The sequence below is a fragment of the Sapajus apella genome, unplaced genomic scaffold (assembly GCF_009761245.1).
Source record: "Sapajus apella isolate SASKATOON/1434 unplaced genomic scaffold, GSC_monkey_1.0 scaffold35, whole genome shotgun sequence".
NCBI classification, from domain to species: Eukaryota; Metazoa; Chordata; class Mammalia; order Primates; family Cebidae; genus Sapajus; species Sapajus apella.
Genome location: NW_022436975.1, coordinates 21,213,904 through 21,502,261, shown reverse-complemented (window position 1 = coordinate 21,502,261; position 288,358 = coordinate 21,213,904). Strand labels below are relative to the sequence as shown.

Genomic DNA, 288,358 nt, shown 5'->3' with positions numbered 1-288,358 from the left:
GAAACTAGAACTAGAACATGGAACTAGAAGTTTCTTTGCATTCACAATTTGGCTGTTTGGCAGAAGAAACTTAGTTCCATGTTCTAGTTCTAGTTCCGAGAAAGTTCTAGTTCCATGGCAACAATGTGCATATTGCAAAATTTGGAATTTTGGAAAGTTATCTTGGAACTAAAACTACAACTAGAACTAGAACATGGAACTAGAACTTTGTTTGCATTCACGATTTGGCTAATGTTTGGCACAAGAGGTCTAGCTTTCAACCTGTCTCAGGTTTCAACATGCCTTCCTCACAAAACTTAATCACTTCTAGCTTTTGATTTAAAGTGAGATATATGCAACTCTTCCTTTTACTTGAATACATATAGGCCATTATGTGGTTATTAATTGGCCTAATTTCAATACTGTTGTGTCTCAGGGAACAGGAAAGCCCAAGGAGAAGGAGAGAGATGGAAGAAAAATTGGTCAATAAGACAGTCAGAACACACACATGTATCTATTAAGTTTGACTTATATTGGTGCAGTCTGTGGTGCCTCAGAAAAATTACAATAGTAACATCAAAGACCACTGAATGCTGATCACCATAGCAGCTATATAATAATAATGAAAAAGTTTGAAATATTATGAGAATTTCCAAAATGTAACACAGAGACTCAAAGTGAGCATGTGCTCTTGAAAAAATTTCACCAATAGATGCTTAACACAGAGTTGCCACAAACCTTCAATTTTTTAAAAACCCAGTTTCTGCAAAGTGCAATATAATGAATGCTGGTGCCTCAATTAATAAGCTGTGCCTAAATTAATAAGATTTTTTTAGATAATGCAAAATCATTACCCAACATCTGAGTTTCAGATTTTTCCCATGAAACATTATTTATTTATTGTTTCAAATTATCTACAAATAAAGCATAAGATAAAGCTTACAACTTGAAATAACTATATGTTATTAGCACAAATTTGGAGAATATAACAATACTTTTGCAAATAGTACACACCTGTGGTTGAAAAACGTGCCATGCTTTCAGGAGGTTTTGCAAATTATACACTTCTTTTTTTTCCATTTATTTTATTGCAATTTTAGGTTTTGGGGTACATGTGAAGGACAGGCAAGATTGTTGCATAGGTACACACATGGCAGTGTGATTTGCTGCCTTCTTCCCCATCACCTACATCTGGCATCTCTCCCCTTGCTATCTCTCCCCAGCTCCCCACCCCCTACCGTCCCTCCCCTATTTCCCCCCAACTGACCCCAGTGTGTAGTGCTCCCCTCCCTGTGTCCATGTGTTCTCATTGTTCAACACCCACCTATGAGTGAGAACATGTGGTGTTTAATCTGCTCTTCTGTCAGTTTGCTGAGAATGATGGTTTCCAGGTTCATCCATGTCCCTACAAAGGACACAAACTCATCGTTTTTGATGGCTGCATAATATTCCATGGTGTACACACTTCTTAATGCTACTGTTGTGAACAGTTTCCCCCTTATCTTTCTTTACTTTTGTTATTTAGACTTTTAAAAGAGTAATAGAATCGCATGGTACAAGTTCCACTGAAACATTTCAATGAATATGAGCTACAGATTTATTTTGATCTTTTTATATGATTGGAAATTTTGCAATATGCACATCATTGCCATGGAACTAGAAGTTTCTTGAATTATTCTACAGTCATTCATTATGAATCTCCACAATAAACTGATGATGCAAACACTTCTATCAACTATTCCAAATGAGTAAACTGAGAATCAAGATGTAACTGGTCTTCACATGGTAAATTACTAAGTTTTGGACTTTTCCTATGTAAGCACAAAGCAGCTGGCTCCCATACTTTACAAGACCAGATATCAGTGGCTGCCATTCCAAACCACAACAAGAGGCAAAGAAAAAGTCCCACCAATAGAAGAGAATTTTAGAGAACTGTCTTCTCTCTGGTCACGTCTGGGCTGATTTCAATCTGAATCTTTCCTATGCTACATGTGGCCAGATTCTGGTATGTAGTCACTTTTAAACTTTGTCATTAATACTGGTGTCATGAAATTCTTCAGACTGTGAACCTGTGGGACAGGTCCTATTTTCCCTAGAGTACCCATCACATTTGTGGCATTTGATCAATACCTTTATTAATAAATTATCGTAACTCTTTGAAAGGAAACATATGGTGGTGTTATCTTTTGCTAGAAGACCCTTACTTATATCTTACAAAATATCATACTAGTTAAGACCTTATAAGAGATATTGATGTGATTTTCCTCAAAGCATCAAAAAATAAAGTTACTGTGCCTGAGTCACAGAATTTTAGAACTGAAGCAAACTAAAAATTAGCAGTCCCAGACTCCTCATTCGTATCATATATCATTCTCATTCCTACTATATGCCAGTCACTGCATTAGAAATTGAGAATAAAACAAAACAGATATGAGAATTGGGCTCAGTGAGGTTATGTAACTTGGAGACAGACATGGTCTACCTCTCAGATCAGTGCCACTGTTTTCAGACCACACTGCCTAAGGTACTATATATAGAAAGATCAGAAAACAAAAGGCTGTGGGTAACTCCTCTCTAAAACACACTCTAACCTACCTAACATACCATGTGCTCTTACCAGTACCTCTAGCCTAATATGCAAAACTGATCAGTCTTAAAACATAGTTTTAAGGCATTTATTATCAAATCATACATTTAGTATGCAATGGGTAAGGAAGGGCAAAAATACTTTTTCTCCGAGACAGCAAGAGTTGAAAGAATGCAAATTCAGTGACATAATTTGGCTGTGTCCCCATCCAAATCTCATCTTGAATTCCCATGTGTTGTGGAAGGGACACAGTGAGAGGTATTTAATCGTGGGGGCAGGTCTTTCCTGTGCTGTTCTGGTAGTGAATAAGTCTCATGAGACATGATGGCTTTAAAAGGTAAAGTTTGCCTTTTGTACAAGTTCCCTATTTTCTTTGCCTGCCACTATCTATGTAAGACATGACTTGCTCCTCCTTGTTTTTCACTATGATTATGAGGCCTCCCCAGCCATATGGAATTCTAAGTCCATTAAATCCTTTTTCCTGTATTAATTATCCAGTCTCAGTTATGTCTTTATATAAGTGTGAAAATGAACTGATACAGTAAATTGGTAACAGTAGAGTGGGGAACTGATGAAAAGATACCCAAAAATGTGGATCCACCAACAAGCTTGCACCATGCACCTGAAAAAGCTACAGACACTCAATGCCACTTTGTGAAAGCAGTCAGGAGATGGACAATATCCTGCAAAGCTACATAGATGGAGCTGCTCAAGGCCATGAGAGCCCACCTCTTGCATCAGTGTGACCTGGATGTAAGACATGGAGTCAAGAGAGACTATTTTGGAGCTTTAGGATTTGACTGCCCTGCTGGATTTTGGACTTGCATGGGACCTATAGCCCCTTTGTTTTGGCCAATTTTTCCCATTTGGAATGACTGTATTTACCCAATGTCTATACCCCCATTGTGTCTAGGAAGTAACTAACTTGGTTTTGATTTTACAGGCTCATAGGCATAAGGGACTTGCCATGTCTCAGATAAGACGTTGGACTGTGGACTTTTGAGTTAATGCTAAAATGAGTTAAGACTTTGGGGGATCGGCTGGGTGGTGGCTTATGCCTGTAATCCCAGCACTTTGGAAGACCAAGGTGGGTAGATCACTTGGCATCAGAAGTTTGAGAACAGCCTGGCCAACATAGTGAAATGTCATCTCTACCAAATATACAAAAATTAGCTGTGTGTGGTGGCACAAACCTGTAATCCCAGCTACTTGGGAGGCTGAGTCAGAAGAATCACTTGAATCAGGGTGGTAGAGGTCGTAGTGAACCAGGGTGGCACCACTGCACTACAGCCTGGGTGACTGAGGATACTCCAACTCAGTCACTGCACTAGAAATTGAGACTAAAACAAAAAAAAGAAAGAAAGAAAGAAAGAAAGAAAAGACTTTGGAGGACTATTGGGAAGCATGACTGGTTTTGAAATGTGAGGACATGATATTTGGGAGGGGCCAGGGGCAGAATGATATGGTTTTGTTGTGTCCTCACCCAAATCTCACCTCAAATTCCCACATGTTGTGGGACAGACCTGATGGGAGGTAATTTAATCATGGGGGCAGGTCTTTCCATTGCTGTTCTCCTGGTAGTGAATGAGTCTCATGAGATCTGATGGCTTTATAAGACAGAGTTTGCCTGCACAAGTTCTCTCTTCTCTTTGCCTGATGCCACCCATGTAAGCTGTAAGTTGCTCCTCCTTGCCTGCTGCCATAATTGTGAGGCATTCCCAGCCATGTGGAACTGTAAGTCCATTAAACTCTTTTTTTCTCTATCAATTGCCCAGTCTCAAGTATGTCTTTACCAGCAGTGTGAAAACAAACTAATACACTCAGGATCAAGATGAACCTATTTGTCAACCTAGGGAAACTCATTTAACCTCCATGATAGTTGGCTTTGTTTCTTTAAACATACAACAGAAATAATAATACCTATATTACAGAGATGTTGTAAGGTTAAAAATAATTCATAAAAAGTGCTTCACACTTAGGATAAGTCCAAGAAATGATAACTATTATTTGTATTATTTCTTTAGATATCATACTCCAGGACCAGGCATGGTGGCTCACACCTGTAATCCCAGCACTTCAAGAGGCTGAGGTAGGCAGATCACTTGAGGCCAGGAGTTTGGGACCAGCCTGGCCAACATGGTGAAACAGAGTTTTTACTAAAAATACAAAAAAATTAGCCAGGCATGGTTGCATTAGACTCTGTCTAAAATTTTTTTTTTAATCTTTCCATTAGTTCAATGGTCTGAAAACAAGAAATACTCCTACCAATCTTTAAACTAATCTTTCTAATTGCATGTGCTTGAAAACTCAGTGGAAATGCCTCTAGATAGTCAACTGGCTCATTCTCTAATTGCCTGGCCCCAGCTCTACAAATTATAATCCAAATATGTAATTGAATGAAAATGCCACCACCTTCACAATCACTTCCTTTCCTTATCCCCATATTCTGGCTTTTTCCATTAATCTCTCCAATTTTATTTTCAAAAGGATTCAACAGGGAATGACTAAGCATTCCATAGTCAAGAAGAGAGTACAAACTTCAGCGACAGATTGGGTTCCAATTGTAGCTTCACTGTGGGATTTCAACCCAGACTAGGAAATTAAGGCACATGCCTAAGTCTTTTGAGTCTCAATTTTAACCTCTGTTAAATGGAGATGATCATGTTGTGAGAATTAATGATACTAAATACTAATACATGCAAACATCCCACACAAAGGAAATTATCAGGAAATGGAAGCTATTATTAATATGAAAGGTGCTTTAGTAATTCTTTCTAAAGTAAAATTGTTGGATCTTTTCCTGTGACCAGCTCAAGGTATGTTATAGAGTAAATAAGCAGCAGGATCTTATATTTTGAGAACAGACAACCTCAATACTTTCCTTCACCCTACATGTAAAAAAGTAACCTAATTAGTATTACTAACTTCATAGGGCTTCCACTGCAGTCAATATTTTCTCACATTCCATAGCTCAAGTGCTCATTTTCAGACTCTATTTTCAGAACCAAATTAATGCATATTGGTTAAAGTGTTCTGGACACCCTGTTTTCAGAAGCACAAGCAGGTTTCAATATGATGAATGCAAAGTGACTTTTTCTTCCATTATCCCTTTTGACTAAGATCATGAAAGTACTCCAGCCATTACAGATATGACATTTGTCCTATCAGCCACCTCCACTCTGTTCCATCACTTTAAAGTGATTCTAACTGCAGATTCTCCAGAAAATCTGCAGAGAATCACCTGGACTCCCCAACTTACAACATTATAATTACAGTTGCAGAAAACAAAACTTAAAAAAAAATATTGAAAAAATACAATCGCAAAATTATTTTCTTTTTCTACTTTTCAATTTTGAGAAAGTGAGACTTACAGCCTCGCACTGGAACTATAAGCTCTGGCCTTATATTATTGACATAATTATTTCTTAGCATTAAATTAGATTTAAAAGAGCAAACATCAGAATGTGGAAGTCTTTAGTGGGACAGAATTTTAGGTTGATCTCAGCTTCAGGAAGCATTTGATTTTTCCTCTTTCTTTAAAAAAAAAGGCCCAGAATGACTTTTGATTGATATAAATATAAATGAAAGATTCTTGCTATTGCCAGTCTAAAAGGCAAATTCTTCCTTAGGAAAAACTCTCCACTCATTTAAACAAACTCCTTACTAGCAAATAAGCTAACAAAAGCATCCTCCCCTCTTTTCTGGCTAATCAATTTCAAAACTTGACCAAATGTGAGAAGAGAAGCACTTTGATATACAACAACTGTCTTGTGAAAAAAGTAAACAGAAAGAGATGTCAGAATGCCCCACTTTCTAATTAGAATGATTCACATAAGATATTATGCTTTCTCGCCTGGATAAAGGCCACTTTCAAAAGAGCTGAAGTAAGCCTGGTTCGATAGTTGAATTTCTGTTGAAATTTTTTGATAAAACATGGTGCTGGGTTAAAACTTTAAGATCTGTAAAGGTTATTCTGGAGATCATCCACCCTGGGTAATGTGGTATCTAGAGAACCGATAAGGTTAATCCAAATTATCCGGGAGATTACCCCTGAGACAGCAAACGGTTCCATAAACATCACCATTGCTGTCCCAAGCAGAGAAATGATATGCTTCACTTTTGTTAGCATTTTCAAGGAGACTAAACCTGAAAACATCAGTGAAATGAAGACTTGGGTTTATAGGCAAAAGCTGTCACTGAACCACTGAATTATGAGGCTAGACTTTCAGTAGCCGCCAAGTTATAGGTCAAATGCTTTTAGGTCAATTTTCACCTCTTTCAAAAAACCCATGATGAAATTTCAAAGGCTTTTATGTGAACTTTTATTTACCCAGGTTAGTTGGAAAGAAAAAGGTAGGAAGGGCAAAATGTGAGATTTCATTATCTTTGTCCATTGTTTTCTGCTTTTTATAATGCAATGCTCGTAGAATCATATATGGATAATCAATTATTCTGGGCACATGGTGAGAAAGACAGCGTGAAAAGGCTAACAGGATTCTTAAAACACTCAAGACATTTGCCTCCCAATATTGAAGAACTAAAGAGCACAACTTCTTTTTCCTTTTACTTCTAACCTTTAAGCTATTTGAAACTAAGTTGAAATTTGTTTAAAATTTTTCAAAATTATTATGCAAATTATAAGATTTTAGGGGGAAATCCACAAATGTAAAGGTTATAAATAAAATGCAATAAAAAAAACGAAAAAAAAGAAAATTCTTTATTACCTGGCACGTAGTTGGTGCTCAATAAATGTTTGTTGGCAAGTCTTGTTCAATTTCTGCATTAAAAACAAAGCTAAAGTGTATTAACATGTGCAAATTATGTGAATTGCATGCCCAAGTGACTATTTATATATGCAAATAGCTGTTTGGCAAATAAAAATTTAAAGTATAGCCACATATGAGAACATGAAAAGGCATCATTATGTGGAAAAAAAGAATTACTATATTGGTATAGTAATTTTTGTTTACCTTTCACTAAAGCTACCAAATTCTAGCACCAGTATGAGGGCACCGTTCTATAAAGTCTAAAATTATGGTTGTTCTCTATATTTCATCCTTAAAAAAGATTAAAACAATCTATTTGTTTCTTTCTAGTTCCACTGCTATCACCCTGGTACATGCTTCTATTATCTTTCATCAGGACTACTGAGATAGTATCGTAATTGATCTCCCCAAATTCTCACAGGCTCCTGGAAAATAAATTTACATTGAAAGTGATTTTTTTCAATACATATATCTAACTACCTCACGTTCTCTTGCTTGAAACATTTCCATCGTTTTCCATTTAGAGGCTATCACTGATGCACAAAGGAAGTCATGTGGCCTAAGCCTCACAATCATGAAAGATCATAAATTTAAAGTTCCACCCTACCTTCAAATGGGGATTTACCTATAGTCACAAAGACACAGTGACAGAATTGAGAGAAGATGTTCATCATACAACTTTAAATTAGTGTCCTCTTATCATCCATACCACCTGTAGTACACTTTAAACTGATTTTTTGTAAATTCTTTAATTGTCTTGTGAATAGCATACCTATGTGAATTGTACTTTGTGTATCAAGAATATTAACTTATAGCCTTAATTATTACCCATGTTATTGCATTTCTCCTTCTTCTTCTATTCACATACTAGAAGCCATGGCCTGAACTTTTCTCAACATCTGACAGGTCTTTCTCCAACAAACAAGTGCTTAACATGGACCTCAAGGCTCTGGTCACTCTGGCTCCTACCTTGCTCAACAGTCTCATCTTTTCACCAAATTCCTCCTTGCTTCAGAATGCTGACAATACTAACTTCCTTTCTACTCTTCAAACAACCCATGCTCCCTCCTGCCACAGGACCTTTGCATACACTAGGCCTCTGTTCAGAATATTCTCCTTATCTCCTGCTTGTCCTCCAGATCTCAGCTCAAGTGCCACTGCCTCCTGGGTAGCCTTTCTTGGCCTGTCTGAGTAGACAGAATTTTCTCCTAATATACTTTCTCTCAGTACCATACTCTTTCCCCAATCATGATTACTTTTATATTTACATGATTCTTAGATTAATATCTGTCTCCTACCAGATGTAAGTTATAAAAATATCTTTATATGAAGAATGGAGGAGGCAATGCACATATAGACACATATTTACTCTTCATCCAGCACAGTTGGATAGCATTTATTAGATATGTAATATACAGTTGTTTAATGAATTAATGTTCTTTTTATTAAACCATATGCTCTCTAAAAAAAAAAAATGAACAGATGTTTAAGTCTAATCTGTGTTTTAAATAACAATTATATTCAAAGCCTAATCTGTACTGGCCCAATTCATGGGAAACAAATAACAAAAAAAAAAAAAAAAAAAAAAAAAATCTTTTACAAAAAATAAGTATTTTATCAAAATAGCATGACACCCATGCAAAAAGACATCTCCTTTGCCAGTAACTTGGAGTCTAGAAAAACACTAACCTTAGTTGCTCTAATCAGCTAGGGGAGAAAAGGCACCAGCGACTTTTAAGAGACTATATGAGGTTTTATGCCACAAACAAAATGGACTGATCCTCTCACCTTCAGTATGCTTTAAAAAAGACAAAAAATAAAAATAAATTTTTAATGAACTGATCTAAAATATTCAGTTGACTTGGTTCTCCATGGCTCTTTCTACATCTGAGTCATGTGGAGACAAGGGGAAGCATCCATGACTGCTTCTCAGCCATCCAGACACCCGCCAATCAATCACACTGGTGATGTGCTTTGGTCCTACTCTGTCTCATTTGTTCATATGGACAAAGACTAAAGGAAAAAGGTCCCTACTACACCACAAACAATCAACATAGTATTTCAGTAAAATAGAAATGTTAACAAACAAAAGTACATGTATTTACCCACATATATGTATATATATGAACAAACACACACTACAAAAATTTGACTTCCTACATATAAAGGAAAAGAACATCTAAATCACAAAAAACAGTAACAATTTAGTTGCGGTGACAGAAAAACCTCCTATGCTTGTGGAAAGGCCATTACAGATCAATAGTTGAACAGCTAATATGTATACAATGCTTACTAAGTGCCAGGCATTAGTCTAAGTATTTTTACATACGTTAACTTATTGAATTCTCACAATAGATTTATTTTACTTTATTTTTATTTTTTTAGGGACAGGGTCTTACTCTGTTGCCCAGGCCAGAGTGCAGTGACACAAACACAGTGAACTGCAGCCCTGAACTCCTCAGTTCAAGCCATCCTCCTGCCTGAGCCTCCCTAGTAGCTGGGACTACAGGTGGGCACTACTATGCTCAGCTAATTTTTTTGGAGCAGGGAGGAAGAGACAAGATCTAGATTTATTGCCTAGGCTGATCTCAACCTCCTGACTTCAAGCTATCCTCCTGCCTTAGCCTCCCAAAGTGCTGGGATTATAAGCGTAAGCCACCATGTCCAGCCCACAACAACTTTATGAAAATAAGGATTTTACTATCATCTCCCTTTTACAGATTAGGAAACTGATGCACAGAGAGGCTAAGCAATTTTCCCAAGATCACACAACTACTGAGTGGAGGAAACCCAGGATCCAAACTCAGGCAGTCTGGCTCCAGATTCCATGCTCTTAAAAAACTCTCAAGAGTTACCTGTCTTTGGTTCCACAATCCCAAATTCACCATGTCACTCTAAAACATCCAAAAATTTAGTTTGTTTTGCAGACACTACTAACAGACAACTGTTAGAAGCTGCATATATCCATTTTTCTCAGCTTTAGGACAAACATTTAAGATATGGAAGAAATAGATTCAAGGAAAGAGAAGAAAGACAATGTAAAGGCCAAAATCCCTCTATTTTGTAATAATAAGCATAATAATAACTAACATTTTTTAGTGCTGTGTTTAGTACTTCATCAAATTGTCTCATTTAAATCACACAATAATCCTAAGAGGTAACCCTACTTAGGTTCATTTTACAATTGAAGAAACCTGAAGCTCAGAGTAGTTAGCAACTTGCACAGATCACACAACCAAGTCCAGAGCTTATTGCCCTAGTCTGCAGAGTTGAACTCCCATACAGGGGGATGTCTTACCCCCAGAAATTGAGTAACATTGACATTTACAACAAAAGCAGGAAAAGAAGAGTGAAAATAGAGCAGAGTTATAGGAGTGGGCTGGGGATGGGGTGGCTAGGTTAAGTAACTAATTGCCAAAATAATGCCTATGCAGGAGGAGGAGGAAGAGAAAGAAAATGAGAAGAAATCTTAATAATTTATATAAAAAAATAAACATTATAAATTAAGTTTAGAAGAGGTTTGTGTCTTATTTCAGCTGCTATAACAAAGTGCCATAACCTTGGTGGCTTATAAACAAAAAGAATGCATTTTTCATCATTCTGGAGAAGGCTGGAAGTCTGGGATAAGGATGCCATCATCCTTGGTTGGTTAGGTTTTGGTGAGGGCTTTGTTCTGGGTTGCAGACTGACAACTTGTCGCTGTATCTTCACATGGCAGAAAGAGAACTAGCTAGCTCACTGGCTTCTTATAAGGGTACTAATTCCATTCAGGAGGGCCCATCTTCATAAACTAATTACCTCCCAAAGGCCCCACCTCCAATACCATCACACTGAAATTAGGGTTAAGTCTTTGCCCATGCCTGTGTCCTCAATGGTATTGCATAGCTTTTCTTCTAGGGTGTTTATGGTTTAAGATATTAGATTTAAATCTTTAATACATCTTGAGTTAATTTTTGTATAAAGAGTAAGAAAGGGGTTGAGTTACAGTTTTCTGCATATGGCTAGCCAGTTTTCCCAACACCATTTATTAAATAGGGAATCCTTTCCCCAATGCTTGTTTTTGCCATGCCTGCCAAAGATCAGATGAATGTAGATGTGTGGTCTTATTTCTGAGGCCTCTGTTCTGTTCCATTGATCTCTATATCTGTTTTGGTGCTAGTACCAAGCTGTTTTGGTTACTGTAGCCTTGTAGTATAGTTTGAAGTCAGGTAACGTTATGCCTCCAGCTTTGTTCTTTGTGCTTAGGATTGCCTTGCCTATACAGTCTCTTTTATGGTTCCATACGAAATTTAAAGTAATTTTTTCTAATTCTGTGAAGAAAGTCAATGATAGCTTGATAGGAATAGCACTGAATCTATAAATTACTTTGGGTAGTATGGACATTTTCATGATATTGATTCTTCTTATCCATGAACATGGAATGTTTTTCCATTTGTTTGGGTTGTTTCATTTCCTTGAGCAGTGGTTTGACATTCTTCTTGAAAAGGTCCTTCACATGCCTTGTAAGCTGTATTCCTAGGTATTTTATTCTCTTTGTAGCAACTGTGAATGGAAGCTCGCTCTTGATTTGGCTCTCTGTTGGTCTATTATTGGTATATAGGAATGCTTGTGACTTTTGCACATTGATTTTTGTATCCTGAGACTTTGCTGAAGTTGCGTATCAGCTTAAGAAGTTTTTGGGCTGAGAGGATAAGGTTTGCTAAATATACAATCATGTCGCCTGTAAATAGAGTTAATTTGGCTTTCTCTCTTCCTATTTGATAACTTTATTTCTTTCTCTTGCCTTATTGTCCCGGCCAGAACTTTCAATACTATGTTGAATAGGAGTGGTGAGAGAGGGCATTCTTGTCTTGTACCAGTTTTCAAAAGGAAAGCTTCCAGCTTTTGCCCATTCAGTATAATATTGGCTGTGGGTTTGTCATAAGTAGCTCTTACTATTTTGAGATATGTTCCATCAATGCCTAGTTTGTTGAGTGTTTTTTGCATGAAGCGGTCTTAAATTTTATCAAAGGTCTTTTCTGTATCTACTGAGATAATTATATGGGTTTTGTAATTCATTCTGTTTATGTGATGGATTACATTTATTGATTTGCATATGTTGAACCAGCCTTGCATCCCAGGGATGAAGCTGACTTGATTGTGGTGGATAAGCTTTTTAATGTGCTGCTGGATTCGATTTGCCAGTATTTTATTGAGGATTTTTGCATCAATGTTCATTAGGGATATTGGCCTAGAATTTTCTTTTTTTGTTGTGTCTCTGCCAAATTTTGGTATCAGGATAATGCTGGCCTCATAAAATTAGTTAGGGAGGAGTTTCTCTTTTTCTATTGCTTGAAATAGTTTCTGAAGGAATAGTACCAGCTCCTCATCATACCTCTGGTAGAATTTGGCTGTGAATTCATCTGGACTGGGCTTTTTTTGGTTAGCAGGCTATTAATTACTGCCTCAATTTCAGAAGTTGTTGTTGGTCTATTCAGGGATTCAACTTCTTTCTGGTTTAGTCTTGCAAGAGTGTATGTGTCCAGGATTAGTGGTGATATCCCCCTTCATCATTTTTTATTGTGTCTATTTGATTCTTCTCTCTTTTCTTCCTTATTGGTCTAGCTAGTGGTCTATCTATTCCATCAATCTTTTCAAAAAGCCAGCTCCTGGATTCATGAATTTTTTGAAGGGTTTTTTGTGTCTCTATATCCTTCAGATCTTTTATCATCTTAGTTATTTCTTGTCTTCTGCTAGATTTTGAATTTCTTTACTCTTTCTTCTCTAGTTCTTTTAATTGTGATGTTAGAGTATCAATTTTAGATCTTTCCTGCTTCCTCCTGTGGGCATTTAGTGCTATAAATTTTCCTCTAAAAACTGCTATAGTTGAGTCCCACAGATTCTGGTATGTTTTGCCTTGTTCTCATTAGTTTCAAATAACTTATTTCTGTCTTTATTTTGTTATTTCCCAGTAGTCATTTGGGAGCAGGTTGTTCAGGTTCTATGTAGTTGTGCGGTTTTGAGTGAGTTTCTTAATATTGAGATCTAATTTGATTGCACTGTGGTCTGAGAGACTGTTATGATTTCTCTTCTTTTGTATTTGCTGAGGAGCATTTTACTTTAAGTGCTGTGTGGTGGTAAGAATAATGTATATCCTGTTGATTTGGGGTGGAGAGTTCTGTAGGTGTCTATTAGGTCCACTTGGTCCAGAGCTGAGTTCAAGTCCTAAATATCCTTGTTAATTTTCTGTTCTGTTAATCTGTCTAAAATTGAAATTGGGGTGGTAAAGCCTCCCAGTATTGTTGTGTGGAAGTCTGAGTCTCTTTGTAGGTCTCTAAGAACTTGCTTTATGAATCTGGGTGCTCCTGTATTGCGTGCACACATATTTAGGATAGTTAACTCTTCTTGTTGCATTGACCCTTTACCATTATGTAATGCCCTTTTCTCTTTTGATCTTTGTTGGTTTAAAGTCTGTTTTATCAGAGACTAAGGTTACAACTCCTGCTTTTTTTTTTTTTTTTTTTCCATTTGCTTGGTAAATCTTCCTCCATTCCTTTAAACTGAGCTTATGTGTGTCTTTGCACATAAGACGGGTCTCCTGAATACAGCACACTGATGGGTCTGGAGTCTTTATCCAATTTGCCAGTCTGTGTCTTTTAATTGGGGCATTTAGCTCTGATCTTTATCATTTCTTTCATTCTCTTTATTTGGGGTTTGATTTGTTATTGCTTTTCTAGTTCTTTGAGGCACATCATCACATTATAGGAAATATTTACTTTTTTAATGTAGGCATTTATTACTATAAACTTCCCTCATAGCACTGCTTTTGCTGTATCCCATATGTTTTGGCATGCTGTGTTTCCATTTTAATTTATTTTAAGAAATTTTTAAATTTTCTTCTTAATTTCTTCATTGACCTATTGGTTATTCAGGGGCATGCTGTTTAATTTCCAAGTATTTATACAGTTTCTGAGTTCCTCTTTTTATTGATTTCTAGTTTAATTTTATTGTGGTCTGAGAAGATACTTGGTATACATTATTTTTTTAAAATTTTTCAGACTTCTTTTGTATCCTATCATATAGTATATCTAGGAGAGTATTTTATGTGTTAATGAGAAGAATGTGTATTCTGCAGCTGTTGAATGAAATGATCCATAGATGTCTGTTCCATCCATTTAGTCTAAAGTACAATTTAAATCCAACGGATGTTTCTTTGTTGATTTCTGTCTAGATGATTTGTCTAATGCTGAGAATGGGGTGTTGCAGTCCCCAGTAACTATTGTAGTTTGTCTCTCCTTTTAGATATAATATTTGCTTTATATATTGGATGCACTAGTATTAAGTGCATATATACTTAGAATTTATTTTCTGATGTCCTTTGTCTCATTTCACTATTTTTCATTTAAATTCTGTTCTACTGTTGATAAGTATAGCCATACCTGCTTACTTTTGGTTTCTGTTTTTATGGAACACTTTTTCCATCTCTTTACTTTCAGTCCGTATGTGCCTTTATAGGTGAAGTGCATTTCTTGTAGGCATCATTATAGTCAGGTCAGAGTTTTTTTTAATTTATTCAGCCAATTTATATCTTCTAAATGGAAAATTAAATTTATTTACATTCAAGGTTGTTTATTGATATATGAGGAGTTACTCCTATCATTTTGTAGTTTTCTGGTTGTTGTGTATATCTTTGTTCCTTTTCTTCTCTTGTTTACCATTATGATTTGGTGATTTTCTCTTGTGGTAATATTTGAGTGCTTTTTATTTATTTGTGTGTTTTTTCTACTCATGTGTTTTATATTTTCATGTGTTTTTATGATGATAGATATCATCTTTTCACATCCCATTGTAAGATTTCCTTAAGCATTTCTTGTAGATTCAGTCTAGTGGTGATAAATTCCCTTAGTTTCTGTTTGTCTAGGAAAGACTTTCTTTTGCCTTCATTTATGAAGGATAACTTTGATGGGTAAGGTACTCTTTCTTAGCTGGCAGTTTTCTCTTTCACCACTTTGAATATAGCATGTTATTCTCTCTTGACCTGTAAGGTTTCTACTGAGAAATCCACTGTTCACCTGACGGGGGTTCCCTTTTATGTGACTAGATTCTTTTCTCTTTCTGTTTTTAGAATTCTCTCTCCTTTTGTCTTTGACTTTTGACAGTTTGACTATAGTGTGCTGTGAAGAAGGACTTTTTGGGTTGTATCCATTTGGGGATCTATAAGCTTCTTGTATTTGTATGTCTAAATCTTTTACTAGCCTTGGGAGCTTTTCTGATATTGTTTCATTACACAGGTTTTCTATGCCTTTGGTCTCCTCACCTTCTAGAACACACAAAATTAAAATATTTGGTTCCTTTAGGAAGTCCTATATGTCATGTGAGCTTTGTTCATTCTATTATTTTTTCTTTGTTTTGTATGTTTGCTTGTGTCTGACTAGGTAATTTCAAAAGAAAAACCTGTCTTTTCATTCTGAATTTGCTTCTTCTATTGTTAAAGCTCTTGAATAACTTTTTCATTTCATTCATTGAATTCTTCAGTTCCGGAATTTCTGTTTGGTATTTTTTAAATGATATCTATACCTCTGGTGAATTTTACATTCAAATCCTGAATTGTTTTTACTGATTTCATTGTATTGTTTATTAGTGTTCTCTTGTATCTCACTGAAATTTCTTAAGACATTACTTATAAGTTTTGTTTTTGTTTGAATCCTTTGTGGAGAATTCTTGTCTTGCTTTGGAGATGTTGTATTTCCTTAGCTTTTTCATGTTTCTTATGTCTTTTCATTGATATGCATATCTTGTGTAAAGTCACTTCTTCCAATTCTTTGGATTGACTTTCATGGGGGATGGCTTTTTCCTGAATATTTAACTATGGTATTGGTTGTGTAGGGCACTTTAGCTTTGATTCTGGGCATATGCAGTAGTGTAGTCTCCACATGATTTCTTCAGCTGTAAACACTGGTCCGTGCTGTCTGTGATTTCTTCAGTGGCTTAGGCTGCAGTTGTTAATAGAGGCTGTGGTGAGGTTTTATTGGGAATGGGGATGCCAGGTGGGCCACTCCTTGGACCCCAGTGGTGGCAGCAGTGAGCCAAGCATGCCTGTCCTTGGGTCCCAGTCAGCATACATGGGCACCAATATTAGCAGACACAAATGAGCTGATTATCATGCCTCTGGACAGCTTGCTTGGGTATCAGCAGTGGTAGCCACAGGTCAGGTAGGTAGGCAGACCCTTGGTTCCCTGGATAGCATGTGTAGCATAGGTGATGGCAGTAGCATCAGTGGGACATCCCTTGGGCTTTGAAGTGGCATGCACTGGTGTTAGCATTTGCTGCAATGAGCTAGGCAGACCAGTCCTCAAACTTCCAGGTGGCACATGCAAGTGGTTGCTAACTATGGCATTAGCAGCAGGATGGGTGGGCATAACCTCAGTCCATTGGGAGGAGTATACAGATGCTAGTGGTGGTGAACAGGATGGGATAATTCCCAAGACCCCAGGCAGTGTGTTCAAGCACTGAGAGAAGTAGGGGTAAGCAGGCGTTTACCCAGGCCTCCCACTGGTGCACTCATGTGGTACTGTAGTGGGCAGGGCAAGGTGATGCCAGGTTCCTGACAGAATATTTTGGTGACTGCAGCAGCAGCAGCAATAGGCTGGGGAGCCTGTCCTCAGGGCAGGTACAAGTGTGCTGTGGCCCTGCTGCTACAGGTCAGAGTTGCTGTAGAGTGACTGCAGCCACATACAGGCAGTTCTCAGGCTCTGGGGTTGGGGAGGGTGCTTTGGCCTTCAGTGGTGGCAGTAGTGGCATCAATGGCAGCAGCAGGAATAAGGGAAACTAGTCCTCATGGTATATGCAAGTACATGGTAGCAGCCCTGATGCTAGAGGGCCAGGGTCACTGCTAATGTCATGTACTTTGGCCCTCAACTGCAACAGCAGCTACTGCAGGTGGCAGCATAGCTTGTCCTGCTGCTGGGGGTGGGGGTTGAGGTTGCTTTCTGAGGTAAGTTTACCTGGTAGGTGGTTCTCAGACTTTAGAGAGAGCAGGTTTTAGGTCATTTTGTCCTGGTGATATCCTCCTTGGTGACCTGCACAGTCCATTCTGTGGGGCACAGACAAGTTTGTGCTAGAGTGCTGGGAAGCCTGACATTCCACTGGGTCCAGCTGGCATCATACTTCTGCAGTCTCCAGGTGAACTCGAGAGTATGTCAGTGTAGCTCCAGGGATGTGGAGATGCAGAGGTTGTTGCAGCCCAGGGCGGGATGTAGACTGATGGGGGCTGAGCTCTCAAAATGGCACCATGTTGCACCTGATTAGGACTCAGGAGGTATTTGGAACCCAGGATGAACTCCCTTTCTGGAGCAATGCCATTACACAGTCTCCAGGCAGGTCACTATGCCATTCTCAGAGCCTACAAAAGCTGTTCCCATGAGTAAGGTTGCAGGAGTCCACAGTGGAAATGTGAACCACTGGGGGTCTTTCACTTATTCTCTCCCATATTACGGAACCTCTATGGGTTCCCAGACAATCCTGGCCAAGCTCGCTGCTTTTCTTCCCTCTCCTTATGTGCCTTAGGTGTTTTCTGTCACTTCTCTGTTGAATTTCAGTGTTCTCTCTATAATGATCTGTTTGAAGTAGGATTATCCACCTACTATTTTGGTCCTTCTTGAAAGAGGCAAGTGTTGGATTCCTCTAGTCAGCCATCTTGAAGGCCCTCTCTCTAGAGTAACTTTTAAAGAAGTTAGAGATATGACAATAAAAACCAAAATGACAAATATTTCTGTAAAAAAAAAAAAGGAGTAAGACACCATAAAAACCCTAGAATAAAACCTAGGCAAAACCATTCAGGACATAGGCATAGGCAAGGGCTTCATGACTAAAACACCAAAAGCATTGGCAATAAAAGCCAAAACAGACAAATGGGATCTAATTAAACTTCAGAGCTTCTGTACAGCAAAAGAAACAATCATTAGAGTGAACTGGCAACCAACAGAATGGGAAAAAAAATTTGCAATCTATCCATCTGACTAAGGGCTAATATCTAGAATCTACAAAGAACTAAAGCAGATTTACAAGAAAAAACAAACAAACCCATTCAAAAGTGGGCAAAGGATATGAACAGACACTTTTCAAAAGAATACATATATGAGGCCAACAAACATGAAAAAATGCTCATCATCGCTGGTCATTAGAGAAATGCAAATCAAAACCACACTGAGATACCATCTCACGCCAGTTAGAATGGTGATCATTAAAAACTCTGGAGACAACAGATGCTGGAGAGGATGTGGAGAAATAGGAACACTTTTACACTGTTGGTGGGAGTGTAAATTAGTTTAGCCATTTTGGAAGACAGTGTGGCAATTCCTCAAGGATCTAGAAACAGAAATTCCATTTGACCCAGCAATCCCATTACTGGGTATATACACATCATTCTATTATAAAGACACAAGCACATGCATGTTTATTGCAGCACTGTTTACAATAGCAAAGACATGGAACTAACCCAAATGCCTATCAACGATAGACTGGACAAGGAAAATGTGGCACATATATACCATGGAATACTACGCAGCCATTAAAAATGATGAGTTTGTGTCCTTTGTAGGGACATGAATGAATCTGGAAACCATCATTCTCAGCAAACTGACACAAGAACAGAAAATCAAACACTGCATGGTCTCACTCACAGGCGGGTGTCGAACAATGAGAACACATGGACACAGGGAGGGGAGCATCACACACTGGGGTCTGTTGTGGGGGCTAGGGGAGGGACAGCAGGGGGTGGAGAGGTTAGGGAGAGATAACATGGGGAGACATGCCAGATATAGGTGACAGGGGGATGGAGGGAGCAAACCACATTGCCATGAATGTACCTATGCAACAATCCTGCATGATTGGCCCATGTAGCCCAGAACCTAAAGTACAATAAAAAAAAAAAAAAGATGATTTGATCCGATCCAAGATGGCCGTTTAGGAACAGCTCAGGATTGCAGCTCCCAGTGAAAGCGCAGAGGGTGAGTGGACGCCACGTTTTTATTGCCCACAGACTAGGAAATTCCCGGGCAGAGGAGCTCCACGGTCGCCAGCGCGGCTGTTTCGGCCAGCGCGGCTGTGCCGGCCGGGGCCGCTGCTTTGCCCCGCGCGGCTGCTTTGTCGGCGCCCCGGAGCCGCGGTTCTCCGTACAAAATACACCAGTCCGGGGGCCCTTTAGGCTGGTGATTGGAGCCACGGGAAGTCGCCCATACGCTGGTTCAAAAAGGGGACTGAGCAGAGAACCAGGACAGTAGATTCCAGGGCAAAAAAAAAAAAAAAAAAAAAAAAAAGCGCCACAAACCTCAGTGCTGCTGTTTAAGCCAGCGCAGTGAGTGGCCGCAGGGGAAAACAAACAGACCCCGGCGCCTCTTCAACAGGCGACTGGAACACCAACTTAAAAAAGGCTCTGAGGCAGGGAGCCAGGCGATCAGGCTCGGCTGGCCCCACCCCCACAAAAGAACAGCAACCAGAAACTCTGGATTGAGAGTTTCACAGCAAGCGCAGCTGAACCCGGGACGGTCCAGCTCTGTCGGGGAGGGGCGTCCGCCATTACCGAGGCAGCCCGCCGTTGCTGAGGCAGCCCGCCGTTGCCAAGGCAACCCGCCACAGCAGAGACTCCGCCCCAACAGAGGCGGGCCACCATCGCCAAAGCAGTTCTAACTACACCCATATAATCAGGACTGCAGGAAAGTTCACTCCGCAGCGGGGCGCAGCCCACAGCAGCTCAGCAAAGCTGCCATAGGCCGACAGTGACTAGGCGGCCTCCTTGCTGGGCTGCGCAGGTCTGAAGGAAAAAAAAAAAGAAGGCGGCAGCATAACGGAAACTCATAAATAAAGCCCTAAATCCCTGGGACAGAGCACCTGGGAACAAAAAGCAGTTTATGAGTTCAGCTGCAGCAGACCTAAGAGTACCTGCCCAGCAGCTCTGAATGAACAACAACAGAGCTCACAACTCACCATTTGAGCTCCTATAAAGAAAAGACCGTCTCCTCAAGCAGCTCCCTGACCCCTATATATCCAAAAAGACACCTCATAAAAGAGAGATCAGATTGACACTAGGCGGGTATCCTTCTGGGACAAAGATAGCAGAAGAAGAAAACTGGTAACAACCCTTGCTGTTCAACAGCTGCTGCAGGTGAACCCCAGGCAAGCAGGACCTGGAGTGAACCTCAGCAGACCTACAGCAGAGGGGCCAGACTGTCAGAAGGAAAACCAAGAAACAGAAATAACCTCATCATCAACAAACAGAACGTCAATCTGAAAGATTTGAGACCCAATCTGAAAGCCAGCAACTACAAAGTCGACAGGTGGATAAATCCTTAAGGATGGGAAGAAACCGGCGCAAAAAGGATGAAAACACCCAAAACCAGAACACCTCTCCTCCTAAAAGGGATCACAACTCCTCGCCAGCAAGGGAACGAGGTTGGATGGAGAATGAGTGTGATGAAATGACAGAATCAGAATTCAGAAGGTGGGTAGTAAGAAACTTCTGTGAACTTAAAGAACATGTTCTAACCAAATGCAAAGAAACTAAGAACCTTGAAAAAAGATTTGACGAAATGCTAACAAGAATGGACAAAATAGAAAGGAATATAAGTGAATTGATGGAGCTGAAAACTGCAACACGAGAACTTCGTGAAGCATGCACAAGTATCAACAGCCGACTTGACCAAGCAGAAGAAAGGATATCAGATGTCGAAGATCAACTCAAAGAAATAAAACAGGAAGGCAAGACTGGAGAAAAAAGGGTAAAAAGGAACGAACAAAGACTCCAAGAAATGTGGGACTATGTGAAAAGACCTAATCTACGTTTGATAGGCGTACCCGAATGCGACGAAGAGAATGAATCCAAGCTGGAAAATACTCTTCAGGATATTATCCAGGAAAACTTCCCCAACCTAGCAAGGCAGGCAAACATTCAAGTCCAGGAAATACAGAGAACACCACAAAGATATTCGTCAAGAAGAGCAACCCCAAGGCACATAATCGTCAGATTAACCAGGGTCGAAATGAAGGAGAAAATACTAAGGGCAGCCAGAGAGAAAGGTCGGGTTACCCACAAAGGGAAGCCCATCAGACTCACAGCAGATCTCTCAGCAGAAACCCTACAAGCCAGAAGAGAATGGGGGCCAATATTCAACATCCTTAAAGAAAAGAACTTTCAATCCAGAATCTCCTATCCAGCCAAACTAAGCTTCATAAGTGAAGGAAAAATAAAATCCTTTGGGAACATGCAAGTACTCAGAGATTTCGTCACCACCAGGCCAGCTCTACAAGAGCTCCTGAAAGAGGCTCTACACATATAAAGGAACAAGTACCAGCTCAACTAAAGGGCAAAACAGCCAGCTAGCACCGCAATGGCAGTATCAAATTCACACATAACAATATTAACCCTAAATGTAAATGGACTAAATGCCCCAATCAAAAGACACAGACTGACAAATTGGATAAAAAGACAAAACCCATCGGTGTGCTGTATCCAGGAAACCCATCTCACATGCAAGGATACACAAAGGCTCAAAATAAAGGGATGGAGGAAGATTTACCAAGCAAATGGAGAGCAAAAAAAAGCAGGAGTTGCAATTCTCATCTCTGATAAATTAGACTTTAAAGCAACAAAGATCATAAGAGACAAAGAGGGACATTACATAATGGTAAAAGGATCATTGCAACAAGAAGAGCTAACGATCCTAAATATATATGCACCCAATACAGGAGCACCCAGATACATAAGGCAAGTTCTTAATGACTTACAAAGAGACTTAGACTCCCACACAATAATAGTGGGAGACTTTAACACCCCATTGTCAACATTAGACAGATCAACCAGACAGAAAATTAACAAGGATATCCAGGACTTGAACTCAGACCTGGACCAAGCAAACCTAATAGACATTTACAGAACTCTCCACCCCAAATCCACAGAATATACATTCTTCTCAGCACCACATCACACCTACTCTAAAATTGACCACATAATTGGGAGTAAATCACTCCTCAGCAAATGCAAAAGAACGGAAATCGTAACAAACAGTCTCTCAGACCACAGTGCAATCAAGTTAGAACTCAGAATTCAAAAACTAACTCAGAACCGCACAGCTTCATGGAAACTGAACAACTTGCTCTTGAATGTTGACTGGATAAACAATGAAATGAAGGCAGAAATAAAGATGTTCTTCAAAACCAACGAGAATGAAGACACAACATACCAAAATCTCTGGGACACATTTAAAGCAGTATCTAGAGGAAAATATATAGCAATAAGTGCCCACATGAGAAGCAAGGAGAGATCAAAAATTGACACCCTATCGTCAAAACTGAAAGAGCTAGAGGAGCAAGATCAAAAAAACTCAAAGTCTAGCAGAAGACAAGAAATAGCTAAGATCAGAGCAGAACTGAAGGAGATAGAGACACAAAAAACCCTTCAAAAAATCAATAAATCCAGGAGCTGGTTTTTTGAAAAGATCAACAAAATAGACAGACCACTAGCCAGATTAATAAAAAAGAAAAGAGAGAATAACCAAATACATGCAATAAAAAACGATAAAGGGGATATCACCACAGATTCCACAGAAATTCAAACCATCATCAGAGATTATTACAAACAACTCTATGCACACAAATTAATAAACCTGGAAGAAATGGATAAATTCCTGGACACTTGCCTCCTGCCAAGCCTAAACCAGGAAGAAGCCGAAACCCTGAACAGACCCATAACAAGGTCTGAAGTTGAGGCAGCAATTAAGAGCTTACCACCCAAAAAAAGCCCAGGTCCAGATGGGTTCACAGCTGAATTCTACCAGACATACAAAGAGGAGCTGGTACCATTTCTTCTGAAACTATTCCAAACAATACAAAAAGAGGGAATTCTTCCCAAATCATTTTATGACACCAACATCATCCTGATTCCAAAACCCGGCAGAGAATCAACAAGAAAAGAAAACTACAGGCCAATATCTATGATGAACATAGATGCAAAAATCTTCAATAAAATACTGACAAGCCGATTGCAACAGCACATCAAAAAGCTTATCCACCATGATCAAGTAGGCTTCATTCCGGGGATGCAAGGCTGGTTCAACATACGCAAGTCTATAAACGTAATTCACCACATAAACAGAACCAAAGACAAAAACCACATGATTATCTCAATTGATGCAGAGAAGGCCTTTGACAAAATTCAACAGCCCTTTATGCTAAAAACACTCAGTAAGCTAGGTATCAATGGAACGTATCTCAAAATAATAAAAGCTATTTATGACAAACCAACAGCCAATATCATACTGAATGGGCAAAAACTGGAAGCATTCCCCTTGAAATGTGGCACCGGACAAGGATGCCCGCTCTCACCACTGCTATTCAATATAGTATTAGAAGTTCTAGCCAGAGCAATCAGGCAAGAAAAAGAAATAAAGGGCATTCAAATAGGAAAGGAGGAAGTCAAATTGTCTCTATTTGCAGACAACATGATTGTATATCTAGAAGACCCCATCGTCTCAGCCCCAAACCTCCTGAAACTGATAAGCAAGTTCAGCAAAGTCTCAGGATACAAAATTAATGTGCAAAAATCACATGCATTCCTATACACCAGTAACAGACTTAAAGAGAGCCAAATCAAGAACAAAATTCCATTCACAATTGCCACAAAGAGAATAAAATACCTAGGAATACAACTAACAAGGAATGTAAAGGACCTCTTCAAGGAGAACTACAAGCCACTGCTCAACGAAATAAGAGAGGACACAAACAGATGGAGAAACATCCCATGTTCATGGTTAGGAAGAATCAATATCGTGAAAATGGCCATACTGCCCAAAGTAATTTACAGATTCAATGCTATCCCCATCAAGCTACCAATGACCTTCTTTGCAGAACTGGAAAAAACCACCTTAAACTTCATATGGAACCAAAAGAGAGCCCGCATAGCCAAGTCAATTCTAAGCAAAAAGAACAAAGCGGGGGGCATCACACTACCAGACTTCAAACTATACTACAAGGCTACAGTAATCAAAACAGCATGGTACTGGTACCAAAACAGAGATATAGACCAATGGAACAGAACAGAGGTCTCGGAGGCAACACAACCTTTCTACAACCATCTGATCTTTGACAAACCAGACAAAAACAAGCAATGGGGAAAGGATTCCCTGTTCAATAAATGGTGTTGGGAAAGCTGGCTAGCCATGTGCAGAAAGCAGAAACTGGACCCCTTCCTGACACCTTACACTAAAATTAACTCCAGATGGATTAAAGACTTAAACATAAGACCTAACACCATAAAAACCCTAGAAGAAAATCTAGGCAAAACCATTCAGGGCATAGGTGTAGGCAAGGACTTCATGACCAAAACGCCAAACGCATTGACAACAAAAGCCAAAATAGACAAATGGGACCTAATCAAACTCCACAGCTTCTGCACAGCAAAAGAAACAATCATTAGAGTGAATCGGCAACCAACAGATTGGGAAAAAATGTTTGCAGTTTACCCATCTGACAAAGGGCTGATATCCAAAATTTACAAAGGACTAAAGCAGATTTACAAGAAAAAAACTAACAAGCCCATTCAAAAGTGGGCAAAGGATATGAACAGACACTTCTCAAAAGAAGACATACGTGAGGCCAACAAACATATGAAAAAATGCTCATCATCACTGGTCATCAGAGAAATGCAAATCAAAACTACACTGAGATACCATCACACGCCAGTTAGAATGGCGATCATTAAAAAATCTGGAGACAACAGATGCTGGAGAGGATGTGGAGAAATAGGAACACTTTTACACTTTTGGTGGGAGTGTAAATTAGTTCAACCATTGTGGAAGACAGTGTGGCGATTCCTCAAGGACATAGAAATAGAAATTCCATTTGACCCAGCAATCCCATTACTGGGTATATATCCAAAGGATTACAAATCGTTCTACTATAAGGACACGTGTACACGAATGTTCATTACAGCACTGTTTACAATAGCAAAGACCTGGAACCAACCCAAATGCACATCGACGATAGACTGGATAGGGAAAATGTGGCACATATACACCATGGAATATTATGCAGCCATAAAAAACGATGAGTTTGGGTCCTTTGTGGGGACATGGATGAACCTGGAAACCATCATTCTCAGCAAACTGACAGAGGAGCAGAAGATCAAACACCGCATGTTCTCACTCATAGGCGGGTGTTGAACGATGAGAGCACATGGACACAGGGAGGGGAGCACTACACACTGGGGTCAGTTGGGGGGAAATAGGGGAGGGATGGTGGGGGGTGGGAAGCTGGGGAGAGATAGCAAGGGGAGAAATGCCAGATGTAGGTGATGGGGAGGAAGGCAGCAAATCACACTGCCACGTGTGTTCCTATGCAACAATTTTGCATGTTCTTCACATGTACCCCAAAACCTAAAATGCAATAAAATAAATAAATGGGAAAAAAAAAAAGAAAAAAGAAAAAAAAATAGAATAGACTGTAAAAAAAAAAAAGGAGTTAGAAATGCAAATAACGATAACATAATAATAGCTACCCTTAAAATAGTGCTTACTATCAGACATTACTCTAAGACTTCTACATTAATCAACTCATTTAATCCTCACGCTACAATTACTTTTGAGATATTAATAGTGGAAGCCTGCATTAATTTGCCTGCATATACCAAATCCAGGTTACATGCAATTATTTTATTATTTTATAGTATTTTAAGTCTGTATATTTGTCTTTTTAAGAAGAAATAATACAAATTTTTAAGGTAGATTTTAACATGAAACTTAAATCATTGAAGAATAAATAGCAAGTCATGGGCATGCATCCTGACTTAATTATGGTTACAAATATCTGCTATTTATATTAATGAGTGATTTCTTAATTCTCCATTCTTCTTTTTTTTTTTCCTTCCTTCCTTCCTTCTCTCTTTCTTCAGACCAGAATTCCGGAATTCATCTGGTAGACCACAGAAGGACAGAATGTGGCCTGCAGGAGGACAAGATTGGAGGTGGAGAGAAAAAGCAGCCTCAGGAGCTCAGTAATGTTGGCCTCTTGAAGATAGTTTTAGAGACAGATGGCAGGGTCAGCCTTGTTACAGCTAGTAAATAGCAGCCAATGCAAAGGTAATGTTGGAGTTAGGAAAAAGGAACAGCCTGACAAGGTCAGTAATTGGCTATATAAACAGGATTCGGCAAATTAATGATAATGAGACCCAGGTTTCTCAATGACTGAGAACAAACCTATGTATTGGATTGGAATTGGACTTATTAGCATGAACTCATGGTTTCAGTGTGTGTGTGTGTGTGTGTGTGTGGGTGGGTGTGTGTGACTGATGTCAAGGGATGTGTGTATTTGTGTGTATTTCTTGGCTCTGGCCTTGGAACAGCAACACCGAATAGCAATAAACCCATCTATTAAATAACATCCAGCAACCAGATCTTGCTTTCCAAATTCCAGTCTACATTCAAAGGAACTAAGACTTAGAAATGGCTGAATCCAGGGCTCGGCAAGGAAGTAGAAGATTAGCCTAAAACATGTTTTGGTGCCAAATGGTAATAATATGCTAAAAGAACTGTGAAGATATGTCAAAAGGACACAGAAGCCAGCATAACGGGGCATCTTATGGCCAAATCTGGGATAATTTGAATGTCAAAATAATGACAATAACATATTATGAAACATCAAATAAAACAGAAATCCACGAGTCTACATTGATCTAAATAAACAAGTAAAAAGAGAGCAAAGGAATCTCTGTTTACACTGTAATGTAGGAATGAGACATCTATTTTGTCTAACTAGATGGAATTAGAAAAAGCACTGCTTAGAAACCATCATAGTAATAATTAATTGAAGCAAGAAACATCAACAGATGTTTACATAGTTTCAAAGTATTTCCACATAAAATACTTAATTACAAAGGATTAAAAAGCAACTTTACAGTGGAGGATCGTGGTAGACAGTATGTTAATCAAGTAATCAGAATTTATACCATCACTATGGGGGAAAATTGATCTTATGTGTCATCTAATTGTATTCAAGAAGAACGCATTATTTCTGTGATATTTTTGCCAAAATTTGTATAACCTGATCATGAGAAAACATTTGAAAACTCAAACTGAAGGACAGTTCCACAAAATGACTGATCTGTGACACTAAAACATGTCAAGGACATGAAATGCAAGGAAAGACTGGGGAATGATGCCAGATTAAAAGAACCTAGAAAGACATGAAAACTGGTTGCAGCATGTGACTTGAGACCTTATGCTATAAAGGATATCAATGAAGCAATTAGTGAAACTTGAATGGGATCTCTAAATAAAGAGAATACAGGAGTTTTTTAATGCTGTACTTGCAATTTTTATGCAAGTTTGAAATTGTTGTGAAATAAATTAATTTTTAAATCTCAAGTAGATTATGAAATAAAGTTGAATATGACACAGTATAAAACCAAACTGTGACTTGTACATTAAACAGAAAATTCACAGAAATCTGATGAATTTTTTTTTATTGACATAGATACTCCAATAAGCGGGAATATTTATTTTTAACTATATGCTTAATAAAAGCTGAGAAATCCACCACTTCTTCTTTTACAGAGATGAAAACTGAGACCCAGAAAATTAAAATAGTGTTATGATTGTATCAAACTTAAGAATACTATTTATAAAGAAGAATATTTTCTTTAAAAAATCTGAGGTCATTCTCTTGTGTCTTGACATGATTAAAACAAAAGCCTGTTTTTCACAGTTTAAATAATGCTCCAAATAATTTTCATAAAATGGAAACATGATGATATACCTTTTTTAGTAACTGGTCTACCCAAAACCCTATGAATTTAGACTCAAAATTTTTCATTTTCATAAAAGACATCTCTCTTTTAAACTTTCAGTTTGATGTAACCATTCGTTAAACACTTTGTTTCTCAAATTTTTTAGGAAGTAACAAGAGAGTAAAAATCAACCTAAAAACAGATCTGAGGTACAAAACAAGTTCCATAAATATTGTAGTAAACATTGTGAATTTCCCCCTAACTTCCATTCCAGTTCAAATGATTAATCTTAGTCAAACACACTAATTCCTCTCCCCTTGCCAGTAGCTGGCTTGAAGATGCATAGGCCTCTCAGGGGTTTTAGGATACAGAGTGAGTCTTTTTTCTTGGATGATGCTGAACTTCTGGGAGCCATACTATAATCACAAAAAGAAGTCTGAGGATGGAGCCAATGCTATGAATGATATAGTGGAGATACAGAAGAATCTCAATGTTCAGTGTCAATGTTTAGCCACCAAACTAACCAACCCTGAAGATCACTTTATCTCAGGATTTAGTTATTAAAAAAGAAACCACAATCATTGTTTAAACCAGTTTGAGATGGGTTTTTCATTGCCATCAAAAGTGTCTTGATACATACATGTAAATAAGAAAAAATATAAGGTCAGAGAAGTTGTCCTATAAATAGAAAAAATCTTAAAATGTGCAAAAAATAAATAAAATATCAGACATAGGCCTCACATTACCTGAGTTTCTATATCTCAACCAGTTTTGGGAGGTTACAGTACCTTTGCAAATGGATTTTGCAAGCAAGAAAGTCGAGAGTTATCCTAAAAGTCTACCACTAGGCCAAGGCCAGAAGGTCAAGGAGGTACAACAATTAGCCCCATCAAGGTCACTGCTGAGAACAGTCAACACAAGTTACTTGTTAAAATCGTCTGCTTCTAATACCACATTCAAAGCACCCACCCTCATAGCCATGCATGACCTTTAGGATGGTGTATACAAAATGCTGAGTTGGAGAATTGTCAGATGGAATGGAGAGATGAGATAATAGCTAAAGGAGAATGTTAAATGGGCTCCTACCCAGCCAAAGCTATCAGGTTTCTCTGAAATGGCATGTGACTTCACTGGGGTATCAGTTTACTTTAGGCACTGTCCGTTTGTCCAGACAGGTATTCCATGTAGGGGTATTGCCACCTGCTGGTAGCTTTCTTCTCAGGGACAGACATCCTTAAAATCTGGCCCCACTGTGTCATACCAGAGAGTATCTGCTATTATTTGGCAAGTGGAGCTTTCTTTTTCATTGTTAAAATTAGACCGCCTTCTCTATTGATTAGACAAATATAAAATTCTCTTCAGGAAGCTGAGCAAGTTATCTCAGAAAACAGAAGAGAAAAAAGAAATAGATGACAAACACATTTTGCAAGAGTATCAGTTTTGTTAGAGTGGCTCACTAAAATCCTAAAGATAAAACTGTCCTCATGTTTAAGCAAGGATTCACACAAATTCATCAAAGTAATGTTGGCAGCTATGCTTGAGAAAAATAGACAGAAATATAGTGCATTGGTTTATCTAACTACATATTTAAAGACCAAGTCTTAAAATCTCTGAGAATCCTAATCTCTTGGAGAATATATTTTTCACATGGTATATAGAAACACTAGCCTTCGGGAACAACGGTGCAGAGGAGGTTAAAGTGCTCTTTTTTAGTGAAATTTTCTGAAAGTATATCTGCTTTATATTGTAGGTATAGTTGTGCAGGCAAACCCAGTCCTTCAAGACACAATATGGGTTTTAGGATTATAAAATTTCTTTCACTATCTTCTAGTATACCTCCAAGTCAATGAACACAACAAATAGGAAATTTGGTCATATTATTTCACCCACATTTTATTCTTCATTCTCTTTTCTTTAAGAACATTGCAAGATTTCCATAACAGAAAATCCCCCTCAGAATAGACCAGTAAGATTTGTACTATGTTACCTCATAATGGGAGGCACAAAACTTAAAAGGATAAACAAATATATTAGAGAGCTGAAAAAGTGATGGATAAGTAAAGGTTAAAAGATTTGCTATCAAATTATTTAGTCTAGAGACCGGGAGCATACAAGATTGCTTAATCACATGGATTTGAAAATGTCTCATAAAAAGGACACTCTTAATTAGTTTTTTCTACTTTTGTAGAGGACACAATAAAACAAACTAAAACCACAGAGCAAGGGACAGGGTGTAGTAGAAAAAACATCCACACTTGGAGTCAGAAATCTCAGTCTACTTGCTAACTCTGTGACCTTGGCTAAATGAATTATCAGAGAGAGAACATCATATCCTTGAGGCAACATGAACTTCAGAGAAAGATGGAACTGCTCTGCCCACCAGTTTTTGTTGCTTTTGTTCATTGAGTATATGAAATTGGGCCAATCACCTAACATCTCTGACCCTCAGTTATCTCATTTGCAATGTAGGGATAATGATATCTATCTGGCAAGCTTGTTATACGGCTATGAAACCAAATAACAATGCCAGGAATGCACTTAACAGAATGACTGACACATTATAAGTATTCAGTAAGTGTTCTTTCCTCGAGTCTTCTGCAGCCTGTTTCCTTGTCTGTAAAATGGAGGGTAATGATATCTACCTAACTAAATGACATCATAAAATGTATTCAGTACATACATGCATTCTCTTTCTGCCTTCTCTAAGCCTCACTTTCACCATCTATAAAATGGATTCAATAATACCACACAGGAGAGTTGTGAGTTTAAAAAAGACATGAATATAAAATTGTTCTACACTGGTTATGGTGCATAGTAAGGACTTAGCAAATCTGTTATCATTACTATTATTTAAGAATATATTCAACAATCATCTCTTGAAACATATTATTTACAATCATACCTGACCCTAGATCGGCTGGTCTTTTTCAGCAGTTGGTAAGTCCTTACTAAAGGAATAAAAAATTTTGTCACTAAAGGTAACACCAAATAGTCAAGATTTCAAGCCCTAAGTAGGAAGAGATTTTCAGTAATAGTAAATGATAATGAAGGTTGAAATAAATGATACTGTTTGAAAACCTCAAAACATTTCATTCAACATCAACACTAGTTGATCATTGTTTTCACCATCCTTATATTCTCTGCTTATAGTTAGTTTAATATTGAAGTATAGAAACAGAGAGAAGGAATGCACATTTTCCATGGCCTGCCCAGTGATCCTTAGAGAACACAGCTTCTCTCACCATCTACAGGCACCAATGAAATCCAAGAGTAACAATAACTTAATAGGTGTTCTTGTTGCCTCCAAACCAGGGTTGAGACCAGCACGACCAGGATTTGGCTATATTGTGAAGTTTGACAGATGTGCTTTTTCTGTTCTTCCTCCCTTTTCAATCCCTTAAACCATACATATTGTCCTTTCAGCCTTTTGCCAGCACTCATGCTCACTGACCTGCCTCCAGAGCATCATTCTGTTCTTTAACTTGCTCCCAAAAGATTTCCATGTACTCTGTCCCATCCCTTCAACTCATTGCTCTATAAACTCATAATCTAATACACAAATTCACAATAATGTGACAGCAAATGTGTATAGGGCTTCCTATGCCAGGTTTCTCATTTCTATTCGTACAGAGCACTTTTAGAAACTGTGTCTTGACCCAAAAAGCTGTGGTAAGCCCTTTAGTCACCAAATATTCATTAAGTACTTGCTGTCTTCTATGTATTATGCTATAGTGATATATATATATGAGATATGAACTCTGATTCAAGAAGCTCACAGTCTATTAGAAACAGATACGTATGTGTAAGGGATTGCAATACAATTAGATAAGTGGTATTAGAATTATGCACAATAATAGAGTGCAACTGAGGCACCAAGAGGTTAGATAACCTGCTCCAGGCCACAGACCTAGAGGTGGTAGAATTGGTATTTTGAACCTAGGTTTTCAGGCTCCAGAACCTGTGGTCTTGATCACAATGCAGTAGTGAGAGTAGTCATTAACGAGATCAATTATTTGGAAATGAAAATCACAAAATAATTTATAAAATGTAACTGATCAATTTCATTTTTTAAAAGCTTTAAAATAATATATTGAACCAGTAGAAGAAAAAATATGATACATATTGAGACATCAGTTAGTCTTCACAACTTATCCCCAGTGCCCAGCACACTGCCTGACACTTTGTAGATTTCCAATAAATTTTTTAAAGTAAAATATTATTATTTATAAAACTAAATGTACATCTACCTATGACCCATTTGCCCAAGAAATATGAATATATATATGTCCCTTAAAAATACCAGTTCAAAATTATTATAGTAGTGTTATTTGTAATAACTAAGCACAAAAAATAACCCAAATGTCAATCAATAGAATGTTTTTTTTTAAATCCTGTGGTATATTTATATAATGAAATAGCCAGAAATAAAAGGAACAAACTCCTGGTACATACAACACTGATGAATCTCAAAACTAGTATGCTGAGTAAAAGAAACTAGACACGAAATGCACATAGTTAACTTCCTATATCTACGACTGACAAAGTAACCTGAAGTAAACACATACACACAAACACAGACACACACACACACACACACACACAGAACAGTGGTCACCTCTGGGTGAGGAGCATCGACATGAGAGAAACCTCTAGGGTGACAGTAATGCTTTATGTCTTGGAAGGAGTTTAGGCTACACAGGCATATTCATTTGTCAAAACTCAGCAATGTTTACTTAATATCTATGCATTTTTGTGTGAAAATTGTATCTAAAATATTAAACAAATATTAAATTTTGGTTACATATTATAGATGCTGAAGTGGTTACAGGGAAGCATACTAACATCTACAATTCAGACATCAAATGCACCAAAAAATTTTGAAATGCCCCTTAAAATAAGATGGGTAGAAGTCTGGATAGATATGTAAAAGGACACATATAGAAAAATGTGTATAGTAGAATCCATGTGGTAGGTATATGTATATATTCACTGTAAAATTCATTAAACATTCCTATATATTTAAAATTTCTAAAATAAAATGTTTTTCTTTAAATGAATAAATAGAAGTAAATAATGAAACAAAATAAATGAAAATATTAGCAGTAAAATAATGCTTGAGATCATCTATTCTAAAATTACATCTAATGCAGAAATCTTCTCTAGAACCTCCTAAAACAAGAGATCATGCCAGCCTCAGTTTATATATGTACAGTGGTTGGAGAGTCACTATGCCCCAAGGTAGTCTACTACATCTTTGAACTATGATTAAAAATAGTTCCTTAACATTTAGACTAGACTTAAGCAAGGAACACGGGAGAGACATTAAGAAGCATAGTTCAAGGAATTAAAAGCCTAGGCTTTAGTGTGATCTCTCTCTTCTTATATCCTCACTCCAAAAAAGGACTACTTTTTTGTCTTGGTCAACTTAATCTAACTGGCCTACAGGTTTGTATAGTTATTCATTCATTCATTCAATAAATGATTATTGACCCCAGATTATATTTCCTAAAATCGTAATATCTGAATGCCTAAAGGTAAACTAATGATGCTCAGATTTCTTTACACTCTAAGGCCTATGGTTCTAGATGAAGAATTAAAGATTTAGCCAATTGATCTGTTCCAAATAGCTAACCAATTGAAAACAAAAAGGGAACCCATTTTATTCTTAGTGGAAGGGGCTTTATTTGAATTATATTTGTCTTATTTCTTTCGCCAGTCAAAGTAAAGACTAGCTTGCACATTGAAAATTTCCTATATAAATGTCATTTTCAAGAAAGATCATTTTCTGAGCTATGGCCTCTTCAAGATCTTTGAGCACTCAATCAAAAGTAAGCTTCTTCCTTATTAGGCCACAGCTCCTCCTTGTGGTTGATAGATATAATACCCTTAAATGCCAGCCACAGAAGCAGTTAAAGAAACAGTTGATATGATCACATTAAGGATCACTTCTAAGATGAAAAGTACTAGCATGATTTTGTCTTTAATACATATCCCTAGATTCTCACTCATTCATCTGATCAACTAATCCAGCCCAGAGAGTCACTGGCAGCACTTGAGAGACAATCCAGTGTGCAAAGTTAGTCTCAGAATCTTTTTCGGATCAGTGGTGGTTTAAGGTCGCATGAGTCTTGGCTACTCAAAACTAGTTCTAAACAATACAGTTTTGCTTTGATCCATGGTAAATTAAACTATAGCATGGAAAAAATATGGACTCTACTTCATTGTGTAACCAGTCTTGTCCTACTCACCATAATTCTTATCAGATCTTACATATTCATTGTTCAATGAATATATGGAAGGATTTATTATACCTTCTTCTGGTAGTTAAAAATACCAGGTGACCAAATTACAATCCAAAAACATTTTAACAAAATAAAAAGTTAGATGAGGCTAATAAGATATATTTTCAAATAAAACAGGAATTTAAGCAACATCAAATGTGATTGGCACAAAATATAAGGCCTTGAATTAAAATTTTTCAGAAAATTAACTGCAACAGGATAGAAGAATCATAGATTAGGAGTAGCAAATGTAAAAAATGAATCAACGGTGTGAGTTTGTTATTCAAAAGCTAATATGAATCTAGTCTCCATTAAAATAAAAGGAAACAATATAAATGTCCATCAATAAAGAAAGTAAATATTGGCATAGTTACTTCAATGGAATATAATGCATCAGTGAAAATGAATGAACTAAAGCTTCCTATATTAAAATATTCAAATCTCTCAAGCATAACAAAAAGCTGCAAAAGAATATATTATACATCAGAGAAAATTTTTATCGTTTCAAGATTTTTAAATGAAAAATACTATATATTATATTCTATACTTAGAACACAGAATATGTAAACCTAGAATAAAAAGAGAGAAATGCAGGGTTAGTTGCAGAAGCAAGTCAGTTTGGGGGATCTATACAACGAGTTTGGGCTGTGTTCAGTAATATTCCATATTTTAAATCCAGTAGTATACCCATGGCTACCCATTGCATTATTCGTTATGTATTTTTATATATCTGAATTATTACATAATTTTTTAATTTTCTATTGCCTACATTAAAGGAAAGAAAGTTGTTTAAAGTCCTCTTCTTTTCACTAGTGAGACCATATATTGACTTCCGTGTTTTTTGGGGGGCACCAAGCATTTAAAAGAATATAGAAAAAAGGAAGTATATTGAGAGGGAAAGGCATGATGAAGGGATTTAAATCCATGTCATAGTAAAAGTAGTTAAAGAAACTTACATTTTGAAAATATAGATGCCAGGACCCAGCCCCAGGGATGCTGACATGACTGAGGTAGGCCCTGGGCATCAGTATTTGCAAAAATTTCCCTACATGGTTCTAATGCACAGCCAAAGTTGAAAACCGCTGGGATAGAGGTTGGAAGTTGTGGGAGCAGTGGAGGTATATAGCTTCTATAAGGAACTTCACATTTTAACGAGGTAAAAAATCATATTTCTTACGTTTTTTTTTTTTTTTTACTATCTAACAAGTCTCAAACCTTAGAGAATAACATCTACATGTATTTTACCTTTCACTTCTGATACTTAAAATGTTTCGGGAAAGTAATATATTATGTATAATGTTATATTCACAATTTAATGAGGAATATGACATAAATCTGAAAACTAATAAACAATGTGGGCAAGGACTGCCTGTCACAGTGATTGCTATGGCATTTTGTTATTTGTTCATCTGAATTCCATGAAAATTATAGAGGACAATTGCTGTGAATTACAATTCTGAGAAACCACAGATGACTCAAATTGGTTAAATACTAAATTTTCTTTCCACCATCTCCAGATGGCTCCTTATTCTGGGGTAGGGGATAAATGCTCTATTGATTAGCTAGCCCTCTTCCTTGGATCTATAAAAGCTTCAGGAAAAAATGAACATAGGTGTTTGAAGGAAGATATGACAAACCAGTGAAAAATGTTTCACTAAAAATCTATGATTGCAAAAGGATTATCGTATGGTTCTGGGATTAAACTGGATTTTATTAACACACTCATTTATTTATTCATTTGATAAATAACTACTCAACAAACTCTTAAGTGTCAGGCCCTAATCCAGACACTGGACATATATCAGTGGAAAGACAGACATTGTCTTCTCCTCATGGGGGTTACATTCTGGTGAAGGAGGTTAGCAGCAAACAAGTAAATAATGACAAATCATGATAAGTGCTACTAGAGTTCTGTATCAGCTTCACTGCCTACCAGTTCTGTGATCTTGGGCAAGTTACTAACCTTTCTCAACCTAGTTTCTAAAACAGAGACAATATGTATCCCTTACTGACAGGGTTGTTTTGAGGATTAAATGGGTTAACTGTCTAGCACACTCTGTAACACATAATAGGAGTTATGTGGTAATATTAATAAGAATATTCCAGTGATTACACAGCATTTGAGCATTACATATATACTTTATGTTAAAAACCCTGCTACAACTAAACCGCCTTTCACCTCACTCTCTCCTCAACAGAATTCCTTTAATATCACTCCTGTAAGTAAAGTCTTCCCCCTCTGTCATCTTTTGTGTATGTCATGGATATTCAGCTCCTTTCATATTTTTATACAAATTCTTTTTTCCACTCCAAACGTTGTGTCTATTTTTGCCACATAATTTCCATTTCCCTTTTCTTTTACATTTCGCCTAAAAAGAAAAAAAAATTCAATGTCCCTATCCTGTGAATGCCCAGGCTCCTTTGTTTGTTGAAATTTGAAGACCAGGAAGGTTTGAGAGCTGTAGGTCAGTATGCCCTCATCTAGCCTGGAACAGTAATGCAAATGTGATACTCTATAAGAATGAGCTCACAGAAGAGTAGAGCAACGTATTCATTTATAAAAAGGAAATTGCACTCAGGATACCTGCTTTCTAGATCAGTGAATAGATGGCTATCAAGCTAAAGTAAACCTCTTAAAAGTTAATTTTTATGTGTAAGTCAAGCTGTGCAGAATGACCCTGAGATGGAATTAGGTTTATGGGATAGGAACCAAGAAGTGCATTTACAGCTGCTCAGACACATTAAAAAAAACTGCTTCCAGGATCATAACAGGTGAAAAGAATTCCAGTCATCTCTGCGAGGGAGGCAGTAGAATACAGCATAAAAATGCCTAGGTTCTAATCATGGCATCAATATTTACCAGTCATGAGGCTTTGGGTAAGTTACATAACCTGAGTTTGTTCATTACCAATAAATTGAACTCATATACTGTTTTGAGATAAAAGGAGATGAGATTATATGAAGCATCCTGGATCTAAACATCTAGGAGATCTGAACATAAGTTTCTTAAAAATGATAGAAACCCAAAAGGGAAAAGAAAAAAATAATAGAATTGTGACTGATAGTGCAAATATCTGCACAAATCATGAAGTAACAATGCAAAGTCCCACCAAAAGACGATAAAAAGTAGGGTTTGTAACATGGAGAAGAGATGAAGAAGTCTTTACTAACAGGACATGATACAGTTATTGCAAAGGGAAAAAGAAAAACAGAAATAGAGGGCATTTTAATCAAGAGGCTTAAAAGTAAAGAACATACTTTAAATATAAACATTACCTCAACAAATGCTATTTCATGTCCCCTTCTCTAGCAGAATGTCTGGAACAACAGAATTTGAAATTTTAAAACTCAAGGAAGTTAGCTGCTTTTTTTTTTTGGGGGGGGGGGGGACAGAGTCTTGCTCTGTCCTCCAGGCTGGAGTGCAATGGCACAATCTCGGCTCACTGCAACCTCTGCTTCCTGGGTTCAAGCGATTCTTCTGCCTTAGCCTCCTGAGTAGCTGGGATTACAGGTCCCTGCCACCACATCCAGCTAATTTTTGTATTTTTAGTAGAGATGAGATTTCACCATGTTGGTCAGGCTTGTCTCAATCCTCTGACCTCAGGTGATCCACCTGTCTCGGCCTCCCAAAAGTTCTGGGATTACAGGCCGAGCCACCGCACCTGGCCCAGATGTTAGGTTCTTAAAAAGTTACCTGGTATACATACAGTTTCCCAAAACACATGAAGACAGGGTAGTATAGAGAATGAAGCATGAATTTGAAATTGGAGGATCTGGGTTCAAGTCCAAACTCTGTCATACTTTTTCTGAAAGTTGGGCGTTTGTATGTAAAAAGTCAATAATAATCCTCATCTCTTTTTTTTACTTCATAAAGGTAGTTGTGAGAACTGAAACAAAATTACAGAATGCATGTTAGAAATGTTTTGCAAACTACTGTATGCTGTATTTGCAGACACTGGGTATCTAATTGGTTTATTAAGAATTTATACTTAGTAGAAACATTTGCTATGATTTTTGATGATAAATTTTTTTTACAGTAAGAGTTAAGTGACTAAATTTTTCCACCTGGAGACAGGGTCTTGCTCTACCACCCAGGCTGGAATGCAGTGGCACAATCACCACACATTGCAGCCTTGACCTCCCAAGCCCAAGTGATCTTCCCACCTCAGCCTTCTGAGTAGCTGGGACTACAGGCACCTGCTACTACTCTCAGCTAATATTTCTTTTTTTTTTTGTAAAGACAAGGTTTTGCCATGTTGACCAGGCTGGTCTTGAACTCTTTGGCTCAAGGGATCCTCCCACCTTGGCTTCTCAAACTGTTGAGATTATGGATGTGAGCTGTGGTGCCTGGCCTGTAAGTGACTTCCTAAGCTCACACAAGTGACATTAAGTCCTTGAAACTGATGAGTAGATAATTCTCTTCACTACACTAATCAGAACTTAGACAACAGCAAGTTTTATAAATCTTACGAAAGGCAGCGTTTTGGTGAAAGAAATCACAAAGAAAACAGGTCAACAAATTCCACTACATATGCTTTTAAAATTTCTGTACATAAGAATCTAAATTTCTATACATAATCTAAAATTAACAGAAAAAAATATTTATAAACAATATGACAAAGATTAATATACTTAATAAACAGAGGCTTCATAAAAATAGATGAGCAGGCCAGGTGCCGTGGCTCATGCCTGTAATCCTAGCACTTTGGGAGGCTGATGCAGGCAGATCATGAGGTCAAGAGATCGAGACCATCCTGGCCAACATCATGAAACCATGTCTCCACTAAAAATACAAAAATTAGCTGGGCATGGTGGTGCGCGCCTGTAGTCCCAGCTACTCGGGAGGCTGAGGCAGGAGAATTGCTTGAACCTGGGAGGTGGAGGTTGCAGTGAGCTGAGATCGCACCGCTGCACTCCAGCCTGGTGCCTGGTGACGGAGTGAGACTCTGTCTCAAAAAAAAAAAAAAAAAAAAAAAGAAAAGATGAACAAAACAATAACACTTCAAAGAAAAATAGGACAGGAATATTAGCACTTTTATAAATAAATAAACTCATAAGAAGAAATAATCTTCTTTAATCATCAAAAAAGTGAAAATTAAAGCCTTAGTGTGGTATCATGTTTGAGCATTACTTAGAAAAGAATGAAAATGGCAATGATGGAGTGTTAACTCAGGTAAAATAGGAATTTTTATAGTTTCTTTGGTAGCATAAATTGGTAAAGTCTTTTTAGAAAAGCAGCTCAATAATACATACCAAGAGGCTTTAAAATGGTCAAACCCTTGGTCCAGAAATTCTACTTTTTAAACCAGAGACAGGTCCTGAAAAACTCCAGAAGTTTATGGAAATAAAAGCATATAATATCAACAATAATAGTCATAGCCAGCTTAAGTGTTCATTATTTTAAGTACCTTACTTATATTTTCCTGTTTAACCTATACAGAAGTACTATTATTTTTCTTAGCCCAAATAAGAAACTGAGGCAGAGAATGATTAATTCACAAAATGTCACACATTTGGTAAGTACAGAAGTTGGATTTGAGTTCAAGCACTTGGACAACAAAGTCCACTCTTTTTATTTAAAAGATAAACTGCAACAAAAGCCCGTATGACAATAAAGTCCAAAGAAATGTCATATGAGCCACTTATTTTGTTGGTAGATGTTATCATGACTCTCAACAGGACAATTTCCATTTTCAGAGAAAAACATTGAATTTCTTTGGCAATTAACACAGTTTAAATTCTTTTAAAAGTCGATGACTAAAAATTATTAGGAGAGTAACAGATAGAGGTAGAAGAATTAATGCATATAAAGACCTTAGAATGGGATTTGACTTTGTTCTCAGGACTATTAATGACCCAAAGGATAATATAGTTTGGGATAACTTAACCTTTGTTTGTGAAATCCTTTGCTTTCCTATGCACTCTTTTCTTCCCACCAGTCTTTCTTATACATTACACTGAATGGTTAGGTATTCAACCCACTACCCCCACCCAAACCTTGGAAGCTCTTATCCCATTCTCCATGCCCACAGTTAAATCATAAATCTAAAATCTAAGTTTACACAGGAACTGCTATTTAAATCATATAATATAGACCTATTAGAAGACTTTCATTAACCTTCATCTTTGAAGATAGAGCACTTCTCTACAAATCAAACTATGTGCTGCTTGAAACCCTTAAAAGGGCAACAAACTTGGTTGATGCTTTCAAAATTTTCCATGAAACTAAAGAAAAACACCAAGTAGCCAACTTGAAACAAAACTCTAACTTTGTTCAGTCAATTGCTCCCATATCATCTATTATAATGTGTCTTACATGATATACATACTCATATTTTATGACATCGTTAATAATGAAATTCTTGTGCAAAAAGCATTATAAAAGCCCAAAGTGATTTTATTTATAAATAAGGTGTTCACTGGATAGATTTAAAATATATTAAAATGAGATCACCTAATTTAAAATTTTAACAGATATCTACTTGTGATAAAAATGGAAAGTTCCATTTAAATTCCATGTAAATTAAGCAATTTTTATTTTATTTAGTTAAAACATTTTCTTTCTTAGTATATTTTCAAACATATTAACAATTTGAAAATGAGCACTTTTTTCCCAATAAATACATTCATAAGCAGTGCTGACATTTCTCTGGACTTCACTTAAACTGCCAGAGATTTTTGGCATTTTGCAAAAAGTCTAATTGCAGTGTATGTGGGTGCCAAAGAACGAACTTCTCTGCTTTAAAGGGAGTATCTTTGACTGTTAAAGTGACATTAACAAATATGCTACAGGCCAGAGAGATGTCTTGAGGAATATTTCTAAGGTCTCTCAATAGAGTTAACAGATTTTTTCAACATCACAAAGCTTTCCAGACTTTCTCTTCTTCTTCTAATTACCATATGTAAAATGCCTACACACAATAGTTTCTTAGTCTCTCTCTTCTTTCTGTATGTATGTCTGGAGACTAGAAGAGAACAGGGTGGAAGCTAAAAAGTACACTAAATATTGTTGGGTCTTACCTTTTGCTAACTACATCTATACTTGATGTTTGTGTCATACTGTTTTCTTTCAGGACTATCAGTTTTCTAGGAACTACATTTTATAACTATGAAAAAAACACAAATCACATGTGCACATATATATGTGTGTATATGTGTGCATATGTATGTACATATGACACTATATATAAATACAGTTTTTAATCATGGAATAAATATTCCATCAAAGAGACTTTTATGTTCTACAGAGGCAGTTCTCAAATGACTTCACGGTATCATGTTAAAAACCAGAACATGGTCCATTTTTACAGTAGATTTACTCAATCACAGTTACTAATCAGATTAGCACTGCTTTTATGTACAACAAATTTTAAAAGTTGAAGGATCATTAAAGAAGCTACATGTTATAAGCCTGTAGCTTGTATTTTTTTTAATTTGTTAACCATTTTTTTTAAATGGTCTTCAAAAACAATTTCAAGGAATTATTCTTCTTTTTAAACTACACTTAGAATATGAATGTATATTACAAGTCAGCTTATTAATTTGTAATAATATATTGAGAGGATTTTTATTTTAAAGTGAGTCCATCATTGCCTGTATCAGCATATTAAACAGCTAAGCTCCATTTCTACACAGATAACATTTGAGAATGGTAGAGGGATGTTACAGTGAAGAGTTTCTCAAATTAACTGTAACAGAAAAAGATCTTCTGTATATGGGAAATGGAAACCTAAAAAGTCACCTAGCCCAAGCTATTACAATTCTTAGAGGAAGTAACATAAATCAATATAAATAACTTTACATGGGTAGAAAATGGCAAATTTCCATGCCTCTGAAATTCTTACAATTTAAATAAAAGAACCATTTAAGCCATTTTGTCTGGCTTTAATTAAGCTAAACTGATGTCTTGCATCAAAAAAGTCAAAATTTAAGTTATCTAATTGTGTTATTTGATGAAGGATGCTTAGGAATAAAAAACAAAATGGTAGAACAAACCAAAAGAAGTCAATGTTTGTTTTTGCTAATAATAGAAAACACATAAGTAGGCCTCTAACAAAGCTTCTGATATGCCAAAAAACTGATTCGTTGAAATTTCATCTCCTGATTTTTACAGTCCACATTTGGGACACTATACTAAGAACCAGTCAAAACTTTTGAAGCCAGAGTTAAAATTCAGTATCTAAGGATTTGCAGTATAAATGCTTTGGCCAAACACATAGCTAGTAAAGTCTTCCCTTGGAAAACAAAGACCCAAAATAAAGTGAGTAAAACCTCATTTTTATCAACATGGATTTATCTACTATTCTGAGGTCTCTGAGTCTAATTTTTCTTTATAAGTTCGTTGATCTATGTACCCTTACTTAAAATCAATTACAAAATAAATTTAAATATATATTTTACATGACCCACAAAAGAAACTGGGCCATTCTGAAGAAAGTATGATTCATTTTTTAAATCTCTTTGCAGAAAATTCTATTTTTCAGCATTGTGTTGCAGTGGTGGAGGAAAGAGGAAGGAAGTTGGGAAGTTAATAGACCGTGTCCATAGATCCCACAAATGAATGATCAATTTTCAAAGGATTTTTAAGTATCCAGGTGTCTAATAGATTTCCCTATGGCTTATCTATTAAAATTCTAGATGACAGCAATGACATTCACAGACATAACTGCAATCTGGGAGGCACAGAAGTGACTGACCTCTAGCTAAAAGAAGCTCTTCAGGGTGGTCCCATGAAAGAACTACAAGAACTTGGTGTTTCCAGGAGCTGAAGAGAGAAGTAAGGCAATCATTCAAGGAAATGTCTTAACTAGAACACAAAGATAATTTTTCCATGATACGCTAACTTGTCAGGATTCTTCAAGAGAATTGTATGAGTAATCAGTGAATTCGCTGAGTAATGAGTGATTCAGAGAACTGTATGTGTTCAGAATGTTGTATTATACCTAAGAAAACATGAAGGAAGGCATAAGAGAATGAAAAAAACAATGGGACTCAGAGAATATTTCATGCCCACAAATTTTCCAAGATACCTGAGCAGGTCACTCAATAAAGTAAGGACTAGGAAAAACCTATAAAGTCCAACTGAAAACTCCAGTGGAAAGAATCAAGTCTAAGGATATGATCAGTAGGTGGAGTGCAGGGAGATAGAGGAAGGGAATGGGCTACAAATTACAATTCATCATTCACCGAATACCTCAAACAGAGAAAAGAGAACTTCTAGAAAAGCTTCAAAGATCAGTCCTCCATGTTTCAGAGTCCACACAAAGAAGCAGAGAATCATAATGAATGTGAAACTTGATTTGGCTTAAAATAAAATAGTCTTGCCACTGAAACTATACTGAATACTTTAACCTGACTTTCAGGGTTGAGAAAACATCAAGATCTTGAAGGTGATCTTTGATATTATTATTAACTTCTTTATTAATGCTACTACTTAGTACTCATTGTCCTAATGAGTTCTTATATCTGAGATGCTTATATCTGAGATGCATCTCTCAGGAAGTGCTTTCATTTACATTGAATCCACCAAAATCTAAGACCATACACCAAAATTCGAAAAAACTATAAAATGAATTTCTTCATGTAATCATAGATATTCACTAGACACTATTTTTTGCCCTTCTCTATGTTCCTAGGGTAAAAATGTCTTACATGGCTCCTCCATAGAATTTTTGACAGAAAGAGAGAAAATGTAACTTCTCTTAGACTTAGTGATTAACTTCTCTTAATTCCTCAGTAGGTAAAAGTTGGCAAGAAGATATGATCTTCTTAATGTAAGATTGTCCACTGTACATTGTCCCTGTTCAGTCTTTTACATGGACCTATTCCTTGGGTCTACTGACCTCCTGAAGTAGTAAAAGGCATTCTGCTCAAGGTGGCATGAGAAAATTTAGGAATAGGATTATTAGGCCAGGAGCTAAATAAGAAGAGTCAATCGTGAAAAAAGAACAAACCTAATGAAAAGAAGGGACATAGCAAACATAGGCCTTAACTTATACTACAGAAAAATTCTTGATTAAAAACAATAATTATTTCATAATTCTGCTAAAAATAACTTATAAGTATTGTTTAGTTACTATGCACCAGGCTAACATTTAAAACAGGTAAAAAAGAGGATAAAGTTAAGCAAATGATCAGATATTATTTTTTAAGACACAATGGCTGAAAATAGTCTGCTTTTGCCTAGTGTATTTCTTCAGTCACTATCTCAGAATCATAGTATATAGGACAGTATTATATTTAAGACAGTCCACTCCAGAAAGTAATGTAATCAAACTTTTCCACTGATACATTCTTGAAAGACTACAAATTGCTTTGATAATATATGGCAGTGATTCACAATCCCACCACAAGAAATTTTTGCTACAAAAACTAGATTTCAAGTTATGTGAGAAAAAGATTTTACTTCTACTTTAGGTAAAACAGTGAAATGAACAGTTTACCCTCAGTGTTCCTAGTGCCTTTCCTTCAGCACTCTCCTCGACTTCTCTGTATAGACCCCTGTCTGCTTGATCAAGGACATGGGCCTTCTGGTTCCTCTTGATTCCCTCACCCTGAGCCCTTGACCATCTAAAAGTTCTTTCAGGGGACAATCTCCTAAACACACCTCATTGAGATATGAAAACATCCAAAAATACCAAATACATTACCTTTGCCTGAGTACAAGAATCTTTTTCCAATAACAATTTTCTCTTTCCAAAAATTCTAATCTCCTGCCTACCTTTTTAGCAACCATGGGAATTTGAGTTCTTAAGAATAAATGGTATGTCAGTCCTATCAGAGATAAGTAAAGAAAGAAGAAAGTAGTTGTTGGAAATAGAAAAGATAGAATGTATTGCAGAGCAACAATAGAAATTTTTGCACTGGACCCTCTCCAGAGATAGAGAGCTGAGGAAAAGTAACCTCAAGCATTGTAATTACACTTCTATTTCTGTGAGTGGAGAGGAAGTTGAGTTATACTTAAGAGCTGTGGTGGTGTGTTTTATGCAAATTGCAGCGATCAGAGCTATAACTATAGAATCTTGGGTTGAGGATATAATTTAGGAAATAACTACTTAGTTATGACAAATATGTAAAATAAAAAATACTCAAAACTAGATCAATGTCAGTTATCTAAGTTACAGTATATTTCTGGGACCACAGTGGAATCTAGAGACAATGCCAATAACTTTGAACCACTAAAGCATTCAGACACAAAAGAAATCATCTCTTCATATATGTGTTATCTGTCAGAAGACAAACTAAATACTTTTTTTTATATCTCATTGAAACTCCAGCAGACCGAAATCCCTGAAATTTTTATAAGCAATCAGCACTGATTGATAGGTGGAAATTAATTATAAATATGTATTATTATTAATATCAAATGGATGAAATATTACTGACTGTTCTCTTTATTTCATGCACTGTATTTGGTGTTTTATATTCTTGACTTTAAGATTATTATAAGAACTCTTATGGGTTCCTAAAACTTTAGTCTCTCTTGTTTATCTGATAATGTCTTGTATTCTTTACCTTTGAATTTTCTTAAAGAGTTTTTCAGGAACTTGGTCCTCTCCATGGGGGAAGAATCTGCTCTGTTTGCTTTTCCAATTAAGTAAAGTATTAAAAATCTGGGATTGGGGGCAGGGATGGAAGGAAACAAGTCATGCTTGCTAACAAAAGCTAAACTTGCCACACAGTACCAACTTTCACTAAATGTCCTGGACAGTCACTAAATTAAAGTGATTATTTAACTGATATTCCCACTGCAAATCTGAACCTATTATTCTTTTTCCTCTGTAATATAAATTATATTATTTATATTATAAACATATAATTAATCATTTATATTTCTATGTTTTGAGGTAAATATAAGTAGAGTAATATTTTTAGGTAATTAGTAGATTCAGATACAAATAATAAAGTCCTTCATCTTCTGCTTCTGCTTATATTACTCATGACCACATATATTTCTATTTTTCCCAAAATATCTGAAATTATTTTGACAAGATCTTCTTCCCTGACAATTATCATAAATGGATAAAATCTCTAATTAAACCCCTAAAACTATCCTGATGAATTTTAGGACCAGCAAAATCAGATTGCTTTTAATCAAAATATTATTGCCTGGATAAAAAAATAAATGTTATACAACACAACAAATTAAACTGACTTTTAGTGATATGTATGAAGGTGCTTCTGTTGAAGGTTGATATATATGAAGGTGCTTCTATTCTAAGTAATGGGTTAGGTCTATGAAATTAATGCATCTATAGCCTCCTTTAATAAATACAATATTCCTGCAAGTATATCTATAAAGGAATTGAAACTTATGTTTAAAAGGGAATCAGCACATAAAAGTTTGGGAAATTTGCAGCCTGATGATGTGATAGAAAGGAAAAGCCCATTTTCTGAGGAAACATTCAAGCCCACTGCAAAAATTTGTGTAAGTAATGAGGAACCAAATGTTAATCACCAAGACAGTGGGGAAGATGTCTCCAGGGCACATCAGAGACCTTCATGGCAGCCCCTCCCATCACGGGCCTGGAGGCCTCGGAGGAAAAAATGGTTTTGTGAGCTGGACCCAGGGCTTTGCTGTTTTGTGTAGTCTCAAGATGTGGTGCCCTGCTTCCAAGCCCTGGCTAAAAAAGGGCCAATTTACATCTTAGGCCATTGCTTCAGAGAGTGCAAGCCCCAAGTCTTGGCAGTTTAAACAGATGTTGGTCCTGAAGGTTCACAAAGTCAAGAATTGAGGTGTGGGAACCTTTGCCTACATTTCAGAGGAAGTGTGGAAATGCCTGGATGTACAGGCAGAAGTTTGCTGCCGGGGTGGAGGCCTCATGGAGAACCTCTACTAGGGTAGTGCAAAAGGGAAATGTGGGGTCAGAGTCCCAACACAGAGTCCCCACTGGGGAACTGCCTAGTAGAACTAGTGGAGCTATCAGAAGAAGGTCACTGTCTTCCAAACACCAGAATTGCAGATCCACCAACAGCTTGCACTGCCACAGGGGTGGAGCTACACAAGACCATGGTAGCCCACTTCTTGCATCAATGTGACCTGTATGTGAGACATGGAGTTAAAGGCGATTATTTTGGAGTCTTAAGATTTGACTGCCCTATTGGATTTCAGACTTGCATGGAGCCTGCAGTAGTCCCTTTGTTTTGGTCAATTTCTTCCATTTGTAATGGGTGTATTTACTGATTGTCTGTACCCTCATTGTATCTAGGAAGTAACTAATTTGCTTTTGATTTTACAGGCTCATAGACAAAAGGGAATTGCTTTGTCTCAAATGAGACTTTGTACTTGGACTTTTTGGGGTAATGCTGGAATGAATTAAGATTTTGAAGGACTGTTGGGAATGTGTGATTGGTTTTAAAATGTGAAAGGAACATGTGATTTGGTAGGGAAGAGAGGCAAAATGATGTGGTTAGGCTTTACGTCACCATCCAAATCTTATCATGAATTATAATCCCCATAATCCCCATGTGTTAAGAAAAAGATCAGGTGGAGATAAATGGTTTCTCCCATGCTCTTTATGTAACAATGAGTGGGTTCTCACAAAATCTGATGGTTTTATAAAGGGTTCTTCCCCCTTCACTCTTGGCACTTCTCCTTCCTGATGCCTTATGAAGTTGTCTTGCTTCCCTTTGCCTGCCACCATGATTGTGAGTTTCCTGAAGCCTCTCAGCCATGTTGAACTGTGAGTCAATTAAACCTCTTTCCTTTCAAACATAAATTACCCAGTCTCGAGCAGTCTTTATAGCAGTATGAAAATGAACTAATACAGGCTTGTTATTAAAAAGAGCCTGGCACCTCTTCCTCTCTTGCTCCCTCTATCATTATGTAACATGCTTAATATGCCTGCTATCTCCTTGCCTTCCAACATGATTGTAAGCTTTCCTAGGCCCTCACCAGAAGCACATACTGGCTCCAGGTTTCTTGTACAGTTTACAGAACCATGATCCAAATAAATCTCTTTTCTTTAGAAATAACCTATCTTCAGGTATTCCTTTATGGCAATGCAAAACAGAATAACACAAGAAGTATGATCAGAAAAAAGGGTATAATCTAATATTAATAAACTCAGAGGAACTTAGCAAGGCCTATGTGTTAAGATTCTGCTCTGTGTCTCTTACCATCTTTAGAAATAAGAATGTTCTTTTTATCTGGGTATTGAAAGGATACCTCTAGAATGAGGATCTTATGACCTGCTTCAGGGGTAAAGAACAAGAGGTCAGAGAATGACCTTCCTGCTTCTGCTGTTTTCTCAAATGCCAATATGGCATTTTGGAATAGCATGTTTTGAACCCTATCAGTGCTTTCCATCAGAAGTTTGTACTTCCAAAGGGTCCTTGCTAGAAGAGATATGACAAGGGAAAAGGTTTTATATGAGCCAGCTTTCCTCTTTTTGAAGGCTGTCATGCTTAAAATTCACTTAAAAGACTCTAGAATTTCTTCTCGTCTTTGGTGCAAATCTCATCATAGACCCTCACACCTGTTCTGTCTGCAAACAAGTGTGATCCTTGAGGAATTATCAACTAATGGCTTGAAAATGTCAACCTTTTCTTTACAGAAAGGGAGAGAAAACCCTTGGCAAGGACAATATTACTTTACATTTGCAAAGAGTTTTACAGGATACAAAGTACCTTCACATCCATTCTTCTATTTGGTTCTCAAAATAACCCTATAGGTCAAAACAGCTGTTATTTCTATTTTACATAAGGAAATTGAAGCTCAGAGATATTAAGCAACTTGCCTGAAGTCCCCAAATTGTTAAGTGATGAAGTCATAATTTAACCCTACTTTAAATTCCAGAAACAACAGTCTTCTTTTCATCATCACACAGAACATACTGAATACTGAAATGCTAGTGGACACATTGGTGGAAACACAGTCTCATCCCTCAAGGAGAGAATGGACATTTTTATATGTTAGTAACATGCTGGAAACTTCTAAGAGGTATGATTTTCTTTTACTCAATTTTCCTAAAATATCACTCAATCTTTTCTTTCAAGGAAGCAAGTAGAGAAACAGAAGTGTCATTTCAATTTTAAAGCTCAAGGTAAAAAACTGTAAGATATATGTAGGCATCTTATCCATAAGTTAGACACAAAGGGGAAGCTGGAGGTTTAACAGACAAACCAGGAAATCTGTTTCCATGCAGTGCTAAACAAACAGCTCAAGGGGGTGAAAGAACAGATTCAAGCTGCTGTTCCTTGTGTAGCCAGCTCTCTTTCTTTGCAGCTTCCTGGTGTATGTCTTTGCCTGTAAACACTGTTATGAAATGGTATGATTTTAACCAGCTTTGACTGCACCTTGCTCTAAAGGTTTACTCACTGCAGTCCTTAGAGGCACATTACTATTTGGCCCTTTTCCAGGGAAGAAGTCTGTTCTTCATCAGCTTTAGAAAGACAGGAGTGCTTTTGTCTCACTGTTCCAGAGCTAAAGAAAGACCTGAGACCCAGATGACTGGTCATGGACTTGGTCTTGCCAAACTGCAACCACATTGTAAATAGGCCAGTGTGTAACCCAATTCCCTAGTTTTGACTTAGCAGAGGTATGTAAAAATGGCACCGTCTCTAAGACCATTCAATCCCCAGTTACATTTCTCTATAGCAATTTAGCATAAATACAATTCCCAACCCATCAAATGTATTCTGCACAACCCAGCAAAAATTATGTATAATACTATACAAAGCATACATGTGGCCATCTGCCCCCAGATTTCATAGATCTATCAAGAATCTTTAAGGACACTCAGATATATTCATTTACTCATTCATTCAATAAATTTATGCCAGGCACTAGTTATGTAATGGTAAACAGTCATAGTTTAAGTGTTAGTTCTATTACAATAAATAAAAGTCATAATACCTACACTCATGGAGCTTAGAGTCTAAGCAAAAGAGAGTCAATAAACAGGTAAATAAGTAAACATGAAATGTAATTACAAGCTAAGAGATGTGCTGCAGAAGATAAATAAAGTAATGGGAAATGAGAATTCCTGCATGGTGAATGATTAGATAGGATGACCAGAGAAGAACTTTGTAAGAATTTAACCTGAAACTTGAGGAATGGTAAACAGACAATCATGTGGAAACTTACAGAAAAAAAAAAAAAGAAACCACTCTGTTGATAGTTTCCTTTGCTGTGCAGAAACCCTTCAGTTTATGTACCATTGTCAAATTTGTTCTTGCTGAAGTTGCTCTTGAGGACTGTCATTTAGCCTAAGTTGATTCCAGAATGGTATTTCATAGGTTTTCTTCTGCAATGTTTATAGTTTGAGGTTTTAAATCTAACCCTTTAACTCATCTTGAGTTAATTTTTGTATATGGTGAAAGCTAGAGGTCCAGTGTCATTCTTCTGCATATGGCTAGCCAGTTATCACAGCACCATTTACTGAATACAGAGATTTTTTCCTACTGCTTATTTTTGTCAACTTTGTTAAAGATCAGGTGGTTGTATGTATACAGCTTTATTTCTGTGTTCTCTTTTCTGTGCTATTGGTCTATCTATCTGTTTTTGAACCAGTAGTATACTGTACCCATGTACTATAGTTTGAAGTCTGGTCATGTGATAGTTCCAGCTTTGTACTTTTACTTAGGATTGCTTTGGCTATTTGGGTTTTTTTTTTTGTTCCATATGAATTTTAGAATTTTTTTCTAACTCTATGAAAAATGATTTTGGTAGTTTGATAGGAACAGTGTTGAATCTATAGATTGCTTTGGGCAGTAAGGTCATTTTAATGATGTTGATCCTTCCAATTCATGAACATGAAATGGTTTTCCATTTGCTTGTTTTATCTGTGATTTCTTTCAGCAGCATTTTGTAGTTCTCCTTGTAGAGATCTTTGAACTATGTATTTTATTTCCTAGGTATTTTATTTCTTTGTGTGACTATTGTAAATAGAACTATATTCTTGATTTGGCTCTCAACTTGAACGTTATTGGTGCATCGAAATGTTACTAATATTTGTCCATTTATTTTGCATCTTGGAACTTTACTGAAGTCATTTATCAGTTCTAGAAGTCATTTGGTGTAATCTTTATGTTTTCTAGGTATAGAATCACACCTTCAGCAAGGGGAAACTTTGACTTCTTTTCCTATGTGGATGCCTTTTATTTCTCCTGCTTGCCTGGTTGCTCTGGCTAAGACTTTCAGTACTATGTTATCAAATTCATTTATCAAAGATAAAACTTTTTGTGGAGTCTTTAGGGTTTCCTAGATATAAGATTATATCTTTCTCTTCTCTTTGTCTTGATGTTGGATGTAGGTTTGTCATACATGCTTCTTATTATTTTGAGGTATATTCCTTCCATGCCCAATTAGTTTAGGGTTTTTATCATTAAAGAATGTTGGATTTTATTAAAAGCTTTTTCTGCATATACTGCGATGATTATATGGTGGTTGTTTTTAATTCTGTTTATGTGGTGAATCATAATTATGAATTTGCACCTGTTGAACCAACCTTGCATCCCTGGAATGAAGCCTATTCAATGATGGTGAACTAACTTTTTTATTTGCTTCTGAGTTTGGTTTGCTAATATTTTGTTGAGAATATTTCCATCTAGCCCAGTCTTTTCTGGCTTGTAAGGATTCTGTTAAGAAGTCCACTGTTAGCCTAATGGTGTTCCCTTTGTACATGATCTGACCTTTTTCTCTAGCTGCCTTTAAGATTTTTTCTTTAGTGTTGACTTTGGATTGTCTGGTGACTATATGCCTTGGTGAGGCTTATCTTATATAGTATCTCACAGTAATACCACATTTTCTTTAGTCAGTCTTCCACTGATGAACACTTAGGTTGATTTTGCATCTTTGTTATTGAGAATAGTGCTGCTATAAACATATGGAAGCAGTATTTTTTCATATAATAATTTCATTTCCTTTGGCTAGATAGCTACAGGATTGCTGGATCAAATGATATTTCTACTTTTAGTTCCTTGAGATTCAGAAATCTCCATACTGCTTTCCATAAAGGTTGTACTAATTTACCTTCCCACCTACTGTCCAGTTTTCCCAGCACCATGTATTTAAAAGGGTGTCTTTTCAACAGTGTATGTGCTCATTGATTTTGTCAAAGATCAGTTGGGTATAAATATGTGGCTTTATTTCTGGGTTCCCTTTCTTCTCCATTTATCTGTGTGTCTGTTTTTATGCCAGTAGTGTTTTGGTTACTACAGCTTTGTAGTATAATTTGAAGTCAGGTCATGTAATATCTCCAGCTTTGTTCTTTTTTGCTTAGGATTATATTGGCTATTTAAGCTCTTTGTTGGTCCCATATGAATTTTAAGATAGCTTTTTCTAATTCTGTAAAAATTGACATTAATATTTTATAGGGACTATATTGAATCTGTAGATTAGTTTGCACAGTATGGTCATTTTAATGATATTAATTTTTCTGAGCCACACTTTTCAAAATAGGACATACATGAGGCCAACAACCATATGAAAAAAAAGTTCAAGATCACCAATCATTAGAGAAATGCAAATCAAATCCACAACGAGATACCATCTCACACCAGTCAGAATGGCTACTATCAAAAAGTCAACAATAACAGATGCTGGTGAGGTTGTGGAGAAAAATGAATACTTTTACCCTGTTGGTGGGAGTACAAATTAGTTCAACAATTTTGGAAGACTGTGTGGTGATTCCTCAAACACTAAAGAAAAAATACCATTCTACCCAGCAATCCCATTACTGGGTATATATCCAGAGGAATATAAATTGTTCTATTATAAAGACACATGCACATGTATGGTCATTGCAGCACTGTTTACAAAAGCAAAGACATGGAATCAACTTAAATGCCCATCAATGACAGACTAGATAAAGAAAATGTGGTATGCATATACCATCGAATACTATGCAGCCATAGAAAAGAATGAGATCATGTATTTTGCAGTGACATAAATGGAGCTGGAGGTCATTATCCTTAGCAAACTAATGCAGGAACAGAAAAAACACATACCACATGTTCTTACTTGTTAAGTGGTAACTAAATGATGAGAACACATGAACACTTAGAGGGGAACAACACACACAAGGCCTATTGGAGGGTGGAGTATAGGAAAAAGGAGAGGATCAGGAATAATAACTAATGAGTAGTAGGCTGAATACCTTGGTGATAAAATAATCTGTACAGCAAACCCCCATGACACAAGTTTATCTATAAAACAAACCTGCACATGTACCCCAAACTTAAAATAAAAGTGAAAATAAATTAAAAATAAATAAGTAAAATACAATGTAAAAAATTCCTCTGATCCATGGGCATGGGATGTTTTTCCAGTTGTTTTTGTCATCTACAATTTATTTCATCAGTGTTTTATACTTTTCCTTATATTTTATCCACATAAATATATTACTAGGTATTTTATTTTTTGTAGCTATTATAAATAGTATTGGCTTCTTGATTTGATTATCTACCAGATTGTCATTGATGTATATAAATGCTACTGATTTTTGTACACTGATTTTATATACCAAAACTTTACTGAATTCATTTATCAAAGATAACACTATTGTGAAGTCTTCAGGATTTTCTAGACCTAAGATGATATCATCAGTAAAGAGGAATAATTTTACTTATTCTTCACCACTTTGGATCTCTTTTCTTTTTTTTTTTTTTTAGACGGAGTCTCACTCTGCAACCTCCACCTCCTGGGTTCAAGTGATTCTCCTGCCTCAGTCTCCCAAGTAGCTGGGACGACAGGCACGCACCACCACACCTGGCTAATTTTTGTATTTTTAGTGGAGCAGGGGTTTCATCATGGTAATCAGAATGGTCTCAATCTCTTGACCTCGTGATCCAGCTGCCTCAGCCTCCCAAAGCACTGGGATTACAGGTGAGAGGATTGCTCTGACTAGGAATTCCAGTATTAGCAATGCCGAACAAGAGTGGTGAAAGTAGACATCCTTGTGTTGTCCAGTTCTTACAGGAAACTTTTCCACATTTCTTTCTTCCGTATAATATTGGCAATGGGTTTGTCCTATATGGCCTTTATCATTTTTAGATATGTTCCTTATATGCCTTGTTTCTTGAGGGGTTTTATCAGAAAGAGATACTGAAATTTATCAAATGTTTTGTCCATATCTATTAAGATAATTATATAGTTTTTGTCCTTTTTCTGTTTATGTGATTTATCACATTTATTGATTTCCATATGTTGAACCATCCTTGCATCTCTGGTATAAACCTCACTTTATATTGCTATTTTATCTTTTTGATGTGCTGGTGAATGCAATTTGCTAGTACTTTGTTGAGAATTTTTACATATTAATCAGGAGTATTGATCTGTAGTTTTCTTTTTTTTTTGTTGTATCTTTGTCTGATTCTGTTATCGGGGCAGGGTAACATTTGCCTCATAGAATAAGTAAGGCAAAATGTCCTCCTCCTTGACTTTTGGAAAGGTTTCAAGAGACATGATATCAGTTCTTCCTTGCACATTTGATAGAATTCAGCTATGAATCTGAATGATCATGGTCTTTTCTTTTTGAGATTTTTTTGTTACTAATGTAATCTCACAACTCAATCTGTATAGGTATCTATTTCTTCCTGATTCAACCTTGGGAAGCTTTATATTTCCAGAAATTTATCCATTTCCTCTAGGTTTCCTAGTTTGGGAAAAGTCAATAGTAGCTTGATGAGAATAGCATTTAAACTATATATTAATTTGGGTGGTATGGCCATTTTCACAATATTGATTCTTCCTATTAATGAGCATGGAATGTTTTTTCATTTGTTTGTATCATCTATTATTTCCTTGAGCAGTGGTTTGCAGGTTTCCTTGAAGAGGTCCTTCACATATCTTGTCAGCGATATTCCTAGGTATTTTATTCTCTTTGTAAAAATTATAAATGGGAGTTCATTCATGATTTGACTCTCTGCTTGTCAGTTGTTGGTGTAAAGGAATGCTTGTGATTTTTGCATATTGATTTCGTATCCTAGGACTGTGCTGAAGTTGCTTATGAGTTTAAGGAGTTTGGGGGCTGAGATGATAGGGTTTTCTAAATATAAAATTATGTTATCTGCAAACAGAGACAATTTGACTTCCTCTCTTCCTATTTGAATACAATTAATTTGTTTTTCTTACCTGATTGTTCTCACCAGAATGTCCAATGATATGTTGAATAGGAATGATGAAAGAGGGCATCCTTGTCTTGTACCAGTTTTCAAAGGGAATGCTTGCAGCTTTTGCCCATTCAGTATTATATTGACTATGGGTTTCTCATAAATAGCTCTTATTATTTTAAGATATGTTCCATCAATACATAGTTTATTAAGAGTTTTTAACAGGAAGGGATGTTGAATTTTATCAAAGGTCTTTTCTGCATCTATTGAGATGATCATGTGGTTTTTGTCATTGGTGTTTATGTGATGGATTGTGTTGATTGATTTGTGTATGCTGAACCATGCTTGCATTCACAGGATAAGGCTGATTTGATCATGGTGGATAAGTTTGTTGATGTGCCACTGGATTCGGTTTGCCAGTATTTTATTGAGGACTTCTGCCTTGATGCTCATCAGGGATATTAGCCTAAAGTTTTCTTTACTTGTTGTGTGGTTTTGGTAGTAGCATAATGTTGGCTTCATAAAATGAGTTAGGGAGGAGTCGCTCCTTTACAATTATTTGGAATAGTTTCAGAAGAAATGGTACCAGCTCCTCTTTGTACCTCTTTGTACCACAATGGTACCAGCTGTGAATCCATCTGTTCCTGAGCTTTTTTTCAGTTGGTATGCTATTAATTATTGCTTCAAATTCAGAGCTTGTTACTGGTCAATTCAGGGATTTGACTTCTTTCTGGTTTAGTCTTGGGAGGGTGTTTATGTCTAGGAATGTAACCATTTCTTCTAGATTTTTTAGTTCATTTGCATAGAGGTGTTTACAGTATTCTCTGATGGTAGTTTGTATTTGTTATCTAATAACAGTGATATCACAGCATGTGCTAGAACCTTTACATCTACTGTATTATTCAATGACCATCCCACTTTGCACATAATTGAGGCATAGAAAGTTAATATAGAAAAAAATGAATTGGAATCCATAACTTGTAATGCATATAAACGTTAACTCCAAATACACCATAAATATAAATATAAAATTTAAAACTATAAAGTTGTCTGTCCCAGCAGTCCTGCTTCTATGTGAACTCAGCTGAAGTGGACAGCTTCCTGTTATTCCAGGAAATACACAAAGAGCAGGGCAGGTGACCCCACCCAGCCCCACCACTTGCAGTCAGACAGATGACACCTGCTAGAGCTTCTGAACCAGCAGTCCTGCTTCTGTGTAAACTCAGCCAGAGGCCTCAGCCTCCTATTGTCCCAGTATACACCTGGATGGCAGGGTGGGCAACCCCACCCACACTCACCTCTGATAGCCAGGCAGGCAATGCTTGCTACAGCTTATACCCCAGCAGATTTGCTTTCACGGCAACTCAAAGAGCACAGCCTCCTGTTGTCCTGGGAAACACCCAGACAACAGGGTGTGCAACCCCACCTATCCCTGTCACTGGTTGCCAGGAAGGTAATACCTGTTAGAGCTTCTGGCCCAGTTGTCCCACTTCTGCCTGAACTCTGTAGTCAGGCACAATCCCATGCTCCACCAGGAAGCAATTGGTCACCAGATTAGAGCTAACCTGGCAAGGATATAACCTGTCCACCAACTGCAGTCCCTGCATGGGCCAGAACACCCAACAAAAGAAACGCGGGCACAAAAAAGTTGTCAAAGGATCCTCCATGACACAAATTATCTATATAGCAAATCTGCATATGTACACTGAACTTACAAGTTAAATTTAAAAAAAAAACAATAATTAATACCAATTCTTTACAAACCTCCAGAAAACAAAAGAGAATAAAAAAACTTACCAGTTTATTGCATGAGGATAGTATTATCCTGATAACAAAATTGGACAAGTATACCACAAAAAAGACTACAAGCAAATATATTGTATGAATACAGACACAAAAATCCTTAACAAAATACTAGCCAACCAAACAAACAATAATAAAAAGGAGTATATACCATGATCAAGTAGGATTTATTCCAGGAGTAAAGATTGTTTCAACATACAAAACTCAGCCAATATAATCTGCCATATTAATAGGATGACAGGTTGAGAACTACACACACTCATGATCGTATCAACAAAGGAAAATCATTTGAAAAAATCCATAAACCCTTCATTATAAAAGCATTCAACTATGAAAACATACTTTCTTAACTCAATAAAAGTCATGAAAAACCTATAGCTAATATCAAAATTAATAGTGAAAGACTGAAAGCTTTCTGCCTAAGGTAAGAAATAAGAAAAGGAGGCTAATTCTCACCACTTCTATTCAACATTGTATTAGAAATCCTAGCCAAGGTAATTAGGCAAGAAAAAGAAATAAAGGGTATCCTGATTGAGAAGAAATGAATAAAACGATCTCTATAGGTAGATGGCATGATCTTAACTATAAAAATCCTAAAGTACTAATAAAAACCTGTTAGAACTAATAAATGAGTTCAGCAAGGTTTCAGAATACAAGGCCAATATGCAAAAATAAGTAGTATTTTAATACACTGGCAATGTACAACCTAAAAGTGAATTTAAGAAGACAAATTCATTTATAAAAGCATCAAACAAAAATAAAACACAAAAGTATGATTTAACATAAAATGCAGAAATTCTGTACACTAATTATAAAATGTCATTGAAGGAAATTAAATATTCTTGCTTTTATTTTAGTAAATGGATAGATATCCTGTGTTCACAGGTTTGAAAACTTAAATTGTTAAGTACTCCTAAATTGATTTAGTGATTCAATGCAATCACTATCAAAACTTTAATTTCCTTTTTGACAGAAATGGAGAGCTGATGCTAAAATTCTAGAAAATTATGGGAGTTCCAAAGCAGGCAAAAAAATCTTGAAAAAAAAAAGGGACAAAGTTAGACAACTCACACTTCCCAACTTTAAATTCTACTACAAAGCTACAATAACCAAGACAGTGTGGAACTGACATAATAATAAATATATATTGATAGAATATAATTGTAAGTCCAGAAATAAACCTATACATCTATGATCAATTGGTTTTAGATAAGGGTACTGTTATAGTCCATCTTCTGTCGCTTATAATCAAATACCTGAACTGGGTAACTTATAAAGAAAAGGAATTTATTTCTTAGGATTATGGAAGTTGAGAAGTCCAAGGTCAGGGGGCCACATCTGGTGAAGGCATTTGTGCTAGTGGAGGGTACTCTGCAGAACCCCATGATGGCCTAGTGCATTACATGGCACAGGAGCTGAGCATGCTAACTCAGGTGTCTTTTCCTCTTTTTATAAATACACCAGTCCAATTTCCATGATAACTGATCAATCCATTAATCCACTGATTCATGTATGTATTAATTCATTCATGAGGGGAGAGCCTTCATGACCCAATCACTTCTTAATGACTTCACCTCTCAGGCCAGGCGTGGTGGCTCACGCCTGTAATCCAAGCACTTTGGAGGCCAAGGCGGGCAGATCACCTGAGGTCGGGAGTTCAAGACCAGCGTGACCAACATGGTGAAACCCTGTCTTAAAAAAAAAAAAAAAAAAAAAGAGGGACGTTTATAGCAATAAATGCCTACATTAAGAAAAAAGAGATCTCAAACATCTTAATATTAACCTCAAGGAACTAGAAAAGGGAAAACAAAGCCTAAAGTTAGCAGAATGAAGGAAATAATATAGATTAGAGCTGAAATAAATAAGAATACAATACAAAAGATCAATGATACTTAATGACTTCACCTCTCAATACTTCCACATTAAGAACTAAGTTTAAGCATGAGTATTGTAGAGTACAAACATTCAAACCTTAGCTTGTTCCAGAATCATTCAAAGGGAGAAGAATGATCATTTGAAAAAATGGCAAAAGAAAGCTAATATCTACATTAAAAAGAAAGAATTTAAATGCCTACTTCACACCATATACAACACTGAAGTCAAAATTGTTCAAGGATCTAAACAGAAGAGCTTACACTGTAACAGTCTTAGAAGAAAACATAAGTGTAAGCCTTTGTAACTGGGTGGCTTATAAGCAATAGAAATTTGCTGCTCACAGTTCTGGAACTGGAAAACCCAAGATCAAGGTACTAGCAGATTTGATGTCTGGTGAATATGGTGCCTTTTTGCTGTGTTCTCACATGGTGGAAGGGGCAAACAGCTCACTCAGGCCTCTGCAATGAGGGCACTAATCTCATTCATGTGGTCAGAGTCCTCATGACCTAATTACCTCCCAAAGGTCCCACTTCCTAACATCATCACTTTGGGGGTGGGGTGTGATTTAAACATATAAATTTCAGGAGTGAGATACAAACATTCAGGCCATAGCAACAAGAATAAGGGATTTTATTGATGAGCACAGTGAATACAGCTGTTCTTATCTCTGGAGACTAGAACACTCATGAGGAGGGAGCATTAGTCAAAAATTAAGATGGTGAATGCAGCCATTGTTAATGGTTACTTACTCCACAGCAATATATAATGGAGTAATGATTGGCATTGGCATTCCCTGCTAACAAGAGATGCTGGACTATAATTAGAATGTTGATGCTCATCAAAATGCAGTAAAACAAAAACAGTAATTACTTAAACCTGAACCTAAATTCCACAAGATGACTTTGCTTTTTAAATTATTTATTCTGTTTTAGCATTTACTAATGAAAAAACTATAGGTCATGAAAAATTAAGATGCCATAGAGTAGATAAATGAGATGAGCCTGAGATTTCTATATAATGACTAATATTTAGAAAAGTGTAAATTTCAAGGAAAATCACTTCAGAGTATTTCTCTTACTTAGAAAGAGACTTTCTTTTGCTAATAGTTATCTCCTCAACACCTCATCTCTACTTTCTTCTTTTGTACCACTGTGCCTGCATTGAGACAGAGCTGACCACCATACCATAATATCAACAAAGAAATTACTTATAGACTTGAACTGCAGCTTTCTGTTCTCTGAGAATGACTGATGATTTTGCAGTTAGCAAAGTTCTATTTGCAGATGAAGTTGAATCTTGCCTTGCATATTTTCTTTTGAATTTTTCAAAGCTTCCTATATGTATTAAAATTTAGGTGAACCACAATCATGCTAACATTTCTAACATATCCTTGGTAGTCTTCTAGGCCTTAATTCTATAGAATTGAATTAACTTTTTAGAAATTACACTTGATTTTTTTGTTTTTCTTATACTTACTATATACAGTACAGCTATTTTCCTTCAGACCCACCTCTGTTTGTTTGTTGTAGATGAAATCGGCAAGAAACAGAAAAGAACCATTCTAGTTAGTCATGAGATCATTAGTTTGATCAAATTGCATTTTTTAAAAACTAAATTATTATGGTCCTTATAAGAAACTTTACTATATTTTCTCACATTTGATGAATGAAACGAGGAAGTCTGGAGGTCAGTCAGCAAGCATACAACAGAATATGAACCTAAAATTTTCAGATTTTATTCTCTTTCACATACAACCCATACTTACATGTATAGCCCCAACACACTCTCAAATCCAGCCCTTCCAACCCACTTGCAAAAATGAAGTTATATACATACATCATAGTTATATGATTTATGGCTTCATAAATCATAGGTATCTAACTTTTTAATCATTTCTTGAAACTATACTTGCTATTTGCTTTTATGATTATTATGCTACATAAGTGTAAATGATTCAGTACAGGCTTGGATGTTTAATTTATGCACATTTATGCCGGTTAAGCATGCCTGCAAAGTCTTTCAGTGATTCAATGTAACAATTATTCAATGTAATGTTGGCTTGAACATTTCAGGCAACTTTGCTGACCCACTTGCCCAACGGTAGCAACCATAGAAAAATGTACTTGTATTGCATAGCAAGAATACTCCACAATGTTGTAAAACTTCAACACGAAACAGAAAAAGTAGCAACAACCACAATTATTTCTGTGTTTTTCACAACCTTATGAGCTAACAACTAACATTTAATAACATCAGACATGGAGCTGTGCACAATTCATGTACACTAACTCCATTCTCAAAGCTATGTTGTGGAGTACATGCTGTTATTTATCACAGTAAACTGTGCAACAGACATACAATCACACAGAACTGATCAGTGGAGGGGTCAAAATTCGAACTCTGGTGTCTTAACACTGTGTAACTATTAATGATTACTGAAATTAATTAGGTTATTTATCATTGAAATGGTTGAAGTTTGGATCTTCAAAATATTAGATTTTTTTCTTCAGTTAACTTAAATAAGGTCAAAGTTAAGTTATTGATATTCATGAATGAGACTATGTCATGGACCTATTCTTCTTAATTTTTTTAATTTGATTATTTTCAAGACACCTAAAATCTTTTATTTCAGCCTTGAACAAATATATTAATAATCATTTCACCAAAAATTTTTAATCTAGAAAAATTGCCTTAGACTTTTCCCAAATAGTATTGAATAATGCTCATCAAAATGTATCATGTAGATATCTAGTGGAACATTTTTTAAAGCAAATTATACTTAAATAAACATAGACTTGCTTTGTCTGTATAAAGACCGTGTTCTCTGCTATCTGCACAAAATGGACCTGAGCCATGGAGGTGTGTTCTCTTCTGTAGCTTTGTAAATGTGCTCAGTAACCAGATTAACAAAGCACTGTTATCATCAGTTTACCTTCTTGCTTCTCATTTTATTCTGGTGGATTGCACTGTGTACCCAGGGCTGTGCTAAATCACCTAAAGACGCAATCCTATTCACTCTCCTCAGGTCCTGAGTTTCTAGACTTAATTTCTTCTCCCAACACTTGTCATTGTCCATGATGATATTTCCAAACCTATTGTGCATTGAAGATTTACAGAAAATAATTCCTAACTGAGTGACCCAGTGGGGTAGTCTTTTGAGAAACACAATTGTTTTAGCATTATGCGCTAAACTAGGGTTGCTTTTAGAGACACACATTTAAAAATTCAAACAGGTGATCAGTATCATTATTCCTACTTCTTTAAAAAAATCTTGTCTGTATGTAGACAAGCAGCAGAATTTGTTTTCGGTGAAAACATTTGGCTACAACATGGAGATACAGAATGCTATTGAACAGTTTGCTAATCATATCTGTACAATAATAAATTTCTCTCTTCCATTCTCTTAACTACACAAGTTTTCCTTCAGGATTAGTTCTAAACTTAAAGACTTTGCAAGACTGCTTAATTTTGGAAGAATGTAATACCTCGTACCAAGAGTCTGCCTGAGATACTTATAGCCGTATTTGAAAACACATCTTGGTAATCATAAAGCAAAAATATTTAGTAGAAATACAAATCAAAAATATAAAAGATTCAAAGTATACCACTATAGAAAACCATCAAACCACAAAGGAAAACAGAAAGAGAGGAAGAAAGAACAAATGTACATCCAAAACGACTAGAAAGCAATTAATAAAATGGCAGTAGTAGGTCCTTGCCTAATGATAATTTCCCTGAATACAAATGAATTAAATTCTCCCATAAAAAGACACAGAGTGACTGAATAGACTGAAAAAGCAAGATCCAACTATATGCTGCATACAAGAGAATAGTGTCACACACAAATAAACTGAAAGTGAAGAAATGTAAGAAGACATTTCATGCAAATGGAAACCAAAAGAGAGCAGAGTTATCTATACTTATAGCCAATAAAATGGACTTTAAATCAAAAGTATAAAAAGAAGCAAAAAAGGACATTATGTAATAAATAATAAAGGGGTCAATTTATCAAGAATATATAATTGTAGGTATATATATGCATCCAACATCAGAGCACCTAAATATATAAAACAAATATTAAAGGGTCTGAAGGAAGAAATGAATCATAATAATTATAGATTTCAGTATCCCACTTACAACAATAAATAGATCATTGAGACAGAAAATTAATAAGGAAACATTAGACTTGAACTATATTTTAGACTAAATGGATCTAACAGACATACACAGAATATTCCATCCAACAGCAACAGAATACACATTGTTCTTAAGTGCACACAAAATATTCTCCAGTAAAGATCACATGTTAGGGCAAAAATTAAGCCTCAGAAAATTTAAGAAGACTGAAATTATATCAAGTAGTTTTTTCAAGCACAATGTTATAAAACCAGAAATCAACACCAAGAAAATTTTAGAAAATTGAGAAATACATGGAAATTAAACAACTTGGTCCTGAACAATCAATGGGTCACTGAAGAAATTAAAAGGGAAAGGCCAGGCATGGTGGCTGACACCTGTAATCCTAGCACTTTTGGAGGCTGAAGTGGAAGAACTGACTGCTTGAGTCCAGTAGTTCAAAGTTGCAGTGAACTATGATCATGCCACCATAGCCCAGCCTGGGAGACAGATGATATAGAAAATATATAAAGATAGATAGATTTAAGTTTTGATATGTTGTATGTAAGTATATATACATATACACACACACATGCATAAATATATACAAAGAGAGAGAGAGAGACCGAAAAAAAAAGTAAATACAACATACCAAAACTTATGGGATATGGCATAAGCCAATCTAGGAGGAAAATTTATACTAATAAATTCCTATGTTATAAAAGAAGAAAGATTTCAAATAAACTAACATTCTACCTCAAAGAACTATTAAAAAAAAAAGAAGAAGAAGAAGAAGAAGAAACTAAACCCAAAGCAATCAGAAGGAAAAAAATAACAAAGATTAGAGGAGAAATAAATAAAATGGAGAATAGAAAAACAATTTAATTGTTTAATTAATTGTTAATGAAAAGGAGTTGATTTTTTTAAAAGATAAAATTGGCAAACTTTCAGCTACACTAATTAAAAAATAGAACATTCAAACAAATAAAATCAGAAATGAAAGTGGAGACATTACAACTGATACCACAGAAATAAAAAGATCATAGGAGACTACCATGAACAATTATACATGAATAAGTTGGATAACATAGAAGAAATGGATAAATTCCTAGACACATAAAATCTACCAAAAGTGTTTAATGAAGAAATCGAAAATCTGAAGAGACCAATATTGATAAGGAGACAGAATCAGTAATAAAAAGTATCCCATCAAAGAAAAGCCTAGGACCTGATGACTTCACTATGAATTCTACAAAAAATTTAAAGAACTAATATCAACCCTTCTCAAAGTCTTCCAAAAAAATCAAAGAAGAGGGAACACTTCCAATCTCTTTACGAGGCCAGCATTACCCTGATGCCAAAGACTGACAAGGACATTACAAGAAAAAGAAAATAACAGGCCAATATACTTGATGAACATAAACGCAGAATTTCTCACAAAATACTAGCAAACCAAATTCAACAACACATTAAAATAATTGTCACCATGATCAAGTAGAATTTATCTCTGGAATGCAAGGATGGTTCAACATATGCTAATAAACAAATGTGATATATCACACTAACAGAATGAAGAAGAAAAATCATATGATCACCTAGCAGGTGCAGTAAAAGCATTTGATTAAATTCAACATCCTTTCATGATTAAAAAAAATTCTCATCAAATTAGGCATAGAAGAAATATATCACAACACAATGAAGTCCATATATGAGAATCCTATAGCTAACATACTCAATGGTGAAAAATTGAAAGCATTTCCTCTAAGATTTGGAACAAGACAAGGATGCCTATTCTTACCACTTCTATTCAACACAGTATTGCAACTCCTTGCCAGGGCAATTAATCAAAAGAAAGAAATAAAAGCCATCCAAATAGGAAAGAAAAAAGTAAAACTGACACTGTTTATGCCATGATCTTATATATGGAAAACCCTACATACTCCACAAAAAGAAAAATACTGTTAGAACTAATAAACAAATACGTTAAAGTTGCAAGTTACAAAATCAACACACAAAAATCAGTAGCATTTCTATACACTAACAACAAACTATCCAGAAAGAAATCAAGAGAACAATCCCACTTACAATAGGTACAACAAAAGGAATAAATTTAACCAAAGAGGTAAAAAAAAAAAATTTGTACACTAAAAACTATAAAAACATTCGTGAAAGAAATCAAAGAAGACACAAATGAATGAAAATATATTCCACATTCATGGATTGGAAGAACTAATACTGTGAAAATGTCCATACTATAACAAAGTGATTTATAGATTCTGTGCAATCCCTGTCAAAATTCCAGGGTTATTTTTACATGGAAATAGAAAAAAAAAAATCCTAAAATCTGTATAGATCCACAAAAGACCTTGACTATGCAAAGCAATCTTGAGCAAAAGGAATAAAGTGGAGGCATCACACTACCTGACTTCAAAATCCACTACAAAGCCATAGTAATCAAAACAGCATAGTACTACATTAAAGTAGATATATAGAACAGTTGAACGAAATAGAAATCCCAGAAATAAACTCATGCATATACAGTCAATTTATCTTTCACAAAGGTGCCAAGAATACAAAACGGAAAAAGATAGTCTCTTCAATAAATGGTGTTGGGAAAACTGAATACTGTACTCACATGCAAACTAAATTGGACAAAAAATAAACAAAAATCAACTCAAAATGGATTAAAGACTTACATATAATACCAGAAAGTGTGAAATTACTAGAAGAAAACATAGGGAAAAAACTACAAAACATTGATCTGAGAAATGATCAATGTATTTGACCTCAAATGCACAGCCAAGTAAAGCAAAAATAGAGAAATTGGATTACATTAAACTAAAATTAAAAGCCTTCTGCACAGCAAAGAAAACAATTAATGATGTGCAGAGAAAATCTACAAATTGGGAGAAAATATTTGCAATCCATATATCCAATAATGGGTTAATATCCCAAACATACAAGGAGCTCAATCAACTCACTAGCAAAAAAAAAAAAAAAAAAAAAAAAAGCCCTCTATTAAAAAATGGGCAAGGGGCCTAAATACATTTTCTCAAAAGAAGACATACAAATGGCCAACAGATATATTTTAAATGCTCGCTATTGCTAAGCATTAGGAAAATGCAAGGTAAAACCACAAGAAAACAGCATTTCACACCTGTCAGAATGACTATTATAAAAATGATGAAAAATAAGTATTGGCAAGAATATAAAAAAAAAAGGGAACCCTTGATGGTTCAACATTCTACTATTGCTAGGAATGTAAATTAGGACAGCTATTACGGAAAACTGTATGGATTCTCAAAAAATTAAATATAGATTTACCATATGATCCAGCCATCCCACTTCTGAGTATTTACCCAAACAATGTCAAAACAGTTTGTTGAAGAGATGCTGGCAGTCCTACATTTATTGCAGCACTATTCACAATAGTCAAGTTATGGAATCAACTAAAATGTCCATCAACAGATGAACAGATAAATAAAATGTGGCATATGTACACAGTGGGATACTATTCAGCCTTTTAAAAACAAGAAAATTCTGTCATTTGTGAAAACAGACAGGATTGGAGAACATTATCCCAAGTGAAATAAGCCAGACAAAGAAAGACAAATCCTGCATGTACTCATTTATATGTGAAAGCTAAAACAATCAAATTCATAGAAGCAAAGAGTAGAATGGTGTTACAGAGGTTAGGGGTTGGGAGAGAGAGGAAGATTATGATCAAAGGGTACAAAATCTCAAGCACAAGGAATGAGATTATGGCCAAAGGGTACAAAATCTCAGACAGAAGGAATTTTTTTTACAATTGTATACAGCATGGTGCATACAGTTTTAGAGTAATGTACATATCTAAACTAAGGATAAATTTCAAATATTCTCTTCACAAATATGCTAAGTATTTGAAGTGATATATATTAACTATGTTTTATTTCATAAAACATATCACTTTTTATCCCATAAATTTATACAATTGTCAATTTGCAATAAAAAATAAAAATAAAATGCACACAAGAAGACATACCACAGAGGGAAAGACTAAATTCGAAAACAGCAAAGCAAAGCAACTAATTTAGACTTTCAAAGAGTCTAAGGCAGCAGCTGTGCTGGTTCACATTTCTACATGTTTTTATCAGACTTTGAAGTTCAACCTAAGTCCAGGTGATAGTGACAGCCTCTGCAGCACTTGGAAGCCAGTAAAGAAAAAATTAACTCAGGACATTTGGAAACAGAAGTCTAAAGCTTATAATTTACAATCGTACCTGCGTATATAAGTGTGTCTTTTAAGGTTCTAACCACATACCAAGGGCTTTTCTTTGTTTTCCTAAAACCATAGTGTAAACTGTAGAACACAAGTGTTATAAGTAATTCAATGAACATTTTTCCACCAGTAATCCACATAAATATTTTATGAAACTAAACTTTCTTTTACTTTTGTCAGAACACACTTTTGAAGAAAAGTTGTTCTAAATGTCTATCAAGAGTATATTCTTTGGGTAAATGAGCTGAATAGATAACTCTCAAAAGAAGACATACAAAGTGCCAACAAGTATATGAAAAAAATGCTCAACATCACTAATTATCAGGGAAATACATATCAAAACCATAATGAGATCTCATCTCACCCCAGTTAGAATGGCTATTATCAAAAAGACAAAAAATAACAAATGCTGGCAAGGATTCAAAGAAAAGGGCACTATTTTCTTCCTATTCATTATTCAGCTCATTTACTCAAAGAATAAACTCTTGATAGACATTTAGAATGATTAAAGTAAGAAATAGTGACAACCTGAAATACTGGTGAGGATGCAGAAAAACTGGATAATTTATACATTGCTGATAGGAATGTAAAGTGATACCTGTTGGCAGTTTCTTAAAATCATAAAAAATTCAACTACTAAATATAAATTCTAAAAATGCATATGATCTAGCTATTGTACTCCTCGACATTGATCTCAGAGAAATGAAAATTTATGTTCATGTAAAAACCTGTACTCAGGTATTTATAAAAACTTTATTCATCACAGCTCTAAACTGGAAACAACCCAGATGCACCTCAATGGGTTAAGAGTTAAACAAACTGGGATATAACCCATCCATGCATGGAATATTACTCAGCAATTAAAAAGTGAATCACCAAGAAATTATGCTGTGTGAAAAAAAAAATCCAGTTGCTAAAGGTTTCATAACTGTTTGATTCCATTTCTATAACATGCTTGAAAATGCAAAATTATAGTAATGGAATACAGGTAGGGGTTACCAGGGATTAATTAGAGGATGGATGCAAGGAGGGAAGTGAGTAGCTATAAAAGGGCAGCATGAGTAATCCTTGTGGTTATGAGGATATTCTATATTTTAACTGTGTTGATGCCAGTATCCTGGTTGGGATATTGTACTATAGTTTTACAAGATATTATTATTGGGAGAAATGGGTAAAAGGGATATGGGATCTCTCTCTCTTATTTCTTACAACTCATATTAACTCTACAATTATCTCAAAATGAAAAGTTTAACTATAAATAAGGTTAAAAAAATTGATAGATGTATCTCAAAAGGGCACAAAGACCAAATAAAAAAGTTCCTAAAGGTCCAATCTGGAACAATTTGTGAAAGAAAATAAATAAATAGTGTTGGATTATAACCTAAATTCTAAAATAAACATCCATGAATCCATAATAATATAAATAAATCATAAATATATTAATAAAAGTAGCAGGAGATATATCTTCCATGCAGAGAACTTTTAAGTACATTATGTAGAAATTCTTAAGCAGGAGAAGCATACTTCCCACTCCTTCAATGTGGGCTGCACATAATCATTTCCACCCAATGAGTACAGTATGGAAAGGGGATTTTAAGAGAGTACCATCACAATAGAGAAACCTGACAAACATTTCTTTAGACATGTAATTAAAATCAACATCAGCAGTTATGTCATGTTGGTAGCATTCACCCTTGATATGATGTGATAAAAATGTCATTTTACCTCTGTGATCTTCTTCTTCAAAACCTACAACCCCATCCTAATCGTCTAAGATATTATTAATAGGAAAAAATGTTTAGGAAAAGTATTTGGGAAATTCCATCTTCATTGCATCATATCAAGGGTATGTGGGAATGCTCAATTTTTTGGTAAGTCTAAAACTGTTCTAAAATAGCTTTCTTTCTTATAAAGTTAAACACAGTCTTATCATATGATCCAGCAATCACACTCCTAGGTGTTTACACAATTGAATAGAAAATTTATGTTCATAATTTCCCCAAACTAGAAGCAACGAAGATTCCCTTTAGTAGGCAAATGAATAAACAAACTGTGATATATCCATATCATGGAATAGCACTCTGTAATAAAAAGACATGAGCTAACAAGATGCAAAAGACATGGAGGAACCTTACATAAATATTACTAAATTAAAAAATTTAGTCTGAATGTCCACCTACTGTATGGTATCAACTATATGACTTTTTAAAAAGGCGAAACTACAGAACGGTAAAAATATCAATGGTTGCCAAGGTTTGGGGGAAAAAAGAAAAGAGGGAGGACAAGGAATGTAAAGTACCTCTTCAAGGGGAACTACAAACCACTGCTCAATGAAATGAGAGAGGACACAAACAGATGGAGAAATATTCCATGCTCATGGTTAGGAAGAATCAATATTGTGAAAATGGCCATACTGCCCAAAGTAATTTGCAGATTCAATGCTATCCCCATCAAGCTACCAATGGCCTTTGTCACAGAACTAGAAAAAACCACCTCAAACTTAATATGGAACCAAAAGAGAGCCTGCAAAGCCAAGTCAATCCTAAGCAAAAAGAACAAAACTGGAGGCATTCACACTACCAGACTTCAAACTATACTACAAGGCTACAGTAATCAAAACAGCATGGTACTGGTACCAGAACAGAGTTATAGACCAATGGAACAGAACAGAGGCCTTGGAGGCAACACCACACACCTACAACCATCTGCTCATTGACAAACCCAACAAAAACAAGCAACAGGGAAAAGATTCCCTGTTTAATAAATGGTGTTGGCAAAACTGGCTAGCCATGTGCAGAAAGCAGAAACTGGACCCATTCCTGACACCTTACATTAAAATTAACTCCAGATGGATTAAAAACTTAAACATAAGACCTAACACCATAAAAACTCTAGAAGAAAATCTAGGCAAAACCATTCAGGACATAGGCGTAGGCAAGGACTTCATGACCAAAACACCAAAAGCATTGGCAACAAAAGCTAAAATAGACAAATGGGGCCTAATCAAACTCCACAACTTCTGCACAGCAAAAGAAACAATTATTAGAGTGAATTGGCAACCAACAGAATGGGAAAAAATTTTTGCAATCTACCCATCTGACAAAGGGCTGATATCCAGAATCTACAAAGAACTAAAACAGATTTACAAGAAAAAACTAACAAGCCCATTCAAAAGTGGGCAAAGGATATGAACAGACAATTTACAACAGACAACATACATGAGGCCAACAAACATATGAAAAAATGCTCATCATCACTGGTCATTAGAGAAATGCAAATCAAAACTACACTGAGATACCATCTCACGCCAGGTAGAATGGCACTAAATAATCTGGAGACAACAGATACTGGAGAGGATGTGGAGAAATAGGAACACTTTTACACTGTTGATGGGAGTGTAAATTAGTTCAACCATTGTCGAAGACAGTGTGGCGATTCCTCAAGGACCTAGAAATAGAAATTTCATTTGACCCAGCAATCCCATTGCTGGGTATATATCCAAAGGATTATAAATCATTCTACTATAAGGACACATGCACACGAATGTTCATTGCAGCAGTGTTTACGGTAGCAAAGACCTGGAACCAACCAAATGCCCAGCTGTGATAGACTCAACAGGTAAAATATGGCACATATACACCATGGAATACTATGCAGCCATAAAAAACGTTGAGTTCGTGTCCTTTGTAGGGATATGGATGAACCTGGAAACCGTCATTCTCAGCAAACTGACACAAGAACAGAAAATCAAACCCCGCATGTTCTCACTCACAGGTGGGTGTTGAACAATGAGAACACATGGACACAGGGAGGGGAGCATCACACACTCGGGTCTGCCAAGGGGAAATAAGGGAGGGACGGGGGGATGGGGAGTTGGGGAGAGATAGCATGGGGAGAAATGCCAGATATAGGTGATGGGGAGGAAGGCAGCAAATCACACTGCCATGTGTGTACCTATGCAACAATCTTGCATGTTCTTCACATGTACCCCGAAACCTAAAATGCAATTTAAAAAAAAAAGAAAAAGAAAAGAGGGATGAATGGGTAAAGCACAGGAGATTTTCAGGTTGATGAAACTATTCTGTATCAAGCTGTGACGGTAAGTACATATCATTATACATTTGTCAAAAACCCACAGAACTGTAAAACACAGAGGAAATTTTAATGTAAACTATAGGCTATAATTAGTAATAATATTATACCACTAGTTCATTAATTATACTAAATAAAACACACTAATGTAGGATGTTAATAATGGGGGAAACTGGAAAAGGTATGCATAGGGAAGTAAGTATATGAAACTCTACATACTATCCATTCAATTATTCTATAAATCTGAAGCTGTACTTAAAAATAAGATCTATTAATTATTTATTTATAAACAAATAAACAAAAAACAGATAGGACAAATGGAAAACAAACTACACATTTGTAAATTCAAATCCAAATATATTGAAAACTACATGAAATGTAAGTGGTCTAAAGCACTCCAATTAAAAAATAAAGACTGTCAGAATGAATAAAAGAAAGACCCAACTATATGCTGCCTATAAGAAATTCACATTAAATTAAAGACACAGATAGGTTAAAAGTTAAAATATGAAAAGACATATATCATAAAAAATTGTTCATAAGCTGACTATATTAATATCAGACAAAGTAGACTTCAGAAAAATAAGAATGTTACCAACAATAAAGAAATTTTTCACAAAAATAAAGGAATCAGTTGACCAAGAAGGCATAATAATCACAAATATGTACACACCTAATAACACAGCTTTAAAACACATGAAGCAAAATCTGTCATAACTGAAAGGAAAAATAGAATCACAATGGCCACAGATTTTAATACTCGTCTCCATAATTGGTAGAAATAGCAGAACAAAATAGTAAAGATAAATAAGACAACACTATCAACCAATTTGAATCAACTGACATTTATAGAGCATCATATTATTAGCAAAACACAAATCTTTTCAAATACAACACGAAACATTAACCAATACAGACCATATACTGCATCATATAAGTCTCAATAAATTTAATGCCACAAAGCCAGTTTCAATAAATTTAATAAAAATAAAATCATACAAATGTTCTGAGATGACAATAGAATTAAAATATAAATCAATAGTGGAAAGATATCTGGAATCTTCCAAAATATGCAAAGATTGAACATTATATTTCTATATGGTACATAAGTCAAAAAAAATCACAAGGAACTTAGAACATATTTTAAACTAAAGAAAAATGAGAATGCAACACACCAAAATTTGTGGAACCACCTAAAACAAAGTTTAGAGGAACATTTACAACTTTATATGTTTATATTAGAAAAGAAAAAATGTTCAAAAATCAATTATCTAAGCATCCAGCTTAAGGAGCTAGAAAAAGAAGGGGAAATTAAACCCAAAGTAAGAAATAATAAAGATTTAAATGAAAAACAATAAAAGAGAAGACAAACAAAAGAGAAAAATCAATGAAATATAAGCCAGTTCATGAAAAAATACAATAAAATTGAAAAACCTCTAGAAAAAAAGCAGAAAAGATAATTACTAATATTAAGATTAAAAGAACTATCACTAAGCTCCTACGCACTTTAAAAAAATACTATTATTTAAATTTTTAAGTAAAAAAAATGTTGATTGCCTGTAATCCCAGCACTTTGGGAGGCCGAGGCGGGTGGATCACAAGGTCAAGAGATTGAGACCATCCTGGTCAACATGGTGAAACCCCATCTCTACTAAAACTACAAAAAATTAGCTGGGCATGGTGGCGCGTGCCTGTAATCCCAGCTACTCAGGAGGCTGAGGCAGGAGAATTGCCTGAACCTAGGAGGTGGAGGTTGCGGTGAGCCGAGATCGCGCCATTGCACTCCAGCCTGGGTAACAAGAGTGAAACTCTGTCTAAAAAAAAAAAAAAAAAAAATGTTGATTGCTTAGTGGAAACACACAAATTCCTTGAAAGAATGGATTGCCAAAACTGATTCTAGAAGAGACAGAAAATATGAATAACTCTCTTGTCAATTAAAGAAACTGTATTAGAATTAAGCCCTTCCCATAAATAAAATTCAAAGCTCAGATGACTTTACTTTCAAAGAGTTTTAAAAAGAACTCCTTTCGAAAATAGAGGCAGAGAAACCATTTCTCAACTGATTTTGTGAAACAGGACTTTCCCAATATCAATATGAGGCAAAAACATTACAAGAAAAGAAAAGACCAGGCTGCAGGCAGTGGCTCATGCCTGTAATCCCAGCAACTTGGGAGAGATGAGAAAATTGCTTGAGTCCAGGAGTTTGAGACCAGCCAAGGCAAGATGGCAAGACCCCATTCTCTATAAAAAAAAATGTAAAACTTAGCCACACCTGTGGTCCCACCTACTCAGGAGGCTAAGGTGAGAGGATCACTTGAGCCCAAAAAGTCGAGGCTGCAGTGAGCCATGATTGTGCTACTGTACTTTAGCGTGGGCAACAAAGCAAGACTTAGACCTTGTCTCAAAAAAAAAAAGAAGAAGAAGAAAGAAAAGTAATGCCCAATATTCCCCATGTACACGAGGCAAAAATCTTTAATTGCAAGCCAATTAAATCCATTAATACATAAAAGGTATAATACATCGTGTCTAAGTATAGTTTTCTCAAGAATACAAGGTTGGTATAATGTTTGAAAATAATATAATTCACCATACTAACAAAATTAAAAAGATATCAGATCATCTCAATAAATGCAGAGAAAGTATTTTACAAAACTCAACACCCATTCATAGTTTTAAAATCTCAGAAAACTGAGTTTTAAAATCTCAGAAAACCTGAGAAAGAGCATCTATTAACATCAGGCTTAATAGCAAAGACAGTATTTTACTAGTAGTGAAAACAAGGCAAAGATGTCTGCTCTCACTTATTTCACATAGCTTTTGAGGTTATACTCATGAAATTATGCAAGAAAAGAAATAAAAGAAATATTACTTTTTAAAAAGAGCTAAAATTGTCTTAATTTGCAAAAGACATGATTGTACATAGAAAATACTTCAAAAATTACCCAAAAAGTGACTATAATTAAGAAGTGAACTTAGCAAATTTGCAGGATACAAGATCAATATACAAGATTCATTTATGTTTACATATCCTAGCATAAACAATTAGAAGATGACATTTAGAAAACAATACCATATATAATAGCATAAAAATGAGATATTTAGGGATACATTTCATGAAATATGTACACTGAAAATTATAAAACATGGCTGAGAATAATTAAAGACCTGTGTAGAAGAGAAGATATTTGAAAACTCAATAAAATTAATCCAAAGTTTCAATACACTCCTAATCAAAATTCTATCAGGCTTATTCTAAAAGGTAAAAAGTTTATTGTGATAGTTATGTGGAAATAAAAGAGACATAGAACAGGTAAAAACAATTTTGAAAAAGAACAAAGTTGCAGACCTTACATTATTTATTTGAATATTCATTTCAGAACAGTGTGCATTAGCCAAAGGATAGACAAATAGAAAAGACAGCCCAGTAATGGACCGATGCATATAGGGTCAATTTATTTTTACCAAGAAACCAATAATTAGATGGGGAGAGGACAGTCTTTTCAACAAACTATGCTGGAACAACTGGAAATCCATACGGAAAAAAGTGAAACTAAATACTTCATACTACACACCAAAAAAAATGCCCAAAATGGCCTACAAAGCTAACTGTTGACTTTATAGAATTCCAGAAGAAAACAAAGGAGAAAATCTTCAAGACTGAAGGGTAGGCAAACATTGACTTGATTTGACCTATAAAATATGAATGAAGTGAGGTGCAGTGGCTAGTCCCTGTAATTCCAGTGTCTCTAGAGGCTGAGGTGAGTAGATGGAAGAATTGCTTGAGCCCAGGAATTCAAGACCAGCCTGAGCAACGTAACAAGATCCCATCTCTGAAAAATATTAAATTTTTTAAAAATTAAATTAAATTTGACTAGATTACATCATTTCAGGATGGAAGCTTTAAGAGACAGTGCATAATTTACCATTTTCCCTTTTCCATGTAATCATGAAAATATCAGTTGAAACAGAACCTCTGTCAACCTGTATCCCTGAGTGTATGTAACTCAGGGATACTGCCAATCATTTCTGGACATGTAGCATGGGTAAGAATTAAGTGTTTATTATGCTTTGTCATGAGATTTGGGCAGTCTTTGTTCTGAAGCATATTTTAGCCCCTTCAGTAATAAATTACATAGTTCATATGCTATTTATCTCAGAAATGTAAGGTCTTATTGGTACGAAGAGTTAAAAAAAAAAAAAGTGAAATCTTTGTGAACTATCAGTTGAGAACTTCCACCATGCATGAAATTAGAGGTGTAACCTCAAGGAACAGATGGATGTTCTGTTAAAGGTGACTTGTACAAAGAAAAATTGGAAAGTATTATAAAATAATGCCAACAGAATGCTGTGAAACTGTTTCCAGCGAACATTGCTCTAGATTTTAAATCTCCATACTTTTAATCTACATGAAGATGACCCTATTCCAACAGCCAATCTATGCCTTCTCATGAAACCTTAAGAAGATTACAAAGAAATGAATAATCCATTGCAACCAATTGGCTGAAGAACAAATTAAATGGCCCTAATTCACCCTGGACTTTGATTTCAAATATTATGACACACTCATTTTGTTGATTCATTGCCTTCATAGGAAGCAAATAAATCAGTGTTTTTGACCCTGAATACTTCCCCCTTTTAACTGACAAATGGAAGTTAGAAATGGTAGGCCAACATTTCACCATGAAGCTATCAGTTTCCTTCCCAAAGTCTGATCCACACACATCATAAAAGATTAACACACAAAAATTAATCCAAATGTTTCTCCCCTTTCCCAAAATGTACACATTGAGGCCACTTTACAACAACCAAGATCATCCAATTTTACATTTGGAGCTTGTTAGAAGCTGAGCCAAGAGAAAAGACAGGCTGAAGGGAAGTAAAAAAGTTGTGTTGCTCTATGCTCTATGACCATGGCCAGTAGATTGTATTCAAGTTAATTTCTTGCAGGCATAATCCATCATTGACAGAACCAATGTCTTTTTTTTTTTTTGTATTCAAATGCTGTATTACTATTTTTTCTTCATTAGTTTGAAATGCATTTTTTTTTTTTGCATTTTAGGTTTTGGGGTACATGTGAAGAAAATGCAAGATTGTTGCATAGGTACACACATGGCAGTGTGCTTTGCTGCCTTCCTCCCCATCACCTATATCTGGCATTTTTCCCCATGCTCTCTCTCCCCAACTCCCCTCCCCCCACTGTCCTTCTCCTATTTCCCCCGGACAGAACCCAGTGTGTAATGCTCCCCTCCCTGTGTCCATGTGTTCTCATTGTTTAACACCCACCTATGAGTGAGAACATGTGGCGTTTGATTTTCTGTTCTTGTGTCAGTTTGCTGAGAATGATGGTTTCCAGGTTCATCCATGTCCCTACGAAGGACACAAACTCATCGTTTTTGATGGCTGCATAGTATTCCGTGGTGCATATTTGCCATATTTTCTCTGTCCAGTCTATCATCAATGGGCATTTGGGTTGGTTCCAGGTCTTTGCTATTGTAAACACTGCTACAGTGAACATTTGTGTGCATGTGTCCTTATAGTAGAATGATTTATAATCCTTCGGATATATACCCAGCAATGGGATTGCTGGGTCAAATGGAATTTCTATTTCTAGGTCCTTGAGGAATCGCCACACTGTCTTCCAAAATGGTTGAACTAATTTACATTTCCACCAACAGTGTAAAAGTGTTCCTGTTTCTCCACATCCTCTCAGAACCAGTTTCTTAATGCATATTCTCTGACTTAATTAAGCCATAGACCTGCTTCCCTGCATACCCATATCCATAGACATGCCAAATAATGATCGTGTTTTGGTTGGGCAACCTGAACTAAAAATCCCTCAAAGATACTTGTAAACTGTTTACCTCACTACATCTGCCAGACTTTTTATAACCACTGAAAGAATGCACTGGCTTTCCTGAACACTCAGTAATCATAATATTGGAGCCTTTTACAAAGTGACAAGATTTGTGTTATAGTACAATGGTTATATAATACGTTTACCACAAACATACATCTATATTATATATATAAATAAACTTTTAATTTAATATTGTTATGACCTATAGATTTCCCAGCAAGCCAATGAACACAGCATTTTTTAAATAATGTTTAAAACACTTTTCAACTGAAACCAACAGTTTCAGTTGCTTTATCCTTGCCATTAAAATCCTTTAAACTTTTATACCAAACACTCCCCTTTACTTTATACCTGACTAGAAAATTGGGAACACAAATATTTGGCACGTCCTAAAAAGCAAAGACTTGAAACCCATGAATTAGCAATCAAGGAACTAATTTTTCTGTTCATCTTTTCAAAAGGTCTTTTAAATTTTTTAACATTTCTACATAAAAATAATAATTTTTAAAAGTTGCCATGGTATGAGCACAAGATATCACAATCAAGAGAACTGCAATGCATCAAAATGAAACCTTACACAGTATTCATTTCTAAACTCCTGTCAATGTCACAAATGTTATAAGATTCCTGGCTTGTTAGGTAGTGAAGGATATAATAACCAAGGCATTTCATGGTGTTTTAAACTAGATTGGATTGCCAAGAAACCTATTTCTCCCCCATCTGTTCCTGTCTATTATTAAATTGGGCCGTTCAAAAATCACTGCAGGGTCAACACAAGTGGAAATTGAAACCTTTAGGCTCCTTTGTCATGGAATATTTTCCCAAGCATACAACACTAAAAAGAGATGTACATCACTGCCTTTGTGTTCTCTTTCACAAATCTTCTGTTCAGAGATCAGAAAATATCCAGACAGACAGCAAACATGTGTTAAACATTTACAATGTTCCAGTTATCATGCTAGACTCCTGACACAGAAGTGAATAAGATGCAATCCTGGTCTCAAGTTGCTTATATTCTAGTAAAAAAATGCATTTTAATTATGCAAAGATAATATATTCTCATGGTGTTAATGGCATTAATTTATCAGGTATAATGTAAATTTGGCACTTGACTGGACCATTTCAAATAAAATTTCACTATAAAAGCACTCAACAGTGCTTATGCATGGCAGAAAAACATTTTTCTTTTATATGTTTTATTTTGTTTATCTAAATCTCATGTAGAAAATTTTTGTGGGATTTTCAATAAAACAATTTTAATTTTTCAAAAGTAATTCTTGCATAAATTTTGTCAATATCTACAATTCTCTTATTTCCATGCTCTAAAGGATTCATGCTACAACAAGATTGGATCATCTGCTTCACCCAAACCTCAAGAAACAGTTTGACAAGTGAGACTGAGTTCTTAAGAGGTCGAGCTACAAGATATCATTGGTAGACAGAGTTAAGGAACATTTCAGCTATTACCACCCTACCAAAGAACACAGGCCACATTTTCTTTTGACCTACAGCAATCTAATCGTCAATTAATATCACATGCAAGGCAGAATGACTAAAACAGTAACTTAATCCCTGGGGGGAAAAGCAAAATATTTTTTGAAGTATATTAACAGGCTTTTCTCCTTTACATTTTTTAATAGACATACTAAGCTATCCATCTTTCTTGGAAAGTGAGGTGAAGAGATAAGTGTTATTGCCTCATTAATAAAAAGAGAAATAAAATTTAGTAATCATTTGAACCACAAAATGAAAATTTTAAGTCAATAAGGATAAAAAAAAATTGTCTTGAAAGTCAGGCTTTGTGAAAATAACTTTCTAGAAGGTCGAATAGCAACGGTTTTGCTCTGCAGATCCCAGCAAGACCAATACAGAAGTTGGGTGATTTCTGCATTTCCAACTGAGGTACCCGGTTCAACTCATTGGGACTGGTTAAGCAGTGGGTGCAGCCCACAGAGGGCAAGCCAAAACAGGGTAGGGGTCACCCCGCCATGGAAGCACAAGGGATTAGGAAATTTCCTCCCCTAGCCAAGGGAAGCTGTTGAGGTACTGTGCAAAGAGGAACAGTGCTACTCGGCCCAGATACTATGCATTCCCCATGGTTTTTGCAACTGCAGAACAGGAGATTCCTCTGGGTGCCAAAACCACTAGGGCCCTAGATTTCAAACACAAAACTAGGCTGCCATTTGAGCAGACACTGAGTGCCTGCAGGATTTTTATTTTCACATCCCAGTGGTGCTTGGAACCCCAGTGAGACAGAACCATTCACTTCCCTGAAAAGGGGTCTGAAGACAGAAAGCCAAGTGTTCTTGCTAAATGGGTCACACCCCCATGGAGCCCACCAAGCTAAGATCCACTGGCTGAAAATTCTTACTGTGAGCACAGCTGTATGAAATCCAGGTGGGACGCTCCAGCTTGGTAGGGATAGGGGTGTCCTCCATTACTGAGGCTTGAGTAGGCAGTTTTCTCCTCACAGTGTAAACAAAGCCAGCGAGAAGGTCAGACTGGGCAGGGCCCAAAACAGTGTAGCAAAGCCCCTGTAGCCAGACAGCCTCTCTAGATATCTCCTCTCTGGGCAGAGCATCTCTGAAAGAAAGGCAGCAGCTCCAGTCAGGGGCTTATAGATAAAACTCCCATCTTCCTGGGACAGAGCACCTGGAAGAAGGAGCGTCTGTAGGCACAACTTCAGCAGACATAAATATGCCTACCTGTCAGCTCTGCAGAGAGCAGCAAATCTCCCAGCACAGCACTCAAGCTCTGCTAGCAGACAGACTGCCTCCTCAAATGGGTCCCTGACCCCGATGGCTTCTGACTGACAGACACCTCCCAGAAGGGGTCAACAGGCACCTCATACAGGAGTGCTCCAGCTGGCATCTGGTGGGTGCCCATCTGGGATGAAGCTTCCAGAGAAAGGAGCAGGCAGCAATCATTGCTGTTCTGCACCTCCACAGTGATGCCCAGGCAAACAGAGCCTGGAGTGGACCTCCAGCAAACTCCAGCAGGCCTGCAGCAAAGGGGCCTGACTGTTAGAATGAAAACTAACAAACAGAAATCAATAACGTCAACATCAACAAAAAGAACACCCACAGAAAAACTCAATCCACAGGTCCTCAGCATCAAAGATCAAAAGTAGATAAATCCACAAAGATGAGGAAAAACCAGCAAAAAATGCCAAAAGTTCCAAAAACCAGAATGGCTCTTCTCTTCCAAAGGATAACAACTCCTTGTCAGTAAGGGAACAAAACTAGATAGAGGAGTTTGAAAAACTGACATAAGTAGGCTTCCAAAGGTGGGTAATAACAAACTCCTCTGAGCTAAAGGAGCATGTTCTAACTCAATATGAGGAAGCTAAGAACCTTGATAAAAGGTTACAGGAACTGCTAACTAGAATAACCAGTTTAGAGAAAAATATAAATGACCTGATGGAGCTGCAAAACACAAAATGTGAACTTTGTGAAGCATACACAAGTATCAATAGTCGAATTAATCCAGCAGAAGAAAGAACATCAGAGATTGAAGATCCACTTAATGAAATAAGGAGTGAAAACAAGATTAGGGAAAAGAAAAGGAACAAATGAGGCCTCTAAGAAATATGAGACTATGTGGAAAAAAACAAAACTACGATTGATTGGTGTACCTGAAACTGATGGGGAGAATGGAATCAAGTTGGAAAACACACTTTAGGATATTATCCAGGATAATATCTGTAACCTAGAAAGAAAGGCCAACATTCAACTTCAGGAAATACAGGGATGACCACTAAGATACTGCTTGAGAAGAGCAACCACAAGACACATAATCATCAGATGCACCAAGGTTGAAAGGAAGAAAAAAATGTTAAGGGCAGCCAGAGAGAAAAGTCAGATTAACCACAAAGGGAAGCCCATCAGACTCACAGTGGATCTCTGCAGAAATCCTACAGGCAAGAAGAGAGTGGGGGCCAATATTCAACATTCTTTTAAAAAAGGATTTCCAACCCAGAATTTTGGCCAAACTAAGCTTCATAAGCAAAGGAGAAATAAAATCCTTTCAGACAAGCAAATGCTGAGGGATTTTGTCACTAGCAGGCCTGCCATACAAGAGCTCTTGAAGGAAGCACTAAACATAAAAACAAAAAACAGAGGTACCAACCACTGCAAAAACATACCAAAATATACATATACACCAATAAGACTGTGATGAAACCACATCAACTAATGTGCAAAATAACCAGCTAGCATCATGATGACAGAATCAAATTCACACATAACGGTAGTAATGTTAACTGTAAATGGGCTAAATGCTCCAATTAAAAGACACAGACTGGAAAACTGTATAAAGAGTCAAAACCTATTGTTGGGCTTGCACCCAATACATCAGCACCCAGATTCAAAAAGTAAGTTTTTAGAGATGTACAAAGAGATTTAGATGCCCACACAATAATAGTGGGAGATGTTAACACCACACTGTCAATATTAGACAGATCAATGAGAGAGAAAATTAATAAGGATATTCAAAACTTGAACTCAGCTCTGGACCAAGTGGACCCAATAGACATCTACAGAACTCTTCACCCCAAATCAACAGAATATACATTCTCAGCACCACATTGCACTTATTCTAAAACTGACCACATAATTGAAAGTAAAACACTCCTCAGCAAAGCAAAAGAGCAGAAGTGATAACCAACAGTCTCTCAGACCACAGTGCAATCAAATTAGAACTCAGGATTAGAAAACTCATCCAAAGTCGCACAACTACATGGAAACTGAACAACCTACCACTGAATGACTACTGGGTAAATAACAAAATTAAGGCAGAAATTTAAAAACGTTTTTTGAAACCAATTAGAACAAAGACAAAATATACCAGAATCTCTGGGACACATCTAAAGCAGCGTTTAGAGGGACATTTATAGCACTAAATGCTCTCATCATAAAGCAGCAAAGATCTAAAATGGACACTCTAACATCACAATTAAAAGAACTAGAGAAGCAAGAGCAAACAAATTCAAAAGCTAGCAGAAGACAAGAAATAACTAAGATCAAAGCAGAACTGAAGGAGATAGAGATGTAAAAACCCTTCAAAAAATCAATGAATCCAGGAACTAGATTTTTGAAAGGATCAACAAAATAGACTGCTAGCCCAACTAATAGAAAAGGGAGAAGAATCAAATAGGCACAATAAAAAAATGATAAAGGGAATATCACCACTGATCCCACAGAAATACAAACTACCATCAGAGAATACTATAAACACTATAAATAAACTAGAAGATCTAGAAGAAAGGGATAAATTCCTGAACATGTACACCCTCCCAAGACTAAGCCAAGAAGAAGTAAAATGCCTGAAAAAAAAATCAATAACAAGTTCTAGTAATTAATAGCCTACCAACCAAAGAAAGCCCAGGTCCAGACAAATTCACAGCCAAATTCTTCCAGAGGTGCAAAGAGGAGCTGGTACCATTCCTTCTGAAACTGTACCAAACAATAGAAAAAGAGTGACTCCTCCCTAATTCATTTTATGAGGCCAGCATCATCCTGATACCAAAACCTAGCAGAGACACAACAAAAAAAGAAAACTTCGGGCCAATATCCCTGATAAAAACAGGGATAAAAAAAAATCCTCAATAAAATGCTGGGAAACCAAATGCAGCACATCAAAAAGCTTGTCTACCAAGATCAAGCTGGCTTCATCTCTGGGATGCAAGGCTGGTTCAACATATACAAATCAATAAACATAATCCATCACATAAACAGAACCAATGACAAAAACCACATGATTATCTCAATAGATGCAGAAAAGACCTTCAATAAAATTCAACACCCCTTCATGCTAAAAACAACGATTAAACTAGGCACTGATGGAACATATTTCAAAATAATAAGAGCTACTTATGACAAACCCACAGCCAATATCATACTGAATGGGCAAAAGCTTTAAGCATTTCCTTTGAAGACCAGCACAAGACAAGGATGCCCTCTCTCACCACTCCTATTCAACATAGCATTGGAAGTTTTGGCCAGGGCATTCAGGCAAGAGAAATAAGTAAAGGGTTTCAAATAGGAAGAGAGGAAGTCAAATTGTCTGTATTTGCAGATGACATGATTGCATATATAGAGAACCCCATCATCTGAGCCCAAAAACTCCTTAAGCTGATAATCAACTTCAGCAAAGTCTCAGGATACAAAGTCACTGTGCAAAAATTACAAGCATTCCTATTCTCCAATAATAGACCAACAAAGTCAAATCATGAGTAAACTTCCATTCGCAGTTGTTACCAAGAGAATAAAATACATGCAACTTTCAAGGGATGTGAAGGACTTCTTCAAGGAGAACTAAAAACCCCTGCTCAAGGAAATAAGAGAAGACACAAACAAATGGAAAAACATTACATGCTCATGGATAGAAAGAATCAATATCATGAAAATGGCCATACTGCCCAAAGTAATATACAGATTGAGTTCTATTCCCAAACTGCCATTGGCTTTCTTAACAAAATTTCAAAAAAAAAAAAAAAAAAAAACTACTTTAAATTTCATACGGAACCAAAAATGAGCCTGCATAGCCAACACAATTCTAAGCAAAAAGAACAAAGCTGGAGGCATCACGCTACCTGAATTCAAACTATACTGCAAGGCTACAGTAACCAAAACAACATGGTACTGGTACCAAAACAGATGTATAGAACAAAGGAACAGAACAGAGCCCTCAGAAATAACAACACACATCTACAACCATCTGATCTTTGACAAACCTAATAAAAACAAGCAATGGGAAAAGAAATCCCTATTTAATAAATGGTGTTGGGAAAACTGGTTAGCCATATGCAGAAAACTGAAACTAGGCCCCTTCCTTACACCTTATGCAAAAACTAACTCAAGGTGGATTAAACACTTAAATGTAAAACCTAAAACCATAAAAACCCTAGAAGAAAGCCTAGGCAATACCATTCAGGACATAGGGAAAGACAAAGACTTCATGACTAAAACATCAAAAGCAATGGCAACAAAAGCCAAAATTGATAAATGGGATCTAGTTAAACAAAAGTGCTTCTGCACAGCAAAAGAAATTATCATCAGTATAAACAGGCAACCCACAGAGTGAGAGAAGATTTTTGCAATCTATCCATCTGACAAAGGGCTAATATACAGAATTTACAAAAAATTTAAATGTACAATAACAAAACAACTCCATGAAAAAGTGGACAAGGGATATGAACAGACACTTCTCAAAAGAAGACATTTACGTGGCAAACAAACATACGGAAAAAAGCTCATCATCACTGGTCATTAGAGAAATGCATATCAAAACTACAATGAAATACCATCTCATGTCAGTTAGAATGGCGATCATTAAAAAGACAGAAAACAACAGATGCTGAAGAGGATGTGGAGAAATAGGAACACTTTTACACTGCTGGTGGGAGTGTAAATTAGTTCAACCACTGTGGAAAACAGTGTGGTGATTCCTCAAGGATCTAGAACCAGAAATACCATTTAACCCAGGAATCTCATTACTGGGTACCTACCCAAAGGATTATAAATTATTCTACTATAAAGATACATGCACATATGTTTACTGCAGCACAATTCACAATAGCAAAGACTTAGAACCAAACCTAATGCCCATCAGTGATAGACTGGATAAAGAAAATGTGGCATATCTATGTATATATACACATACATACCATGGAATACTATGCAGCCATAAAAAAGAATGAGTTCATTTCTTTGGCAGGGAGACAGATGAAACTGGAAATCATCATTCTCACCAAACTAACAGAGGAACGGAAAACCAAATGCTGCATGTTCTCACTGCTAAGTGGGGATTGAACAATGAGAACACATAGACACAGAGAAGGGAACATCACACACAGAGGCCTGTCATGGGGAGGGGGGAAGAGAAGGGATAGCATTAGGAGAAATATCTAATGTAGATGACATGGCAGGTTGATGGGTGCAGCAAACCACCATGGCACATATATACCTATGTAATAAACCTGTATATTCTGCACATTTATCCCAAAACTTAAAATATAATAAAAAGATAATAGCTTTTCTAAATTTTTATCCCCCTCTTTAACAAATGAAGAGGCAGATATGATAATCTTAATCATAGATTTGCATATAGAAGATGTATATATAGAAGAAGTCCAGATAAGACAGAAAAAAAGGTGAAAGCCTATTCTTTTCTTTCCAGTGAACTTTGGGAAGAGGAGGAAAACAGAGAGAGACAAAGGAGCAAAAGGAACAAATACATTTTCTTACCTATCCTATACAAGTGGAAGTTTCAGAGAGGAGAAACTTTTAGATAAGAGGAAAGGAATGTTAAGAGTAAAAGAGCTTTTTTGCCCTTTGGGACTCAAGGGCAAAACTCTGTGCAAGGCAAACCTGTGCTAATATGGTATAGCCCCAGCAGAGTAAAGCAGGTGGAAAAGGAAAGCCGAAAAAGGCCTAATCATCATTATCACTCATTTGGTGGAGTAAACCTAAAGTTTTCCACATATTCCTAAGAAAAGAAATGAGAAGATCCCAAGACAGCAGTCATGACATAGGTTATCTCATACTGGGAAGCAAGGAGAGCTCAATAAGACTATCAACTCAAAACTATCTGCAGTATGTGGCAGAGACTTGAGACGGATGTAGCATCAGTAGGAGTCAAGGTAAAGCCATGACAGACAGATTAGACTACGAGGGCCTGGAAAATATGAATCTAAAGTTCTATTAGGAATTATATTACTTGCAGACTCCAGAGACAGATGCCAATATATTGCCTAGGAATGGAGTCTACTAATCCAGTTCACCAGTTGTCAGCAATTATATACCAAAGGACCAGCAACAAAGCCAGGGTTTAAGTTCCCCTCCACGAGTACACTTGAATATTAATTCGAAGAGGAGCAACACAACTTTTTGCATTTCTGTTTCAAATAGCGGATGGAGACAATTCACTGCCCTTGTATCTACTATAACGTAAAAGGGGAAAAAATGTTTTCTTCAGAAATTAGTTTTAGATCTGCTTTTTCATTTAAAATTTCCTTTTAGGCCAAAAAGTTTAAATACCTATAAATTGAATATATACATTGTTTATGGAAATGATGTATTATAAATAGAAGAATTACATTAATGAGAACTGCCAAAGGCTAAAGCAGACAACCGTGAATTCTTTAATTCTATTTCAGGTGAAGTCCACACCCAAATCTCTACAAATGCTGAAAAGCAACAGAACATCAACTCACAGATACCTTAGAGTTATCTTAAAGAAGTTAGCTAAATATCCCTGCTCTATTCTACAAAGGCAAAAAGAACCCACAAACGTGGACAAAGCAAGGCCACTGCCTCAGGATATTTTTCAAAATTAACCATCATGCTTCTGAAGTAAAGTGAATCTCCTTCTACCCATAGATATGTTGACCTCTTGCTCAAATTCTAGGCAAAGACTATACTATCAAAAATCCCTTAATCCATTTTACAGCCCAAAATTTTCCCTCTTTTGATCTCTTTCTCACTGAGATTCCTTTTTGTTCAGATCATGTAAATGCTAGGAATTACTATACAATTAAATCCTGTTTTATATCCTCTAGTCACAAAATTATTCAGGATCTGGTCACAAGACTATTAGATCAACTTTCCTTTGCCAAAATATCCACCACATACAGTTCATAATTTCAATAGTGTCTCTATATACTTTGTTGGAGGAATAAAAAAAATCTATTTTATGAAAAATCTATTTCTGCTTTGTAACACAAATAAATAAAGCTCATTGAGTTTTACGCCACACTTGAAACTATTACTAGTGACTGAATTCTTACGATTTGGGAATTACAAGGGTCCCTTACAATTTAGAGATTATGTCTTATTTATCTTTATGATATCAGTGGCTAGCACTGCACCTACAACACAATTAGTTCTCTTTAAACATTTGTTGACATGAACAGCTGAAACTAACCTCTTTATATATCATTATGTTCAAAAATATCATAACTTAAGATGACTCCATTACCGAACAGAAAGAATGACACTCTTAATAAATTCCATGGATGCAGGGGAGGTGAGGGAAAGGTTTCAGGATAAAATTGTTCCACCTTAGATTATCAGGCATTAGATTCTCATAAAAAGCACACAAACTGGATCTGTTCACAATAGGGTTAATGCTCCTATGATAATTAATGCTGTTGCTGATCAGACAGGAAGTGGAGCTCAGGTGGTAATGCTCGTTTGCCCTCTGCTCACCTCCTACTGTGCAGCCCAGTTGCTAATATGCCATGAACTAGTGATCTGTTGCCCAGGGGTTGGGGACTCCTGGAATAGAAGTTATCAGGGGTTGGAAAAAGAGGGAATGGAAAGTTACTGTTTAATGATTATACAGTTTTTGTTTTAGATGATTAAAAATGTTCAGGTCTAGATAAAACTATTTTAAAATTCACATGGAACCAAAAAAAGGCCAAATACCCACGGCAATCCTAAGCAAAAATAACAAAGCTAGAGGCATTATGCTACCCAACTTCAAACTATGCTACAGGGCTGCAGTAACCCACACAGCATGGTACTGGTGCAAGAACAGACACATAGACCAATGGAACCGAATAGAGAACCCATAAATAAGGCCACACACCTACAACTATCTGATCTTCAACAAACCTGACAAAAACAAGCAATGGGGCAAGGATTCTCTATTTAATAAATGGTGCTGGGAGAACTGGCTAGCCATATGCAAAAAATTGAAACTGGACCCCTTTGTTACACAATATTACAAAAAACAACTCAGAGAATTAAAAACTTAAAATGTAAAACCCAAAACTATAAAAACTCTAGAAGAAAACCTAGGCAATACCATTCAGGACATAGGCATGGGCAAAGATTTCATAACAAAGATGCCAAAAGTAATTGCAACAAAAGCAAAAATTGACAAATGAGATCTAACTAAAGAAACCCTGCACAGCAAAAGAAACTATCAACAAAGCAAACAGATAGCTTATAGAATGAAAGAAAATGTTTGCAAACTACATCTTAAAAAGGTCTTATATCTAGCATCTATAAGGAACTTAAACAAATTTAAAAAAAAAAAAAGCATCATTAAAAAGTGGGCAAAGGACATGCATGGACAGACACTTCTCAAAAGAAGACACATGCAACCAACAATCATATGAAGAAAAGCTCAGTATCACTGATCATTAGAAAAATGCAAATCAAAATCACAATATGCCATCTCACACTGGTCAGAATGGCTTTAATTTAAAAGCCAAAACAAAACATCCTGGCGAGGCTGCAGTGAAAAAAGAACATTTATACACTGTTGGTAGGAGTGTAAATTAGTTCAACCATTGTGGAAGACAGTGTGGCGATTCCTCAAACACCTAGAGACAGAAATACCATTCAACTGAGCAATCCCATTACTGGGTATATACCCAAATGAACATAACTGTTCTACCATAAAGACACACGCACGCACATGTTCACTGCAGCACTATTCACAATAGCAAAGACATGGACTCAACCTAAATGCCTATCAACGGTCAACCACATAAAGAAAATGTGGTACATAAGCTCTATAGAATACTATGCTGCCATAGAAAAAAATGAGATCATGTCTTTTGCAGAAGCATGGATAGAGCTGGAGGCCATTATCCTCAGCAAACTAACACAGCAACAGAAAACCAAATACTAGATGTTCTCACACATAAGTGGGAGCTAAATTATGAGACCACGTGGACACATAGAGGGGAACAATGCACAGTGGGCCTACTTCAAGGCAGAGGGTAGGAGGAGGAAGAGGATCAGGAAAAATAACTAATTGATACTAGGCTTAATACCAGGATGATGATATAATCTGTACAACAAGCCCCCCATGACACACATTTACCTATATAACAAATCTTTACATCCTGCACAGGTACCCCTCAACTTAAAATAATTTTTTTCAAAGTTCAGGAAGTAGATAGTGGTGGTGGTTGTATAATTTGAATGTACTTGAATTACACACTTAAAAATGGCTAAAGTGGGCCAGGTATGGTGGCACCTGACTGCACTCCTAGCTACAGGGAAGGCTGTGTGGCAGGAGGATCATTTGAGGCTAGCCTGGGAAACGGCAAGACCCTTCGAAAATGGTTAAAATGGTAAGTGTTATGTTGTGTATATTTTACCACAATAAAAAAGGCATAGTGCCTACCAAATATTAAAATAATGCCTCACAAAGTGCTGTGTAATAATTCACTCTACAAGTGTGAAGACTCTAAGGTGTACATACTGAATAAACTACCCATCTTATTTACCTCAAAAGAAACAAATGCTAATCAGTTAATGAGCAAATAAGTAAAACAGATGAATATTAAATATTACAATTACCTTATCAGTAGGCTTACCACTTTATAAAGCAGTTTGAGAGCACTGTATGTTTTATTCTTACTTTCAAGTAAGCTGAATAAGAAGGGATAAAAAACATGTTGTCCTAACAGAATTTGAAATAGCTATAAAATGATGACTGCTAAAGATATACCAATTTGATAATTGAATAAATATTTTTAAAAGTCATTAGATTCATTCTGTAACAAGTAACTTCATGTGTGAATATTAAAATGTACATTATTTGAAAATAAAATATGAAAGAATATGGTCAAAACAGAGAAGTTAGAACACTAAATCCTCCAAAGGGTTAAAATAAGCTGTCTTTGAGCAATCACCGTCTAGAACCATGTCTTCATAAATTTGATTCATTTATAGAGTGGTTTTGATGATAGGCAATTCTTCGTTGAAAGTTAAGTGCTCTTTTATATGAATAAATAAAAAAAGGCTTTGGTTTGAACTAATACATTATTTTGACAAATGTTTATTGGAACCCCACTTACGGGTTCATAAATCAGAGTTCTTTGTGGTCCATCAGGTGAGCTCACCAATGCCACCAGATGTCACAGCAAATAAAAATAGGTAATTAAAACAAGTCCATGGAATGCAGTCCCTCTCCTACACAATGACAGTAGCCAAAACAAAAAGAAATAGCTAATTATCTTTAATTTAACCTACTGAAAATACTTCTGCAAGATGTCATAACCATATCTTCAAAGATAAAAAAAAAACATTTGTTTTATATTTACTGTTGTATTAAAATGACAAGGCCAAGTATGATGCATGATCTGCCAGACAGATTATTTTCAAACACATCTCACAATAAAAAAGGGAGGAAATCATCTGCATGCATCCTGTAACTAAACTATATCCTTAGAAAAATTCTCTTTTTTTTTTTCTTCCCTTTCTTCCCTTCCTTTCCTTCCACCCCCTATTTAAAATAGCTATTATTTCCTGAGAAGTGAGTCCTATTAATAATACATAATGTACCTAGCCCAATGTGCATTCAGTTGCATATTGCATAGACTTGAGCTGTTTAAAAAAATCCATGACTAAAAAGTTACATTCTTTTCTACCAAATAGAAAACATTTGGCAAGAAAATTCTAGCAAAACACCAAACCCATTTTTGACTAAAAACTGGAAAGACTATTTACTCTGAAGACTTTTGAAAGTCCCTGTAGTCCTGGCACAACTGGCCATGAAAAGGAAAGGGAACAAGGCTTTTAATTAAAATAGTCTTTGTATAATATAGCTTAGAGTGGGAAATTTTCTTGAAGGATCCCTCCCTGTCAGAATGCTAGGTAGACCGCAGTGGACACCTGAGGTCAGGAGGTCAGGACCAGCCTGACCAACATGGTGAAACCTCGTCTCTACTAAAAATACAAAAATTAGCTGGGCATGGTGGCGCCTGCCTGTAATCCCAGCTACTCAGGAGGATGAGGCAGGAGAATCGCTTGAACCAGGGAGTCGGAGGTTGCAGTGAGCTTAGATTGCTGCACTTCAGCCTGAGTGACAGATCGAGACTTTGTCTCAGGAAAAAAAAGAAAAAAGAAAAAAAATTACAGGGGATTCTGAACAATCAAAATAATGCTGAAAAAGAATAATAAACTGAGGAATTACACTTCCCAATTTCAAAACTTAATATAAAGCAACAGTAATCAAAGCAGTGTAGTACTGACAAAAGGGCAGATATATAGAGCAGCCAAACAGAATTGAGAGTCCAGAAATAGGTATATATATCTACGGTCAACTGATTTTCAATAACGGTGCCAAGATCATTCAATGATTAAAGAATCGTCTTTTCAACAAATGGTACTGGAATAACTGGATAGCCATAAGCAAAAAAATAAACACTTATCTCACACTGAAATCAACTCCTGATAGATCAAAGACTTAAATGTAAGAACATATATTATAAAAGTCTTAGAAGAAAACCTATAAGCAAATTTTATTATCTTTTTGAATATAAGACCAAAATCTTGAGCAGCAAAAGGAAAAAAACTGATAAATTGGAATTTGCTATGGTTTGTCCCCACCAAAACTCATGTGGAGGCATGGTCCTCTTTGTAGCTACGTTGGGAGGTTGTGCCTTTAAGAGGTCATTAGGTCATTAAGAGAGATTAATGCCTTTCAGGGGTAAATTCTCACTCTCACAGGACTGGATTAATTACCATGACAGTGGATTATTAAGCGAGACTACCTCTTGTATTTGGACTCTGTACATGCCCACTTCCCTTTACACTTATCCGCCATGCTACGATGCATCATGAGGCCCTCACCAGAGGCCAACCAGATGTAGTCACTCAACATTGAGCCACCCAGCCTCTAAAATTGTAAGATAAATAAACCTCATTCCTTTATAAATTACCAAGACTCAGGTAGTCAGATATAACAACAGAAAACAGATTAAAACAGACCTCATCAAAATTTTTAAATGTTGTGCTTTAGAGAAGTCAGTCAAAAAAGACCACATCCTATATTATTCCATTCACATGAAGGTCCAGGTTAGGAAAATCTATAGATAGAAGGAGGATGTGGTTGCTTAGGACTGGAATCAGTGAGAGGGAAAATGGGGTGGAGGAGTGGGAGTTACATTAATCATGGTTCTCCAAAGACAAAAAATCAATAGGATGAACATATAGAAAGATTTGTTTCAAGGAATTGGCTTTCACAATTGTATTAGTCAGTGTTCTCCAAAGAAACAGAACCAATAGGATATAAAGAGAGATATGAGACAGGCTTTATTATGGAAATTGGATCATGTGATTATGGAAGCCAAGAAATCCCACAATATTACGTCTGCAAACTGGAAAACCAGGGAAGCCAGTGGCACAGCTCAGTCCAAGTTCAAAGATGTGAGAACAAGTCAAAAGGATGGTTTAACTTTTACTTGGAACCCAAAGACCTCAGAATAAGGGGCAATAGAGCAGGTATGGGGGTTTTGTTACAACTCCCAGAATCCAAAGTCCAGACAACTTGAAGTTCTGGTATCCAAGGGCAGGAGTAGATAGATGTATCAGCTGCTGAAGAAATAACAAATTTACCTTTTCTCTGCCTTTTTGCTCCATCCAGGCCCTCAAATAATCAGATGGCAAGTACACATATTGGGTACCCATATCTTCTTTACTTAGTCCGCTAATTCAAATGTCATTCTCTTCAAGAAGTATCCTCACAACCATATCCAGAAATAATGCTTTACTGGGTATCTGGGTATCCCTTTACCCAGTCAGGTTGACACCTAAAATTAACTATCACAGGCCAGGAGTGGTGGCTCCTGACTCTAATCCCAGCACTCTGGGAGGCTGAGGCAGGTGCATGATTTGAGGTCAGGAGTCCAAGACCATTCTGGCCAACATGGTGAAAGCCCATCTCTACTAAAAACACAAAAATTAGCCAAGCATGGTGGTGAGTGCCTGTAATCCCAGCTACTTGGGAGGCTGAGGTAGGAGAATCACTTAAACCTCCAGGAGGCAGATGTTGCAGTGAGCTGAGATCATGCCACTGCACTCCAGCCTGGGTGACAGAGCAAGGCTCTGTCTCAAAAAATAACAATAATAATTAACACAATTATGGAGGCTGACAAGTCCAAAATCAGCAGGATGGACCAGCAGGCTATACACAGGATGAGCCAATACTGCAGCTCAAGTCTGAAGGCCAGAATTCTCTCTTGCTTGAGGGAGATAAGTCTTCTCTTCTATTCAGGTGTTCAACTGATTAGAGGAGGCCTAACCATACTATGGAGGGCAATATGCTTTGCTCCAAGTCCATTCATTTAAATGTTAATCTCGAAGATGGCCGTTTAGAAACAGCTCGGAGTTGCAGCTCCCAGTGAAAGCGCAGAGGGTGAGTGGACGCCGCATTTTTATTGCCCACAGACCAGGAGATTCCCAGGCGGAGGAGCCCAACGGGTCGCCAGCGTGGCTGTTGTGGCCAGCGCGGTTCTTTTGGTCGGCCGTGGCTGCTTTGCCCCACGCGGCTGCTTTGTTGGCGACCCGGCCGGCGGTTCTCCATACAAAATACACTGGTCCAGGTGCTCTTTTGGCTGGTGACTGGAGACCTGGGAAGTCGCCCATTCATCTGATTAAAGAGGGGACTGAACAGGGAGCCAGGCCAGGAGATTCCTGGGCAAAAAAAGTGGCACGAATCTCAGCGCTGCTGTTTAAGCCGGCGCAGTCAGTCACTGCACGGGATATCACACAGATCCCGGGATGCCCTTTCAACAGGCGACTGGGATAGAGCCGACTCTTCAACTAAAAAAGAAAAAAAAAGGCTCTGAGGCAGGGAGCCAGGTGATCAGACTCGGTCCCACCCCCAGAAAAGAGCAGCAATCAGAAACTTTCTGGATTGAGGGTTACACAGCAAGCACAGCTGAACCCGGGATGGTCCAGCTCTGTGGAGGGGGGGCGTCCGCCATTACCGAGGCACTCCAACACTACGGAGGTAGTCAGCCAATGCTGAGGCAGCCTGCCATTGCCAAGGCAACCCACCATTGCTGAGGCTACCTGCCATTGCCAAGGCAACCTGCCATTACAGAGAGAGTCCGCCAATACAGAGGCGGGCGATCATTGCTGAGGCAGTTCTAACTACACCCATATAAACAAGACTGTTGGGAAGTTCATAAGGCAGCTGGGCAGAGCCCACAGCAGCTCAGCAAATCCTCTGCAGACAGACAGTGACCAGGCTGCCTCCTTGCTGGGCAGGGCAACCCTGAAAGAAAAAAAAAAAGGCAGTAGCACAACGGAAACTCATAAATAAAGCCCTAACTCCCTGGGACAGAGCACCTGGGAACAAAAAGCGGTTTATGAGTTCTGCTGCAGCAGACCTAAATGTACCTGCCCAGCAGCTCTGAATAAACAACGGAGCTCACAGCTCAGCACGTGAGCCCCTATAAAGGACGGACTGTCTCCTCAAGCAGCTCCCTGACCCCTGTATATCCAAAGAGTCACCTCATGAAGGAGAGCTCAGACTGACATTTGGCGGGTATCCTTCTGGGACAAAGATAGCAGAAGAAGAAACTGGTAGCAACCCTTACTGTTCTACAGCTGCTTCAGGCGATCCTCAGGCCAGCAGGGCCTAGAGTGGACCTCAGCAGTCCTACAGCAGAGGGGCCAGACTGTTAGAAGGAAAACTAAGAAAAAGAAATAACTTCATCATCAACAAACAGAACGTCCACTCAGAGACCCAATCTGAAAATCAGCAACTACAAAGATGACAGGTAGATAAATCCATAAAGATAAGAAGAAACCAGCGCAAAAAGGATGAAAACGCCCGAAACCAGAATACCTCTCCTCCTACAAGGGACGACGACTCCTCACCAGCAAGAGAACAAAGTTGGATGGAGAATGAATGTGATGAAACGACAGAATCAGATTCAGAAGGTGGGTAGTAAGAAACTTCTGTGAACTAAAAGAACATGTTCTAACCCAATGCAAAGAAACTAAGAACCTCGAAAAAAAATTTGACAAAATGCTAACTAGGATGAAAAAATTAGAAAGGAATATAAGTGAATTGATGGAACTGAAAAACACAACATGAGAACTTCGCGAAGCATGCACAAGTTTCAACAGCCGAACTGACCAAGCAGAAGAAAGGATATCAGAGGTCGAAGATCAACTCAATGAAATAAAATGAGAAGGCATGAATATAGAAAAAAGGGGGAAAAGGAATGAACAAGTCTCCAAGAAATGTGGGACTATGTGAAAAGACCTAATCTACGTTTGATAGGTGTACCTGAATGTGACGAAGAGAATGAATCCAAGCTGGAAAATACTCTTCAGGATATTATCCAGGAAAACTTCCCAAACATAGCAAGGCAGGCCAATATTCAAGTCCAGGAAATACAGAGAACACCACAAAGATATTCCTCACAAACAGCAACCCCAAGGCACATAATCGTCAGATTCACCACAGTTGAAAGGAAGGAGAAAATACTAAGGGCAGCCAGAGAGAAAGGTCAGGTTACTCACAAAGGGAAGCCCATCAGACTCACAGCAGATCTCTTAGCAGAAACCCTACAAGCCAGAAGAGAGTGGGGGCCAATATTCAACATCCTTAAAGAAAAGAACATTCAACCCAGAATCTCATATCCAGCCAAACTAAGCTTCATAAGTGAAGGAAAAATAAAATCCTTTGCGAACAAGCAAGTACTCAGAGATTTCGTCACCACCAGGCCAGCTTTACAAGAGCTCCTGAAAGAGGCTCTACATATAGAAAGGAACAACCAATACCAGCCACTCCAAAAATATGCCAAATGGTAAAGAGCGTCAACACAATGTAGAATCTGCATCAACTAATGGGCAAAACAGCCAGCTAGCACCAAAATGGAAGTATCAAATTCACACACAACAATATTAACCCTAAATGTAAATGGACTAAATGCCCCAATCAAAAGACACAGACTGGCAGATTGGATAAAAAGCCAAAACCCATCTGTGTGCTGTATCCAGGAAACCCATCTCACATGCAAGGATACAGAAAGGCTCAAAATAAAGGGATGGAGGAAGATTTACCAGGCAAATGCAGAGCAAAAAAAAAGCAGGACTTGCAATTCTCATCTCTGATAACATAGACTTTAAAGCAACAAAGATCAAAAGAGACAAAGAAGGACATTACATAATGGTAAAAGGATCGATGCAACAAGAAGAGCTAACGATCCTAAATATATACGCACCCAATACAGGAGCACCCAGATACATAAGGCAAGTTCTTAAAGACTTATAAAGAGACTTAGACTCCCACACAATAATAGTGGGAGACTTTAACACCCCATTGTCAATATTAGACAGATCAGACAGAAATTTAACAAGGATATCCAGGACTTGAACTCAGACCTGGAGCAAGAAAACCTAATAGACATTTACAGAACTCTCTGCCCCAAATCCACAGAATATACATTCTTCTCAGCACCACATCACACCTACTCTAAAATTGACCACATAATTGGGAGTAAATCACTCCTCAACAAATGCGAAAGAACAGAAAACATAACAAACAGTCTCTCAGACCACAGTGCAATCAAGTTAGAACTCAGAATTCAAAAACTAACTCAGAACCGCACAGCTTCATGGAAACCGAACAACTTGCTCTTGAATGCTGACTGGATAAACAATGAAATGAAGGCAGAAATAACGATGTTCTTCAAAACCAACGAGAATGAAGACGCAACATACCAGAATCTCTGGGACACATTTAAAGCAGTCTCTAGAGGAAAATATATAGCAATAAGTGCCCACATGAGAAGCAAGGAGAGATCTAAAATTGACACCCTACCATCGAAATTGAAAAAGCTAGAGGAGCAAGATCAAAAACACTCAAAAGATAGCAGAAGACAAGAAATAGCTAAGATCAGAGCAGAACTGAAGGAGATAGAGACACAAAAAACCCTTCAAAAAATCAATAAATCCAGGAGCTGGTTTTTTGAAAAGATCAACAAAATAGACAGACCACTAGCCAGATTAATAAAAAAGAGAGAATAACCAAATTGATGCATTTAAAAACGATAAAGGGGATATCACCACAGATTCCACAGAAATTCAAACCATCATCAGAGATTATTACAAACAACTCTATGCACATAAACTAGTAAACCTGGAAGAAATGGATAAATTCCTGGACACTTGCCTCCTCCCAAGCCTGAACCATGAAGAAGCCGAAACCCTGAACATACCTATAACAAGGCCTGAAGTTGAGGCAGCAATTAACAGCTTACCACCTAAAAAAAGCCCAGGTCCAGATGGGTTCACAGCCGAATTCTATCAGACATACAAAGAGGAGCTGGTACCATTCCTTCTGAAACTATTCCAAACAATCCAAAAAGAGGGAATTCTTCCCAAATCATTTTATGAGACCAACATCATCCTGATTCCAAAACCCGGCAGAGACTCACAAGAAAAGAAAACTTCAGGCCAATACCCATGATGAACATAGATGCAAAAATCTTCAATAAAATACTGGCAAGTCAATTGCAACAGCACACCAAAAAGCTTATCCACCATGATCAAGTAGGCTTCATCCCGGGGATGCAAGGCTGGTTCAACATACGTAAGTCTATAAACGTAATTCACCACATAAACAGAACCAAAGACAAAAACCACATGATTATCTCAATTGATCCAGAGAAGGCCTTTGACAAAATTCAACAGCCCTTTATGCTAAAAACCCTCAATAAGCTAGATATTGATGAAATGTATCCCAAAATAATAAAAGCTATTTATGACAAACCAACAGCCAATATCATACTGAATGGGCAAAAACTGGAAGCATTCCCTTTGAAATCTGGCACTAGACAAGGATGCCCTCTTTCACCACTCCTATTCAATATAGTACTGGAAGTTCTAGCCAGAGCAATCAGGCAAGAAAAATAAATAAAGGGTATTCAAATAGGAAAGGAGGAAGTCAAATTGTCTCTATTTGCAGATGACATGATTGTATATCTAGAAGACCCCATCGTCTCAGCCCAAACTCTCCTGAAACTAATAAGCAACTTCAGAAAAGTCTCAGGATACAAAATCAAAGTACAAAAATCACATGCATTCCTATACACCAATAACAGACTTAAAGAGAGCCAAATCAAGAACGAACTGCCATTCACAATTGCCACAAAGAGAATAAAATACCTAGGAATACAACTAACAAGGAATGTAAAGGACCTCTTCAAGGAGAACTATAAGCCACTGCTCAACGAAATAAGAGAGGACACAAACAGATGGAGAAACATTCCATGTTCATGGTTAGGAAGAATCAATAATGTGAAAATGGCCATACTGCCCAAAGTAATCTACAGTTTCAACCCTATCCCCATCAAGCTACCAATGACCTTCTTCGCAGAACTGGAAACACCTTAAACTTCATGTGGAACCAAAAGAGAGCCCACATAGCCAAGTCAATTCTAACCAAAAAGAACAAAGCGGGAGGCATCACACTACTGGACTTCAAACTATGCTACAAGGCTACAGTAATCAAAACAGCATGGTACTGGTACCAAAACAGAGATATAGACCAATGGAACAGAACAGAGGACTCGGAGGCAACCCAACATGTCTACAACTATCTGATCTTTGACAAACCTGGCAAAAACAAGCAATGGGGAAAGGATTCCCTGTTTAATAAATGGTGTTGGGAAAGCTGGCTAGCCATGTGCAGAAAGCAGAAACTGGACCCCTTCCTGACACCTTACACTAAAATTAACTCCAGATGGATTAAAGACTTAAACATAAGACCTAACACCATAAAAACCCTAAAAGAAAATCTAGGCAAAACCATTCAGGACATAGGTGTAGGCGAGGACTTCATGACCAAAACACCAAAAGCATTGGCAACAAAAGCTAAAATAGACAAATGGGGCCTAATCAAATGCACAGCTTCTGCACGGCAAAAGAAACAGTCATTAGAGTGAATTGGCAACCAACAGAATGGGAAAAAATGTTTGCAGTTTACCCATGTGACAAACGGCTGATATCCAGAATTTACAAAGAACTAAAACAGATTTACAAGAAAACAACAAACAAGCCCATTCAAAAGTGGGCAAAGGATATGAACAGATACTTTACAAAAGAAGACATACATGAGGCCAACAAACATATGAAAAAATGCTCATCATCATTGGTCATCAGAGAAATGCAAATCAAAACTACATTGAGATACCATCTCATGCAAGTTAGAATGGCGATCATTAAAAAATCTGGAGACAACAGATGCTGGAGAGGATGTGGAGAAATAGGAACACTTTTATACTGTTGGTGAGAGTGTAAATTAGTTCAACCATTGTGGAAGACAGTGTTGGCGATTCCTCAAGGACTTAGAAATAGAAATTCCATTTGACCCAGCAATCCCATTACTGGATATATATCCAAAGGATTATAAATCATTCTACTATAAGGACACGTGCACACGAATGTTCATTGCAGCACTGTTTACAATAGCAAAGACCTGGAACCAACCCAAATGCCCATCGATGATAGACTGGACAGGGAAAATGTGGTAAATATACACCATGGAATATTATGCAGCTATCAAAAACGATGAGTTCATGTCCTTTGTAGGGACATGGATGAACCTGGAAACCATCATTCTCAACAAACTGACACAAGAGCAGAAGATCAAACACCACATGTTCTCCCTCATAGGCGGGTGTTGAACAATGAGAACACATGGACACAGGGAGGGGAGCACTACACACTGGGGTCTGTTGAGGGGAAATAGGGGAGGGACAGTAGGGGTGGGGAGTTGGGGAGAGATAGCATGGGTAGAAATGCCAAATATGGGTGATGGGAAGGAAGGCAGAAAATCACACTGCCACGTGTGTACCTATGCAACAATCTTGCATGTCCTTCACATGTACCCAAAAACCTAAAATGCAATAAAATAAATTTAAAAAAAAATAAAATAAAATAAAAATGTTAATCTCATCCAAAAACATCTACACAGAATATCCAGTATAACATTTTTGACCACTTACTTTGGCACCATGGCCCAGCCAAGTTGATACATAAAATTAACCATCACAGAAAGGATAAAAGTATGAGTTTTTTAGGGGGTGATGAAAATGTTCTAAAGTTGATTGTGGTGACACTTAGACATTAGAAAACGTTTAATGGTTTCAGTCTATTTTAATGCATATGCTAAAAACCATTGAATTATACACTTTAAACAGTTGAATTGTATGGAATGTGAATTATGTATCAAGAAAACTGTTTTCTAAAAGGAAACCTGACTCCAATGGCAATCTTTATATCCTTGGAAAATGCAAAAAAAAGTTATTTTATCTGCAATTTTTAAAAAAGCTTTACATCTACAGATACCAGGAAAACCTAAATCACTATTCTGGAGTGGAAACCAGTCAATTATCCAACAGGTATTCATTAAGACATCCTAGAACATTGCTGAATACATAGGTAGCCCTCAAAAGCACATGCTGATGGATTGATTTATTGCTCCCAAAGTGGAATCAGATGATTTTCCTAGGGAAAAAAATATACTCCATTCACTTCTCTAGGAGCTCAGAAAAAGTAACAGTATTCTGCTGCTAACAGAAACCCCTGGAAATTCTATGCAAAGTTCACTGAGCAACACAGAAATGCAATCCCTGATCTATATGAGCTCATATTCTAGTTAGTAAGACACACTACCAGAAACAAAACAAAGCTATAAATAAACCATTGTTTAACCTTAAAGCAACCATAGCTAAAGGGGCTCTATAGTCCAGAAAAAAATAAGAGTAATAATATCAATAAATATTTGATGAAATCCTACCATGCACATAAGTCCATTCATGCATACACACCACACACACACACACACAACACACACATTTATATATACTTCCAAATCCCAGAAAATAACTTACAATTTAAGCCTTATTCCTGATCTAATTACTACTTGTATTCAACAGTCTCTGTAGATTATATTTTCTAAATATCAGGAATAAACACAACACACAACATTTTAAGGAAAAACTAAAATGTTATTAAAAAAGGATTAAACTTATTTGTCATAAAGTCACAGTGACACCCTAAGAATGTCACTTCACCAGCCAGAAACCACTGTGGCCAGTGATGCCTCTGCTTGGGTTTTGTTTAAACCTGCTGGGTTCATTCCATCCATATGGCCTGGCAGGCTGTGCTCAACTCACAAACTGGCCTGAATCCCATGCCTGCCAAGGGCAAGCCAGACGCAGGGTGGTGAGGGGTGTGTGAGTGAGCAATCATGGGTCCAGCCACTGTGCACAGCCAGGCATGCCAGCTGCAGCAGGGGGCACAGCATCAGGCACTAGCATAGATGCTGGCCCCATGCAAGGCTGTGGCTGGACCAGATGTGCCACAAGTAGCTTCCTCTGCAGGCACCAACATCTGGACAAGGGGAATGTGGTGGCACCTGAAAGCTCGAAGGCACAAGTAACCACAGAACCCCAAAGAGGGTGTTACAGCCCTGTTTGGGGAGCCCTAAGCTCTGGACTCCCAGAAGGGCTGCAGTGCTTCTGTCCTTCTCGTCATCTGCAATGTGGCAAGCATGGAGCATCTTTCAGCCTTGTTTGTGTTACAGCTCTTTCAGTTCCACCATTCAGAAGGCCCCAAGTTATTGTCCCACATCCAGGAAGAATGAGGTATGCAAACAACTGCAGGGTGAGCAATGCAGAGGGGATCTTCATTGAGCGACAGAACAACTCTCAGGGCACCTGAAGTGGGTTGCTCCTTTGGTTAGCTCCTTTCTGTAGACAGGTTATCCCAATCAATGAATGTCTAGCTCTCAGCAGAGAGGAGACCCATGGTAGGTAGCTCCTTTTCACAGGCAGGTCATCCAGGTAAGTGTCCATCTCTCAGCAAAGAGGAGACCCATGGTCAGTAGCTCCTTTCTGCAGGCAGGTCATCCTGAAGAGTTGAGGAGATCTGAAGTAGGTAGCTCCTTCCTGCAGCTTGTAGTCCCAACATCTCTGTGACTCTGGTTGAGTCTGGGGGTTTTGTGGGCTCAGAAGGGAGGAAGTGCATGCTGATTGGTCCATGGGCACCCATGGGCAAGCCTGGAAAAAGCACCATAAATTCTCATCTGGGCAGTGGATTCAACCCAGAACTGACCACCTGGCCTCCAAGGCTTCAAGCTGTCCCTGGCTAGAAGGTAGGGCTTTACTGGGGACCCGCCCTTTTCCACCAGGAACCTGTCTGCCTTCTGCCACCATCAACATGCCATCCATGGTGCCCAGGCTCCTCATGCCAAGGGGCACCTGCAGGCTTGCAAGGAGCTCTCCACAGCCCCCACCAGCCTCACTCCCATGCTTGTTAGCACCCAAAGCTGCACCCAGGAACACAGGTCTCCTGTCCCTCTGACTCAGTAGGAAGCAGGGCTCCCACCTGTTCCTGCCCCCACTGGCTCTGCAGAACAGGTGTGGCTCTCCCCAGCCACACCTCCCTTGCTGCAACCCACATCTTCATAGTGGCCATTCCAGATGAGTCACCACCATCATCAATATAATTCTAAATTTTTTTTTTTTTTTTGAGACGGAGTTTCACTCTTGTTACCCAGGCTGGAGTGCAATGGCGCAATCTCGGCTCACTGCAACCTCCGCGTCCTGGGTTCAGGCAATTCTCCTGCCTCAGCCTCCTGAGTAGCTGGGATTACAGGCACGCACCACCATGCCCAGCTAATTTTTTTGTATTTTTAGTAGAGACGGGGTTTCACCATGTTGACCAGGATGGTCTCGATCTCTTGACCTGGTGATCCACCCGCCTCAGCCTCCCAAAGTACTAGGATTAGAGGCGTGAGCCACCACGCCTGGCCAATTCTAAATTTTGTATGTAATTATTGCTATCTCGTACGTGTAGAAGTAATTTTACAAATATAAAATAACAACATCAAAATCAAGTTCAAAAAATACTATCTTGGTGAAAGAATACCAAAAACAGAAAATTTCAGGGATAGTAACAGTCTCCTGTGGAGGGTAGGGGGGTTTCCTGGGCCCCCTCCTATCACATATAGCACCTCACTGATTTTTCACAACAGTTCATGGAGGCGTTATTATTATTAAATATGTAATTCTTATTCTACATGTGCAGAAACTGGGTCTTAAATGATTCATCAATGTCATCCAAAAAATAATGTCAAGTCTAGGCATCAAACTCCAGTCCTTGGACTTTAAATAAAAATTTCTACAATGCAATTAAAAGTAATTGTTGCCTCAAGCAAAGAATTAAGACTACTCAGAAAGGTATCTAAGACTCTATCTATCTGTCTTAATCTGTTTTCTATTGAACATAACAGAATACCTGAAACTGGGTAATTTATAAAGAAACAAATGTATTTCTTATAGTTCAGGAGGCTGAGAAGTCCAAGGTCAAGGGGCCATATCTGGTGAGGCTCTTCTTCCTTGTGGGAACCCTCTTCAGAGTCTCAAGGTCACACAGGGCATCCCATAGCAAGGGGGCTGACTACACCAGCTCAGGTCTCTCTTCTATTTCTTATAAAGCCACCAGTAACACTTCCATGATAACCCATTAATGTATTAACCTATTAATCCACTAATCCATGAATGGATAAATCCATTCATGAGGCAGTGTCCTCATGACCCAATCACCTATTAAAGGCCCACCTCTCAAAAGGGAACACTTATACTCTGTTGGTAGGAATGTAAATTAGTTCAGTCCCTGTGGAAAGCAGTTTGGAGATTTCTCAAATAACTAAAACCAGAACTACCATTCAACCTGGCAATCCCATTACTAGGTATATATCCAAAGGAAAATAAACCATTCTACCAAAAAGTCACCTGCACTCATATGTTTATCTCAGCACTATTCACAATAACAAGACATGGCATCAATCCAGGTGTTTATCAATGGTAGACCGAATAAAGAAAATGTGGTAACTATACACCAGAGAATACCACACAGTCATAAAAAAGAACAAAATCATGTCCTCTACAGAACCATGGATAGCTGGAGGCCATTATCCTAAGTGAATTAACACAGAAACAGAAAACTAAATACCACATGTTCTCACAAGTTGGAGCTAAACATTGGGTACACGTGGACACAAAGATGGGAATAATAAACACTGAGAATTCCAAAAGGAAGAAGAGAGGAAAGAGGGCAAGTGTTGAAAATTTACCTATCAGGTACTACCTGGGTGATGGGATCAATAGAAGCTAAATCCTCAGCATCACACAATATACCCATGTAACAAATCTGCACATATACTCCTGAATCCGAAAAAAAAAAGACCCCACGTCTCAATGCTGCCACATTGGGGATTAAGTTTAAGCATGAGTTTTGAAGAGGACAAACATTCAAACCACAGTGCTATCAAGAGAGAATTTTTAAAGTGCAGCAACAGCAGAAGGAAAGAAACTTTTGGAGAGAGATCCAAGATGGCTGATCACTAGCAGCTCGGGATTGTAGCTCCCAGTGAAAGCACAGAGAACAAGAGGAGGCCACACTTTCAGATGAATTTTTGTTGCTAATGTACCAGGAGATTCCCAGCAAAGGAGACCCACAGATTGCCAGTGCGACTCTTGTGGCCGGTGAGGCGGTTTTGCCTTGGTGTGGCGGTTCTTGGTGCAGAGTTAGAAAAGTGCTATCAATCTTAATGCCGCTGTTTTAGCCAGCGCAGTGGGTTGCTCAGATTCCGGTGCTGGGAATCAACAAGTTGGACGTCCACTCAGAAACCCAATTATAAAGACGGTAATTATAAAGACCATAGATGGATAAATCTACAATGAAGGGAAGAAAACAGCCTAAAAAGGCTGAGAATACCCAAAATCAGAACGCCTCTCCCTCTATGGGGGATCACAGTTCCTCATCAGCAATGGAACAAGGCTTGATGGAGATTGAGTGTGTTCCATTAACAGAAGCACGCTTCAAAAGGTGGATGATAAGAAACTTCTGTGAGTTAAAAGAACTTGTTCTAACCCAATGTAAAGAAACTAAGAACTTTGAAAAAAGGTTTGACAAAATGCTAACAAGAATACACAATTTAGAGAGGAATATAAGTGAATTAATGGAGCTGAAAAACATAACACGAGAACTTCGCGAAGTTTGCACAAGTTTTAACAGCCGAATTGACCAAGCAGAAGAAAGGATATTAGAGATTGAAGACCAACTTAATGAAATAAAATGAGAAGACAAGATTGAGAAAAAAGGATAAAAAGGAACGAGCAAAGTCTCTTAAGAAATATGGGACTACGTGAAAACACCTAATCTACATTTGATAGGTGTACCTGAATGTGACCAAGAGAAAGAATCCAAGCTGGAAAATACGCTTCAGGATATTATTCAGGAAAACTTTCCCAACCTAGCAAGGCAGGACAATATTGAACTCCACGTAATACAGAGAACACCACAAAGATATTCCTCAAGAAGACCAACTTCAAGGCACATAATCGTCAGATTCACCAGGGTTGAAATGAAGGAGAAAATGCTAAGGGCAGCCAGAGAGAAAGGTCGGGTTACCCACAAAGGGAAGCCTATCAGACTTACAGCAGATCTCTCAGCAGAAACCCTACAAGCCAGAAGAGAGTGGGGGCTAATATTCAACATCCTTAAAGAAAAGAACTTTCAACCCAGAATTACACGTCCAGCCAAACTAAGCTTCATAAGTGAAGGAAAAATAAAATCTTTTGTGAACAAGCAAGGACTCAGAGATTTCATCACCACCAGGCCTGCTTTACAAGAGCTTTTGAAAGAACCACTACACATAGAAAGGAACAACCAGTATCAGCCTTTCTAAAAAATACCAAAAATACCAAAAAGTAAAGAGCATCAACATAATGAAGAATTTACATCAACTAATGGGCAAAACAGACAGCTAACATTAAACGGCAGTATTAAACTCACATGTATTATTATTAAGTTTCCCAATAATAGTGGGAGACTTCAACATCAATATTAGACAGATCAATGAGACAGAAAATTAACAATGACATCCAGGACTTGAACTCAGATCCGGAACAAGTAAACTTAATTAACATTTATAGATCTCTCCACTTTAAATACACAAAATACATACTCTTATCAGTACCACATCACACCTACTTACAGGTTTAAATGAAACATTGGTTGGCTGCTTGTTTGTTATTTTCTTACCTCATTTTTTTGTGTGTGTCTCCATTATTAAGCACAGTTATAGGCATACTCATTTTTAGACTGCATTCTAGCCCGGGCAATAAAGCAACACCCCCATTCTCTCTCCCTCTTCCTCTTCCTCTTTCTTCCTCTCCTTCATTCTTTTTCTTTTTAATTCTTTTTTTCTTTCTTTCTTTTATCTCTTTTTTTTCTTTAAAAAAAAAAAAAAAAAGAAGGAAAGAAACTTTCAATTTCTGTACCAGTCTTGGCAAAAAGAAAATCTAACATTCTTGCAAAATACATCTTTTGATTTTCCTCTAGTCCTTTCCTACCATCAAAACAAACTTATCTAGAAGAAAAAAATTGCAAATTCCCTATGCTCTGTGACCTTTATAGTCTATGAAGAATATAATCATCATATATAATTGTTTTCTATATTATTATATTTTATTATATATAAAATATACATTTATAATATATTTTGTTTTATATATAGTTATATTTTATATTATATATAATTACATTCTTTATATTCTATATTCTTTATTCTGTTTCAATAAGCACTCCAGGTGATTCTGATGCACACTAAAGGGTGAGGACCACTAGTCTATGAGAAGCACACTATTCATATTTGAGGATGTGAATGTATAATTATATTCTTTATGGAATATAATTATACATTATATTCCAAAAACTCTTTAACATTTTTAAAAAGTACTTAAGTCCCGCTTTCACAAAATAAAAAGCACAAATCTTAAAACGATGGATATCATTTAACTATATAATCATCTCTGTAACAAACTAGATCTAATACCAAAATATAGCCTCTTTGGGAAACCACAAATGGTTCATGTTAACACCATAGACTACTAGGTATATGCACAAATGCTCACCTCGAAAAGTCCAACTCTGAATTTATTGTAATCATTAAATGGGGCATCAGCCAGAGTTAAACACACATAATATATCTCTGACTCCCACAATCACAAGGACAAGATTTTCTGTATATTACAATTGAAAATGAGAATCAAGATATTGTGCAGGAAATTAATGTTTGGCTTTGGTGTTCTCCCGGCTTGTAGCAATACATAGTTGATCGCATAAAACAGTGAACAAATTAAGCAGCACATCCAATTTATCTGTGGTTCCATTGCCCTCTAGTGGCTATTTTGAAACTAGTTATTAACGATCAGCCTTCAAAAGTCAACGGGGATTCCCAAAGAAGGGAAGGGAGAACAGCATCATTATCAACATCTGGGAACTTTTTAAAACTTGCAAATTTCTAGCCCCACCTAAGACCTACTAAAAAGAAACTCAGGATAGGGGCCAGAAATTTGTTTCAAAAAGCACTCCAGGTGATTCTGATGCACAGTAAAGGTTAAGAACAACTAGTCTATGAGACTCATAGTACTCATATTTGAATATGTGAATGTATATAGGAGCATACGAGTGTTCTTTTATGAAAGTATTGCTCATAATTATTTTTCTGCTTTTTTAAATTTCAAAATGCCTTGTATACGTGCATAATAACCTAGAAAAAGCTCATAATTTAGTTGGGGAAATTTAAAAGTGTTATAAAGCCATATAGAACATAAGAGGATAAAATCAAGTTCATTCTATGATTAAAAGTTCATTTTAAAAGCTTACTGATTAGCCAAAACATCTGACCAGGATCTTCTCATTTATTTCTTGGCTATAAAACCAATAAGAAAATGTTTTTTGGATGGCATGAATACTTAATCTATGTTTGTGTGAAACACTTAGCATTCAAGCTCTTTAGTAGATGTATAATATATTATCTCCTACCCTTTTTCCCATTACATATATTGTTAATTGAATTGTTCAAGCTAACAGTGACACAATTCCAGCCCTACCTTGAGCTAAAGCTGAAAAATATTTAGGCTAGAGTTTTTAAAAAATTGTATCATAGGCAAATAAATAATTTAGGCCTGGCATGATAACTCATGCCAGAAATCCTAGCACTTTGGGAAGCTGAGGCAGGTGGATCACTTGAGGCCAAGAGTTCAAGACCAGCCTGGCCAACATGGCAAAACCCAATCTCTACTAAAAATACAAAAATTAGCCAGGGATGGTAGTGCACAGCTGTAGTCCCAACTACTTGGGTGGCTGAGGCACAAGAATCACTTGAACCCAGGAGTTGGAGGTTATGGTGAGCCATGATCACACCACTGCACTCCAGCCTGAGTGACAGAGCAAGACTCTGTCTCAAAACAATAATTTTTAAATCATGCATAACTTAGCATAGCTCTTGGTAACCTATTCATCAGATAAAGACCCATGGTTTCACAAAAAATAAACCAGCCTTGAGGCAAAAAAGCCTAAGATTTGATCTGTGTGAACTTTGGCAAATTACTTCAGCATTATGAATGTTGGTTCTCCCAGTTAAAGGGTAGTGATGATAATAATATCTATATTGCAGTTTTTATCAGGGTCATAAGTAGGGAAGAGAGAGGACTACATATTAAATTTTTAAAAAGCTTTACACACCTTGTCTAAGTAAATATTACAGGAAGTCCTTTTTTTTTTTTTTTTTTTTTTTTTTGAGACAAAGTCTCTGTCAGCCAGGCTGCAGTGCAGTGGCATGATCTCTGCTCACTGCAGCCTCCACCTCCTGGGTTTGAGTGATTCTGCTTCCTCAGACTCTGGAGTAGCTGGGATTATAGGCGCCCACCAGCACACCTGGCTAATTTTTGTATTTTTAGCAAAGACAGGGTTTCACCGTGTTGGCCAGGGTGGTCTCAAACTCCTGCCCTCAGGTGATCCACCTGCCTCAGCCTACCAAAGTGCTCACAGAAATATTGATAAGCATTACAGAAAGATTACTGAAAATGTCATAGATTAAAAAAAAAAGGTGAGTATATCTCTTAATCTACAAATCCTCTCACAAGTAACCACTATGAACTCTAGTCAACATATTGACAACTACCTGAAAGCACTTAACAGCAGAAAAAAACAAGCAGACACTGGAAAGAGGTCAACATCTGGAAGATGAAATGGCACTGAATGAGGACAGACCCCACTCAGCATATCAATTACACAAAATTAAAATTTAAAAATCTACAGTCTTAGTGGTTTTAAGGCCTAGAAAACAGTGTATGTGGTGACAACAACTGCTAAAAAATGAGGTGGAAAATCTAGGAGAAAAGCAGAACCAACAGAAAAGGAAGTCTCACTTCACATATTAATTCTGCCCAAATTTTAGGCTGACCTTGAACTATGCATATAAGGGGAAGACTCTAAGCAGCCCACTGAAGGCTAAACAAATAAAGATTATTTAGAGTTTAGAGTTTAAAGTTCAAGTTACTGCCTGCTGAAAAGAAAAAAAGTTCCTCTGAAGAATGAAAAGAATCAAGAGGGTCTAAACTGTATCATTCTTACCATCCAGAACACAATTTTAAATTAGTAGCCATATGAGCAAACATGAAAATGTAATACATACTCAAGAGAAAAGGCCATCAGTCAAAACCAATCTCAAAATGGCCCAGGAATTAGAATTAGTAGACAGGTTTTTAAGCAGCTATTTTAAATATGATCAAGGATATTAAAAAAATATGCTTATGATAAAAATATATAAAATTTTAGCAAAGAAATAGAAACTATATAAAGAACTCAAGGAAACTTTAAGAACATAAAAATACAATATTTGGAAAATGTTAAAAACTCATTATATGAACTTAACAGCAGACTGAAGATGGGGGAAAGTCAATAAACTTGAAGACAAATACAATCTAAAGAACAGAGAAATAAACAGGAAAAAAATGAACGGAGCCTCAGGAATGTGTGGGAGAATATCAATAGGTCTAACACATGTGGAAGTGGAGTCCAAGAAGATAAAGGGGCAGAAAAAATATGAGACTAATAATGGCCAGAAACTTCTTAAATATAATAGAAGACAAAAATTTATAGGTTCAAGAAACTTGGAGAACCCTATGTAGGAGAAATACAAAAAAGAAAAAAAAAAACTATACCCATGAACACAGTAGTCATACAACTGCAAACCAACAGTTAAAGTAAAAATCTCAAGAATAGCTAGAGAAAAACAACAAATTACACACAGGGGGATAATGATGTAAATGATCACTAACTTTTTATCAGAAACAATGGAGACGAGACAATAGTGAAGTCATGTCTTTAAAAAGCTTACAGGAAAGGAAAAACCTGTCAACTCAGAACTCTATATCCCATAAGAATGAAAGATAAATAAAGATATGTTCAGATTTAAAGAAATAAAAAGAATTCATCACTAACAAATCTAAACTACAGAAAAAGCTATGATAAATTATCTAGGCTGAAGGGAAATAACACATAGACATTCAAATCTTTAGAAACAAACGAAGAATACTTTCACTTTATGATTCAAAGTCTTTTGGGCCTTTATTACTCAAAGATTTTGACTCAGGTGCTGCCAAGCAGCTTAATTTCTTTTCTCAGCTTCACCCTCACAAACATACATGCAAACATGTACACCAAACAGGCTGAAACAGGGAACTATGTAATAACTGTGGTTCATATATACAAGGATCATGTGCCTAAGGTAAACTGAAGATTTCCCAGCTCCTGCAAGAGTAAATGGTTCACACTACTTAACTTTCTCAAAAAGTAGCATAGAGGACATATTACTATGAGTTTTTGCCCATTTTTAATCAGGCTATCTAGGCTTCTTACTTGTTGCTCAGTTATAGAGTTTATTTATATACTCTGGATATTAACCACTAACTAGATATAGACTATTCTCCGAAGAAGATATATAAATGGCCAATAAGCACATAAAAAGATGCTTAACATCACCAATCATTAAAGACACGCAAATCAAAACTACAAAGAGATATCACCTCACATTCATTAGGGTAACCATTATCAAAAGAAAAAAAAAACAGAATATAACATGTGTTGGTGAGCATATAGAGAAATTGCACTGTCGGTGAGATTGTAAAATAATGCAGCCATTATGGAAGCAGTATGAAGGTTCTTCAAAACAATTACCATATGATCAAGCAATCCTACTTCTGAATAGGATTTAAAACAGAATTACCATATGATCAAGCAATCCCACTTCTTAGTATATATCCAAAGGAACTGAAAGCAGAATCTCAAAGAAATATTTGTAAACCCATGTTCACTACTGCACTATTCACAATAACCAAGAAATGAAAGCAACCCAAATATCCACTCATCAATCCATTCATTGATTTATGAATAAAGAAAATGTGGCATATACATACAATGGAATACTATTCAGCCTTTAAGAAAAAAAGTAAATCTTGTCACATGCTAAAGTATGAAGCTTGAAGACATTATGCTCAATGAAATAAGCCAGTAACAAAAGACAAATACAATATGATTACACTTTTATGTATCTTAGTCTTTCTACTGATATAACAGAATACCAGGGACTGGGTAATAAAATATAAAGAAAAGTTTATTTCACTCACGGTTTTAGAGCCTGGGAAGGCCAAGAGCATGGCATTGGCATCTGGTGAGGGCCGTTTTGCTGTATCATAACATGGCAGAAGGCATCAAATAGTGACAGCAGGAGTGTGCTAGCTCAGGTTTCTCTTCCTCTTCTTATAAAATCAACAAGTCCTACCATGAGGACCACATCCTGACAACTTTACCTAATCTTAAATACCACCCAAAGTCCCCACCAACCCCAAATGTCATCAACATACAAATCTGGAGATGAAGTTTCAAATATATGAAATCTGGGGACACATGCAAACCAAAGCAATAAGGTATCTAAAGTAGCTGGTTGCCAGGGACTTAAGGAAAAAGGAAATGGGGAGTTGCCCAGTAAATAGTCTTAGTTTTGCAAGATGAAAAGTTCTTGAGATCTGTTGCACAAGGTGAATACAGTTAACACTGCTGAACTGTACACTTAAAAGTGGTTAAGATGGTAAATTTTATATATTTTTACCATAATTTTTTAAATAAAAATAATTCAAAAGTATTATTTAGATACAACTATTTTAGCACAAATAGAATATAAATTATATGTTGAGTGCATTAATTTAGAAAAGCTAGAAAATAAGTAAATAATGAAATGTCAAACATCGCAAATGCACAACAATTCTCTTTTGTACTTACTGAATTGGAGATTTCATAGATAAAAGCACAGTAGATACTAAAAATTTGTGGCACAGTAAATGCTAAATATTTGCCTTCTCCTTTCCCTTCCTTCCATTTTCCTGTACTCAACCTGTCCCCAACTTCACATATATGCACTGAATCAAGACAATAAACAAAAAATAAATAAGTATTCTGCTTTTTTCTTCCCTTTGCAGTTCTCCGCAACAGATACAGTAGCATTGGTTCAGGAACAACGAAGGAAAATTGGAGGGAAGCTCAATTCCAGCCTCCTAGTTGTGAAAACCAGACTATTTCTTGTATTTCAGGCTCAAGATGGCAGCTCTACCAGGCAGTAGAAAGATATATGAGTGCCCAAGATCTTCAAAACCAAATGAGAAATTAATTTAAATAATAAAATATTATTATATATCTCCTATTCACAATTAGTGTACCAGAACTAACTTCAAATTAAAGATAGCAAAAATAAGAGACAATACACCCACTTAACACACAGTTTCTTTACTAACTAATGAAACAAAAAATAAGAAAACATATATCATAAATGAATAGCTTATTCCATTAGGAAATACCTTATTCTACATTCTCGTAGAATTGGTTTTCCATCAATTTCATCACGTCTTGTTTCTTCCCTTCTGTTTGGGTGAAAAGTTCCATAATAAACAGTAAGAAAAAGAATTCCAAGAAGAAGAGTAAGAACTATAGTGATACTGATAGGTATAAAATAGCCTGGATTAAAAATAGAGAGGGGGCAAACCCAGAGCACAATCAATATCCCCAAAGTGCCCAGTACCCTCACAATATAATAACAAGACATTGGACACTTGGTATTCTGTCCCTTAATATTAAAAAATGTAAAGATAAGAATGAATCCAACAACAATCCTATATAAGAATTCCATACCTACAGAAGTACAAAATTGGGTGTTCTTTTTAAATGCCCATATTATACCTAACAACCAAAGAAACAACAACAGAAATAAAGCAATCTTAACATTTAGGAATAGTAGATGTACAACACTCAGCATCCACGATAATAATGTAAACAACTTGTAAAAGAGATATGTGACTTTGGGACATAACCCATTAAGAAGCTTTTTGTCAGGCAAGGATTTTCTTAAAGCTACTTGATAATCAACTGTTGACCAAGAAATAGCACAGCAAGACACCATGATGGCTGCATCTACAAAACAAAAAAATAAAAAAGATATTGTTATAGGAATAATAGAAATATTAAATTACTATATGCCATACATGCTATATCTATATACACACACCCACAAACACATCAGGCAATTTACTCATCTCATCTAATCCTTTGAAGTAAATATTAAGGTCACATATTACATATTGTCATATATTATGTAACATATATGACATTACATAATATATGATATTAATAAGTCATATATTACATACGAGTGAACTGAGGCTTGGAGAGATACACTGCTTGACCCAAACAAAGCTAGCAAGTTGCAGAACTGAGATTTAAACCTGATTCCAAAGTGGACAGATTTATCCATTACATTAGACTGCTTTATTATGATTTTTTTAAAGTTCATGGAACAAATTTTACTAAGAAACTGATATAATGAAAATTGCAAGCTCTGTGAGCTAAGAGATTATGGTTATAATCCTAGTTTTTCTAGATTTTTTGACTGTGGCCTTAGGCATACACCCAATTTACTAAGAGATAATAGCTTCAAGCAGGGGGAAGAGAAGGAGAGGAGAAAGAGAGAGGGTTAAACAGAAAATTTAATATGAGATATTAAACAAGCCCAACTTCCCATATCCTAAAGATATTGAAACAAATGAATATGTGCTAAAACTTACAAATTTCTGTAAAATTGACATCTCTACCCCATTTTTTCTCAACAAATAACAGAAAAGTAAGTTAATTATGTTCTCTCTTGTATTTTTCTTTCTTTCTTTCTTCTTTCTTTCTTTCGCTGGAGTACAGTGGTGCAACGTCAACCTCTGCTTCCCAGGTTCAAGCAAGTCTTCTGCCTCAGCCTCCTGAGTAGCTGGGACTACAGGCCCACACCACCATGCCTGGCTAATTTTTGTCTTTTTAGTAGAATGAGGTTTTACCATGTTGGCCAGGCCGTTCTTGAACTCCTGACCTTAAGTGATCCACCCGGCTCAGCCTCCCAAAGTACTGGGAATATAGGCGTGAGCCACTGCATCCAGCCTACCACTTTGTAAATGATTGAAAGGCAGACTTACAAAAATTTATCTACTGATAAAGATAATGAGGACAGAACCTTATAAATGCCTTTGCGTGCTCTCTTGGTTTTAGCACACACCACCAGACCTCATTAGTCAAACTTCTTTGGAGACTGATTTGAGTAATAATAAAACTCCAGTCTCCTGCACAGAAGGAGAATTACTCTTTCCCTATTGTAATTCCGATTTTGATAAATTGGTTCTGCCTATGCAGTAGCAAGGTGAAACCACTGGGTGATTACGAATTTGGGAGCTCATCCAGGAATGTCCTTGTGACTACCAGCCCATGGTTCAGTACCCTTACTCTAGCAATGGATCCAGAGGCCAGCCCAAGTGGCTGCCTAGTTCTCTTGGACTGGGGGCTGACTCTAGTACTCTTAGCAGGGTACTGCCCACCCAATGTGCATAGATTTAATTGTAATGGAGAAATAGTCCTGGAGAGACATCCTGTAACTGTTGCCCCCTCACAGGGTATCTGTAGCTCCATGGCAGAGTGTCTGTAGTTATAATCCCATTACAAGGTGTCGATTTTGTGAGTATCCTAGGTGCTGCCAATGCCTCCTCCATTCTCCCAACTGGTTCTGTAGCCCCATGATAGGGTGTTGGTCCACAGCCCCATTGCGGGGTGTCTGTTTGTAGCTCCCCCACAAGGTGTCTATCTCAGTTCAGCTCCTTTGAGGGTCTTAGTTTGTCTATAGCCCCACTGTGGGGTGTCTGTCTCAGTTCAACTCCTGGAGGGTCGTGGTTGGCTCTCCCTAACTAGTAGGAAGTCCTGGTTCAGGAGACTTCTCATAAATCGGAAAGATTTCAGGGAAATTTATCAGACTGAGAATAGGAGGATAGTTTGGAAGGGATACTCTTGGAGTTCTTGGTTAGGAATCTGATTTGGAAGGCTTTCTGTTAATCTTGTCTTGGTGTGTATTTGTGTATGTGGAGGGGATCTCAGAAGGAATTGTCTATGGAAGTCCTGCAGTTTTAACTCAGGGAAGCTTCCTTGTCTGGTCACATTCCATGAGCCCAAAAGAAAACTAAACAGACCTGTCTCAGGGTGACTATCTGCTCTTCACCTTGCCCGGAGCCCACCCATTGTGAACCATTCAGAGGTCATCCTTCCCCACCTGGAGTGGATCAAAGACAACAAAGTGGACCAACAAGAGAAAGTTTCAGTTTTACCAGGTTGATACTGGGTGCTGAATGAGGTGACTGGTTTCTGCTTTGTTATGTGTATTTTGCTAGAATGGAAAATGTTAATTTGGTTCACCATGTAGCCCACTGGGAAACATCTTGCAAAATTGAGAATCTTTTGCCTCTGGTTCCCTAAAACAGAAAAAGTGGCTTTTGTAAAGTGGCTTGAACCCCACAGCTATGGAATAGTGGGCAGGGTGATCAAAAGATGCTCCATTCTTCTAGAAGCTGCAGAGAAAGGGAACCTGGAAACCCAGTATGCCAGCAACAACAAAAAAAAAAGTATATGAAATTCTTACCAGCCAAGTTTCTGGTCTCCTTCCCTCTCTTGTCTTTCTCTATGTGTATATGTAAATAGCAGACATCACTATTTGTTTCCTGTGCATGAGTTTGAGTGATAGAAAAAAAGGATTTGTGAAACTAGTCTGAGGCTGTAGCAAATCTTGTGTGCGAAGAATTTGTCTTTCTCTGTCATTCTGCCATGGGTATCACAGGATACAACAAGGGTTTAGGACCCCTATAAGGCTGCTTTTTAAGCTGGCCCAGCAGGCTGGTCAGTTACAAAATTTGCTGTAGTCCCTCAAACCAATACTGGATGAAATTTCTCTGTCTTGTTTTGTGTCCTTGAGAGCTTAAACTTGTGACCACATGGGGATACTTTCTCTTGGTTTCTGCCATCCAGAAGACAAAAATTTGGGGGTTCATATCATAGCCCTAAAATTATATTGAGCAGTTAAGAGCCTTTGCAAGCTTGAAATTGTCTACTCTAAACTTCTTCTGGGAAGAGCAATAGAATCTGCTCAATGCCAGGTAGCTCAGTACCTAACACTTTGTCTTTTGACAATGGCAGCCTGGTTTCAATTCTTGGTTTCTGGAATAGTATCTTGCTGGTTTATTATTTGTGTAACTTTGCCACTTATTAAACTCCCTCCTCCCACCTCCCAATGATAGTTTCTGATTTCTTGCCTTGAATTTTCCTTTCTCTGAGCAACCCTTGGGGAGATTATAAATCTTGTTTTTTTTAAAAAAAATGCTTACCATCTCTTTAAAACACTTTATGCATCCATGGTTAAGTTATAACCTTAGTTAAAACTTATTAATTTCATGTGGAAAGTTACTTGTGGTAGAATTCAAAAAGAAGTATTGGCTATTCTGGCTAGAGTCTGGTAATAAGAGATTTAAAAGAATTTTTCTTTAGAAAAAAAACCTCTATGGAGAAAATTGCAAAGGGTTCTAAAAAAGTTTATAAAAATCTTACCTTATGGTCAAACTAATTAAAACTACATAGATATATAATATTTTTAAAACTAGCTTTAACATTAAACATGCACTAATACAAACATAAAATTTGGTTTTCTCATTTGAAAAAGATTTTTATATAATATTAAAAGATAATAAAAGGGGTTTTTTTGTGCCCCTTTGGGTAAATGGCAGGGAGAAAATGGGGAAGAGAGACAAAATACAGATTCAGTTGGCCTCAGGCTATCTCCATTGGGTTTTATTTGGAAAGCTAAGACTCTTCTATCAGAGTAAAGGGTTTTGCCTTAAAAACATTTGTTTTTCAAGTTACCACCTCGGATAAGTGAATAACCTGTGATCTCATTTTGTTATATCCACTGTTTTAAGCCTTTGATATTTGACAAACTTTCTAAAATCAAATTATAAAGTATGTCATTTTCTGACCTAATTAATCCTTTAAACATTAGGTCCTCTGAAGTCCAAAAATACTGCGTTTGGCTTATTTGGTACAAAAATCATACAGAAAGCACTGTAAAATTTGAAATGGTGCTTGGCTTTCTTTGGGCTATATTTGCATAAATGTGTTATTGGTATATGTTCCAAAATTATATGAAACTCCTATAATTCTGATATGACTTAGTATGTTATCATTAATAATTATAATTGTTATGTTAACTTGTTGTGTGCCACAGAGGTAACAAATTTCCTTGTCAATTGTATCTTTAACTATGGCTGCCCTAAAATTTTTTGTCATCCATAGGCAATTGTTACCTTATTTTGATCCCGTTTAAACGGTGGTTTTCTAATTAGTTATAAAACTTTGACAAGTACTCTTGAATGCAAGTTTCTTATAACTTTGGAAATTATGACATTAGAATGAAGAGAAAAGCTTCCAAGACTCCAAGAGAGAGCTGAAATTTTCATGAATATCAAGCAGAACAAGAGTTAACTGAAGGAACTGAACTATTAGAAGACTAAAGTAATCTTTCTTTTTCACTTTTTTGCATAAAACATTGCTGATCCTTTTTGTTTTCCAGAGCCAAGAAAACTTTTGAGCTATTTACAGCTTTTAACAATTAAGTAAAATATACTCCTATAAACAAAATTTGGAGCATATTTGTTTCTCTACCTAATTTCTCCAGAATTTGGAAACTATTAGTGAATATTCTCAACTTACGGCAGTATAGTTATTTGCATAAGTGCAATTAGAATCTGTTTTCTTTTGTAACAGGACACAAATGGAGAAACTGGTTATTTTACCAAGACTTTCACTGGAATGGTATATTTTCTTTAATAATCAAGGTTGACTCATAGAGCTAATAAGAGCCCCTTGGGAAATCTGGCCTCATACCTTGTCCACACAGTCCCTATATAAGGTTCCTGATCTGTGGTAAGTAAAAAATGTTACTTTCTCACAGACCGAGGAATCCCAAGTTATCTTGAGACCTCAGAGGAGAGGAATTTTCTCAACTCATAGGTATGTGAGGTACAAGCCCATGGCTGGGCTCAGCTTTAAAAAAAAAAAAAAAAAAATCTTATCTGAGATTCCTTATGGAACAAAGTTCCACCAAAGCCAATTTTAAAAAGCCTATGTGAAAAATAATCTTGCTGTACTTTATGCAAATAATGAGGCCAATTACAATAAGACTAAAGTTCATTTTGTAAACAAATTAGCTCTATCATGATTTTTTTAAAGAAAAATGGGAACTGGAGAGAGAAAAATTATGCTTCAAAAGAAAACACTATAGTACACCTGTTGTTAGCTGTTCTTGAGGTTTTTTTCCTGCAGTTTGGACTAAATCCTAAAGCTTTGTAGGCTACAAGTTGCCAAAATAATGCTTTCAGATTTTTACTTTTAAAACTAGGAATCGCACTCCTTATCCTATAGCTCATCATTTACCTTATAGCATGCTATTCCCTTAAATTCTGTACTAAAACTATAGATGACAATACTATCGCCTTTAACATGCAAGCCTTGGAAGCCCAGCCCACCCTATGTGAGTATGATCAATCAGCCCTTTTTCCATCTTTGTTAGCCAACACCTTAAGATTAAGGGTTATAAAACCTAAAGAGAGGGACCGAAACTGCCATTGCAAAACTATACCTGAGACAGTGAAAGGGATCTGAGTTAACCAACTCCATCGTGCTTCTAACCTCCAAGCTCTGCTCGTTCATTCCTGGGTGTAGGTTGATCTAACTTTGGGAAGAACATAATTTGTAGTTTACAGTTTAAAAGATAATAGGCCTTTCCCAAAACAAGCCTCTTTCTTGCCTGGGGACGAGACTGCCTTGGTAGGACTAACAAATTCACCACAAGATTAGAAATTGTGGTTTAGGAATCATGCAGCTGAAGGCTACAAGATGCTGACCATCCCTGAACTGCTCCTAAGATCAGTGCTTGAGATATTTTGCAGACCCTGCACTTGATGGATCAGCTGATACTATCCAGATTGATAAACTGGCTCATCTGATCTTGTAGCCCCATACCCAGAAACTGACTCAGCACAAGAAGACAGCTCTACTCCCTATGATGTTATCACTGACCTGACCAATCAGCACTCCCAGCTCACGAGCTTCCCTCCACCTGCTAAATTGTCCTTTAAAACCCTGATCCCCAGGCCAGGCACAGTGGCTCATGCCTGTAATCCCAGCACTTTGGGAGGCCGAGGTGGGTGGATCACAAGGTCAACAATTCAAGGCCAGCCTGGTCAATATGGTGAAACCCTGTCTCTACTAAAAATTAAAAAATTAGCCAAATGTGGTGGCATGTGCCTGTAGTCCCAGCTACTTGAGAGGCTGAGGCAGAAGAATTGCTTGAACCTGGGAGGTGGAGGTTGCAATGAGCTGAGATCATGCCACTGCACTCCAGCCTGGGTGACAGAGCAGACTCCATCTCAAAAAAAAAAAAAAACAACAAAAACCCTGATCCCAAATGCTGGAGGAGATTGATTTGAGTAATAATAAAGTTCTGGTATCCTGGAAAAAATATTGTCTTCTTTAATTCAAAAATATTTTAATTAAAATAAAATTTTCCCCTAAATTGTCCCACAATATCTTTTTTACAATCAGTTTTAATTTCTATCAAATTAACATATATACAAAGGGACTTCCAAAAGTTCCTGGAAAATGGAACTAAAAAATATATATATAAACTTTATTTTTTAACATAAGCTCCATCAAGATCAAGACATTTTTATAAACCATGATACCAGCCAGAGTCCATCACTAAAGAATTGAGGATCCTGGATATTTAACCATGTCAATGCATTATTAACTTAAGAAAAATGGGTGCCTTTTAACAGATTTTTTAAGGAAACAAAAAGTCAGAAAAAGCCAAATCAAGACTCTAAGGTGAATGTCTAAGGATTTTCCATCAAAACTCTCACAAAATTGCCTTTGATGAAAGGAGGAGCAGAAGCATTGCCATAATGGAGATGGACTCTGGTGAAGCTTTCTTGGGCTTTTTTCTGCTAAAGCTTTGGCTGACTTTCTCAAAATACTCACAATATGCAGATGTTATTGTTCTTTGGCCCTCCAGAAAGTCAACAAGCTAAATGTCTTGGGCATTCCAAAAACTCTTTGGGACCTTTCCTCTTGACCAATCCACTTTTGCTTTGACTGGACCACTTCCACCTCTTAGTAGCCATTGCTTTGATTGCAATTTGTCCTCAGAATCATATTGGTAAAGTCATGTTTCATCCCTGTTACAGTTCTTTGAAGAAATGCTTCAGGATCTTAATACCATCTTTTTGAATTTTCATTGAATGCTCTTTCTTATCTGCAGCTAATCTGGGTGCAGTTTGGGCACCCATTTTCAGTTGAGTGAAGTTTGCTCAACTGTAATTTTTCACTCAGAACAGTGTGAGCTGAACCAAGTGAGATGTCTACAGTGTTGGCTATAAATGTTTCTGCTGTTAATTTTCAGTCCTCTGCAATGCTGTCGCAAACAAAATTAATTTTTCTTAATGAATTGACGTGGATGATCTGCCACCAAAGGATTGAACAATGTTTCAGCCATTCTTAAAACAAGTTATCCACTTGTAACCTGCTGATTTATTTGGGGCATTGTCCCCATAAACTATTTACAAAGTATCAATGATTTCACCATTCTTCCACTGAAGCTTCACCATAAATTTGCTGTGTGTTCTTGCTTCAATTTTAATATTAACAAGAATTCATGTTGCAGTGATGGGGCGCTTTTCAAATTGCTATCTTGTCCTTCTTAGTGCCTCAAATTAGATTATTCTCAGAACATGTGTTAGACTGAGTTTATCTGGGTAGAAAGAAAATGTGAAATACATTTGTAGTTGTATTTATAACATGCATTTTCAATGAACTTTCTGTTGTTGTCATTGTTGTTGTTATGATGGAGTCTCACTGTGTCTCTCAGGCTGAAGTGCAATGATGCTGCAGCCTTCACCTCCTGGGTTCAAGTAACTCTCCTGCCTTAGCCTCCTGAAGCTTGGATTACAGGTGTCCACCACCACACTCAACCAATGTTTGTATTTTCAGTAGAGACAGTTTTGCCATGTTGGCCAGGCTGGTCTCGAACTCCTGACCTCAAGTGATCCACCTGCATTGGCCTCCCAAAGTGCTGGGATTACAGGCATGATCCACCACACCCAGCCCATGAACTTTTTTAAGTCCTCTCATACTTTAAAAGTTAAAAAGTTCTAGAGAGTATGAAAGAAAAGTGGCAGTACCTTGCTCTACCTCTCCTCACCCCTCAGTTTTAACCCCCAGAAGAAATCACTATTAACTCTTCTAGCTTTTCTCCTGACATCTATTGTCATATTTATAAATAAAATATATATTGTGCTGAATTTATTTCAGACACTGTTTATTGATTTCCTATTTGGAAAGAAAAACTTTTAACACATACATATATATACACACACTTCTTCCACTTTCCTCTCCCTCCTCCATCGACCCAAAAGAGTAACATCACAATTTTTGGTAAATCAATATTTGGTGTTTACCTCATGATATGGTTTGGCTTTGTGTCCCCACCCAAATCTCATCTTGAATTGTAATCCCATAATTCCCATGTGTCATGGGAGGGTCCCGGTGGGAGGTAATTGAATCATGGGGGCAGTTTCCCCCATGCTATTCTCATGATAGTAAGTTCTTATGAGATCTGATGATTTTATAAGGGACCTCTGCCTTCACTAGGCTCTCATTCTTGCTCCTGCTGCCATGTATAGAAGGATGTGCTTCTTCCTCTTCCACCATGATTGTAAGTTTCCTGAGGCCCCTACCAGCCCAGCAGAGCTATGTGTCAATTAAACCTATTTTCATTATAAATTACCCAATCTCATGCAGTTCTTTATAGCAGCATGAGAACATACTAATACAGTAAATTGGTAACAGAACTGGGGTGCTGCTCTAAAGATACTCAGAAAAAGAGAACCCAGAATAAGATGGCCGAATAGAAACAGCTCCAGTCTGCGGCTCCCAACAAGACCAATGCAGAAAGTGGGTGACTTCTGCATTTCCAACTGAGGTACCTGGTTCATCCCATTGGCACTGGTTAGACAGTGGGTGCAGACCATGGAGGGCAAGCAGAAGCAGGGTGGGGTGTTGCCTCACCCAGGAAGAGCAAGGGGCTAGGGATCTCCCTCCCCTAATCAAGGGAAGCCATGAGGGACTGTGCTATCAGGCTCAGATACTATGATTTTCCTATGTTTTTTGCAACCCTCAGATCAGGAGATCCCCTTGTGTGCCTATACCACCAGGACCTTGGGTTTCAAGCACAAAACTGGGTGGCTGTTTGGGAAGATATCAAGCTAGTTGCAGGAGTTTTTTTGGTACCCCAGTGGCACCTGGAACCCCAGCAAGACAGAATCATTCACACCCTGGAAAGGAAACTGAAGCCAGGGAGCCAAGTGGTCTCACTCAGTAGGTCCCACTCCCAGGGAGCCCAGCAAGATAAGAACCACTGGCTTAAAACTCTCGCTGCCAGCATAGCAGTTTGAAATCAATCTGGATGATCAAGCTTGGTGCAGGGAGGGTGTGTGCCATTACTGAAGCTTCAGTAGGCAGTTTTCCCCCTGACAGTGTTGAGGAAGCCCAGAAGTTCAGAAAGCAGAACTCACCACAGTGTGGCAAAGCAGCTGTGGCCAGACTGCCTCTCTATATTCCTTCTCATTGGGCAGGACATCTCTGAAAAGAAGGCAGCAGCCCCAGTCAGGGGCTTATGGCTAAAATTCCCATCTCCCTGGTACAGAACACCTGGGGGAAAAGATGGTTGTGGGCACAACTTTGGCAGACTTAAATGTTCCTGCCTGCCAGCTCTGAAGAGAGCAGCAGATCTCCCAGAATAATGCCCAAGCTCTGCCAAAGGACAGACTGCCTCATCAAGTGGGTCCCTGACCCCCATACCTCCTGACTGGGAGGCACCCCCAACAGGTGTTGACAGATACTTCATACAGTAGAGCTCTGGCTGGTATCAGGCCAGTGCCCCTTGGGGACAAAGCTTCCAGAAGAAGGAGCAGGCAGCAATCTTTGCTATTCTGCAGCCTCCCATGGTGATACCCAGGCAAATAGGGTCTGAAATTGACCTCCAGCAAACTCCAGGAGATCTGCAGAAGAGGGGCCTGACTTTTAAAAGAAAAACTAACAAACAGAAAGCAATAACATCAACATCAATAAAAAGGACACCCACATAAAAACCCTATCCAAAGGTCATCAGCATCAAAGACCAAAGTTAGATAAATACATGAAGATGAGAAATCACCAGCACAAAAATGCTGAAAATTCCAAAAGCCAGAATGCCTCCTCTTCTCCAGAGGATTGCAACTTCTCTCCAGCAAGGGCACAAAACTGGATGGAGAATGAGTTTGACAAATTGACAGAAGTAGGCTTCAGAAGATGGGTAACAACAAACTCCTCTGAGCTAAAGGAGCATATTTTAACCCAATGCAGGTTAGCTAAGAACACTGATAAAAAAAAGTTACAGAAACTGCTAACTAAAATAACCAGTTTAGAGATGAATATAAATGACCTGATGGAGCTGATAAATACAGCATGAAAACTTCATGAAGCAAACACAAATATTAATAGCCAAATCAATCAAGCAGAAGAAAGAATATCAAAGGTTGAAGGTCAACTTAATGAAATAAGGCATAAAGACAACATTAGAGTAAACAGAATGAAAAGGTACAAACAAAGCCTCTAAGAAATATGGAACTATGTGAAAAGACCAAACATATGACTGATTTATGTACCTGAAAGTAACGGAGAAAATGGAAGCAAAATGGAAAACACACTTCAGGATATTATCCAGGAGAACATCCCCAACCTAGAAAGAAAGGTCAACATTAACTTCAGGAAATACAGGGAACACCACTAAGATACTCCTCAAGAAGAGCAACCCCAATATACATAACCATCAGATTCTCCAAGGTTGAAAAAAGGAAAAAATATTAAGGGCAGCCAGAGAGGAAGACCAGATAACCTACAATGGGAAGCCCATCAGACTAACAGCAAATCTCTCTGCAGAAACCCTACAAGCTAGAAGACACTGGGTGCCAATATTCAACATTTTAAATAAAATAATTTTCAACCCAAAATTACACATCCAGACAAACTAAGTTTCATAAGTAAAAGAAAAATAAAATCCTTTACACACAAGCAAATGCTGAGGGATTTTGTCATCACCAGGTGTAACTTACAAGAGCTCTGAAGGAAGAACTAAATATGAAAAGAAAAAAACTGGTACCAGCCACTGCAAAAACACACCAAAATATACAGAACTACAACACTATAAAGAATTTGCAACAACTAATGTGCAAAATAGCCAGCTAGCATCATGACAAAAAAATCAAATTCACATAAAACATTAACATTAAATGTAAATGGGCTAAATGCCCCAGTTAAAAGACACAGATTGGCAAGAGAGTCAAGACCCATTGGTGTGCTGCATGCAGGAGACTCATCTTACATGCAAAGACACACATAGGCTCAAAATAAAGGAATGAAAGAAGATTTACCAAGCAAATGAAAAGAAAAAAAAAAAAAGCAGCAGTTGCAATCCTAGTCTCCAATAAAACAGACTTTAAACCAACAAAGATCTAAAGAAACCAAAAAGGGCATTATATAATGGTAAAGGGATCAATGCAACAAGAAGAGCTAACTCTCCTAAACATGTATGAACCCAATACAGAGCAACCAGATTCATAAAGCAAGTTCTTAGAGACCTAAAAAGAGACTTAGACTTCCACACAATAATAGTAGGAGAATTTAACACTCCATTGTCAATATTAGATCAATGAAACAGAAAATTGACAAGGATATTCAGGACTTGAACTCAGCTCTGGACCAAGCAGATCTAATAGACAGCTACAGAACTCTCCACCCCAAATCAACAGGATATACATTCTTCTCGGCACTACATAGCACTTATTCTAAAATTGACCATGTAATTGAAAGTAAAATGCTCCTCTGCAAATGCAAAAGAACAGAAATCATAGCAGTCTCTCAGACCACAGTGCAACCAAATTAGAACTCAAGATTAAGAAACTCAGTCAAAACTGCACAACTACATAGAAACTGAACAACCTGCTCCCAAATGACTATTGGGAAATAGCAAAATAAAGACAGAAATAAACAAGTTCTTTGAAACCAATGAGAACAGACACAGAACAACATACCAGAATCTCTGAGGCACAATTAAAGCAGTGTTTAGAAGGAAATTTATAGCCCTAAATGCTCACATCAGAAAGCGAGAAAGATCTAAAATCAACACCCTAACATCACAATTAAAAGAACTAGAGAAGAAAGAGCAAACAAATTCAAAAACTAGCAGAAGTAACTAAGATCAGAGCAGAACTGAAGGAGATAGAGACCCAACAACTCCTTCAAAAAAATCAATAAATCTTTTTCTTTTTTTTTTTTTTGGACTTTTTTTTATTTTTTATTTTTTCTTCTCTTTTTAATTATACTTTAGGTTCTGGGGTACATGTGCAGATCATGCAGGGTTGTTGTATAGGTACATACACAACAAGGTGGTTTGCTGCCTCCCCTCCCCCTACATCTATATTCGGCATTTCTCCCCATGTTATCCCTCCCCACCCTTCCCACCTCCTACTGTCCCTCCCTTAGACCCCCAATTGACTACAGTGTGTGATGCTCCTCTTCCTGTGTCCACCTGTTCTCACTGTTCAACACCCACCTATGAGTGAAAACATGCGGTGTCTGGTTTTCTGTTCTTGTATCAGTCTGCTGAGAATGATGGTTTCCAGATTCATCCAAGTCCCTACAAAGGACACGAACTCATCATTTTTTATGGTTGTGTAGTATTCTATGGGGCATATGTACCACATTTTCTTTGTCCAGTCTATCATTGATAGGCATTTAGATTGGTTCCAGGTCTTTGCTATTGTACACAGTGCCACGATGAACATACGTGTGCATGTGTCTTTTTATAATTGAATGATTTACAATTCCCTGGGTACATACCCAGTAATGGGATTGCTGGATCAAATGGAATTTCTATTTCTAGATCCTTGAGGAATCGCCACACTATCTTCCACAATGGCTGAACTAATTTACACTTCCACCAACAATGTAAAAGTGTTCCTATTCTCCACATCCTCTCCAGCATCTGTTGTCTCCAGATTTTTTAATGATCACCATTCTAACTGGCAGGAGAGGATATCTCAATGTAGTTTTGATTTGCATTTCTTTAATGACCCATGATGATGAGCATTTTTCACATGTTTGTTGGCCTCATATATGTCTTCTTTTGGGAAGTGTCTGTTCATATCCTTTGCCCACTTTTGAATGGGTTTGTTTGGTTTTTTCTTGGATATTATTTTGTTTTTTCTTTTTGTAGATTCTGGATATTAGCCCTGGTTTTTAAAAAAGGATTAACAAAATAGACTGCTAACAAGACTAATTTATAAAAAGGAGAGAAGAATCAAATAGACACAATAAAAACGATAAAGGGGAGATCACCATTGATCCCACAGAAATACAACCTGCCCTCAGAGAATACTGTGAATGCCTCTACACAAATAAACTAGAAACTCTAAAAAAAAACATGGATAAATACGTATACCCTCCCAAGACTAAACAATGAAGAAGTCACATCCCTGAATAGACCAATAACAAGTTCTGAAACTGAGGCAGTAATTAATAGCCTATCAACCAAAAAAAAAAAAAGCCCAGGATCAGACAGATGCACAGATGAATTCTACCAGAGGTACAAAGAGGAGCTGGTACCATTTCTTCTGAAACTATGCCAAGCAATAGAAAAAGAGCGACTCCTCCCTAACTCATTTTATGAGACCAGCAACATCCTGACATCAAAACCTGGCAGAGACACAACAAGAAGAAAAAAATTTCAGGCCAATATCCCTAATGAACATCAATGCAAAAATCCTCAATAAAATACTGGCAAACAGAATCCAGCAGCACATCAAGAAGTTTATTCACCATGATCAAGTCAGCTTCATCCCTGGGATGCAAGGCTAGGTTAACATATGCAAATCAAGAAACATAATACATCACTTAAACCGAACCAATGACAAAAACCACATGATTATCTCAATAGATGTAGAAAAGACCTTCAATAAAATTTAACACTCCTTCATGCTAAAAATACTCAGTAAACTAGATAATAAGAGCCATTTACAACAAAATCAAAGCCAGTATCACATGGAATGGCCAAAAGCTATATGCATTCCCTTTGCAAGACAAGGATGCCCTCTCTCACTGCTCCTATTCAACATAGTATTGGAAGTTCTCAGGTAAGAGAAAGAAATAAAGGGTATTCAAATAGGAAGAGAGGAAATCAAATTGCCTTTGTTTGCAGATGACATGATTGTATATTTAGAAAAACCCATCGTCTCACCAAAATCTCCTTAAGCTGATAAGCAAATTCGGCAAAGTCTCAGGATACAAAATCAATGTGCAAAAATCACAAGCGTTCCTATACACCAACAACAGATGAACAGAGAGCCCAATCACGAGTTAACTCTCATTCACAATTGCTACAAAGATAATAAAATACCTAAAAATTCAATTTACAAGGGACTTAAAGGACCTCTTCAAAAAGAACTACAAGCCACTGCTCAAGGAAATAAGAGAACACAAATGGGAAAAAAAAAATTCCAAGCTCATGGATAGGAAGAATCAATATGTAAAAAGCCATACTGCCCAAAGTAATTTACAGATTCAATGTTATTCCCATCAAGCTATCATTGGCTTTCTTCACAGAATGGTTAAAAGTGGTCTGGGAGAATACGACAGTGCCTGGGTGGTTTCTGATGTCTAACTCTTTTTTTCCATTTTAGATACTGAAGATAGCTTATTTCTGTTGTCTTTTACTTCCTTATTCTTTTCCTTAATCTATTTTTCCTCTACTGTACTTTTTTTTTAGCAAATTTTTAGATGAGTAGCAACTTATTTTTCTCCTCTGCATTCTTAAAATGTTTGGTTTCTGGTTTGTTAATTTCCTTTTTTATTTTTTACCAAGTTGAAGAAATTCCCCTCTATTCTTAGTTTGCTGAGAGTCTTTAATCGCAAATGGATGTTAGGTTTGGTCAAATGCTTTCTCTGCATCTGTTAATATACTCTATGGTTTTTCTTCTTAACCTGCTGATGTGATGAATTACCTTTGTTGATTTTCATCCTTTTGTATTCTTTAGGTAAAATATCTTCATTCTTTTATATAAATTTATAACTTATTTTTTCTTTTCCTTTTCAATTTTTTTTCCCTGAAGGGAATGAAAGAGACTTCTGATATGTTTTAAAAGCTTGTGGTCTTGTTGAATGATGAGTTTTCCTTTCTCCTCATACTTTCCTTTTTCTCCTTCACCAATTTAATATTATGTGTTGTTTTTTTCATCTCACAGTGTCTTTCTTTGCCATATTTATATAAGACATTATAAAGTTTATGTTTACTCTTAAAATCCATTCCTTTAATTTATTTTGAAAAACACTGAGGACCTACTATGTGCCAGGCACAAAACAAAAACTCATTCACCATTTACTCTAAGGCTCTACATGAGCTTAACACATCTTGCCCAGAAATGTGAGGACATGAGATTTGGGAGGGGTCAGGAGAGGAATGATATGGTTTGGTTTTGTGTCCCCACCCAAATTTCATCTTGAATTATAATCCTATAAGTCCTACATGTCATGCAAGGGACACAGCACAGGTGACTGAATCAGGGAGGCAGTTTCCCCCATGCTATTCTCATGATAGTAAGTTCTCACAAGATGTGATGATTTTATAACGGGCTTCCCCTTCATTTGGCTCTCATTCTTCTCCCTGTCACCATGTGAAGGAGAATGTGTTTGCTTCCTCATCACCATGTTTTTAAGTTTCCTGAGGACCCCTGCCATAGCCCTGGAAAACAATTAAACCTCTTTTCTTTAGAAGTTACCCAGTCTCAGGCAGTTCTTTATAGCAGCATGAGAATAAACCAATTCACCTTATTATAACTATATAAGTACAGTGTTTTTATTGCTTACTTTAAAAAAAAAATTCAACGAAAAAAAGAAAAAAAAAAAACAAGGAAAAAAAGCACTCCATATTTCCTTTCTTTTAAAATGTGTCATTATTCCTGGAGTTAACAATTGCCTTGTTTCATAACCCTATAATTATTTCTTAGCAATGTCTTCAAATTAATTAATAAAACTCCTCTATATGCATATATTAGTTCTTTTTCTTTCTGGTTTTTTAGAATACCATCCTCCCACTGTAAGCCAGTTGTTCTTCAGTCTTGCTTCCAGTCTTCCCACAACTTCCCTTCACCTCTCTTCGATGTTGCTTTCCTGTTTCTTGGTTCTCCTATCGTCTTTCTTGGTTTACTCTCATGTTTTGATTAAACTTTTGCCAGGCCTTCCTGAGAAAAATTTCTCAGAAGCAAAATTTTTTGAGACCTTGTATGTCTCAAAATGTCTTAATTTTACCCCCATACTTGATACACAGTTTTGCTAGAAATAGAATTCAAAATCAAAAAATGTTCTCCTTGAATCCTTAAAGTTACTGTTTGATTATGTTTTAATTTCACTGTTATGGTTAAAAATTTCAATGGAATTCAGTTTTTCTATCTTTAGTAAGTGACTCTTTTCCTCTCAAATCTTCTAGAATCATCTTTCTTCGCTTCTCTGAAATGGTATAATGCTATGCTTGATGTGAGCTATTTTTATTTGCTCTTTCAATCTAATAACCCATATCCTTTAGTAATATGCCCTGTTTTTATTCTTTGGTGGTTTCTCTAGAAATCATAGCATGAATATTAAGCATATCAAAGTCTAAGGCTAATCAATATTGTTACCTCAAAGATGAATATATCATTAAGATAGTGAAGCTTAAATTTCAGGAACTCACACTTGACCAGTCTCCTTCCAAGCCTAGCAAAGCCCTACCTGCTCAGCTTGTCACATATTTTTACAAAATTTGCAAAAATAAGACATTTTAATTGCAGTTAATTAAATTCCCTATTTCTTTCTAATCTTGGTTACTTCCTCTCACATTTTTCCTGAGTATATTCAAGTGGCTGTGGGCATTTGGGGGATGTGGCTAAGGGAAACTAAGTTGAGACTACATTTGGTTTAAGCATAGGGGGCATGTTTACATGATTTGTTTAAATAAGTAAGATTAGTAAGTGGTAGAGCTAGGATTCTCAGGCAGTTCACCTGATCTTAACATTTCACTATATTGCCTTTCAGATGTCAACGGGCCTTTGATTCCTAATGTGAGGGCACAATAGTCTATTCTCATCTAACTATTATTTGACGTTTTTGTCCATTTCCCACTTTCCTATCTGCTTCTAACATATTTTTTCTATCATATTGCTGCCCTAACCTGTACATTACACTCTATTCAAACTAAATGTTGTGCCATTGTCAAACTATGCCTTTGTTATGCTTTTTCCTCAGTCTAAAATGACCTTGTCCAATCACGTTATTCTTATTAATTCTTTACTTATTAATTCAGAGATATTTATTAATTTATTTCTGATTTGGCATTAAGTACTGACATCAGTGACAAAAACAGAGAACTCCCATGTTCACTAAATAAGACCTCAGCAATAAACTAGTGATGTCAGTGCAAACACTAGCTAAAATTAGTCACTTCATCAAAAAAAAAATATTGAAATACCAAAAAATCCTATGGCACATTATTAAAGAAACTGATAGAGGTGTTCCAAAATTTGACAATAATCAAAAATATATAATATTACCAATAAGTTATGTTGACAAAAGCTTTTCTAAATTAAAATAAAAACCAAATTTCAATCAACTATGCTAAAGATTGAATTATTTTTCTATTCTATGAAAATTGTATTATAAAATTATCAAATCTAGAGCCAGAAATTACAAAGCCACAAATTTAAAGAGTATTAAAATAATAAAAATATATTATTTTTCTTTCTTTTGTGAAATTTGTAGTAGGTATCAGCTTTCTTATATCTGTATTTTGCTGGAACTTATTTTCTTGTTTTAAATAAATATTTACATTAGTATCTTTTATGGACTGTACTGTATAACCCCAAGTTTCATACATTGAGGCCGTAACCCCCAATGTGAGTGTATTTTGAGACACAGCCTATAAGGAGGTAATGAAAGTTAAATATATAAGGTTATAATTGTGAGCCCCTAATCCATTAGCACTAGTGCCCCTATAAGAAGAGAGACATTAGAAATCTCTCTCCCCTCCTCTTCTTCTCCCTCCTCTTCACTCATCCCTACCTACCATTACGTGTGAACAGAGGAAAGGCCATGTAAGTATCCAGCAAAGAAGCAGCTGTCTGCAACCCAAGAAGAGAGGCTTCACCAGAAACCAACCCTACTGGCATGTTGATCTTGGACATCTAGTCTCTAGAACTGTAAGAATATAAAGTTCTATTGTTTAAGCTACTCAGTCTGTAGTACTTTGTATGGCAGCCCAAGCAAACACACACAATACCTAATTTTTTTCATAATATGTTATTTTTCTTAAATGGTGTCTAATTTTTTTTATTTACATCTTAAAAACTCCACATCCAACTTTGCTTTACCTTTCTCCTAGACTGTATAAGAAGTTTTAAAATTTTTTAACTCTACTTATTCTCTACCTTATTTACACGTTATCATTGTCTTGTATTCTTCTTCTTTTTCTTAACGACATAGCATTTTGTTTTATAGTCAATATTCATTTAGAATATTCAATATCCATTTATTCATTTAGAATCACCCATATATTTACTATTTTCTTTGCTCTTTATTTCTTCTTGTACCTCAGAACACTTCCATTCTGTCTGAAGTATACTCTTTGGAATTTCCTCTGGTGATGATATGCTATGGTCTGAATTTCTTTCTGCTGAGTATGCTTGTAAGATGATGGGCTTATTGAATCTATGGGTAGGTGTCTCTCATCAGTTCTGAAATTTGAGTGACTAACTTTTCAAATATTGCTTCTGCTCCATTTTTCTCTTCTCTTCTTTCTCTTCTCTGCTTTGGGGACTCATTCAGATGTATATTAGATATTCTCAACCTAACTCTCATGTCTCTTAATATTTCTTTCATATTTTCTAACTCTTTCTCTCTAAACTACAATCTAGATAATTTCTTCTGACCTAGCAGTAATTGATTCATAGTCTATTTAGTTCTGTCTAATCTGCTAAGTTGTTCCTTTCAATTCTTGAATTTTCAATTTCGATAAGTCCTACTTATTTCTTTCTCAAATATAAGCTCATTTTAAATAGTTTTTTGTTCCATATTTTCAAGTTCTTCATTTAGTTCTTTAAACATAATCAGATATTTCTTTTATACTTTGCATCTGGCAATTTCCAAAAGTTGAATGAAGTCTTAATGATTTTTTTCTATTCCCTCTGGTTCTTTTTCATGATACCTTAGTTTTTTTTTTTGGTGCTATAAACTACTGTCAAACTTTTGTTTCCCATTAAAAATATTTGTAAAAATTATTTGAGGCCTAGGAAAAGGTGAATTCTTCCAGGGAGGATTTATTCTTGTTTCTGCCAGACACGTAGGAGTCCCATCAGTCTAGAATCACTCTAAACTATATTCATGGCTTGTCTTTCATTAGAGTTTTTGTTTCTTTGTTTTGCAGGGGGAGTTATTTTGTTTGTTTTTTGAACTAGTCAACAGTTGTAAATTTTGACTGCAAAAATGTACACCTTCGCAAGGACATATTTCTCTGCTCTTCTCAGCACCAACACACTATTACTTGCAAACTCTTTGAAGTCAGAAGTCAGGTAGGTAACTTTACTTTTACCCTAAGAAAGGTACCTTTTGGAGTCCGAGTTTTACGGATTATAATTTACTAGAAAAGAGGTTCCTCACCAAGGTTGTGAGGACCCTGACTTTTGTCTGTGTCTTCTGTACCCTGAAAAGTCATCAAACTTGAATTTCTTGTTTATAAAGTTCAGTAAAACCCTCAGGGCATAGCTGCCTTCAGAGTCCCACTTAACGATGCTGCATTCCCACTGTCATGCATAACGTGGGCTATAGTTTCAGGTGTTATGTTTTAGAAAGATTTTTAAAGATATTTTAACCAATATTTTCAGATATTTTCAGTGGAAGAGGTGAATAATTTACCCTCTCACTGGAAGGGTTGATTCAAATAACCTAGGTTTTCCATCTGCTTTCCATCTCCTAAACATTTATTGATATTTCTAATCTGCTATTCTACTCTGCAATCTCTGTCATTATGTACTAACGTTGTTTTTACTCTTTTACTGTGATTTTAGAAGGAACAGAAATAAAAGTATGATTTTAGGAGGAGCAGAAATAAAATAATATGTTCAGTCTTCTGAGGTACTACTATATTTAATCTGATTTTTTTTCTTCCAACATTTAAGTTTCAAGGGTACATGTGCAGGTTTGTTACATGGGTAAACTATGTATCACTGGGGTTTGGTGTACAAACAATTTCCACATCCAGGTAGTGAGCCTAGTGTCCAATACATAGTTTTATATCCTCACCCTCTTCCCACTCTCCATCCTGAAGTAAGCCCCAGAGTCTATTTTTTCCCTCTTTGTCTTCATGTGTACTCAATGTTTAGCCCCTTCTCATAAGTGAGAACATGTGGTATTTGGTTTTCTGTTCCCGCACTAATTCACTTAGGAGAGTGGCCTCCATCTGCATCCATGTTGCTGCAAAGAACGTGATTTCATTCTTTTTTATGACTATGTAGTATTCCATGGTATATATATAGCACGTTTTCTTTATCCAGTTCACGATTGACATGTAGGTTGATTCCATGTCTTTGCTACTAGGAAAAGTGCTGCAATGAACGTCTGCATTTGTTTCTGTGGTATAACGATTATATTCCTTTGGGTATATACCCAGTAATGAGGCTGCTGTGTTGAATGGTAATTCTGTTTTAAGTTCTTTAAGAAATCTCTAAACTGCTTTCCACAATGGCTGAACTAATTTGCATTCCCACCAACACTTTGTGTAAGAGTCCCCTTTTCTCTGCAACCTCACCTACATCTGTTATTTTTTGGCTTTTCAGTAATAGTCATTCTGATTTGTGTGAGAGGGTATCTCATTGTGGTTCTGATTTGCATTTCTCTAATTATTAGTGATATAGAGCTTTTCATATGCTTGTGTTGCAGGTATGTCTTTTTCTGAAAAGTGTCTGTTCATGCCCTTTGTCCATTTTTAATGAGATTGTTTGTTCTCTGCTTATTGATTTGTTTAAGTTCCTTGCAGTTTCTAGATTTTGACCTCTGCTAGATGCATAGCTTGCATATATTTTCTTCCATTCTGTAGGTTGGTTGTTTACTCTGCTGATAGTTTCTTTTGCTGTGCAGAAGCTCTTTAGTTAAGTCATACCTGTCAACTTTGGTTTTTGTTGCAATTGCTTTTGATTTCATTTATTTGTTTTTGTTGTTGTTGTTGTTTGAGACAGAGTCTTGTTCTGTCACCCAGACTGGAGTACGGTGGTACAATCTTGGCTCACTGCAACCTCTGCCTCCTGGGTTCAAGCAATTCTCCTGCCTCAGCCTCCAGAGTAGCTGAGATTACAGGCACATGCCACCATGTCCAGAAATTTTTTTGTATGCTTAATAAAATGGGGTTTCACCATGTTGGCCAAGCTGGTCTCAAACTCCTGACCTCAAATGATCCACCGCCTGAGCCTCCCAAAGTGCTGTGATTACAGGCGTGAGCCACCGTGCCCAGCCTGCAATTGCTTTTGTAGTCTTTGTCATGAGATCTTTGCCAAGGCCTGTGTCCAGAATGGTATTTCCTAGATTTTCTTCTAGAGTTTTTATAGTTTTATGTTTTATGTGTAAGTCTTTAATCCATCTTAAGTTGATTTTTGTATATGGTAAAAGGAAGGGGTCCAGTTTCAATCTTCTGAATATGGCTAGCTTGTTATGCCAGTACCATTTATCGAATAGAGAGACCTTTCCCTGTTGCTTGTTATTGTCAACTCTGTCGAAGATCAGATGGTTGTAGGTATGAGGCTTTATTTCTGAATCTTCTAACCTGTTCCATTGGTCTATGGGTCTGTTTTGTACCACTATCTTGCTGTTTTGGTTACATGCTGATAGTGGTACAAAAACTGAGCCTTGTAGTATAGTTTGAAGTCAGGTAGTATGATGCCTCCAGGCTTTTTCTTTTTGCTTAGGATTGCTTTTGTTATTTGGGCTCCTTTTTGTTTCATATGAATTTTAGAATCTTTTTTCAATTCTGTACGATAATTTGATAGGAATAGCATTGAATCTGTACATTGCTTTAGACAGTATGGCCATTTTAACAATGATTCTTCGAAGCTGTCCATGAGCATGGAATGTTTTTCCATTTGTTTGTGTCATCATTGATTTCTTTTAACAGTATTTTGTAATTCTCATTTTAGACATTTTTCATCTCCCTGGTTAGCTATATTCCTTGCTATTTTATTCTTTTTTGTGGCTATTGTAAATGGGATTGCATTCTTGATTTGGCTCTCAGCTTGGACATGGCTGGTGTATAAAAATGCTACTGTTTTGTACATCAATCTTGTATACCAGTTTTGCTGAAGTTGTTTATCAGTTCTAGGAGCCTTTGGATAGAGACCATAGGGTTTTCTAAGTATAGAATCATATTGTCTGCAAACAGGGATAGTTTTACTTCATCTCTTCCTATTTGAATGCCTTTTATTTCTTTTACTTATTAGATTGCTCTGACTAGTACTTCTAGCACCATACAGAGCAAGGGTGCTGAGAAGGGGCATCCTTGTCTTGTTCCAGTTCTCAAAAGGAATGCTTCCAGCTTTTGCCCATTCTCAGTATGATGTTGACTATGGGTTTGTCACAGATGGCTCCTATTATTTTTAGGTATGTTCCTGGGCATCCTTTGATGCCTTGTTTGTTGAGGATTTGTAACATAAAAAGATGTTGAATATTATCAAAAAACTTTTCTGTGTCTATTGAGATGATAATGTGGTTATTTTTAGTTGTATTTATGAATCACATTTATTAATTTATGTACATTGAATAAATCTTACATCCTAGAAATAAAGCCTACTTGATTATGGTAGATCAGCCTTTTGATGTGCTGCTAGATTTGATTTGCTAGTATTTTGTTGAGGATTTTCGTGTCTATGTTCATCAAGGATATTGGCCTGGGGATTTGTTTTGTTCTTGTGTCACTGCCAGGTTTTGGCATCAAAATGATGCTGACCTCAGAGAATAAATTAGGGAGGATTCCTGCCTCAATTTTTTGGAATGATTTCAGTAGAGTTGACACCAGCTCTTTTTTATACATCTAATAGTATTCAGCTATGAATCTGGTCCAAGGTTTTTTCTGTTTGGTAGGTTTTTTATCACCGATTTAATTCCAGAACTCATATAACAATTTTGTACATAATTACTATAGAAAATTTGGAAATCTAGAAAAGTATTTTTAAAATGAAAACATTCATTCATAATTCCTCCACCCAGAATCAGACACACTTAACATTTTGGCATATTTTCTTCCAGATATTTTTCTATATAATAATTTCTTTGCAACCTTAAAAATGTACTGACAGAAAATTTTATAAACTGTTTTTTGCCTACATTTTACTTTATAATTGCTTCCTTGTGTCATTAAAAGTTCTCTGTAAACACTCTAGTGTCTACATAATGTTCCATACTAATAGTCTACAATAATTTATTTACCAATTCCTCTATTGTTAGACAATTGAATTATATCTCATTTTATGCTATTTTTAAATAACTTACCTCAATTTCCTACTTCAGGAAAAAACTATATAGATGAAGATTGATCATAAAGATAGCTATCACTGGATCCCATGGGTAGTCCAGATGCTATGTATCCCTTGGAATCATCATGAGATCTACCATAATACAGGCTGTAAGGTCTAAATTTTGAACTTTTAACCAAAACTATAGAATACAGAACTGTTAAGTGTTCTGTATCATATAAAACCCAATCCAGGAATTATTTGCAACACAAAAACGAGATCTCATACGCAATAAAAATCTCATATGCACAATCATTTTTGGATCTTACTAACAATCAAAGTAAAGGTAAAAATATTAGAAGGAGCTATGTTCTAGAGGTTTACAGGAAAATGGAAATAGAGATACTGTTTAACTGATATCACATGTGAGTCTAGGACAGCAAGAACTCCAAGGGAAGATAACAATCTTACCCCATGAAATGAATTTGAGATGAAATGGAACCCCAGTCATTAATTCAGTTTGGGACTGTTATTTCAAATAAAGAGTTTTTTAACATCTCAAGTTAAATACATATAACAGGATTTTCAAAAAGGAAGATGGAAATAAACTTTTAATGAGTAAATCTACTATAAAACAACAAACACATTGGCCAACTTGCAAAACTTTCATTAGTTTTATAGCATTTACACTTTTACCCAGTAATTCCACTTCTGGGAATTTACCCAATGGATATACTTTGTACATGCAAACGTATATATGCATTAAGATTACTCATTGCAGCATTTTCAATGGTTAAATTTAAGAAACAACTGAAATTAACATAAATAGGAAGCTTGTTAAATAAATTATGGTACATTCATAATTTGCAATACTATGCAGATAATAAAAATGAATGTGGGAACTTTTTCTGTACTAATATGAACAGATCTCCAAGATATACTACGAGGCACAAAAAGCAAATACAGTTTTTATTTTATGTTACCATTTGTGTTAAAGAAAAAAGAAAAAAAAAGAACATATGCTTTTAAAAAATTCTCTGAAAAAATCATCAAATAACTGACAGTAGTTTTCTCTCTGGGCAGATGAAGACAGTATATCTTTAAATATTTTTTTGATATTTGAACCATGTTACTGTACTTCCTTTTCAAAAGAATAAATAATTTTTAAGGTATTAAAAATTTTTAAAGGCCGCCAAAGATTTATATAGTTGATATAAGGTCTTAGTAGCATCCATCTAACACAAGGTGTTAAGAAAAACTTACACTGACTGAAATTTGCTTGTCCATGCTGCAGAAGGACGTAGAGCTGAAGAATAAGTTGTGGGCAGCCTTCCAGGTAGGTCTCAAATAGTCTGAGCATGCTCAAATCAGTCACTCTATCTATAACTTCTTTATGTAGATCAATTTGTTCTTCCATGAAGTTACTAGTATTGCTGTCATATTTGAAAGCTGCATGGTAACCCCTTTTCAAGGCAAACCAATACCTATAAAGTAAACATAAACATTTCTCTTTAGGCTTATATTCTTTGTAACATATATGTTAATACACATAATATTTGGAAAAAGGAATATGTGTTTTAAGTATACAATTTTTCCACAAACTCTCTCTATTACAGAATTTTTTATAAACATCTCACAGTGGCTTTTTGGAGATTGAGACCCTGTAAACTTTTATTATATATTTGATGTGCCATTTGCGTACTAGGTCTATTAAGTATATATAAACTCATTTCATCTTTGCAATAATTACGTGAGTTAAGGAGATATCATTCCATTTCACAAATGGTAAAACTAAAGCTGAGAAAGATAAAGTGATTTGCTGAAAGTTACACAGATAGTAAGGGGCAGACACAGGGTCCAAACCCAAATCTTATAATTTCTAGTCTTAACCACTACTTTCTGAAAGATAAACTGCAATTTTCCATTCATGCAATTGTTCTGAACTACAACACAGATATATTCCCTTAAGAGAATGACAAGGTTGAAGATGAGATTGAATCTTCCTTTAGAAAGATTCAATTACTCAATACCTACAAGGTGCTAGGCTCTTTGACCATTACCATCCCGGAAAATATATAAAACCTTAAAGACTCTTGAAATAACCCTGCTCAGGCTCTTCTTCTGAAAGAATTTTAAAGTGAACACAAATTATCATTCTATAGATAAAATCAATAACAAAAAAAAAATTGAAACATTTATTTAGAAGAAATCAGAAGCTAGCAAAAAGGCAACCAGGATTCTACCCCAAAGCTTACCAAAATTCTTCATCTATGTCTCAGTTTCCACATAAAAAAAATAAAGGCAGTGATATATGCACTGTTTCAACCTGTTCCTTCTGCCAATGTTTCCCATTTCAGTAAATGGTAATAACACTCAACTATATTGCTCAGACCAAAAATGTAGGAATAATTCCAACTCCTCTTTTTTCATGTCCTATAAAAATTCCTCAGCAAGTTCGCTTGGCTGTTGTTTCTAACTTCAAATATATCCATAATCTAAACAATTCTTACCACTTCCACTGCTACCACCCCTGTTTAAGCGGCCAACTCTCTACCCTGGATTATTTCAACAGTCTCATAATTGGCCACTCTGATTCTACTCTTGCTCCCATATAACCTATTCCCTACACAGAATTCAAATTAAACATTTTAAACATAATTCAGGTGTCACTCCTCATTGGGGTAGAAAATGTTCCAGTGATTTCTATCAAACTTAGAATGAAATCCGAAGTCCTTACCATATGTTACAAGGCCCTCCACGATCTACCACCCACACATGCAACCACAACAACTACCTTTCCATCTCATCTCTCTCATACTTCCAGTATGGCCTCTTTGCTGTTTTTCTCAATTTAAAGGCCTTTGTCCTTGTTAATCCCTCTGTTTGGAACTCTTCTAAATTCCAAACATTTTCAGTTTGCTCCTTAACTTCACTCACGTCTCTACTCAAATATTACTTATAGACACCTTCCAGACCATACTATCTAAAGTACTACTCTCTATCATATTCTATCTCTTTACCCCATATTATTTTTCTTCAAAGTTATTATTGATAAAGTATTATCACTACCTGACACATTATTTATTTTGGTTTATTATCTTTACCTTCTCACAAGAATGTAATCTACATGAAAGGACAGATTTATTTTGTTCATTACTATATCCTAAGCAACTGGAACAGTATCTGGCACATAATAGGTGTTCAAGAAATATTTACTGAAGTAATAAATGAAAGCTCATGACATTTTTTTTCCATAAGATAAACAGACTGTAGCTATGAAAGGACTTTGGAAAGCTGAAAGTAAAACACAAATGTAAGATTTTTCCATTGTAAATGATAAATATATACATACGCAAGGATTCTTCATCTGGCAAAAAGAAGCATATTTTTACCATAACAGTTCTGGATTAACATGATCTATTATACTCAATGTGGGCTAGATGCCAGGGTAGGGAAGAATGTCAACAAAAATGATGAAGGCATGCTCTCTACCCTCAATGACCTTACAACCCAATGGAAAGGTCAAGCCTGTAAACTACTAGCTGCAGTATAACACAGAAAAAAAAAATAGTCATTCATTAGAAAGGCAAATGTTGAGCTGTGAACATACTGAAGAAAAAAGTGATTAACAATGCCTAGGATTTATAAGCAAGATTTATAAGAAAAGTCATGTTTTAGGCTTTTCTGAGTATCTGGCATAGTAGAACGTAAGTGATTCCTATTCTTGAAGTGGTTTATAATCCAGTAGGGTAGATACCATTAAAAAGCTTGAGAAATTCGCAAGTATAAACAGATACATACCTAGAGCATAATTATTACACACAGCAGAATTGAGAGAGGTAGCAGAGCAAAGTAATTAAGAATGCAGACTCTAATAATGTCAGAATGCCCTGGTTCAAATTCTGGCTCCACTACTTCCTTGTTTAATCTCTCTGTGCTTCAGTTTCCTCATCCGGTAAATAGGGCTAGTCAACATACCTCCCTCACAGGGTTGATATGAGAATTAAATGAGTTAATATTTGTAAAAGGCTTAGACCAGGACCTGGCACATGTTAAGTATCTGTTAAAAACAAAACAGATAGTGCTGCTTACAAATGTAAACATTCACATTTCATGTGTCTTTAGGTAGAAATATTTTCTAATTCTGCAACAATTAATGGCAAATCTACACTAAGTTCTGCTTATCTAAGGGTATTTCATAGAAAAGGGGATATGATTTTTTAACCAATAGGACACTCTTTCACTTCTATGAAACAAATAAATAGGCCAAAAAAAAATAGAGAGGGCTTTCTTAACATAGTGTATTCCCATATTTTTATCTCTATGTCTTCTTTTATTTGAAATTTAAACAAACAGCTTCCAATAATGATGAATTACATCGTATCAGCCTAATTCCCCTACTGATTACAAATATAAATTCCAGACAAAACATAAAAGAAAACAAGGCAGAAAAGAGCAACAAAAGTAAGACTGGTGAACATGAAGACAGGTACAATAGATCAAATGTCTGTGTTGCCCCAAAATTCATATGCTGAAACCTAATCCCCAATGTGATGTTCAGGTGGAAAGCCTTTGGAAAATGATAAAATGAATGGCATTAGTACACTTATAAAAGAGGCCCTAGAGAGCTGCCCTGCCCATCCACCATGTGAGAACACCATGAGAAGGTACCACCTATGAACCAGAAATCAGATCTTCACCAAACACCAAATCTTCCAGCACCTTGCTCTTGGATTTCCCAGCCGCCAGAACTGAGAAATAAATTTTTGTCGTCTAAAACCTGTTATAGCCGCCTCACTAGACTAACACTCAAGAGCCTTAAGACCTCACTAGACTAAGATTAAGGATCAACAGAAATCACCCAAACTAAAGCACATAGAGGAAAAATTTAGGAGAACAAAATGAACAGAACAGCAATAACAGGTAAAATTAAAGCCCTAGAAGAAAAGAGAGGGGGCATTAAAAAATCTTTAACAAAATATTAACACAAAACATTTGCTACATTTTATCAAAACCAGTAATATAGACTCAAAAAGCTCAATGAATCCAAGCAAAATAAATACCCAAAACATCATACACAGGCACATCTTACTCAAATTGCTGAAAATCAAATATAAAAAGAAAGCATGAAAAATAGAGGAAAAAAAAGACATATTCCTCACAGGGAAACAATGAGAATGTTGGCTGACTTCTCATCAGAAACAACAAAAGCCAGAAAACAACCATATCAATAATTACACTAAATGTAAGTGGATTAAGCACTCCAATTAAAAGAGATTATCAAACTGGATTTTTAAAAAGCAAGATATAACTTAATGTGATTTGCAAGAGACTCTCTTTAAACATAAATACTCAGATAGTTCGAAAGGAAATCACCAAATAAAAACCTGATATGGCTATATCAATATCCCAAACAAAATAGACTTCAACTCAAGGAATACTACCAGAGATAAAGATAATTATCATGTCATAATAATATAAGAATAAATTCATCGTTAATACATAGCATTTTTAAATCTGTATGCACCTAATAACAGAACTTTAAGATACACAAAGCAAAAACTGTCAAAGGTAAAGGGAGAAAAAGATAAATCCACATTCTCGGTTGAGAATTTTATCACCTGACTCTCAGTAATTGAAAGGAAAAGGAGATCTTAAAAAAATCACTAAGAATATAGATAATTTAGCATTATCTGCCTAGTTGATCTAATTAATATTTATAGAACATTACATTCAATAACTAAAAATTAGAAATTCTTTTAAAATGCATATGAAATAGTCACGAAGTTAGACTACATGCTGGGCTATAAAAACAAGTCTTAATAAATGTAAAAAGACTGTAATCCTCCCTCTTTCTCTTCCTCTTTCTTTCTCTCTTTCTTTTTTTTCTTACTTTCTCTCTTTCTTTTTTTTTCTTTCTTTTTCTTTCTTTCTTTAAAAAATAAAAAATTTTTTAAAAATACTCATGATAAAAAAAAGACTGTAATCCTATGAAATATGTTGTTATAATAAATTTAAGTGAGAAATCAATAACCAACATGTTTTTTAAAACCCCAAAGATTTGGAGATTGAGGTAAAATTTATCCTAAGGTTTTATAAATATAGAACCCTAATAAATTTGAACATGACTACATGACCTCTCTCTAAGGAGTTTTAAAATGAAAAATAGGTAAGAAAGAAAGTTTAACTATTTAATACACATTTAACTCCATAGAAGGGCCTAAGAATCTGTGGGAGGAAGTTTTTAATATAATTTAAACTTTTTAATGTGTATTAAAAAGAACAAAAGTCATTTCCATATTTTAAATAATTCAAATGCCTTTCATATTGCTATCAAAAGAAAACTCTGCTTTGGCAAAGAAAGGTTTTAATCACAAATCACACATCAAATTGAAATGCAAAACTGTCATTTAATTTATATTCTGGAAAATGAAACATTCTACTCCACAGACCCCTGAGCAGTAATAGCACACATAGTAGCAACAGGCACACATAACTAATAAGTAATTCATGTTGATATTCCTTGTCTTTCATCTACCAACATGATTTCAATTTTTCTATTCCTTAGAGAAATCCCAAATTCAGCAAATCTCAGGTTTTTCAATACTAAACCTGGACAAACCTTTGGTAAATTTGGCCCATTTTAATAAACGGTTCTAATTTTTGCTTATTTCTCACTATCTTAGTATTCTGCCACTTCCTGAACTAAAAATATACAAAGAGAAAGGAAAAGGGTGAGGTTGTGAAGTGGCCAAGATGATTGACTGGAAGCAGCTAGTGTGCCTCATTCTCACAAAGAGAAACAGAAGGGGTGAGTAAATACACCTTCAACTTAAACATTCAGGTACTCACATTGGAATTAATCAAGGAAACAACCTGACCCAGAGAACACAGAAAAACAAGGTAGGACAACAGCCACCTGGGAACAACACAGAGCCAGGGGATTCTCCACAACCTAAGGAAGCAGTGAGTGAATGGGCAACCTGGAGAAACCATGCTTCTCCCACAGGTATTTGCAACACTCACTCAGGTCATGAGATCTTGTGAACCCACTCCACCAGGGCCTTCAGTCTTTAGTCTGACAGAAAGAGCGACATAGAGTCTCAGCAGAGCAGTCATTCAGGCATCCATGGAGACCCTGGAGACTTAGATATTTCGGCTTTCCAGCAAAAGTAGCTGCAGCTTTGGTAAAGTAGGAGGTTAGACCTGTACATACCCCTAGAAAAGAGGCTGAATCTAGGGGGCTGAACAGCACCAGCCCATTGCACCTCCCTAAGAAGGCGCTCCTGGGAGGAGGGGTGGGCTGCCATCTTTGCTATTCAGGCACCTGAGCCATTCTAGCCTTCAGGCTTTGGAGAGTCTGAGTCCACCCAAGGTAGAAGGAATTCCCACAGCACAGCACAGCACAGCCACTCTACCAAAACAGTCCAGACTACTGCTTTAAGCAGGTACCTGATCCCATTCTTTTCCACCGGGCAGGACCTCCCAACCAGGGCCTCCAGCCACCCCCATCCAAGCTTTCCAGCCAGCAGAGATCTGAATTCCCCCTGGGATGGCGCTCCCAGAGGGAGTTGAAGGCCACCATCTTTTCTGTTTGGACGACTTAGTCATTACAACTTTGGGCTTCAGAGTGTCTGAGGTGGCTGGGGGCTGAAGTGGACCCCCAGTACAATACAGCTGCTCTACTAAAATGCGGCCAGACTATATTTTTAAGTGGGTGCCAATCCTGTTCCTCCTCACTGGGTGGGACCTCATATCCAGGCTATGCAGCCACTTCCTACAAGTGTCTTTAAGCTGACAACAGTTCCATACCTCCCTGGGACTAAGCTTCCAGAAGAAGGGGTAGGCTACCATTTTGCTGTTTCACAGCCTTCACTTGTAACACCTCTAGGTTCTGGAAAATCTGAGGTAACTAGGACTGGAGCGGGCCCTAAGCATACCACAGCAGTCCTACAGAGAAGTGCCCAGACTGTTACACAGGAGCCCATTCCCACATCTGCTCACTGGGCAGGTCTGCCATCCCTGGGCCTCCAACCACCCCCTGCTAGAGCTACCAAGCCAGTACCAACTCAGTAATTCCATGGACAGAGCATCTGGGGGCAACTGAAAGCCTCTTTGCTACTGCCTCTGCAGCAGAACTGGCCTTGCCACCCTCGAACTAACAAAGGAGCAAAGAGCCCAAGTGCCTTATCCACACCTCCAATGAGCTGCAGTCAACCTAAGGAGAAGAGGTCAACCAATCTCCCACAGGTCCCCCATGCGCTACATAGTTGGTCACAAGACAGAAAACCTCTGGCTTGGACCCACAGCAAAAACCCTCCATCTTGGGCTGACTGCAATGAGCAATTGCTGACCTGCATCTCTCTGGGATGGAGCCCCCAGGAGTCAAGCAAATGACCCGTGGCCACAATCAGTACTGTGATCTTTTTCTCTGCTGCCTCTTACCTGGAGAAGGAACATAAACACTAAGACTGTCCCAGGAGTGACAAGTTGTGAATCACAGCCAGCACACAAGGGAGAGAAGAACCCATACTTTCAGAGCACTGACAAAGAACACAGTTGCAACTGTGAGGAAACATAGAGGAGCCACACAATCAAGCAAGAGTCTGCCAACTGACTGATAAGCCTAAATGTCACCTGTTGGATCATACCCCAAAGCTTCAACACCAAAAATACCTCACTAATATACTCCCACTGAAACCAGAGACAAGAAGTCAGCTTCAAATAAAGACCCTACACAAAGCCTCAGCCTAGTGAAAACATCCAGAAAAGAGGTCTATTGACTATACTTAATCTGCACTGCAGTTAAAGAAATACCTACATGCAGAGATGAGAAAGACCAAATACAAGAACTCTAGTAACTCAAATGCTGAGTGTCACATGTCCTCCAAATGGCAACATCAGGTCTCCATCAAGAGTTCTTAACCAGGCTGAACTGGCTGGAATGACAGAAATAAAATTCAGAATATGAATAGGAATGAAGATCATCGAGATTCAGGAGGATGGCAAAAGTCAATCCAAGAAAAATAAGAATCACAACAAAGTGATACTGGAGCTGACAAAATAGCAGGTATTAAGAAGAACCTAATGGGTCTGGCGGAGTTGAATAACACAATACAAGAATTTCACAATGCAATTATAAGTACTAACAGCAGAATAAGCCAAGCTGAGGAAAAAATCTTAGAACTTGAAGACTGGTTCTATGAAATAGGACAGTCAGACAAAAATAAAGAAAAAAGAATAAAAAAGAATAAACAAAACTTCCAAGAAGTATGGAATTCTTTATATGTAAAGAAGCCAAATCTATCAGTCATTGTCATCTCTGAAAGAGAAGGGGAGAAAGCAAACAACTTGAAAAATATCTTTTAGGGTATCATCCATGAAAACATCCCCAACTTTGCTAGAGAGGCCAACAGTCAAATTCAGGAAAATACAGAGAACTCCTGAAGGATTCTACATGAGGAGATCATCCCTAAAACACATAATTGTCAGATCTTTCAAGGTCAAAATGAAAGAAAGAATGTTAAAGGCAGATAGAGAGAAAGGGCAGGTCACCTACAAAGGGATCCACATCAGGATAACAGTGGACCTCTCGGCTAAAACCCTACAAGCCAGAAGAGATTGTGGTCTATATTCCACATTCTTTTTTTTTTTTTTTTTTTTTTTTTTGAGACAGAGTTTCGCTCTTGTTACCCAGGCTGGAGTGCAATGGCGCGATCTCGGCTCACCGCAACCTCCGCCTCCTGGGTTCAGGCAATTCTCCTGCCTCAGCCTCCTGAGTAGCTGGGATTACAGGCACGCGCCACCATGCCCAGCTAATTTTTTGTATTTTTAGTAGAGACGGGGTTTCACCGTGTTGACCAGGATGGTCTCGATCTCCTGACCTCGTGATCCACCCGCCTCGGCCTCCCAAAGTGCTGGGATTACAGGCTTGAGCCACCGCGCCCGGCCCTATATTCCACATTCTTAATGAAAAATATCTTCAACCAAGAATTTCATATCCAGCCAAACTAAGTGAAGGAGCAATAAGATCCTTTTCAGTTAAGCAAATGTTGAGGAACTTCATTACTACCAAATCTACCTTTCAAGAGATCTTGAAAGCAGCAGTAAATACAGACCGCACCAGCTAATATAAAACACACTTAAACACATAGACCAGGCCAGGCGTGGTGGCTCACGCCTATAATCCCAGCACTTTGGGAGGCCGAGGCAGGCAGATCACAAGGTCAGGAGTTCAAGACCATCCTGGCCAACATAGTGAAATTCTGTCTCTAATAAAAATACAAAAATTAGCTTGGTGTGGTTGGCACACGTCTGTAGTCCCAGCTACTCAGAAGGCTGAGGTGGGAGAGTCTCTTGAACCTCGAAGGAAGAGGTTACAGTGAGCCAAGAACATGCCATTGCACTCCAGCCTGGGTGACAGAGTGAGACTCCTTCTCAAAAAAAAAAAAAAAAAAAAAAAAAACGAATTAAACACATAGACCAGTGTTATTGCAAAACAACCACACAAACATGATAAACAGCTAACAGCACAGTTACAGGATTAAAAACACACATATCAATACTAACCTAGAATGTAAAACCTTTCAAGAGATCTTGAAAGGAGCAGTAAATATAGACCACTACCAGCTAATACAAAACACACTTAAACACATAGACCAGGGTTACTATAAAACAACCACACAAACAAGCCAATATTATAACCAGTTAACAGCACAGTGACAGGATTAAAGCCACACATATCAATACTAACCTAGAATGTAAATGGGCTAAATCCCCCCACTTAAAAGACACAGTGGCAAACTGAATAAAAAAGCAAGACTCAGTAGCATACTGTCTTCAAGAGACTCATCTCACATGTAATGACACTCACAGGCTCAAAATAAGGGGATAGAGAACAATCTACCAAGCAAATGTAAAACTGAAAAAGCAAGGGTAGCAATCTTAATTTCAGGCAAAACAGATTTAATACTAACAGAGGAAAAAGGACAAGGAAGGGCATTACATAATGGTAAAGGGTTCAATCCAACAAGAAGACCTAACTATCCTAAATATATATGACCCAATGCAGGAGCACCCTGTATTAATCTGTTCTCACAGTGCAATGAAGATACTACTCTGAGACTAGGTAATTTATAAACAAAAGAGGTTTAATTGACTCACAGTTCCACATGGCTAGGGAGGCCACAGAAAACTTTCAATCATAGTAGAAGGAGAAATAGGCACATCTTACATGGCAGCAGCCAAGATAAAACAAGAGTGTGTGAAGGGGGAACTATCAAACAGTTATAAGATCATCAGCTCTGGTGAAAGCTCACTCCTTATCACAAGAAGAACATGGAGGAATTTCAGGCCAATATCCATGATGAACATTGATGCAAAAATCTTCAATAAAATACTGGCAAACCTAATCCAAAAGTACATCAAAAAGCTTAACCATCACAATCTAGATGGCTTCAGCCCAAGGATGCAAGGCTGGTTCAACATCCACAAATCTATAAACATAATCCAGCACATAAACAGAACCAAAGATAAAAACCACATGATTAGCTCAATAGATGCAGAGCAGGCCTTCAACAAAATTCAACAGCGCTTTATGCTAAAAATTCTCCATAAAATAGGTATCAACATATCATATCTCAAAATAATTAGAGTTATCTATGATAAACACACAGCCAATATCGTACTGAATGAGAAAAAAACTGGCATAAGTTTTTTTGAAACTGGCATAAGACAAGGATGCCCTCTCTCACCACTCCTATTCAACGTAGTATTGGAAGTTCTGGCTACAGTGATCAGGCAAAAGAAAGAAATAAAGAGTGTTTGAATAGGAAGAGAGGACATCAAATTGTCCTTGTTTGCAGATGACATGATTGTATATTTAGGAAACCCTATCATCTCAGCCCAAAATCTCCTTAAGCTGATAAGAAACTTCAGCAAAGTCTCAGGATATAAAATCAATGTGCAAAAATCGCAAGCATTCCTATGCACCAATAACAGACAAACAGAGAGCCAAATCATGAGAGAACTCCCATTCACAACTGCTACAAAGAGAATAAAATAGCTATGAATACAATTAATAAGGGATGTGAAGGACCTCTTCAAGGAGAACTACAAACCACTGTTCAAGGAAATAAGGGAGGACATAAACAGATGGCAAAACATTCCATGCTCATGGTCAGGAAGAATCAACATGGTGAAAATGGCCATACTGCCCAAAGTAATTTATAGATTCAATGCTATCCCCATCAAGCTACCATTGACTTTCTTCACAGAACTGGAAAAAACCACCTTAAACTTCATATGGAACCAAAAAAGAGCCCACACAGCCAAGACACAATCCTAAGCAAAAAAAAAAAAATGAAGCATCACACTACCTGACTTCAAACTATACTACAAGCCTACTATAATCAAAACAGCATGTTACTGGTACCAAAACAGAGATATAGATCAATGGAACAGAACAGAGGCCTCAGAAAGAAAACCACACATCTACAACCATCTGATCTTTGACAAACCTGATAAAAACAAGCAATGGGGAAAGGATTCCCAATTTAATAAATGATGCTGGGAAAACTGGCTAGCCATATGCAGAAAGCTCAAACTAGACCCCTTCCTTACACTTTATACAAACATTAACTCTAGATGGATTAAAGATTTAAACATGAGGTCTAACCATAAAAACTCTAGAAAAAAAACCTAGGCAATATCATTCAGGACATAGGCATAGGCAAGGACTTCATGACTAAAACACAAAAAGCAATGGCAACAAAAGCCAAAATAGATAAATGGGATCTAATTAAACTTAAAAGCTTCTGCACAGCAAAATAAACTTATCAATAGAGTGAACTGGCAACCAAAAAATGGAAAAAAAATTTTGGAATCTACCCATCTGATAAAGGGCTAATATCTAAAATCTACAAGGAACTTAAACAAATTTACAAGAAAAAAAAACAAACAGCCCCATCAAAAAGTGGGCAAAGGATATGAACAGACTCTTTTCAAAAGAAGACATTTATGTGGCCAAAAAAACATATGAAAAAAAGCAAGCTCATCATCACTGGTCATTAGAGAAATGCAAATCAAAACCACATTGAGATACCACCTCATACCAGTTAGAATGGCGATCATCAAAAAATCTGGAGATAACAGATGATGGAGAAGATGTGGAGAAATAGAAACACTTTTACACTGTTGGTGGAAGTGTAGATTAATTCAATCATTGTGGAAGACAGTGTGGTGGTTCCTCAAGAATCTAGAAATACAAATACCATTTACCCAGCTATCCCATTACTGGGTATACACCCAAAGGAGTATAAATCATTCTATTATAAAAACACATGCACATGTCTGTTTATTGCAGCACTGTTCACAATGGCAAAGTCTTAGAGCCAACCCAAATGCCCATCAATGACAGACTGGATAAAGAAAATGTGGCACATATACACCATGGAATACTATGCGGCCATAAAAAAGGATGAGTTCATGTCCTTTGCAGGAACATGGATGAATCTGGAAACCATCATTCTCAGCAAACTGATACAAGAACAGAAAACCAAATACCTCATGTTCTCACTCATAAGCAGGTGTTAAACAATGAAAACACACACACAGAGGGAGGGGGACATCACATACCAGGGCCTGGGGGATGGGGGCTAGGGAAGGAATAGCAGAGGGTGGGGGATTGGGAGGGATAGCTTTAGGAGAAATACCTAATGTAGATGACAGGGTAATAGATGCAGCAAACCACCACTACAGCACATGCATACCTATGTACAAACCTGCACAATCTGCACATGTACCCAAGAACTTAAAGTATAATAAATAACAAATAATAATAATAATAAAATAAAACCACCCCCATAATCTAATCACCTCCCTCCCTCGACATTTGGGAATTACAATTTGAGATGAGATTTGGGTGGGGACGTGGAGCCAAACCTCCACATTCATAAAGCAAGTTCTTAGAGACCTACAAAAAGGCATAGACTCCCACACAATAATAGTGAGAGACTTCAACACTCCACGGACAGCATTAGACAGATCATCAAGGCAGAAAATTAACAAAGATATTTAGGGCCTAAACTCGGCATTGGACCAAATGGATCTGATAGACCTTTACAGAAGTCTCCACCCCAAAACAACAGAATATACATTATTCTCATTGCCATATGTTACATACTGTAAAATTGACCACATAATTGGACATAAAACAATATTCAACAAATGTAAAAAAAAAAAACTGAAATCAGACCAAACACACTCTTGGACCACAGTGCAATAAAAATAGAAATCAACACAATGAAACCCACTCAAAACCATACAATTACATGGAGGTTAAACAACATGCTCCTGAATGACTTTTGAGTAAATAACGAAATTAAGGCAGAAATCAAGAAGTTCTTTGAAAACAGTGAGAGCAATGATAAAGCATACTTAGAATCTCTGAGACACTGCTAAGGTAGTGTTAAGAGGGAAATTCATAGTGCTAAATGCCTATGTCAAAAAGTTAAAAAGATCTTAACAACCTAACTTTACAACTGAAATAAGTAGAGAAGCAACAAATCAACCCCAAAGCTAGCAGAAGATGAGAAATAACAAAAATCAAAGCTGAACTGAAGGAAATCAAGACACACAAAAAAAAATTCAAAAGATCAACCAATCTAGGAAATGATTTTTTGAAAAAAATATTAAAATACATAGGCAGCTAACTAGACTAATTAAGAAGAAAAAAAAAGAAGACCCAAATAAACACTAGTAAAACTGACAAACGGAATGTTACTCCTGATCCCACAGAAATAAAAACAACCATCAGAAACTACTAAAAACACCTCTACACACACAAACTAGAAAACCAAGAAGAGATTAATAAATTCCTGGACACATACACCCTCCCAAGACTGAGCCAGGAAGAAACTGATTCCCTGAACAGACCAAAAATGAGCTCTGATATGGAATCAGTAATAAACAGCCTACCCACCAAAAAAAAAGCTCAGGACCTGACTGGTTAACAGTCAAAAGCTACCAGATGTACAAAAAAGAGCTGGGATCATTACCACAGAAACTATTTCAAGAAAATGAGAAGGGACTTCTCCCCAGTTCATTCTATGAGGCCAGCATCATCTTGATACCAAAACCTGGTAGAAACAAAACAAAAAAAGAAAATTTCAGGCCAATATCCTTGATAAGCATCAATGCAAAAATCCTCAACAAAATACTGGCAAACTGAATCCAGCAGCACATCAAAAAGCTAATCTACCATGATCCAATAGGTTTCATTCCTGGGATGCAAGGTTGGTTCAACATATAAAAATCTAAAATGTGATTCATCACATAAACAGAACTAAAGACAAAAACCACACGATCATCTCAACAGATGTGAAAATGCCCTTTAACAAAACTGAACATTCGTCCATGTTAAAAACTCTCAATAACCTAGGTATTGAAGGAACATACCTCAAAACAGTAAGAGCCATCTATGACAAACACATAGCCAACATCATACCAAATAGGCAAAAGCTGGAAGGAAGCATTCCCCTTGAAAACTGACACAAGACAAGGATGCCCTCTCTCACTACTTTCATTCAACATAGTATTAGAAGTCCTAGGCCGGGCGCGGTGGCTCAAGCCTGTAATCCCAGCACTTTGGGAGGCCGAGGCAGGTGGATCATGAGGTCAAGAGATCGAGACCATCCTGGTCAACATGGTGAAACCCTGTCTCTACTAAAAATACAAAAAATTAGCTGGGCATGGTGGCGCATGCCTGTAATCCCAGCTACTCAGGAGGCTGAGGCAGGAGAATTGCCTGAACCCAGGAGGCGGAGGTTGCGGTGAGCGGAGATCGTGCCATTGCACTCCAGCCTGGGTAACAAGAACGAAACTCCGTCCCAAAAAAAAAAGAAGTCCTAGCCAGAGCCATCAGTCCAGAGAAAAAATAAATAAAGGACATCCAAATAATAAGAGAGGAAGTCAAACTATCTCTGTTTACAGATGGCATGGTTCTATATCTAAAAACCCCACAGTCTTGGCCCAAAAGCTCCTTTAGCTGATAAGCAACTTCAGCAAAGGTACAGAATACAAAATCAATGTACAAAAATAACTAGCATTCCTATGCATCAACAACAACCAAGCCAAATAAGAAAAGTAATTCCATTCACAGTTGCCACAAAAAAAAAAATTAAAAATACCCAGAAATACAGCTAACCAGGAAAGTGAAAAATATCTAAAATGAGAATTACAAAACACTGCTCAAAGAAATCAGAGAAGACACAGCAAATGGAAAAACATTCCATCATCATAAAAAGGAAGAATCAATATCATTAAAATGGCTATACTACCCAAAGCAATTTACAAATTCAATGCCCTACCTGTTAAATTAACAATGACATTCTTCATAAAAATAGAAAAAAATATTTTAAAATTTATATGGAACCAAAAAAAGAGCCTGAATAGTCAAGGTAATTCTAAGCACAAAGCTGGAGGCATCATGTTACCCAACTCCAAACTATACTACAGGACTACAGTGGTAATGATACAAAAACAGACACACAGACCGATGGAACAGAATAAGGAGCCCCAAAATACAGCCACATACCTTGGACTATCTGATCTTTGACAAAGCTGACAAAAACAAGCAATGGGGAAAAAATTCCCCATTCAATAAATGGTGCAAGGATAACTGACTAGCCATAAGCAGAAGATTGAGGTTGGACCTCTTTCTTAAACCATATACAAAAACCAACTGATTACAGAGTAAAGACTTAAATGTGAAACCCAAAACTGTAAAATACTCTGGAAGACAATCTAGGCAATACTATCCTGGATCTAGAAACAGGCAAAGATTTCACAATGAAGACACCAAATGCAATTGCAACAAAAGCAAAAATTGACAAATGGAATCTAATTAAACTTAAAAGCTTCTGCACAGCAAAAGAAACTATCAACAGAGTAAACAAACAACCTACAAAATGGGAGAAAGTATTTGCAAACTATGCCAGCTGACACAGGTCTAATACCCAGTTTTTATAAGGAACTTAAACAACTTTACAAAAGAAAAACAAACAATGCCATTAAAAAGTGGGCAGAGGATATGGACATGTCTCAAAAGAAGATAACAAGCTTATAACAAAAAGCTCAATACCATTGATCATTAGAGAAACGCAAATCAAACTGCAATGAGATACCATCTCACACCAGTCAGAATGGCTATTACTAAAAAGTCAAAATATAACAGATGGTAGCGAGGCTGCAGAGCAAAAGGAACCCTTATACTGTTGGTGGGAGTGTAAATTAGTTCAACCATTGTGGAAAGCAGTATGGCAATTCCTCAGAGAGTTAAAAAAAACTACCATTTTTGGATCGATCCAAGATGGCCGTTTAGGAACAGCTCAGGATTGCAGTTCCCAGTGAAAGTGCAGAGGGTGAGTGGACGCCGCATTTTTATTGCCCACAGACTAGGCAATTCCCAGGCGGAGGAGCTCCACGGGTCACGAGCGAGGCTGTTTCGGCCAGCGTAGCTGTGCTGGCCGGCACCGCTGCTTTACCCCACGCGGCTGCTTTATCAGCGCCCCGGAGCAGCGGTTCTCCGTACAAAATACACCGGTCCGTGAGCACTTTTGGCTGGTGATTAGAGCCACGGGAAGTCGCCCATTCATCTGTTTAAAAAGGGGACTGAGCAGGGAGCCAGGACAGTAGATTCCAGGACAAAAAAAAGCGCCACGAATCTCAGTGCTGCTGTTTCAGCCAGCACAGTGAGTTGTCACACGGGAAAAAACACGCCGCGGCGCCTCTTCAACAGGTGACTGGAACACCAACTTAAAAAAAAAAAAAAAAAGGCTCTGAGGCAGGGAGCCAGATGATCAGGCTCGGATGGTCCCACCCCCACAAAAGAACAGCAATCAGAAACTCTCTGGATTGAGAGTTTCACAGCAAGCGCAGCTGAACCCAGGACGGTCCACCTCTGTGGGGGAGGGGCGTCCGCCATTACCGAGGCAGCCCATGACTACAGAGGTAGTCAGCCAATGCTAAGGCAGCCCACCATTGCCAAGGCAACCCGCCATTGCTGAGGCAGCCCGCTGTTGCCAAGGCAACCCATCACTACAGAGAGACTCAGCCTTAACAGAGGTGGGCAACCCTTGCCAAGGCGGTTCTAGCTACACCCATATAAACAGGACTGCAGGGAAGTTCACTCGGCAGCTGGGCGGAGCCCACAGCAGCTCAGCAAAGCCTCTACAGGCAGACAGTGACTAGGCTGCCTCCTTGCAGGGCAGGGCAGCTCTGAAGGAAAAAAAAAACAAAAGAGAAGGCAGCATCATAACTGAAACTCATAAAGCCCTAAATCCCTGGGACAGAGCACCTGGGAACAAAAAGTAGTTTACGAGTTCTGCAGCAGATCTAAACGTACCTGCCCAGCAGCTCTGAATGAACAACGGAGCTCACAGCTCAGCATCTGAGCTCCTATAAAGAAGAGACCATCTCCTCAAGCAGCTCCCTGACCCCTATATATCCAAAGAACCACCTCATAAAGGAGAGATCAGATTGACACTTGGCAGGTATCCTTCTGGGACAAAGATAGCAGAAGAAGAAAACTGGTAACAACCCTTACTGTTCAGCAGCTGCTGCAGGTGAACCCCAGGCAAGCAGGGCCTGGAGTGGACCTCAGCAGACCTACAGCAGAGGGGCCAGACTGTCAGAAGGAAAACCAAGAAACAGAAATAACCTCATCAACAAACAGACAGAACGTCCACTCAGAGACCCAATCTGAAAGCCAGCAACTACAAAGTCAACAGCTGGATAAATCCATAAAGATGGCAAGAAACCAGCGTGAAAAGGATGAAAGCACCCGAAACCAGAACACCTCTCCTCCTACAAGGGATCACAACTCCTCACCAGCAAGGGAACAAGGTTGGATGGAGAACGAGTGTGATGAAATGACAGAATCACACTTCAGAAGGTGGGTAGTAAGAAACTTCTGTGAACTAAAAGAACATGTTCTAACCCAACGCAAAGAAACTAAGAACCTTGAAAAAAGATTTGACGAAATGCTAACGAGAATGGACAAAATAGAAAGGAATATAAGTGAATTGATGGAGCTGAAAAACGCAACACAAGAACTTTGCGAAGCATGCACAAGTATCAACAGCCGAATTGACCAAGCAGAAGAAAGGATATCAGAGGTCGAAGATCAACTCAGTGAAATAAAACGGGAAGGCAAGAATGGAGAAAAAAGGGTAAAAAGGAATGAACAAAGTCTCCAAGAAATGTGGGACTATGTGAAAAGACCTAATCTACGTTTGATAGGCGTACCTGAATGCGACAAAGAGAATGAATCCAAGCTGGAAAATACTCTTCAGGATATTATCCAGGAAAACTTTCCAAACATAGCAAGGCAGGCAAACATTCAAGTCCAGGAAATACAGAGAACACCACAAAGATATTCCTCACAAACAGCAACCCCAAGGCACATAATCGTCAGATTCACCACGGTTGAAAGGAAGGAGAAAATACTAAGGGCAGCCAGAGAGAAAGGTCGGGTTACCCGCAAAGGGAAGCCCATCAGACTCACAGCAGATCTCTCAGCAGAAAGCCTACAAGCCAGAAGAGAGTGGGGGCCAATATTCAACATCCTTAAAGAAAAGAACTTTCAACCCAGAATCTCCTATCCAGCCAAACTAAGCTTCATAAGTGAAGGAAAAATAAAATCCTTTGTGAACATGCAAGTACTCAGAGATTTCGTCACCACCAGGCCAGCTTTACAAGAGCTCCTGAAAGAGGCTCTACACATAGAAAGGAACAACCAGTACCAGCCACTCCAAAAACATGCCAAATGGTAAAGAGCATCAACACAATGAAGAATCTGCATCAACTAATAGGCAAAGCAGCCAGCTAGCAACAAAATGGCAATATCAAATTCGCACATAACAATATTAACCTAAATGTAAATGGACTAAATGCCCCAATCAAAAGACATAGACTGGCAAATTGGTTAAAAAGCCAAAACCCATCGGTGTGCTGTATCCAGGAAACCCATCTCACATGCAAGGATACAGAAAGGCTCAAAATAAAGGGATGGAGGAAGATTTACCAAGCAAATGGAGAGCAAAAAAAAGCGGGAGTTGCAATTCTCATCTCTGATAAGTTAGACTCTAAAGCAACAAAGATCAAAAGAGACAAAGAAGGACATTACATAATGGTAAAAGGATCAATGCAACAAGAAGAGCTAACGATCCTAAATATATATGCACCCAATACAGGAGCACCCAGATACATAAGACAAATTCTTAATGACTTACAAAGAGACTTAGACTCCCACACAATAATAGTGGGAGACTTTAACACCCCATTGTCAATATTAGACAGATCAACCGGACAGAAAATTAACAAGGATATCCAAAACTTGAACTCAGACCTGGACCAAGCAAACCTAATAGACATTTACAGAACTCTCCGCCCCAAATCCACAGAATATACATTCTTCTCAGCACCACATCACACCTACTCTAAAATTGACCACATAATTGGGAGTAAATCACTCCTCAGCAAATTCAAAAGAACAGAAATCATAACAAACAGTCTCTCAGACCACAGTGCAATCAAGTTAGAACTCAGAATTTAAAAACTAACCCAGAACCACACAGCTTCATGGAAACTGAACAACTTGCTCTTGAATGTTGACTGGATAAACAATGAAATGAAGACAGAAACAAAGATGTTCTTCGAAACCAACGAGAATGAAGACATAACATACCAGAATCTCCAGGACACATTTAAAGTAGTCTCTGGAGGAAAATATACAGCAATAATTGCCCACATGAGAAGTAAGGAGAGATCAAAAATTGACACCCTATCGTCAAAACTGAAAGAGCTAGAGGAGCAAGATCAAAAAAACTCAAAGTCTGGCAGAAGACAAGAAATAGATAAGATCAGAGCAGAACTGAAGGAGATAGAGACATAAAAAAAACCCTTCAAAAAATCAGTAAATCCAGGAGCTGGTTTTTTGAAAAGATCAACAAAATAGACAGACCACTACCCAGATTAATAAAAAAGAAAAGAGATAATAACCAAATTGATGCAATAAAAAACAATAAAGGGGATATCACCACAGATTCCACAGAAATTCACACCATCATCAGAGATTATTACAAACAACTCTATGCACATAAACTAGTAAACCTGGAAGAAATGGATAAATTCCTGGACACTTGCCTCCTCCCAAGCCTAAACCATGAAGAAGCCGAAACCCTGAACAGACCCATAACAAGGTCTGAAGTTGAGGCAGCAATTAAGAGCTTACCACCCAAAAAAAGCCCAGGTCCAGACGGGTTCACAGCCGAATTCTACCAGACATACAAAGAGGAGCTGGTACCATTCCTTCTGAAACTATTCCAAACAATACAACAAGAGGGAATTCTTCCCAAATCATTTTATGAGACCAACATCATCCTGATTCCAAAACCCGGCAGAGACTCACCAAGAAAAGAAAACTTCAGGCCAATATCCATGATGAACATAGATGCAAAAATCTTCAATAAAATACTGATAAGCCAATTGCAACAGCACATCAAAAAGCTTATCCACCATGATCAAGTAGGCTTCATCCCGGGGATGCAAGGCCGGTTCAACATACGCAAGTCTATAAACGTAATTCACCACATAAACAGAACCAAAGACAAAAACCACATGATTATCTCAATTGATCCAGAGAAGGCCTTTGACAAAATTCAACAGCCCTTTATGCTAAAAACCCTCAATAAGCTATGTATTGACGGAACGTATCTCAAAATAATAAAAGCTATTTATGACAAACCAACAGCCAATATCATACTGAATGGGCAAAAACTGGAAGCATTCAATAAGCTAGGTATTGACGGAACGTATCTCAAAATAATAAAAGCTATTTATGACAAACCAACAGCCAGTATAATACTGAATGGGCAAAAACTGGAAACATTCCCCTTGAAATGTGGCACCAGACAAGGATGCCCTCTCTCACCACTCCTATTCAATATAGTAGTAGAAGTTCTAGCCAGAGCAATCAGGCAAGAAAAAGAAATAAAGGGCATTCAAATAGGAAGGGAGGAAATCAAATTGTCTCTATTTGCAGATGACATGATTGTAATCTAGAAGACCCCATCGTCTCAGCCCCAAATTTCCTGAAACTGATAAGCAAGTTAGGCAAAGTCTCAGGATACAAAATCAATGTGCAAAAATCACATGCATTCCTATACACCAATAACAGACTTAAAGAGAGCCAAATCAAGAACAAACTTCCATTCACAATTGCCACAAAGAGAATAAAATACCTAGGAATACAACTAACATGGAATGTAAAGGACCTCTTCAAGGAGAACTACAAGCCACTGCTCAACGAAATAAGAGAGGACACAAACAGATGTAGAAACATTCTATGTTCATGGTTAGGAAGAATCAATATCGTGAAAATGGCCATACTGCCCAAAGTAATTTACAGATTCAATGCTATCCCCATCAAGCTACCAATGACCTTCTTCGCAGAACTGGAAAAAATCACCTTAAACTTCATATGGAACCAAAAGAGAGCCTGCATAGCCAAGTCAATTCTAAGCAAAAAGAACAAAGCAGGAGGCATCACACTACCAGACTTCAAACTATACTACAAGGCTACAGTAATCAAAACAGCATGGTACTGGTACCAAAACAGAGATATAGACCAATGGAACAGAACAGAGGTCTCGGAGGCAACCCAACATATCTACAACCATCTGATCTTTGACAAACCAGACAAAAACAAGCAACAGGGAAAGGATTCCCTGTTCAATAAATGGTGTTGGGAAAGCTGGCTAGCCATGTGCAGAAAGCAGGAACTGGACCCCTTCCTGACACCTTACACTAAAATTAACTCCAGATGGATTAAAGACTTAAACATAAGACCTAACACCATAAAAACTCTAGAAGAAAATCTAGGCAAAATCATTCAGGACACAGGTGTAGGCAAGGACTTCATGACCAAAACACCAAAAGCATTGACAACAAAAGTCAAAATAGACAAATGGGACATAATCAAACTCCACAGGTTCTGCACAGCAAAAGAAACAGTCATTAGAGCGAATCGGCAACCGATAGAATGGGAAAAAATTTTTGCAGTTTACCCATCTGACAAAGGGCTGATATCCAGAATTTACAAAGAATTAAAACAGATTTACAAGAAAAAAACTAACAAGCCCATTCAAAAGTGGGCAAAGGATATGAACAGACACTTTACAAAAGAAGACATACATGAGGCCAACAAACATATGAAAAAATGCTCATCATCACTGGTCATCAGAGAAATGCAAATCAAAACTACATTGAGATACCATCTCACGCCAGTTAGAATGGCGATCATTAAAAAATCTGGGGACAACAGATGCTGGAGAGGATGTGGAGAAATAGGAACACTTTTGCACTGTTGGTGGGAGTGTAAATTAGTTCAACCATTGTGGAAGACAGTGTGACGATTCCTCAAGGACCTAGAAATAGAAATTCCATTTGACCTAGCAATCCCGTTACTGGGTATATATCCAAAGGATTACAAATCGTTCTACTATAAGGACACGTGCACACGAATGTTCATTGCAGCACTGTTTACAATAGCAAAGACCTGGAACCAACCCAAATGCCCATCGACGATAGACTGGATAGGGAAAATGTGGCACATATACACCATGGAATATTATGCAGCCATCAAAAACGATGAGTTTGTGTCCTTTGTAGGGACATGGATGAACCTGGAAACCATCATTCTCAGCAAACTGACAGAAGAGCAGAAGATCAAACACCGCATGTTCTCCCCTCATAGGCGGGTGTTGAGCAATGAGAACACATGGACACAGGGAGGGGTGCACTACACACTGGGGTCAGTTGGGGGGAAATAGGGGAGGGACGTTGTGGGGTGGGGAGCTGGGGAGAGATAGCAAGGGGAGAGATGCCAGGTGTAGGTGATGGGGAGGAAGGCAGCAAATCACACTGCCACGTGTGTACCTATGCAACAATCTTGCACGTTCTTCACATGTACCCCAAAACCTAAAATGCAATAAAATAAATAAATGGGAAAAAAAAACTACCATTTGACCCAGCAATTCCATTACTGGGTATATACCCAAAGGAATATAAAGCATTCTACCATAAAGACACATGCACGCAAGTGTTCACAGCAGCAGTATAGAATAGCAAAGACATAGAATCACCTAAATACCTGTCAATCACAGACTGGATATAGAAAATGTGATACATATGCACTATGGAATATCACACAGCCTTAAAAAAAAAAAAAAAAAGATCATGTCTTTTGCCAGAACATGGGAAGAGCAAGAGGCTATCATCCTTAGTAAACTAACATAGGAACAGAAAACCAAATACTGCATGTTCTCATTTACAAGTAGGAGCTAAGTTTTAAGAAGCTATGAACACAAAGGAAACAACAGACGCTGGCATCTACTTGAGGGAGAGGTTGGAAGGAGAGAGGAGAACAAAAAAGATAACTGTTTGGAACTGAGCTTAATACCTGAGTGATGCAATAATATGTATAAAAAGCCCTGTGGCACGTGTTAATCTATGTAACAAACCTTCACATGTACCCCTAAACCTAAAATACAAATTATTAAAAAGAAAAAAGAAAAACAATGAAAGAAAATCAAAAACAAAAAGAGGAAAGTGTTTATCTACCTTGCATCCTTCACTAATGCCTACCCTAATTCAATATTCTTTTTCTTTTTTTAAATAGGCAAAATATTTAAATAATTAAAAAATTAGAAGGTGATAATGAGAAAACTCTATCATACTCCTATAACCCACTTTTATCCTTCCTATGGTCACAGAATTCAGTTATTTAGTTTCATGTGTACCCATCTAGGGTTTCTTCATGCAGATACAAACAAACATAAGTATATATTCATTTTCACCATCTTTGGTTACACAGATTGTAACATACTATATCTCCTATCTGCACCTTGTCTTTTCACTCAAAAATAAATTCTGGATATCTTTTCATTTCAGTACATAAAGTACTTTATCATTCTTTATGATAGTTATGTAGTATGCCATTGTATAGTATATTACAAACTCTATCAAACTAAAACTGTTTTCAATATTTTTCTATTACAAACAATGCTACACTTTAAAATTGTGTGCATATGTCAGTTTACATGTATGTAAGTATAATAAATTTCTAGAAGAAGCAGCTCTTGGGTTAAATATACATATTTGCAATACAGTCAAGCTACTTTCCACAGAAATTATACTAATCTATACTCTATTAAACAAGGTATGAAAGTATCTGTTTTCCCATACTTTACTAAGAGAATATATTGTCATTTAGATTTTTGTCAATCTAGTAAATGGGAAATAATATCTCAATGTAGTTTTAATTGGAATTTTTCATGAATGAGGCTTAGCATCTTTTATATAATTTAAGACCCATTTGTATTTCCTTTTCTATGAATGATCCTTATTCTTTTCCCACTTTTCTATTGGGTAGATAGTCTAACTTTTTGACTTCCAGAAACTCTTTAAATGTCAGAGGACTAGCCCTTTGTCTCCTATAAGTTACAATTCTTTTTCTCTGTTAATGTTGTTTTTCTTTGGTTATGCTTCTGTTGTGTATTTTAGGATTTTCGATTTTGTTTATCAGCATGCATTTATTATAGTCAAATCTACAATTGTTATAGCTTCTGGATTTTGAGTCATGGCTACAAAGGCTTTCCCCATTTCAAAGTTATAAAGGAATTCTCCCATGTTTTCTTTTATAGTATTTTACATTAAATATTTGATTCATTGGAAATTTATCCTGCTATCTAGTATCCTACCTAGAAATATAACATGTTATCTTAAAGTATCCCAACTTTATAAGTTAATAAAACTTTTACTGTTCTCATGCTGCATATTCTGGCTATTGCTTCCTTTCTTTTCTAGTCAATTTAAAAAAAAAAATCTGTGGTCTGTCCATTCATATGGCATACAGAGAAAAACTCATTTACTGCCCTTGTAATTTGGATGGGTGATGGGGAGAACTCTTGTAGATTGTCCTTTCAAACTTTCTCCTGGCTTGGAAGAATTAGAACCCATATTTTGTCACATCAAAAAGTGTGACATGACAAAGACACATACAATATTTCACATTTCTCCCAGTGTCTACCTCTATGTTTCTACTAATATACTTCTGAAGATTTCACCATCACTTCCACAGAACGAAGATTTCACCTCCACTGAAGAGACCTCTTTTCCAGATCATGTGCCATGGTAGGGCATAGCCTAAGCCTGACCTTTGGGTGAAAACTGTCATCGCCAATTAAAATTTACATATTTTATTTCCTTCTAAATGGCTACCCAGTTTCCCCAACACTTATAACAACTAAACACAAAATCAGTAAAACTGTGCAATATCTGAATGGCACTATCAACTACACTCACTAAATTTCATTTATAGAATACCAGAACAATTGCAGCACACATATGTTTCAAGTGTACATGAAACATTCATAAAGATGGACCACATGTTAGACAATAAAATAAATCTAAATAAATTTCAAAAGATTGAAATCATAAGAGTATGTTATCTGAACACAAAAAAATTAAAAATCAACATTAAAAATATCTACAAAAGACCCAAATATTTCAAAAAACATTTAATAGTCTAACCCTTTAGTAAAAGACAAAATCACCGGGAAGCTAAAAAATATTTTGAACTAGACTGGGCACAGTGGCGCATGCTTGTAAACCCAGCACTTTGGGAGGCCAAGGTAGGAAGATCACTGGAGGCCAAGAGTTCGAGGGCAACATACTGAGACCCTATCTGTACAAAAAAATTAAAAATTAGCTGGCCCTGATGGCACATGCCTGTAATGCTAGCAATTTAGGTGACTGAGATGGATCACCTGAGCCCAGGGGTTCAAGTTTATAATGAGCTATAATGATCCTGTCTCTATGAAAAGAAATGAACAAAGGAAGAGAAGGGAAGGGGAGGGGAGGGGAGAGAAGGGAAAGGAAGAAGAGGGGGGGAGGGGAAGGAAGGGGAGGGAAGCAAAGGGGAGGGGAGGGGAGGGGAGAGGAGGGGAGAGAGAGAAATCCTGTCATTTTCATTTGCAGCAACATGGATGAAACTGGAGAACATTATGTTAAGGGAAAAGAGCCAGGCCACACACAAAGACAAATATCACGTTTTCAGTCATATAAGGGAGCTAAAAACTAAAACAAACTTATGGAGATAGAGAGTAGAATAATAGCTACCAGAGTCTGAGAAGGGTAGCAGGGAGTCAGGTAGAAGTGGGGATGGTTAATGGGTGCAAAAATTTGGTTAGAATAAATAGGCTCTAGCATTTGATAACACAACAGAGTGACTAAAGTCAACAACAACTTACTGTATATTTTTAAACAACTAAGAGTGAAATTGGAATGTTCCTAACACAAAAGAAAATAATAAATACTTGAGGTGATAAATATCCCAATTACCCTTAGGTGATTATCACACATTATGTATGTCTGAATCAAAACATCACACGTACTCCATAAATAAATACACCTATTATGTACCCATAATAATTAAAACTGAAATTTTTTTTAAAAAAGAAGCCAAAGAGGAAAAAACACCAAAAGGAGTAAAGGTAAAAATTACATTCAATTTCTCCTTAGAAACCATTCAAGCAAGAAGAAAATGGATTTGAGAGGCCAAAGGAAACAGATCACTTGAGCCTAGGAGTTTAAAACTAGCCTGGGCAACATGGTGAAACCCCATCTCTACTAAAAATACAAAAATTGGCCAGGCATGGTGGTACACACCTGTAGTCCCAGCTACTCAAGAGGCCAAGGTAAGAGCATTGCTCGAACCCAGGAGGCGGAGGTTGCACTGAGCCAAACCATGCCACTGCATGCCAGCCTGGGTGACAGAGTGAGAATCTGTCTAAAAAAAGAAATTCTGTCTCTACTAGAAAAAAATACAAAAATTAGCTCATTGTGGTGGCATGCACCTGTAGTCCCAGCTACTTGTGGGGCTGAAGTGGGAGGATCACCTGAGCCCAGGGAGTTAGAGGTTGCAGTGAACTGTGACTGTACCACTGCAGCACTCCAGCCTGAACAATAGAGTGAGATTCTGTCTCAAAAAAAAAAAAAAAAAAAAAGAGAGAATGGAGTAAAATATTTAAACTGTTCAGAGAAAAGAAAAAAAAGAAGGAAGAAAGAAAAACATCATTCTGAATTCTGTGCCCTGTGAAATTATACTTCAAAAGTGAAGGAGAATAAAGATTTCCACAAACACTGGGGGAATCTGTTGCCAGTAGGCTTGCCTTGTAAGATACGTTAAAATTGATTCTTCAAAGAAAAGGAAAATGTTACAGGTCAGAAACTTAAATCTATTAATATATAAAGGAAGAGTACTGAAGAAGGAATACTTGAAGATAAATAAAAACTTATTTTTCTTATTTTTAATTGATCTAACAGATAACAGTTGGTTCAAAATAGTACAACAATATATATGATTATATATACTTATGTGTGTATGTTTATATGCTTATGCATACTTATGTATAAGTGAAATGAATGATAGCAATGATATAAGGATTGAGATGGAGAAATTAGGATTATTACATTCCATAGAATGTATCAGAGAGAGTTAAAAAATAAGAACTTTTAAAATTTAACATAATAGTCATGTTAAACACAGTGAGAAGATATAACTTACATTTAATTGGCATCCCAGAAGGGAAAGAAACACAAAACATAGTAAAGAAAATGTTAAAAAATATAATTGGTGAGAATTGTATAGAACTGATGGAAGATAATAGTCCACAGGATCAAGAGGACCAGCAAATCCTAAGCAAGCGAAATAAAATCTACATCTAAACATATAATTAAACTGTAGAAACCCACAGATAAGGAGAAAAATCTTAAGAGCAGCCAGAGGAGGAAAAGACAAACCACTTTCAAAAAGCAGTAATATGACTAACATCTAACTCCTCCAGAGCAACAAAGGAAACCAAAAAGCAATAGAATATAATATGCAGAGAGAAAATAACTGCTCATCTAGAATTCTATAGCCACTAAAATGTCTCTCAAGAAAGATAATGAAATAAAGACATTTTCAAACAACCAAAAATTGAGAGGTGAAACAGACCCTCAAAAGATGAAATTCTAAAGGGAAGACCTCAGGAAGGCAGAAGAAAAGTAATTATAGGTCCAGATGCGGTGGCTCACATCTGCAATCCCAGCACTTTAGGAGGCCAAGGGGGGTGGATCACTTAACGTTCAAGACCAGCCTGGCCAACATGATGAAATCCCATCTCTACTAAAAATACAAAAATTAATCAAGTGTGGTAGCACATGCCTGTAATCCAGGCTACTCAGGAAGCTGAGGCAGGAGAATCTCTTGAACCCAGGAGGCAGAAGCTGCAATGAGCCAGGAAGGTGCCACTTCATGCCAGCCTGGGTAACAGAGCAAGGCCCATCTCAAAAAAAAAAGAAAAGTAATTCTAGATAGAAGTCCAGAGATTCCAGAAGAAATAAAAAATATGCATAGTAGTAAATACATGGGTAAACATAAAACAAAATTTAATCAAATTTGACTACATAAAGTAGAAAAATACATAATAATATAATCATCTAGTTGGGGTAAAAACAGGCATTAAAATGCCAGCAATGTATTAGTTGGGAGCATAGTAAACGGAATTCTAGTGTTTTGAGGTCTTTAAATTATCAATGTTAACAACAAAGGTTTTGTTTTACTTTATACTTGGAACAATTTAAGACCGCACATTACGCACTAGACTTCTAGGTGGGATACAGTATATTGGAACAGACCAACGCTCCTACTAAGGCAACTAGAGAAACTATAAACCGGGCTGATGTATCTATAAATGCTTTTTGTCTGAAAATATTTGCTGATTCTATGACTAAGAACAAGAGGTTGAAAACCTGGATTTTCTCCAAGCAAAGGGCTATTGTTAGGCAAGAAGGAAACTAGCTAGGTTTTAGAGGTCTTGCAAGGCTGTTGAATGAGGAAAGACTGAATCAGTTTTTCCAACAACACACATGCCAAAATTTGGAACTATAACATAGAGGCTAAAAGCTAAGCAGAAAGTCTTGGAAAAGCAAAACAGGCTTTATGGCAGTCTTTTGGTGCCAAGATAAAAATTAGTGTTTGGGATTTGTGGAGGTGAGACGACCACACCAGGCTCTCAGTTCCCTAGAGACCACAAACCAAAAGAACCTTAGTCTAAATGCCTGCCAGAGAAAAAGAAAAATAGTAGCATTTGGAACTTCTATGATCTTTTATATACAATGCATAATATTCAATCAAAAATTACTAGGTATACCAATAGACACTGAAAATCAAGGCAATTTGGCCTTTCTTTTATAATACAATTTATAATTTATAACACAATGTACTTTAAAGTCCTCATTTGAATGCTGATGAAAACATTTCTGCAGATGTACAAGTTTTTCATTATTAGAATGGCAAATAACAGAGAACTGACCATATTTCTAAATTCCTTGAACTTTCATCTTTCTTCAGAATATTAGAACTACATAATTAGAACTGCACAAGTAACTTTTATCTTTCTTCAGAACTATTAGAACTACATAATTCTCAATATTGCTCATACAGAATACTCATTTAATCTTACCTATTATATATGTATTTGGTCCTCAGCACTAACTTTTACTCTATTTCTCTAAACATTTTCATCTTATTGAGAATGTGCAGTTCAAAAATTGACTTTCAATACCAACAACTAAAGCACTTTCTTTCCAGCTTTTCCTAAAACTTGTAAACTTCTTTCTCATTGCACATTCTGCTTCTTTTACATACTAAAAATGTAATAACTATAGCTTTAAAAAGACAAAATATGTGAAAACACTTTGAAAACTGTAGGTCTCCACATAAATACAATGGCATTATTCCTATTAATTAATATAAGAAAAGCCTGGAATTTTTTTTAATACATTCAACTAAGGGTCATGAATTTGTTGCTTTTTAATAGAACGGAATCAAAAATGGAATCCCTCTAAGTAATAATGGAGAGGTCATATAAAATTAAATATACAGATAATCATGGATTTCTCAGAGCCTATTTTGATTCTAGTTTCTCTACCTATAACATGATTCTTAAGATTGTTTTTATTTCAGTCTATGACTCTGTACGTAGCTAATCACATAGCTACTGTATTATTGCAGCAAAAACTTCATTTAGTTAAATCAATCGTAAGTAACAAAAAAATGAGTCCTCTCTCAGTTACAAGTGAAATATCATATTTACACAATCAGACTTAGAATATACACAGAAGATAAAAGTTCTGTAAGAGATAGAAATAAGTCTTTTTCTTTCTAATGAAAACTGAGTATCTGTCAGAAAAAGTAAATTAATTAGATAAATTAAAACATCTTTATTAATAAACCTGGAAAATTTTGACAGTATGGCAATGACTTACATAAGCACAATAGTGAAGAGGAAGTAACATTTGTGCTTCATGCAAATAAGTGATCTTTGAACATTTGACTACCCAGATACAAAAAGGTAGCTTCTGTTTGGATAAAAGAAAAACAGTGGTAATAATTAAACATATATGCTCACCTTGTAAAAATTCCTCCTTGCAAGCAATGAAGTAGAAGAAAACAATGCTGACTTTCTTGGCCTCCTTTCTTTAAATCAGCCTTGAACCAAGAATAACTAAAACACTGAACCACAAGTGTTCCAAAAAGCATAAAGCTTAATGCTAAAACACTAAAAACATACTGTCCTTCATGGAAAAATCTGACGGATACCCATATGTCCACAATTAAATCAGTTATATATATTATAATGCCAAGAACTGACATCATAAAATTCTGCTTACTATATTTCATTATGAATGACTATGGCTTTTTGTTATCTACTTTTTTCTCTCTCACAAAAAGGAAAAAAAAAAGCCAAACAAATATTAGTATATCATTTGGTATAGCACTGAATTTTAATTTCTACTCCCTAAATCTATTTAGAAGAAAAAATAAATATTATGAAATTGGAACACTAACACCAATGTGACTGACTTTCTTTTCTAAATTTCTAATCTAGGTCCAATGTTACAAGGCTTTATTCAATCTTCTGTTTCACAGTGATCTTCATTACAGATGACAAGACCTAAAATGAAACATATATTTCAGTTCTAAAATATCTTAAGTATAATATCAAAAGCATTAGGCAATGATTTTATCAAAGCTCTACTTTTTCTAATGATAATATATTACCACTAAATACAGTTCTCGTAATAGCTTTGGGAAAGTCTCAGAAATATACTTGATAGTTGATAACTTCCTCTCAGGATATTTATGTTTCAAAAATATGACCTATGCACAAAAATATTTACAACAGGACTACTTATAGTGGCAAATTGGAAACAACCTAAATGTTTCAACATAAGGAAATGATAAAGTAAATAAAGGTAGATTCATAAAATGGAATATTACAAAGCTACTAAAATATATGTAACAAAGTTACAATCATTATAAAAATTTGTAATATGCTTTTGGCCCAGCAATTCCATCTAGATTTCTATCCTAAGGAAATATTCAAAAATGTACAAAAAGATAATCTTTGCAGAACCTTTTTTTATAAGAGTGAAATATTGAAAACTACCTAAATGACAACTGAGAGGCCTAGTTCAATAGATTATGGTACATCCATATTAAAGAATACACCATGAAGCCTTTAAAAAGAGTGAAGTAGCTTTGCATAAACTCACTTAGATCTTCAAGATGTATTAAGTGAAAAAAACAAATCCCAGAAAGATAAATACTGTATAACATTTATGATTTTTAATTATATATATAGAGAGAAAGGGTATTGAGAGTAAGAAGCAAATGCAACTTCAGTTGTTTTCTCTCCATATCTCTATATTTTTTGAGGTTTTTTTTTTTTTTTTTTTTCAAACGGACCTGTACTGATGTTGTTAGGTATATAATTTTTTAAATAAAAACAATAGTAAATGATACTTATGAAGAATTTCAATGACTGGAGATAATGTTTATGCTATTAATAAAAACTAACATGTACTTACCACTACCTGCCAAGCACTGAGCAGAATGTTGTATATAAAATGCCCCAATTTAATTCTTCTATCACTTAAAATATAGATTCTACTATTATTATCACTATTTTATAAACATACTCTGAATGAATACAATCTGTATACAATATCTGACTCAATGGTGGTTTTTTGGTTTTCCTAATTAACTGTCAACATTTCACAAAAAATGCAAATGTCTGACTACTATCAAAAAACAAAAAGATCTTCTATACTAGACTACTCCTTCATGAGCAGTTGCTTTAGATGGGTATACTCTCTCCTGTTCATCACAGTAGCCATTTCGCCCATTTCAGTCATTTCAACAGCTGGGTCTCAAAGCTAATAGAGCTACCTACCAGCTGTGTGTCCTTAAATGTGTTTTTTTCAGCCTTATGCCTTATTTTCTTCATTTAAAATGTGGAGAGAATAAAGGTATATACCTTATAGGGTTATTGTGAAGGTTAAGAAAGATAATACATGTAATACATATAAACCCCTAGAAAAGGTCTTTGCACACAGTTAGGGGTCAACAAATGTTAGTTGTCATTATTACCTTGCTGACTGCTTGCCTGGCCTCTGTAAGCATATGAGTTTGCGATCTCTGACTTTACTTCATATAATGTTGAGTGAAAGAGTACTATGGTATGATCTCAAAGGTAAGCAGGGATAAATGAGCTCTGTGGCCCTGATCCAATAGGACTAGTGTTCTTACAAGAAGAGGAAGCAACACCAGAGGAAAGGCCATGTAAAGACACAAGAGGGCAGCCAGTATAACCCAAGGAGAGAGAAACTTACCAGAAACCAACCCTGCTGGCACATCGATCTTGGACTTCCAGTCTCCAGAACTGTTGAAAAATAGATTTCTATTGTTTAAGCTAACAAGTCTGTGGTCTGCAATGGGAGCCAGACCAATCAACATACTATATTTCTATAAAGAATATTTGTTGCTTTAAACACACCAAGGAGAATGTTTACTAAAAACACATACACAAACTAATACTTATTGCTTTCTTATCGTTTTATCACTTATAAATATTTTGTTAAAAAGTCTTCCGAATAATAGAAAAAGGTATTTCATTCTTCTCACAGAATAACAGTTATGATCACTGTTTCTCCCGTCAAGAATGTTATGGCCAACATGATAGGAAAAAAAACATTTTAAAAACTGAGTTTTCAAGGCATTCAAGATGTGGACTGGCTGCTTCTAACAACCTATGCCCAGATGTGGGAGCAAGGAAATGACTTAAAATTTGAATTTACATTTAAACAGGAAGCAGAGCATAAAAGTTTAAAAAATTTGCAGCCTGGCCAGGTGAGAGAGAAAGAAAAAGCTTCTTCAGAAGAGGACTTCAATGCGGCTGTAGAGCAACCACTTGCTAAAAATATTTGCATAACTAAAAGGGAGCCAACTGCTAATATCCAAGACGATGGGAAAAGGGCCTCCAATTCGTTTCAGAGATCTTCAGGGCAGCCCTGCCCATCACAGGCCCTGAAACCCAGGAGGACTGGGTCTCAGGGGCCAGGCACAGGGCACCACTGCTCTGTGCCACCCCAGGACACTGCTCCATGCATCCTTGCCACTCTGGCTCCAGCTATGGGTCAAAGGGGCCAAGTTACAGCTTGGGCCACTGCACAGGAGGGCAAAAGCCATAAATCTTGGTGGCTTCCATGTGGTAAGCCTGTAGGTAGGCAGAGTGTAAAAGTGAAGGAGGCTTGGCAACCTCCCCCTAGATTTCAGAGGACATATGGAAAAGCCTGGGTACCCAAGCAGAAGCCTGCTGCAGGGACAGAGCCCTCACAGAGAACTGCTACTGGGGCAATATGAAAGGAAAATGTGAGGTTGGAGGCTCACACAGAATTCCCACTAGGGCGTGGAGCTGTAAGAAGGGGCTACTGTCCTCCAAACTCCAGAATGACAGAGCTACCAACAGCTTACACCCTGCACCTGGAAAAGCCACAGTCACTCAACAACCTGTGAAAGCAGCCATGAAAGTGAATTCTGCAAAGCCACAGGGACGAAGCTGCTCAAGGCCCTGGGAGCCCACCACCCGCACTAGTGTGCATGGGATATGGGGTGTGGAATCAAAGGAGATTATTTTTCAGCTTTAAGATGTAATGACTGTCCTGCTGAGTTTCAAACTTGTGTAGGGCCTGTAGCCCCTTTCTTTTGGCAGATTTCTCCATTTTGGAATGGACATGTTTGCCCAATACTATCTTGGAAGTAAATAACTTGTTTTTATTTTACAGGTTCATAGGTAAAAGAAACTCATTCCCAAATGAGACCAGGGACTTGGGACTTCTGAATTAATGTTGCAATGAGTTAAAACTTTGAAGGATTATTGGGGAGGCATGATTGTATTTTGCAATGTGAGAAGGCCATGAAATTTGGGAGGCCAGGGGCAGAATGATATAGTTTGTCCCCACCAAACCTCATGTTGAATTGTAATCCCCAATGTTCAGGTGGGGCCAAGTGGGAGGTGTCTAGGTCGTCCCTGATGTCTTGGTGCTGTCCAATAGTGAGTCAGTTCTCATGAAAGCTGGTTGTTGTTAAGTGTGGCACTACTCCGCACCTCTCTCTATAGCTCCTGCTCTCAACATGTGAGATGACTTCCTCCCTCTTCATCTTCTGTCAAAATTGGAAGATTCCTGAGGCCTTGTCAGAAGCAGATACTGTTGCTATGCTTCCTGAACCATGAAGAACTACAAGCCAATTAAACCTCTTTTTTTTGAGACAGAGTCTCACTCTGTCGCCCAGCTTGGAATGCGATGGCGCGATCTCAGCTCACCGCAACCTCCACCTCTGGGGTTCAAGTGATTCTCCTGCCTCAGCCTCACAAGTAGCTGGGATTACAGGCACTCGTCACGAGGCCTGGTTAATTTTTGTATATTTTTAGTAGAGATGGGGTTTCACTATGTTGGGCAGGCTGGTTTCGAACTCCTGACCTCAAGTAATCCACTCTCCTAGGCCTCTCAGAGTGCTGGGATTACAGACATGAGCCACCCCACCTGGCCTTCGTTTCTTATAAATTACCTAGTCTCAAGTATTTCTTTATAGCAATGCAAGAATGGCTTAACACAGACACTTTCAATTCAATTCCAAAGATCAACCCTAGCTATGTGGCTACCTGGCTGCCATACAAAATACCTAACTTCTGCCCGCTGTACAACTATCTGAGATAAACCAGATATTTAAAGAAATTAAAACTAGGAAACTTTCACCTGTCAACCAAATTTAACACATATAAAATATAGACTTACTTGTCAAATATGAAAAGCCTTCTTTGACTCAAAGTCCTTCTGGAAAAATCTTCATCTAGGAATATTTTACTTCTTTTTCACTAAAAACAAGTATAGTTAAAGAATGTGTAAACCTTTAAGATCGAATACTAAAATGAAACTGAAATCAGCTGTTAGTCACATGTGGCATTGTCTAATCTAGTGATAACAGTCTGTGTCATTGTGAATACAGTACACCCTTTTATAACTATCTCATTGAGAGGAAGAAATAGCATAGGTCCTTTCATAGGCTGACTTGGTTCCAAGCTTTCACTGTATTTCTCAAAAAAGTCAAGAAAATACAATTCGCCTCACAGCATATCCAAATGGATAGCATATCATGTTTGAAAAGAAAGTTCTTAAATTTGAAATACTCTAATGAAGTATCATTAACTTAGCCCTACCTACTTTTCAACCTTATACCTTCTCAAATCTTATTCCCCAAGATCTTATTCTGTATTCCCAAAATAAGCACTACTTTTCTTCTATTTCAAAGCCTTTGCTCAAGTTACTTACTGTCTAGAATAACTGCCATCTATCTCATGAAATTCTGTCAATCCTTTAAGAATCAGCTCAAAACCCACAATCTTTAGGCACTCCCAGATCTTCACAGTAAATATAATTCTCCCCTTTCTCCTGGCAATCTCATCACTATCGCTATACTTTTCTTCTAGTATTACCCATATATGCTCTTTTTAAGAGACAAGATCTTGCTCCACCACTCAGGCTGGAGTGCAGTGGCACAATCATAGCACTCTATAACCTCGAACTCCTGGGCTCAAGCACTCCTCCAGGCTCAGCCTCACAACAGTGCTAAGATTACAGGCATGAGCCACCATGCCTGGCCCCACATATACTTTAAAGTATCTCCTTCATGATTATGTCCCTGTAGAAAGCAAAGATTATCTTACTCATTTTTAACATGCCCTCAATATGTCTGCAACAATACTTTGCATGTTGTAAATAGATAATAAATTATTGTAAATGTAACTGAACAGAACGTAAATATCTTTGATCTTATTTCTTGGAGAGGAACTTAACTTCAATCGTATTTCTAAATATATTCACAAAGACTTAATTTTGTATCTGTAGCTCTCTCCTAGGTCTCTCTTCTGAGCTCAAAAAATAAATTCTTCTTTTTCTTTTTTCTTTTCCTTTCTTTTTTTTTTTTTTTTTTTTTTTTAGACAGAGTCTCACTCTTTTACCCAGGCTAGAGTGCAGTGCCACAGTCTCGGCTCACTGCAACCTCTACCTCCTGGGTTCAAGTGATTCTCCTACCTCAACCTGCCAAGCAGCTGGGATTACAGGCACCCACCACCACACCAGGCTAATTTTTTTATTTTTAGTAGAGACGGTTTCAGCATATTGGCCAGGCTAGTCTCAAACTTCTGACCTCAAGTGATCCTCCTGCATCAGCCTCCCAAAGTGCTGGGATTACGGGCATGGGCCACCACGCCCAACCAAAAAATATATCTAACTATCTATAGGTTCCTCTACCTAGATATACCACAATTACCTCAATTTTATCTCATCTAAAACATAGTCACTATCCACCTTCTATTTGTATTCTTCTTCTAGCATCTCCTGGTATGACCCTATGCAAGTTGCCTTACTTTTAAATCATTCGGCCCATTTCTTCATCTGCCAAATCAGGAGCTTGGCAATTGATTAAATGAAATCAAGAAGAAAAGTGCTGAATTTTATAAGACTGAATAACAAATTATTGCAAACATTGGCTTTAAACAACAAAAGAAAAGTGCAAGTGAAAGTTTAATTTTTTTGAAAAAAAGCTAATGAAACTGGACCCTGTCTCTCATCATATACAAAATCCAACTCAAGAAGGACTAAACATAAGACCTTAAACTACTAGAAAATACAGGTAAAATACATAAGGACATTGGTTTAGGAAAAGATTTTATGGTCAAGACCTGAAACACACATACAACTAAAATAAAAACAGACAAATTGGACTATGTTAAACAAAAAAGCTTCTGCACAGCAGATGGAACAATCAACAGAGTGAAGAGGCATCCGTTGAACAGAAGAAAATCTTTGCAAACTATTCATCTGACAAGAGACTAATATCTAGAACATACAAGGAACTCAACAAGACAAAACACAAATAATCCCATCAAAAAGCGGGTAAAGAACATGAATAGACAATTCTCAAAAGAAGACATACAAATGGCCAACAAACATATGAAAAAATGCTCAACATCACTAATCATCAGGGAAATGCATATCAAAACCATAATTCTTAATCTTACCCCAGTTAAAAGAGCTGTTATTAAAAAGAAAATAACAGATGCTGGAGAGGATGTAGAGAAAAGGGAACTCTCATACACGGTTGGTGGGAATGTGAATTAGTACAACCACTATGGAAAATAGTACAGAGATTTCTAAAATACATACACACACACACACACACACACACACACACAAATAGAACTACCATATAATCTAGCAATCCCACTACTATTTGTATATCAAAGAGATAACTGCACCTGCAAGTTTATTGTAACATTATTCACAATAGAAAAGATATGAAATCAACCAAAAGTCCATGAACAAACAAATGGATAAAGAAAATGGGATATATACACACAATAAAATACTATTTGGCCATAAAAAATAATGAAATCATGTCATTTGCAGCAACGTGAATAGAACTAGAGTTTATTATGCTAAGTGAAATAATCCAGGCACAGAAAGACAAATATCATATATTCTCATTCATAAGTGGGAGTTAAAAAGTTTATCGCAGACAGGCATGGTGTTTCAGGCCTGTGATCCTAGCACTTTGGGAAACCAAAGCAGGAGGATCACCTGAATCTCTTGAGTTCAAGCATTCAAGGTTACAGAGAGCTATGTCAGTGCCACTGCACTGCAGCCTGGGTGAGAGCCAGACCCTGTAAGTAAATAAGTAAGCTAAGTAAGAAAATTAATTAAGCTTAAGGATAAAAGAAGAGGAGTGCCCAGATTCTCAGTAGGAACACTGTGGTCCAGAAATTACTGTTACATCCTCTTCTCCAGGATTCACTGACTTTCCAGCAGAGTTCTTAAAAAGGGAAGATGTGCATAGCTTCCTGCCTGAATAGCCATTAATTGATGGCTACAGTAAATACATATTGACAGATTAAAATGCCTGATGTAGGAGATTTAGTTGGATACTTCAAGTATTTTTTGAAGGGTATACTGCTCAATTTCCCATTGCAAAGGGAATAATTTATATGATTATTTCAGCGATGATTTTTTTAATACTTTTTCATTAAAAGTACAACTGTGTCAAACAAGGCAAAAACATTGCTCACACATAACGCAGATGTCATTAGCCAATGTGATACATTACGCTGGTGACTTATAAAATAGGTAAGTTCATAGCAGACCGTTTTTTTCATCAGAAATATCTGAAAAAAAAAAAAGAAAAGCCGCCAAGCACTGTGTCAATTTCTCACCTGTTTTTTAAAAAGAGTGGGCTGCTACAGTGGATATGTTCTACATCTCTTCGGGGCAGTGATTACATACAGTTTTCATAACTTGATGGACCTGACGATAGGATCTGTGTATTTTCTTTTAGGTAATTCATAACTCAACTTCTTTAATGAAAAACGGTAATTAATATTGGAAAGTTAATACTTGGCGGATTGGAAACCGACTTGTTACAGAGAAAATAAGTCCCTTCCATCTTGGGCATAAAACGGCTTGCCCAGCCTAGCTCCCTGGACAAGTGGGTAACTCTGGGAGGCTCACAGAGAGGCGCAGGTGTTAGTGCAAGGCAGGTAGGCGCAAGGCTGCACACGCAGACTCGTCACCTGGGCAGCCGCCCAATCCCCGTTTTTCATTTGTAACAAAAATAGTGTCCACCTCTTAACAATATTTTGAGGATAAAATGAGTTAAGTGGGATGTTTGTAGAAAGCACTTAGGCATAGTAGGAAGTAGGAAGTAAATATGTGTTACTGCTGTTTATTATAAAAGATGAACAGGCTACTACCACACACACACACACACACACACACAGAGCTACTGCCTAAAAATACACACACACACACACACACACACACACACACACACACACACACACAGCTACTGCCTAAAAATCTGACTGGCAATCCTTCCTAGGATTATTGAGTAACCGTTACCAAAAATGTCTGCCCTTTGCACCATCACAAGACTCTTCCAAATTAAAATGCCTCTAACCCACTTGGATCCACTCGCCTGCCTAGGACACAAACCCGTGAGGAACCAGCCCCTGTGACAGAGCCAGACGCCCGCCTCGCCTCACGCCGACTCGCGCCAGCCTTCCCACCACCGCCCGAGCGGCCCGCGCGGTGTCACGTGACGTCTGGTTCGGCCCCGGCCTTCCCGCCAGATCCCCGCCCAGACTCGCCCGCGGTGTCACATGACACCCGGCCCCGCCGCTGGCCAATCCCCTCCCTCCCGGCGTCACGTGGACTCTCCTCGCAGTCACCGGCTTGTTGGCTTGCTCGGCGCTGGAGAATCCGGATAGCCGACGCGCCGGCTGGCGACTCAGGCGGGAATGGCTGCTGTGTTGCAGCGCGTCGAGCGGCTGTCCAATCGAGTCGTGCGTGTGTTGGGCTGTAACCCGGGTCCCATGACCCTGCAGGGCACCAACACCTACCTAGTGGGGACCGGCCCCAGGTAAACGTCCCTCTCCAACCCCCCAACGTACGCGGAGCCCGGACTGTGACCGCGGCTGCGCGGGCAGCGGGGAGGGCCGTGTGCTGCCCCGAGCCTGGCAGCTCCGCGCCGGGCAGCCCTACCGGGACTGCACGCAGACACTCGGATCTCGGAGCTCGCTAAAATACGACCACCCCGGGTGATAGCTCTCCAGGGAGATTAGTGGAGAAAAAAAAAAAAAAAAGAAGAAACTTCCTGTTTTGATATTCGACTTACTTCGTTTGATGTTTGAATGCCAGGGTGTGCGTGTTTAAACTGTTGAGAAAATTGGGATGTCTGGAGTCAAGGGTCCAAGAAAGTGTTTACTTTGCACACTTGACTTTCACTGGTGTTTTGTCCAGAGTATAATTTCCCTTCTCAAAAGCGATTGTGTTGAGGCGATTTTCTCAACTCAGCAGTAGAGGGCAGAATTCTTTAGGCTTCCAAATTGTTTTTCTGTAAAACCAGAAAGAGCCCCTAGCCTGTGGAATCTTAAGAGCTGATATAATTAATTTTGGGGTTTTTTGTTACAATTGTTTGTGACCCTGTTTGAGTTTAATTTGCAGAGTAACATACCTGCATTTCTATGAAGATACTTTTGCTCTTGTTCAGCTGCATTCTGGTTTCAGTGGAATTTATGCAGGGATGGGAGATTTGGTTTATTGCATGGTAAGTCTTAGGCATTTAGCAACTTTTACATAGTCTTTACTGGATAACGGAGATAATGTACTTTTCCAGCATAGAGTTTAATTGTGCAGTCAATTAAAAATAACTTTTAAAATATAATTGATTGCTAAAAACAATTTAGTAAGTATAGTTCATTGAGTTTTCCTTGGAAGTGTCTACTGTTTGGCGTTTTACCAACAAATAAGAATTTTAGAAGCAGCAGACCTGCAAGGCAGGCAGCTAAAAGATTAAGTTCAGAGTAAACAAGGCAGGGCCAAGTAGTTACCAAAGGTTTAGGCTGCCACCAGAATCTAGGAATACAGAGCATTAAGCAGGAAAAATGCTAGATTTCTGGGGTACAGTCTGACTTGGCTGGAAGTCCCTCAATCAAGTAAATCCATAGGTGGTCTCTCTTCAGTGTGTCATCTTAAACTAGTTCCAAAGTTAATACCTCAGACAAAAGATGCGTATAATCAGAATTACCCTGGAAAGTCTCTTAGAAGAACACCATGTTGTAGATAAGTGTATTGTCTCAGTAAGTTCAGCACAACCTGCCTTTTTTCCAGCGTCGAAACAGATGGCTGGTTCTGTTTGAAAACCAGATGAAGAAATTGGCTTGTGTTTAGGGGCCATGTTGTATGAAAAATACATACTGTATCTTTAAACACTAGAATCACACTCAACATAGCAAAGTGCTAGTGTTAAAGAAGACTTAAAGACTAACTGAGGGAAAAGCAGATTTATAGTCTCTCGTCTTAAATTACTTAACACTGTTACTCACATAAATTAATGGAGTGGAATGGCCAGTGGAATTACTTGCACTATGTAAATTATTTCTCCATATAGTTGAACTAGAGAGTCCACATAGTTGAGCTAGAAATAAGTATAGATGATGCTACTTGATAAAGTAAAAGGTGGCTAGAAATTAATATTGATCGGCCCCATGTCAGATGTTCTCAGATTGGTATCCACCTGTTCCACTTCACAAAACAGCTCTAAGATCACAAGTGGCCTTTACATCACTAAACCCAATGGTATTTTTCTGTTCTCATCTTCTTTGAACTTAAGTGTTTTGACACCATTGACCATTCCCTCCTTCATTTGCCAACACCACATTCTTCAGGTTTCCTCTTACCTCTTGAGCTGCTCTTTCTCTTTCACCTTGATTGAGTCACCTTCTTTACCAAATCTTTAATTATTTTAGTTACTCAAGATGTAATCCTCATCTCTTATGTTCTACTGCATTCTCTACCTAGGTGATCTCATCTACTTCTTTGGCTTTACCTTTATTATCTATTTATTATTAACTACTAAATATTTATAGCTCTAGTTCAAATTCCAACTTGATCTTCAGACTCAAGTAGCCAACTGTTAAATCTATTTGCATGACTCACTGCTGCCTGGAACTCAGTGTTTTCCATACTGAACTCATAACCTTTCCCAGGAAACTGCCAGGTCCTCTTCCAGCTATCCATATCTTGGTAAACAAAACCATCCTTGCAGTTGTCCAAAGGAAATGCCTAAATACCTTCCCTGACATTTATTTGCTTCCTGCTACATAGCCAAGCCATTATGAAGCTCTCTTCATGTCCCTTGCTACCACTCAGTCCAAGCCAACACACCTTTGCTTAGGCTACTATAATATAAGGCTCCTAACTGGCTTCTCTGTGACTACTATCTCTCTTCAATCCAATCTCACCAATGTAGCCTGAGTGGTATTTTAAGAATGAAAATTGGAAGGCCTTGCTTATTCTGGCCTCCATTAGTCTTACCAGGCGCCTCTCAAACCTCTCCCATTCCAGCCATGCTGGCCTTAGTACCTCAGATGAGGTTTATGATTCCTGTCTCAGGGACTTCATACATGCTTTCCTCTTTCTTCTACTCATCCCTCCCTTCTTTACCCAGCTAATCTCATTCATCCTTTAGAGCACAGTTGAAATACCATTTCCTCATAGAAGTCTTCCCTGACCCATCAGATTGTATTAGGGGCACTCCATACTTTTCATGGTCCTTATCTCAATGATAATGAAATGATTTTTTTGTGCAAGAAGCTTTGCACAACTTCATGCCCCTCTATAACATCAGTTCAGTTAAAGTATATTCATGGCTCTATCCCCAGCACCTAGCACAGAGCCTTGTACACAGTACAGATAGAATAGTAAATAGTTGCTGAATGAATGAACATTCTCTACATTTTCTCTTAATTTTCACTATTATGATTCCAGGACTGTTGGATAACTATAGTTTTTACCTGGTCTTCCTTCCTCATCTCATCAGCCCACAGATGCCAAATGAACTTCACTAAAACACTACTAGACCTAACTGTGATACTCAGTACATAGATAATTAATAAGCTTTAGAATCAACAAATGATAGCCAAATTGTCCAGAATTTCTACTTTCCTCCTCTGCTCAAGAACCTCTAAAAGCTGCAATTTTAACCTTTCCTATCAAAATTGTACATACTCTGTGGGCAATGTGGCTTATAATAGAAAAAGGCAGTCAGGTAGAATAGTTAAACTCTGGACTCTGGCTACCTAGATTAGAATCCTAGTGCCATTTACTGGCCATATGACTTTGGACAAGACAATTCTAAGCATCAGATTCCTGGTACAACCCAGTGAAGGTTATATAGTACCTACCTCCTTGGGTTATTATGAGGATTCAGTGAAATTTAAGTGAAAAAACATATATGAAAAGCGCTTAACAAGTTCTGGCACATGGAAAACATACCATGTTAGCTGTTTTATCACTTCTGCTTTCCTCTTAACATCTAGACAACACTGGTCTCATAGTAGGTGGGCAGAAAATATCTAATAATTTTGTAAGATTGACAGCAGAGACTAGTTAATAGCTATCTTAATACTGACATAAAATACTTATAACAAGGAATTTGATTCTACTAATTTTCCGTCAATTGAAAATTGTTTTCTCCATTCATGTAGCACAGTTATTGTGTGCCTACTATGTGCCAGGCACTTTGCTCTGGTGAATAAATCGTTCATAGACCTATACACATTCATTTATACTCTTCTCTTGAGCCCTTCATTAGCATAATTTGCATTTGCATAATGACCTCCTGAGATAGGGATATTATTGTTTGTGACCATGAAAAACAAAATTGACAAGCCCATGTAGAGATGATACTAATCATCTGGAGTAACTATTCACAGATGTCATGGATAGAGTAACTGCTAAGGGAGATAACCTTTTTTTTCAATTTCAAAACTGATAACAATTTTTTCAAATGTATAGTTGAAGTTTTATTTTTGCCACATAAAGAATGATTCTAGGCACTTAACGTAAGCAATCCCCTTCTGCTAGAGAGGCAGTGTTTTGAATGGAGAAGTCACTGGACCTTGTATCTGAACATGTAGTCCTTCCCAGCACTGCCTCTTGCTGGTTATATGAGGTGGAGCAAATCGCTTAGCCTTTCTGAAGACTAGTTTTCTATAAAATAAAATAATTAATAAAGTAATAATACCTCCCTAGAGTTGATATGAGCATCAAAAGAAATAATAAATATGAACGCTCCAAATGGTGTAAATTACTATATCAATGTAATATGTTATCAGTGTGACTTTTTTTCCCCTCAATGCTTGGTGCAGACTCCTTTTTTAGGTTTTATAGCATCTAGACACCCTCCTTTGTTCTGAATAGATTTATTTCAGGACTTTTTATGTTTTCTTTAAGAGTCCTTTTGTCAATTCCAGTTTTGTTAAACCAAGACAGGACCATTAGGAAACCTAAAACTAGAGGCCCAGAAACATGTTCTCCTGCCACAGGCCTGTATTTACTCACACTTTCACCTGCAAACAACTAGCACAGGCATTCTAAAAGATCTGTTTTCTTTGCTACTAGATTTTATCAAATTCATCTATCAACTCTGTTAATTTTGTCATGACTTTTGATCACTGCAATGTGATCTGGTCTTTAGAGTTTTGCATTCATTTTTAGATTAAGAGATATTTCAAAACAGAGTTTCTTAGGAAGAGGGGAAGGCAAGGATTAAGAAATAATTTTAAAATTGGTGGGGCCTTGATGGTTTGAAAAAAATTAAGAAGTCTTACCTGAAGCATGTAAGGATTCTTTTCAAGAACCAGAAGACCCACAAAAATAGTCCCAGTGACACTAGTTTATGGGCAGTGAGAATTTGTGGTAAATAACCCTAAATGCATGGAGGCAGCCAAAATCTAGGATGGGTGGGCTAAAGAGTATTATTGGAGGTATCATAGTATTATAGTCTTACATATTTTTAATTAACATCACTAAATGTGCACAGTGCTGAGTACAGTACAATGTATTGTAGATATGGAAATAAATCCATAAATTCCTTGAACCAAATAGACAAGCTTTCTGCCCTGAAGGTACTCAAATTTGTAGGGTGGTGTTGGGTGTGTAGGTAATAAACAAATATGTAAATACATGTTACATGGTAATAATTGCTATTGTAAAAAAGCAAGGTAAGATGGCTAGGAATGGCATCAGAATTCACTGTGACCCAAGTCAAACTCATCTCAGATTTGCTCCCTCCAGGGTTTACCATCTTGATTAATGGCACACCAGTCATCCCACCTCAGAATCGCCAACTGTTTCCCTCCTTCCACATCTAGTTGTTTAAAAAAATGGCTTAATGTTCTTTAAGCCATTCATTTCTTCCTTACATTTTTACTGCCAACAGTACCCTATAATAAATGCCCCCATTGTAACCTCTGGTCTCCTGTCTCCAGATAGGACAGTTCAACACTGTGTTTCTGAAGGACATCTACTGTGCTACAGAACATAGGGTGCAGACAGAAGCCAGTGGGCTATTAGGCCATTGCTCTCCTCCCTTATGAGAAGCCAATTTGTTTTTGTTGGCTGTGGATCACAGGGAGTAGAGTTAAGGAAACAAACCAACAAAAAAAAATTAGCCATCCAGTTACTCACTGTTTAATTTTAATGCTTTGCAAAATGCTTTCTATTGTCCGTTACTTTTATTGTTTATTTTCAGTCATATGCAGTTCCCCTTCTCACCAAAGTAGAATGTAAGCAAGGTTGTTTTGTCCTGCTTACTGCAAGAAACAAAGTTGTGGCACATATTGGGTAATCCATAAACAGTTATTGATCAATGAATGAATAACTCAGACTTTTCATCAAGATTAATCTGTCAGCCAGCCTGAATTACTGGGGTGGTTACTATGGAACAGCATGAGTGAAGAAGTTTGTGAATTGGATCTTGAGTTGGGCATGGTGGCTCAATGACTGTAATCCCAGCAGTTTGGGAGGCTGAGGTGGGAAGATTGTTTGAGCCCAGGAGTTAAGAGACCAGCCTGGGCAATATGACAAAACACTATCTCTACAAAAAATACAAAAATTAGCCGGGCATAGTGGTGCATATCTGTGGTCCCAGCTACTCAAGAGGGGAATGTGGGAGAATCTCTTGAGTCCGGGAGGTCGAGGCTGCAGTGAGCTGAGATCACACCACTGCACTCCAGCCTAGGTGACAGAGCAAGACCCTGTCTCAAAAAAAAAAAAAAAAAGAATTGGATCTTGAGGAAAATGTCACCCCAATGTCTTTAGTGCGGCAAAACTTCATAGCAAAAGGCCACCTCATAAAATCACGAGGAAGGGCAAAGTATAAGGAAGATTCAGAACCACAAGCAAAAAAATACAGCTAATGGGGTTGTCTAAGTAAAGAAAGTAAACAGCTCAGACATTTCCCTGTGCTTCACTAAGGCCTTCATTTTCATGTGTAAGGGTGCTAGTGCCAAAGACTAGTTTCTTTAGGGGTGCCATTGAATCAAAATCTTTCATATGTATAAAACTTTTGAAATATATTGAGATAAGAGATCTCAAAGGCAGATAGTTAAGAGCACATATTCTGAGCATCAGAATACCTGGGTTTGAAAACTGTTTCTGCCATTTACCTGCAGAGTAACCTGGGCAAATTACTTCTAAATGTAATAATAAAATATCTACCTTAAACAGTTGTTATGAGGAATGCAGTTATTAAAATATGTAAGGTCCTTGAAATGGTACCATGTTTATTTTAATTGCTTTGTAAATGTTCGAGATTACTGCTCTTATTCCTTGTTCAGACTTATATTTAGCTCTAATTTTTTTCAGGAAACTTTATTAGGGTGAGATTACTATAGTTAAGCTAAAGTGACATAGCTATTTTGAGCATGTTGAAAATAAAATAATTTTTGCAGTTTCTTAAATTTAATGTAAATTATCTGTGTGCAAAATAATACTAATGTCAACTCTGTGTTCCAGTTGTGTGATTATCTTCCATGTAATTTTCAGGAGAATCCTCATTGACACTGGTGAACCAGCAATTCCAGAATATATCAGCTGTTTAAAGCAGGCTCTAACTGAATTTAACACAGCAATCCAGGAAATTGTAGTGACTCACTGGCACCAAGATCATTCTGGAGGCATTGGAGATATTTGTAAAAGCATCAATAATGGTAAACAGAAAACATTCATTAAGCTCATTGAGGAAAGCCATGTTTGGAGAATAATTTATTTCAGTTACAGAGCTAAGTAGTCTATAAACCATTTACTAAATACCTCAGATTTAATTGGTACTTTTAGAAATTGATGAGACTGTTGAATACTGTCCCTAGTTTTAACAAAGGAGGAAAGGAAAGTCCTGAGTTCTGTTTCAAATCCTCAATTTTACTTTACTCTGTGTGACAATTACTATTCGGACTTAATCGTAACTAACAGCTGTTGAGCATTTACTCTGTGCCAGGCACTATACTAAATACTTTATGTGGATACTGTGAGGTAGGTGCTGTTACTGCTCACATTCTAACAGATAATCTCAGGCCTTCTGTAACTTTAAGGCAGTTATGAAGATAAGCTGAAATTCAAGCAAGATATCATTGTATTGATAATTCATTGTCCCTGAAACCTATTCAATACTGACATTTTCCATGTCTTTATTTCCTCATCCCACCATCACACATCTAGATTCATTAATTCATTCAGTAAACAAATATTTAGGTGACTGTTACATGTCAGACAGTGTTCTTGGCACAAGGGATATAGCAGTGAACAAAACAGACTCTGTTCTCATGGAGCTTTCATTCAAATAGGAAAAGTAATGGTAAATAAATAATAGGTCAGGCTGAGTACAGTGGCTCACGCCTGTAATCCCAACATTTTGGGAGGCCAAGGTGGGTGGATTGCTTGAGCTCAGGAGTTTAAGACCAGCCTGGGCAGCATAGCAAGACCCTATCTCTACAAAAAAGTACAAAAATTAGTTGGTTGTGGTGGCGTGCACCTGCAGTCCCAGCTACTCATGAGGCTAAGGTGGACAGATTGCTTGAGCCAGGGAAGCTGAGGTTGCAGTGAGCCAAGATTGTGCCACTGCACTTCAGCCTGGGCCACAAAGTGAAAAAAAGATAGATCAAATGATGATGGGTGTTATGCAGGAAAATAAATGTACAAGAAGAGAAAGGGAAAAGAGTAAAGTAGAGAAGGGCAGGGACTGTTATATCCAGGGTGGACACAGAGAAGGAGCAAGCAGACAGCATTAGATGCTAGAATGGGAGTATGGTTGACACATGAGAGGCACAGTAAGGAGGTCAAGAATATTCATGCTCATTTACATTGAGCTAATATTTTCAAACATTTGTAAAGATCTGCTTTTTTAGGCCTTGTGACTACAATTGGGACATCAGCATGGTCTCAGCTACCACAGCCAATATCACCAGGCTTCCAGTTATAAAAAACTGACAACCAAGCCTTTACCCTCTTACCTCCTTTCTTCCAATCTAACGGGACTGTGTACCACAGGAACTTATAATCTCTCGGTCTGACTTTTTCTTGCTTTTCCTTCTCTTGTCTTACTCTTTTACTCTTGTCTTACCGCCTCTTTTAATCTACCTATTAGATCTTGTGAATTAAAAACCTAGCTTATGCCAGGGATGGTGCTATATGCTTATAATCCCAGCTACTCAGGAGACTGAGGCAGGAGGATAGTTTGAGTCCAGCAGTTCAAGACCAGCCTGAGCTACATAGTGAAACCCAGTCTGGAAAAAATAAATAAGTATATATATATATTCTGTGGTTACTTACTAAGCTTTGTCACATCAGTCAACTCTTCAAATTTTTCAGTTTGAAAAATTAAAATGTTTATGACCCACTTTTTTTCCTTCATAAATCAATTTCAATGAGCTTTAATTTACAGACATAAAATGTGCCCATTTTAAGTGAACAGTTTGGCGAATTTTAACAACTGTCAGTACCTATGTGACCACTCCAGTTAAGATATGGAACACTTCCTCCATTCCGAAAAGAGGTCCCCTCATGCTGCTTTGCAGTGATTTCCTCCTGTCCCGAGCCTCCAACAACCACTCATCTACTTTCTGTCACTAGACATTAATTCTGCCTATTGTAAAACTTCAATGGAAGCTTAAAAAGTCTGTCTGACTTCTTTCATACAGCATCATGTTTTTGAGGTTCACCCAGGTTTCCTGTTATCAAGAGTTTGGGGTTCCTTTTTATTGCCAAATAGTAGTTCATTGTATGACTGTGCCACAATCTGATTATGCATTCACCTGTTAATGGACATTTGACCAACTTTAAATTGGAAATTAAAATAGTTTTAGATTCCATACAAAATAATGAGTATTTGTATAATAGATTAACCAATTTAATTGACTTAAAGAAAGTTCAGCAGAAATTTGACACTGCTTTTTATGCCCACTAAAATTTTAATATTATATTTGAAAAGTGGCTTGTTATCTTTCCTTAGTGAAAGCTAGACAGGCTGCGTACACACCTTAAGTTGCTCAGCATTGAAATACAGAAATACCTTCTAGAATCTTTCTCCCAGAAGTTCCGTGTTCTTCATTCTCTAAATCCTTAATCCCTAACATTCTTGTTAGGATCCTAACATTCTTGTTAGGATCCTAACATTCTTGTTAGGACGAGAATGTTAGGGATTGTGTTTTCTTATTCTGTTTTGTTTTACTAGTGTTTACTTTGGTCCATGTTGTTTTCTTATTTTGTCTAATAATTGGTATGGTAGAGATTTTTCAACTACTTCACATTACTAAACCTGTATTTTTACAGGCCACATCTAAAATATAAATGCCATTTATAAGATTTCTATGGAAACGTACAGTATTCTCAAAATGACCTGCTTACAAAATTATTAAACACAATCAGGGTATAATTTGGAACTCCTAGTGACTTAGAACCTGAATTTTACTACATATAAGAACTATATAGACCCACATTGCTCTAGTATTTTGTTTTGGTTTGTGTTTTTGTTTTTGTTTTGAGACAGGGCCTCTGTCACTCAGACTGAAGTTCAATGGCACCATCTCAGCTCACCACAATCTCTGCCTCCTGGGCTCAAGCGATTCTCCTGCCTCAGCCTCTAGAGTAGCTGGGATTACAGGTTCCCGCCACTACTGCCCAGCTAATTTTTGTATTTTTAGTAGAGACGGGGTTTCACCATATTGACCAGGCTGGTCTTGAACTGCTGACCTCAAATGACCCACCCACCTCAGCCTCCCAAAGTGCTGATATTGCAGGCATGAGCCACCACACGCTGCCTGTTTTGGTTTGTTTTTAAGTAAATCTTTTAAAATGTATTTTCTTTAGTTATCTGATAATTTAAAATTATTTTGAAACTGAATTTGGATTTTTGCCACATATTTCACATCTAAGTCCTAGGAGTCAAATGTTTGCTTCTATCCTATTAGAATATTTTTATTAAGCATTTTTTTTTTTTTTTTTTTTGAGATGGAGTTTCACTCATGTTACCCAGGCTGGAGTGCAATGGCGCGATCTCGGCTCACCACAACTTCCGCCTCCTGGGTTCAGGCAATTCTCCTGCCTCAGCCTCCTGAGTAGCTGGGATTACAGGCACGCACCACCATGCCCAGCTAATTTTTTGTATTTTTAGTGGAGACGGGGTTTCACCATGTTGACCAGGATGGTCTCGATCTCTTGACCTCGTGATCCACCCGCCTCGGCCTCCCAAAGTGCTGGGATTACAGGCTTGAGCCACCGCGCCCGGCCTTTTATTAAGCATTTTTATACATAAACAATATCACACATTTATATTCAGCTTAAATAATTCCCAGTACCAGTGATGTCGCAATTATTCAAACCTTAATACATGACTGAGTTTGTTCCTTTAATACAATTATATGATAGAGACAGAAAATAAGTAAGTCATTACCAGAAGCTAGGAAGGAAGGAATCGGAAGTGATTATCATTAGGTACAGAGTTTCTTTTGGGTGCTTTGAAAATGATACTAGTGATAGTTGTACAATTATTTAAATACACTTTAAAAAACTTCTGAGTAATACACTTTTAAAGGATGGTTTTTATAGTATATGAATTACAATTTTGATAAGCCACTATTAAAAATAATAATATTACATGATTGTTTTCACCATACCATTCTTCATCCTGCCTATAGATGGCTATTGTGAATAGGATATGTGTTTTCATTTATATTTACACATAATTTTGAAAACACTGAAAGATAAAATTATATAGATTAAAAACAAAACAAACAAACAAACCTCAGTATCTCAATCTGTTCTATAATGTCAATTCCCAAAAAAGCATATCATTGTTTTCCTTTGGCCTCTAAGATATAAAATGATAGAGTTTGGGGTTGGAGAAGGGAGATGTATTTGTTGTTGTTTCTTTTCTTTTTATTTCAATGTTTCTGTCTCCTTTATCCTCCAGACTAGCACATTTTTATGCCTTGTCAATTTCTCTTTGAAATATCTCTTTCTCCCCCATACTTCCAGTGCTACCATCTTAACCCTAATATTCATTACTTTCCAGCTGGGATATTGCAGTCATTCCCCTTCTGGTCTCTCTGATCTCCTTTTAGTCTCCCTACCCACAGCCACCACTTTGATCATCAGTTAACACTGTTTCATTATCCTACTACAGAGTGTGCAGTGATTACATATGGTAAAGTTTAAATTCTTCTATTCTGTAAAAGGCAATTTAAGACCGTTTCTGATCTGAGCTTGTCTTACCTATCTAACTTTATCTCCACTCTTCACAGCCAGTATTTTGCAGTAAAAAAGTCGGTAGCATTATATTGTCACACATATCATGCTCATTCTCATTTTAATGCCTTTTCTAATGCTGTTTCCCTTACCTACAAGTCCTTGTTTGTACCATTAACTATCCTGTTCATCCTGTAAGTCACACCTCAACTTCTATCATATTTATAAATCCTTTCTGACTTTCCTTTTTCTGAACTCCTGCTGCCTTTATTAATATTCATTAAATGGTACCAAGTATAGTTCTTTGTTTTGTATTTGTAAGTTTTAGTTTCCCGACCATGACAGCTTTTAAGAACTTTGATATCACAGTGGTTGTATTCGGTATACCTAGTATACTGGTTAGATAATTGGCACTCAATTGTTAATTGGTTAATTAACTTACTTTCTTTGTGTCAGTGAGGGGTGTTATAGATTAAGCTTATTTTAAAGGTTTAATATCTTAGCCACTGGTTTGGGCCTCCATTTCAGTACTCACAGCAAGGGCCTCATGATATCATCCTTTTGTTATTAATTACTGTCATGACACCTTCACTATATGTTAGGCACTTAGATAGAGAGAAGTTTCCAGGTTCTGTGTTACTATCTCTTCAACAACTGTCAGGTTGCCAAAGCTAGCTGAGATTATAAACAACTACTTTCAGCTTTTTGTATAAACTAGGAGTGACTCAAAAAATTGGAGGCTTCCATATGGACCTAGAGGGGCATGAAAGAATGAAGAGCTCTTTGGTTGAAAGATATGAAATAGTTACATTCCAGAGATAACCTGTTGTAATTCATCCCATTTTCTATTGTCTCTTAGTGTTAATATTTTATACAGTCATTCACAAGTGTTAGCTCTATGAAAGTTGATCTATTAATAGGCTGAATTATCATTTAAAGTGTGAATTAATATATTTTACATGTTTTATGACTAGACACTACCTATTGCATTAAAAAACTCCCAAGGAATCCTCAGAGAGAAGAAATTATAGGAAATGGAGAGCAACAGTATGTTTATCTGAAAGATGGAGATGTGATTAAGACTGAGGGAGCTACTCTAAGGTAAGTAAATGTCCCTTAGCCAGGGAAGGTGAAGGGTCTGTGTATATGTGTTACAAAAAAGGATGGAAAGATCCCAGCACTTTGGAGGCTGAGATGGGAAGACTGTTTGAGCCCAAGAGTTCAAGACCAGCCTGGGCAATATAATGAAACCTGTATCTACCACCAAAATAAAAATTTTTAATTAGCTAAGCATGCTGACACATGCCTGTAATCCTAGCTATTTAGGAGGCTGAGGTAGGATCATCGCTTGAACCCAGGAGGCGGAGGCTGCAGTGAGCCAAGATTGTACTATTGCACTCCACCCTGTGCAACTGAGTGAAACCCTGTCTCAAAAAATATATATATATGAGGGACAGCAGATTTATGCATATGTGGGGGTATCTGTAAAGAGTACATCAGGAAGGATACAAAAGAAATCCAATAACATTGCTTACTCTGGGAGGAGAAAATGAGTCGCTTGAGAAATGAGAAAAGAAAGATTTCACTCTTTATTAAATTGTTTATTTGAATCATATGATTACCATTTTCTTAAAAAAGTAAAGTTTACATTTTAAAAAATTAGCATTGTCTCCTAAGGTGGCTTAGGGATCCCATATTCTCAATTTCCCATATTCTCACGGATGACCCATACCTAAATTAAGTAAGTTTTAGGCCTGACTAATTATACCTCATGACCTATTTGAGAGATTCAAAATGGTATTTCAAACTCAGTTATTTTAAAACTGAACTCCTCTCTCCCCCACAATCTGTACCTGTTTTCTGATCTCAGAACATCCACTTTTCTCAGTACTTAAGACTTTACTCATTCTTCTAAGATAGAGCCTTCAGCATTGTCTTGCACTGCTCTTCACCTTTACCATCCCCCTCCCCTTGCCCACCACACTAATCAGGTTAGTTTTTACATCAACAATATTTGTCAGCTGACACAAATAAATGAAAACACATCCAAGCTCACGGATGAGTGGGATCAATAATGTGAAAATGACTATACTGCCAAAAGCAATCTACAAATTCAACACAATCCCCATCAAAATACCACCATCATTCTTCACAGAATTAGAAAAAAAAAAAATTCTAAAATTCATATGGAACCAAAAAAGAACTCGCACAACCAAAGCAAGACTAAACAAAAAGAATAAGTCTGGAGGCATCACACTACCTGATTTCAAACCATACTGTAAGGTCATAGTCACCAAAACAGCATGGTACTGATATAAAAATAGTCACATACACCAATGGAACAGAATAGAGAACCCAGAACTAAACCCAAATACCTACAGCCAACTGATCTTTGACAAAGTAAACAAAAACCTGAAGTGGAGAAACGACATCCTGTTCAACAAATGGTGCTGGATAATTGGCTAGCCACATATAGGAGAATGAAACTGGATCCTCCTCTCTCACCTTATACAAAATCAACTCAAGATGGATTAAGGACTTAAATCTAAGACCTGAAACTATAAAAATTCTAGAAGATAATATTGGAAAAACCCTTCTAGACATTGACTTAGGCAAAGATTTCATGACCAAGAACCCAAAAGCAAATGCAATAAAAACAAAGATAAATAGTTGGGATTTAATTAAACTTAAGAGCTTTTTTATGGCAAAAGGAACAGCAGAGTAAACAGACAACCAACAGTGGGAGAAAATCTTCACAATCTATACATCTGACAAAGGACTAATATCCAGAATCTACAATGAACTCAAACAAATCAGTAAGAAAAAAACAAGCCCATCAAAAAGTAGGCTAAGGACATGAATAGACCGTTCTCAAAAAAAGATATACAAATGGCCAACAAACATGAAAAAATGCTCAACATTCACTAATGATCAGGGAAATGCAAATCAAAACCACAGTTCGATAATACCTTACTCCTGCAAGAATGGCCATAATAAAAAAACAGTAAATGTTGGCATGGATGTGGTGAACAGGGAACACTTTCTACACTGCTGGTAGGAATGTGAACTAGTCCAACCACTATGGAAAGCAATGTGGAGATTCCTTAAAGACCTAAAAGCTGAACTACCGTTTGATCCAGCAATCCCACTACTGGGTATCTTCCCAGAGGAAAAGAAGTCATACAAAAAAGATACTTACATACAGAAGGTACTTGCATACACGTGTTCGTAGCAGCACAGTTCACAATTGCAAAATCATGGAACCAACCCAAATGCCCATCCATCAACAAGTGAATAAAGAAACTGGTATATTTATATGATGGATTACTACTCAGCCATAAAAAGGAATGAATTAGGGACTGGGCATGGTGGCTCATGCCTGTAATCCCAGCACTTTGGGAGGCCAAGGCAGGCAGATGACCTGTGGTCAGGAGTTTGAGAACAGACAGGTCAACATGGTGAAACCCTGTCTTTACTTTAAAAATGCAAAAATTAGCCAGGCATGGTGGTGCATGCCTATAATCCCAGCTACTCAGGAGGCCGAGGCAGGAGAATCACTGGAATCTGGGAGGCAGAGGTTGCAGTGAGACGAAATCATGCCATTGAACTTCAGCCTGGGCAACAAGAACAAAACTCCCTCTCCCAAAAAAAAAAAAAAAAAAAAGAATGAATTAAGAATTAATGGCATTTGCCTGGATGATATCAGAGACTATTATTCTAAGTGAAGTAACTCAGGAATGGAAAAACAAACATTGTTTGTTCTCACTGATATGTGGAAGCTGAGCTATGAAGACACAAAGGCATAAGAATGATACAGTGGACTTTGGGGACTTGAGGGGAAGGGTGGGAGGTGGGTGAGGGATAAAAGACTACAAATAGGGTACAGTGTATATTGCTAAGGTGATGAGTGCACCAAAATCTCACAAATCACCACTAAAGGACTTACTCATGTAACCAGATACCACCTGTACCCCAATAACTTATGGAAAAAAAATATATATATATATATCTGTGTGTGTATGTGTGAGAAAGAGAGTCAGCTGAGCACAGTGGCATGTGCCTGTAGTCCCAGCCACACAAGAGGCTGAAGCAAGGAGGATCACTTAAGTCCAGGAGTTCTCAGCTGTAGTGCACTACGCCAGTTGCGTGTCCATGTTAAGTTCTGTGTCACTATGGTGACCTCCCAGACCTTAGGAGCTGGACCCACCAGGTTGCCTAAGGAGAGGAGCTGGCCCAGATTAGAAACAGCAGGTCAGAACTCCCATGCGTATCAGTAGAGGGATCAAGCCTGTAAATAGCCACTGAACTCCAGTCTGAGGCAACAAAGTAGAAAGCCATCTCTTAAAAAAAAAAATAGGTAAACACACACACACATACACACACACACACACACACACACACACACATTTGTCAGTGCTATCCCTTCTTCACGTCCACTACCAATACTTGCTCCTTTATCTTACTGTCTCCAGCTCTTCCCTTTCTAGCCTACCATCCTATATTGTGTGCTCTTGAAATCTTTAATGATTCACTGCATACAAGATAATGTTTATTCTCTTTAACATACCACAGTCTGGCCCCAGGCCACTTTTCTGGTCTTCTCACAACTACCCTCACAAAAACACTTGGCCATGTACAAATACTCCTAGACATATGCCTGTGCATGCCTTTGTTTATATCTTCACCTTTATTGGATATTGCCCTGTTCCACTACTTGTCTCCCTGGTAAATTCTCTTCAAAGCCAGGTTTACATGTTATTTACATCAAGAACCCTTTCTGGGGAAAACTAACTGTTCTTTTCCACTTTTGTACAAATTTTATTCTGTGATAGCACTTACTAAGTTGTTTTGTGGTTTTTGTGTGTGGGGGTAGGTGTCTCCTTAAAAAGCAATCAGCTCCTTAAGTTCACAGTATTAGTTAATGCCAATTGCCATAGCAGAACAACTCAGAAATGTTTAACGGCCCAAACAGGAAATGTTTCTTTCTTGCTCACATAAAGCCCCAGGAAGGTTCCCAGTTAGCCAGTGGCCCTCTGCAAGTAATGATTCATGCTCCTTTAATCTTGTGATTCTACTCTCCTCAAGACTTGTCTTTCAAGATTGGCATGCTCAGCTCAATCAATCCAGCAGGTAGAAGAGCATGGAAGGGATATTGCATGGGAAATTTTCATGGACTAAATCTTCTGTTGCATTGGCCATCAATTCAGTCATAAGCCACCCCTAACTGTAGGGAGTCTGAGAAATATAGTTTAATTGTATGCCCAGCAAAAAAGAGGAAATAGGTTTAGTAACTAGGTAGCCATTCTCTGATACAGGTAAATACCAGGTTCATCTTCATATCCTCAGCCTCTAGCACATAGAAGGCACGAAATATTTATCTTACATAGTATTAATATCTATAAAGAGGCAAGTAAATGAATAGATGAGTAAGAGAAAATGAAGTAGTAGATGTCTATGTCCTTTTTTAAACTGGTACCCCCTTTCTTCTACTGTATTGTGATTTTCAAAATGTAGTTTAGAAACCTGGTAGTTTCTGGACAGTTTCATTTCAATCCTCTTGTTGAAAATATAGCCAGGTGTGGTGGCTCACACCTGTAATCCAGTACTTTGGGAGGCCAAGGCAGGTGGATTGCTTGAGCTCAGGAGTTGAAGACCAGACTGGGTAACATGGCGAAACCCTGTCTCTACCAAAAATACAAAAAAATAGCCAGACATGGTGGTGTGTGCCTGTGGTCTTAGCTACTGGGGAAGCTGAGGTGGGAGGATTACTTGATACTGTGAGGGCAGAGGTTGCAGTGAACTGAGATAGTGCCACTGCACTCCAGACTGGGTGACAGAGCGAGACTCTGTCTCCAAAAAAAAAAGAAGAAAATATAATAGCATGTTATATAATTTGCTCATGACACCAAAAGAAAACATACGTTATATTAGTACTTCCTTAAAAAGTATTCTTGACAATACTGAAATTTCCTCCATAGCGCACCAGCCCTAGATCAAGTTAATGAAAGGTGTAGACATGGTTTATTGAATCTTCTGTCTCAAAGATTTGGGAATCACAGTACTGGTTTATTACAGTTATCATAGAATCATGGGTATTCATCACATCTATACCTAATATTGCAGATTAAAAATATGTAGTCGTTTGATATTAACTGTCATCCAGGTGGAACAGGACATTTAAAAAAAAAAAACTTCTTATCAAAGTATAACATATAAATAGGAAAGTACACATAGCAAAAATGTACAAAGTAATGAATTTTCCCAAATTGATCAAGGCCTATAAGCAGCATTCAGATGAAGAAACAGAATAGTATCAGTGTCCCAGAAATCTTCCTTGTGCTTGCTTCCCCTTCAGGTGAATACTGTCTTGGGTTCCTGGAGTGAATTGATGCCAAGGATTCCAAATATTACATGAATTCTATTTAATTTTTGTTTTACTACACTCTGATGGGAATCTGTGTAAAAATTTTTTTTTTTTTTTTTTTTTTTGAGACGGAGTTTCACTCATGTTACCCAGGCTGGAGTGCAATGGCGCGATCTCGGCTCACCGCAACCTCCGCCCCCTGGGTTCAGGCAATTCTCCTGCCTCAGCCTCCTGAGTAGCTGGGATTACAGGCACACACCACCATGCCCGTAAAAATTTAAGAGGAAAACTGACCAAAAAAAATCAAAAACAGACACACATTTTTTAAATGACTAGTAGTAAATAATCTTTTCTCAAAATACAAATTCTCATTATGCTAAAACCTGGATAAAACATTTAATTTCCTGATGACCGTGGTTTTCAATTTGTGCTTTTATGAAGTAAGAAAAACCCAACTGTTTTCAATATAAACATATAATATTTTAAGCAAAACCTTTGTTAAGCTAGCTAGTGAAAAGACATTTGACAAAGTTCCACTCTGTATAAATAACAGCACTTAAGAGTTTTGTTCAGCAAAAGTTCCATAAATAGAAGGTTGAAATCTGCCTAAGTCCTCATGTGTTCATTGGCCAGTTGATGTTGCCTACTTTCCAACTTTAAAAAAAAAAAATGCAGTAGGGACAGAGATAATACCCACCAAGAACCTTTGCAGTAAAAAGAAAACTAGAAAGGTTTTTCAGTAAGAATTTGATTCTGGATATAAACTAGCAAGCTAAGTTTAATTTCTTGAAGAAAAGTCAGTCTGACAGTTTTTGATCACTGTCCTGAATTCTCTGAGAGAGTCATCCATAGAAAGTCTGCTCTATCAGAGAAGTAACCGAACTAGATAAATTTTCTACCTGATGAATAGGAAGGCCACAGCTGCAGTTCCTGTAGTCTTTAGCAAAGCACCTCTGATGTCATTTCCTTTTCTCCTCCTGCCTGTGTGAAGTGAATTTTAACAGTTTTATGCAAATTACAGCAGCCACCCAGGTAACTAGAGAATTGAGATTACTGATTTCCCAATTTTAAAAATGCTGCTGCTTTAAAAAATATCACAGAAAGCAATTACTGAGTTCTGGTATGGTAGGGGGTCAGAAAGGGCTGATAATGAAGGAGGCATTGCAAACACATTGACAGATAAGAGTTTTCAGACGAAGAATGGTTCTCCGAGTGAGTTTTTGTAGATTAAAAACAGAAAGATTGGGGTTCTGTTTGTTAATGCATTCTGTGCGTTCATAAGATTGTCCATAAGATATGACACACACCCACACACAGACACATATTTGGAATTATTTTCATATAATATTGAATACTTTTATTAACAGCTCACAGCAGGTTTAACCAGACAAAAGAGATGATTTCTAACAGCTCTTTAATACCTTGCCATTGGATCAACTATAATATAGTAATTGTTTGCAATATATGAAATATACACTTAGAAACCATAAAAGCATAATAGTTCTTAATGTCAGACATTGGCCTTTCAAAAATAATTGTTCCCATTGTACTAATATCTCATGTTCTTGTACCTTATATCTATTACATTATTAGACTTTTTAAAGACTTCACAGTTTCAATATTTAATATTAAAGATTTAGTTGATTCTTATATCTATGGCAAAGGAGAAACTTCTCTAAGTTATAATCATTTCAGTTCTCTTAAATACTTTGTTTAAGAGTTGAATTTTATCAAATGCCTTTTCACTGTCTAGGGAAATGAGCCCATTAGTTTCCTCTATAGCTTTACTAATTTTTCAGGGATCTTATCGTAATGAAACATTCTTGCATTTTTTAATAACCCTTATTCGGTCATGATCTTTCATTGTGCTTTTCGATTCTCTTTGTTAATATTTTGGTTATTATTTTTATAATATTACTAAAATTGGGTAGTATTTTTCTTTTTGTACCTTTGTCAGTTTGGGGCTCCATCTGTTTCTTCGTTGTTTTTTTTTTTTTTTTATTTTGTTTTTGAAACAGTCTCTGTCAGCCAGTGGGGAGTGCAGTGGCACGATCTAGGCTGACTGCAACCTCCACCTCCTGGGTTCAAGTGATTCTCCTGCCTCAGCCTCCTTAGTAACTGAGATTACAGGCATCTGCCACCATGCTTAGCTAATTTTTGTATTTTTAGAAGAGACGGAGTTTCACCATGTTGGCCAGACTGGTCTCAAACTCCCGATCTCAGGCCTCCGCCTCCCAAAGTGCTGATATTACAGGTGTGCCCATCGTTTTTCTGTGCTCCAGGAGAGTTTAAGTACATGGTAGTGAAATTATCTGACCTTTAAATGTTTGGTAGGATCATCCTGTGAAAATACTGAGCCTTTAGTTTCTAATGGCAGTCACATATCTTTTTACTAGAGCTTCCCTGTTAACTTATTAATTAATAATATGGTCCTGTGAATTAAGCTTAAAACAAATAACTTTATGCTTATTTCTGTACTTATCTACTTTTATAGATTCTTTTTTAGTATAATGTTGGCCTAAATGAGTTTTGTATTGGAAATTAAACTACAATCAGATAATTTTGTAAAAAGACAGGTTTACTTAGGCTGAGCGTGGTGGCTCCTACCTGTATTCCCGGCACTTTGGGAGACCAAGGTGGGAGGATCCCTTGATGCCAGGAGTTCAAGGCTGCAGTGAGCCATGATCACTCTACTGCATTCCAGATTAGGTGACTGACAGAGTGAGACCTCATATCTTAAAAATAATAAAATTTTTTAAAACATTTTTCAAAAGGTTTATTACTGTGGCTTCTAGAATCTAAAATCCAAACTTAAAAACATATTTACATATCATGGCTAGGCTCCTCAAGGTCTCAAAAAAGAGAGACACACATGATAACCTTTATTGGTATAGTTTTGTTGTATAGGAACATACAGGCAAATGACATAAATGATTAGCTAGGAGGAGAAAGTGGTTGCCTCTAGGGAGAAAGAAAATAAACAGTGGGGCAGTAACAGTAACAAATCTTAGAGAACTGTTTGATTCTTTGCTACATCTTGTTTTTCAATTTGATAGTTTATTATCTTCCCACTGTGAAAAAATTAGAATTGGGTTTTCCTCTTCTCCCACTTTTGAGCACCATTCCTGTCTTCTAACCTCTCAATGTCTCATAATGCTGGTTAGAGCAGCATTCAGTGTTGATTTTATGACTGTAGACACTATTTACAGCTGAACCATGTAGTAAACTATCCTTACTTTTCCTGCTTTCCTGTAGTTATTGTTTTTCCTTATTATTTTGGATAATTTTATGTGTATCACTAATTTAACTCTGAGTATATAAATCTTGCCTCAGAGTGTTTAAATGTATCACAGATTCTCACAATTTCATCTTCTGGAAGAACCTTCCGTTTAAGCCTTCCAGCTAATAACTTGCTCCTGTCTGGGCTTGTTTTCCTCCAGGCCTGGTGCTAGTGTCAACTCAGAATTCCCTGCACTCTCACTGGGGGCTTCCCTTTGCCTCTCTCCAGTGTTGGATCTTCTTTCTCCAGTGCCCCATAACTTTGTTAAAACCTCTGTTTGGGGGGAACCCATCTCCAATAGCTTCCTGAGAAATGGTGAATTTTTGAGACCTTACATGTCTAAAAATACCGTTTTTTAATCTAACTTGATTTAAGGTATTTATGAGTATCGATTCCAAGTCGAAAGTCTTTTTCCTTCTCAGTATTGTCTATAAGGTTTCATTTCCTTCTGGTTTCAGTATTGCAATAGAGAAATCTAAAGCCCTTCTGATTGCTGAACTTTTTTGGTCCCTGGCTTTTGCTTTTTTCCTTCTTGTCCACTGTATTCTGAAATTTCACAGTGATTCCTTCATCTTAAAATACTCAGCATGCAAAGGTGCAATATTTTCACAATGGTGTGTTCTGAGTCCCATCATCAGAAAAAACTCAGAGGAGTTGACTGTAGCTTTAGTCAAAGCAGAGTCTTTGTCAATCTTTGATAGGCCCTTTCAGTCTAGAAACATGTCCTTCAGTTCTAAAAATTTTTCTTGAGTTGCTTATTTTCTCTCGTCTCTTTCGTGCTATTTCATTTACTAAAATTCCTTTTATTTTGTTAGAACTCCTGTACTACTCTATTTTTTTCTCTCTCATTTTTCATCTTTTTGCCTTTTTGCTATATTTTCTGGGAGATTTTTATTAACCTTATCTCCTAATCTTACTACATGCTTTTATTTCTGTTCTCAGATTCTTAATTTTCAGGAACTCTTTGTTCCCTAAATGTTCCTTTTATACTAACCTATTCTTGTTTCATAGTTGCAATTTCTGCTTTTTTGGCTGAGAGCATTATATTCTATGGGGTTTGGTTGTTTTGTTTTGGAAATTTTCTTCATAATTCATTGCCTCTACATTCCTTTGTTTGCTTGTTCGTTTTTATTCACTGTCTTAAACATGACTTTCCAACAAGTTGACTAGTAATCCTAATTATCTTGTGATGTTTACTAATTATGTTCTGATGGAAACTACAGAGCTATTTAGGAGCTTTGAGAATGTGAGGGGGAGTCTTTTATAGGTTGTAAGCCTCACTGCAGGATAATCTGGATGAGCTCTTCAGTTGGGAACCTTCCAACACTGGTATCAGAGTCTTTCCTCCTGAGCTGGTGAAATAACTTAGAAATAAGACTCTTCTAATCTTCATGTACGGTAAAGGCCCAATTGTCAGAATTATGGAAGCTGAGTGTAGAAGGAAGACAGGAATCTACATATATTCTTGTAGTCTTTCTTTTCTTTTTTTTTTTCTTTTTAAATATATTGTCACTTCCTTCATCTGTGCCTGTGTTTTACCCCCTTCAAAGATTAGATCTCCAGCCTTTCACTTAGTGAGATCGGGGCACTTCTCAACTCAAAGTGGGAAGAGACTCTGAGGATCTGAATGTTTGTTGAACAAACTTTCAACAGACTTCTTATTTCAGCCACCCTTCCTTCCACTTCACCCTCCACTTCCAGATTTCTTGTATCTTCAGACTTTGAGGAGTTCTGCAGTGCCGATATGATTGGTTTTCAGCTTTCCCCACTGCCTATTTAGCCTTCCATTTCCTCATGTCTGATAAGTCACTTATCCCTCATCTATATGTCATCACGTTTGCCCTATTCCCACAGAATATTCCATTATTGGGAAGATTTATTAAATATTTTCCAAGCATGGCCAGGTGCAGTGGCTCACGCCTGTAATCCCAGCACTTTGGGAGTCCAAGGCAGGCAGATCACTTGAGGTCAGGAGTTTGAGACCACCCTGACCAACATGGTGAAACCACATCTCTACTAAAAATATAAAAATTAGCCAAATGTGATGGCGGGCCTCTGTAATCCTAGCTACTCAGGAGACTGAGGCAAGAGAATTGCTTGAACCTGGGAGGTAGAGGATGTTAATGAGCCAAGATTGCACCACTGCACCCCAGCCTGAGCAACAGAGCAAGATCCTATCCAAAAAAATTAGACAGATAGATAGAGATATAGATATATATTCCAAATACGTAAAAACTCAATACTGACTAGAATAGATAGGTAATTATCCTCTTAAATTAAATATAAATCATATTTCTTCAGACATTTGTTGCTATTTCCTGTGATTTATTTATGTAAAATGGAGAGGTTAATAATACCCACCCCAAAGTAGCGTGAAGATTAAATGTATAATACATGTAAATCCCTGAAGAGAGTGCCTGGCACATGGAAAGCAATATATTTCTAAAATTAGCTACTACTAAGTACCAAACACTAAGTGTATAAAAGTGAAAATGAAGTAAGAGTCCTGCCCTTCCAGAACTCATAGCCTTGTGAGGTAGAATAGTTAACAAATAAAACAATGTGAAGCCTCCAGAATAACATATAATTCAAAGTAGAAGAATAATATATAGGCAACAGTGACCAGTACAGAGAATTCAGTCTGTATATTGCTGAGAAGTGAAGGGGTGCTTTGCAGAACAGATTATTTGAACTCAGCTCTTTCTTTATCTGGTTTATTGTTGGCATAGTTAGGAAACAATGTAAATGTAAATAAGAATTTTTGAAACAAAATACCTGTCATACTTTAAAAGTATTATAATCAGTTTTGTCAACAAAAACTGAAAATTGGAGGAGAGGAAATAAAAGCATGCTAAATTTCTTAATGTAGGGTAGAATTTATTTAAAATTTTTAATTAGAGAGAAAAAAATAGATTAAAGAGTCTTTTTCTGACCACCTGCTGCCTGTTAAGAAGGTTTCTTTTAAGCTTTTAGATAATAACTACTAAAATAAATTTTTTACCATTTATTGAGCATGCAACTTTGTGCCACCTACTATGCTAAGCACTTAAATACTTGTCTTTGAAAATATATAATGATGCCAGCCTAAGCAACATAAAGAGACCTTGTCTTTACAAAAAAATAAAAATAAATTGGGTAAGCATGGTGGCACATACCTGTGCTCCAAACTACTCAGGAGGCTGAAGTGAGTGAACTGCTTGAGTCCAGGAGGACGAGGCTACAGTGAGCCAGGATCACGCCACTGTACTTTAGCCTGGGTTACAGAGCAACACCCTATCTCAAAAGTAAATAAACGTGTGTGTGTGTCTGTGTGTGTCTGTGTGTCTGTGTATAAAATGATATGAACATATATAATGATGTAGGAAAATGCAATATAATAAGCTAAGAAGTCAAAAATCAGATATTAAAACAGTATCACAGTTTTTATTTTAAAATATAAATATGCATAGAAAAATAAAAATATATATATTATATAATAATAAAAGCACTCCCTCTGAGGAATAGAAATGATTGTTGATGTTCATCTCCTTTAAACACTTTCCTTTTCTATTTTCCAAATTCGTTATGATCAGTGCTTATTACTTACAAAATAAGAAAAAAGGTGGGAGGTCAGATGAAGTGGCTTATACCTGTAATCCCAGCACTTTAGGAGGCTGAGGTGGTAGGACCGCTTGAGTCCAAGAGTTCAAGACCAGCCTCGTCAATATTGTGAGATCCTGTCTCTACAAAAAATAAAAATAAAAATAAATTAGCCAGGCTTGGTGGCTCACACCTGTGGTTCCAGCTACTCAGGAGGCTGAGGTGGGAAGATCATTTGAGCCCGGAAGATTGAGCCCGCAGTGACCTGTGATCTTACCTCTGCACTGCAGCCTGGACACAGAGTGAGACCTTGTCTCAAAAAAAAGAAGAAGAAAAGAAAAAGTATGGGAAAAGTATTAAATTTTACTTGACAGTGAGAATCTTGGTTTAGTTAAAGGGGAAAATCTTCTAATGATAATTTTCAGTGGGTACAAGAAAAAGAAGTTTTTAACTTGAATGTTTATTTGTGTCTAAAAATAAGGATAGAAAATAATTCTCATAATTTCTTCTAAGCCTCAGTTCATAATTGTTATTATTCCTTATTTCTTCTTTCAACCAGGGTTCTATATACACCTGGCCACACTGATGATCATATGGCTCTACTCTTAGAAGAGGAAAATGCTATCTTTTCTGGAGATTGCATCCTAGGGGAAGGAACAACAGTATTTGAAGACCTCTATGATTACATGAACTCTCTAAAAGAGTTATTGAAAATCAAAGCTGATATTATATATCCAGGTGGGTAATTTTTTATTTTTTTATGTTTTTAAATAGAGACAGGTCTTGCTATGTTGTCCAGGCTGGTCTCAAACTCCTAACCTCAGGCAGTCCTCCCCACCGACCTCTCAAAGTGCTGGGTTTATAGGCATGCCAAAGTGGATAGTTTTTCAAACCTAGCAAACCATTTGTGTCAAATGATCAGGAACGTTCATTTTGGCTTGTCTCTCTCTGTATTTGTCCTTGAAGAGATAATACATAAGTCCAGGCTCGGTGGCTCACACTTGTAATCCCAGTACTTTGGGAGGCCAAGGTGGGCAGATCACAAGGTCAGGAGTTCAAGATCAGCCTGGTCAAATGGTGGTCTCGAACTAAAAATACAACAATTAGCTGGGCACAGTGGCACGTGCCTATAATCCCAGATACTTGGGAGGCTGAGATAGGAGGATCACTTAAACCCAGGAAGCAGAGGTTGCAGAGAGCTGAGATCATGCCACTGCATGCCAGCCTGGGCAACAGAGAAAGACTCCATGTCAGAGAAAAAAAAAAAAATACAAACTACTTCTTTAAAATATACCCCTCTTTGGGAGGCCTAGGTGGGTAGATCTCCTGAGGTCAGGAGTTTGAAACCAGCTTGGCCAGCATGGTGAAACCCTGTCTCTACTAATAATACAAAAATTGGCCAGGCATGGTGGTAGGCACCTATAATCTCAGCTACTTGGGAGGCTGAGGCAGGAGAATTGCTTGAACCTGGGAGTCAGAGGTTGCAGCCTGGGCAACAGAGCAAGATTCTGTCTCAAAAAAAAAAAAAACCCTAAGTCTTATCTAGCCATGTAGTTAAAGAGAAGAGGTGGAGAGCCGTATTAATAACTTTTGATAAAGATATGAGGATTCTTTTTCAACATAAATACAGTTATTAATAGAACTGCTAAACAAAAGAAATAAGCTTACATTGAAACGGGAAAATATTTTCATTCCATAAGCTACCATCATTTTTTTAACTTGATTTCTATTTGGACCACATTTTAGCTATGTAACTTTGAGTAATGTTTGACCTCTGAGCTTTTTAATTTACAATATTGAAATACCAATACCTTCTATATCAACTGTAAAATGGTGTCTTTATTTCCATTCTCCAGAAAAAGAAACATGTTAGTATCTCAGATCTCACTAGACTGCTCTACAATATGAATCTCTCCTTCACCTTAAGAGCTAAGAAATGCTTAGGTGCAGTGGCTTACGCCTGTAATCCCAACTTTTTGGGAGGCCAAGGCAGGCGAATCACCTGAGATCAGGAGTTAAAGACCAGCCTGGCCAACATGGCAAAACCCTGTCTCTACTTAAAATACAAAAATTAGCCACGCATGGTTGTGGGTGCCTGTAATACCAGCTTCTCAAGAGGCTGAGGCAGGAAAATCACTTAAATCTGGGAGGCGGAGGTTGCAGTGAGCTATCACACAACAGAGTGTGACTCGTCTAAAAAAAAAGCTAAGAAAGAGGACCCAACAAAAAGGCCCAAAAGGAAAAAGAGACTAGGTCACTTAATTTTCTAAGTTCTTCTAACTTGCTCCTAACCAAGCCATTGAAAGATCCATCCATCCAATATCGTCAACACATTTACACTCTGCAATGAGTTCCTGCTGCTGGGGGAATAGAAAACATACAGTAGAGCTGGGCATTTAGATTAGTATGATGACATTAAGTGGTTGGAGGCTGATAGCTTTGGGGGGTTTTATTTGTTTTGCTTTGTTTTTGCTAAAGACAGCTATTTTTAAAGAGAAGAGGGCAGACTTTCAGTAAATTCACATTCAAGCTAAGCTAATGAGAGGCTGCATAGTAATGATTAATCCAGTGAACTGGCTTACTAGCACATCAGTGGTTTATATGTAAATTATGCTCTGTAGCCATACCTACCATATATTAAAGCCTTCTAGCCATCAGGTTTTGTGCAGGGGACTTTACAGTTGGCATCCTCACCGAAACCCTGTAAAGTAGGTAGTTGTTTCCTAACCACACAGCAGAAGAAGTAGCTTAGAGAGTTTCAGAGACTTCCTCATTTTATTAGCCACAAAGTGAATAAATGATAGGTCTGTGTCTAACCAGATGCTGTAATAGGTTAGCCTGCTTCTGGATATTTCGTTTTCAGATATTTGAGAACATCCTTCTTGCAGACTTGTATAATATATAATATTAATATGTACTATCTTGAAGAGGAAGTAAATTATAGTATAACTTAATCTGGGTTGTCAAAATTTCTGACATACATAAGCCTATACATAGGATTCTTAAAGTTCTGTGGGTCTTGTGAATTTTTAATAAATCTTGGTCACGTACATGAAACTGCTTTTTACATTCTCCTTTTGCAGTATTTTATACGCTTAGCCTAATGGTTGAGAGCACAGAGTGGTTAAGAGATCCTGTCGGAATCCTAGCTCCACCCCTTCTTAGCTATGTAACTGTGGACAGATTATTTACCCTCTGTATGCCTCAGTTTCTGCCATAGGAAAGGTGTAATAATTGTACCTACTTCATGGGATTCTGTGGCCTCATTGGCCTCTGAGAATATCACTGTATGACAGCACTATGTGGCAGTCAGTATAATTCAGTTTTCAGAAAATGTTTATCAGATGTCTGCTGTGTAGGTAGCATAGCTTAGAGGTTAAAAATGTTAGCTTTTGTGGCGACTCATGCCTGTAATCCAAGCACTTAGGGCAGTCCCTAGCACATAGTGAGCACTCCATAAACATTACCTATTGTGATTATTGTAGTTGCTATTTTTATTGCTGCGTTTTATTGTTAAATTTTTATTCCATATTTTTAATGTATACAATGTTTTCTATAGATTGTATTTGCTATAATTTTCTAATTGGGGGTCATTGTATATAATTTTTAAATCTCTTTCACCTGTATAGCTTTGCAAATAGTTCATATTTGACATTTACTATACTTTTTCAATATACCATATGAATTATTTTTAAATGGAGTGAGTTAGCTTCGGTTATACTTAATATTTTTTTATCTGGCTGAATTAACTCCTATAATTATTTTCATTTCAGGACATGGCCCAGTAATTCATAATGCTGAAGCTAAAATTCAACAATACATTTCTCACAGAAATATTCGAGAACAGCAAATTCTTACATTACTTCGTGAAAACTTTGAGAAATCATTTACAGTAATGGAGCTTGTCAAAATTATTTACAAGGTAATTTTCAGTTTTCTTATTTGTATATAGCCACAAATTTATTAGAATTATCTATTTAGTAGACTATAGAAATGGTAAACTTATCATATCCCAGATCAGAAGTTACGTCACTTTTCTAGATTTGAGACCAGTCTAAACTTTCTACAATGCTAAAATTAAACAAAAACTGGCCTTAGAGAACAAAGATAGCCATTTCAAGCCATCATTGAACTTTATATATTTAACTATGTAGGAGAAACTACCAACAGCCTGATGATTACATTTTGTAATAATTTTTGCATTATTGTAACCATCTTGATTATCTGGTGTCCTAGCCTGCACCGACAGGAGGGGTGACCTGCTAGAGACAAGTATTGGGATGATAACAGTGAGAAGCAGTAGCAAAGCAGTGAGAAATAGTAGCAATGCCAAACAATGAAGAAAAAGGAAAAAAAAAAAAATCAAAGAACATGAGTAAAGTAGTATGTAGGGAAAAAGCTTTACACCTCAGTGGCCTCTGAGATATCACTGTATGACAGCACTATGTGGCAGTCAGTATAATTCAGTTTTCGGAAAATGTTTATTAAATATCTGCTGTGTAGGTAGCATAGCTTAGAGGTTAAGAATGTAAGCTTTTGTGGCCAGGCCTGGTGGTTTATGCCTGTAATCCCCGCATTTTGGGAGGCTAAGCAGGAGGGTTGCTTCAGCCCAGGAGTTCAAGACAAATTGAGGCAACATAGTGAGACCTCATCTCTGCAAAAAAAAATAAAATAAATTGTGATGGAGTTTCACTCTTGTTGCCTAGGCTGGAGTGCAATGGCATGATCTCAGCTCACTGCAACTTCCACCTCCTGGGTTCAAGCGATTCTCATGCCTCAGCTTCCCAAGTACCTGGGATTATAGGCGCGTACCACCATGCCCAGCTGATTTTTGTGTTTTTAGTAGAGACGAGGTTTCTCCATGTTGATCAGGCTGGTCTCGAACTCCTGGCCTTAGGTGATCCGCCCACCTCAGCCTCCCAAAGTGCTGGGATTACAGGTATGAGCCACTGCACCCGGCCCAAAACATTTTTTACATGAGCCAGGCGTGGTGGCACATGCCTGTGACCCCACCTGCTCAGGTGGCTGAGATGGGAGGATCACTTGAGCCTGGGAAGTCAAGGCTTCAGTGAGCCAACATCACACCGTTGCACTCCAGCATAGATGACGGTGCAAAACTGTATCTCAAAAACTTTTTAAAAAATTAAATTTAAATTAAATTATACAGAAATATTACCCTGTAACATAACAAATAAATTATAGGGTCAACTGTCTGTGGCATCATCAAAACATTCTAAGAATAATTTTTACATTTATTCATTCATAAAATATTAATGTGTTTCTGCTGTGTATTATGCTAAACACTAAATATTCAGTAATGAACAAAACTGATACTGCTACTGGGCTGGTAACAAGAGCGATACTCCGTCTCAAAAAAAAAAACAACAGATACTGCTACTGTCTTTATGGTGCTTACAATCTATTCTCTCTATAGGAATATATAGAATATAAAGCAAGATTTATACAAAGTGAAATTGTTTAGGTTATTGCTAGTTAAAAATGTGTTTAAGGTAAACTTTTGTTACATTTTACCTTTCTTCAAAGCTTTCAAAAAAATTAACTGGTTTTTTTTAAAAAAGTAATTTTTTCACCCTCATTTTTCTTTTAGAATACTCCTGAGAACTTACATAAAGTGGCTAAACATAATCTCTTGCTTCATTTGAAAAAACTAGAAAAAGAAGGAAAAATATGTGAGTATGCTTCCAAATTTTCTTCTGTTACCAGCATTTAAAATATTTTTACAGATGCCTTAGTTTCCTTTGAGGAAAAATAATACCCATCAAAGTTCTCCCATGAATATCACTTTAAGGTGGAGAGACAGACACTAGGATGGTCAGTAGCACAAGGCCAGTTGACCACAAATTGGAACCAAAAGCTCACATGGGAATTAGAATCTCAGTTGGAATTCCAGTCCTACCCACCAGAATGGCAATAGAAGACATGTAGTAGGAAGATAACTTCTCCAAGACCCCAAAACTACAAAGAATTTTACATGTGGTAGATTTGGGAACAGCCAAAGGTTTTAAACAGTATTAAAGGTAGTAAGCTCAGAGACGTTAAAGCAGTAATTACATAATCATTTTCTAGTGTTTTTAATTTGTCAAACTAATAATCTTTATAAAAATGTAGTCCTTAAAATCAAGAATTTCTAAGCTTGAATTTCATGTAGAAGCCTTAGCAATGTTTCTACATATACCAAAAATACCCAACTTTATGTTGAGCAACAAAATTTTAAGAACGAGTGCTTTTTCTAGCCACAAGATAACTTAAAATCCAGTGCTTTTACTTATCTGTTGTTAAATTGTTACTCTCTGATTTTCTTTCTACAGTTAGCAACACAGATCCTGACAAGAAATGGAAAGCTCATCTTTAATTTCAGATTAAAGAAAGCTTGTTTTATTTTGCTTTGAGAGAATGGTATGTTTTCTTAACTATAGGTTATTTATAGAGAATATAAAAGTATAAAATATTAAAAGTCACCCTAGATATACTTTAAAATAATATTTTGCTAAAATATGTAAATTACACTATATTGCCATATGATAGGTTATTTCTCTAACCTTGGTCTTATATAATGTTTTACCAAAAATTCAGACTCTAATAGTTTATCAGTTTTCAATGGATTATGTAAAATGGTTACTTTAAAAATAATAAAATTTATCTAATTTAAACGATATTATTTTTGGTGGTTAGTTATCTATTACTAGTGATCAGTAATACGGTTTTCTATAGCTACTTTATTTAACAGCACAGATTTCTATGCACCCGTACTCTTTCCTCAACCCTTGTCTCTATTTGTGCATAATCACTTTGTCTTGATGTTTCTATCAACTATATAATGACTATCTATTGGTTCCATAACTCTGTATCATGTGTATTTTCTTCATCTGGTGTACCACAAATGATCCATGCAAATGATTTTTTGGTGACTGAAAAATATTAAATTCCCAATTTAAAGTATTACATGATAATTATTTCTGTAATCCATTATTACAACCAACATACTTCCCAAGTTTACATTTTAGTATGTAAATAGTCATCAGCTTATATATGAATTACATACCAAAAGTTTACTTTTAAATTAAAGGATTATAAGATAGGGCATTTTTTATATTTTTATATAAGTAATGTTCTTATATAGTGGTTAGGTTCACAAGGTAGTCCACCAATCATTATTTAACTTATACCGTTATCAAACTGTCATACTAACATAAGCCTAGAATCCTGAGTATACTTTGTTTATTCTTCCCTAATGGGTGAGAATTTTAAAAGTTTTTTGTTTATGGCCGGGCGCGGTGGCTCAAGCCTGTAATCCCAGCACTTTGGGAGGCCGAGGCGGGTGGATCACGAGGTCAAGAGATCAAGACCATCCTGGTCAACACAGTGAAACCCCGTCTCTACTAAAAATACAAAAAATTAGCTGGGCATGGTGGCGCATGCCTGTAATCCCAGCTACTCAGGAGGCTGAGGCAGGAGAATTGCCTGAACCCAGGAGGCGGAGGTTGCAGTGAGCCGAGATCGTGCCATTGCACTCCAGCCTGGATAACAAGAGCGAAACTCCGTCCCAAAGAAAAAAAAAAAAAAAAAAAAAGTTTTTTGTTTATTCATTTGGTTTTGAGACAGAGTCTCTCTCTGTCACCCAGGCTGGAGTACAGTTGCACAATCTCAGCTCACTGTAGTCTCTACCTCCCAGGCTCAAGCAATCCTTCCACCTCAGCCTCCTGAATACTGGGACTACAGGCACACAGCATCACACCTGGCTAATGTTTTTATTTTTTATAGAGACAGAATCTCACTATGTTGTCTAGGCTGGTCTTGAACTCCTGGGCTCAAGCAGTCCTCCTCTCTCCACCTCCCAGAGTGCTAGGATGATAGACATGAGCTTCCACACCCCACCAGACTTAAAATTTTTTTAATTTTCTTTGGTAGCTTCACCTCTTTCTGCCTGTTTTCCCAAGGTCCCTAGCATTTTCATGCCATTCTAATACACTTATTCTCATGCTTTGAAGACCTAAACCCATATTCCTAAAACTGTTTCTTATTACAAAATAACTGTAAACTCAAAAGCAACCTAATTGAAAAATAGCCAATGAACTTGAATAGACATTTCTCCAAAGAAGATATACAAGTGGCCCATAAGCACGTGAAAAGATATTCATCATCACTTATCATTAGATAAATGTAAATCACAACTACGAGATACTGCTTCAGGACCATTAGGGTGGCTGTAATTAAAAATTTCTTTTAGGCCGGGCGCGGTGGCTCAAGCCTGTAATCCCAGCACTTTGGGAGGCCGAGGCGGGTGGATCACGAGGTCAAGAGATCGAGACCATCCTGGTCAACATGGTGAAACCCCGTCTCTACTAAAAATACAAAAAATTAGCTGGGCACGGTGGCGCGTGCCTGTAATCCCAGCTACTCAGGAGGCTGAGGCAGGAGAGTTGCCTGAACCCAGGAGGCGGAGGTTGCGGTGAGCCGAGATCACGCCATTGCACTCCAGCCTGGGTAATAAGAGCGAAACTCAGTCTCAAAAAAAAAAATTTTTTTCAAACAGAAAATGACAAATGTTGGCAAGAATATGGGGGAATTGGAGCCCTTGTGCATTGCTGATAGGAACATAAAATAGTGTAGCCACTATGGAAAACAGTATGGTGCTTCCTCAAAAAAACCTAGACTTATCATATGATCCAGAAATTTCACTTCTGACTATATACCAAAAAATTAAAAGCAGGGACTTGAACAGAAATTTTTACATCCATGTTCACAGCAACATTATTCACAATAGCCAAAATGTGGAAGCAACCTAAATGTCCATTGAAAAATGACCGAATAAAATGTATATGCATACAGCAGAATACTATTTTTCTTCTTAAAAAGGAGGGAAATTCTGACGTGCTACAACATAGATGAACCTTGAAGACATTATGCTAAGTGATATAAGTCTGTCACAAGGATAAATACTATATAATAATACTTATAGGAGGTGCCTAGAGTAGTCAAATTCATAGACACAGAAAGGGGGACAAGGAGGAAAGGGAAATGGGAAGTTGTTGTTTGATGTAAGGAGTTTTGCAGTTTGGGCACGTGAAAAAAGTTCTGGGGATAGGTGGTAGCAGTCATTGCAAAACACTGTCAGTGTTTATGTCACTGAATGATACTGTGTTGTGTCACTAAATGATAATGTGTTAGCATTCTCCAGAGGGGCAGAACCAATAAGATATATGTATATATAAAGGGAGCTTATTAGGGAGAATAGGCTTACACAGTTACAAGACAAAATCCCACAATAGGCTGTCTGCAAGCTGGGGAAAAAGAGAAGCCAGTATCATGGCTCAGCCCAAGTCCAAAAGCCTCAAAACCAGGGAAGTTGACAGCGCAGCCAAGGCTGAAGCCAAAGGCCCCAGAACTACTGGGAGGCTACTAGTGCAAGTACCAGAGTCCAAAGGCCAAAGAACCTGATGTCTAAGAGCAGGAGGAAGTAGATTGGCATGGGAAGAGAGAGAAAGAGCAAGAAAACCCAGCAAGCTGTTTATTCCCCATCTTCTGCCTGCTTTGTTATAGCCACACTGACAGCCAGTTGGATGGTGCCCACCCACATAGACGATGGGTCTTCCCTCTCCCAGTCCACTGACTCAAATGTCAATCTCCTCTGGAAACGCCCTTACAGACACACCTGGAAACGCTTCACCAGCCTTCTTGTCATCCTTCAGTCCAGTCGTTTCTTTCCATGTTTAGTTGTTCCCTCACAGCTCTTGTAAGTCAGGCCTGGTGGTGACAAACATCTCTCAGCATTTGCTTGTCTGTAAAGGGTTTATTTCACCTTCACTTATGAAGCTTAGTTTGGCTGGATATGAAATTCTGGGTTGAAAATTCTTTAAGAATGTTGAATATTAGCCCCCCGCTCTCTTCTAGCTTGAAGGGTTTCTGCCAAGAGATATGCTGTTAGTCTGATGGGCTTCCCTCTGTGGGTGACCCAACCTTTTTCTCTGGCTGCCCTTAACATTTTTTCCTTCATTTCAACCTTGGTGAATCTGATGATTATGTGTCTTGGGGTTGCTCTTCTTGAGGAGGACCTTTGTCTGCTTTGTGCTGGGTACTGGGCCAGGCCCTGGGGATACAAAGGTAAACAAAAGAAGCTCCTATTTTAGTTATGAAGACACACAGTTACCAAGTGCTAGAGTAAAAGAAGAGGAGCTAACTTGGCTCAGTTATAGAAAGCTGCTTAGAGGACCCTGAGCTCAGTCTTAAAAGATGAGTACATGGTAGGCAGACGAAGCTACGGGTGTTTCTATGGGAGATGGGAGGAATTTTTCCAATTGGAGGAAATCGTGCATGCACATGAACAGATATGGCAGAGCATCATATGGTTTGGGAACTAATTTATATGACTAGAATTTATGGGGGTGGTTCATTGAGGTCATAGGGATAACAAGAATCCCATGGGAACACAGAAATCACAAAGAAACCAATGTACTGTCATCCAGCAGTGCTTCACCCAGATTAGAGTATATATATATATATATATATATACACATATATATATGGAATTGAAAAGCAGTTCAGGTTCCAGGGCAGTTCTAGTATTATTTTGTTGTAACCTCACAGTAAGAGTTGGTCCTCTTCTATTATGGTGATTTCATTATTCTATTCATTTCTAATACTTCAGACAATTACTTTACCTTCCATTCAGAACACCCAGAAGTTTTTGCTTACTTATTTTCTGTTTATTCAAGAGTTTCCAAACCCAGCTTGTCATCACCTTTGCCTTCTCTCTGCATATCTTCAGCCTCTCTTTGGCTACTGAGTAGCCCTCTTTATGTCTCAGGTACCGAGCTCCTCATAGAAAATGACCTGATTGGTGTATTTGTTCTCTGTTTGAAAGAATTTTCTTGCCACACTGTCTTATATGTCACTGACCAGCCTTCAGGCTGACTGCTCTGGACCAATCATCTGGATCCAGAAGTTTTATCAGAAGGGCACAGGGACCCCACTGAACAGAGGCAGTGGGGAGGGTAAACATTCTGAGATTTGGTCTTTTCAGTACAGTGGAGGAAGGAAAAAAACAGAAGAGGTATCAAGGATACTAGAATAGGAGACAAGAGATATGATAAATATTTAAGAAGAGGAATAGCACTTAGAAACCTATTAGATATTTAGAGATGGGGGATCAGGTAGAAAGAGAGAAGTCTAGAAGAGTCATCGATTTCTGGCTTGGGCAGCTGGGTAGATGTTGGTAACCAGATTGAGAGAATAGAGGAAATGGGACAGATAGAGTATAGAAGCAAAGAAAGATGCATTTTACTACACATGCAAGTTTGAAGTACCAGGAAACATCCAAAGGGAGAAACCTAGTAGGCACTCAGATACATGGAACTGCTGCTAAGCAGATAAGCTATATTTTGTTATAGGTAACAGAAACTTATTTCAACAAGCTTATGCAAAAGGGCCAGGCCTGTGAACGAGAACAGATGTTTACATCCCATTAATACAACCCCAAACCTCTCACCTCTATCTATCTTTGCAGGTAAGAGAACCTACAGTTAACTGACTTCTACAAGTGACGAAGGACATAGACATGGTTATGGGAACTCTGGGCTTATTATTATTATTATTATTATTATTTTGAGACAGGATCCTGCCTTATCACCCAGGCTGGAATGCAGTGGCACGAACAAGGCTCACTGCAACCTTCGCCTCCCAGGCTTAAGCGATCTTCCCGCCTTAGCTTCCTGAGTAGCTGGGACCACAGGTGCAGCTACCATGCCTGGCTAATTTTTATTTATTTGTTCATTTTTTGTAGAGATAAAAGTCTTGCCATGTTGTCCAGGCTGCTTCTTGAACTGAGCTCAAGCAATCCTCCTGCTTCAGTCTCCCAAAGTGCTGGGATTACAGGCATGAGCCACCATACCCAGGCTCTAGGCCCACATTCTAAATACTCTGTAACTAGCAGAAAAAGCTGATTTGTCTACCTTCGAGATGAAAAATCCTAGGGGAAGAATTCAGTTATTTGTACTGGCTCATTACCCTTCCTTAAACCAGTCCCTGTGGTCACGGAAACATTAGGTACTGTATTTAGCCAAGTTATCCCTGCGGCTGGGGTGAGTGAGGTCTTTTCCCAGAAGAAGACTATCACAGGAAGATTCTGGACCAATATAGTTTCCTTACTGAATAACTTGGTTTACTTTCCAGTTTGTGTAAAATATATAATAAATAAATCCAATTTTTCTGCAGCAGCTCAAACTGGGACAACTCTGTGCAACCTTAATCATTTCTATGTATTTCTCTGAGACTGAGTATTTTGAAGTTATATGGGGAGTAACCTCATCTCTCCAGAGTGTCACTTTAAGAAAAAGATGGCTAGTAGCAGGGAAGGTAGAATCCTGGAGAACATGTGAAAAGATTCAAGGGCAGATATTCTTAATTCTGCCAGTGTTATATATCAGTGGCCCCTCCAAAGTCTGTGCTTATAAATGCAACAGATCAAAATGAGACCTGCCGCCAATTTCCAGGGAATGTTGGAGGAGGAAAACTCTCATTAATATTAGTCTTTCCCTCCTATTCTATTTTTGGGGATGCTTGAGAAGATACTTTTGCTTTAATTTTTTTTTATTTTAAAAAATAGAGATGGAGTTTTGCCATGTTGCCCAGGCTGGTCTAGAACTCCTAGACTTAAGCAATCCATCCACCTCGTCCTCCCAAAGTGCTAGGATTACAGGCATGAGCCACTGCACCTGGCCAATACTTTGTTTTGTTAGGGGAAAAATGTTCAGTATTTGAAATATTGGTTGTGAAAGTCTTGGTTCCACCTGCATTGGTGCCTTTTAAAACAAATTTGGAATATAGTGGAGGAGGAGGCATATATAAGTGGACTTACTTATATATGCAGAATATATCTCTGGAAAGATATCACAAACATTAAAAGACCAATAATATTGGTTCCCTTCCAGGAAGAGAACTTATAAGTGGCTAAGGGATGGGGGACAGGACTGGAAATTTTACAGTATACTCATTTATATCTTTTGGAATTGAATTATTTGAATGTACTGCCTAAAGTATAAATAATAAAACATTTTAATCAAAATTAAAGGCCTAAGCTGTCTCATAGAATCTAATGGGGAAGTAGGTGACTACTGGGAACTAGTGAGAAATAGTCTATACTGAGGAGTTTGTGATAGGAGGTCTTTGTTAGAGATTAAGAAGTCATCAGCACTGAGGTTGCAATGGAAGTAATGGGTGAGTTGTGTATTGACAGCCTTGGGATGGATACAGTAGTCCCCCTTATCTGCAGTTTCACTTTCTGCAATTTCAGTTACCCAGTCAACTGGGTCCAAAAATAGATAAGTAGAGAACAATAATATATTTTGAAAGAGAGAGAACACATTCACCTAAGTCTTATTACAGGATACTGTTTTAATTGTTCTACTTTATTGTTACTTGTTAATTTCTTGCTGTGACTAATTTAGACATTAAACTTTATCATAGGTATGTATGTATGTATAGGAAAAAACAGTAATTATATATAAGGTTTGGTTCTATTTGGTATGCAGTTTCAGGCATCCACTGGGGATCTTGGAGCATATCTCCAACAGTTAAGGGAGGACTACTGTATACAGGAAAAGAAGCTGCCAAAGAAAACGAGAAAGATTGAATCAAGGACAGGACAGTCACTGGGGGAGTAGTGTTTAGCAGCCAAAAGAGGCATCTGAAAAGGAAGGCCTATAGTAGTAAATGAGGACCCTATTTTATGTGCTGTTTATGCTTATTTTATCCATTATTGGATGAAAATTATCAACAAAGTGCTTATTACCAATTTTATCCTGAGAGATTATTCATAATGCTAAATTTTAAATATTCTGAATCCCCAACAAGCCACGTTAAAAGCCATTAACATTATGTACTGTTTTTTAAAACATTAAGCATTATTCTTTGGAATATTATGTACTGTTTTTTATTTTTTTTTATTTTTTATTTTTTTTTGAGACGGAGTTTCACTCATGTTACCCAGGCTAGAGTGCAATGGCGCGATCTCAGCTCACCGCAACCTCCGCCTCCTGGGTTCAGGCAATTCTCCTGCCTCAGCCTCCTGAGTAGCTGGGATTACAGGCATGCGCCACCATGCCCAGCTAATGTTTTGTATTTTTAGTAGAGACGGGGTTTCACCATGTTGACCAGGATGGTCTCGATCTCTTGACCTTGTGATCCACCCGCCTCGGCCTCCCAAAGTGCTGGGATTACAGGCGTGAGCCACCACGCCTGGCCTATGTACTGTTTTTTAAAACATTAACATTATGTACTGTTTCTAAAAACATTAAGCATTATTCTTTGGAATATTCTTTGGGAGGCTAAGGCAGGAAGACCATTTTAGCTCAGGAGTTCACAAGAAGCTTGGGCAACATGGTGGACCTCCTCTCTACTAAAATGTAAAAAAATTAGCTGGGCATGGTGGCGCACCTGTAATCCCAGCTACTGTGGGGGCTAAGGTGGGTGGATCCCTCAAGCCTGGGAGGTTAAAGCTACAGTAAGCTGTGATCATGCCACTGCACTCCTGGCAACAGAGTGAGACCTTGTCTCAGAAAAAAAAAAAAAAGAAAGAAAAATAGCTCTATGAAAAAGCTTTAGGAAATAAAAACGTATGCAACAAAAATAAATGCAAGTTTGAAAAACAAAGTTAAGAAATTTTTTACAACTAGAGCAACAAAAAACAAAAATGGAAAATAGAAAAGATTAAAAAAATTAGGAGGCAAGCGGAAGTACAATATTAAGTAATGAGTCCCCCAAAAAAAGAACTGAAAATAGGCAGAAATTATCAAAGAATAAATATAAGAAAATTGCTGAGAACTGCAAGATGAGTCTAAATTGAAATGATCTACTTAATACCCAGCAATGTAAAAAAGATAAAACAATCCAAACCAAGACATACCATTGTGAAATTCCAGAACATCCAAAATAAGGAGAAGCTCTTAAAAGATTGTAGGTCGTAGGTGTAGTGGTAGGATTAGGGATCTGTAACCGCTTAGAAGGGTACACAGATCAAAATGGCACTTTTTCAGTGCACAATGGGTATTTGGACTTAAGGACTTCAAAAATCTGAGGAAGGGCTGGGCACAGTGGTTCACACCTGTAATACCAGCACTTTGGGAGGCCAAGATGGGAGGATTGCTTGAGGCCAGAAGTTCGAGACCAGCCTGGTCAAGATAGCAAGACCCCATCTCAAACAAATAATAAATTTTTTAAATCTGAGGGAGAAATTATTTGCATCCTAGAAATGTATAACCAACCAATTAATCATGTGTGAATGTAAGGACTCAAAAAGTGTATCTGCCATACAACTGTCTTTAGAGAACTGCAGGGTGATATACTCTCGAAAAACAGGGAAAAAAAGAAAAGCACAAATTGAAATAGTAAATCCACCACAGAAAAACGCCAAAAGGAAGTTATAAGACAAAGGTATGCCCAAAGCCTTCTCCGTATTGGAGCAGGAGGAAGGGGGAACTTCAGAGAGAGATCTCCAAGGGGAAAAATGGAACCAATACATTATCTAATATATTTGAGCAATAAGGGTAAAAAAAAAAATGGCTGGTAGTCATCAACAGCTCTAGTTGAACAGTTGAAATAATGAGTTCATAGAAAACTGTGCAGGTAGAAAATATGAGACAATTGTTTATTCCGAAAAACTAAAGTAGTGAAAGGAAGGAAATGATCATAAAATATTTTCTGCTTCTGCATTTTTTCATAGGAAATAGTTTAAACGCTGACCAAAAAATGGTGATATAGGATAACAGGAGATAGAAAGTGGGAGGTTAAGAATACTAAATCATCACCCATGATAATAGAAAGTCAATAAAGCCTAGAATTGGCAAATCAAGAAATAGTATTATAAGTGTTCGATTGGCTAATATCAGAAAAAAATGTCTAAAACAGTTTAAAGTCATTGCCTTTGGGAAGTGTGGGACTGGGAGAATAGAGAATGAAGAAATGTTTTTCCTGTTGTTACTATTTCATATTTAAATTAGATCTACTTATTAGTTTGGTATAAATTTAAATTTTTAATGTCAAAATACTGATAGTATGCAATGGATGGGTTCCAACTTTTTAGTTCAATGGAATAAACATTTTTGTCCTAAAATTTTTATCCTGCAAAAGATATCAGGAATTGGAAACAATGAATGGTACATGCTTATTTTTTGCCCACTTAGATTTAAAAATAGAAGTTTTTAAGTTCATATTCTTTCATGGATACTACACTGAAACACAAAGTCTTCCCTAAAAGGAAATCCTGCACCTAGTATCTAGACTAAAGGACCTAGAGGATTAAGGTGAACTGGAGTCAGACTTCTATGACCTTTAAAGTTTACTGCAGTATGAAAACCATCTAAAGATAACTAGATCCAAAGTTACCTGAATCCAGCAGGTTGCCATTTATACATCTGTGATAGATCCCAACTTTGCTTTTTAGTCACAGTATGGTAGAATTTTAAAGATCTATGATAGTTCAAGTTTCTCTTACTGAGAGTTGAATTTAGGATTTAGTAACTAGTAAATAGATTTGATAACTAGTAAAGAGAGAAAGAACCCTGCCTCTATCCCCCAGTCTTCAGCCAACATCACATTCTGTTGTGGTTAAGTTACTGACTACTAAATCTGTAGGAATGCTAACAATTACATAGCAGATTCCCTTACTTATTTTTACTAGTGTTTTTGAGAAGTGTGGGATAACTAATGACCACAAAGAAGCACTCCCCTTAAGAATATTTTTTCTCGATGTATTTGAAAATAAAGACCAATATCTTGAAAATTTTGTTGCGACAAATCAGATGTTTCCAAATGTGTTGGGTTGCAGCAATTCAGGAGGACCATGTATATGTCCTTACATTATGTATGGTTGTATTAACACAGTGATGTCTTTTGTTCCTTAATGTTTTGAGTAAAGTGCATCTCTACCAAAAGACTAGTAAATTTGTTTTCCCATGTTTTTATCCCATGATTTTAAAAGGATTTTAATCCATTGAGTATTAATTTCTTCCTTTTAGGGTGAGAATAACATCTACTCTAGTGGCATATAAAGCAACCCATGCTTTTAATCTTTTCCCAAGTGTGGAAGAAAAGTTTTACTAGAATTGTTCTGGTTTTATACCACAGAAGTCTTCCCAGCTTAGAGAATTAGATTAACCCTGCTTCAGTTTTCAAAAATAGTGAAAATAACTATTACAAATGGTACACCTTAACATTTGACATCTAAACCTAAAATGCCATGGATGGTTAACAACCATCCTTAGTATAAAAATGTTTTTCTGGATCATGTGTATCACTCTCAACTGGCAGCTTATTACAAATGCAAATTTCTGGGCACCAAATGAATATAGTTTTTTTCAACTGACCTAGATGATTCTTTCACTGTGGCAACAGAATTGCAACTTAATGTTATGTTTGGTGGCTTTTATTTTGTCAAAAGTCAGTATAAAAACAGAGACATATAAGTCTGAGTGTGGTGGTACACACCTGTAATCCCAGACCTTTAGGAGGCAGAAGGCAGGAGGATGGCTTGAAACCAGGAATTTGAGATCAGCTTGGACAACACTGCAATACTGGTCTCTACAAAAAAATTAAAAATTAGCCTGGCACAATTAGCTGGGCATGGTGGTATGCACCTGTAGTCCTAGCTACGTGAGAGGCTGAGGCAGGAGGATCACTTAAGCCCAGGAGTTTGTTACAGTGAGCCATGATTAGCATCACTGAACTCCAGCCTGGGTGACACCAAGACCTTGTCTCTATTAAAAAATAAAAAAATAGACAAAATCTCTACCTGTTTTAATTCCATTGAGGACATTGTCTGTTTTATTATCGAACATTCTTCAGTGTCAATGGAACAAAATCTCTTTCTGATTTCAGAGCTAGAAAAAAGTTTGTCTCTCCTGTGAACTTGTGTGTTTCCTTTATTAGAGTAGTGCTTGTCAAATTTGATTAATTCTCAGAATTTCCTGGGGAACTTTTAAAAACAACATAGCTTCTCAGCTGTAAGACCATTCACTGGACTTTCCTGGTGAGGGACGGCCCTTGTGATACTGATAATTAGCCATGTTTCCAAAACTCTACATGGGATATCTAGTTAATTTACCATGTTCACTTTTTGCCTTGGCTTCCTGGAAGCTAGTCTTACAGCAATTTTTCTTGGAATTCAGTTATTTAATGTAATTATTTTCCATTTCTTTCCCTATTATATTACTTGGCTCATTTAGTATGTTTTTAATACATTTCAACATGGGAGAAAATAACCTAATGGTACTGTCCTTTAGACCAGCACATTCCTTGCAATAGCATTTGAGCCTAAAATAAATCAGTTACTAGGATTATAGAGGGAAAGAATATTATGGACCTTTTAAAATTTCTTCATTCCGTTTTATGAAGTCTGTGGGAAACTTATTTGAAAAGGACTCTGAAATTTGCTATTAAAATAACATATACATAATTAAATTCCTGATCCCTCTTAAGCCTCTTTCATATGGACACCCCAAGACTAAATGCATTGTTCGTTCTTTTTATTCACCACCTGAATGAGCTCATCCATTTTGGTGGTGTTAACATTACCACCGTGCTGAATAATTTCCAAATGTGTGATTAGCTTGAATCACTCACCAAAGCCCCAGGCCTGAATCTTTTGCTGTCTGTAGGGATCCTTTAATTGGCTGTCTCCCAAAGACCAGATATGCATGTGAAGAAAGCCAATGCATCTAAAATCAAACTCCTCAGTTTACTGCACAATTTCCTGATTACCTCCCTTTCCCTACACACCATGTGGGTAAATGGCATGTCCCAAGCTGAATTAGCCCTTTGTCACCTTTGTTTCTTTTTAGCCCCACTCCACTTAACTGGGAAATATTTAGGCTATAATTTGAGGATGTAGTTTGAAGTCAGATTGAGAACCAAAGAAAATGCTGATTGGTATAAGTGATACTCAGAAGGAGGGATAAGTGGCCTAAGAAATAAAAGTGGTTTGTTTCACAGGGAGAAAACCTATCATTTGTCTTAGATGGACTCAAGAATGTATTCCTTTCCCTTCTTCCCCTAGTCTAGTGCTCATTTCCTAATTAAAATCAACTACTATTAGTTGATTTCTTGATATGCAGCCTCTTGCTGTTGCCATTTATCGTGGTGTCGGTATTAACAATTTAGTAATAATTGCCTAATTGATCTTCATCTCTAGAAAAAGAATGGTAATAGGATCTGACTCAATGAGTTGTTGTCAGTATTGAGTAGTTTGTAGTATTTAGCATAGTGCTTGGCGTCCACTAAATATTAATTTTATTTTGTTGTTGTTAACAGTACATTCAAATATTCCCTTATGATTATTTCACTTTTAACTTACACCAATTAATTGCCACAAAGTACCATATTTACTCCTAGGATAATCTTACCATAATTTTATAGATAAAATTCACATCCTTCATCCTGGGAGTTAAAACTTAGTTACAAAACCTTAAGCAAGTTATTTTTCTAAGCCTCTGTTTCCTCATTTGAAACAGGGATAACATTATGTTCTGGGTTTATATGAAGTTAAAATTAGTAATGTGTATCAAAAATGCTTGGGGGACTGCAAAGAAATGTATACATTGTAGGTGTTTTCATTTGTGCCCTAAGCTTTGTCTTGGAGCACATGGCCTGATGCAAGCAAGCAAGGAGCTCCAAAGAATCCTTGGCCATCACCCCAAGATCTGGGTTCTACTAGGTACTGGGCGACACAACAGTTTTTGATGGCTACAAGGTATCTATTCAGTTCCACCAGTCACAAATTCCCTGAGGCATAAGATCTCATTTGGGGAAGGCATTTTGCACAAAATGATGCTCTCAATGTTTAATTCTCATCAGGTGAAAAATGATCTACTTGGTAGCCTCCTTGGAAGATGTCAGTGCATAATAACCTCATGAAGCATCCCCAGAAGCTGCTGCCATCTCCAGAATGTGCCAGCCTCCCAGGAACCAATTACCTGTCACAATTTTCCTGTCTGTTCCCAAGAACTAGAACCCTTGTGAAAACACAACAAATTCAAATTGAAGTCCTTCGTCTATCTGTGATTACTGAAATTATTTTAGAAATCACCCTACTGGATATCCCCACAGCCCTTGGCCATTACCTGAAATACAAGTCACCCCATCCAGTAATCTCATTCACTCACATTCCGGTTACTGTTGGATTTTTCTTCCCTGATCCAACCACCTCCCACTGTTCCTCTACCTCCAGATCCTTTCTACCATGTTCTCTATCTAGGACACCAATGGTGGTTCGTGTTCTTACTTGTCCAGTACTTGTTCCTTCACACCTTCTGGTACTAAACTCACCCTTACCACAAGGAAAAGCATGTGGCCAAGATGGGCCAAAACAATTGACCCAGAAATGAGCATGCAACCTAAACCAGCTTGCTTTAAGTCTTTCCAGGGAACTCCTTTGATAGAACTGGCAAGTGACCATGTTCTCTGGCATGTAAATAAAGTCCATTTACAATAGAAACAAATGAAGCCAACCTGAAACAGAAGACAGAAGAAAAATAAAGAGAGAGAGAGGTAAAGAGAGAATCTAATGAAATCAAGTGCCTGGTTCTAGTTCCTAAGATCCACAATGCGCCCTGACTCCTGAAGCTTTTCCTTCGACTCTCTTAACTTCTGGTTCACTATATTCCCATTTCAGTCACTTGCAATGAAGAGTTACAACTAATATAATTCATTCCATTATAAGCTTCCTACAACTTCTGCCACTGCACCAAACATTCCCTCTGACCAGTTGCTTTATGCTAGACTCTCCCCTCAAAATACCAATCCCCTTCAGCCCTCTTAAAAGAACATCTTTCCTTAAGCTGGGTGCGGTGGCTCATGCCTGTAATCCCAACACTTTGGGAGGCCAAGGCAGGCAGATCATGAGATCAGGAGTTTGAGACCAGCCTGGCCAACATGGTAAAACCCTGTCTCTTCTAAAGATAAAAAATTAACCGGCTGTGGTGGCAAGCACCTGTAATCCCAAGCTACTCAGGAGGCTAAGGCAGGGGAATTGCTTGAACCCAGGAGGTGGAGGTTGCAGTGGGCCAAGATCACACCACTGCACTCCAGTGGGTGACAGAGCAAGACCCTGTCTAAAAAAAAAAAAAAAGAAAGAAAGAAAAGAAAAATAAAAATCGTTCGTCCCTCAAACTTTATATGTCTTGAGAAGATCAGAGGTGGAGCTGACAGCCTTCTCCCTCTCCAAACCATTCAGTGCCACCCTATGCCTAAAAAAACTCTGTTCCTGCTGACATATTTCCTTCTTCCCTTATTATTGCTACTCCCCACTCATTCATTCTGTTAAAATAAGTAATTGGGCAGCTATAAGGCCAACTAGCACCTTAGGTTCCTACACAGACAAACTAAAACTCAATTCAATATAAACAGTAAAAGGACACTTAAACTTAACTAATCACGAACCACCAACATACTTCTAAAAACGTCCATCAGATTATACCCAAATAAGGCAAATATTTAGCTGTACCCAATCAAGTAATTGTTCTGTTGCCCAGGCTGGAGTGCAGTGGCACAATCTTGGCTCATTGCCACCAGGCGATTCTCCTACCTCAGCCTCCCGAGTAGCTGGTATTACAAGCGTGCTCCCCCATGCCTAGCTAATTTTTGTATTTTTAGTAGAGATGGGGTTTCACCATGTTGGCCAGGCTGATCTCAAACTCCTGACCTCAGGTGTTCCGCCTGCCTCAGCCTCCCAAAGTGCTGAGATTATAGGCGTTGTAATCTGGCTGAGCAATTTCTGGCCAACCAGTTTCTTTACTTGTTCAGACTATAAAAGCCTGCTGCTCTCATGGCTGAAACACAATTCTGTGAACCTCTTCTGGTTTTGAGTGCTACCTACTTTGTGAATCCTTTAATATTCAAGTAAACTCTGTTAAATGTATTTTGTCTGTAGTTTTCATTTTTAACTATTCAAAACAGAAACTCAACTCAGTCCTCCTTGCAGTCCCCTTCCTGAGTTCACCATCCATGTGGAAGAACGTCCACTGTCATTCTGTGGCTGCCTTGTCTCTACTAACATTTCCTCCTCCCTCCATGCTTTCAGTGAAAAAATAAGTGTCCCTTCCTATGTAAACTTCTAGTGGATTCCAAACTTTAGAGACCTCTGTCAATCATTTTGCCCAACTCTTCCCCCTGTCTTCAGCCTGTTCCCCTCTCCCTTCCTTCTCATCATCTATTAATAAACATGCTCAACTGTGACATCATTCAATAAACAAAAACAAAACCTACCTTGACTGCCTTATTCTTCTTTATTTACACACCCTGCTGTCTTCTCCCCTTCAACCTTAAACTTCTTGAAAATATTCTCTTTACTTCCTGTTTCCATTTTTCACTTTGCATTCACAACTTACTGAAACTAAGCTCTCTTTATCAGAGAAGTATTACTCAGGCCTGATGTGCTTGGTTAAATCAAGTGAGAAAGTCCACCTTGTGCTTGGGCTCCTTAAGCTTCTATAGGTCACAGGATTACATTCTAACCCTAGAGAGACACCTAGGTCAGGGTGGGTCACAGAATTTTCATAGCCATTACCAACCAGCTCTCTCAATTGCCAGATCTACCTCTAAATGTGACATGTCATCTCCTGCCAGTCTTACCTACTAGTAGCAACACTGCATTATAAATTTGTTTCCTCATTTCCATAGCAGCAAAATTTATACTCAAGAAAATCATATAATTTCCAAATATTAATGAAATGGTTTTGCTTCCTCATCAAAATACAATGTCCCCCTCACCAGCTGAGTACGATTTTATATTTTAAAGCTCACCGTATTGATCCAACAATAGCATGTAAACAGAAAAATTACCTGTTTGGGTTTTTTTTTTCATGGGCTTTGTGTTTCTACAAAGGCAGGAACCAGTCTCTTGAATAGATGAGAAATGAGATAAGATTGAGAATCACTACTCTCTGAAGAGTCAGAGTCTTTCTGGCAAGTACAGACCCTGCAGAACTGTTTACATGAAACAAGAATGAGTATGGTTGCTGCACAGTGGTGCACATCTGTAGTTCCAGCTACTTGGGAGGTTCTCTTGAGCCCAAGGGTTTGAAGCCAGCCTGGGCAACACAGCAAGGCCCTGTCTCAAAAAAACATTAAAAAGAATGGGTTTGGCAGGTACGCAGATACCTAGTCCTATGACCTTGGGCAAATTACCAAACATCTCTGAGCCTCAGATTCTCTATCTTTAAATAAAGATAACAATACCTATTTTAAGATGATTTTGAAGACCAAATAATATATGTAAACGCAAATTTCCCGGAATTTAATAAGCATGTAACAAAGATTCATTTCTTGCTTTTCATCAGTTTGTCCCCAAGGAGAAGCTGAAATCAAACACTCCCATTTTAGTTCTAACTTATTTCTGTCAGGCATTTTCTTGCACCTACTTTCACATTACAGTATCTCAGAACAGGTTTTTTATTCTTATACATGTCTTGTAAGACCAACTAAACACAACCTCATTGAGGGCAAAGATCATATTTCTGTTCTTTTATATTTCTCATAATTATAGCAATCTTGTGCCACAAATTTTCCTGGATAGACCTAATCCCAAATAAGCTGCCTTCTGTCCTGCAGTCATTAAAAGTATCCTGAGAATTTCAGGGTCCAGGCTATGTTTGCCAAAGTCTCACTTACTTAGAATGTAGCCTCCAGATCTGAACACACATGAGTAATCAATCTGCTTCAGGGGTCCCTGGTGGGGTACCTCACCCCTGTAATCCCAGCACTTTGGGAGGCTGAAGCGACAGGATTGCTTGAGGCCAGGAATTTGAGACCAGCCTGACCTCCGTCTCTAAAACAAACAAAAAAATTCTACTTGAAGGCGGCCTCCACAACCCATATGTCTTGGTAGGACCACTTTCCCCACCACCATGACCTACCCTTGTAGAATTTAATGGCAGCCACCCTTAACTATAAACTCAAGAGGCCAATCAAAAACAGAAGCTAAAATTATCATTAAACCCCCACTTTCCCCTAGAAGACCTCAAGATCATTCCACCATGCTTCAAAACTCTTTACACCTTAGTCACCTCCAGAGTCAAACCTCCATTGTTATCCATCATCACCACAATCTCCTTCCCAGAAGATTCTGTTCATTCCCTTATTTTGCTTAAGCTAAAAGACCCTTCCCAGTCCCTGAACTCTTCCAGTGTATCCCCCAAAGCTCCAGGTGTGCCATCTACCAAATCCCAGATACCCACTGCCTCTTTCCGAATGTTTTCTTCACCTTCTTGCCCAGAAACCTGGAGGCAGCTCTAAATGAAAACTGAAAGCTGCTTCCCCTAGAGCCTTCTCAATAGGTGGCTCTTTCTGCCCTCCAACGCACCACATACCACAGAGCCTAGGGATGGAGTGGGTGTCTTTCATGATCCTCATTGCTGCTGACAACAATTCTCCCTTGCTCAAAAACCTCAGCTTTTCTGGAAGTCCGTGCCCTCAAACTACACTACCCACTACCCTCCTTTGGCAATCATCTGCCAGTCTCTCAGGCTCTTCCTCATTCACAGTAGATGTCAGTGGCCAGCTCCCTCACTGGCTCCCTGTCCACTCTTCTTCAGTCATTCTTGGTGATTTAGCATCTATGTAAAGTGTGTGCCAAGCACCTTAGCCTCCTACTCCCTTGACTTCTCACTCCCAAAGCTCTCCTCCTCCATCCACCTCAGCTACCCACTCCCACCTTTTTACCCTGTGCATCTCATTGCCAGTGACTGCACAACCTGTGAAGTCATTTCCAGGAACCTACTCTCTCACTACTTCCTCCTCAGCCATCTACCCTCCACAACAATTCTTCAGCCCCACAGGTGCCTCCAAGTCAGAGACCCTAGCACTAGTTTCCTGTCCTCCATCTCTGACAGAGAACTGGCAAGAAACAGATGACTCACTCAAAAGTGTTTAGCTGGAGAGAGTTTAATGAAGGACCTATTCACAGAAGAGTAACAGGTTGAAGGAACCAACAAGGGATGGTGAAGTATCCAGGGAGTAGGAGCATGGGAAGCTATTACAACCAACAGCCTGAAGTGGTAGGGGAGGGAATGAGCTCCCTGGAGCCCCCTTAGAGCTGAAACAGTAACAGAAAATCTACCTGACACAGGCAGTGGCCACAGGAGAACAAACATAGCCACTGTCGGAACCATAGTAAGGCAAGGAAGGATGGGAGTATAAATAAGTACCCAAAAGTCTCTGATTTTTGGCCAGTGTCTTCCACAGACTTCCAGTCCTATTCCAACAGGAAGTCAAGGGCAAGGTTTGGTGTATAGCTATTTTTGTCACCCAGGCAGTAAGCATAATATCAGAAAGGCAGTTTTTCAATCCTCACCCTCCTCTTACAATCCACCCTCAAGTAAGCTGTGATATCTATTGTTCTCTTCTTTGTGTCCTTGTGTACCAAATATTCAGTTCCCATGTATAAGTGAGAACATGAAGTATTTGGTTTTCTGTTTCTGCATTAATTGACTTAGGATGATAAGTCAATCATTACTGACAGTAATGCAGTCTGCAGACATTTGCCTCTCACAGAAGAAAAGGGTGGACTCTCGGGGCAGAGGGTGACAGTATAACAAGCATGACCACCATCTCACAGCCTTCACTTCATCATCCCTGCCCTCAACCACGCACATCCTCCACATCCTTTGTCATACTGGCCTGGCAAAACCTAACTGTGCCTTCTCCACACCTGTATCCAAACAGGGAGATGTGACTGGAGAAAATTATGTGGCTCTGCTTACTAGTCTTACTTTAAATGTATGGCCCCAAATCTCAAGTGGGCCCTGCTGTCTGATAACATTCCTTCAATCCATTCATCGTCCACAGTTTGACCCCATTTTCTTCTCAAATGCCATCACACTATCTCCACTCCTGATGATTTTGTTTGCTATTTTACTGAGAAAGTAGAAGCGGTCAGAAGCAGACAACTTAATCTTGCCATTCTCAACCTACCCCTAAATTCTGCCCTCTATCTGGTTGCTCTGGGCACCCTATCTTGTCACTGTGGTCAGCTGTGCTCTAGATTCCATCAACTCTGAGCTGCTCAACGACTTTGCTTCTCCAAGCAACTCCTGTAGAATAAACTTCTCTTTCTTATAGATCATTCTCATCTGCATGCAAACACCATAGTATAGCTTATCCAAAAAGAAAAGCAAAACCCTTCCCCAGGCCTCTCTTCACCACTTGCCCATTATTCTGTCTTCCCTTGCAAGGAAATCCCCTCAAGTGAGTTGCTTATTCTCATGCCTCCCTCTTGCCATTTCCCATTCTTTCTTGAACCCACTCCAGTCAGCTATTTGCTTCTACCATTTCCAAGGAAAATACTCTCTTCTTAGTCACCAGTGACTCCAAAAGAATCAGGGTTCTAGCAGAAGCAAATGGCACATTTAAATTGGGTGATTTGGGGAAATGTGTATAAAGGCACTCTTCAAGGCTGTGGGTAGGGGCAAGGAAACAACAGTGGGTTGTGAAGTACCCCAACGCTATCATCAATAGGGTGCCTGAAGGAGCAAGAAGGATAATTACCAAAGCCCAAGGGAGCTTTGTAGAGAGAGGGTCTCCTGACAGAAGTGAGGAACTCCTGCGGAAGATGGCATGAGCACAGGGTAGGAGCCTGCAGTGCGTAACAGAGCACTGCCGCAGTCCAAGGACTCATCTTCTCTGTCCGGTGTGGAAATCCTCAATGGGAAGTCTCTGTGCTGGAGCTCCACACAAGGCTGGCCAAAACTTTCTCAGCTGCACCTCAGTCTGAGGCTCTTCCTGCCTGATCCTTCTTTCTTCCTTTCATTACAGTCTGAAGGCTTTCCCGGCTGACTTCCCTCCCCTTTAATTTTCACAAATGTTATTGCCAATAAGTCTCTTATGCTTCTAACTCTGTCTTAGCATCTATTTCCTGGACAACCCAAACTAACATAACCACATAACCTCCATCTTGCCAAACCCAAGGGTCATCTCAAATCCTATGGCTGGCCAGTATACGATATGTTTAAGCAGTTAAAAGAAGACCACTTTGTTGGTTCACTTCACCAACAAGGAAGTGAAAAATAACTAGATTTTATGGTTTGAAAGGGCCAATTTCAGTTTTAAAACTGACATTAGTAGAACCATTCATTTCCAAATGACCTAGAACACTTCTATTGCACATTGCGCTGTCCCTTTGTAAATATCCATCACATTGGTCATTGTTTATTGTCTGTCTCTATTCCAGGTATGCGTTTCAAGAACAAAGACTAAGTCTGTCCTGTTAATAATTATATCCTACAACTCAGAACTTGCTTGGTGCATCGCAAGTCCTCTTTAAATATATTTAAAATGATTAACTTTGTAGAGCCAAATATGATTTTTATATTTGTTTCTTGGTTAAACTCTTAAGGTTTTATTCTTGTTTAGTGAAGTATTTTTTCTTTTAATTCCCTCAATAAATATTGACCACTAAATATTTGATAGTATAGCACCAGAGCTAGGAGCAGGGAAAATGAAATGACTCCCAGTTCCTGAGGAGCAGCAGTTTGGTGGGAAGACAGACTTGCAAACAATAGAATACAGTATGATTATTGCTAAAATGAAATGTTGTACAAAATACAAGTGAGTCCTTATAGACCCAAGTGTAAGAGCTAAAACTGTGAAACATAGGTGTAAATCTTTGTGATCTTGGGTTAGGCACTGATTTCTTATATAGGACATTGATAGCAAGTGATTAAAGAGAAAACAGTAAGTTGGACTTCACTGAATTAAAAACTTTTGTGCTTCAAAGAAAACCATGAAAAAAGTAAAGAGACAGACTGAAATGAAATATTTTCAAATATCTGCTAAGGTCTAGAATCTATTTTTTTATTTTTTAAAATAAATTACAGAACAACATGGACATATAGAATATATATTTTTAAACCCTTAAAACTCAATAAACTTAAAAAAATTAATCCAACTTAGAAATGGTAAAGGATTTGAATAGATATTTCTACAAAAAAAGATATATAAATGGCTCCTGAACACCTGATAGGGCTAGTAGTCAACATCACTGTGCTCAGGGAAATGCAAAGCAAAATCACAATGAGATACTACTTCATACTCACTAGGATAGATAAGATTCAAAGTCAGAAAATAACAAGTATTGGCAAGGATGGGAAGAAACTGGAACTCCCACACCTTGCTAATAGGGTGGGAAATGCAGTCATTTTGAAAATTAGTGTGCAAGTTCCTCAAAAGATCAAACATATAGTTGCCTTATGATCAGCAATTCCACTACTAGGTGTATACCCAAATGAACTGAGTTCATACAAAAACTTGTACACAAATGTTCATCAACTGATGAATAAGATGTGCTATATCCATACAATGGAATATTATGTGGCCATAAAAAGGAATGAAGTACTAATAAATGTTATAACATGGATGAACATTGGAAACATTATCTTCAGTGAAAGAGGTCAATCACAGAAGACCATGATTCTATTTACTTGTAATGTCCAGCCTGGCCATGGTGGTTCACTCTTGTAATCCCAGCATTTTGGGAGGCGAAGGTGGGGAATCTCCTGAGGCCAGGAGTCCAAGGTTGCAGGGAGCTATGATCACACCACTGTGCTCCAGCCTAGGCAACAGAGAAAGACCCCATCTCAAAAAAGAAACAAAGAATAAAAAGAAAAGAAATGTCCACAATAAGCAAATACAGAGAGTTAGAAAATAGATCAGTTGTTGCCAAGGGCTGCCAAGACTATGAGGGGAAGTGGAGAGTCCCTGGTAATGTGTTCAAGGTTTCTTTCAGGGATTATAAGAACGTTCTAAAGTTATATTACAGTGATTGTTGCACAGCTTTGTAAATATACCGAAAACCACAGAATTGAATACCTCAAATAGCTGAACTAAATGACCTAAATTATATTGCAATAAAGCTATTTCAAAAATGCAATTGAATCGCAAAAGATAAATTGCTTAGGCCACAGGAATCAGTGAAGGTTTCAAAGAGGTCCTCTGTAAATAAGACATGAAGGAACAGCAGGAGCCTGCTGTGTCTGAGAGGAGAGGAGAAAGCATTCCAGAGGCAGCAGTATACACAAAGGCAGGGGAGAGCATGGGAAGAGAGCATGGTATGGCATGTACAGTCAGCCCTCAGTCTTCACAGGGGATTGGTTCCAGGACTCCCGCAGATACCAAAATCCACCCATGCTCAGGTACCTTATATAAGATGACGTAATATTTGCATATAACCTCCTAAATACTCCCCTAGACTTTCAATCATTTCTAGATTACTTATAATATCTAACACAACATAAATGCTATATAAATAGTTTGCTGTACTGTATTGTTTAGGGAATAATCACCGGGGGGGGTAGTCTGTACATGTTCGGTATAAATGCAGCTTTCTCCTCGAATATTTTTTACTCCAGGTTGGTTGACTCCACAGATGCAGCACCCACAGAAACGGAGAGGCAAGTGTATATTGTGTGTAGTCAATAATGCTGGTACAGAGATTGTGGCCTAAGATGCAAGGCTCCAGTCTGTCGAGGTAGGCAAGGATCAAATCAGAAAGGGCTATTTTGTGATGCTAGCTTTCCATGAAGTAAAAGGGAACCCACTGAAAAATTTTCTGCCGGTTAGAAGCAGCATTCTAGTATAAACATTGAAATGTGATCTGAAGGGAAATGAAACTAGTGATTGCCCAGAAGGAGGAAAATAATAATCACTGACTAAATTTATAAAGCCCTAACTCCCCGCTAAGCAGTTTCCTTTAATTATCTCATTTAATTGCTAAAATGGGCACTACAATTATCTCCACTTTATAGATGATATCCACAGGGCTTGCTCCCTCACCTCCTTCAGGTCTTCAGGAAACTATAAGTGCCTCACACTTTCCTATTCCCCTTGTTTTATTTTTCTCCTGGGTGCGCAATTCAATTTAAGATGTTTCACTTTTGAAATCTTGTTTAAAATTCTCTCCCCCACTAGAATGAAAGTCCATAAGAATAATTTAATTTGTATTTTTCACTCAGTTCTCTATCCCCAGTGTCCAGGACATAGTCAACCCTCAGTAAGTACATAAATGAATATATTTTTAAATATGAGGAAATCGGGTCCCATAGAGATTAAGTAACTTGCCCTTGATCATACAAGTAGTAAGTGACAGAATTGTGATTTAACAACCCACATTCTTTATTTTATTTTTTTTGAGACGGAGTCTTGCTCTGTCGCCCAGGCTAAAGTGCAGTGGCGTGATCTCGGCTCACTGCAATCCCGCCTCCTGGGTTCAAGCGATTCTCCGGCCTCAGCCTCCGAGTAGCTGTGACTACAGGTGCGTGCCACCACGCCCGGCTAATTTTTTGTACTTTTAGTAGAGACGGGGTTTCACCGTGTTAGCCAGGATGGTCTTGATCTTCTGACCTCGTGATCCACTAAGTGGTTACACCAGATTTGTAATACTGTAGGCAAGAGGCAAGTCCCCTCGCACTGTGGCAGTGGGGAAGCCGAGTGACAGGGCTGCCCGGGGTTGGCGATGATTGGACGTGGAAGGGCGCTCGAAGGGCTCAATCCAGCGTGACTTTGGTTTCTCGATTCGGCTCATGGGTAAACAGTAAAGCAATTCTTCAGGAAAAAGAATACGAAGGACTCCTGGTTTGGGCAAAACGATAAGAGCAGGACACGCCTAATTCACAATCCTTTTTAACTTTTTAAATATCTCCCTTAGAGTATTAAAACATGTTGTTACTTTAAATATATATGAAGCAAGTAAACCCAAACTGATCTCTTCCTCTTCAGTCTGAGGCCAGTGGGGGATGGGGACGGGAACGGGGACGGGGACGGGGGTGGGGATGGGTGGGGATGGCCAGGCCGACCGAATAGGCTCAGCTTGAAAAAAACAAAAAAAGTCCAAACTTACACAGTAGAAATAAGTCCCTGGGAGTGCTTAACTCTGAGGTAATTTTTAAGGCAAATGCTAAAACTGGAGAATACGCCGTACCCTTGTGGAGTCAGGTGGTATTCATAGTTTTCGATTATCCAGAGGGTGGCAGCGACTTGAAGAAGTGACGGTGTGGGACAGGCCACTGGCACCCAATCCCTGAGTGGCCAGGAAGGCAGGAGGGCGGGAGGGCACGGGGCTCGCGGCCAGGCGCACCACGGCGCGCGACAGCCCTCAGACCCGGCCGCGGTCTCAGGCCGCTGAGCAGGCGCAGGAAGCTGCTTCCCCAAACGACCCCCAACCACCCACCCGGCGCGAAGCAGGGCGCGCAGCTCAGGTTCCGGCACACTCGCCCGGCAGCGGGCCAACGGCCTCCGGTCCCCAGGCGGCGCTGTGGGCTCGCGGGGGCCGCTGCGGCACGAGCGAGCGCCGTCTTCCTAGTGCGCATGCTCGCCCCCGCTGCGGACTGGCTTTTTTTTTTCTTCCCGGGCGGCCCGGCGGCTGCGTACTGGCTGTGGGATGGGAAGTGAAGCCCCAGCGAGCGGCTGCAGCGGGGCTGTAAGGAGCAGCCAGGGGGAGGCGGCGGCGAAGGTGGCGGCGAGTCGGTGAGCAACTGGGAAGAGCAGAGCCGGGGCTGAGCACCTGCAGGCGCGGGCGGCGGCCCCACCATGGCGATTCGCAAGAAGAGCACCAAGAGCCCCCCAGTGCTGAGCCACGAATTCGTCCTGCAGAATCACGCGGACATCGTCTCCTGTGTGGCGATGGTCTTCCTGCTGGGGCTCATGTTTGAGGTGAGCCCGCCCCGAGCCCCAACCGCCTGCCCCGTTGCCCCCGGCCCGGGCTCCAGCTGCCAGCCTCGGCTTCTCCGGCCAGGACTGCGGGGGGGGTCCGGCTGGGGTTAGGGGCGGACCCCCAGTCCCCAAGGTGCGGGCCTGCCCTGCTCCACGCCCGCGGCAGCTCCCCGGCGGCCAGCCCCGGGGATGCAAAGTCCCAGTGGGCCTCGTCGCCGCCCGCAGGGGGGTGGGGACCGCCGCGTTGCCCCCTTCCTGACCCGCTGCCGCCCCCTCCCGCCGGCCCCGCCGCGCAGTTCCTGGTTCCCGCGAAGGGTTACGTGGCAGCCCGCGAGGGGCCGGCGGGCGGGCGGGGGCGGCCCCTGCGCTGCCGAGCTGGCTCGGGGCGGGTGGGCGGACTTCGGTGGATGGCCAGCCTCGGCCGCGGTGAGCTCGCGCCCTGCAAGAGCCGGGAAAGGCGGAGGCCTGGCCCACGGGTCTTGGGAGCACCGGTCCTCAGGCCGCAGGGCCCGAGTGACTGGGGGGGCTCCAGGTACCGCCAAGATTGGGGTGAGCGAGAAATGGGAGCCGGGCATCTGCTGTCGACTTGAAGGGCGGTGGCTGCCGGGCACCAGCGTAGTGGAGGCGCGGCGGATTGTTTTAATTTTTGTCTTTTAAACTGGTATTATTACCAGTTAACGAATTTTTTGCCCTGATGCTTTAAAGAAACAAGGTGTGATGGTTAAATTGAGGTTCTGAACAGCAGTACTAAAGAGTTGAGTAATTTTGTTTCTTGAAGTAGGAGAGGGTGGGAATGTCAGGAGTGTGTAAATGCTCTTCCCACGTATCTGGTATTTCGATGACTTATTTAACAGCTGTTGAATTTGGGTGGTAAACTTTGCAAGGTGAACGAGTAACATCCTACGTTTTCTCCTCATTCCCCCATATACACGTCCTCTCTCCTGCATGTACCAAGTGTGAGGAGAGATTTTGGAATACTTTTACAAGTCTGTATTTCCAGAGTCTAGGATAGTGCCTAGGACATAGGAAGTGCTTAAAAAAACATGAGCGATGTCTGGGCGCGGTGGCTTACGCCTGTAATCCCAGCATTTTGGGAGGCCGAGGCTGGTGGATCACGAGATCAGGAGATTGAGACCATCCTGGCCAACATGGTGAAACCCAGTCTCTGCTAAAATCCAGAAAACTAGCCGGGCCTGGTGGCGCGCGCCTATAGTCCCAGCTAGCTACTCGAGGCTGAGGCAGAGGAATCGCTTGAACCTGACAGGCGGAGGTTGCAGTGCACGGATCTCGCCACTGCACTCCAGCCTGGACAACAGAGTGAGACTGCCTCAAAAAAAAAAAGAACAACGTTACGAATCCTTGAGAAGGCCCAGCGCAGTGTCTCATGCCTGTAATCCCAGCACTTTGGAAGGCTGAGGCGGGCGGATCAAAAGGTCAGGAGATCGAGACCATCCTGGCTAACACAGTGCAACCCTGTCTCTACTAAATTACGAAAATTAGCCAGGTGTGGTGGCGCGAGCCCATAGTCCCAGCTACTTGGAAGGCTGAGGCAGAATCCGCTGAACCTGGGAGGCAGAGGTTGCAGTGAGCCGAGATTGCGCCACTCCCCTCCAGCTTGGACGACAGAGTGAGACTGTCTCAAAAAAAAAAAAAATCCTTGAGAAGGTGAATAATTTTTTTTTAAATGGAGCCTATTTGGTTTTTTAAATTTTAAAACTAAATAGCAGTATTTTACCTTATTTTCGCCTCTCTTCAAATGAGTTTTTCTGGATCTAGATATAGATATTATATATATACTCCTGATTGTGTCGTGTACGTTTGAAACCACTGCTAAGGACATAGCAGGTATAAAGGGTAGGTGAAGGGAACTAACATTCACAGACTTTAAGTCTGGGCTCTGCCACCTACCTACTGGATGACTCAAGCCTGAGCCTCGATTTTTTTTTGCTGTGTATAACAAAATAATGTCACCTGTACTGTTGTCACAGCCATTTTTTGCAAGGTTCAGATAATGGTGTGAAGGTAAATACAGTGCTAGGCCTGTTGGGCTGGCTCAGGCCTGTAAATCCCAACACTTTGGGAGGCCGAGGTGGGAGAATCACTGGAGCCCAGGAGTTCGAGACCAGCCTAAGCAACATAGGGAGACCCTGTCTCGACAAATGATTTTTTTTTTTAATTACCTGGGAGTGATAACACGCACCTGTGGTCCTAGCTGGGAGGCTGAGGTGGAGGCTGCAGTGAGCCAAGGTTGCACCACTGCACTCTAGCCTGAAGGACAGAGCAAGACCCTGTCTCAAAAAAAAAAAACCCAATGCTAAACATTTGTATTCACTTTCTGAATTTGATACTTGTATATATTTTCTGCTTTTATCTTAAAGTAATACTTTAACATATGTAGTATATCTGATTTTATGTAACTTGTCATAAACAATCTCCACATGTTAAGAACTTCTGACTTTAAAAATATATTTTAGGGGTACTGTGACCTGCAAGGTATATTTGCAATACTTTGAATGAAATGAAATGTAAATCAGAAATTCTGACACACAGTAGAAGTTTGATTTTATATAAACTATTTTATATTCTCTTCGTATATTTCTAGAGAAGTCCACCACCTATACCTTGCCTCACATGTTAGTGATTTTTTTTTTAATAGTGGACTTTCACTTTTACTTAAATTTGTAAAATTTGAAGCTCTACATAGACAAAGATACTAAATAGAGGCTTTTAAAGCCAATTCAAAAGTGAGCGTTAAAGTGATACACAAAAGCGAAGTTTGTGCAAGTTGTTCCTTTTTCTTGCCATATGTTAAGGTGTTAGGATTTCAAAGCATGTTATCTATATATGGGAATGTGTTGACTAGGTTCGTTTGCTATTTTACTTTTAAAACAATTGCTGCTGAATCTCAAAGTTAACGTAATTATAGAATTACAGTATTTGTGCTGGAATAATAGAGAAATTGATTGTTTTGCAGAACTGTTAAGCCTTTTGTGCAAATACATTGAAGAAATGTCAGAGGATTTATGGTGAAATCGACAAATAAATTAAGAAATAAATAAATACTCTATTGCTAGCCAAAATGAAGAAGCAATGGAGATACCCTGTAAAAGCAAGGATTCTGGAGCTGAAGGGATTCATGTTCAAGTTAGGGCTCTGCAGCTTGCTAACTGGGTGACTGAGGATAACTCAGAACTGAAGTTTCCTCATCTGTAAAATGAGGCTTATTGGGTTACCCTGATAATTAAATTAACCAGTATGTATTCTGCCTAGTTCAGTGCTTGGCTTGTAAGAGGCATGCAGTAAGTAGTAACTATTATTATTATTTCAAAACTCACCAGAATCAGGAAATAAAAAGCATTTTTATGTGAGAGAAGGGCCTGGAAGTTAGCATCTAGTAGTCTGTTTGACGGTAATAAAAGTAGTTAATAATAAAAGACAGTAATAAAAGGCTAATAAAGTAGTCTGTTTGACGGTAATGTAAGAGTTTAATTTCCAGGGAACTTTACGTTAATCAAAAATTGCTTGTAAATTTTGGAATCATAGTTTTATTACAGTCAGTATTTGTCCACATAATTCAAATCATAGTGTACAATGAATGGTTTCACATTTGAGTTAAGAAAAACTGAATGATAAAATGGTGGGGATGCTTGGGAAGCTTTCTGAAAGTGAGGATGTGGAGGGGGGGTGAAGAATTACAGGGTCACAAGAGAAGTATTTCCTTTAAAGGCGTGTATAAAGGAAAGATATTCAAAAAGAAAGATAATCAAAATCTGTAAGTTCTTTATGCCATGCAGATTTTGAGGCCACTTAAAATTTCAACAATCTTGGAACAGTTTTGGAGGTTTGGGTTTTTTTTTTTTTTTTTTTTTTTTTTTCATTTTCTTTTTTCTTTCTTTTCATGGCAGACAGGTTGTGGTGCTGAGGTCAAAACAAAGTTTGAGGGAGAGACACACCTCACACATAAGTGTGAAACCCCAATCATTACACTTGTGAACTACAAAAGTATCTCTCTTGTTTTGTGGACAAGGTCTCACTATGTTGCCTAGGCTGAAGCTTGACCTCCTGGGCTCAAGTGATCCTCTCCTCTCAGCCACCTGAGTGACTGGGACTACAGGCATATGCCACTGAGCCCCACTGGAAGTGGAATTTGATATTCAGAATTGTCTTTACTTTTCAGGGATCCAGTCCATGTAGTAGTCACACCTTCCTCTAAAACAAGTTCAAAATAGTTCACATCTCTATATAACAAGAAAAGATACCAAGCCCCAACTAATGACATAAACTCAGGTATTTTTACTTTTGAGTGCATTATATATTTCTGTAGCTTATTTATATTCTAAACTAACTTATCTTACTACCAATTAATTGTGGTGTAAGTTTAAAGCAATGCTGGCATGGCTAGGAGGCCTGGATATGGTTAGGAGCATGAATGCTGGCTTAAAGTTTAAACTTTTGGGGATGTGTAGTATTTTCCTCCTCTTCTGTTTAAAGTCACATGCTAAAGCAGCTAGAGGCCAGATTTTAATTTTATTTGGAAGCCTGGCTAAAAGGATAGTCTACTTTTTGCTGCTTTTAGAATTTAATGCTAAATTTATCTTTGAAGAATCTCACTTGTTTATAAAGGACTCTTTAATAAAGTGTTCTTAGGTGTGACAGTGGTGACTTCATATTGCAAACTGGAAACAGGGATATGGAGTGTTTGTGTGTGAAAGAGAGTGTTTATATGTGTATAGTCTAAACAAAGATAACTAAATGAAATGTACTAACCACTCAACTTTACTAAAAATAATCACATGAAAGTAGTGTTGCACTGGAGACTTGTGTCATCATTCTGCTCTAATGAGTCCTTGTGAATGACCCAAATTTTAATAGAGTAGCCTTAGTAGCCTTTTCTACTTAAGAGACCTTCATATGTAACCCAGTTCAGCAACTCACTTTCGTGTCCATTTCCTGCGCTTTATCATGCAGGCCTGACTTCTTCCACTTCCTGAATTCCAGGATAGCAGAGTTCAGCTACAACCTATGTTTTGTTCACCTCCATCATTCTAGTACTCACAAGTCAGCTCCCTACCTAGTCTGAGCTTTTGTGTTACCGTGGCCCCCTTTCCCTTTCGCCAGTATATTAGCCCCCTCATTGTTTTGCTTTTCTTCCTACAGGCTTTACTCCACTATTGGCCTTTTCTGTGCCTCTCAATTCACAGATTGCTGAGGGTTGCCAGAGAAAGTCATACTCATGCTGGTAGATAATATTGTAAATCAAAGGTTTCTAACCTCAGATGTTAGCATCCGGTTATCTTTTTACTTTCCCTGGCCATCTCCTTTCCCTCTGGGAACTATATAAATAGTCATCATTCACATTCCCATTTTGCTTAATATGTGACATTGCTCTTTTCCCACACAGGGAAAATAAAAATTTATCAAGCACAGATTTTCTCATTTTCCTGTCTTTTGAACTTATCTGTCCCATCCAGTACTGCCTCCTTCCCACCTAAGAGGAAAGTTGTTCAAGAGTGCAATGCTCAGTCCTTAGATTTTGTTCCCTACCATTATGCTTCCATCCGTTATTCCCTTTCTATCCTGTGTGTTTAACTTCTCCTCCCTTTTCCGTGGTATCTTCACTGTTGCCCCCACACAAGCTCAATCTCTCCTATCCTAAAAACTGCATAAATCTTGACCTAGTATCTACTGGATACCACTTTGTGCCTCTGTGCTCTTCAGTCCACTGCGCCGCAGTTCCTGCTCCCACTACTTAGTTGGAATCACTCAGGCTGTGACCACTGATGACTTTTTTTTTTTTTTTTTTTTTTTTTTTTTAAAAGCCAGAGTTTCGCTCTTGTTAACCAGGCTGGAGTGCAATGGCGCGATCTCGGCTCACCGCAACCTCCGCCTCCTGGGTTCAGGCAATTCTCCTGCCTCAGCCTCCTGAGTAGCTAGGATTACAGGCGCGCGCCACCACGCCCAGCTAATTTTTGTATTTTTAGTACAGACGGGGTTTCACCCTGTTGGCCAGGATGGTCTTGATCTCTTGACCTCGTGATCCGCCCGCCTGACTTCTTAATTGTCTGGTCTATTGTACTCTTTCCTCCCACATCTCTTTTGAAACTTTGACTTTATTAACCACACCTTTTGGAAATGTTTCCTCTTTGGCTTTTAGGACACCAAGCTCTCTTTATTTCCTTTTCTGTCTCTCTAACCATTTTTAATTAGTTTTGGTGAGTTGAAGTTTTGTTTTTTTGCCTGTTCTCTCCATGGGTCTGATGTTGTCCTACTTCTCTACAAATACTGTTCACTCTCCATATATGATTTATGTATTTTCACAGCTTCACCTATTATCTGTAGAGACTCCTAAATCTTTATTTAAGCTAGGTTCTCCCTACTGAGTTTTAGACTGAGGTTTTTGCTGCTTTACTGCATATCTCCCAGAGCTGTAGGCATCAATAAATAACCTTCTACTCTTTCTTCTAGCTTACCAAAGAAGTTTCATTCTTGTCTGCATGCTCACTCCAGTTTGTGCTTTAACTGATTTTATTCAGTGGTATTGATTACTTACCTAATATGTACCAGGCCCCGTGCTGGGCTCTGAAAATATAGTGACAGGGTTCCAGTTCTAATGGAACTTACTTTCTAATGGGCCAGACAGAAATTATTAATATAATCAGGCCAGAGTATGTGTTTTGAAGGAAAGGAACATAGTTCTCTGAGATAATCTAACAAAGGAAATGACCTACTCTAGGAAGATGGGGAGACTTCCTTGAAAAGGTGTGATGGAACTGAGATCTTATGGAAAAGATTTCCAGGTGTATTTTAGATGGAACAGCATGTGCAGAGACCCTGTGGTGTGAGGTGCTGCAGGAGGCTAGGGAGCAGGAGGAAATGGTCTGAGATGAGGCTGCAGAGGCAGAGGGAAGAGTCAGACCATAGAGTCCTATGGGCCACATTCTCCTAGAAAGATGGAAATCCAGTGAAGGATTTTTAGCAGGTAGGGAGGGGGTGAGGTAACATGATCTGAAAATCATTCTAGGTGCAGTGTGGGGAATGGATATGAAGGGGCCTTGAAGACCACTTAGCAGGTCACAGACAGCAGTCCTTCTAAAAGGCATAAATGAACTTTCTCATCCCCAAAATTCTCCAGTTGTGCAAAAATGAAATCTTAACTACTTAGCTCAACAAACAGGGTCATTTCTAACACTCAATAATGTTTCTAGTCTTTTCTAACACTTCCTGATGTGCGTCCTATGCCTGGCCTTGTATTCACTGCTGCTTGACCTTGCCATGCTGTTTCCTCTATCTGTGCTGCCTTTTTCATCCCCCTTTGTGAACCAAGGAAACACCTATTTCCCAGCAAGACACAGCTCCAGCTCCTCTGAGAAGCCTTTCCAGAGCATGCTTCATTTCGTTCTACCCCAGAAACAAAACCAATAAAGTTCATTGTTTAATCCCAAGTACCTACAGTGTAAGCGATTGGCACTTACTCTATAGTACTGTAACCGTTTATTTACCTGTGCTTCTCACACAGCAGAGCTCTTTATCATCAGGGATTATTTTTTCCATCTTTGTATTATCCTTTCTTGTCTAGCACTTTGCCTGGTGCCTATAAATACTGGATAAGCATTCCATTTTTCTGCTCTGACCAGTTTATTTTTGCCAGTAGTCAAGTCAGTTAAACACTTACTGATCACTTAGCTATGCTAGGTGTGTGGGGATACTAACACACCCACACCACAAACTCTACATTTGATGTTTTTTTCTCGTGCTAACTGTGCTTCCTTTTATTTTATTTACGCTCAAAATTTTTCCTAATAAGAACTTTTTATTCATTGTAAAGGGCTAGAGAATCATTATTTGTTCAATAACTGTTTTCTGGAACTGCAGGAAATGTCTCTTGAAATCTTAAAGTTGAGGATGAATTATACAATCTTAGCTAAACCACAGAAGGGTACTCTGGTGAATTACATTAGCTCCTCGGTAATTAGTAATTTCCATTGTGTCTGTCAATCAAGGTACCACAGGAACTAGGAGGCCTTTGGTGCTTCGATTTAGGGACAGATTTTATAACGTTTTTGCCCTTGATCTCTTATTTGGGAGAGGGTCATAAATTGACTTGATCTTTTTTTTTTTTCCTTCTTTCTAGATAACAGCAAAAGCGTCTATCATTTTTGTTACTCTTCAGTACAATGTTACCCTCCCCACAACAGGTAGGTAATTTGCACTAAGAATTTTCTATGTAATAGAAGCTCCATTGAACAGACTTGGAAATTGTCGTGAATACTAGGCCCTGTATTAATCATCAGAGATCTCATCCCATCCGTGATGTGACTGAATGTTACTTTGATGATTTTGTGATACAAGATCTGATGTTTTTGATTGACTTTACCCTATATATGTTTTCTGTTTATTGCATATATTTGTGAATGGACTTGAAATTCCATAAAAGAACTTTGTTTTGCTTTCTCTGCCTCCTGATCTTTTCCTAAGAAAAACATACAAAAATATATTTTTAAAATTTGTTTAAATGTCATTGTTTATTCAAGGCTTCTAAAAGCACGACAGATTTAGTGTTTCTGCAAGTTATATTTTGTACCTCTAATAGCAGTCCTTCTAAGATTATTTTATTTTCACTTTTTCCTATTCACTACTTTTAACAATTATTTTAATTCAAGAAAATATTGGTAAGCTCTAGGAATTATGTGGTAAAAGCATCCAAACTATTAGGTTTTACTTCAAAAATGTTATTTCTTAATTATTCTATGTAAAAATTAGGTGTTTCTTGGAAGCTGATTGTAATTTAATACAGTGATATAATTAACTAACATGGGTGAGGGATGGGGTATTTTTTGGTTGAGGCAGTAAACCTGCACAGAGTTTTGGTTTTTTTTTGAGACGGAGTTTCACTCGTTACCCAGGCTGGAGTGCAATGGCGCGATCTCGGCTCACCGCAACCTCCGCCTCCTGGGTTCAGGCAATTCTCCTGCCTCAACCTCCTAAGTAGCTGGGATTACAGGCACGCGCCACCATGCCCAGCTAATGTTTTGTATTTTTAGTAGAGACGGGGTTTCACCATGTTGACCAGGATGGTCTCAATCTCTTGACCTCGTGATCCACCCGCCTCGGCCTCCCAAAGTGCTAGGATTACAGGCTTGAGCCACCGCACCCGGCATGCACAGAGTTTTTTATTTGGAATGTAAGATGTTGTAGTATACAACATTTAGTTGGGGTTTTTTGTTGTTGTTGTTGCTGTTTATGTGTGTGTTTTTAAGAGATGACAAGGTCTTGCTAAATTTGTTGCCTAGGCAGGAGTGCTGTAGTATGTTCATAGCTCAGTGCAACCTCCAGCTTCTGGGCTCAAGTGATCCTCCCGAGTCAGCCTCCCAAGGACTACAGGGGCACACCACCATGCCCAGCTAATTTTTCAATTTACTGTGGAGATGGAGCTCACTATATTACCTAGGTCAGTCTTGAATTCAGGCCTTAAGCGATCCTTCCACTTTGGCCTCCCTAAGTGTTGGAATTAGAGGTATGAGCCACTGCACCTAGCCCCTGAATTGAGCTTTTGTTCAGTTATGTACAGTTCTGTAAATATTTCATTTAGCAATTTAGTTATCATGTTACTCAAAGCTATAATACTGTTTTGAAATTTGAATATGCCACAGACGAATAAAGCTCTTTTACATGTATGTTCCCCGTAAACATAAAGTTTGAGAACAAGTGTCAGCAATTCACGAGTATTTGATAAAGATTAGTTTTCAAAAATGTATAGCAATTGCAAGGGCTAAAAACAACTTTAGTAGTTGCCTTTATCTCTACTGCTTATGGATCGAAACTAAACCAAATACAGGTCAAATCGGTTTTTCCATCAGAATCATAATTTAGTATGTAGTTTGAAAGTAGACGTAGAAAGTTTCAAAAGTCCTTTGAAAAAAATAGGTTAGTAGGCTAAGTATAACTTTATCAACCTAATTTATACCCCTGGGATAATATCAGTTTATTGAGTGTGGCCTCCTCTTCCCTGTTTTTTGGTCTCTGGTGGCTGTAACTAACATGTCAAGACTTTGTAAGTAATTTCTAAAGCTTTAGATTTCTAGATAGTCTTGATTTTCATTGCCCCGTAAGACTCAAGATGTCCAAGAGCACGTTATTTATGATGTTTGTATAGAACTTTTGTATTAGGTTAGTCTTCTTTGTTTCTATAACTGTGTTGTACTTAATGCTTTTTATAACTTTATGTATATTTTTGTGTATGTGTGTCCTTTTTGGTCTTCAGAAGAACAAGCTACTGAATCAGCGTCCCTTTATTACTATGGTATCAAAGATTTGGCTACAGTTTTCTTCTACATGCTAGTGGCGATAATTATTCATGCCATAATTCAAGAGTATGTGTTGGATGTAAGTATGCAGTCTTAGAAATCTATACTTTATAAAGTACTATCTCTCTATGATTTGATAGTCATATATTAAATATAATTTATAATTCTTAATTACTAATGGCCGTTTTTATTTTTAGAAAATTAACAGGCGAATGCACTTCTCCAAAACGAAACATAGCAAGTTTAATGAATCTGGTCAGCTTAGTGCATTCTACCTTTTTGCTTGTGTTTGGGGAACATTCATTCTAATCTCTGTAAGTATGTCCTCTTATGTTGTTGCTCTCCTTCCTTAAGTACGATTAGGAACTCTCTAATGAAGCAGTATATGTTAAGAGTTTCAGCGATAAATCTCTTTTCAGCATTTTTTTATACGACAAAATTCTAAACTATGTGTACTGTTTCAGAAAGGCTTACTCATTTTTAGTCAGTCTGATTGTTACTTTTAGTGGTTTACAGATACCTGTGTATCAGCAAAAAGCTTTAAGATGTGAATGATACTCCTACTGGGTTACATGAGTTTTAATGGTCACAGTCATTTCTTCCTTTAAAAACAGCCCTAGTGTTTTCCAGGCTTCTTAACTGTTGTAGGTTTTCAGTTATAGCAATCAGAACCTTTATTTGTATCACTCTAACTAATGAGAAAAAGAAAGGCAGTATTTGCTTTAATATAAGTGATAACAATCCCTTAAATTTATATGGTGTCCTATAGTGTACATACTTTTAAGTTTGTCAGACACATAATTCTTTTTAATCACTATGTTAGAGATGAATAACAGTTTTCTAGGGTAAAGCACTTCATGTTGGAGGTATACTAAGACTTAGCTCTTTAAAACATTTCTCATGCCATTTTACTCTGCTACTTTAATAATACTTTATAGGTAATATGTACATTTTAGGTTAAGAGCCATTATAATTAAAAAAAAAAAAATCAAATATATACTGCTATGGGAAAATACTCTTTAAAAAGTTAGTTTCTATTTTGTTTTATTTATTTTTAAATTTTTTTTAATATATGCCGTAATTCTCACTAAATAGATCTGATTAAGAAAAAGATTTGGGCAGTATTTTATGGATGTAATTACATAAAATGTGGTAGCGCCCTTATCCTTTGTCTCCTGTCAGGTGCTACAAACTTTTCCTGAAATCCTCTGATTCCCCAAGACAAAAGTCATCTCTCCTGGTAGCTGCTGTGCCTCTGTTATGTACTACTACTATTTATTGTTGTTTTATGTTTGTTTGCCTATGTGTATTTTAATTCTACGGGATTGAAAGATTTTTTAGGGCCAGGAATTACTTCTTACCTGATTTCATATCTGATTTATATCATTGATTTTCGCTTTACTCAAGAAAGCAACTCAATTTGGTTTGAAAATAAAACAACTAAAGAGTTTGGCTCTTTGGAACCTGGTATGGGGAACTGTAAATGAGAAATGAAAATAATGTCTTTGTTTTCCAAGAAGTTTGCATTACGCTCATAGGTTAATTTTTGTATCTTCTTTCTTAGGAAAACTACATCGCAGACCCAACTATCTTATGGAGGGCTTATCCCCATAACCTGATGACGTAAGTCATTTTTAGCAGGGCTTTCTTTGTTAAGGACCACGATCATGTCACTGTAATCAGAATTCATTCTTGTTACTCTCTTTGGGAACTTAGGCAAATTCATAAAATAGATAAAAGTATGTCTTTGACAGTCCTACTGCCATAAGAAAAACAACAACAACAACGCTGTGTCCTTTTTTATTTATGTTTCTATTCTAATCTTTTCAGCGTCTTTGTAAGCTTGAAGCAGATGATTTTAACATAATCTTAATTTGGTACTTGCTTCTTTTCTCTTCTTTTCACTCGTCCTTTCTCCTTGTTACGACTCCATCATCTCCGTACTTTGGCTCCTTTTCTTTGTCCCCACCCACTGTCTCTTTTCATATCTTCCTTTCTTATTCTCTTCTGTTAGAAGCTTCATGAGGTTAGGCATGGTTTCTTTTTTGCTCTCTAGTTTATACAGTGCTGCCAGGTTACAGTGCTCAGTGGTTACAGAGACTGTCAGTTGAATCATTCATGATTTGAGCCCAACTCTAGTACAACTATTCTCTCTCTAGTTTATACAGTGCTGCCAGGTTACAGTGCTCAGTGGTTACAGAGACTGTCAGTTGAATCATTCATGATTTGAGCCCAGCTCTAGTACAACTATTCTATATTAATTTTCCTTGCTACTTTAGCCTGTATTGGTCTTTTGTATCCCCAAATGTGTCCTTTTGGTAGATGCTTTATGTAGTGTCTATATATTGTTTTGATTGTCCTGTAATTGTTTTGTATCCTTCATTGTGCCTGGTAGATTGCAGGTGCTTGTCACCTAGACAATATTTAGTAACTACATTGTGATGTGAGAATTGGAGAAGGGAGAAGCTATGAAGGAAGGAAGGGAATAACATGACTATGTATATTTTGTTTTAAGACCAGCAGTAATACCCATTCTACTGAATCATTCTCTGATTTCTAAAGTTTTATTAGTTCAACAAACTTTGTAAATACTGTGTTTATGTGGGACTATTCCACCACCACCACCCCTGCCCTGAGAAATTATTTCAGATTGGCTTTGTGTTTTCTATTTTAGACTTCTGGAAGAGAGGGAGAAGGGAAAATAAAGAGGAAGCAAAAGGGCTAGAGGGATATAATGTCAAGAGAGTATTGGTTCTAGACTGATTATGATATAGCTCCTGGAGAGCCCTTGTATGTCTTATTCTGACTCTCTTTAATCCCAACTCTGCCTCCATTTGTTTGGGGCTTTCTCCATGTTCCAACCAGGTAGAGTTACCATATTTGCCTAAGAAAAAAAAAAAAACAGGATATTTGAAATTGGGATTATCCCAGTTTTAGGTATATTAATCTATGAGCCTTTGATTTTGTGTCAGTCTTTTTGCCCTTCTTGTCTAGATGAAACTGTATAGACGTGTGGATTATGTTTTCAGTAGTTAACATGATACACTATAGTCAGTATTAATGAACTGATAGGAGCTCTGACTCCTCCCACTGGCTTACGTGTCGGTAGCTTTCTGCAGATATCTTTGCCAGCTGTTTAATCCAGGGGACTTGTCCAGTGGTAGGACTGTCACAGGGAGGTGGGGAAAGTGGTTGTTGAAGAGTTATTTAAAGGTATACAGAATAGTGTATGGAATAAGAACAAAGGTGGTTACTTAGTATGTCCCGATTTCCAGTGTTTGTTTACTATTTTTTTTTTTAACTTATGCTTTAAAAGATACTTTTCATTTTCTTGCGTTCTACAGATTTCAAATGAAGTTTTTCTACATATCACAGCTGGCTTACTGGCTTCATGCTTTTCCTGAACTCTACTTCCAGAAAACCAAAAAAGTAAGCTGGGATTTTGTAGTGTTAAAAATTGTCTTGTCTTTTTTTTTTTTTTGGAAAATTTTTTTTAAAATTAAGTATTTCCTTACGTCTTTGCCCTTCCTCCATCCTTTTTACCTCAACTCTTACTCCATTATTCTCCTACCACCCCTCTTTCCACAAAGTCTAAAATCCTTAAGCATTTCTTGGGGGAAAAAACGTTCAGTCAGTATTTTAGCTTAGAGGGGAATTTTTTACATTTGATATGTTAATGGCTTGTCTTAAAATTACATTAGTGGTAATGTAAATTAAAATTTAAACAAATTTTTAAATGTAATATTTGTTTTATCTTACCCTTATTCTTAGCAATTTATTTCACAAGTGAGGCAAAAAGGGCTAGTCACATTACAACTAACAGTTCTGTGTGTAAGTCCTAAAGAAAAAATCAGTGTTGGAAAAAAAAGTAAAAGATAATTAAATATTCACCAGCAAAGCCTCTCCTGAAATGAGTAGAGCATTCCCTTTTTAGCATATGGGAAGGACATTTGTTTGCTTAATTTGAACCAGTAAGTAAACTGCTGGAGCACTGCAAAATCCTGCTTCCTAGTTTTACCCTCAGAGCTTCTGAAGTCAGGCTTCCATGCTATCATAAAAGTTATTTCCTTTACTTAACCTTAACTCTCTCCTCTGACACCTGTACTGGCTCCCTATTACGTTAAGCTGGAGTAATGCTGCTCAGCTGTGCCCTGAGAGTTTCTCCCATCGGCACCATCTCTTCCCAGAGAGCTCTTCCTCTTCTCTCCTCCTCTGCTCTCTCCTTGTGCTTCATGCACACTGACAGTCTCTAGTTTTGTAATCCTGCCACATCATTTCTTTTTCCTGGAACACCTCTTCCCTAGGATAAATTAAGTACTTTCATTCCCCTTTTTTTCCTGGGAGGTTATTTATTTATTTATTTTTTAAATTCTCATATATGAAATCCTATGGGGAATTTTACTTCAAAATAATATCAGGTGAAGGAAAGTGAAGAGGGATATAGATGAAACAAGTTTGGTCATTTATTAATAATGATTGAGTTATAGGTATGTCAGAATCTTCTGTCTGTTGTATGTATGTTTACATTTTCCCGAATTTAAAATGTTTTGGGTTTTTATTTTTAAATCTCCTTACTTTGAGAAAACTTCAGAGTAAAAGTGTGACAACCAGCCTGGTGACTAGTTTATCTTTGCCTACTCAAAAGCCATAAAACACTATTTTTATGTGTGCTACAAATAGTTAATTCATGGTATAGGCACTTGATTCGCTACTGTTTGGAGTCTGTGTTCTGTGTGTCTGTTGTCATTCATGTTGTCTGCTAGGACTAGAAAACAGCACCAAATTAGAGGCCATATGCTATGACACTTAAGCTCTTTTTATGCTGATTTCTTTTATAAAGTAGATTTTTTCTCCAGCTATATTGATTGTAAGGAATAGGATGAAGATCTTTTATTTTTGAACCCTTGACTTAGAACTGTCTTCAGATAAAATTGTTAGGCCTGGTTTCCAGTAGCCCTTCCAAATGTTTAGTTAGTGCTTAATGTGAATCATAGATACTGTGGGGCTGTACTGTCCAAAATGGTAACTACTAGTCACATCTAGATGAACTTAAAAAAAAAAAAAAGAAATTGACTTTTTTGATCACACTAGCTTATATTTCAAGTGCTTATTAGCCACTGTGGCTAGTATGTACCATTTTGAACAGAAGAGATATGGAACATTTCCATGATTGCAGAAAGTTCTGTTGGACAGCGCTATTGAGAGTATCAATAGTTTCTTGATGTATTAGCATGGTTCCAATATTTAAAGCCTTCTTCAAGTATTTGTATAGTCATGAACAAAAAGCTCTGGATTTCATTATTAATCCATGTCTATATCTTATTCACTGACTATGGTAAGTAAGGAGGGACATTTCAAAGCAATTGTTCATTTTAGTTCCTAAAGCTCTTTTCTTACCAGCTCCTGCCAGATGGCACTTCTCCAGAAATGCAATCTAATTTTTATGGAATAATTTGCATAACTTAGAATTTAACTGAAACTATTTTTAACACCTGCATATGACAGTTGAAAGTAACTGTTTCAAGTAATTAACATAATTTGAAAGTAGCAGCTGCATATGTGTTAAACAGTTTCTTAAAATTTACTCTATGAAAATTATTTTTGGAAGAACTCTTTACTGGAAGAAACTAGTACAGTGATTGTTTTGAACCAGTCCTACAGACAAATAGGAAAGGAACGCTGTTAGTAGTTCAAGAGGTGTGTTCGAGAGGTGTGTTAGTCACAAATAACTTAGTTTATTTTAAGGAGAAAACTTAAATTATGTATGCTGTGTACGCCTCAGTATATAAACAGTTCTCCATTTTGCCCATGGAGAAGATTCAAAATATTTCCTAGACACCTTGAATATATGAGCTTTTAGGGAAGTCATGAAGTAGCCAAATGTTTTATTTCTGATATTCAATTTTAGTTTAACTATACATACATATAATTGCATATCATATAAAGTATTAGAAATAGTATCTTCCCCCTCCTACTTCATGAAAATTTGTTACACTTTTCATATGCAACTTTTATGTTAATATCTGTCATTCCTCATAATGAATTTTTTTCCAGAGCACATCACCTTTTCTTCTGTCTTACTGGTTCCTCCATTAGACTTCTATGAACCTTTAAAAATGGCGTTGGTTGAAGTTTTCAGGTGTATGTGTCTTATGCAAACATTTATTTGTTCAACATAGTCAATGCAGATCTCTATAATACAAGAGCTTTGTAAAGATTTAATTATAAGATGCATCATCTGGGGTTTGGGGGGAAATCTTTGCCTTATATTTGGGGCATATATGTGATATTCAGCTTAGTTTGTTTTTCAGCCTAGTATAGTCAAGAAATGTGTTTTTTATAAAAATAAATTTGTTGAAGTATGTTACATTTTTTAATAAAAGGATTTTGGAATAACAACTGAAAATGGTACTTGAAGTTATTTACGATTTTAGGATTTGTTATGATTTCACCCAGCCTTCTCTGTTCTTTCCCTTTCCCCACAACCCATGTGAATGTGTATGTCCAGAGACTATGGTGCTGGTGTTAGGCAAGTCTTTGTTGTCAGCTTCAGCTGTGAACGCTGCACCACTGGGGCTGTAACCCCAGTGATAACTGGAGAACGTTGGGGGATGCTAAAATTAGCCATTTTCTAGATAAAATTTCTCATTTTAAAAATCATGGTAAGCCAGGCATGGTGGCACACCTGTAATCCTGGCTACTGGGGAGGCTGAGGCAAGGGGTGGCCTGAGTCTGAGACCAGCCTGGGTAACATAATGAGGCTCATCTCAAAAAAATAAAATAAAACTTATTTTACACCACTCCCACTTCCGTGTATTTTTTGTAATCATTTGGGAATACCTTTATCTAGGGTGTATGTTAAGTTAACCACAATTCCTACCACCCATTGTGGTATTCTCATTTCTGCCATTTTTGAGGGGGTGGTATTATTGTTGTTACTGTCAATAAACAGAGAGATTAATTAGCTTACCTAAGGTCACTCAGCTTGTAAGTGACACAAGTACTTAGCTGCCCATTCTCTTACTCATTTTTACTTTTCTGTGGTAAGCTTTGAGTGTACAAACACTGCTTTAGAGACACTGGTTATTTTGTTCATAGCTGAATGGACCCTTACTTAGAAAAAGGTTTCTTGATTCTTCTATCTTTTTGAAAGCTATAGATACTGTTTTTAAAGCTTTGCTTAGGCATTTGATGGTTGTGAATATGGAACCTAGTGATGGCATTTTACCCTCTATTATTATTGACTCGGTTGACTATCAGAAAGGTAAGGCTACTAGACACAGTGGTGCATGTCTGTAGTCCAAGTTACTCAGGAGGCTGAGATGGCAGGATCACTTGAGCCCTGGAGTTGGAGGCTACAGTGCACCATAATTGCACCTGTGAATAGCCACTGCACTCCAGCCTGAGTAACATAGCGAGATCATGTTTTTTAAAAAGGAGACGCAGGGCTAACATACAAAGTTGAATCTGAACTTAAGAAAGAACTCTGTGGATTTTTTTTCTTAGCTAATGTCAAGCACAACTGTGTTTCACCTAATTGGGTTGAAATTTAAAGACAAAAGATCAGAGATGGAATGGCTTTTTGAAATGTATTTTGTTTTTAATTTATAATAGTGTTTTTAGTCTTGTCAGAGAAGAAAAGAGTAGGCAACTTAAGTTCTCTTCTAATTCAGCAGTGTGAATTTAAAAAACTTACTTGAATTTCTTTTAAACTAAAAAAGAAAAACTTCCTAAGTAGTTACATTACAGTTTTTCCAACAAATTAGTTTTTTGTTTTTAAACATTGCCTTACTCAAATTTTTATGGAATAAAATGAGTTCAATCATCAGTTAAAAACTAAAAAGCTTCCCTCCTAAGTTATAAGGGTTCTCTTGGTCTGTTTTCTCCTTTGACATTTGGAGTGTTGGCTAACACATATGAAAGAATATGGCAATATTTCTTATACCTAGTCATTTATGTGCCACCTTTCTGCTTTACCATATTTACATACCACTAATTCATACTTTTGACATTTTAATTGTTAAGGTATATTAACATAAAAATGATTTTGGGGTTTTGTTTTGTTTGGTTTGAGACAGGGTCTTGCTCTGTTACCCATGCTGGAGTGCAGTGGCCACAATCACAGCTCATTGCAGCTGCAGCGTCAATTTGCCATGCTCAAGCAATCCTACTACTACAGCCTCCTGAGTGGCTGGAAGTACAGGCATGCATCACCATTCCTGGCTAATTTTTGTATTTTTTTTAGAGATGGGGTTTCGCCACGTTGCCAAGGCTGGTTTCAAACTCCTGGGCTCAAGCAATCTGCCTGCATTAGCCCCCCAAAGTACTGGTATTACGGGCATGATCCACCACACTCAGCCTAAAATACTTTAAAATTTTAATTACAGTCAAGTAAAAGTATTTTATTGTGTACTGTCTACAATCATTTTGTTCAGTTCCAGTGTACACACCACACTGGGAAACACTGGCATATATTTAGTGTCACTTCTACATGCATTGTACATCAAATTGCATTGATAATACTACAAGTGAGCTTTTCTAAAATTATTATAACGGGAGAGGAGAGGTTCCCTTGTGGTTGAACTTTAGCATGCTATCTCAACACCCTTTCTCCTTCCTTTCGTAAGCTGAAATATTTCACTGGAAATTTACAAATTATATGTAAAGTATCTTAAGACTGTTTTCAGAGATACTTCTCTCTTTGAAGAGAAGAATCTCTTCAAAGAGTTGGAAGAATATAAACTTGATATCAATTTTCCTAAGAGTCCCAAAATACAGTATTATAAATAGTAATATTCAGACTGTCTTATGTTCTACCTAACCCTTGATCTTTGCACTGTTCTTACTAGAGAAGAGTTTTCCATTTCAAAACTAGACATTAAAAAAGTCTCTACGCAAAAGATTTGGTGAAGTAGCTTTCTCTACGGAAACATAAGGGGAGAAATGGAGGACCAATAGACCTGCACTCAACTGTGCTACATACAAGAGACAAGTTAAGTGAGGCTCCAGAGGAATACAGTTCAGCCTGTCAACATCAACTCCATCGTTTCTATTAGTAGCTGTAGAACATGAATACTACTAACTAGACTAATCTTTGTAAATATACATATGAGGAAAACTGCCACATCTAAGGAAATTAGAAATGAGGTATAGGTGTTTCATCAGTCAGTAGGCTGGCCTGTTGAGCTTATTGCTGTCAGTGTTTTGTAAACATTTTTACTGCAACCAAAAATGAAAAACTTTTTATATCATAATTTAGAGAGAGAGGCAGAGAGACTGTGTATGTGTGTGTGTATGTGTAAAATGTGGAATCGAATTTTCATAATACAATGTGCTATACACCCCAGCGTTTTCTTTTTCATTTTTTTGAGACAAGAGTCTTCCTAGCTCACTGCATCCTTGAACTCCTAGGCTCAAGCAATCTTTCTGCCTCAGTTCCCCAAGTAGCTAGGACAACAGGCACATGCCACCACGCCTTGCTACTTTTTAGAAAGTTTTTTTGTAGAGATAGGGTCTCTCTGTGTTTCCCAGGCTGGACTCAAACTCTTGGATTCAAGCAGTCCACCTTTCAAAGTGCTGGATTACAAGTGTGAGCCATGGTGCCTGGCCACATTTTCTATTTTATTTTATGTTTTAAAAGATGCTGGTGTGATCCCTAAATTGATTTCATGATCTACTGCAAGGTCTTTTTTAAGAGACAGAGTCCTGCCGGGTGCAGTGGCTCAAGCCTGTAATCCCAGCACTTTGGGAGGCCGAGGCAGGTGGATCACGAGGTCGAGATCGAGACCATCCTGGTCAACATGGTGAAACCCCGTCTCTACTAAAAATATAAAACATTAGCTGGGCATGGTGGCGCATGCCTGTAATCCCAGCTACTCAGGAGGTTGAGGCAGGAGAATTGCCTGAACCCAGGAGGCGGAGGTTGCAGTGAGCCGAGATCGCGCCATTGCACTCCGGCCTGGGTCACAAGAGTGAAACTCCGTCTCAAAAAAAAAAAAAAAAAACAGAGTCTTAGTCTGTCACCCAAGCTGGAGTACAGTGGCATGATCATAGCTTACTGTAGCCTTGAACTCCTGTGTTCAAGTGATCCTCCTTCCGCTTCTGCCTCCTGAGTAGCGGGTACTACAAGTGCATACCACCACGCCCAGCTAATTGTCGTTTTTGTAGAGACGGGGTCTTGCTGTGTTGCCCAGGTTGATCTCAAACTTCTGGCCTCAAATGATCCTCCCATCTTGGCCTCCCAGAGTGCTGGATAACTGTGGGAGAAAAAAAGAAGCAAACATAAAATTTATGTACTTGGGCTTGCAAAGTAATTGAGGAAGAAGAATATACAATTAAGGAATAATATAAATGAGAAGAAAAATGTTAAACTTTTTTTAATGACTGACAATGAAGGGACTAAAGCATGAGCTGAAAAAATATGAATGCTGTTTTAGGTGAACAAAAGTATGTCTACTATAAACATAACAATTTAACATTAGAGGAATATCAGATTGTCAGCATGTAACCATGGTTAATACTGTGTCATTTAATACATGTTCATTACAAAAAAGAGCCATAGATCTTAGCTCTAAAAGGGATTTTGAGTTTATCTGTTTGAAACAAATCTAAGTATTCACATTTTACAGGTGAAATAACTGATGCCAGCAGAGATTAAATGACTTGCTAGAGCTATGTACCTAATTGGGGATGAGAGATTGGAGTGGGGTGGGGGCAGGATAGTTTTCAGATCTCCTACTACTACATTTTTCACTTACTCTTAAAGAACAGAAATGAGCCAAGCACAGTGGGTCATGCCTGAAATCCTGACCCTTTGGAAGGCCAAGGTGGGAGGATCTCTTGAGTCCAGGAGTTTGAGACCAGCCTGGGCAACATAACAAGACTCCACCTCTTAGAAAAAGGAAAGGATACAATTTAAAAAAAAAGGAAAGGAAATGTTTTAGCGTGTTTTAATCTATAACGTATTTTTTTACAGGAAGATATTCCTCGTCAGCTTGTCTACATTGGTCTTTACCTCTTCCACATTGCTGGAGCTTACCTTTTGAAGTGAGTTGGGATATTTCATGAGGGTGTAAGTGGGCTGGGCAGATGGTATGCTGGCCTGTCTTAATTGATAATTAAACTTCCCATTTTCAATTTGCTCTTTTAACAGCTTGAATCACCTAGGACTTGTTCTTCTGGTGCTGCATTATTTCGTTGAATTTCTTTTCCACATTTCCCGCCTCTTTTATTTTAGCAATGAGAAGTATCAGAAAGGGTAAGTTGTTTAGCCATTCTATTTCTCATGTAGTAGGTATTTAAAGTCAGTGCCTAACAAGTTGCCAAGATCCATACTTTTGGCCATTATATTACTTTTTAAGCAATTAGTAGCCACTTTAAATAAAATGATTTAGCAATTCAGACTTTGTATTTTACTCTCTAAAATGGAGCCTTTCTCACCTAGAGAGATACTGTATTGTTTTTTTGGTTTTTTTTGTTTCTTTGTTTGTTTTGTTTTGTTTTGTTTGTTTTTTTTAAGACGGAGTTTCGCTCTTGTTGCCCAGGCTGGAGTGCAATGGCGCGATCTCGGCTCACCGCAACCTCCGCCTCCTGGGTTCAGGCAATTCTCCTGCCTCAGCCTCCTGAGTAGCTGGGATTACAGGCACGCACCACCATGCCCAACTAATTTTTTGTATTTTTTTAGTAGAGACGGGGTTTCACCATGTTGACCAGGATGGTCTCGATCTCTTGACCTCGTGATCCACCCGCCTCGGCCTCCCAAAGTGCTGGGATTACAGGCTTGAGCCACCGCGCCCGGCCCGAGAGATACTGTATTGTATCTTGCAATTTTGAAGGCTTCTTGGGTTTACTTTTCTGTTATAACTTTTCCTACCTTGTGTATTGAATGTTTTTCTTTTGGAGGATAGAGAAGTGAAATTTTCTCAGAAGAAAATGAAACAATAGATAATTAGCCTCATAGATAACTAAAAGATACTGATGGGGAAATTGAACTGAAAACAGAATTGGAGAGGTATAACTTGTAAAGAGCGTAAAGTCATCTTAAAAAAAAAGCAAAACTGGTAACTCTTAAATGAGAATTGGGCATCCTATTCTTTATAACATGGCTTTTCTGGTTTGTTTTGCCCAGCATTTTCCAAAATTATTCTGAATATCAATAGTTCTGAGGAACATCAATAGTTCTTATACAAGAAAAGAAATAAGCTAAACAGAAAATTAAGCATTTATTTACTGGATTTTTTTTTTAGAAATTTAAATAGGCTAATATGTGTTATATCTGAGTGTGGTATATAGCCTTTCCCACATATTTGACACAAGATTCTTTTTTGCAGAATAAGAAATGCTATTTTAATATGCCTTTATTTAATAGGAATCTAATTTCCAATAGAATCTTGCTTTTGAGATTTCAGGAATTTGACTTACGGCCTTTGTCTTGCAGATTTTCTCTGTGGGCAGTTCTTTTTGTTTTGGGAAGACTTCTGACTTTAATTCTTTCAGTACTGACTGTTGGTTTTGGCCTTGCAAGAGCAGAGAATCAGAAGCTGGATTTCAGTACTGGAAACTTCAATGTGTTGGCTGTTAGGTACAGTCAGTTTAACATTTTTTCACTTTGTACAGCTATGTAATATATATTATCAGTTTCTCTATGATGAGTCATCTAAAAAAAGCATGAATATGAGGTTGTGGAGAATACTTAATTTGATTTTATTTTATACCTGTTGCTGTTTTTTTTCACGTCTAAAGTGAAGTACTAAAGCATTTAACTTTTAGGATAAATTATTAATGCAATGATTATTAATACAGTCTTTCTCAACTGAGTGGAAATTTTAGTACTAAAAACTTAAGATAGAATATATTCGGTGGCATTGTTTTTTATACGCTATAATTTTTTACTTGTTAATATTTCTCAGAATCGCTGTTCTGGCATCCATTTGCATTACTCAAGCGTTCATGATGTGGAAGTTCATTAATTTTCAGCTTCGGAGGTGGAGAGAACATTCTGCTTTTCAGGCACCAGCTGTGAAGAAGAAACCAACAGTAACTAAAGGCAGATCTTCCAGAAAAGGAACAGGTTTGTGTTCATTAAGCAATGAAAAACTCATGGAAGTAGAAAACTTTTTAAAAATTTGTTGTGGGATCTTATTTACTTGTTTTAAGATCTTACAAAGAAAATATTCTGCTTTTTAACCAAATTAGAGGCAAAGTAATCTTACTGCGTTTCACAATTGGGCGATCCTTTGGGTGAGGAAACTCAGTTACTTCCCTTAAAAGCTGTCCACTAAATTTCTCTTTAACAAGTTTTCCATGCATGGTTACCTTGAGCCACTCTAGACCAAAGTTTATGGGCAGGTTTAGTGAATAACTAAATTAGAGGATGATAATTGGTTTACAGGCATCTTACTCACATTTTATAAAGCTCTTTACAACCTCTTCCCATCTCCCCATTTGTCCCAAGTGGAATAGCTTTTTTTGTAACTTCTGATTGCTTGCTTGATTCTTTGTCTTTAAGCCTTCATTTAACCTTTTTTCTCCTTATGACTTTTGTGAAAAGTGAAAGTGCATTGATATTGTTTTTTCCCCCCAAGTTTGTCCCAGCAATTCTTGGCCCTTTGCATTTTCTTAATACGTTTTAATATAACTTGAGCTGGGTGCAGTGAGGGGTGCCTGCAATTCAGCTATTCAGGAGGCTGAGGCATGAGGATCACTTGAACCCAGAAGTTCAAGGTTGCAGTGCACAATGATCATGCCTGTGAAGAGCTACTGCACTCCAGCCTGGGCGGCATAGTGTCTCTTTAGGGAAAAAAAAATGTACAACCTGGTACATTTTCACAAAAATTGCTGGGATATTGGGTTGAAATAACATCATGTCTGTAGTTCAATTTAGGGATAATTAAGCATTTCAACCCATTAACATGATACATACCTCTGTTTATTTAGATTGTCTTTAATTTCTCCAAGTAATATTTTTAATAGCTTTAAAAGGATATAATTCACATATGATAAAGACTACCCTTTAAAGTATACATTTCAGTCATTTTTAACATATTGTTTGTTCACAGACTTGTGCAGACCACTATCTAATTCCAGAATATTTTTATCACTGCAAAAAGAAACCTCATGCCCATCAGCATCACTTCGCATTTCCCCCTTCATTCTGCCCCGGCACCCTGTGATCTATTTTCTGTCGCTAAGGATTGGCCTTTTCTGGACATTTCATGTAAACAGAACCATGTGATATGTGGGCTTTTGCTACTGGATTATGTTTTGAGGTTCATCCATGTGGTAGCATATGTAAAGACTTCATTTATTTTTACTGCCAAATAATATTCCATTGTATAGATTACCTTATTGTATGGATATATACTATATTGTGTTTATCCATTCATCATTTGATGGACATTTGAGTGCCTTTTACTTTTTGGCTATTATGAATAATGATGCTGTGAACATTTATGTACAAGTTTTTGTTCAAACATGTGTTTTCATTCTCTTGGGTGCATACATAGGAATGGAATTTCCGAATCGTATGGTAACTATGTTTAACATTTTGAGGGAGCTGCCAAACTGTTCTTTGAAGTGGTTATACTGTTTTACACTCATGGTTTAGCATCTTGACATTCAGTTGTCCCTGTACCATTTGTTAAGAAGACTTCTTCACTATTGAACTGTCTTGATAGCCTTGTCAAAAATCATTTTTAAGAAAAGTTTATTTCTAGGTCGTGAATTCTCTTGCATTTGTTTGTATGTCAATTCTTATTCCAGTACCACACTATCTTGATTACTGTAGCTCTGTAGTAAGTTTTGAAAGCAGGTAATGGGAGTCCCCAATGTTGTTGTTCTTTTTCTTGTTTTTGTTATTCTGAGTCTCTTGCATTTCCATATGAATTTTTATTTAAGTAAACAATGTTGCTATGTTGCCCAGGGTAGACTTGAACTCCTGGGCTCAAGGAGTTCTCCCATCTCAGCATCCCAAGTAGCTGGGACTACAGGAACATGCCGTCTTGCCCAGCCATTTTAATATGAATTTTAGAATGAGCTTTTCAGTTTCTGTAAAAAGCCAGCTGGGATTTTGGTATGGATTATCTTTAATCTGTAAGTTGCTGTGCAGAGTATGAACATGAATGGCTATTTATTTAGATCTTTAATCTCTTTCAGTTATAGTTACCAGTGTGTGCATCTTACAGTTCATTAAATTTATTTCTATTTTATTCTTGATGCTGTTGTAAAATAGAACTGTCTTCTTAATTCCATTTTCAGATTCTTCATTGCCAGTGTATATGAAATACAATTCACTTTGTATATTGATCTTGTATCCTGCAACCTTACCGAGTTTATTTATTTGAATAAATAAATGTGTGTGTGTGTGTGTGTGTGTGTCGTGGTGGTGGTGGTGGTGGGGCAATCCGGATGCTTTCTATTGCATTTTCTTGCCAAATTGCCCTGCCTGCAACCTCCACAACAAGTGTTGAATAGAAATGCTGAGAGCAGACATCCTTGTCTTGTTTTTGATATTAAGGGTAGGCATCCATCCAGTCTTTTACCATTAAATATGATGTTAGCTATGGGTTTTTCATAAATGACCTTTATCAGGTTGAGGAAGTTCCCCTCTGATTCCTAGTTTGTTTGTGTTTTTATCATGAAAGGTTGTTAGATTTTGTCAGTTGCTTTTTTTCCTGCGTCTATTGAGATAACCTTGTGGAGTTTTGTTATTTTTTCCTGTTGGTATTATAGATTACATTGATTTTCAGATGTTAAACCCATGTTGCATTCGTGGGATAAATTTCACTTTTTTATGTTGTGTGATCCTTTTTATCTCTTTACAGATTTGGTTTGCAAGTATTTTGTTGAGGTTTTTTGTATCTGTATATATAAAGGATATATTTGTGTCTATTTTTCTTGTAACATCCTTGCCTAGTTTTAGTGTCAAGATAATACTGGCTTCATAGAATGAATTGGGGAGTGCTTTTTTTTCCTTTTCTGTTTTTTGGAAGAGTTCTTCACTTGATCTTAGCCAAAAAGCAAGAAGCAGTGGAAGAGTTATTGAAGGATGTATTTTATAGGTTTCTGTATAGGGATCTCATACATTTTTCATTAAATTTATTTTCAGATATTTTCTTCTTTAAGCTAATATACATATGCTTTTTAATAAACAGTTTTAACTGTTTGTTACTTAGTAATGCCATTTGTTCCCTTTAAGGTACTATCTATATATTGAGTAGTCTTCCTGATTTATTTATTCTAAGGTTTACACTAAAATACACAGTTATATCATCTACAAATATTATACCTTTTCATTTTCTTCCTATATTATGCTAGCTAGGACTATGCCATAATGTTGAATACAAGAAATGAATACTCTTGTTCCTCATGTAAGAAGGAGACCTTTCAGTATTTCATTATTAAGACTGTTTTGCAGATGTCCCTTATTTACTAAGAGTTTTTGTCTATGACTTGTGGAAGTTAAGAAATAATTTTTCTGCAACATTTAGTTAGTCATAAGAGTTTTTCTTTTTTCTATTAATGTTGTGAATTGCATTGACTATCAGTGATAAAATAATTTTGCATTTCTGACATGAATCCAAGTTGGTGATGATAATGAAATAGTCTCCCTTTATCCTTGGGGAATACTTTCCAAAACCCTCACTGGATCCCTGAAACCAGGGATAGTGTCAGACTCTATACAGTCACCTGGTAAATAATGACATTTCAGTCAACAGCTGTACAGCATATGTGCCTATATGATTCATTTATGACACTGGTCCCATAAGATTATAATACTGTATTTCTGCTGTACCATTTTTATGTTTACATACATAAATACTTACCCCTGTGTTACAGTTTCCTACAATATTCCATACAGTAACATGCTGTGCAGGTTTTTAGCCTGGGAACAATAGGCTATACCATGTAACCTAGGTGTGGAGTAGGCTCTACCATCTAGATTTGTGGAAGTACGTTCTATGATGTTCACAAATGGTGAAATTGCCTGACAGATTTCTTAGAACATAGCCTGTTAAGTGATTTATGACTGTATATACTGTGTTTTCTCCTAATATAGCTATAATAAAATTTTGTTTATAAATAGTCACATATAACAGCATATTGTAGCAAAAGTTATGTGGATATGATATTTTTCTTTCTCAAAATATTATATAGCACTTACCTATTTTCAGACCATGGATGACTGAGTAACTGAAACCATGGAAAGCAATGCTGCAAATAAGGGGAGACCACTGTGTATCACTTTTGCTGAAATCCCTTTTTTAATATTTCATTAGGATTTTTGCATCTTTGTTCATGTAATAGATCAGCCTGTATTAGCCCTTTTTTGTAATATATCAGGCTTTGGCATCAAGGTTATGTTGGCTTTATAGAAAGTGTTGGGTAGATTTGTCTTTTGCGTAATATCAGCATTATTTCTTATTTAAGTGTTTGGAAGTGTTCACCAACTGACCATCTGACCTAGAGTCTTTTTTTTTTTTTTTTTTTTTTTTTTTCCCAAAACAGGGTCTCACTCTGTTGCCCAGGCTGGAGTGCAGTGGCACAATCTTGGCTCACTGCAGCCTCAACTTTGTGGGCTCAAGCGATCCTGCCACCTCAGCCTCCTGAGTAGCTGGGGCTACAGGCACAGGTCACCACACCACTAGTTTTTGTGTTTTTTATAGAGGTGGGATTTCACCATGTCACCCAGGATGGACTCAAACTCCTGTACTCTGAATCTGCCCACCAGACTCAACCAATTGGCTGGGCACTGTGGGAGGCTGAGGTGGGTGGATCACTTAAGCCCAGGAGTTCAAGACTAGCCCAGGCAACATGGTGAAACTCTGTCTTTACAAAAAAAAACGCAAAAATGAGCCAGGCATGGTGGTGCACTCCTGTAGTAGTCCCAATACTCGGGAGGCTGAGGCAGGAGGATCCCTTGATCCTGTTGTCACCCTTGGGGTGTCACTTCGCCAGCTGGAAAACTCTGTGGCAGGCAGTGCTTTCTGCCTGAGTATTGCTCAGGCCTGCTAGGCTCATTCCACCCACTTTGTCTGACAGGCGACCCTTGGCTTGCTCTACCGACCCAGATACCACACCTGCCAAGTGTGAGCCAGGCGCAGAGCAGCAAGGTGTGTGTGAGCAGGTGCACGCAGGGTCCAGCCACTGCTCACAGCCAGTCACACTGGCTGCTGTGGTGGGGCAGGCAGCTCTAGGCACTGGCACAGGTGCTGGCTCTGTGCCAGGCTGCAGCTAGACCAGATGTACAGCATAGGACTTCTGCTGCGGGCACCCATGTCTGGACAAGGGGAATGTGGTGGCACCCCCAGGGCTTGGTGATGCCCAGAATTGCAGAACCCCAAAGACGGTGTCACAGCCCTGACTTAGGGAATCCCTAGGTCTGGGCTAGGGAGTGGCACCCATGTCTGAACAAGGGGAACATGGTAACACCCCCAGAGCTTGGAGATGCCCAGAATTGCAGAACTCCAAAGAGGATGTCACAGCCCTGGCTTAGGGAGTCCCTAGGTCTGGGCTCCGCAAAGGACCACAGTTCTTTTCTCTTTCTCATTGCCCACAACATGGCAAGCAAGGGGGCATGTTTCAGCCTTGTTTGTGCTACAGCTCTTTTAGTCCTACCATTCAGCAGGTCCCAAGTTATTGTTCTGCATCCAGGAAGAATGAGGTATGCAGACAACTAGAGGGTGAGCAAGGCAGAGAGGAGCTTCATTGAGAGGCAGCACAGTTCTCAGGAGACCTGAAATGGGTAGCTCCTTTCCACAGGTATGGTGTCCTGTCATCTGTGCAGCCCTCAGCAGACAATAGACCTGGAGTGGTTAGCTCCTATCCACAGGCAAGTTTTCTCATCATCTACCCAAGTCTGGCTGAGTCCAGGATTTTTATGAGCTTCAGAGGGGAGGAAGTGCATGCTGATTGGTCCATGGGCGGGCCCAGAAAAACCACTGTAAGTTGTCACTCCAATCCATTGAACTGGTGGCCTGGCCCCCAAGCTTCAGGCCATCCCTGGCTTGAAGAGGCAGGCTTCACCAGGGACCTACCTCTTTCTGCCCAGAAACCTGTCTGCCTCCTCCGACCATCAACCTGCCATCCATGGTACCTAAGCTGGTCATGCCGGGGGGTGCCTGCAGGCCTGTGCCCAGCTGCTGGCAGCCCCCTTTGGACTACCTCTCATGCTCCATCAGCACCCAGAGACCTGACAGTACCAAGGCAGCAGGGAGCTGGCATGTCAGGGAGTTGCTCCGATCCCAGGGTCAGTCTCAACATCACTCCAAAATAGTAGCAGATGCCAGGAGTGGGGAGAGACCAGGCAGTGGGAGCAGGCACTCCCAAGCCTGCAGAGGCAGTGGGGCTTCCCAGGCCCTCAAGAGCGCAGGGATGCACAGGTCCACAGCTGTGGCTGGGTGGCTGCAGCTGCACCCAGGAGTGCAGGGCTCCCACTCCTCCAACTCAGAAGGGGACGGGGCTCCTGCAGCCCTTGTCACACCTCCCCCACCGCAGCCAGTGTCAAGGCAGCAGCCACTCCATATGGGCTGCCGCTGCCATCACTGAGAGGTGGAGGCTGCAGTGAGTGGAGATCATGTCACTGCACTCCAGCGTAGATAACAGAGTGAGACCCTGTCTCGGGAAAAAAAAAAAAGATGTTATTCACGTTTTGTGTTTCTTAGTTGTTTCTCTTTTGGTGAATTGTGTTTTTTAAGAAATTTGTCTAGTTTATATAAATTTGCAAATATATTAGCATAAAATTATTCGTACACACTTTGTTATCCTATGAATGCCTGTAAGTCAGTGATTCCTGTTTTTCATTTTGTATGTTAGTAACTTAAGCCTTTTATCTTTTCTTCCTTCAGTCAAAACCAACATTTGTCTTTTTGTGTTGATTTTCCTAGTTATATCTTTTCTGGATCATTGATTTCTATTCTTATTTCCTTTTCATTGGGTTGAATTTGCAGTTTTGTTTGTGATTACCTTCTTGAGATGGATTTTTGGAGCACTGAATTGTATCTCTTGTGAATTACATTCAATTAAGGGTAAACTCTCCTTTTTAACACTGCTTTAACTGCATTTCGTAAGTTTTGTTGTTAGTGAGATGGAGTATAGGTCTCTTGCCTAGGCTGGAGTGCAGTAGCATAATCTTGGCTCACTGCAACCTTCGCCTCCCGGGCTCAAGTGATTCTCCTGCCTCAATCTCCCAAGTAGCTAGGATGACAGGCGCCTGTCACCACACCCAGCTAATTTTTGTATTTTTAGTAGAGATGGAGTTTCACCATGTTGGCCAGGCAGGATCTCGAACTCCTGACATCAGGTAATCCACCCACCTCCACTTCCCAAAGTGTTGGGATTACAGGCGTGAGCCACTGTGCCCAGTCTGTATTTCACAGGTTTCTATGTCTTTTTCATTCCCATTCAGTTCAATATTTGTGCTGGGATTCCACTTGTGCTGGGATTATAGGCACAAGCCAACCCCACCTCAAACATCCATTTCTGTATGCAACTTGTATATTTTTGGAGAGAGAGTCAGTCAGACATTTGTTACTCCATCATAGCTTGAAGAAGGCCATTACATTAGCCAGGTGTTGTGGCACACGCCTGTAGTCACAGTTGTTTGGGAGGCTGAGGTGAGAGCATCACTTGTGCCACGAGTTTAAGACTGCTTTGAACCATGATTGTGCCTTTGCACTCCAGCCTTGGTGACAGAGTGAGACCCTGTCTCAAAAAACAACAATAACATAAATAAATAAAAAGAAAGCCATAGTACACACTCCACATAGGAATTATCCTAAGACACCAAATTTAGTATGTTGTAAACAAATATCCCCAAGGACTTTGCTGTCAAATGTGAAAAGTTTCTTTATTTTTACAGAAGATATTTCTCTTGAATACTATTTTTAAATTCTTGTAACTTTTTAAATAGTTTTCTGTCTTATCACTTTTTTCTGTTTTTAAGGGTAGTTTTCTTTTAAATTGCTACTTTCAGTTCATGTATTAAACATGTTGCAAGGTTTTGTGATTGGTTAAATACTGGTAAATAAATTTCACCTGAGTATATATTGGATTCTACATTTTCTTTTCTAAAGGTATTTTTTACATATAAAGATTACTTGCATTTATTTATAAAAGAAAGTAACACAGATTCTTTTCTTTTTGCAGAAAATGGTGTAAATGGAACATTAACTTCAAATGTAGCAGACTCTCCCCGGAATAGAAAAGAGAAATCTTCATAATGAATTATAAACTAATTGATTAATGTCCCCAAAGAAATCTGCTTTCTACTATATCTTTCAGCATTAGAGATTTTTCTGTTCTTGAAAATACAGTTTGTGCTCTTTGATTTTTGCTATTGTATTGTTTCATGCATTTTTTTAAAGGGCATTTGAGGGAGAGGATGATTGCTATAACTGAAAAAAAAAATTTTAGCTTAGACTAAGCTACCTGCCTTCAAAATAGTTTAGGGACCACCACCACATTTTATTTTGTTTTTATTTTTGAACATTTTTCTAATGATTTGGAGACAAAACTATTTAAAAAACTACCACATATCAGTGATACAATTTCTTGCTGTCACCAATTTTTTATAATAGCAGAGTGGCCTGTTCTAAGAAGGCCATATTTTTTAAGTTATCTTTCAGGGTAAAACGGAAATACTATAAAGTTGGATGTCAAACTTTAATATGCTGGATGTCAAACTTTAATATGTCAGATGTCAAACTTTAATATGCTGGATGTCAAACTTTAATATGTTTTCAGTGTTCTCTAATTTTTAGGAATTTTTGTAGCCTTTACACCTGGAAAAAAAGATTTGTAACATCACCAAAACAATTGTGTGCTTTATTTTATAGGTAGTGGTTATTAGTATTACATCCCCATTTTTAAAACAAAAACATACTAATGGTTGCAACATGTGGAGTTTTATTGACATACATATTAAATCAAAGTGTATTCTTAACATAAAAGTACTTGTGAAGTAAAATCTTTCTTGTGCGTTTTCAATACTTGTAAACTGGAAATCAAAATATTTACTATGAACAGGAAAATCTGACTTATATAGCCCTTTTTGGTATGTTTATTAATAATGATTCTTAATGGGGCTCATAAGTTTAATATGCACAGCATCTTAGAAAAGTTTAACCTGCAAACCCTTTCAAAACATAATGCCTACTTGATTTTTAACTATAAAAAGAATGTCAGGTAATTATATTTGGAAAACATTTAATGCACTCACTTTAAAGAAATTGAAAATTCAGGTGGATAGTCTTACAAAAGACAATGTGCTTTATGTTATACCTATAGCTTTGGTCCCATCTTTAATTGAGAAACATTTATCTGTATAAAACATATTTTTGGATAAATATATATATATATATATATATATTTGTATCTCTACAGAAAGTCTCTAAAAAGCATTTGAGTAAAATATTTGGTTCCCTTTTCTATAATTATCCTTTAAGATCATTATAGCTACATTTGATTTATTCACTGTATTTACAGTATATATATTGTTCCTTTCAGTGTTCACATCTTTTTCCCCATTTCTCACTCTGTCACCAGCTGTTTGTGCCATTTTTAGTGTAAAAGTTGCAGACCTATTAGATCTGCAGTTTAAGTTGCCATGCTGCTAGGAAGTTGTCCTTTTTCTTTCCAGCTGTTTACCTACTTCCTGGAAAATGTAGTAGCTCTCTGTAGCATTATGGAGTTTCAGTGGAACCAAATTTTTGCCATTAAAAACTGGCATTATATTGAACTATACCTTGAGAAATCAATCAAAATAAAAATTTTTACTTTCACAAGTTGCATCCTGGATGTTTCTATCGTTGTTAGTGTTTATGCTATTTTGGTATATAACCTCATTAAAATGTACCAGGTTTAAAACACTTTATAGACATTCAGAATAACCCTTTGCAAAAATGTGCACATCTGCAAATAAACAAATTTGTTCCACAGAATAATGGTGAGTACTGCTGGGAGGATACGTGGTCATAACCAAATTAATCGGGTAATCACTGGATTAAACTAACCTAAAGGTATCTCTTTATTATGGAACCATTCATTCCTTAATATGCAAATGTGTTTCCTGGTGCACCAAGCATGTTGGCAGTGAGGCTATAATATGCAGTGTTTCCCACCCTATTTGCCTGTAGAATCTTGTGTTCATCAAATTACTTATAGCACTTTGTGTTCTAAAGCATACACTGTGTTTAGGCAAAGAAAAAAGCCCTTGATATGTAGTTATCAGGGGCTGATATATACACACAAGCATGTATACACACAGGTATGATTGTAAATTATGAGCCCTACACCCTGCTCGCAAATGTGCTGAGAAAAGTCTGTACTGGCTTCCAGATCCTGCAGAACCTGTCACTGTCATCTGGACTCAAGTCGAGCTTTGAAGCCTGTTGGGAATCCTTTAGGGAGCTGCATCTGGATAGGGCTTGTGGCTCTGTCTTAAACCCTGGGGACCATGAATTAGTTGCTTTGCCATTCTGGGATTTACTCTTTCCCACCACAAAATGCCTTTTTTCTGCATTTTTTTTTTTTTTACTTTAAATTGACAATTTATAATTGTATGTGGGTGTACAAAGTGGTGTTATGAGTATAATGTGGAATAATTAAGCTAGTTAACATCCATCACCTTAAATACTTAACATTTTTTGTGATGAGAACATTTAAACTTACTTAGTTTTGAAATGTATAATACTATACTCACCATATAGAATATAGTGAATAGAACTGCTGTGTCATAGAACTAAAAAGAAATTCCTTCTGTCATACGTTATACTCTTTGACCATCATCTCCCCATTCCCCTCAGCCCCCAGCCTTTGTAACCATCATTCTACACTGATTCCACATATAAGTTAGTATGTGTGCCATATTTGTCTTTGTGCCTGGTTTACTTGGGATAATGTTCTCCAGTTTCATCCATGTTGTCACAAATGACAGAATGTCTTTTTTAAAAGCTGAATAGTATTCCATTATGTGTATATACTGCATTTCCACATTTTCTTCAGCATATGATAGACCTTAGGTTGATTCCATAACTTGGCTATTGTGAACATAGTGCTAGAGTGAACATGGCTGCAAACATCTCTTCAAAACACTGATTTCAAATCTTTGGGTTGAATTCCCAGAAGTGGATTGCTGGATCATATGGTAATTCTATTTTAGTTTTTCGGAGAACATCAATGCAGTTTCCCTTAATGGCTGAACTAATTTACATTCTTAACAGTGTATAAGGGTTTCCCTTTCTCCATTTCCTTGCCAACATTTATTATCTTTTGTCTTTGTCACTATAGCCATTGTGACAGGTGTGAGATGACGTCACATTGTGGTTTCAATTGGCAGTTTTTTCATTGTATGTCTTTTAGTAGTTTTATAGTTTCTGGTCTTACATTTAAGTCCTTAATCTATTTTGAGTTGATTTTTGCATATAGTGTAAGACACGGGTCCAATTTCATTCTGCATGTGGGTATCTAGTTTTCCTAGCACCATTTATTGAAAAGAATGTTCTTTTCCCATTGTATATTCTTAGCACCTTTGTGGAAAAGCAATTGACCATGTGCATACCTGGGTTCATTTATGGGCTCTCTACTCTTGTTTCATATGTATTTTTTTTTGCAAGTACCATGCTAACTTTTGGGTTTTTTTTTAAATATTTACACAGGAAGCCAGGGGTCTCACCATATTGCCCAAGCTGGTATCAAACTGCTGCTCTTGAGTAATGCTCCTGCCTCAGTCTCCCAAAGTGCTGGGATTACAAGTGTGATTACCAACACTTTTTTTTTTCAATAGTTTTGGAGAACAGATAGTTTTGGGTTACATGGTTAAGGGGTGGGTGGGTGTGTGTGTGTGTGTGTGTGTGTGTGTGTGTGTGTGTGTGTTTGAAGCGGAGTCTTGCTCTGTTGCCCAGACTAGAGTGCAGTGGCATAGTCTCGGCTCACTGCAGCTTTCACCTCCTGGGTTCAAGTGATTCTCCTGTCTCGGCCTCCTGAGTAGCTGGGATTGCAGGTGCCTGCCATCATGCCCAGCTAATTTTTTGTATTTTTAGTAGAGATGGGGTTTCACCATGTTGGCCAGGCTGGTCTAGAACTCCTGACCTGTGATCCGCCTGCCTCAGCCTCCCAAAGTGCTGGGATTACAGGTGTGAGCCACCACGCCTGACCAGGTAAGTTCTTTAGTGGTGATTTCTGAAATTTTGGTGCACTTCCCATATGAGCAGTGTACAGTATACCCAATGTGTAGTCTTTTATCCCTCACCCCCCTCCCTTCTTTCCCCCCAAATCCCCAAAGTCCATTATGTCATTCTTATGCCTTTGCATCCTCATAGCTTATCTCCCACTTATAAGTGAGACTATACAATATTTGATTTTCCATTTCTGAGTTACTTCACTTAGAAAAATGGTCTCCAGTTCCATCCATCCAGGTTGCTGCAAATGCCATTATTTTATTCCTTTTCATGGCAGAGTAGTATTCCATCATATAAATATACCGTATTTTCCTTATCTGTGTGTTGGTTGATGGGCATTTAGGCTGGTTCCATGTTTTTGCAATTGCAAATTATGCTGCTATAAACATGCATGTGCAAATGTCTTTTTCATATAATGATTTCTTTTCCTCTGGGTAGATACCCAGTAGTAGGATTGCTAGATCAAATGGTAGTTCTACTTTTAGTTTTTAAAGGAATCTCCATACTGTTTTCCATAGTGGTTATACCAATTTACATTCCCACCAGCAGTGTAAAAGTTCCCTTTTCACAATATCCATGCCAACATCTATTTAAAAAAATTTTTAATTATGGCCATTCTTGCAGGAGTAAGATAGTATCTCATCGTGGTTTTAATTTACATTTCCCTGATAATTAGTGATGTCGGGGATGTTTTCATGTTTATTAGCTATTCATCTATCTTCTTTTTTTGAGAAGAAGATAGATGAATAGCCAAAAAACATGGAAAAATAAAAATTTGAGAATTTTATATTCATGTCCTTTGCCCACTTTTTGATGGGATTATCTTTTTCCTGCTGATTTGTTTGAATTCCTTGTAGATCTGGTTATTCGTCCTTTGTTGGATCCATAGTTTGTGAATATTTTCTTCCACTCTGTGGGTTGTCTATTTACTCTGCTGATTATTATTATTATTATTTTTTGTTGTTGTGCAGAAGCTTTTTACTTTAATTAGGTCCCATCTAATTTTTGCTTTGTTGCATTTGCTTTTGGGTTCTTAGTCATGAACTCTTTGCTAAGCCAATGTCTAGAAGAGATTTTCTGATATCGTCTAGAATTTGTATGGTGTCAGGTCTTAGATTTAAGTCTTTGATCCCTCTTGAGTTGATTTTTGTATAAGGTGAGAGATGAGGATCCAGTTTCATTCTTATACATGTGGCTTGCCAATCATCCCAGCACCATTTGTTGAATAGGTGTCCATTCCCCACTTTGTTTTTGTTTGCTTTAAGATCAGTTGGCTGTAAGTATCTGGCTTTATTTCTGGGTTCTCTATTCTGTTCCACTGGTCTGTATGCCTATTTTTATACCACTGCCTTGCTGTTTTGGTAACTATAGCCTTGTAATATAGTTTGAAATCAGGTAATGTGATACCTCCAGATATGTTATTTTTGCTTAGTCTTGCTTTGGCTATGTGAGCTCTTTTTATGGATCCATATGAATTTTAGGATTGTTTTTTCTAGTTCTGTGAAGAATGATGATGGTATTTTGATGGGAATTGCATTGAATCTGTGATTGCTTTTGGCAGTATGGTCATTTTCCCAACATTGATTCTACCCATCCATGAGCATAAAACGTGTTTCTGTTTGTGTCATCCATGATTTTGTTCAGCAGTGTTTTGTAGTTTTCCCTGTAGCAATCTTTTACCTCCTTGGTTAGGTATATTCCTAAGTTTGGGGCGTTTGATTGTTTGTTTTGCAGCTGTTGTAAAAGGGATTCAGTTCTTGATATGATTCTGAGCTTGGTCATTGTTGATGTATAGGAGTACTACTGGTTTGTGCAATTGATTTTGTATCCTGAGATTTTACTGAATTCATTATCAGATCTAGGAGCTTTTTGGATGAGTCTTTAAGGTTTTCTAGGTGTATGTTCATATTATCAGCAAACAGCAACAGTTTGAATTCCTCTTTACTGCCTTGGATGTCTTTTATTTATTTCTCTTGTCAGATTGCTCTGGCTAGACTTCCAGTACTATGTTGAATATTAGTGGTGAAGATGGATATCCTTATTTTGTTCTAGTTCTGAGGGGAAATGCTTTCAACTTTTCCCTGTTCAGTATAATGTTGGCTGTAGGTTTGTCATAGATTGTCATTATTACCTTGAGGTACATCCCTTCTATGTCAGTATTGCTGAGGGTTTTAATGAGAAAACCCTGGATTTTGTCAAATGCTTTTCTGCATCTATTGAGATGATCATATGGTTTTTGTTTTTAATTGTTTGTGTGATGTATTACAGTTATCGATTTGTACATGTTAAACCATCCCTGCATCCCTGGTGTGAAACCCACTTGATCATGATGTGTTATCTTTTTGATATGCTGTTGGATTCAGTTAGCTAGTATTTTGTTGAGGATTTCTCTATCTATGTTCATCAAAGATATTGGTCTGCAGTTTTCTTTTTTTGTTATGTCCTTTACTGGTTTTGATATTAGGGTGATACTGGCTTCATAGAGTGATTTAGATAGAATTCTCTCTTCCACTATCTTTTAGAATAGTTTCAGTAAGATTGGTACCAATTCTTCTTGGAATGTCTGATAGAATTCAGCTGTGAATCCTTCTGTTCCTTGACTTTCTTTTGTTGGCAATTTTTTTTTAAATACCTGGGGAAAGCACGAATGCAGTCCCCCACTACCACAAATTATGCAGTTGAGTTTCCCACATTTGGGGAAATTGCAGGGGTCAGCACATCCGGAGTGCAATGGATAAGCCTTGCCCTGGGAAAATCAGGTAAGTATGGCAATTTGCTTTTTACTACTGTTTCAACCTCACTACTTGTTATTGGTCTGTTCAGAGTTTCTGTTTCTTCCTGATTTAATCTAGGAAAGTTGTACATTTCCAGGAACTTATCCATCTCCTCTAGATTTTCTAGTTTGTATGCATAAAGGTGTTAATAGTAGCCTTGAATGACCTTTTGTATTTCTGTGGTATTGGTTGTAATGTCTCAGGCTTCATTTCTAATTGAGCTTATTTGGATATTCTTTCTTTGGTTAATCTCACTAATGATCTATCAACATTTATCTTTTCAAAAAAACAGCTTTTGTTTCATTTATGTTTTGTATTTTTTGTTTGTTTGTTTCAATTTTATTTACTTCTGCTCCAATCTTTGGTATTTCTTTTCTTCTGCTAGGTTTGGGTGTGGTTTGTTCTTGTTTCTCTAGTTTCTGAGGTGTGACCTTAGACTGTCTATTTGTGCTCTTTCAGACTTTTTGATGTAGGTATTTAAGGCTATGAACTTTCCTAGAGGTTTTGATAAGTTGTGGTACTATTATTTTTCAATTCAAATAATTTTTTAATTTCCATCTTGCCTTAAGTTGGCCAGTATTCTGGCTTCTCGGGTAATATGTAGGACCATAAAGCTCCTAAGACTTTATACTTTTGTGTTTGGCTACCAGGGCAGGTAGAGAAATACCATCAGGTCAAGGAAAGGTTAGGTGGGTCTGAGCTCAAACTGTACTTGAGAGGGGCTTGCCACAGCCACTGTGGGGTGTGGGGAGTGGTTCTCAGGCCAATGGGGTTATGTTTCACAGGGTATTATGGCTGCCTTTGGTGTGCTAGTTCATCAGGAAAGTGGGGATAGTGGGTAGCAAAAGGCCTCACTCAACTCCCAGGCAGTTGGCTAGGCCAGTCTCACTCCCACATTACCCCTGTCAGACCTTGCCCCATGCTGTAAACTTCTCTGCTGAGAAAGGAAGCAGAGCTTTCAGGACTTGCCCCTCCCCATCTGCCCCAATGTCAGAGGCAGCTCCTTCACTTGCATCTGCAGCAGTTTCCATTCACTCCTTGAATTCTGCTCAAGAAAATTCATGTCCAGTCAAAATTATTACAAATTTCAATTGGAAGCTTCTCGAAACCTGTGACCCCTCCCTAATTCCGCTGGCCGCCTTCCCTGAGAGTCCCTGTGAGATATAGTCAGGGATGGCTTCCCTGGGCTCTGGCTAGAGACTGGGACCGCCTACAAGGCTCTTCCCACTGCTGCCTCTACTTTTATATTTCATGTTGCTCCCTAAATCATCTCTAGGTAAGGTTAAATCCTTTTCCCGTAATCTGGATTTTCAGATTCCCCATGGAGGATGTGTGTCCCAAGGCAGGTTTTCTCCTTCTCTTGCTTTGGAAACTTAGCTTTTTGCCTGTCTCATGGAATTTGCAGTGGTGTGCCACGTCTTTCAAGGGATCTGTGATTTCTTCTGGTTTTCCTGGTACATTTTGGTGGTGGTTCTTGGAGCGAAAGTTCACAGTGTGAGTTGCCAAACACTGTTCTGTCCATTTAAGTGGTAGCTTCACGTTAGCCCAGTCTCCTATCTGCCATCTTTCTCAGATTCTACTATCACTTTTTAGTACAGTTTGAAATCAGGTAATGTGATGCCTCCAGCTTTGTTCTTTCTGCTCATAATTGCACCAGGTATTCAGGGTTTTTTGTGTTTCCATTTGTATTTGAGAATTGTTTTTTATGCTTCTGTGAAAAACAACATTGGAAGTTTGATAGGGATTGCATTGAATCTGCAGATTGCTTTAGGTAGTATGGACATTTTAAAATATTCTAATCCATGAATATGGCATATCTTTTCATTTATTTGTCTTCTTCAATTTTTTTCATCAGTGTTTTATAATTTTTAGTATACAGGCTTTTCACTTTCTTGATTAAATTTAGTCCCAAATATTTCATTTTATTTTTTGTAGCTATTGAAAAATTGTTCCGTTGATTTATTTTTTGGATAGTTTGTTGAAGATCATGTTGCCAAAAAACAATGACAATTTTACTTCTTTCTTTCCTATTTGGATGTTTTTTCTTTCTTTCTCTTGCCTAATTGCCCTGGCAAGGACTTTCAATACTATGTTAAATAGAAGTGGTGAGAATGAGCATACTTGTCTTGTTCCAGATCTTGAAGGAGAGACTTTTGATTTTTCACCATTGAGTATAATGTTAGCTGTAGGCTTCTCATATATCATCTTTATTGTGTTGAGGCACATTCCTTCTATACCTAATTTGGTGACATTTTTATTATGAAAAGATGTTGAGTTTTGTCAAATGCTTCTTCTGTGTGTAATGAGATGATCATATGGTTTTTGCTCTTCATTCTGTTAATGTGATGTATCAAATTAGCATATCTTGAACCATCCTTGCATGCCAGGGATAAATCCCACATAATCATGATGATGATCTTTTTAATGTGTTGTTGAATTTGGTTTGCTAGTATTTTGTTTAGAGCTATTGCCTCTGTGTTTATTAAGGATATTGGCCTGCTATATTTTTTTATTTTATTTTTTATTTTTTATTTTGGCAATGTGCTTGTCTGACTTTGGTATCAGAGTAATTCTGGCCTCATAAAAATAGTTTTGAAATAGCTTTCCTCAGCTGCATGCAGTGGCTTATACCTGTAATCTCAGCACTTTGGGAGACTGAGGCCGAAGGATCACTTGAGGCAAAGGAATGGAGACAAGCCTGGGAAACATAGCAAGACCCCAGTCTCTAAAAAAGCAAAACCTTAGCCAGTCATAACAGCATGCACCTGAAGTCCCAACTACTTGGGAAGCTGACTGAGGCTGAGGTGGCAAGATTGCTTGAACCCAAAAGTTCCAGGCTGCAGTGAGCCATGATCTGCCACTGCACTCCAGCGTAGGCAACAATGAGACCTTGTCCAAAAAAATAAAGAATAAAATTTATCTTTTTTTTTTTTTTGGAAGACTTTGAGAAGAGTTAGTATTAGTTTTCAAATGTTTGGTAGAATTTAGCAGTGAAGGCATCAGGTCCTGGCCTTTTCTTTGTAGGAGACTTTTTGTTACTGATTCAATCTCCAAACTGATTATTGATCTGTTCACATTTTCTATTTCTATATGATTTTGTCTTTTTAGGTTGTACATGTCTAGTAATTTAGCCATTTCTTTTAAGTTACCTAACTTATTGGTATCTAATTGTTCATGGTAGTCTCCTGTGATATTTTATTTCTGTGATATCAGTTGTAACATCTCTTCTTTCATTTCTGATTTTATTTATTTGGGTATTCTCTCTTTTTTCTTAGTCTAGCTAAAGGTTTGTAAATTTTATCTTTTCAGAAAACCACCTCTGTTTCATTGATCTTTTGTATTGTTTTTAGTGTCTATTTTATTTACTTCTGCTCTTTATTATTTCATTCCTTCTGCTAACTCTATCTCCTGGGCTCAAGTGAATCTCCCACCTCAACCTCCAGAGTAGCTGGGACCACAGGTGTGTGCCATCATACTCAGCTAACTTTTTAAAAAAATTTTATAGGCATAGGGTCTCCCTATGCTGCCCCGGCTGATCTTGAACTCCCAGGCCCAAGTGATCCTCCCACCTCAACATTTCAAAATGCTGGGATTATAGGTGTGAGTCATTGTGTGTAGCCATCTTCTTTTTTGATGTAGACATTTATTGCTATAAACTTTACTCTTGGACCTGCTTTTGCTGTATCCCAGAAGTTTTTGTATATTCGTTTCCATATTTGTTTGTCTCAAGATCAAGATATTTTTTAATTTCTTTTTTAATTTCTTCATTGACTTAAGTGTTGTTTGGAGCATGTTATTTAATTTTCATGTATTTGTGAATTTTCTGAAATTGTTCCTGACATTGATTTCTAGTTTCATACTATTATGGTTAGAAAAAATACTTGATATAATTTCAGTCTTTTTAAATTTGCAAACATTTGATTTGTGCCCTAATCCAATCTATCTTGAAGAATGTTTTATGTACTTGAAAAGCACGCGGAAATGTTCTGCATGTATCTGTTAGATCTATTTGGTCTAACGTGTTGTCCAGGTCCAGTGTTTCCTTATTAACTTTTCATCTGGATGATCTATCCATTGTGAAATGGGTACAAAAGTCCCCTATTATTATTATATTGCAACCTACTCTCCTTTCAGGTCCTTTAGTATTTGTTTTATATGTTTAGGTGCTCTAATGCTGGGTGATTATATATCTACAATTGTTCTATCCTCTTGATGAATTGACCTTTTATCATTGGATAATGTCCTTGTCTATTTTTATAGTTTTTGAGTTAAAGTCTGTTTTATTTATCTGATACAAGTTTCCCTACTCTCACTGGGTTTCCTTTGCATGAAATATCTCCTTCCAGTCCATCACTTTCAGTGCATTTGTTTCCTTAAAAGTTAGTGTCTTGTAGGCAGGATACAGTTGGGTCTTGTTTTTTTGTTTTTATTTTTCTGTCTTTTGTTTTATATATTCAGTCACTATATCTTTTTATTGGAGAATTTATATTTACATTCAGAGCACTTACTGGTAGGTAAATACTTGCTCCTGACATTTTGTTAGTTGTTTTGGAAATACTTCATTTCTTTCTTCTTCTTATACTGTCTTCCTTCATGGTTTGATCATTTTCTGTAGTCCTACACTTTGAATTCTATTTTCGTTTTGTATTTCTACTAATGATTTTTGCTTTGTCATTACCAAGATGCTTGCATTTTAAAAAATGATTGTGGGTAGTCCAGTTGGACTATTCTGAAGCAAAGGTATTAATGACAATCTTCTAAACTTAAGCAATCTTGCAAAGTCCTTGAGTTCAAAACTAATCCTGAAGCAAAGCTTGTGTTAATGAGGAAATAAGAAACAGACACTTTCTGCATAGATGTGTTTAGCAAAATTGTTCAGTGACTTCATGTACCTCTGTGGTGTTGACAAATGTTTTTACTTAAAATTGGCACTGCTGTTTGTCTACATATGAACAATAAAATTTCTTATTAACAAATATGAATAATGACACTGATCAACTGTTTGAATCTTCAAACAAGTGGCTCTAAAACTAACCCTAGAGAAAATCTTAGGGGATCATGCTGAAGGAGATGTTTTCCCCAAAAGATCATCCTAGATGTTGAGTGTGATTCAGTTAAGAATTATTTAGTATAAAACCTCAACACAAGACAGGTTTAAAAATTTCATTGTAGCTGCCGGGCACGGTGGCTCAAGCCTGTAATCTCAGCACTTTGGGAGGCCGAGGCGGGTGGATCACGAGGTCAAGAGATCGAGACCATCCTGGTCAACATGGTGAAACCCCGTCTGTACTAAAAATACAAAACATTAGCTGGGCGTGGTGGCGCGTGCCTGTAGTCCCAGCTACTCAGGAGGCTGAGGCTGGAGAATTGCTTGAACCCAGGAGGGGGAGGTTGTGGTGAGCCGAGATCACGCCATTGCACTCCAGCCTGGGTAACAAGAGTGAAACTCCGTCTCAAAAAAAAAAAAAAAAATTTCATTGTAGATATCAGCAAGTACTGGGAGGAAGAATTAAGATTAGAAACCCAGAGCCTGAGGAAAATGAATGTAATTGTAATTTTTAGGTCCTTTAAGCCCTGGTTGCACAGCCCAATCTACTAGAGTAAAAGGAGAGGCAAAAGGACAAACTCATAATATTAGTGCTTTGTTAATCTGGTTACTGAACACTTTTAAAAACTATTAGCCATTTACAGTAGGCAACACACCTCTACGGCTGTTTCATTTTGTGCCAATAGCAGAGAACCCAGTATTTACAAAGACAAATCAGGTCTGTGTTTATCTAAATATGATTTGCATTATAAAAAGTTGTTAGGCCAGGTGGAGTAGCTCACGCCTGTAATCCCAGCACTTTGGGAGGCCGAGGCAGGTGGATCATGAGGGCAAGAGATCGAGACCATCCTGGCCAACATGAGGAAACCCCATCTCTACTAAAAATACAAAAAAATTAGCTGGGCGTGGTGGTGCGTACCTGTAGTCCCAGCTACTAAGGGAGGCTGAGGCGGGAGAATCGCTTGAACCCGGGAGGCAGAGGTTGCAATGAGGTGAGATTGCGCCATTGCACTCCAGCCTGGCAACAGAGCAAGACTCCGTCCTAAAAAAAAAAAATTAAAAAGTTGTACTAGGTATCTAAATGTTGCACATTGATGAACTTTTAATTCAAGCTGATTTATTCAATTAATCTAGATTAATTATCTTTAGTGAAAAGATTATTAATGTAGTTGTTCAAGGCTGAAATCAAACATTTTAGGTATCCTGAAAACAAGCAAATAAAAAATTTAGGCAGCTTAGGTCTATGATACAGTCTTTTTTGTGACTATTAGTAACTTAACTTTGACCTTATTTAATTAAGTTTACTGAAGAAAGGACTCATATTTTGAAGATCCAAACTTCAGTCAACTCAAGTGATAAATAGCCTTATTGATTTCAGTTATTCTTTTTGTTTTTCTGTTTAAGTTATTCTTACACAGTGGTAAGACTAGCTGAGCAGAGTTCAAATTGTGACTCCTCCACTGGTCACCTCTGTGTGATTAAATGTCTTTACCGCAGTTTTCTGTGGTAATAACACCTACCCAACAAGGTATGTACATGAACTGTGCATAGCCCTATGCCTGATGTTTATTAAATCCTAGTTGTTACCTCATAAGGTTGTGACAAACACGGCAGTAATTGTCACTGCTGTTACTACTTTTCTGTTTTATGTTGAAGTTTTACAACGTAGTTGAGCACTCATGCCATGCAATGCAAGCATAGTGTTCCACAACTCTACTCTGGAGCAGATGGGCCAATGAAGTTGTATGAAATGTCCAAGTCAACATTACAGCCAGCAAAGTAACACCGAATCACTGGCTGACTGTGCAGGCTTGCTTAACCAACACAAACATTCATAAATCAAACATCCAAGTCTGCACTGAACCATCTATGTGATATAATAATTATAAAAGCAAGTTGTAGGTATGATTTCTAAGGAATGATTGTTTTTAAAGTCAGATATCTCTGGTTTAGGAGGCCATTTCCATTTAGCTGGTGTATATAACTTCCAGAGAATTTTTAGCTGCTTAGAGTTGCCTAACCTTCTAGTGGAAAGAATCAAACTCCATCAGGTAAATGAGAACATTACAACACAATATTTATCATGAAGTTTGAACTGATATCACAAAACGTCCCAGAATTCACATTTCTCCAAGTGGGCTGGAAGGCCTGGATGTGACAGAGCATGGGGTACCTATATGTAGGTGTGGGTCATGTGTGAAAGAGTGAAATCTGAAAACTAAGGTCCATACTCTGTTGCGTCCTTGCTGATTGACTTCTGAACTAATCCTTTTTTCTTCTTATATCAAATATAAGAAAATGCAGTAAAGTTCCTTATGATAACAATTATGATTTAACTTTTTTTTTTTTTTTTTTTGAGACAGGACCTAGCTCTGTCACTCAGGCTGGAATGCAGTGGTGCCATCACAGTACACTGCAGCCTCTACCTCCTGGGCTCAAGCAGCCCTTCCACCTCAGCCTCCAGAGTAGCTGGGAAGTACAGGTGTAATCCCAGCACTTTGGGAGGCCTAGGCAGGTGGATCACAAGGTCAAGAGATCGAGACCATCCTGGCCAACATGGTGAAACCCTGTCTCTACTAAAAATACCAAAATATTAGCTGGGTGTGGTGGCACGCGCCTGTAGTCCCAGCTACTCAGGAGGCTGAGGCAGGAGAATCACTTGAACCTGGGAGGTGGAGGTTGCAGTGAGCCGAGATCGCGCCACTGCACTCTAGCCTGGCGACACAATGAGACTCCATTTCAAAAAAAAAACCACCACTCCCAGCTAAGTTCATGGGGTTTCACCACATAGTCCAGGCTGGTCTCAAACTTCTGCACTCAAGCATCTGCCCACCTCAGCCTCCCAAAGTGCTGGGATTACAGGTGTGAGCCACTGAACCTGGCCTATAATTTAATTTTTAATGCAATTTAATCAACATAATTTAGGTCACTAGTGACCTCAGGACCACCTAGAGTAGTCCTTTTCCATTTTAAAGGAATGAGAACACACACACAATGTGACAGATTATTTGTCACTTAGGTCTGAAGGGAAAATATCTATATTATATATACTAAGTACATGAAAAATTAAGTGTGGTTTTTAAAAAGTGTATTCAAATCTGTAGAATTAAGGCCTTGAAGACTACCAGGAATATGTTACAATGATTGGTAGTTGCATCAGTTTGTTTTACATTGTCATAAAGGAACATCTGGGGCTGGGTAACTTATAAAGATAACAGGTTTATTTGACTCATGGTTCTGTAGGCTATGCAAGAAGCATAGCACCAGCATCTGCTCAGCTTCTCATAAAGCCTCAGGAAGCTTCTATTCCTTGTGGAAGGTGAAGAGGAACAGATGTGTCACATGGTGAGCAGATGTGTCACATAGTGAGGGGGGAACAAGAGAAAGAAGAGGAAAGTTCCAGTCTCTCTAACAACCCCGTCTCACACAAACTCATTACTTCGGGGAGGGCACAAAGTCATTCACAAGGGATCCATCCCCATAACCCAAACCCCTCCCAGCAGGCCCTACATTTAACAATGGAGACCACATTTCAACATAAGCGTTGGAGGGCACAAATTATCAGTGGCTTACCTACACCCTAATACGTGGTAGGACGCTTTCGAAAGAGAAGATGTGAGGCTGGGTTCAACTCCATCTTCAAAAAGAAATTCAGTAACTGCAGAATCCTCAATCATTCTCTGGGAAGAGAAAGCCCTAATTGAAGCCTAGGAGTTATTTATTTGTTGATAGGATGAGTCAACTCCGTCTCAATGCAGAAACACTGGTTCAAAGGAATGAGACGGAGAAGGGCAGATAATCATTAGCAAAAAAAAAAAAAAATCTCTTTCTGAAGAGATAATACACCAGTGATTTTCATTGAAATTTATAAAACATCTCTAAATATTGGCCTTTATACAGTAAGCTCAGGCTTATTCTATTATATGGCAACTTAATTTTGCATGACCTGTGTTAGTGGATTTTTGTTTATTTGTTTTTATGAAGGATCAAACAGAACAAGGAATTTCTGTTTGTTTTGAGGCCAGGTCTCACCCTGTGTCCCATGGAGTGCAGTGGCATGATCACAGCTCATTGCACTATCAGCCTCCCAGGCTCAGGTGATCCTACTGCCTCAGCCTCCCAAGTAGCTGTGACCACAGGTGCACACCACCATAGCCAGCTGATTTTTTTAACTATTTGTAGAGATACAAATAATTTGTACATTTCCCTACGTTCCCCAGGCTGGTCTCGAACTTCTGGACTCTGCTGATCCTCCTGCCTCTGCCTCCCAAAGCGCTGGGATTACAGATTTGGGTCCCTGCACCAGGCCAGAATAAAAATCTTTAAAAAGCAAAGCCATTATGTAGAATGTAACTTCAGGTTTAAGTAATCACTGCTCTTCTTGTTTTACTGTATTTTGATGAGCACCAACATTCTGATTACAGTCCAGCATCTCTTAATAGGCAACGCCAATCATACTCCATTATATATTGCTGTGGAGTAAGTACTCAGTGGGGCTGCTGCAATCACCACCCGAATTTTCCACTCACGCTCCATCCACATCAGCACTTTAGTCTCCAGAGGTAAGAGCAGCTGTATTGTATTCGCTGTACTCATTAACCCAGCTGCCCTTGACATTTGTTCCTTTTTTTTTTTGGCTGAATGTCCCCACTTCTCTACTAGAAGAAATACTTTGCCCTGTTATTTTTTTTTTTTTTTCAGTCTGTTACTTCAGCTGATCCTTATGCAGGATTTGCACTTCCATCTAAAATTGTATTCTTACATATCATAGAGTTTCCAGTTCCAAAGAGGAGACCCGCACACTGCTGTGGCTTGCTGTGACGGAATGGCCAAAGTAGCAAACAAATTAAAGGTGGGTCCAGAACGTTGCTCATTTATATCAAAGTTTGGCCTTACAAGTATTGGATTAATAAAAGAATTGGAAATTAGTTTCTTCTTAATATTTTTAATTGCCTAAGAAAACAGAAGTTATCAGTTGCATGGGATGTTTTGTACTTAGTGATTCTCATTTCAGAGAAGCTTAGTTTTAATGAGCTTCTACCCAGAAAGACCCTGACTCCTCTTTAGTCCTGCAAATGTCTATTTATGAGAGGATGGTTCACAGCGTCTCTTCATCTTCCCCTGCATGCAGCAGGATTCTGCACCTTGCTTCTGAAATGAACGAAATGGGGAAAGGACGCTTGCCTTGGGTACATCCTAGTACTATATATAGCACAGGCCCTCTCCTACCTCAGAGTCCCCACAATAACCTTCCACAGCTCAGTCTTTATCCTCCACGATCTTTTTATTTATTTATTCTGAGGCAGGATTTCACTCTGTCCCCCAGGTGGGGGGTGGGGAAGCAGTGTGATCAAGGTTCACTGCAACCTCTGCCTCCCGGGCTCAAGCAATCCTCCCACCTCAGTCCCCTGAGAAGCTGGGACTACAAGTACATGCCACTCTGCCTGGCTATAAATGATGCCTTCTTGCCTCGGCAGCAAGGACATAGCAGAAAGGACAAGGCAGCTCTCTGGGACCTCTTTTATAAAAACACTAATCCCAGTCATGAGAGCAGAGCCTTCATGACCTATTCACCTCCCAAAGGTCCCACCTCCTAACATTGTCACCTTGCAGGGGTAGGAGTTCAACATACATATTTGGGGTCATGGATAAACATTCAGACCATCGCAACAGGATACTATATTTTCTTTATTCTAAATGTTCTCTCTTCATACTTCAGCATTTCTAAAATAAAAATGGGTCTTTCAACAGCAAACTTCTCTTCATGGTCTACAGCATGTAGGATTTTTTTTAACCTGATTGTTAGGGTTTAAATGTTTGTCCTTTCCTAAACTCCTGTTGGAATTTGATTTCCTTTGTAAGCATATTAAGAGGTGAGACCTTTAAGATATAATTAGGCCATGAAGGCTCTGCCAATATAAACAGATTAATGTTAATATGGGAGTGGGTTTCTGATAAAAGGACAAGTTAGGTCAGCATGGTGGCTCATGCCTGTAATCCCAGCACTTTGGGAGGCCAAGGTGGGAGGACTGCTTGAGGCCTCAAGACTAGCGTGGCAACATGGTGAAACCCCATCTCTACAACAGATAAAAAACATTAGTCGGACGTGGTGGCACGCACTTGTGTTCCCAGTTACTCAGGAGGCTGAGGCAGGAGGATCACTTGGACCCAGGAAGCAGAGGTTGTAGTGAACTGAGATCCTCCCACTGCACTCCAGCCTGGGCAATAGAGCAAAACTCCATCCCAAAAAAAAAAAAAAAGAAGAAGAAGATGCACAAAGGGGCCCAGCATGGTGGCCAAGTATTAGTGACTGCCGGGACAAGACTAAACTGAGCTGCACTTTGGAGCTGAGAGAAGGCTCCCCTTAGGAAATTACTTCGAAGCTGAGTTTTGAATTAAAAAAATTTGCTTCCGGACTTGAGATGATGAACAAATGAGTGAATCCATCAATGCATGAAAGAAATTATTCATTATGGAGTGAAAGACACTGAGCCCACAACTTGGGATGCTGACATAAGGAGCAGTTAGTAGAAGACAGAGCTTTGAGAGGCCTGATGGGAGAGTGGGAAGAGATGGGGGTAAGGGCAGTGAAGAAATGATAGAAGTTACAAAAAACCCTTCAAAAAATCAATAAATCCAGGAGCTGGTTTTTTGAAAAGATCAACAAAATAGACCACTAGCCAGATTAATAAAAAAGAAAAGAGAAAATAACCAAATTGATGCAATAAAAAACGATAAAGGGGATATCACCACAGATTCCACAGAAATTCAAACCATCGTCAGAGATTATTACAAACAACTCTATGCACATAAACTAGTAAACCTGGAAGAAATGGATAAATTCCTGGATACTTGCCTCCTCCCAAGCCTGAACCAGGAAGAAGCCGAAACCCTGAACAGACCCATAACAAGGTCTGAAGTTGAGGCAGCAATTAAGAGCTTACCACCCAAAAAAAGCCCAGGTCCAGACGGGTTCACAGCCGAATTCTACCAGACATACAAAGAGGAGCTGGTACCATTCCTTCTGAAACTATTCCAAACAATCCAAAAAGAGGGAATCCTTCCCAAATCATTTTATGAGACCAACATCATCCTGATACCAAAACCCGGCAGAGACTCACCAAGAAAAGAAAACTTCAGGCCAATATCCATGATGAACATAGACGCAAAAATCTTCAATAAAATACTGGCAAGCCAATTGCAACAGCACATCAAAAAGCTTATCCACCATGATCAAGTAGGCTTCATCCCGGGGATGCAAGGCTGGTTCAACATACGCAAGTCTGTAAACGTAATTCACCACATAAACAGAACCAAAGACAAAAACCACATGATTATCTCAATTGATCCAGAGAAGGCCTTTGACAAAATTCAACAGCCCTTTATGCTAAAAACCCTCAATAAGCTAGGTATTGACAGAACGTATCTCAAAATAATAAAAGCTATTTACAACAAACCAACAGTATCATACTGAATGGGCAAAAACTGGAAGCATTCCCTTTGAAATCTGGCACTGGACAAGGATGCCCTCTCTCACCATTCCTATTCAATATAGTACTGGAAGCTTTAGCCAGAGCAATCAGGCAAGAAAAAGAAATAAAGGGTGTTCAAATAGGAAAGGAGGATGTCAAATTGTCTCTATTTGCAGATGACATGATTGTATATCTAGAAGACCCCATCGTCTCAGCCCAAAATCTCCTGAAACTGATAAGCAACTTCAGCAAAGTCTCAGGATACAAAATCAATGTGCAAAAATCACATGCATTCCTATACACCAATAACAGACTTAAAGAGAGCCAATTCAAGAACGAACTGCCATTCACAATTGCCACAAAGAGAATAAAATACCTAGGAATACAACTAACAAGAAACGTAAAGGACCTCTTCAAGGAGAACTACAAGACACTGCTCAACAAAATAAAAGAGGACACAAACAGATGGAGAAACATTCCATGTTCATGGTTAGGAAGAATCAATATCGTGAAAATGGCCATAGTGCCCAAAGTAATTTACAGATTCAATGCTATCCCCATCAAGCTACCAATGACCTTCTTCACAGAACTGGAAAAAAACACCTTAAACTTCATATGGAACCAAAAGAGAGCCCGCATAGCCAAGTCAATTCTAAGCAAAAAGAACAAAGCGGGAGGCATCACACTACCGGACTTCAAACTATGCTACAAGGCTACAGTAATCAAAACAGCATGGTACTGGTACCAAAACAGAGATATAAACCAATGGAACAGAACAGAGGACTCGGAGGCAACACAACATATCTACAAGTATCTGATCTTTGACAAACCTGACAAAAACAAGCAATGGGGAAAGGATTCCCTGTTTAATAAATGGTGTTGGGAAAACTGGCTAGCCATGTGCAGAAAGCAGAAACTGGACCCCTTCCTGACACCTTACACTAAAATTAACTCCAGATGGATTAAAGACTTAAACTTAAGACCTAACACCATAAAAACTCTAGAAGAAAATCTAGGCAAAACCATTCAGGACATAGGTGTAGGAAAGGACTTCATGACCAAAACACCAAAAGCATTGGCAACAAAAGCCAACATAGACAAATGGGACCTAATCAAACTCCACAGCTTCTGCATGGCAAAAGAAACAGTCATTAGAGTGAATCGGCAACCAACAGAATGGAAAAAAGTTTTTGCAGTTTACCCATCTCACAAAGGGCTGATATCCAGAATTTACAAAGAACTAAAACAGATTTATAAGAAAAAAACAAACAAGCCCATTCAAAAGTGGACAAAGGATATGAACAGACACTTTACAAAGGAAGACATACATGAGGCCAACAAACATATGAAAAAATGCTCATCATCACTGGTCATCAGAGAAACGCAAATCAAAACTACATTGAGATACCATCTCACGCCAGTTAGAATGGCAATCATTAAAAAATCTGGAGACAACAGATGCTGGAGAGGATGTGGAGAAATAGGAACACTTTTACACTGTTGGTGGGAGTGTAAATTAGTTCAACCATTGTGGAAGACAGTGTGACGATTCCTCACGGACCTAGAAATAGAAATTCCATTTGACCCAGCAATCCCATTACTGGGTATATATCCAAAGGATTATAAATCGTTCTATTATAAGGACACGTGCACACGAATGTTCATTGCAGCACTGTTTACAATAGCAAAGACCTGGAACCAACCCAAATGCCCATCAATGATAGACTGGACAGGGAAAATGTGGCACATATACACCATGGAATATTATGCAGCCATCAAAAACGATGAGTTCGCGTCCTTTGAAGGGACATGGATGAACCTGGAAACCATTATTCTCAGCAAACTGACACAAGAGCAGAAGATCAAACACTGCATGTTCTCACTCATAGGCAGGTGTTGAACAATGAGAACATATGGACACAGGGAGGGGAGCACTACACACTTGGGTCTGTTGGGGGGATATAGGAGAGGGACAGTGGGGGTGGGGAGTTGGGGAGAGATAGCATGGGGAGAAATGCCACATATAGGTGATGGGGAGGAAGGCAGCAAATCACACTGCCAAGTGTGTACCTATGCAGCAATCTTGCATGTTCTTCACATGTACCCCAAAACCTAAAATGCAATAAAATAAATTAAAAAAAAAAAAAGAAATGATAGAAGTCACAGAAACTAAGCAAGAGGGCTCCGGGGAAGGAATGGTTGGCAGTGCCAAAACTTGCAAAGAAGAAAAAGTATTAAGCCTAGAAAAAGTTCAGCAAATCTGTTTCTTAGAAAGCCATTGATGCCCTCAGTAAAAAAAAAAAAAAAATCAGGTGTCACCAAGGGGCTCTCTCTGCCTCACTTTCATGCATTTTTCTCGCGCACATAAGATCAAGAGGATGACGGTTGGTGGACCTTTGTCTGGCTTGGTCCCCCGTGGACAGCAGATGCTGGACTCCTCCGAGCACATGGCAAGAGACTGTGAGTGTTTTCCCGGCACTGACAAACACCAACTCTGGCCTGTGGGACCTGGATGGGAAAAGTGTGGGGAGGTTTGCTGGGGTACTGGGGCATGCCCAGCACTTCCCTCATTGGGATGGGGAGGAACTGCTTCCTCCTCACTGGGAGTTGAGCTGGGACCTTTCAGGGACCACTGCAGGCATGTTTTGAGGACAGAGTTCAGAGTTTCACGCAGAGCTGCCGTGCAGGTGGATGATGAATTCCCAACAGCCAGATATGCTCCCAAAGGCCTACAGCTCAGGAATGCCCACAGCAGGGCACCTGAGAAAAGAGAACCCCAGACAGGGTACCCTTTCTTCCTACTGCCCAGCAGGGCGGACCCATGCAGGCTG

General features: G+C 37.8%; 3 protein-coding genes, 1 long non-coding RNA gene, 1 other non-coding gene and 1 pseudogene across 6 annotated transcripts; 2 read left to right on the top strand and 4 right to left on the bottom strand.

Moving 5' to 3' along the window:
• Window positions 1-112,875: 112,875 nt before the first annotated feature.
• On the bottom strand, window positions 112,876-174,219 carry XKR9 (XK related 9). Of its 2 annotated transcripts, XM_032296316.1 has the most exons (5): window positions 173,482-174,219; window positions 171,019-171,068; window positions 168,753-169,298; window positions 138,439-138,659; window positions 112,876-113,572 (listed from the first exon to the last, which is right to left on the bottom strand). In XM_032296316.1, exons 3-5 carry the CDS (start codon window positions 169,022-169,024, stop codon window positions 112,944-112,946), a joined length of 1,122 nt encoding a protein of 373 aa, XP_032152207.1. In that variant the 5' UTR covers window positions 169,025-169,298; window positions 171,019-171,068; window positions 173,482-174,219; the 3' UTR covers window positions 112,876-112,943. The 2 variants fall into 2 exon arrangements, with proteins under 2 accessions (XP_032152207.1, XP_032152206.1); XM_032296315.1 differs by lacking the exon at window positions 171,019-171,068.
• A 3,591-nt stretch (window positions 174,220-177,810) lies between these two features.
• On the top strand, window positions 177,811-209,720 carry LACTB2 (lactamase beta 2). The gene is made up of 7 exons (XM_032296314.1): window positions 177,811-178,159; window positions 185,131-185,294; window positions 190,800-190,926; window positions 203,608-203,786; window positions 206,822-206,970; window positions 208,657-208,738; window positions 209,378-209,720. The coding sequence occupies exons 1-7, from the start codon at window positions 178,038-178,040 to the stop codon at window positions 209,419-209,421; spliced, it is 867 nt and encodes a 288-aa protein (XP_032152205.1). The 5' UTR covers window positions 177,811-178,037; the 3' UTR covers window positions 209,422-209,720.
• A 3,322-nt stretch (window positions 209,721-213,042) lies between these two features.
• LOC116563612 lies at window positions 213,043-230,428 on the bottom strand. The gene is made up of 3 exons (XR_004274483.1): window positions 228,568-230,428; window positions 227,291-228,346; window positions 213,043-213,156 (listed from the first exon to the last, which is right to left on the bottom strand). It is a non-coding gene; the product is annotated as an uncharacterized LOC116563612 (long non-coding RNA).
• Window positions 230,429-234,352: 3,924 nt separating this feature from the next.
• Window positions 234,353-267,837, top strand: TRAM1 (translocation associated membrane protein 1). The gene is made up of 11 exons (XM_032296313.1): window positions 234,353-234,755; window positions 242,887-242,950; window positions 245,017-245,138; window positions 245,257-245,373; window positions 246,624-246,682; window positions 248,404-248,488; window positions 256,035-256,105; window positions 256,212-256,316; window positions 257,496-257,639; window positions 257,968-258,128; window positions 266,204-267,837. The coding sequence occupies exons 1-11, from the start codon at window positions 234,633-234,635 to the stop codon at window positions 266,275-266,277; spliced, it is 1,125 nt and encodes a 374-aa protein (XP_032152204.1). The 5' UTR covers window positions 234,353-234,632; the 3' UTR covers window positions 266,278-267,837.
• On the bottom strand, window positions 238,655-238,761 carry LOC116563671. Its single transcript, XR_004274515.1, has one exon. It is a non-coding gene; the product is annotated as a small nucleolar RNA U13 (small nucleolar RNA).
• Window positions 267,838-272,866: 5,029 nt separating the features above from the next.
• Window positions 272,867-273,001, bottom strand: LOC116563643 (annotated as a pseudogene).
• Between the last annotated feature and the right edge of the window lie 15,357 nt (window positions 273,002-288,358).

What these genes read in the sequence shown, in the direction of transcription:
- XKR9 (XM_032296316.1), bottom strand. Translation starts at nt 169,024, where the DNA reads ATGAAATATAGTAAGCAGAATTTTATGATGTCAGTTCTTGGCATTATA. An exon ending in CAAGGAGGAATTTTTACAAG is followed by an intron (nt 138,660 to 168,752) that starts GTGAGCATATAT and finishes TTTACTTTATAG; the next exon opens with GTATTGGTTTGCCTTGAAAA. An exon ending in ACAAGCAAATTTCAGTCAGT is followed by an intron (nt 113,573 to 138,438) that starts GTAAGTTTTTCT and finishes TTTGTTTTGTAG; the next exon opens with ATGCAGCCATCATGGTGTCT.
- LACTB2 (XM_032296314.1), top strand. Translation starts at nt 178,038, where the DNA reads ATGGCTGCTGTGTTGCAGCGCGTCGAGCGGCTGTCCAATCGAGTCGTG. An exon ending in AGCTGATATTATATATCCAG is followed by an intron (nt 203,787 to 206,821) that starts GTGGGTAATTTT and finishes TTTTCATTTCAG; the next exon opens with GACATGGCCCAGTAATTCAT. An exon ending in TTGTCAAAATTATTTACAAG is followed by an intron (nt 206,971 to 208,656) that starts GTAATTTTCAGT and finishes TTTTTCTTTTAG; the next exon opens with AATACTCCTGAGAACTTACA.
- TRAM1 (XM_032296313.1), top strand. Translation starts at nt 234,633, where the DNA reads ATGGCGATTCGCAAGAAGAGCACCAAGAGCCCCCCAGTGCTGAGCCAC. An exon ending in TGCTGGGGCTCATGTTTGAG is followed by an intron (nt 234,756 to 242,886) that starts GTGAGCCCGCCC and finishes CCTTCTTTCTAG; the next exon opens with ATAACAGCAAAAGCGTCTAT. An exon ending in TATCCCCATAACCTGATGAC is followed by an intron (nt 246,683 to 248,403) that starts GTAAGTCATTTT and finishes TGCGTTCTACAG; the next exon opens with ATTTCAAATGAAGTTTTTCT.